This window comes from Chelonia mydas, chromosome 20 (genome assembly GCF_015237465.2).
Source record: "Chelonia mydas isolate rCheMyd1 chromosome 20, rCheMyd1.pri.v2, whole genome shotgun sequence".
Taxonomy (NCBI): domain Eukaryota; kingdom Metazoa; phylum Chordata; order Testudines; family Cheloniidae; genus Chelonia; species Chelonia mydas.
In genome coordinates this window covers 8,957,116-9,243,544 of record NC_051260.2, presented here as the reverse complement: position 1 = coordinate 9,243,544, position 286,429 = coordinate 8,957,116, and the positions used below count along the sequence as shown (strand labels likewise).

At 47.9% G+C, this 286,429-nt stretch overlaps 5 protein-coding genes and 1 long non-coding RNA gene across 25 annotated transcripts; 3 read left to right on the top strand and 3 right to left on the bottom strand.

Moving 5' to 3' along the window:
* Positions 1-969: 969 nt before the first annotated feature.
* Positions 970-29,785, top strand: SP7 (Sp7 transcription factor). Its single transcript, XM_007072660.4, has 2 exons — positions 970-1,131; positions 25,738-29,785. The coding sequence occupies exons 1-2, from the start codon at positions 1,042-1,044 to the stop codon at positions 27,013-27,015; spliced, it is 1,368 nt and encodes a 455-aa protein (XP_007072722.3). The 5' UTR covers positions 970-1,041; the 3' UTR covers positions 27,016-29,785.
* A 13,345-nt stretch (positions 29,786-43,130) lies between these two features.
* AAAS (aladin WD repeat nucleoporin) lies at positions 43,131-70,483 on the top strand. 18 transcript variants are annotated; one of them, XM_037883883.2, is made up of 18 exons: positions 43,134-43,261; positions 43,745-43,880; positions 48,376-48,503; positions 49,727-49,782; positions 51,395-51,486; positions 53,367-53,413; positions 55,374-55,472; positions 57,358-57,567; positions 58,455-58,598; positions 58,945-59,065; positions 60,818-60,942; positions 61,651-61,711; positions 62,711-62,801; positions 63,576-63,669; positions 64,370-64,437; positions 66,513-66,594; positions 67,746-67,830; positions 68,476-70,483. In XM_037883883.2, the coding sequence occupies exons 2-18, from the start codon at positions 43,758-43,760 to the stop codon at positions 68,620-68,622; spliced, it is 1,773 nt and encodes a 590-aa protein (XP_037739811.1). In that variant the 5' UTR covers positions 43,134-43,261; positions 43,745-43,757; the 3' UTR covers positions 68,623-70,483. The 18 variants fall into 18 exon arrangements, with proteins under 18 accessions (XP_037739816.1, XP_043388715.1, XP_037739811.1 ...); XM_037883884.2 differs by having other exon boundaries at positions 43,165-43,272; XM_043532775.1 differs by having other exon boundaries at positions 43,166-43,261; positions 43,757-43,880.
* A 6,334-nt stretch (positions 70,484-76,817) lies between these two features.
* LOC102936834 (leucine-rich repeat-containing protein 3) lies at positions 76,818-80,147 on the bottom strand. Its single transcript, XM_007065780.4, has 3 exons — positions 80,014-80,147; positions 79,398-79,550; positions 76,818-78,924 (listed from the first exon to the last, which is right to left on the bottom strand). The coding sequence occupies exon 3, from the start codon at positions 78,834-78,836 to the stop codon at positions 78,084-78,086; it is 753 nt and encodes a 250-aa protein (XP_007065842.1). The 5' UTR covers positions 78,837-78,924; positions 79,398-79,550; positions 80,014-80,147; the 3' UTR covers positions 76,818-78,083.
* A 6,576-nt stretch (positions 80,148-86,723) lies between these two features.
* Positions 86,724-95,263, bottom strand: MYG1 (MYG1 exonuclease). Its single transcript, XM_037884044.2, has 7 exons — positions 95,022-95,263; positions 92,611-92,723; positions 90,562-90,721; positions 89,056-89,205; positions 88,491-88,613; positions 87,508-87,689; positions 86,724-87,112 (listed from the first exon to the last, which is right to left on the bottom strand). The coding sequence occupies exons 1-7, from the start codon at positions 95,199-95,201 to the stop codon at positions 86,926-86,928; spliced, it is 1,095 nt and encodes a 364-aa protein (XP_037739972.1). The 5' UTR covers positions 95,202-95,263; the 3' UTR covers positions 86,724-86,925.
* Positions 95,264-97,731: 2,468 nt separating this feature from the next.
* VDR (vitamin D receptor) lies at positions 97,732-221,480 on the bottom strand. 3 transcript variants are annotated; one of them, XM_037883820.2, is made up of 11 exons: positions 221,378-221,480; positions 214,847-214,955; positions 166,747-166,818; positions 162,861-163,017; positions 147,402-147,532; positions 120,261-120,445; positions 118,361-118,466; positions 116,728-116,899; positions 107,053-107,204; positions 104,808-104,924; positions 97,732-104,007 (listed from the first exon to the last, which is right to left on the bottom strand). In XM_037883820.2, exons 3-11 carry the CDS (start codon positions 166,808-166,810, stop codon positions 103,748-103,750), a joined length of 1,344 nt encoding a protein of 447 aa, XP_037739748.1. In that variant the 5' UTR covers positions 166,811-166,818; positions 214,847-214,955; positions 221,378-221,480; the 3' UTR covers positions 97,732-103,747. The 3 variants fall into 3 exon arrangements, with proteins under 3 accessions (XP_037739748.1, XP_043388649.1, XP_027683895.1); XM_043532714.1 differs by lacking the exon at positions 221,378-221,480 and adding an exon at positions 210,672-210,758; XM_027828094.3 differs by lacking the exons at positions 214,847-214,955; positions 221,378-221,480 and adding an exon at positions 210,672-210,778.
* LOC114020828 lies at positions 210,824-219,575 on the top strand. The gene is made up of 3 exons (XR_005223090.2): positions 210,824-210,942; positions 214,875-214,944; positions 219,117-219,575. It is a non-coding gene; the product is annotated as an uncharacterized LOC114020828 (long non-coding RNA).
* Positions 221,481-286,429: the final 64,949 nt, after the last annotated feature.

Sequence of the window (286,429 nt, the reverse complement as noted above, 5' to 3'; positions counted from 1 at the left end):
CTCCATGGCCCTGTGGCTTGTGCCCCCAGTGCAAAATGTGGGGGCAAACTGGCCACCGCATTGATCCGGGTAGCACTTTGGGCCAGTGTAAACATCTGCCCAGAGGGCGGCAGGAGGCTGAACTGCCCCCTCCCCCGGTAGGAACCAGATCAGACCTCTAGCGAGAGTGGAAGAGGAGTTGGAATGAATCTGAGCTGGGAGTCTCTTTCCACGTGCGGGCCCGATCCTGCTCTTTTTGACGTCGATGGCAAAACTCCTAGGGACCTAAACAGGGTCAGGATCAGTGTTGAACCATTTGGGCCTGATCCTTCCATCCGTTTACAGACTACCCCACCCTCACCCCCTCGGCCTGAGTGGGAACGGAGAGTGTGTGAGGACTGCAGGGTCAGCCTTCATCCTTCCTTCAGGCGCAGCCTCCCCAAGCCCCCCGGCATTGCCTTGTGCCCTGGCGGAGAGTCCCAGCCCCAGCCTCCCAAGGGGTCAGGGCGCGGAATGTCATCCGGCTCCCTATTCCCAGCTCCCACTACTTCTTTCCTCCTTTTCCATTCTTTTTTCTGTTCTTTCCCCATCCTTTCCCCCGCCTCTGTTTCTTTCTTTTCTTTCCCTCGTCCTTCCCCCTCCATTTGTTCTTTTCCATTCTTTTTTTCCCTTTTCTGTCCCTCCTCCTTTCCCCTCCCTCTCTTTCCTTTCCTCTTTTCCATTCTTCTCTCCTCTTTTCTTTCCCTCCATCCTCCCCACCCCCATTTCTTTCTTTTCTAACCTCTGAGGAAACAAGGATCAATCCGAAAATGTTGACTTCTTCCCCCCACTCCACCCCCTTCCCTCCTCCTTTATTGGATACTAGCGGGTGCTCAAAGGCTCCTAGGCTGTAATTAGAGGGTGGATCCTAGTGCAAAGGGAAGGAGCTCCCCCCCAGTCCCTTCTAACTACGGATCAACTAGTTCCCTCTCCCTGTCTCTCCTCAAAATCTGCTGCAATCGCCCCAGGCTGGGACACACAGAGAGATGGCATCTCCAGCGCTCGAGGTAATCTCCCCACTGCATGCATTCAGGGGCCTTAGAGAGTCCTGACTTAGCAGCAATTGGGTTTTCTCAAGCCAGGTGGAAACTAAACCCCAAGGAGCTGAAAAAAGTAAGAAGCTCTTTTTTTTCTCTCTCTCTCTCCCCTTCTTTCTTTCTTTGCATTTTCTTTTTTATTTTGGGGTGGGGTGGGGGTTGTCCTAAAATCAAATCCATGGTGAAGCTATAAGGACTGGGTGCAGGGGGTGCTGGGCAGCCTATCTTAAGAGGGGGTGAAATATACCAAGAGGAAGGAGAAGCGATAGAGATCAAGGATGTTTCCTCTAAACTCTGGAGTGGGAGCGCCTGGGTACTGATTGTGGGTGCCCTGGATTTCAGTGTCATCTGTGTTTAGTTTGTGTGAGTTTGTGTGTGTAGACTTTTGCAAAACCAACCCAGGGCTGTGCCCCATTTAACAGGGTATGGTTTTTAAACCTGAGGGGGTGTTTTCCTTGTTTAGATGAAAGGCAAAACGTGGAAGAGGGGAATCAAGTTAAAGAGGGGAATCAAGTTAAACTTTTTCTAGCCTCCCCACCCTTCACAAGCAGCAATCGCCTTCAGAGCAAAGGTTGGGAAAGATTCAGAAACCCAACTGCCCAGCCGCTATAGTCACAAATATTTAGGTTTCGGTTGAGGACAAACTCCCAGTTCAGGGCTATTTTCAGATTTTATTGGCTACAGAAATTTCACCGGCTGGAGTTGCTATTTAAAGGGTTGTTTTTAAGATTTTTTTTTTAGAAAAAAGAAAAATCCTTTTTAATGATCCTACGTGATCGTACAGCGAAAAAGTGTCTTTTTTTTTTCTTAAAGGGGGGGATCGGGTAGGTTTAGAAGTTGGCTTTTAATTTTTTGAATAAGGGGGAAGAAGATAACGAGGGGTTTTAATTAAAAGAAAAGGAAATAACGATCAGAGACGGAAAATAAAAGCGGCCCAGAGCTTGAACGTTTCCAAAAACCCACAACCCAAGACGTCGTTTGAAGTTGAAATTTCAATAGTGGCGAGAGATTCGAGGCTGGCGATAGGTGTGTTAATAAGGTCATGTTCCACATTAACACTCCCCAGCTCCCAGCTAACCCCCCTTCCATTCTCCGCTTCTCTGTCTCAGGAAAAAAGAAGAAGGTAGGGGGAATGGATCTTGTTAAAGCAATGGTGCTTTCAGCTTCCTGGAACCCGGCTACTGGCATCAGGCACTTGGCACTTCAGGCAGTTGGCTTAGCTAAGCGTAGGATTCAAGCAGTCCTTTGAGGCCCCGAGGCAGGCACCTGGGCTGGTGTAAATCAGAGTCGATCTGTTGAGGGCAATGGAGCAAATTCTCCCCAACGGGTGTATATCGTCTGTCTCTCCCTTGGAGTCAATGGGGCCAGACCCCCAGTTGGCATCATTCCATTGGCGTCGATGTCTCTATGTGGAGCGACGCCGATCTGCTCCCCCTGGGGACCTGGCAATGCGGATGCACGGCACCGTCTGAGAGGGTGCTCACAGCTTCCCAAGGTCGAGCCCGTGGTGCGCTGATGGGACTATTGCAAACCTAGCTATGGTCTCTCCCAAGAGGCTAGCTGGGGGTGGCGAGGGGGCCATCCCAGCTAGTGGCCTAGAGACAAATGTCTTTGCCCAGATGGCCACTGTTTCCAAGGAGATACAAGCTGCCCAGTCTCCCTCTGGGCCCCATCCCTGCAGTGCCGCTCGCCCTTAGCTCTCTCGGCTTCGCTGCAAGTCGAGGGCGCTTGGGGACAGTTTTGAAAGGTATTAGGTGCCTCACACCCAAGAAATCTGGCCCTTGGTCTCTAAGCTCATCCCATTGCTGGGCCCGGAGCTGGTTCAAAGGGGGTTGCCACACTCCTGAGTCTTCAGGATGTTTTGCTGACACCGTCTGTTCTGTCTGTGGCCAGTCCCGTGTCTGTCCGCCTGGGGCTGGTTAACCTGGCTGCCCCCTGCTCTGTCTCGCAAAGGTTTGGTTCGAGCGGTATATATTTCCTATGGAGAGGAGGGATTCAATCAGGATGGACTCACTGGGGTAAGAGGGGGAGGAAATGGTTGACCGAAGGGGCTGCCTCTAATTTGGCCCAGTCAATTCCACCCCCCAGTGTCAGTTCCACCCCGCCCCTGTCAAAACAGCCCTGGGCTGAGGAAAGTTACAGCTGGGAAAAAACAAGAGCTGCCTTCCCTTACAATGGCATGTGCTGGTCACCTAGGCCGACTTGGCTGCCGTCCATGCATGGGGAGCCAGGGGTGGCAGGTGGAAGGGGGTGCATGAGAAAGGCTCGCGCCTAGATCCTGGCACAGGTGGGCTTGGGATTGCAGCTGTGCAGTGGGTGTCCCGTTCGGCAGTAGGAGCCAGGACTCCTGGGTTCTATTCGGGGAGGGAGTTGAGTGGCCAGAGCAGCGGCCTGGGTCCCCTGAGTTCTCTCCCAGCACTGGGAGGGAATTGGATGGTTGGACTGGGACAACTGCGTTCTATTCTTCAAGTGTGATCAAGCCAGGGGAGTGAGACTTCAGGGAGGGAATATTGTCTACTGCTTAGTGTATGGGGCTAGGTTCTGCCCTTGACCTGCTGGGTGACCTTGGGCAGATGCCTTCCTCTCCCCCTGCCTCCATTTACCCACCTGTAGAACAGAGTTCATAACCCTTTCACGTCTCCCCGCAGCGCCCGGCGGGGAGTTTAAACAAGGCCTGTAAAATTCAGAGGCACTGCGGGGGTGCATAGCCTTGCTGCCAGCCTCGCCGAGGCGCGCCGCGCTGGGAGGGAGCGGAGCGTGTGCGTGCCAGGAGCCGAGACGTGGCATCGCCGCTTGCAGCAGGTCCCACCTGGGCCAGCTGCTCATTGGATGCTGATGGAGCAGATCTGTATGTCTGCTGGGCGGAGGGTGGGACTGACCCTTCCAGGAACACAGCTTGAACCATCTGAGATTCCAGGTGGGGGGCAAATCTGCTCCTGTTTTAGGGCGCAGGGATTAATTTTGAGCAAGTCGGACCAATTAAAGAAATTCCTTCTCCCTCGTTTTAAAGACCCTTCGGGCCAAGCTTCTTTGGGCACAACTGTTGCAACGCTGCATCAGGTTATGGCAGGGGCAGATTGACCCAATTTGGACCCATTTCCGAGTGCTCAGCACCCACAATCAGGGCTGGATTTCCCAGCTAAGCACCTTTGCCGTCTGACCTCCCCCGCAGCCAGGCTCTTTTCCATCTTGCATCTCTATTAGTCCCTTGCCACATCCGCTGTGGGATTCACTCGTGATCCTATAGAACATTGTTGTTTCTGCTGATATGAGTTTTACCCGTTATCAGCCACATCCCTCCTCCTTCCCCACTTGCTTCACGCTGATTATTTTTGTCCTGTGGAATTTTTAGGGTTCCTGGAGGATTAGAGGGCAAAACACAGGTCTGAGGCATCCCGCACACACCCCCTCCTTCCTTTGTCATGTCGAAAATGATCCTCCTCTCTTATCTTCCTCATGAATTTCTCAACACCCACATTCCCCTCTTGCTCTAAGGAAACAGGGAATCCCCAAAGGAGCAGATTTTCAAAGATGTCTAGGGGGATTATCTTAACATCACATGACTCCAGGAGCTGGTGCTTTAACTAAAATGCCAAATATCACGAGTCTTGGCTGTATATGTTATTAACCTGCCAGAGGCCCAAGCTGAGATCAGGACTTATCATGCCAAAGATCTCATAGTCTAAACAGACAAAGGGTGGGAGGGGAAACTGAGGCACACAGGATCACCCACCAGAGCTGGCAATAGAACCCAGATGTTCTGAGTCCCCGTCCAGTGCCTGTTCCTCTCAGACATGTAGCTCCCATAGAAATGAATCCCCTAGACAGCTTGAAAAATCTCAACCTTTGTGTGTAAGAACAATAATAGTATTGCAAATATGAATGATCCCTCACCCTGTCCCATATGAGGCCAAGGTAGCACCATTATCCCCAGTCAGGTGGGGAAACTGAGGCATATGAGGCCATAATGTAGAGCTCACCCATTAAGTAGCTCTAATTTTGCTCCCAAGCAGCCAGTGCAAGGTCTGTAAGTTTCTTTCCATGGTGTCATACTTAAATTCTTGGTATCCTCAGAGGTAGCAAGTCTCCCACTTATTTTGAGCTCAAGGTCTAGGAAAGGTGAATTGTGCCATAGCGCATACACTGCACAGTGACTCAGGAGATTTGAGGTCTAGTCACAGCTTGGCCTGCTGGGTGACTGCTCTGTGCCTCAGTTTCCCCATCTGTAGAATGAAGAAATACAGACTTGCTTGGAGACCTACTGATGAAAAGCACTATTTAAGATGGGGTATTACTATTATTATTACGGGTGCAGGCTAAACCAATCTGAAACTGATCGGAAGGTGTCCACACAAGGGTTTAACTCCATGGTTTGTTAAACCGGTGTGACTTCTGTGTTCGGCAAGCCCCAAGTGTGTCCCCAGTAGTGTTTTGCAGTGTGCATTTTTCAACCTGTAAAAAGAACAAGGAGTACTTGTGGCATCTTAGAGACTAACAAATTTATTTGAGCATAAGCTTTCGTGGGCTAAAGCCCACTTCATCTGCCATTAAATTGGGGCATTTTGCTGGCACAGATGAGGCCAAAGAGAAGGCAAAAAGAAGGGGACTGAATTACTGGTGATCGCTGTTAGCATCAGGCCAGAACCCTGGCTCCTTCCTTGACTAGGCAGAGGCCTGGTCCAGCTAGTGGATTAGAGACATAGTCTATTGTCGGATGAAATTCCCTCCGTCTGTATCAGGCACCAACAGAGGATCAGGAGGTGCCCAATGCTGAGAAGAATCCAGCCCAAGGTCTGGTGAGTTCCCCCCTGTGGTTCAGCTCAGAATTCAGAGCAGGGACTAAAGAAAAGCAGAGACACTGAGCATATAAACGCTGCCCCCATTCCTCTGCCTCTGAGTCTTCCCCACCCGTGGCAAACGCTCCATCCTCCCCACAGACTCCAGCAGGCTTCCCCTTGGAGCACACCGAGAATGGCCCAACGCGCCTCGGCACGAAGACCAGCCTCCCGAACAAAGTCCCACCATGCACTGGGGCTCCCCTGAGCATCTCTTTGGTTCAGTGATTTCAAAGGCCTTTCCCAGGAGGTCCTGGGTCCCTCATGCAGAGCCCCGAAAGTTGCGTTGGCCCCTCTCCTGGAGTTTGGGTCATGTCAGTCGATTCCCTTGTCACATCGGTGACCTGCTGGAGGATGGGCGGAGTCAGTGGCGGAGTCCAGAATGGAATCAGGGCTCAGGGGAATTAATTCATTCTATCTGCACCATCCCGGGTGCAGTCGTCAGTTCAGGGGTGCCGAATAGCCCCTTAGCAAGGCAATAACGAAGGAGAATCCAGGCATTCTGGCTCCCCATCCCCTGCCCTAATTCCCAGAGCCAGGAATAGAATCCAGGAGTCCTGACCCCAGATTTCCTGCCTTCACCAAAGGACTGGAGGCTATGAAGGGCGGAAGGAGTGGCCGGAGGGAGAACCCGTTAAGGACTGTTTTTTTCGGGAAGGGAAGGACATCAAACCTGCCCTCTGTCCCCCCACACCTCCTGCGCTACCAGCAAGCGGGATAGTGGTTTCCTAGTGGTAGGTCCTTGGATCACGTTTGACCGCCCCATAGGGTTCGCGAATCCCCCTCGCTGGATTTCACTTGTCTTGTTCTTGCCGGGCCGGCCGGCTTTATTCAATTCCCAGGCGGGCATTGAGGGGTGCAATCCGGTGGCACAGGGCTGAGAGATCAGGTTTCCATCATAGAGCTTGTCTGGACTAAGGAGAGTTGCACCTGTAGAAGGATAGCGGTGGCGTTACACGGACCCAAGCCCCAGATGTGGAACGCACTGGTCTGCCTACCTGGCCTCCCCGAGCCCCAGAGGACATGGATCTGTTACAGCTCCTAGTGATGCAGGCTGGAGCTTTAGCTCAAGCTGTAGGAGGATGGGCTGGGGAGGTCCCCGGGGTGTAAAATCGGGCTGGCGTTACTGCAATTGACATGCGTGCGCTGCTGCAGTGTATCCGCACTGGGGAGTTTGTCCTGCTTTTGCTATATCGGTGCAACACCTTCTCCCCAGGGCCAGGGCCTTAGCTCCACCCGCAGAGATCTATTCCAGCTGTGACTCCAGGAAAAGCCCAGGGAGCTACTAAGGATTTGCACACGGGGGTGGTCAGGGGCAGAAATTTGGGCTGAATAGTTTCTCTCTCCCAAAACTGGAAGGGGAACCGTCTGTCTGTGATGGCCGAGCTGGCCGACTCGGCGGGCAGAGACGTGAGTAGCAGAGCCCTACGCTGGTCATTACCACTACCACAGTCATTCTCATGTCAGCATTTCCATTACAGCCCACGCTGCACCCCAGAGGTAGGGATGGAACCCAGGAGTTCAGGCCCCCTGCTCTAACCATGACTCTCTCCCAGAGCTGGAATAAAACCCCAGAGTCCCAACCCCCTGCCAGAGCCTTCTTTCCGTCGAAACCCAATTTCATTCCCAAACCATCTCCCTCCAAACCAATTAATTCCCCCGCCGCCCCTCCATTTCATTCTGGGAATAAAACACATAACCCCCCTCAACAAAGAACCCGGTTTGAATTCTTAAGAGAAACATACGGACTCCCCCACAACAGGGGACTTTGAAAGCACACAGCCTCACAAATTCATGAGTTCAAACCACCCTCCAAAACCCAACTTTCAGACAGTGCCCCAAAAATCACATTTAAAGAACACTCCCCCAAACGCCCCAGTTCCATTCTTTAAAACATGCTCCCCCATAAAAGCCAACTTCATTTTTCAAAAGCAGACACCTCCCTGCCCCATTTAATTATTTTGGACATTCTCCCTTCTCCCCCAACCCACCCCTTTATAAGCCCTAGGTTGTGCCACAAAAAAACTCCACGACCCAAAACCAGTTCATTCCTTCTGTCTCACACGCCCAGCCTGGGGTGCGGTGGGGTGAGGGGGCCGTACAGGGAGAATCTAAAGTCCCTGTTCTCCTCCACTGGTGTAAATCAGAACTAATTCCACTGAGGCTGATGGAATTACAACCATTTAAAATGAGTGTAAATGGGATTATGTTCAGGCCCTAACACATTTCTTGCTGTGCATTATTTCTTAGACCCCCATCCCGCTCCTATTTAAGCCAATGGCAAAGCGCCGGTAGACCGAGTCTCATTTACACTAGCGTGGCTGTTTAAAGAGACCTTAGTGTAAATGAGAATCCCAATGTCGTGATTTTACCATGAGTCTCGCGAGCTGTGGTTTTTCAGGAAGTCCCAGAACTGGGAGTCACGGGGTTAGGTCAGAATATCTGGTCTCGTTGTTTTAGACAAGGAAATAAGTTTCTAACTCTCATAATTGTGAGGAAAAGCTTGAAACGCGACGGACCCGAGTGTAACCCGAAATGCTCAGAACCCAGAACAACAACAACACAGGTAGAGAGCGAGGGCCACAGTGCTGGGTGTGCGTGTCCATGTTGTATGGCTTTATTCTGCGCATCTAAAAGCTCCAACGGGTTATTACTGATCCAGTGCACCAGGTTAATCACAGGTTAGCCACCAGTCCAGAGCTGGGCAATGTCCCTTCCTGATCTCACGTCTGATCTTCAGGGCATGATGTGCGAGGTCTTTATCTCCAAGGCAGGCAATCTGACCAAAAAGTGCCAGCTGGCGATGACATGGTGACTTCAGTCTGCCCGAAGCTAATTCTCAATAATATGTCCCTATTACTGATGTAATCTAAGCGTTTTACCAGAAGCCAGAATGCACATTAAAAAAAAAAAACCGCAAATGTATTATTTAATTGTAAAAGCTCATGAGTTTTTTAAGCCAATCTCTGGCATTTTTCAAAGCTTGACTCAAGATTTTTGAACACTCCAAGCTTGTAATGCTAGAATCAGGCCCGCTCTAGTTTCATGGGACCCAGATTGGATCCTTATTATTGGCCCTAAAGATGTGTAAAATGTGCTAGATCTTGAGAGGTCAGATCTTGAAGTCTTTAAATCATGATTTGAGGATGTCGGGAACTCCGCCAGAGGTTCTGGGTCTGTTACAGTAGTGGGGGGAGGTGAGGTTCTGTGGCCTGCAACGTGCAGGAGGTCAGAGTAGGTGATCAGGACAGTCCCTTCTGGCCTCAAAGTCTATGAATCTAAGGGCCTCTTAGGTGCCCATAGAAACTGTTTCACAAATAAGACGAACTATGCAAGGATTCATCCAAAGGCAGGCAGGCGCTCTGCCAGTTTCTTGTGTAAAATAAGAAGATAAAGAATTCGGAACCAACAAAAATCAGCCTGGAGATATTTAGCTGCAAGAGCAGAGTGGCTGATTTGGGGAGAGTTTTATAAAAACCTGTGTTTAAAAAAAAAACCCCAAAGAAGAATCAATAAAGAAAGAAATAGATAAATAAAGGTTTGGTGCTTCAGGAAACTTCTCACTGGCTTGGGGAAGTTCTAATGGGCCATGAAATATTTTTAGATTTTCTTTTTTAATACTTTCCCCTCCCGACAAAGGTAAAAATCCCCACTTTTCCCTCATCCTCTAGCCCTGTGCTTGGCTACTTACACAAACGTAACAGCTACCCTGCTTGGGACTGAACCTGGAGCAGTCTCTAGTGAAGAGTATAAACGGGGTCTGTTTAGCTAAAGCAGCAGCTCTCTGAACTTGGTGACAGTAGCTGACTCTCTGGTTTTGACACGGACATTTTAAATACATTTCACGGCAGAGGGGACAGTAAAAAAACGATACGTCACCAAACGGTCACAGAATAATGAAGTTGGCACTGAAAGGTCAGGCCCAGGGTGTGCGTGGTGGAGGTGGAGAGGAAGCCCACCCTGCATTCGCCCCGCACCAGTGACTCCTGTTCTGTGAGGCTGGGCTTGTTGTCCTGCTCCAGGCATTGCAACCTGGCACACAGAGTTCCTGCACCACTCAGGTTTAACCCGCCCACCCCTCTGTCTAGAGAGGGGCCAAACCTGAGTGGTGTTGCGACCTAGCACGTGGGGTTGCAATGTCACTCAGTTTGGGGGTCTAATCAAACAAGGGTTGCCAGTTTTGATGGGACGTATTCCTAGAGGTTTCATCGCATGACGTAACCTTTAAAGATTAATTCCTGGAGATTTCAAGACAATCCTGGAGGGTTGGCAACCCTACATCAAATGTGGTTTTTCCACAATTTCAGGGACTTTATTCAAACTCACGATTTCCATGATCACTGTGACCTCCATGACAAAAATGCAACCCTACCCATAAATCCCTTGGTGTGGTCCGGCCACCAGCGAGGGCTAATCTAACCTTCAGGCACAGACAGGTGGTTGAACTGTTGGGTCTGCCAACCAGATGGCAAGGGCTTCACCTGCCCCCCCTTTCCTGCTTTTGTTTTGTTCTGAGTTTCACCCAAATCAATAGGGTTCTGCCCACCGCTGCCTAGAACATTGCCATGGAATTGATCAGCTGCAGCGTGCGAAAGTGATTGCGATTCACAGACAGACAGAAACATGCCACCGAGTCGCGTGTAAAAGGCCTCAGAACCTTGGGGCCAATGGTACTTACCCAGAACTCGCGGGGCAGATGCAAGCCTGCTAAGGGTTTGTAATGGCTTAACCTAGTTCATCTTGCTCCGGAAATCATGACAGGCTGGTTCCCTTCAGATGCCTTTGTCCAGCCTGGTTTTCATAGATTTTAAGGCTAGAAGCAGGGCCGGCCTTAGGAAAAATGGTGCCCTGGGCGAACTTGTATTTTGGAGCCCCTGGTCCCCACTGCCTTCCCGGGCTTGCCCTCCAATCACTCCTGGCCCCCGCTGGCTCCCCGGGCTCTCCACGCCCCCAACCCCCATCGCTCCTGGCCCCCTCTGCCTCCCTCAACCCCCCACCCATTGCCCCCAGCCCCTGCTGCCTACCCATCCATCCCCCCGTCGCCCCCCTAGTCCCCACTGCCTCTCTGGGCTCCCCCCCATTACCCCTGGCCCCCACTGCCTCCTTGGGATTTCCCCCCCCATCGCCCCCCTAGTCCCCACTGCCTCTCTGGGCTCCCCACCCCTCGCCCCAGGCCCCTGCTGCTTCCCTGGCCTTCCCACCGCTTGCATTGCCCCTGGGCCTCGCTGCCTCCCCTCCCCCCTCCCCCCCCTGCATTTTCCCAAGCTCCCTTCCAGGGCCTCACACCCCAGGCCTGCCACGCTTCATGCCTCTTGACCACAGCACCCTGGGCGGTTGCCCACCCTTAAGGCTGGCCCTGGCTAGAAGGGACCATTCTGATCAACTAGTTAAACCTCTCGCATAACACAGCCCAGAGACACTGACACCTAGTGATTCCTGCATGAAGCCCATGTCTTGCAGTGGAGCTAGAATGCAGTTTCGATGCGGAATCCATCCCTTGGTAAGTTGTTCCAATAGTTAATTGCCTTTCCTGTCACAAAATTGCACCTTATTTCTCATCTGATTACGCTGAGCTTCCATTTCCAGCCACTGGATCTCGTTCGCTTTTCCCCGCTGGGTTAAAAAGCTCTGCCGTCTGGCGCCTTCTCTTGAAATGTCCCGATTACAGCTGGGCAAAATTTTTCAGCTGCAACGTTTTCCAGCCGAAATTCCCCACAGATTCGGTTCGACTGAAACATTTTGTGATTTTATGTCGATTTCTGCAAATTGTTTCGCTCTGTAAAACCAACTCTAAAAACAATTCAGAAAAAGTCAGAACATTTTGTTTCTACGCTTTCGAAAGGAAACATCTGCCTCTTTGGTTCGATATTAGGTTGAATATGATCTTTTTGAATTTAAAAAGGGCGGGGGGAGCTCAAAACCCAAATGAAACATTGCGTTTGGGGTCCGAGGCAAGGCTTCGTTCGACCCGAAATGAAATTTTTTGCAATTTTCCAATTTGCTAAAAAGTTTGAAAAATTTCATTTTTGGGTCAGTGAAACTAATTTCCTCCCCCCCGATTTTTCGGAATTGCCGCAAACCAAAAAATCCATTGTTCGCCCATCTCTAGACCCAAATGATGGTGCTTCCACTACCTCCATTGAGAAAAGATTCCCCGACCGAACAGACTCAATCATCAGAAAGAATTTCCTGATATTCATAGAATCACAGACTATCAGGGTTGAAAGGGACCTCAGGAGGTCATCTAGTCCAACCCCTTGCTCAAAGCAGAACCAATCTCCAACTAAATCATCCCAGCCAGGGCTTTGGCCAGCCAGGCCTTAAAAACCTCTAAGGAAGGAGATTCCACCACCTCCCTAGGTAACGCATTCCAGTGCTTCACCAGCCTCCTAGTGAAAAAGTTTTTCCTAATATCCAACCTAAACCTCTCCCACTGCAACTTGAGACCATTACTCCTTGTTCTGTCATCCGCTACCACTGAGAACAGTCAAATCCATCCTCTTTGGAACCCCCTTTCAGGTAGTTGAAAGCAGCTATCAAATCCCCCCTCACTCTTCTCTTCTGCAGACTAAATGAGCCCAGTTCCCTCAGCCTCTCCTCATAAGTCATGTGCTCCAGCCCCCTAATCATTTTTGTTGCCCTCCGCTGGACTCTTTCCAATTTTTCAGCCTAAAGGTTCCCCTTTGTAATATTCTCCCGTTATTCTTCCCGTGGCTACATCCATTTGTGGCCCTCCAGTGGCGGGTTCTCTTTCCGACAACTCCAGCCAGGCAAACAGACTGACTGGCTGCGAATCAAAGCGGGAAACGCCTGGGGAGCAAAGGGATTATCACTCACAAGTGTTGGGATGGGGAGGGGGCAAACAAGTGTGAGTCAGACTTGAGGAAATAGTGAATGCTTGCTGGCTGTGTGCGTGGGGCAGGGGACAAGCACAAGCTTATGAGCCAGGATACCTGAGTTCTGTTCCTAACATTGCTGTTGAATGGCTGTGTAACCCAGTCATGTTCGGCTCTCTGCCTCAGTTTCCCTATCTGTGAAACGAGGATAATGGGGGGCAGGGGTCAAATGCTTCATGGCCGAATTCATTGCACGCCGCCGGGGGCTTCTCCATTCCCCCACAAGCCCCTTGTGAGTCAGCCAGGAACTCCCTGAAACTCCCCTTCCCACAGGCCAGGGGCTCTGTGTGTGAGCCCCCCTTCCCTCCCATGCTAGGGTCCATCATTCTCCTCCATGCCAGTGCTCCCCCAGTTCTTTCTTTCTTTCTTTCTTTCTTTCTTTCTTTCTTGGAAATGGACAGCACTAAAAGGAGGGGTGTTGCTGTCATGCTGGAAGGGGTTAATTTCTGACATCAGCCTGTTCCTTGATCTATAGAAAATTAGAGGCAGCTGATGCTGATGGCTTTGCCCACCTGGTACCATGGGCCCCCCTTTGCCCCTTTTGTTTTCTCCAAATTTCCCCCAACTCAGTAGGGTTCTGACCATGGACACCTGGAATATTCCCTGAAATTTGTGAAATGGGCAGTCTGTGGCGATCAGAAACTATTGCACTGCAGATAGACAAGCAGAGAAATGCCATCAAGCTGCATGGAAGAGCCCCATAAGCCAGTGATATTTACGCAGCCCCCTGGGACCGGCTCAAAGGGTGCTAGGGACTGGAATGATGTAACGAAAAGTCAGCTGAAGACGAAAGGCCCCTTCCTGCTTTAGCAGTTATCTCTTAATAGCCTGTTAGTGCTGGGATAGGGTGCTGGATGTGATATAAACCCCTCAGCGGAGAGCTGGAGCCTGCATCTCAAGGGCCATAGCTACATGCCAGACTTCTGCCGGCATAACGGCCTCAGTCACAGGGGTGAAACTGTGTGACCCCGGCCGATACCGCGGCGCTGGCCGAACCCCAGGGGCAGGGGCAGTTACTGTGGCAGAGCTGTGTTTGTGTTGCTATAGCTTGTTTCGGTTCACGGCCCCGGGGGGATGAGTTCTACCAGGGAGATTGCAGCTTTGCTGGGATAAGCTCTGTCCACACTAGGAGCGCTTTGTTTAGTCTGCAGTATTCCTGTAGTAGAGGCCTGCCCTTAGTTATAGGCTAAGTTAGATGACGGGCCAGGATAGCCGGAAGGCACAGGGGGGTGGGTTTAGGGTGTATTTGATGGCTAGGTCACCAGTTTAAACCTGGCCTAGATTCCTAGGCACTGGGAAGGGAGCCCCTGTGTGGAATGAATTTGGAGGGTCTCAACTTTACTCGTAATGAACAAGGGTCAATGTTGCAAAACCCACTGGCACAGCTGAGTCCCATGATTGGCAGGGCCAGGCCTGTCGATGCTGAAATCCCAGGCTCGTCTCTCCAGGCAGGGTGCTGGCAGGGGCGCTGGAACAATTTTTATAGTGGGGGGGCTGAGAGCCATTGAACCAAACTGCAAACCCTGTGTATAATGGAAACACTGTAGCACCCCCTGCACCCCTAGTTCCAGCACCTATGGATTCTGGGGACACTGCCATGGCCTGTGCTGGGTCTAAAACGTCTGGTGATTAGAGCCTGCAAGATTTTCTCCCCTGGCCCAGGGCTTAGGTTGGTCAGTACATCTACAGCAGCTGTTCTAATGGGGAAGTGTCTAAGGGCAAAAGCTAGTGGGTTTCCAGGAGGCAGTGTGGTCTAGTGGCAAGGCGCACTCGCCTAGCTGGATTCTATTCCTGGTTCTGCCATTAAACTTGGGCAAGTCACTGCCCCGCTCTGTGCCTCAGTTCCCCCCCCCCACACACACACCTTTTGTCTGTTTAGAATGTGAGCTGGGGCAGGGATTGTCTCTCTGTGTGTGCCTGTGAAGCACCCAGCACCATGGGGCCCTGATCTCAGCAGGGGCAGGGACTGTCTCTCCCTCTGTGTCTGTGCAGCGCCCAGCACCATGGGGCTCTGATCTGGGCTGGAGCCTCTATGCTACTGAAATACAAATAACAATGATAATCATTCTGATTTGGTCACAATTCACACCCGGCTCACACTTGTGCCTGGAGCCAGTTTTCCATAAACGCTCAGCAGCTCTGGTTGAGGATTCTCTCCCCTGGTAGCCTTAGAGATTTGTCTCCCGGCTAACAGCTCCCTTAGCTGCTGGTACCAATTGGCTGCCGATATCTCGCTGGTCTCCTGGTTTCACTTTGTCCCTGACAATGGCCGGGGCATGGCAGGGAATAGTTGGGCTGGGACCCTTGGCCTGGGCTGATGCAAGCCGCGGGTCTGTCTCAGCCACGGCCCAGCGTGATCTGTTCCCTCTACCTGCCCCCACCACCGGGTTTCTTCAGACTCTGAGGCGGCAGCCACACTGGGGTCTGGCACTTCCCACCGAGCAGCCCAGCCGCATCTGAGTCCCTGGGTGTTTTGTGTGAATAGCTGAGGCTCTGGTCTGGATGTTTCCATCTGGCCATGCCTGTTGCCAGCCAGAACTGAGGAGGGGAGGGGGGATCTCAGACAGCTCCCTGTCCTCTCGCCTCACCCGAAGGGCAGCACGACGTGGTGTCGACAGCCAGACTCATCCCCGGGCCAGACTGCATTGCTCCACGGTGCCTGGCGCTGCCAGGCTGTGTTTGCATTGCAAAGCCAGCAGGACCCTCCCAGGCTGCTGAAAGAGACACTCTCAGGCCGGATTTGGCTTGGTGTTAGGTGCTGCTGGGAAGGGGCGAGTTCCTCTAATGCCCAGTCAAAAATGTTCTCCTGGAATCTATGTCACACCGGCCAACAGCAAATCCCCGTTGTCCTGGCAGCGGGTCACCACTCAAATACTGCAGCAGTGGGTTGGTGTGGAATGGAAGCATGCTGGAGACTCATGCCCCGGTCTGCCCCTCGAATCAAAGCCCTGAGACCACAATGAGGGGCATTGCCAAGAGATTTATCCAGCCTGTCTACACTACATGGGCAATCCACTCTAAGCACCCAATGTCCTGTCCCAGCACACCTTAGGATGGATCCTCTGAGGGGCAGGCTCCGGTGGTTTCCAAGCCCTTAGACAACTCTAGGTAGGGTGACCAGATAGCAACTGTGAAAAAACGGGACGGGGGTGGGGGGTAATAGGCACCTATATAAGAAAAAATCCCAAAAAACGGGACTGTCCCTTTAAAAACGGAACGGATGGTCACCCTAGCTCTAGGGGAGTGTCTGTGTGCAGCATTGCTCCAGTTTAATTTAAGGTGTGATTTGACAGTGATTGAAGGAAATCAGAGCCAAAAACTGTTTGGCCACGTTTATTTCATAGATTCACAGATATTTAGGTCAGAAGGGACCATTATGATCATCTAGTCTGACCTCCTGCACAACCTTGTTTCAGTTTAAACCAGACTCATAAGTCAGTTAGGAACAGGTTTAAGTGAAACCAAAATAAGATGCTCTTAATCTGAAATAAGATCGTCCACACAGGACTTTGCACTGGTTTAACTGAACCAGTTTAATGAATCTGGTACAACAAATACTATGTGTAGACAAGTCCAGGACATTACAAAACTAGTTGACTGGTCAGCTGAAACTGACTAACTGCAATGGGTTAGAAACAAAATGAAAGATGAAACTTAGATCGATTTTTTTCATGGACTCATAGATGAAGGACCACTGTGGTCATCTAGCAGCCCCTCCTGTATAACACAGGCCATAGGACTTCCCTGAAATAATTCCTGTTTGAACTAGAGCATATATTTTAGAAAAACATCCAGTCTTGATTTTAAAGCCATCTCTCTGAATCAATGCAAACTGCTAATATAGACACACTTAATTCGGTTTTCCCCTTGAATCAATTGACTCAACCTAAATCAAACTAAACTGATTTACGTGAGGCTGTGTGTCTGCATTGCATTGCCTTCACTAAACTGGCTTTTTGTTAAGTTTGTGCAGCTTTTTTAGTACGCAAGGCCTGCGTCTTGTTATGTTTGGAAAGCGAATAGCAGATTGTGGGTGACACCAGAATCCTAATAAAAATAGTCTTAGCTCAGGGAAATAATAATATATTTAAAAAAAAAAAAAAAAGCCACAAATAGTGAAAAATAAAGTGCTTAAAAATACAATTCCTGAGTTGACAATCTTCCTGTAATAACAGACAAATCTAAGGCCATTTAACAATTCTTGGGAACAGTAGAGCCAGAACTCAGACTCTTCTGCTCTGAAAGTGCTACTACCTGAGCTCAAGGAGAATCTCCATCACCAGTTTGCAGTAGAGGGTTTAGGACACATAGCTGATCAGCTGTGATTCTCTCCAGCAGAGGGCTGTGGCACGTGTACAAAACTAGGCAAAACTATTACAAACATCTACAGATTCTTTCAGCTCTTCCTCACCCCCAATACAAATCAGCAGTGGGGCGGGTGTGGGGATATCTGTGAAGTTAAAGAAGGAAATGCCAGTTTTTACACTCCAAATTCCGATGACAATATAGATAGATGCTGAGCATGTGGGTCAAAGCCTCTGAGTGATGAGCTCGAAATGCGCTGTGTTTTTTTTACGCATTGCATGTCGGAATTGGCAAAGCCCCAAGCTCCCAGAGTAGCAGATTAAAAACATAAAGGGAGCAAATAAAGAGGAAGTCATTTAAGGAAGGGAAAGAGGAGGATTTAAAATGCCACAACGTAATTCAATTAAAAGGCCATAAAAAGAGAGAGAGAGAGAGAGAGAGGGAGGCGAGATTGGAAACAGGAGGCTCTCGGAAGCTTGTGAGCTTCTGCGTGGAGAGGATCAGCCATTCGGAGAAGCAAAATAATGAGACAAGCAAGGGGGGAAAAAAGCCAAGGGGCTGACGGCCGGGATTCAATGCAGCAAAGCTGGATTTATATTCTCACTTCTGCATGTTAGGAAGGATGAGAGTTTTACTGAATGAGTTTTAACGATTCCAACAGTGTCTCTGTCCCTCCCCCAAATCAGCACTGGGCCCCAGTTCAGGAAACCACTTAAGCACATGATGGGACATTTTATCATGAGTCTGGCAGTGTCTGGTGTTTAATGTCAAGCACTAGCTCCCGGAGTCATGGGGCTGTGCAAGAATCTCACTAAGAACATACGAGTGGCCATACTGGGTCAGACCAATGGACCATCTAGCCCAGTGTCCCGGTACCAGATGCTTCAGAGGGAATGAACAGAACAGGGCAATTATTGAGTGATCCACCCCCTGTTGTCCAGCAATGAGAGGCTTAGGGACACCGGGAGCGTGGGGCAGCGTCCCTGACCATCTGGCTAATAGCCACAGAGGCGGCTTGCCCTTGTGGTTGCAGTGCAAAACCTAAAAAGGTGACCCTCCCCCAGAGAGCCAATAAAAAGAACACCAATCAGACTTCTCTTTGCCTAAATATGATGATCTTTTGGGGCCTGACTCAGGAGTTTTTTGAACGTTGGATGAGTTAAGCACGTGCTTAAGTGCTTTCCTGAATCGGGGCCTGAGTGCTCAAGCCTCCAGCCCTGGGCTAGGCTGGGTCACACCACACAGGCTTAGAAGAAGGGTGGTTTGTGACTAAGCTGGAACTCGAGAGTAGAGGCCTCATTTTTAAGCCCAGCCTGGAGTCACGCCCACCCGACCCGACCCTGACACTCCCACCGGCCGCCCCCTTGCTGGGCTGTGTGTGTTGCAGAGCAAGAGAAGCTGGGACTCCCGGCACATTCACTCCGTAGCACACGCAGCACAGCAAGGTGGCAGTGGCCACAGGAGGAGAGCTGACCCGAGCCCCAGAGGGTTCAGTTGTTCGTCCACGCTTGTGGTCAGGTCCCATCCAGGTTGGATTGCAGGGCTCTACTCAAGACTGGCGCAGAATGTGTGTGACCTTGGGCAAGTCACTTAGACTTTCTGGCCCAGATCCTCAAAGGTATTCATAGAATCATAGAATATCAGGGTTGGAAGGGACCTCAGGAGATCATCTAGTCCAACCCCCTGCTCAAAGCAGGACCAGTCCCCAATTTTTGCCCTAGATCCCTAAATGGCCCCCTCAAGGATTGAACTCACAACCCTGGGTTTAGCAGGCCAATGCTCAAACCACTGAGCTATCCCCTTATTCAGACACCTAATGTCCACAATAGGAGTGTGCCTCAGTTCCCCACCTGTAAAATGGGCATACTAATCCTAGCTTTCTCTGTCTTGCCCATGATTGAGCTCAAGGCCCCATTGTGCTAGGTATGTACATGTAGCATGATGCGGCCTTGATCTCTACTGAAATCTCTAGGTGCTACCTTAATGCAAATAGCAGCGTGAAGGAAATTCCCCAGATTTCATGCAGGTTGCTGCCTTTCTGTGACAGTGCAGCTTTATGACATGCGTGGCAATGCCGAGACCTGCATCAAGGTGTCGCACAGATCCATTGGGGCAACCCGATGCTTTAAGGGTAAAGTGATGTATCTTTAGAGTAAGGGGGGGGAAATGCAACAAGAAAAGTTAAAGAGTAAAGTCACTTGGAGAGAGCACTGTGTGTGTAGCTCCTCTATGACAGGCTGCAGCAATGCTAAGAACAAAATGGCTGAACAAAGAGTTAGAATTCTCTCCTCAGATTATTTTATCTTTTTCTCTTTAGGTTCTGTTAATGAAAAGAAAGGCAGAAATTAGGGCTGGTCAAAAATGTCCCATTGAAACTGTTTTAAGATAGAAAATTGGGTTTTTGATTAAACAAACATTTTCACTAAAAGTGTCTGCTTTCTGCAGAGATTTTCAACTGTTCATTGAAAAAAAAAAACCCCAAACCCCAAAATTTATATTTGGAAGCAATGTAATGGTGCCTTATGGGAGTTGTGGTTTGGGTGCCTCATGCCATCACCAGCAAGACTACATCTCCCATGTTACACCATAGCTATGCAGCACCCATGATGCATTGCGGAAGCTCAGCAAGAGGGAGAGCATGGTGTCTCATGGGAGATGTAGTCCAGCCACGGAGCCCAGCCCAGATGGTAGAAGGCATCGAAACTACAACTCCCATGAGGCACCACAGCAACATTTCTGAATAGAAATTTTTGGGTTTTGGATGAAAACTTTTGAGTTTTTATTTTTCACCCACAACGTTGAAATTTTCCACGACACCCTCCATTTTCCAGCCGGCTCTAGTAGAAACATTGAAGGGACAGGGCACAGAAACGCAAAAGCACCAAAGTTCCAGACCAGGCCACGATATTGGAGTCATGCATGCAACTGGCAATGAATCCTCCCAGACCATGAGGGGTGGCAGGTGGGATTGTATGTTACCATATGTCATGGGATAGGTAATTTTCCTTGCAGTTGCAGTAGATTTGGATTTCACCTCTGGCCGCAGTGCTATAAGCAGTGGTTTGCGAAATATCTGGAACAAAAATGCAATGCTTCTTGAATATCAAGTCTTTTCACATTTCATTCTGAACTCCAGAATGGGGACCGTTTCCATGGCAAATTTTGCTCAGGTGCATTAATTCTCCAGTAAAAAAAAAAAGAAAGAGCCCATCTTCTGTCAGAGCCCCATCCCCAAAGCAAAACGCATTGCCACCTCTTATTATTTATCATTTGTTATATCATAGCACCTGGGAACCCCAGCCACGGACCGGGACCCCCTTGTGTTCGGTGCTGTACAAACGCTGGACAAAAAGTCCCTCTCCCAAAGAGCTTCCAAGGCAAGCTATAAGAAACATGGTTTTATAAATGTGAAAATAGCCCTTTTCCCAAAAAAAAGTCACACACGTTGCAGGGGTGTGAAATTGCACACAGTAGCCAACATTCCAAAATGGTGCACAGTGCACTCATGAGTATTTGTGATCCTTCCATGAGTAATATGTAAACCAAACCACACATCCCTTCTGATTCAGATTTCACAGAAGACATCCGAGAGCGATCCTGACTGCAGGTAGCCATGAAGACTGATTCTGACAAGATTTAAGAACTTTTCGAACTCCCGGCATGGGAATAACACTACTGATGACTTAAAATTAACTCTTTGCGTGGTCAGAGCCCATAGCTTTCTGTAAGTTTGAGGTGTTACTCTAATGTCCTGCCCAGATTCCAATTTTGGGGTCAGATCCTCAGGTCAATATTAACAATAATCCTATTTAATTTATCATTTACATAGCAACAGCTGTTGTGATAGTGGCTTTGCCCTAACTTCCCCCCGCAGTTTCAAATGGACACGGTATTTTTCACTTCCTGCCTCAAATCATTGCAAGTGTTTCTTCCCATAGGTAAACATCTGGCACACCGCACCCCAGAGGTGGCTGCATTTTAATGGGGGGGTAAAGTCAGCCATAGGTATACACAGTAGTTAGGCAGCAGTAAAGTGATTTAGAATCTTTTGGGAGTCAAAAAAGACAGGATAGAAACTCTACCTACATTGGTTTCAGAGTAACAGCCGTGTTAGTCTGTATTCGCAAAAAGAAAAGGAGTACTTGTGGCACCTTAGAGACTAACCAATTTATTTGAGCATGAGCTTTCGTGAGCTACAGCTCACTTCATCCGATGAAGTGAGCTGGAGCTCACGAAAGCTCATGCTCAAATAAATTGGTTAGTCTCTAAGGTGCCACAAGTACTCCTTTTCTTTCTACCTACATTGGCTAGAATGTCAAGGATTATAACATTCATAAACCAGTCGGAGAACACTTCAATCTCTCTGGTCACTCGATTTCTGACCTAAAAGTGACTATTCTTCAACAAAAAAACTTCAAAAACAGACTCCAACGAGAGACTGCTGAATTGGAATTAATTTGCAAATTGGATACAATTAACTTAGGCTTGAATAGAGACTGGGAGTGGTTGAGTCATTATACAAAGTAAAACTATTTCCCCTTGTTTATTCCCCCCCCCCCCCCCCCCCCCCCCACTGTTCCTCAGACATTCTTGTTAACTCCTGGAAATGTGCTAGAAATGGCCCACCTTGATTATCACTTCAAAAGGTTTTCTCTCCCCCCCCCCCTCTCCTGCCAGTAATAGCTCATCTTAAGTGATCACTCTCCTTACAATGTGTATGATAAACACCCATTTTTTCATGGTCTGTGTGTATATAAATCTCCTCACTGTATTTTCCACTTTATGCATCTGATGAAGTGAGCTGTAGCTCACGAAAGCTTATGCTCAAATAAATTGGTTAGTCTCTAAGGTGCCACAAGTACTCCTTTTCTATTGGCTAGAATGTTATTCATTTACAGGGATAACATCAAGTTGTAGAACTTGCTAATGGCTGAAATGTGGCTTGAACAGAGGCATGAGACTATGCTCGTGCTGGGAGATTCGCTGGGTAAGGACACTGGAGTGAAACTACAGCTCTGGTTTGTTAACTAACTTCTGAGCTATCTCAGGATCAGGACTGGACAAAGGAGTGAGGTTTACCAGCAGAGCTGTGTGTCTAGGGTGGTCGCAGGTTTGGAAGAGCAGTGGGAGAAGAAAGCCAGGACTAAGGAGCATGTCCGCAGAAGGCCCCATAGGGGACCATGGGGATCGAGGGACATCAGCACAGCTGTGCCCAGGGAGGGTAATCCAGGGCTGGAACAGCAGAGGGGCTGAGTTCCAGACTGGGGGCAGAACCACAGCCACTCGTGCTGCTGCTCAGATCTGTTCCTTTGGCCAAGCCCATCTCTGCGAGAAGCAATTTTTTAAGATCAGAGGAACTGCACCACCCAGAGCAAGAACAGGGGCTGGATGCAAGGTGTGGGGATGCCAATTAGTCAAGCTACTCGGTGAGACCCAGATCTGAAGAAACTGACAAGCAGACCCGCCCCATTCAGTTAGGCTCCAGTTCCCAATTAACCCCTAGCCATCCTGCCACACTCTCTAGACCAGATTTCCAAGACATCTCAGCTCCCATTTAGGCACCAAAGGTCTCAGCCTCTCGGGTGCTAATTGAGGGCTAAACTCTATGTGAAATCTGGTCCTGATTGTGGAGTCACACCTCTCAGATTGACACCTCCGGTGAGCCCTTGAATATCTGACCCCACAACCAGTGGCTACATGAGAATAAGAGAAACATTGGTGGGAGTTTTCCAAGTTCCAGCTGCATGATAGGCTTGGCCCACACCTCTCAGAATTATTATTCAGAGAGTTCACACCTCACCCAGCTGTTGTTTCAGGATCTCTGCAGATTCAAGCAGATGGGGCTGTGTCAGTTACACATGGTAACTGCGCCGAAAATGTGAGATTCTTGAGAGCAGGAAGGCAATTTGGGATAGCTACGAGTATGCTGTATGGCCAAGTACCCGCCCAATCCAAGCCCTGTCCACATCTCACGTGTTCTGTTTTCACCAGAGCTGATTGGGAATGTTTTTTCACCAGAAAATGCTGATTTGTCAAAAACGAAATCTGCTCCTGGGAAAGGATTGATTACGACAAATCTTCCGAATCGAAAACAAATTGAAAATAGAAGCGTCGACATTTTTGAAATGAAAAGTTTTGTTTTTCAGTTCGAAACAACTTTTCATTGCAAAATTTTGGTGCATTTATACTTAAAAAAAAAAGTAAAGGGTTAATAAAAGGTTAAAATCAATCTGACATTTTTTCAGGTTGTTGGTTTGCCAAAATTTTTGAGATTTCAACTTTTCATCCTGATTCAGAATGGGAAAACATTTGGAAATCTCAGAAACTCTCGTGATATGGGAAAGCCTGCCCACCTCTAGTTCTCAGTCTCTCTTCTCGATTAGCATTTCCCTCCTGTCCCACATTCTCTTTATACTGTTGGTGTGAGAATGTTTTACTCTGCATCTCCTGCTGCTTGGAGCAGTCTCCTGGTGTCTCTCTGCATCACAGACTCTCCTTGGCTTCTACCTCTTCATTTTTTCTCTGTCTCTGTTGGATTGTGCTTTAGTCAAATGCAAGTTATTGTGCTCAATACGGAGGGGACTGGGTGAAATTCTCTGGCCTGTGACATAGAGGAGGTTAGAGGTGATCTAATGATGCATGTTGGCCTTAAAATGTATGCATCTATGAGTCACACTATATATTTTCTAAGGTAGGGATTTTCAGAGGAGGGTAAGGGACTTAGATGTATTTGAGATTCCTACCTAATCACATGACTCCAGGAGCTGGGGCGTTAGGATAAACATCAAATATCTTATGATTTGTTATTAAAATCAAGAGAGTTGGCAACACTGTAACTGCCCAAATCCCATTGAAATTCAGTGGGAATTGAGTGCCTAACTCAATTCTCATTGAAAACCCCAATCATCTTTGTGGGCTGCTATGATGCATCATAGGAAGTTAGTTCCCATGTCTGCTGTGCATCATGGGAAGTTAGTTCAGCTGAGGAGCCCAGTCCATAGGGGTTAGAATGGGGGTGTCAGACACCTGAATTTACAACTCCCACAAGGCACCACTTGGTGGGTGGGGGGGTGTTCCAATTACTATGAAACAACGAAGCTGGTTGGGAATTTTCCATTGAAATGTATCTTTGACGGAAAATGTGGTTTCTGCAAAATGGAAATTTTGTGTGGGAAAATGTTGACTTAGCCAATTTTTTTTTTTAAATCTGCTGGAAAAATCAAAAGAAATATTTAGTTTAAGGTCAGTTTGACATTAATCTGCATCTGCCCGAATCACTGCGGTGCCTTCTGGGTGCCTCATGCCCTCGTTCTCCTTCTTGGGCATGGCTTGCTGGCTGAACTACATCTCCCATGATGCACCACAATCTCCCCTCTGGCTGGCCTTGGTGCATCATAGGAATCCTATGACTTCAAGGCATCATGGGAGATGTAGTGTCTCTGTGGAGCACAGTCCATAACAGAGAACGGGAGCAGGAGGCACCGAACTACAACTCCCATGTGGCACCGCAGTGGCTCAGCTAAATGCAGATCTTAGGGATGTGGGGTGATTCTCCATTGTTCTCAATGAGGTGGGGGAGAGTCTCCATTGTTCCCAGTGGGAGCTTATCCCTATTGTGCTGCATCTGTGTGCAGTTCTGGTCTCCCATGTTTAAGAAGGATGAATTCAAACTGGAACAGGTACAGAGAAGGGCTACTAGGATGATCCGAGGAATGGAAAACCTGCCTTATGAAAGGAGACTCAAGGAGCTTGGCTTGTTTAGCCTAACTAAAAGAAGGTTGAGGGGAGATATGATTGCTTTCTATAAATATAGCAGAGAGATAAATACCGGAGAGGGAGAGGAATTATTTAAGCTCAGTACCAATGTGGACACAAGAACAAATGGATATAAACTGGTCATTGGGAAGTTTAGACTTGAAATCAGACGAAGGTTTCTAACCATCAGAGGAGTGAACTTTTGGAATAGCCTTCCAAGGGAAGCAGTGGGGGCAAAAGCCCTATCTGGCTTTAAGATTAAACTCGATAAGTTTATGGAGGAGATGGTATGATGGGATAACATGATTTTGGCAATTAATTGATCTTTAACTATTCATAGTAAATAGGCTCAATGGCCTGTGATGGGATGTTAGATGGGGTGGGATCTGAGTTACTACAGAGAATTCTTTTCTGGGTATCCGGCTGGTGAGTCTTGCCCACATGCTCAGGGTTCAGCTGATCACCATATTTGGGGTCAGGAAGGAATTTTCCTCCAGGGCAGACTGGAAGAGGCCCTGGAGGTTTTTCACCTTCCTCTGTAGCATGGGGCACAGGTCACTTTCTGGAGGATTCTCTGCTCCTTGAAGTCTTTAAACCATGATCTGAGGACTTCAATAGCTCAGACATAGGTGAGAGGTTTTTCGCAGGAGTGGGTGGGTGAGATTCTGTGGCCTGCGTAGTGCAGGAGGTCTGACTAGATGATCATAATGGTCTCTTCTGACCTTAATATCTATGAATCTCTGAATCTGTGTTGCATTTGTGTTGCCCCATGTCCTGGCCCCCTGAATCAGCCTGGCCTGGTACAAACCTAGCTGCTGAAGGCCTCACTGAGCCCATGCCAATCCTGTCTCCCTTTGCTGACGCCTTGCCCTCCTTTCTCCCTCCCTGCAGGAGGACGCTCGCTATGGCTCCAGCCCCCTGGCTATGCTAACAGCCACCTGCAATAAATTTGGAGGCTCCAGTCCAATCCGGGATTCGGCCACGCCTGGGAAAGCGGGGAACCTTTTGGGGAAGAAACTGTACCAGCTGGGAGCCGAGCAGTCCAGCCCCAAGCTCCGCAGCTCCGAGGCCATGGGAGATTCCTACACGGCCGCCTTCCCCAGTGGGAATGGGCTGATGTCCTCCTCGGCCAGCCCGCAAGCCTCCACCACCTATGGAAATGACTACAGCCCCTTCTCCCACTCCTTTCCAGCTTCCTCCGGCTCTCAGGACCCCTCATCCCTCCTGGTGTCCAAGGGCCACCCCTCGGCCGAGTGCCTTCCCAGCGTCTACACCTCCTTGGATATGGCGCACCCTTACGGCTCCTGGTACAAAGCTGGGATCCACCCTGGGATCTCCAGCAGCTCCAGCAATGCCACAGCCTCCTGGTGGGATGTGCACTCCAATACCAACTGGCTGAGTGCCCAGCCCCAGTCGGACGGCCTCCAGGGCTCCCTTCAGCCTGTGCCGGCCCAGACATCCCTGAGCCCCCAGCTGCCAAGCTACAGCTCCGACTTCACCACCTTGAACCCTGCCCCGTACCCGGCCGTGGGCATCACCTCCTCCTCTCACCTCCTCCCTTCCAGCCAACACATGCTGTCCCAGGAGATGTACAAGCCCAAGCCTGTGGCCAACAACTCCCTGATGGAAGGCGGGATCGGACTGAAGGCCCCGCGTGGCGGCACCTTCAGCAGCAGCACCGGCCGCTCGACGTGCGACTGCCCCAATTGCCAGGAGCTGGAGCGGCTCGGGGCTTCAGCCGCCAGTCTGCGGAAGAAGCCCATCCACAGCTGCCACATCCCGGGCTGCGGGAAGGTCTACGGCAAGGCCTCCCACCTCAAGGCCCACCTGCGGTGGCACACAGGCGAGCGCCCCTTTGTCTGCAACTGGCTCTTCTGTGGCAAGCGCTTCACCCGCTCAGATGAGCTGGAACGTCATGTCCGCACCCACACCCGGGAGAAGAAGTTCACCTGTCTGCTCTGCAACAAGAGGTTCACCCGCAGCGACCACCTCAGCAAGCACCAGAAGACCCACACCGAGCTGGGGGCGGCCAAGCCTGCCGAGGGCGAAGCCGAAAGGGAGGAGACAGCCACTGGCGGTGGCTCTCCAGGCGCAGCCTTACAGGACGGGTTGGCCAACGACGACAAAGACACCACCAGCCCTGAGCAAAGCAGCTTGCTGGAGATCTAACCTAGGGATGGAGCTTCTCCTCCAGCCTCCTCTTCTTCCTCCTCCTGTTTAGTTCCCCCTCTCACTGAGATAATTTATTTCCTGGGGGAAGTGGCGGCTCAGATGCAGACACCTATTGGGTTCTTGGACAGGATCCTCTTGGAACCCTTGCTTTCTGCTCCACCCAGGCATGGGAGAGTTAAATGACCTTGATGCAAGGTCACATGGAGCAGAGGCTGGGATTTGAACCTTGTCCCCAGGTCATGTTGTTTTCTTTGCCATGAATAGACTTACTGAGCCTTTTGTCCTACCTGGCCGGGATCGCTCGCAAAGCCACTGGCACCGTCTTCCTAAGGAGTTACTTAAGGTTGACCAAAGTGTGTGTGTGTGTGTGTGTGAGGAATCATCTCCCAGTTGGGGCAACCCCGTGAGAGCTTGATCCTGGGCAATGGGAACCTGATCCTGCAAAGCCAATGGGACTACTCATGAGTTTGGTGTTCAGCAGGTGCATTGATGGATTGGGGCCCTGGAACTCAGCCCCTGCCGGGATCGGGCCCTAAATGGTGCATCAGAACCTTTGCCCTCAGGTCAGATGGGGGAGGGGAGGATACAAAGAACCCATGTCGTCCTCCACCCACTTTACAAAGGAGGGCCACCAGTCACTATACGGAGATACCAAGAGGAGCTTCCACCTTCCCCTCCTCCCCCGCCTCCCCTCCCCCGTGTATTTAATCTAGAAATGTAAGAATTATATTTATGTCTTAAGTTATGATGATGAGTTAAGGGAGCGGGGTGGGGGGTTTCACGAGGCCTTTGTGTTTAAAACACGGGAGGGGGCGTCTTTTAACGAGGGGCTCCCTGTTAATTGGTCGTCTCTCTTGACAGGGCCTCTTATGGTACCATTGACCTGCATTTAGCCTTGGGCCCTTTATAGTTTTTGCTTCTTTATGATGGAGGGAAAAAACAACAACGCTGAACATTCCCCCCTCCCTCACTTTAAAACCTTTTTTTTTTTAATTTCTCCTTAGTTTTTTACCTTATTAATATCAGGAATTTTAAAAATAGCTCAGGGACAGATTTCCAGTTCTTCAGCACACACAATCCAGGCCAGATTGACAAAAGCGCTCAGCACCCATACAGGGATAGGCACGTAAGTAAAGTCCTCAGCACCCAACCTGCCCCATGTATTTAGGTGCTTAAATAAGAATTGAGCTCTTTTGTAAATTTCAGCCATAAAGTCTGATCTTCTGTGGTGTTACCTTTGGGAGGACTCAGGGATGTGTACTGTGAGCAGGAATAACTTAATGGGGTGGTTTATTAACAATGGATTCCTTTCTTCAAAACATTAGTTAGGCATCAAAGTTAAACAGGTGCTGACAAAGACAGAGTTTTAACGGTGTGTCTAAAAAATCCCTACCCGTTTAATTGCTCAGCTCTTGTGATGTCACTGTTTCATTAGATCTCCCGTCACCATAGAGTCTTCCAGCCTAGACAGGACCTGAATTAGGGATGTGGGACTGAAACGGACCTCCCAGGTCATCACGTCCAGTCCCCTATTTTCACAGGCAACCCTGGCAGATAATCCCCTTCATACACGTATTAAGCACCATCTCAAAACTAGTGAGGGTGCTGGCTCCCACTGCCTCACCTGACAACTCCAGACTGTAAATTCGTTAGGACAGGGATTAGCTTTTGGTTTGTAGCTGTGCAGCGCCCTGCACAATGGGGCTGCAGTTCTGCCTGGGGCCTATGGGTGCTACCTCATACCAGTAATGGTAATGATGTTGATGAGTTTTTTTTAATGTAAAAAACAAGCAGAAAACATTTCTTCTTTTTTTTTAAAGCTTTTCTGGCCTCATCCATCATAAAGGTGCAGGAGCCCATTCCCACCCCCCCCCCGCAGGTCACCCTAATGGAAGGGCGCCTCTGTTAACAGCGGGGATGTCTCTGTGTGCTAATGGAGGAAGCGTTTAATTAACGAGCGTCGCTTCATTTGAAAGGGGTTCTCTGTCAAAAGCCTGAGGGATTCTCAACAGGGATTGGTTCATCGCTGGGGTTCGCAGGCAGCGGGGAGGGCTCCATATGTGCGGGTATGTGTGACTGTTAATTGGGGAGCGGCGTGAGACATGTGTCTCTCTTCCTATCCCCCCAGGAAATACGGGAGTCAGGGGGAACAGGCCATCGGGGTTCAGGGTATGAAAATGATGTGCCCCTTTTCAGTCAAGTGACACTCACCGCGCCCATGCACACTCTTACACAGACGCACACTTGCTCAGACACACTTACACACACACTTATGTGCTTGTGCATGTGCACGCGCGCGCACACACACACACATACGCACACACGAGTCAGGGAAGGGGTGGAGGGCAGCAGGGGCCAGCTGAGAATGCTGACAGAAGCATTCAACTGAATGCTCCGCGCATCTATTCATTTTCTCCATGTAGGGTAACATGGTGGACCAAAGACTTAGCTGGTGTCAGTTGCGGTAGCTTCCCTGATTTCAACCCCCTTCAACTTTTAACACACTGCCTGCATGCCTGCCCCCAAGCAAAAAATATATGGGGCAAAAATCAGCTTTGCTCTAATTGTAACCCACTGGGGAGGGTATATTACAGACGCCCGTCTGTGCCTGCTCCACAGAGTTTGTTACAGCCCCACCTAGGGATGCTGATGCTTTTTGGTCCCCGGTTCTATCCCTGGTGCGTACACCCAAGTTGGGAGTTGTCACATAAGCAGATGTCGATGCTACCGACATCAGAGGGAACAAGATGGTGTCTTTAAACATCCCCCCTCCCCACAACACTCCTCACCGCCATTTGATTTGGAATGGAATTGTTTGGATTTTGGTTTTGTTGGTTTTAATTTAAGTAATAAAAGATGAGCTACGTTGGACCCTCGCGAACGTGCCTTTGTTAAAAGATCCAGCGTCTCTGGCGGGCGGGGAAGAGCGAGCTAGAGAAGACGGGGTCCGAAAGGAGCTTCTAGGATTCATTAGCCAATAATCAGGAGGGCCCCTTTGTGTGGGGAGCTGTGCAAACACATTGGGAGGGACAGACTCGGCCCCGGAGACACGGCAGACAAAAAGGAGGGTGGGGGAAGAAAGGAAGTCTTGTCCTTCCCATTTAACAGACGGGGATCTGAGGCCCAAATGCTCAAAGGCATGTAAGCACCTAACTCTCATGGGCACACAAGGAGTCTGTAGTAAAGGTGGGAGCTGAACCTATTTATCCTGACTCCCACTCCAGTGCCTTATCCCTACCTTTGAGGCTAGCGAGGGGGCACTGCCATTGTGTATCTCAACTGATGAGTCACAAAGCTGGGAGGGGGTGGGGCGTGTGTGTGGGACGGGTCACCAGGCATTGAAAATGTCCTTGCAATCTAAGAGAGAGAAGGCGAGTGAGATAATCTCTTTTATTGGACAAACTTCTGTCGGTGCGAGAGACATGCTTCCGAGTTCCACTGAGCGGCAAACTGCAATGGAAAGTGAAGAAAACCTCACTCTCCTCTTCCCCGGCCGTTAAAGGTCACGTGTCCTCTGCCTCTCAAACACCGCCCCAAATCACTTCTTCGGGCTCAGCGCCGTCACTGACACATTGTTCACAGTCAACATAAGGACTGTTTGTGAACAGTTTTTAGTTTGACGAAAGGTGCTGCTCCGCTGAGAAGCTTCACTCCAGGGCAGGACTCGGCAGACCTGGCCTCCATTCCCAGCTCTGCCACTGACTTTGGGCACATCACTTCCTGACAGTGCCTAGCTCTCATCCCGCGCTTGACACCTTTAGATCCCAAAGTTCTTAGTGCCAACGCCATTTTACAGATGGGGAAACTAAGGCAGGGGGATAGACGTGACTTGCAAGCTCGCCTAGCAGGCCATTGGCGGAAGTGAGAATAGAAGCCCGGTCTCCTGAAGCCCAGTGCACTATCCAGTAGACAATGCTGCCTCCATTTTCCCTCTCTCTAACATGGGGCTAATACTTTCCTCCTTTACAGTGGGTTATGAAATTCATGAGACGCTCAGATACTACAAAAAGAAAAGGAGTACTTGTACAGCTCACGAAAGCTTATGCTCAAATAAATTGGTTAGTCTCTAAGGTGCCACAAGTCCTCCTTTTCTTTTTGCGAATACAGACTAACACGGCTGTTACTCTGAAACCTGTCAGATACTACAGTGACAAGGTCCACGTAGGCACCTAGATAGATCCCCCAGGCCGCCTGTCCTCTCCTTTGCAGGCTAACAATATTTCAGAATGGCCTGTGTGCTACCTAACGGCCCTGTAGCCCAGGCTGCAAATGAGAAACAAGATTACGTCTCCGACCACTGTCGCCAATGGCACGTGTCTTTGAGACGTGTTCCTTCCCGGCTTAATACACCTGAGATCATTCACAGACTCAGATTTTAAGGGCAGAAGGAACCATTGGGTCCTCTAGTCTGACCTCCTAACACCGGCCAGAGAATTTCCCTCATATCTTCCCGTACTGAGCCAATAATGTGGCTCTGACTAAGCATCTTCCAGAAAGACGTCCAGGCAGGACTCCCTCCCTCAGCACCACAGGGCACCAGACGGATGAATAAACAAACCAAAGCAAATAGAATATTTTCCTCCCCCATCCCTGAAATTACCGAGAGGAAAAGTCACCCTCTCCAAAAAGGAAAATAAGGAATGGGGAGACTATAGAATCATCATGGAATCATAGAAGATCAGGGTTGGAAGAGACCTCAGGAGGTCATCTAGTCCAACCCCCTGCTCAAAGCAGGACCAACCCCAACTAAATCATCCCAGCCAAGGCTTTGTCAAGCCAGGCCGTAAAAACCTCTAAGGATGGAATGAGAGCAAAAGGGAGTGAGAAAGAGGGAGGAGGATGAGGGGAGAGAGAGACCTGCCCACCCATGAGATGGTAACCACTCTGAGTCTGCTGAGCGGCTTCCTGGTAGCGCAGGAAGCTGGAGTGTCTGCCCCGCACCACCTCCTGTGAAGCTCAGCTGGAGGCAACTGCAGGCCTGATTAGGCATTTATCGTTAGATGTCCTGCTGCCCGGCATCTGGGTCTGAGTCAGGGGGGAAGGATACATGCTGGGGGTAACACCAGCCCCTAATGGGGCTGGGGTCCTACATCAGCAGGGAGCTGAGATTTGCATGGGCTCAAAGCAAACCCAGGCAAGACCTTTTGAGCCAGGTCAGCACTGCTAGGGGTGTAGATATTGGGATTCTGGGGTCCCCAATGCCCTCAGCTAGTCATCTTCTGACTTTAGTAACACCTGGAGCCCCCAGCCACACTCAGGACCCCATTGTACCTGGTGCTGCACAGACACAAAGTGAGAGACAGTCCCTGCCCCAAAGAACTCACAGTCTGAATAGACAAGGAGTGGGGAGGGGAAACTGAGTCACGAGGAGGGGACGTGACTTGCCCAACGTCACCCAGCAGGTCAGTAGCAGAGCCAGGAATACAACCCCCCATGTCCAGAGCCAGCCAGTACTCTACCCACTAGCCCACACTACCCCCTAGCTTGTGGGGCTGCTCTGTACACTGTAGATCTTGCCACATGCTAGACCGCTCTGTATTGCACTCCAGGCCCTGCTGTCCCAGGCTATCCCACCCATGAAGTGGGTGCCAAATTGTCTCCTTGTGCCTCAGTTTCCCCTCCCACCCCTTGTCTATTCAGACTGTGAGCTTTTGGGGGCGGGAGCTGTCTCTCGCTCTGTGTCCGTGCAGCACTTGGCACAATGGGCCCCTGACATGAGATGAGTGTCAAACCCGGATGGAACGAGTAGGGCACCTCAGGCCCAGAGGAGTGCAACGCTCATGGATCCGGAAAACGAGGCAGGGCGCATCTCAAGGGCAGAGGCCCTTCCGCCTCCTCTGTGCCAGGGTCTTCCTGTGGCATCGCTGGGTCTCCCTCATGACAAGCTCTGCCAGTTGGTGAACTCGGGGAGGAGTGGAGTGAGCTCCAGAGGTCAGTGAGGGGCCAAGCAGGCCTGGTGGTGGGGAGGGCGAAGGGAGGGAATCGCCCTCCTGGACTGCAGTAACAATCACAAAGCCCCTGAGTTGTCGTCACCAGCGAAGCTCCCAGCCCCCGCGGAACAAAAGGGCTTCTGTGTGGCCGGCAAGCGCACAATGGGGCTTTGTAGGGAGATGGGCTCCCGTCGGCAGGGACGGCGATTACCGCCAACACCGCGGCCATGCCTGACAGCCCTGGCGTTAACTCCTTGGCTCGCGAGACGCCGACCGGACCGACCCCAAAGGAGCCCCAAGGAATGGGACTCGAGAGCCCTCGGTCAGTCGTCCCCTGGCCTGACGGAGCGCTGCTGCCCTGAGTCCCACATTGCAATGCTAGGGCAAACTCAACCCTGGTGTAACAGCGCCGCCCACTAGGAGAGGCTGGGACGGGAGTAGCCGGGAGCTCCCCCTACAGTCAGGGCTCCTGCCCCACTCCCTACAGTGCCCCCTGCTGGGAGAGGTCAGGATTGGAGTAGCTGGAAGCTCCCCCCACTGCCAGTGCTCCTGCCCCGCTCCCCACTTCCCCCTGCTGGGAGAGGCTGGGACTGGAGTAGCCGGCAGCTCCCCCCACAGCCAGCGCTCCTGCCCCGTTCTTGAGAGCACCCTCTGCTGGGAGAGGCTGGGGCTGTTGTAAACCCACAGCTAAAACCGCTTTTGAGGGAGGTGAAAGCTGGTTTCTGTGGCTGTGTTTCCCACTGTTGCACTAGCCCTGGTGCACCTCCTCTTGCGGGCAGCAGAGCACAAGTATAGACAAGAGGCTGGTGTTTCTACCACCATCATGTCCGACAGCGGGCCTGGGGACATGGTGGTGAAATATAAGTGTGCAGTTGTGTATGTCCACATGTATATGTGTGTGTGCACTGTCCCCTCCCCGACCGCTCTGGGGGGACCTCCCCCACTGTCCCCTCCACCGTTGCTCTATGCGGACCTCCTCAACCACTGCTCTGGGGAGACCTCCCCCACCCTACCCCCCACCCCTGCTCTGGAGAGACCTCCCCCACCCTACCCCTCTACCCCTGCTTGGAGGAGACCTCCCCCACCCTACCCCTCCACCTCTGCCCAGGGGAGATCTCTCCCACCCGCCCCTCCACCCCTGCCCAGGGGAGACCTCCCCAACCCTGCTCTGGGGGGGCCTCCCCCACCCCATGCCTGCCCCTGCTCTCTCCCAAAGCAGCAGGAGACACAAACATTCTTGGGGTTCCTTCCAGCAAGGACAACGCGGTCGCCTGCGCCCAGCAAAGCCCCGGGGCCCTGACTGCCCTAGAGCTGGGGAGCTGCTGGCCTCAATTCCCCACAGGCTCCTTGGGCTCATTGCTGCAGGATCTGACCCCTGGAAGCTGCCCAGCTACGTCGCTAACAGTCTCTCCCCCTCCTCCGGGAAAGGAAGCCCCAGAGTGGGGCACCAGGGGAGGAGAGGGGGGGCGAGGAACTGCCCCCCACCCAGGAAAGGCTCCCACTGAGTTAGTCTCTCCAGCCTGGGACACACGAAGGCCCTCGGCGGACCACACACCGTCAGGCGCACAGTAGCTGCACAGCTGGGAAGCACATCTGCTCTCCTTCTGGCCTACACAGACCCACGCGCCCGGCGCGGCCCCGCAGCCAAGAGTCTCTGTGGTGCCCAAGCCCCTCCCCATCTTCCTCTCCCTTCATGGGGGGCGGGGGAGGGGGGTCAACTTCCAGCAGCTTCATCCTGAAGTTTGCATGAGGGGACAGGTTTCCGGGGCGGGGGGTGTGTGTGTGTGTGGGATGGGGTGGGGCTGCATCTCGCAACGAAGTTCCATGATCTTCAGGTGAGCTGTGACTGTAAAATGCTGGCCCTCGGCTGGCAGGGGGGCCACTGGCGAGATGACCCCCCCCCCGCCCAACCTTCCAGGGCTTACCCTGCAGGAGGCAGACTGGCTGGTGCCCAGGTGATCTGGAGTGATCTGAAGGGGAGGGGGTTTGGCCCCCGCAGCGGAGATGCAGAGGAATTCCCTCCATTGCCTTGTGACAGGCCAGGAACTGGAGCAGGAGCCAGCGAGGCCCTGTTGGATCACGGTCGTGCAAGGATTGTGGGTGTGGGTGTGCGCAGATGCACGGGGTGTGTGTGCACGTGTGCCAATGCATGTGCCTGCCTATGTTTGTGCATAGACGTGTGTCAACTCCACCAGGACCCCCCACCCCCACCCCGCAGGGGTCGCCCAAGCAGCTTGTTCCCTTCTTCCAGCTTGCCTGGTGCTCTGCCCTGGCCCAACCAAATCGGATTGATTTTCTGTGGCACCCCCATTATGATTACTACTCTGAGTTATGCTGTGGTGATGCTGTCCAGCCCCATCTGAGATCAGGGCCCCCCTGTGCCAGGTGCTGCACAGACAGCGATGGCTCCAGAGAGCTCACAGTCTAAACAGGCAAAGGGTGGGAGGGGAAACTGAGGCACCGTAACTTGCTCAGGGTCACCCAGACTGAGAATGGAACCCCGGGGTCCTACGTCCCAGTCCCGGGCTCCACCCACTTCACCACGCTGCCTCTCCTCCTCCCTCACACCACCTTAAGTGCTTTCCAGACAGAGCAGAAGGGGCGCTCCAGGCCCTGAAGTGCTCCCAGACAAAGAGCCCCACACTGTGATCGCACATGGAGGGTGGGGAGTCCCACTGTCACTCCCGCCCCAGCAAAGCTCTTGTAGCTCAAAGTGCTCATGGGATCGGGACCCCTTGGTCATGCCTGCAAAGGGTTAATGGGGCTAATAATAAAGCAGCATCAGGATTGTCCCTAGCCTAGCTGTGAGCAGGCGCAGGGTGCCTTTGAGTCAGGAAATTACACCTAATCCCTTGGCAGGCAGAGCTGCTAATTCCCACCCCCCACACCCCTTCCCTAAACATCCCCACACTCCTCTCCTCCCAGCAACCCACTGGCCCCCCTGTTAGGAGTCACCCTGAGTCGACAGAGGAATAGAGCTGCACGCAGAAGAGGCCCTGGCCAGAGTCTCTGGTGTTGCCCTAGCCCCCCGCCCCCAGTAGCAGGGGGACTCTGCAGCTGAGCTGGTGGCACTGGGTGGTTGCATGGCTCTGGGGGTGCCAGGCGTAGCCAGCTCTTCCCAGCACCTTGGGCTCCAGCCAGGCCTTTCATCTCTGGGCGTCTCAGTTTGGGGCTTTTTTGGTTTGCTGAAAGATAAAAAAAGGCCTCCCATCCATGGGCATCCCTCTGCCAGGACAAACAGAGGGGAGGGAGCTCAGAGCCACTGCCTTGGACATGTGCAAATGGTTACTGTGCCGAGGCTGGAGGGTGGGGCGGGTCCCAGCTATCTGCTCCCCAGGAGATGCACTGGGAGAGAGAGCGACATCAGCCGGAGTCAGCATGAATTAAAGAGACAGGGGAGGAGAAAGGGGGTGTCTTTTGTGAACTTCCCCACACAGCAGTGCCCAGAGAATGTCCACTGGGCAGGGATCCCGGAGCATGAGCGTCTCCCATCTGGGTCCTTGGCCGTGTGTTTCCTGACAGCAGTGTCCATCACGGGACTGCAGTGCTGTGAGCTTCCCCTCAGCAGTGCCTGAGGCTGAAACCCCACGAATTGTGACAGTGTGGATGGGCGGAGGCTGGCTGTGAAGCATTCTTTGCTTGATGCAGTGTGATCTAGTGGCTAGTGCTGGGGACTCAGGAGACCTGGGTTCTATTCCCTGGCTGGGCAACTTTGGGCAAGTGACGGTCTTGCTCTGTGCCTCAGTTTCCCCACTCACCCCCTGTCTATTTAGCTCTCTGCCTGTGCAGTACCCGGCCCTGATCTCGGTTGGGCCCTCTGGGTGCTCCTGCATCCAGAGAGCGGCCTTGTCTTCCCTGCAAAGTGGCGGCACATTGTAGCTCAGTTGTTGCTGTTAACACAATCCCCCTGGGTGCTAGTCACATGAGCTGGCCCACACAAGCAGGGGTGTAGACTAGAGCTCGAGTGAGTGGCCCTCATCAGGGGCTAACATGACCTCTGGGAAGTGTGGACGCAAGGCAGGGCCACATCACCACAATGGAGGGCTGCTGGCCCTTCGCGCAATTCCCCCCTGGTCATCCCCAGACACACACACACTTTATAAGGAGCGGACTAAGGCCAAAGAAACCTGGGACCGGGCTCACGACTGGAGCTCCGAGCTGGTGAGCTTGTTTTCCCCAGAAGCCAGCGAGCTCCAGTGGGGCTGGGCTCTACATTCAGGTCTCCGGAGCCTGTTAAATTCACTGAGCAAGGCCGCCCGTTTCATGGGGTCGGTGCCGAGTGCTTTCAGGGAGGTCGCGGCCGCCATCAGCTTCGGTGCTTTTCATGGTCCTGACACAAACCACAGACGGCCTGAACAGCGGCTGGGATGCAGGGGGGAGGGGGAAGGTCCCTACAAAGTCCAAGCGGCTTCCTATGAAGTGGTTTTCCCGTGTGGGTCAAGGCGGGGAATTGGTCTGTGGATGAGGCAGGCCGGTTGGCTGGAATTCCTCTGCTCTCAATGGGGACTGTGTGTGTGTTGGGGGGGGGGGGAGGGGATGTTCTTTAGCCCCCAGGCTGGGCCGGGGGGAGCTGTTTGCAATAGCCATGGGGGCTTTGGAAGGCTGAGATCCTCCCTGTATGGGCGCTGCCAGGCTGCCCTGCTGCCCGCCCTTGGGAAACAGCTGGCAGAGGGGGCAAGGGAACAAGCATGGATTTCTCCCTCAGAAGGCCCTTTGCAGGGGCAGGGGCAGCAGAAGGGTTGGGGGGAGCTGCCCCGGGGTGACCACTTGATGCATGTTTTCTAGGAGAGGTTGATTTTGGTGGGATGGCCCCGGGATCCATCAGCCTGACGAGCAGGATGCGCGCGGGGCTAGGACCGAACTCCAGGCCCCGCACTGCACATGGCCATGTCACAGCGCAAGGCCGTCATGTAATACTGACCCAGCAGTGTGGTGCTGTGACACCACAGCCGAGATGCCAGGGTTGAGATGTCGCAATGTTGTGCAACAACAGTAACAAATCCCTGGTTGCCAGGACTCTGTGTGGCCAATTTTCTGCCTTCTGCAGCCACTCGAACTTCATGGCAGGGTTAGCGCTCTGATTCCCCTGCTCTCAAAGCTCGAGCCCCTTCCTTCCTGAGCTAGAGGAGGATCTCCATCAAGCTGTTGGCAGTATAGGGGCCGTGACACACAGACGAGCTGTGTTTGTTCCGTCCAGTAGAGGGCAATGGCATGCACATCCACACACACAAGAGGTTGATTGCTAGTGCCGGGGGCTTACAGTGCGTGGGGGTCTCCCTGTCCGGTCATTGAGCTCAGCCGACCTAGCTCCTGGCGTGAGCACTGCCTGCAGGCAGCACCAGGATACGTTTCCCGAGTGAATTTGGCTCTGGAGAATGGCACCTGTTTATTCTACCCAGAACAAGCAGATTTTGCAAGGGGGGAGGGACAGGCCAAGGTCTGGATTGCCCCATAGTGCCCAGGAGGGGGGCGTCTGGGAATGCAGGAGAGGGGGCCGCAGCCCCTGTTACAATGGCTTATGTGATGTGAGTATCACAAGCTAGGGAGTGAGGCACGGAGCTGCTGCATATGGCCATTTATTGCATCAATACAAGCCTGCCCTCTAGTGATTGGCGTGGGTAGATGCACTGGGAACGCTGCAGGGGAGAGGAAGGTGGAGAGTACAGGGCAAGACCGAACCCACCATGGTCAATCAATCTCGCCTAGCACTTTTCATCCATCGAAGGCACTTACACAGAGCCCATCACCGTAGTATCTGTGCACCTCACAATCTTTAATGTAATTGTCCTCCGAACACTCCTGCAAGGCAGGGCAGAGCTATTATCTTCACTAGGGAACTGAGGTATGTAAAAACTAAGGCCTGGATCCTCAGCGGTATTTGGGCTCCAAACTTCTGTTGAAATCAATGGGCGTTTGATTTCAATGGAAATCTAACCAGCACAGATGCTCCACACAGAAAGACTGTGGAGGAGCAGGGATGCGAACCCAGCGCTTCTAAGTCCTAGGCTAGTGCCCCAACAACCACTGGCCAATAAGGATGCTAACCCTGGTAGCCTGGCTAAATCCCTGTTCAGATAATATCCTGCTTCCCTAAACTTTCCCCTGCAGCTGGATTCCAATTCCACCTGCAGGCGGATGAGGAATTCTTCTCTGCCTGTCCTAAACGATTGTACGCTGCATGCTGGTAAATATACCTTATCTCAGAAGCATCCGCATCTCAGTGGCAGGCAAAACAACCCATGTGTACTGTTTGTAGATTAGTTGGTAAGCACTGTGTGGAGGTCGGGGGATGGAAACCATAGCTATTATAGGCAGAGCTGATAGTACCACCTCGAGCTAAGGTTACCTAACACATTTCCATTATAAGCCCCTGTCTTCAGGTATAACTTTGCCAGACTTAAACAATTTGAGCTGAATTATCCCCTGGTTGCTCTCAACCTCAGGCTGAATTTTTTGTTTCTGGGAGATTTTCAGCAAAAAATGGTCCGTCTGAGAACGAGATTAAGGAAAATAATAGGCCGTTTCACCAGTGGTAAGCAATTTCCCCTCCTGTTTCTTTGAAGAGCGCTAACACCACCATGGTTTGAAGCAGGATGTTGAAATCTGGGAGAGGTATAGCCCTGGAGTCAGAGAGGTGCCTTTGATTGTCCACGGGAAAATACTGCTCGATTTGGCCGAGTTATAAGCCTCTGAAAATCACCATTTGCCCATTCTCAGTAGAGCTTGCTCCTAAAAGATCTCTGAACATTCCCTTTGCGCTGGGCGGGCTCCCCGGCACAGAGCTAGAGCATTGTATGCTGCTGCTGCTACCCCTTTGACCTAGGGAAGTAGATTGTGAGTTCTAGTCTCAGCTTTTTCCACTTCCTGATGCTAACAATTGCCTCCAAGGTTGTTGGGTTGGGACCCAGCTAGCCATTTAACAGACGCTCCTCGTATGTTGCCCTTGAGAGATGATTTGTATTTATTTATTTTTTAATCTGGAGAACGTCTCTCTTAATGAACGGTTTCAGAGGAGCAGCTGTGTTAGTCTGTGTTCGCAAAAAGAAAAGAAGTACTTGTGGCACCCTAGAGACTAACCAATTTATCTGAGCATAATTATCAGCTTATGCTCAAATAAGTTTGTTAGTCTCTAAGGTGCCACAAGTACTCCCTTTCTTTTTTCTCTTAATGAACCTCTTTCTTTGCTGAGCCCGAGCCAATCGCTGGGGTTACCAAAGCCAATGTTGTAGTGTCACATGCTGTGGATGGGCCCCGGCCAATGGCCCACTGAAATCAATGGAAAGGACTCCAGCTGGCTTCGCAGGCTCCAAGGGGTACCGTGAAGAGATGGCAGAAACCCAAGGGGAATGCTCGGGTCCTTGGCGGGGAACTTCCCAATCTGGGGGCTCTGTTGGTGCGAGCAGATCTTTATCACCCCCTAAGGCTGACCTGGGGACCCCTTGGCAGAGGGAAGTGGGCACCTCAGGCGTTGCCTGTTTCACTTCCCCACATGCAGCTCCAAGCAGGGTTTCGCCTGTGGGTCTGTGTCCAAGGTGGGGGGAAGCAGTCAGGGCCGAGCCAGGCCTGTGGTGGTTCTGATGTCTTCCAGCAAGAGGCGCCGTCCAAATCGCCGGCTCCTATCAAACCATCTTCTCTGTGTAATGGATCAGGAATGCAGGCCCCCTCCCGCAGCCCCCTCCACCAGAGCGTTTATTTAATATCCTGAAAAAATTAAAATAACTTCTGTGGCCACTAACCCCCCCCCGCCCCCAAAAGACAAATAGAATAAAACTGAGCTGAAAATGGAAGGGAAAGAAAATAGAACCCCAAAGAGGGGCTGGGATCCTTCCAAACCGGAGAGGCTGGGATTCGGGAGGGAATGTGAGCATGAAGGAGACACAAAGACGGACACACACACACAGAATGACACACACACAGAAAGAGGGACAGGCAGACACAGGCGCACAGACAGACGGAGATAGGCAGTTGGATATACACACGGAAAGACAGAGGGACACACAGAGAGGCACAAATGGCGATGATGGATGCACACACACACGCGCGCGCACACACTCACAGAGGCAGAGGGATTTGCATATACAGAGAGATGGACACACCCAGAGAAAGACACACACAGGCACATACCTGCGCATACATATAGACAGGTACAGGCACACACCGACATACACAGCAGGACACACACAGCTAGATGGACACACACATCAGAGAGACAGACACACACACACATCTTACAGCCCCATGGCAGGAATGTGCCAGTTGGGGGAGAAATGAAACAAATCTGCTGAAAAGAGAAAGGCTGGGGGCAGTCGTGTGTGTGTGTGTGAGAGAGAGACAGAGAGCATGGAGCCGTGTGGGTGTGTGTCTCGCAGGGACTGGTGTGTGTATGTGTGGGCGTGGAAGGGATTAGGAGGCGCACACGTATAGGAGGATATGTGGGGATTTGATGGGTGTGTGTTTACGAGGGGATGTGGGGCTCAGCTGGAGGTGGTTATATAGAAAGGCGTCTGTCTGCGTGTGGCCTTGTGAGAACAATCCTTCTAGCCAGCTGCCTACAAGCTCCCCCATTATCCCCTTGTGCCTCCCAAGCAGCTGGATGCACCCCACACTTCTGTACATCCTCCCCGCATCAGACACCCCCCCACACACATGTGCAGACCCCTCTGCCCACACACACAATGCCACGCGCCCACCAATACAGTTGTCTCAAGCACGCACTGTCAGCTTCCCTCATAGCATTGCTGGGCTCCCAATTAGATGAGCCCTTGGGGTATTAAGATGCAAAAAGCCTGGTTCGTGGTGTGTCGCGGCTGCAGGCGGTCAGCAGCGGCCTGTGCCCTTGCAAAGTGGGAGAGATTCCTCCCCGCACATGGGCAAACTAGGAAGTGCACATCTAAGGTGACACGTCCTGCCCAGCACAGCCTTAACTCTGACCCCATCACAGTGGACCTGGGAACAGCCTGTTCATAAGGAAACCTGCCATTTAACCTCTGCCCACCCCAATGTCAAGGCAGGACTTCTAGCTACCCCACCCCCATGATCTGCACAGCACTTGCTGCTGGTTGGTTGGCAGAGATCACAGTGGACTATCTATGCTAGGTATTTGTAAGGTCCTACATTATCATAGTGACTCAATGCGCCATAGCCTTAGTGTATTTCTCTTCACAACTCCCCTGTGAGGCAGGCCGGTGCTATTATTCCCATTGTACAGATGGGGAAACTGAAGCACAGAGTGGCTAAGTGACTTTCCCAAGATCACACAAGAAGTCTGTGGCAGAGCAGGGAATTGACCCTAGCGCTCCCACAACTGAAGCTAGTGCCTGGAAGTGCTAGAGCATGTCAAGGAGAGGTAGGGTGCTGCGATCACCCAAGCGGCTGGGCTCAAATGGGGCAGACTTAAGGTGACATTAGCCATGCACCTTAACGTGGCTGTGCTTCTGCTTTCCCAGCGTTTGAGTTTGGGCAATTAAACGTGTGTTCTAGAAGGGCAACCATTAACAGAGAGATTGCAAGCGCTTTGGGGCCGGGACTGACTCTTCGCTCTATGCCTTTACAGCGCCTCGCCCTGGCCGTAACACTGCGTCTTCCTGGGTTTCACAGCATCTGAGAATTTGGGGAATTAAGGCCGGGATTTCCAGAACCGCAGAGTGGGAATCAGGCCTCTGCATCCGCCGAGCCGCCTAAGCGCCTCCGCTCCAGAAAGCTGTGAAGAGCACAGGGTGGAGCTGAGAGTGAGACCCTACAGCCCCGGCTGCCCCACGTGGGGGGTGGGGGGTGTTTGCATGCTCACGGCCCTTATGTCATTTTTCAAAAGCAGGCGGTGAGGGGGGCATGATCGAGGGGCACCTGGGGGAGTGAATAACTGGGAGCCATGGGGGGGGGGTTGTGGGAACCCCTCTCAGAGCCCCCCAGGTATTAGCTCCCCCCTACTCCTGCACCCCACGTCGCGTGTTTGGGGGGCCAGGGGTGGAGGGAAGCTAGAGAGATGGAGTAGGGGATGGAGGGGGACTGGGGGAAATGGAGGGGGAGAGGGAAGGCGGGAGGGGGATGGAGGAAGAGGCAGGAAGGCCGCAGAGGTGGTTAGGGGCGGGCGTGCTGGGGAGGGTGGGGGCAGCAGCGGGGAGCTGGAGGCTCAGGCCGAAATGCGATCGCGGCCCCTTTAATTGCCGGGCCGCGGCTCTCTCATGTGCTTCTCCCCACTCCCACCCGGCCCCAGCGAGCTGCCGGGAGGCGCCGCTAGGGGGCCAGCGCGGGCCGAGCGGCGTGTCCTGAGCCGGCTTCCGTCGGGCTCTGAACCGGGCCCGGGAAAAGCAGGGGTTGGTGTCTGGTAACGGCTGAGGGGCTGGCGCGGGGGCTGCGGCGTCCCCCAGGGGTCGGGGCTTCCCGTGGGGGTGACTGGGGCTCCCTGCTCCAGCGCGGCCTTTCCCCCCAGGCCCGGCCGGGGGGCGCGTCCCTCTCTGCGGGCCCACGGGGAGGAGGAGCCTGGGGGCCCCTGGCTCTGCCCAGCCCCGGCGAGGGTTGGGGGGGGGTGTTGAGTGGGGCCCTGGGGCCACGGTCTCCCCCCGGGCCTGTGGTGGGACGGGGCGGGCGAATGGGACCCCTTGGGGGCACGTGTTCCCTTGTCCGTGGGCGGGGTAGGGAGAGGCGGGGTGCTGAGTGTGGGGCCCTGGGGCAGGGGCTCTCCCGGGCCTCCGGTGGGAGGGGGGCTCCGGGGCAGGGTGGAGGGCGATGGGCTTGAATGGGACCCCCCGACGAGGGGCTGCACGCCCGTCTCTGACCCGACCCTGCCTTCTCCGCAGGGCCTGCAGCAGGATGTGCTCCCTGGCGCTGTTCCCGCCCCCGCCTGCCCCCGGAGATGTCACCCTGTACGAATTTAACAACGCGCTGGTCTCCGGCCACGTCTATGAGACGCTCCCGCTCGCTTTCCAAGACCAGGCAAGTGCTGCCCGACCGAGGGGGCCAGCTGGGGTCTCATAAGAACGGCCACACTGGGTCAGACCAAAGGTCCATCCAGCCCAGTATCCTGTCTACCGACAGTGGCCAATGCCAGGTACCCCAGAGGGAGTGAACTTAACAGGTAATGATCTAGTGATCTCTCTCCTGCCATCCATCTCCACCCTCTGACAAACAGAGGCTCGGGACACCATTCCTTACCCATCCTGGCTAATAGCCATTAATGGACTTAACCTCCATGAATTTATCCAGTTCTCTTTTAAACCCTGTTATCGTCCTAGCCTTCACAACCTCCTCAGGCAAGGAGTTCCACAGGTTGACTGTGCGCTGTGTGAAGAACTTCCTTTTATTTGTTTTAAATCTGCTACCCATTAATTTCATTTGGTGGCCCCTAGTTCTTCTATTATGGGAACAAGTAAATAACTTTTCCTTGTTCACTTTCTCCACACCACTCCTGATTTTATAGACCTCTATCATATCTCCCCTTTGTCTACTCTTTTCCAAGCTGAAAAGTCCTATCCTCTTTAATCTCCCCTTATATGGGACCCGTTCCAAACCCCTAATCATTTTAGTTGTCCTTTTCTGAACCTTTTCTAATGCCAGTATATCTTTTTTGAGATGAGGGGACCACATCTGTACACAGCATTCAAGATGTGGGCATGCCATGGATTTATATAAGGGCAATAAGATATTCTCCGTCTTATCCTCTTTCCCATTTTAATGATTCCTAACATCCCGTTTGCTTTTTTGACTGCCGCTGCACACTGCGTGGATGTCTTCAGAGAAATATGCACGATGACTCCAAGATCTTTCTCCTGATTAGTTGTAGCTAAATTAGCCCCCGTATGTATGTATAGTTGGGGTTATTTTTTCCAATGTGCATTACTTTATATTTATCCACATTAAATTTCATTTGCCATTTTGTTGCCCAATCACTTAGTTTTGTGAGATCTTTTTGAAGTTCTTCACAGTCTGCTTTGGTCTTAACTATCTTGAGCAGTTTAGTATCATCTGCAAACTTTGTCACCTCACTGTTTACCCCTTTCTCCAGATCATTTATGAATAAATTGAATAGGATTGGTCCTAGGATTGACCCTTGGGGAACACCACTAGTTACCCCTCTCCATTCTGAAAATTTACCCTTTGTTCCCTGTCTTTTAACCAGTTCTCAATCCATGAAAGGATCTTCCCTCTTATCCCATGACAACTTAATTTACATAAGAGCCTTTGGTGGGGGACCTAGTCAAAGGCTTTCTGGAAATCTAAAGACACTATGTCCACTGGATCCCCCTTGTCCACATGTTTGTTGACCCTCTCAAAGAACCCTAATAGATTAGTAAGACATGATCTCCCTTTACAGAAACATGTTGACTTTTTGCAACAATTTATGTTCTTCTATGTGTCTGACAATTTTATTCTTTACTATTGTCTCAACTAATTTGCCTGGTACTGACGTTAGACTTACCGGTCTGTAATTGCTAGGATCACCTCTAGAGCCCTTCTTAAATATTGGCATTACATTAGCTATCTTCCAGTCACTGGGTACAGTAGCTGATTTAAAGGACAGGTTACAAACCATAGTTCCGCAACTTCACATTTGTGTTCTTTCAGAACTCTTGGGTGAATGCCATCTGGTCCCAGTGACATGTTACTGTTAAGTTTCTCAATTAATTCCAAAACCTCCTCTAGTGACACTTCAATCTGTAACAATTCCTCAGATTTGTCACCTACAAAAGATGGCTCAGGTTTGGGAATCTCCCTAACATCCTCAGCCATGAAGACTGAAGCAAAGAATTCATTTAGTTTCTCCACAATGATTTTATCATCTTTAAGTATCTCGCTTTTCCAGGGGCTCCACTGGTTGTTTAGCAGGCTTCCTGCTTCTGATATACTTAAAAAAACATTTTATTACCTTTTGAGTTTTTGGCTAGCTGTTCTTCAGACTCCTTTTTGGCTTTTCTTATTACATTTAATTTGGGAGTGTTTATGCTCCTTTCTGTTTACCTCACTAGGATTTGACTTCCACTTTTTAAAAGATGCCTTTTTATCTCTCACTGCTTTTTTTACATGGTTGTTAAGCCACGTTGGCTCTTTTTTAGTTCTTTTACTGTGTTTTTTAATTTGGGGTATACATTTAAGTTGAGCCTCTATTATGGTGTCTTTGAAAAGTGTCCATGTAGCTTGCAGGGATTTCACTCTGGTCACTGTACCTTTTCATTTCTGTTTAACTAACCTCCTCATTTTTGCATAGTTCCCCTTTCTGAAATTAAATGCTACAGTGTTGGGCTGTTGAGGTGTTCTGCCCTCCACAGGAATGTTAAATGTTGTTATATTATGGTCACTATTTCCAAGCGGTCCTGTTATAGTTACCTCTTGGACTAGATCCTGCGCTTCACTCAGGACTAGATCGAGAGTTGCCTCTCCCCTTGTGGGTTCCTGTACTAGCTGCTCCAAGAAGCAGTTGTTTAAAGTATTGAGAAATTTCGTCTCTGCATTTCATCCTGAGGTGACATGTACCCAGTCAATATGGGGATAATTGAAATCCCCCACTATTACTGAGTTTTTTATTTTGATAGCCTCTCTAATCTCCCTTAGCATTTCATCATCGCTATCACTGACCTGGTCAGGTGGAATTACTATCCATAGAGATTCTATGGAACATGTGGATTCATTTATGATTTTTATTTCATTTGATTCTACATTTTCTTTCACATACACCCACCCCCCCACCCCCCCCGACCTGTTCTGTCCTTCCGATATATTTTGTACCCCGGAATGTTTTGTCTCCTCCTCTTCCAGGGCTGGCCTCCAGCACAGGTTTCACGAGCTGCTTCTTGGAGACTCTGTCCCTCTGGGATGGGCCTGCTCTCCCCAGGGGCAGGTGAACCAGAAGGAGACCAGTGGACTGAACCCATCTGCTGCTCCAGACCAATGGACGGCCTGGCCTCTTTCACCAGGAGAGCTTGTCGCTGTTTTCTGGTGGAGCAGGACTATAACCCAGCAGAGCTTTGCAGCTCCATGCACAAGCCGGGGTTTAAGTAGATTGGAACAGCAGGGAGCACTCACCACACCAGCCAAGAAGAAGGGGAGCAGCCTGGGGGAGCACTGCTTATTCAAGCCATGGAGGGATGGGGCTTGCCCCTCTGGTCGTAGCAGAGGGGCATCTGTGCTTTCTCCCAGGTCCCCCCTACTTTAACGCCTGAGCAGAAGGCATCGTTGTCCCTGAAGGATTTTGATGCATGGAAGAGGGAACTGCCAATCTTAAACCCTCAGAACCGTATTGTGTCACTATTTCCTTGTACTGCCACATCCATCTTTTTGTGTCCACCTTTGTTGCTTTCCTTATACTTGGATTTTAAGCTTTGGGGGCAGGGACTGTCTCTTTGTTCTGTGTTCACAAATTATCTAGCAGAGTGGGTCCTTGTCCCTCAGTGCAGGTCCTCAACCTGCTTTCTTGATACTTGAAGGTGAGGGAGACTTTGGCTTCTGGCACTTTCCATCTAGCACCAAATTCACAAAAAAAAAAAACAACAACTTCAAAACCTTTTTTTAATTAATCAACATTTTGTAGCAGCCGCTGTGCCTCCTGGCCCAGTTTCTTTCTGTTTCCTTTCCTATGTGACCTTCTCCTTTTCAGGAATATAGTCAGTTGCCTCCCAATTGCTTATTTCCCCACCTGTAGCTATAATTATGGTGCTGCTTAGCTGGCAATGGAAGCTGGTTTCTGATGCATGAGTTGTGATCAGCTAGCGCTCACATTGTTAATATGTTCTCCTAGCATATTGGTTACATCAAGCTGAGAATATATCCTTCAGCTCAAGTTGCTCATTACTTAGAGGATAAGCTCCATCTTTTTGTTCTGTGTTTGTATGAACACAGTGGGGTCTTGATTAATAACTGGGATTCCAATACAAATAAGATTCAACCTCTTTCCTCCTTCCTCACGTGTAGGTGCTGCTTTTTCACAACGTGAATTTAGAATGTCTGGCAGGTGCTTTGTTTACGCACAGAACAGATACAGTCGGGCACCACGTGGCAAGCATTCCCTCTATGCTGCCCCTGCCAATGTGCCTCAGCCCTGATCTGAACCAGCCTCTTATTTCTATTTCCAATCAGCCCTTGGCGTCTTTGCTGAGGTTGCCCACAAGAGGGGTCACTTGGCTGGTGGGTTTTGTGATCATAAATATTTACTCTTTTTTGCATAATGGCCACAATGTGCTAAATGCCTTGCAGACCTGTGAGAAGGCATATTCCCTGGAGCTTACAGACCCTTGACCTGCACTGACATCTGCCAGCTTGTTACATGCAAGTTGCCCAATGATTGGAGAGTGGTAGCAGCTTTCAGCTGCTCTTTGGAAATGGTGGCTTGGAAATGATTGGTTCCGTGTCCCGTTCCCAAACCCCTCAGCCATTGGTCCTCAGATCAAGCCATTTCACTAGAGTCTGTTTGATTGACTGTTGGTTTTTGTACTTGCAGTTGGCTGATCTGCCTGTCCTAACCATCCCCAAGGAAACCCTGAAAGCTCACAGCCGGCTGGAGCATAGCACAAAACCCGCCTTCATCCACCACCAGGAGACCCTCTGGAAGAGATGTCTCAATGCATGGTGAGTGAGTGTGTGTGCATGCTCTGAACAGAAAGCAAGGAGGCAGCTGTTGCTTACTAAGACTGCAAGCTTTTTGGGGCAGGAACCATCTCTTTAAATATTTGTACAGTGCTTAGCACAGTGAGTCCCTGATCTTTGAGTGGGTCGCTGTAGGCACTGCCGTAACACAGATGATAATAATTAATAATCTGTGGTTGGGATGTTGGAGACTGAGAGGTGACTGTTCCTCAGATAACCCTGATTGTGCTGGCTGGCATTCGGAATTAAAATGGCGTCTCATTTCAGTTCCCTATGCTGGCCTTCTATAGCTCTGCTAGCCTGACCAAGCCCATGCTGAAATTCTCCTTTCAGCTCTCGTTTGCAATCAGTGGAAGAAAAGCCTGGACTGTCCTAAGGGCAGGTACAGTGCTGCTTGAGATGGGAAGGGGTTCTTAACCCTAGACTCTTCTGCAATTTCCAAGGGTGGGTGCATGGCACTTGGAAACTGGGAAATGAGGTTGGTCATTTTTTTTGTCCTGAGGTTAACAGGCAGCTCTGTGCAGCTGGAAAGCAGGTCATAAGCAAGTCAGGTAGCAGGTTTGCCTGGTATAAACTGACAATTTCCAACAGCTGGAAAGCAAAGGGGTTGGGGGTATTGGATATTGGACCAGGTTGGTGGGAGAGAACCAGCAGTTGAAAGGAGGAAGTCAGAGTTGGTGGCTTTTGTTGAGGGAGGAGTTGCAGTAAGGTGAAGCAGAGCGAACAAGGTGGGGTCGCAGGGAGATTGCGGGCAGCTCTGAAAACAACTTGAGGCCCTGTTTAGAGTCTGGCTCCTGGATACTGTGTCCAGTTCTTCATGCCAGAACGTCTTGCTTACCTACTCACGTGGCTACGGAGAGGGTACCTCAGTAGGGATGGACTGTTTATATGAGGTATGTTACTGTAGTATCTGCGTGCCTCACAGGTTTTAAGGGATTTATCTCTCTCTCTACTCCCCCAGGTGAGTCAGGGCAGTGCTGTTATCCCCATTGCACAGATGGGGAACTGAGGCAGAGAGAGACTAAGTGATTTGCCCACAGCCACGTGGGAAGTATGTGGTGTAGCAGGGAATTGAACCTGAATCTCCCACATCCCATGCTAGTGACCTGCATTGCTGGGGGAAGAGCTACTCCCCACCCCTGCTGTCTAGCTTAAAACTGTAGCCTTGTGATATGTAGGAGACTCACAGAGTTTTCTGTCCACAGGCGCGATGTGGGAATGTGTGGGGTGCTTAACGAGATAGCAAATGCGGAGGAGGCAGGTGAGTCTGACTGTGGGTTAAGAGAGCAGCCCTGGCTACATGTTGTGAAGGAATTAGGTAGCTGTCTCTTAAATCTTTTCATGCCTTGATCCTTCCAGTCCCTTTAGTCCCTGTCACCTGGGACTCTGCTGCTCCCCCCCCCCATACTCTGGACCCCTTTCTGTGTCCTATCCCTCCCCACCTCCCTGTGGCTCCTCTCTCGGTTACGTGAGTTAGTGAGGAAAGGGTTGTAGTGCTGAGCAGGTCAGCTGGAGTTTGTGGGGATTGGGTTGACTTCTTCTGAAACAGCTGAAGCTTAATATGAGATTAAAGCTGCCTCTCCGTCAGTGCCTAGAGTCACTGTAGGACATAGAGGGAGCTGCTGCTGCCACCGCAACAAAAGCTTAAAGCAAAACCTATCTGATTATTTCACAGAGGGGAAATAAAACCCAACCAGTATCATCCCCTGCACGGAACCTGAAATAACAACCCAACCCATAATGAGAGAGCAGTGGGAGACCGTGGTACAGACACGTCCTGTCTGATGCTGTCTCTGGGGGGGTGCTGCTGGGTCATGCTAGCTCAGTGCTGCTCCCGGGGACACTAGGCTAATGATGTCTGGTTACTGTTGTGTTTAAAATCACGTTTGCAGAGTTACATGCTGAGCCTATAACCTACAGGTGGCATGTTGCTTTCAGATGCACATCCACAGCCATAGAACACCATAGTGTTTCCCACTCTGAAGGATCCCAAATAAGCTCTGTGTCGGAATTGCTCCCCTGCCATTCCCTGGAATAGCTGAGTAAATAACCTAGAGATTGCCTTGCTGGTTAGTCCAATGGTGGTCCTAGTTCTGTATCTTGTTCCCAACAGAGGCCAAGACCAGATGCTTCAGACAGAGGTGCAAGAAATCCTCTATGGGATACCTTGCCCCTCAGGGAAAGTTTCTTCCTGACTCCTACTAGGTAGAAGTTGGCTTAATCCCTGAAGTAGGAGGGTTTAGATCTCTGTCAAAACACCTGGGCTTTGGTGGTGCTGTTTTCAGTCCTTACTATTGTAACTCTGGTGGTTATTTGTAGAAACCTCTAATCCATCTTTGAATCTTGCCAGCTGTCAGCCTCAGTGACATATTGTGGCAGAGTGTTCCACATGTTGTCCCCCACTCACAAGTAACATCTCCTTTCTGATTCTGATTGTCACTTTTAAATTTGCTGTCTTTCAGTTTTGTTAAATCAATAAATCACTTTCCGTGCACCTCGCTCTCCACAATTCCCATCTGATTTCAGCGGACTCATAGCACTTCACTGGGGTTTCCCACACTGTCCGTTGTGAAAGTTTGGCCTGTGCTCCCTCACTGCTGGTTGCTGCCTTTCACCCCAAGGTGTATGCATTTCCATGGCACTTTGGGATCCTTTGGGCAAGGCCAGAGCTACAGAAATAGATGGGATTATTTATTAAATCCGATAATGGTCCATGAGATGCAGACAATACACATGACAGTCCTTAAGTTTCCAGGTTAACTCTAGTCTGTGCATCCTTCTTCACTTCTGTCTTTGAAAATCATAATTCCAGAAGGATTGACGACCCTCTTCTCTTTTCCTTCCCATTCTTATATCCCTCTCTTTCCTTCTAGATCTCCAGTGGATGAAAACAGGATCACGCTGGACTTTGGCTCTGTGCCACTGGGTCTCCTCTCTCCATGGCTCCCTGTTTCCCCATTTGTCAGTGAGTGCTGTGAAGAATGAATCTGTCCCTAACTATTACTGGGGCCTGGTCTGCACTAGGAAATTACCTTGGTATAACTATGTTGCTCATGGGGTGTGAAAAATCCACACCCCTGAGTGACGCAGTTAAACTGACCTAACCGTCGGTGTAGACCCGGTCAACCTAGCTACCTCCTCTTGGGAAGGTGGAGTACCTATGCAGACAGGAGAGCCCCTCACGCTGGTGTAGGTAGTGTATTCACTGGAGCAGGTGCGCTGCTGCAGCGTTTAAATGCAGACAAGTCCTGAGTGTCATGGAAATGCTGGCAGATGTGGCACATCTTGTGTTGTTAGCTGCTTGTGCACTACAAGGGGGTAGAGGGTCTGTGTGTTTCCCTGACTCTGAAGCTCAGGCTCTAACACGGTGTAACATTGGACCAGCTGGGCAGGAATATAAATGTTGTTCATCCTATTGTATTGCAGTTAAACTAGTGGCCTCATGTCCATTTGTGGACTGAGTCCATCCCGTTGCCTTCCAGCAGCAGGAGAGGTACAATACAGGCATCAAGGAAGGTGGTCTCCTTACCCAATTAAAAATAATGCTTTGAACTTGCAGCGCTTTTCACTTAGGTGGGTTGGTATCATTATAGATGGGGAAACTGAAGCAGAGAGAGGGCAAGTAGCTTGTGCCTATGAAGCTTTGTGAGTCAGTGGGAATAAGAACACAGGTTGCCTGATTCTCAGCCCAGTCCACTAGGCCACAGCTGCCTTCAGGATCCCCTCGACACACAGAAAACTCAGGAGTCCCCAATCTCTGAATTCATTGCAAGGGGACAATGATCATAACTGATCAGACCAATCGATGCAGACATCCTGCCACTCAGAGGGTGGCAAATACCTCAGGCAGAATCAGTCTGGTAACTGGCATTTTGGCCTAAGGTGTGTGTATTTACAAAGGGTGTCACGTCCAAGTTCACATGTCCAAATTCAGCACCGAGTACAAATGTGGGGCCACCTCAAAGTAATTGAGCAGGATCTGCAAGTTGAGAAGCAGAGTGATGCAGTGAACAGAGTACTGGACTGGGACTTGGCTAGCAGGGTTCTGTTCCTGGCTCTCACTGACCTGCTTGGCCAAGTCACCGATCCACCCCGTGCCTCTGTTCCCCCACTCCTTTGTTTATTTAGATAGCAAGTTATTTAGAGTAGGGATTGTGTATCTCCATAATAGAACCCCAAATTCAGCTGACTACTGTAATAAAATAATTAATAGTAAGTTGCCATTTTTAAAACTCAAGCCGGTTAAAATCTTCTTGTTGATAGTGGCTGGGATTTCCAAAGGGACCTAAGGGAGTTAGGCGCTCAACCTTGTTGCAAATCAGTGGATGCCCCTCTGCAAATCCAAGCCATAACGTATTGCTCTAATGCTGGCTTGCCTGGGCACTCCAAGTCTGCCTACGCTGCACTCAGGAAGTGTGACTGCAGCAAATGTAGTGTGGCTAGCTAGCTCAAAACTAGCTTGAGCAACAATAGCAGTGAAGCTGCAGCAGCAGGGGTGATTGCAGGAGCTAGCCCCATGTACTGCTGCTGTGACTCACATGTCTATGTGCTGCAGTCGTATCTCCCAATTGCAGTGTAGACATGGTCTCTGAATGTTCTTTCTGTCTGGGGAAGGAGAACAACCAGGTACTGAAAAGCAAGGGTTAAATATGGCAGAATATTCCAGAGGAACTGTTGAGGGTGTATATAAGGTGGGTGAGACGTGAAAACCACTTAACTGATAACTGTAACTCCCATCAACTTCTTGTGGCTCCGATACCCACTCCGCAGGCAGCTGCTGTCTTCTCTGTGCGGTTTGCCAGATCTGCCACTGATGTGTTAATTCTTTTTTCATCTGTCCTTAAGCTATGCAGCGAAGACATGATTGCGGAGTTCTCCCAGGCGGTGGACTGGTAAGTTCTGCATGTTGAGGCTCTGCAACGTGTGTGGACCTAGCTGGGCTTTTATAAGGGTGCCCATCGTGGTGGGGACTAAGTGCCTGCAGTTTACAGAGAGGAGGAATGGTGCAGTGATGAGTGGTTTTGCCTGAGACTCGGGAGACCCAAGTTCGACTCCCTGCTTTGCTTTGGGCATGTCACTTTGTCTGCCTCAGTTCTCCATCTGTAAAATGGGGTTAATGGCACTGTGTGAAAGATGGTGAGCTGCTTGGGTACTATAGCAATGAGGACCTTAGATGATCACCTAACTCATAGCCATGCTTTTAATCCATGGATCTCCAAGTGCTTTGTATAGGAGATCAGGATCATTAGCCCACTTTACAGATGGAAAAATCAAGGAGGAAATTACTTGCCCAAGGTCACTCAGCAGTGGCGGGACTAGAACCCAGGGTCTCCTGAGTCCTAGCCCAGTGTTCTGGCCACTGAGCCACAATGCCTGTGTAGAGTTACTCTCTCTCGGTTTCAATTTGATCCTACTTCTGCACCAAACAGGAGTCTTGGTTGCTGTGCACCCCAGGAAATGTTAAATCTAGCCTCCTGCCACCTGCGTGGTGTTATCCCTGTGGTATGTGTGAGGCCCAGAAGTGGAGTGATGTGCCCAAGGTCACGCAGTCGGTGGCACAGTTCCAGCCTCTCTCCCTTTAATAAATATTTTCTGGGAACTGGAGGGATTTGATAATTGGAGAGAGTCCAGCGGAGGGCAGCGAAGATGATCAGGGGGCTGGGGCACATGACTTATGAGGAGAGGCTGAGGGAACTGGGCTTATTTAGTCTGCAGAAGAGAAGAGTGAGGCGGGGATTTGATAGCAGCCTTCAACTACCTAAAGTGGGGGTTCCAAAGAGAATGGAGTTTGGCTGTTCTCAGTGGTGGCAGATGACAGAACAAGGAGCAATGGTCTCAAGTGGCAGTGGGGGAGGTCTAGGTTGGATATGAGGAAACACTATTTCACTAGGAGGGTGGTGAAGCACTGGAATGGGTTACCTAGGGAGGTGGTGCAACCTCCATCCTTAGAGCTTTTTAAGGCCTGGCTTGACAAAGCCGTGGCTGGGATGATTTAGTCATGGTTGGCCCTGCTTTGAGCAGGGGTTGGACTAGATGACCTCCTGAGGTCTCTTCCAACTCTAATCTTCTGTGATAGCAGAGGGCCAGGCAGGACCACAGACTCTGAAAAGTGCCTAAGTTAGACAGACCCTGTAGTCCTGTGTTTATTCCCAAGGGCTTCTGGATCCACCTTACTCTCTTTACAAGTCAGAGAGCGAACTTTCTAAATGTCAATGCTGCACGCTTCACCTGGGCTCTTGGTATTGTCCTGGATTCTCTCTGCTACCACTGGTACGAGAAAGTGGGACTTGGCTCCAGCCCGCCCTCCTGTGGCTGTGTCACCCCTTGCAGGACTAAGGGGAATCAACAGTCATCTTGTGTCCATGAAGCCAGTAGATCAGACTTGCAGCCTGTGGGAGTCTCTCTTCAGGCCTGTTCAGTTTTGTGCACAGTCCAGTCGTACACATTGGGCACTGCTGGAGACGGAATACAGGCCTCGATGTTCCAGCACTCAGATTCAGAAAGGCATTCTCCAGGTTATTGCTGTATCTGACATGGCGCTCTTCGTCCTGTCATCTCTCAAGCTCTGTGTATGCTGTCGGTGGTACTTATCTGGCCCCCACTCAGTAGTATCTGAGAATCTCAATCTTAGACAAACTGAATTCTCAAACGTTACTCCTCTTGGGAAGGATGAAAGTTTGAGGAGACCTTGCTGGGGTTTGAACCTGTCTTTGAACCTGATGCTTTGCCTTTTCTAAGCCATCCCTTACTGTCTTTACTATCAGGCAATCCTGCTTTGCATCTCAGCCTGTCAGACCCTTGGGGCTGTGTAACACAGTATGATCCCTTCTCTCTTGCTCATTGTTTTTCCAGGGCTGGCTGCTCCATCCGGGCTTTTGCCTGGCACCCTCATTCCAGCAAGTTTGCAGTGGCCCTTTTGGATGACTCCATCCGAGTTTACAACACAAACAGGTGAGGAGTGTCAGGTTGCCCGTACTGCCACTGGCAGAGTAAAGACCCACTGAGGCTGCAAAGCTTGTGTGATGGCGAGGGCTCATGCAGTGAGGTACGGACACCTCCGTTGCTGCTACAAAGACCTCTATGGATCCTTGTTCTTGGGGTCTGGGAACCTGAGCCACAAGCTACTGGAAACAGCACTCCACAGAGGCCGCCTAAGCAGTGCTTTGCTGGCCAAGCTTGGGAAAGGGAGGTGCAGCCCCAGTTGTCTCCAGTCCTTCCTTCCTGCCATACCTTGCAGGGACAGGAATCTGGAGCTGTGTCTGAGTCTGCCTTTGTCAGATATCTCTTGGCAGGGTCACGCCCACAGGACCGTGAGGCAAGGCTCTGAGCCTTCCTGCTGCAGGAGTCCCCGTGCATAAAGTCTGCAGCTCCGCGCAGCGTCCAGACGGACTGTCGTCTGCTCCTGAACCCTTGATTCAGGATTCTAAGCTGACTCTCATGCTCTTGCTAGTGCATACGAAGACTGAGGTTGGTTTCAAGATTGTTGTGGGCCCCATGGAAGCTGCAAACTGATGTCCTCAGTGAGAGGGGAGTGTGCGCCCTGTGTTTTGGACCTCTGTAGCAGCACAGTTGTTAGACCTTTCTCTAGTTCAGCAGGTCAGGTTCCTAGAATTACACTGACAGTGCGAGGCCCTTCTGCACTGAAGCCTGTTAAGACCTTGGTGGTTGCAGCCAGTGTCTTTGTTCTGAGCATGAGGCTAAGGAGATTCCCTAGGAAGTTCCCTTCTTCCCTCTCAAGTGCCTTCAGGCCTCCAGCCTCCTTACACAGCCTCGAGAGCCCTTATGCCCTGCCCTGACGCTAAGGGAGAGAAGGTGGTGCCCTGGGGTAGTTCCTCAGCACCAAGACAGTGAAGGCAGTTCCAGTGAAGGCAACTCTTCAGCTCTGGGTCTCTTGGCACCAAATGCCACCATTCCAAATGCTTCTCCAGTACGTCCCAAAGACTCTGCATCCCCTCCTCCCTCTCCTCCCCTCTGTAACCCACCTCTGATCCCTGAGCTAGCCACTCCTTCCATCACACACTCGTCTTCAGCTCTTGGCAGGTTTTTTGTGTTCCCAGAATTTCTCACTCTGTAGCAGAAGTTCTTATCAGACGTTTAGTAAAATCTCCAGATCCTGCTGCTAGCCTACTTCCAGTTTTCTCTCCGTTTCCCCCCTCTGTTGATGCAGGCCATCCCATCTGAAGGAAAACAGCACTCGCTGTGCATAGTGGGGAAAGGTGGAATGACACTGCAGCTGGGTGACGTCCTCTGTCAGTAAGGCCTGGCCCTTGAGGGTTAGTGATAGGAGCCAAAGTATCAGATAAGTGGCTGAGCAGAACACCCCCCAGCTTGGGGTGCAGACCAGTCCTGTTACTGAGGATGTCCCATGGGGGTCCTTCTCCCAGCTCCTCATACAAACCTTTCCTCTGAGCACCTGTGGAAGGGGCGTGTTGGGGCCCAGCACTGACCCCATGTTTCCTGGAGAGCAGGTATGCTCCTGCAGTCTCTTGAAGCCAGCATAGCTCCTCTGGCATGGAGGCCTCCTCTAGACCAAGGGCCAGAATCGTTAATGGTGCATCTATCGCCTCGCCAAGCTAAGCAGCAGCTGTCAGTAAGGGCTGATCCATTCGTCTTCAGGTTAACACTTAAGAAATCCATATTCACGTCACTAGGTGGCTGGGCTAAGCAATATTGCTCTCGTCTCATGTGCTGCCTGGAGTTTGTCCCTCTTCCCACGTGATGGCTCAGCAGGCAGAGCAGGTTCAGACTGTCTCCCGCTGGCCTGCGAGAGGCTTAGTTAGGGGAGGTCTCTCGCTTTTTCCCCTTGGGCATCCGTTGAATTTCGTCTCTCCTGCAGGTCTCCCCACTCTCCAAGTGGGTCCCAGCTGGCAAGTAAAGGCATCCTTAAAAGAAGACTCTCCCAGCTCATTCTGAAATGCTGCCGGCTTTCCCCTCCACAGGCTGCATCCCCCGGCTGGACTTTCTTGCCAGCATGTGCCAAATCACACCCATTAACTGCTGGGACTAGGCTGCAGGCAGCACCGGGCACGCCGCTTAAACAAACTAGGTGCGCTGCCATCTCTGTCCTCTTGAGCCTCTGAATGTTGCAGCTCTGCCACCCTGGGTGGTGATCTCGTCAGGTTCCCCCAGGCTTAGCAGTGTCAGGGCCTGGTCATTACTTCAGGGGACTCCACCAAAGAAAACCCAACATCTTGCTGGAAGTGGGATTGGCGATTCAGTACAGCTGCACTGCGCTCAGTCAGTAGTGACCTGGCGTGGTGCTAGGGGGCATTGTCTTTCAGAGTAGGTATAAAACCGCTCCTGGATGATCTGTGAATTGGCCGCAAGTAGTTAGAACTTTTCCCAAGAATCAGTGTGTTCTGGTCAAATCCCCCTGGTATTCTCTACCTCCTGCACTGAGCTGGTGTGCAGTGCTATGACACAGCTGCTGTGTCTCCCCCACCCCAGGGGGGGCCATGTTTCAGTGGTATGTGTGCGGGCTCTGGGATCATTTCTTTCTCTTTGGTTATACCCATTACCGCAATACCTGAGTGCCTCATAATCTACAACATGTTTACCTTCAGAACTCCTGTGAGGCAGAGCAGTGCTATTACACCTATTGACGGGGGCACAGAGACCAAGTGTCTTGCCCAAGATCCCCCAGGAAGCCTGTGTCAGAACAGGGAATCGAACCTATGTCTCTAGAGTCCAGTCTGGTGCCCTAACCCCTAGGCAATCCTTCCTCTCCATTTAGGACAAAAGGTGCCATAGAAATAGAAGATTGTGTTAGGTCTCATAGAACTATGCTGTATGCACATCCCGGGCATCCACCCAGGCGGAGTATCTGGAGCTGATGACTGGGCAGAGGCAGATACCAGAGGTGCCGGTTACCTTGCTGCTGCTGTGAATGCTGCCTTTGTCTCCCACGTCACACCCCTCTCTCCTCTCTTGCAGCGCGACGGTCCCCATCCTGAAACACCGCTTGCAGAGGAATGTGGCCTCGATGGCATGGAAGCCACTGTGTGCATCCATCCTCGCCGTGGCATGCCAGAGCTGTGTCTTGGTTTGGCACTTGGATCCTACTTCCCTTTCCACCAGGTAACCAGCCACCTGGAGACGTGGTCGTGCCCCTGTGGTCTCTTCCCATGTTGCTGGCATCTCTCCGCTGGCAAGGAGGCTGCCTCTAAAGCCAGGGCCAGAATCCTGTGTATCTAGTGTGGTTATAGCACACCCATTACTTGGGCAAGCAGAACAGCATGTGTCATTAAAAGCCCAGTTCAGTGGCATTTGGATCAACACCACCGACCCATCAACGAGCCACCTGACACAGACAGATGTGGCTACATGTCCCCAGGAAATAAGCAGCTGCTGCCAGCCTCCCTGGAACATGTCATAGCAGTTTGGCCCCTACTAGCAAGGTCTCTCTCTCTCTCCTCTCCTTCAGGCCTTCCTCTGGCTGCGCCCAGGTGCTTGCCTTCCCCGGTCACAGTCCCGTCACCAGCCTGGCATGGGCCCCCAGTGGAGAGATGCTGCTCTCGGCCTCGCCTGTTGATACCGCCATGCTTGTGAGTAAGGCGGGCCCTCCTACGTTTCTCTCCGCCTGTGTCCTCCTGTAGTGTGGGGAGTGGCTGGGGTGTCTCTACCACTCAGTGCTGCATGGAACAGCAAGACCTGCTGAACTCTCAACCACATGCCCTAGTAGATGCGTGTGACTGTTTCAAAGGGTTTCCACTAGTAACTGTGTGTCTAGTTGGTCATCCCCAAGGTTTGAACCTGCGACGTCTGGGTCTAAAAGCTTGGGTTTCTACTGCCTGACCTACAAATCCAACTCCGCTAACTAAGAGGCAGTAGTGGGCTCACATCTCTACGGCCTGGGCACTAGAGGGGGACAAGGATCTATATAGATACTAATGTAGGTCACGTTAGCATTATTCCCTAGACCAGTGGTGCTCAAGGTAGCCTCATGCTGCTGGTGTGCTGCAGAGGAACCAGGAGGTTCCTTCCCATCCTCAAGTCCAATCTCCTGCCATCACAGGCAACCCCTTGCCAGAGGTCTCTTGAAAGCCTGCTGGCGACATCGCTGCCTTTCTAGTTTCCAGCTGCCAAACTCCAGTAAGACAGCTAAAAATACATTAAATTGGGTCCTGATCTTACTCTTCCATGTAGTTGCCACAAGGATGCTGTGTCATGGAGAACGGGAGGGGAGGGGGCCTTTGCAGTCACGCCTGGACCAGTGGTGCCCGGGAGACAATCTCCGTATTAAGATGAGGGCCGGGCTTTGAGAATCTGAGCTCCCCCGCTCTAGACTGGCCTCTGTTTATAAAGACCCTGAGATCGAGTCCAAGATGGCACAGATGGTGATAGTGTCGCTGCAGGCCTGGGTTCGATTCCACCCAGCTCAGTTTTGCAGCAGTCGGCCACCTCTATTCAGAAACCGCGCACTGCAGCAGCAGGGAGCTGCAGCTCGGGAATGAGCTCTGTCACCGAGTTTTCTAGGGCCCAGGTCAGGAATGAGGGGCACTGGCAGTGCTGCTGCAAGGCATGGGGGGCAGGGAACCTGACGGGAATAGCAGGATGGTGGGTCAGGGTTAAGGGCCGTTGGCAGCACTTTGTGTGGGAGGTGCTTAGGACTGGAATAGCAAAGGGGCCATGGGTAAGGATTGAGGTGTGTTGGGCAAAGAGTGCGCCTGGCTCAAGCTAGCTCTGTCTGTGAGCGATATCTGGACTCCCTGATAGAATTTTAGGGCCAAAACCTCCTGGCCTTGGGGCAGCCTGTCTGCTGCTGTGAAGAAGCCCCAGGTTCAATTTCTAGATTCTGCGGCTTCTTCCTGGCCAGCAGGACCTGGGTAGTTTGGAGGCAGAATGCTTGAGTTTAGGCATGGGGCAAGCTGTGTCCCTATGGGCTTGTGTCTGAAGGCCACTAAAGTTCATTCTTGATGCTCAAATCCACTGTGTGCGATTCACAACTTCCAGAGGTTGTAGAGAGCTGCAGAGTGGGAACTGGTCTCTGACATGACCAAAGGGACTAAAATACTGCTCTGAGCGGGGGGGAAACCAATCCCTCCTTGATGTGCTGCAAGGCTGAGGCCTCTACTGATGCTGTGATGGCTTAATATTGAAAATCGTGGCTGGTGTCTGTCATGCTCTTCCTGGTATAGCAAGAGCCTGCCTGGAAGATAGCTGAACCAGCGAGCAGAGGGGCACAGATCCTTTCCAACTCCCAGCTGTGTATGGGTTGGAGGGAGACAGATTTGTTTTTCCAGTATGTTACCCTCATCATCTCCTTCCCCCCCACCCACGCTTCTCTCCCTCTCTAGGTGTGGGATGTGTCCACGGAAAACTGTGTCCCGCTACAGTGGTTTGGAGGGGGTGGAGTCACTTACCTTGCTTGGTCACCTGATGGCAGCAAGGTGCTAGCAACCACACCCTCAGCAGTGTTCAGGTGAGGATGAGGACTGCTGGGACCCATGGGAGCATGGTCTAGTGGTTAGAGCATGGGACTGGGAGTCAGGACTCTTGGGGTCTCTTCTCACCTTTGGACTGGGGCAAGTCACCTCCTTTCTCTGCATGTCTGCATCTTGATCTGTAAAATGGAGAGGATGTTATGGACCACATCTCAGAGGGGGTTGTCAGACTTCATCTGTAAAGTGCCTTGAGATGTGGGGGTGAAAGATAACAGAGAAGTTCTTCACTCTTCTGCTGCAGGCAGGTGATATCTGGGTGACAGCATCTCTGAGCCCTCCATCACTGCAGGTTTTCTGGCTTCGGAGTCCCATGGTTTTGCTATGTCGGTCTGTCCCTCCCCTCCTCCCCAGCCAGTAACGTCTTCCCCTTGCCTAGCACCTGCCATCATCCAAGGAGCTCCAAAATGTTCTGCAAACTTTAGCAAAGTCTCACACTCCTCAAGGAAGCAGCTGCTCTGTGGCTTAGTCAGTCAGAGGCAGAACCCAGGAGCTGACACGCCCCAATTGTCTGTGAAGACCATGTTGTCTGCCTGTTGATGGCAGTTGTTTGGTCCCTCTCAGAGAAGCAGAACTGGATTAAGCCTTGTCTCTCTATGGTCTTGGGTCTAACACAAGAATTGAAATGGAGATGCTGGAAATACAGTGAGTCTGTGCTCTCATTCACCTCATCCTATGGTCTCTTCCAGGGTGTGGGAAGCTCAAATGTGGACGTGCGAGAGGTGGCCCACCATCAAGGGGCACTGCCAGGTATGTGGGGTGGAGGGTTGTTCCTGATTCCGTGCTAGTGAAGGGGAGAGCACTGAGCGGATTGTTTTTGTGAAGGTTAACGGACAAACAGCTGAACAGTGAGATCTTTGCCCCATCACTGCCCTGCTACGTACCAGGTGCACAGGAGCAGATGCAGTGAGTCGCCCTGCCTTGACCATCGCCCTCCTGCGGGGTGAGACTAGCTCTCTGCTTTGTTCTCCAGATTGGCTGGGCCCTTCCTGATGCAAAACTGGAAATTTGATCCAAATTGGGTTAGTGGGTTTTTGTTTTGTTTTGTGCAGACTCCCATCCTGTAGGATAAGCACAGATAAGACCCATCAACCTCCAGCCCCCTGCAACAGGCAACCCCTTGCCAGAGGTCTGTGGAGAACCTGCTGGGGACATGGCTGCCTCTCCTTGTTTCCAGCTGTCAAGCTCCATTAAGTCAGCTAAAAATGCATTCACAGAAAGAACCTTGAGCTGGATCACTGCGGCCTAAGGCCAGTGCTTCATCCCCAGCACCACAGACTTACTTCTGTCACATGATGGAGTCTTCCCTTGTTCCTGTGTTGGGGTGGAGAGACTTTTCCTTACATGAGGGTAAAACGAAGTCCTCTATCTGTACTCACAAATACCCCAATTCTGATCCAAAGGGGATATCAGCCCTGGGGTCCTGGCTGAATTCCACTATACCTATCTAAACTCCCCCTGCAGTGCGAGTTGGCTGCTGGATTCTCCTTCCCTCCCTAGCCTAAACTGTTGTTACAGCAGTGCTGTGCAGCAGCTGCTGAGTTAGATACAGAGGTGGCTGCGTTTCCGTGGTGGGCAAATGATGCCATATGGGTTGAGCCCTTAAAAGCTGAGTTAGTCACATGACTTCCAGGCACGTTAAGGGGAAGCTGTGTGGCTAGCTCCCTAGTCAACTCTGAGGATAAAAGGTACCATGTTGCAAGTTGTTCTCATGGTCTGGTTTTAAACGCGTCCCTTTCCTTCCCACAGACAGGGTGCTGGAGCCCTGACGGCAGCCGATTGCTCTTTACGGTCCTGGGGGAGTCGGTCATTTACTCCTTGTCCTTCTCAGAGTACAGTGGTGAGTATGTTAAACTTTCCAAGAGGAGATAGCCGATTCCACCAGATTGTTGTCTGATTCCCATAGCCACACTGGCCTCCCGGATGCTTTCCAGCCAGAGCTTTGCCTTCCTCCTATGTTATCTTGTTAATTTCCTCCTGGTCTGGTGAGCACACCCTGGGTGCTGACTATGAAACACACCAACCAAAGCCAGTGTTTGGACTCATCTTTCATTCTGTTTCCTCTCCCGCTCCTTAATCCAGCCCATTGTGCCATAACATCCTGTAGTGCTACGTATCCTAGGCACACTCTAGTGGCGGGACAGAGCTCTTCGTGAATTTCACAATGCTTGTAGCTCTGAGTTACTGGTCATTAGCCCACTGGGGGGAGATTTTCAGAGGTACAAAGGGCAGTTAACTGTCCAACTGTTATGGACTTTCAGTGGGAATTGGGCACTTAATTCCTCTCTGAAATGGTGAAAATCTCCCCTTTGTAGTCTAAACCACAATGCAGCTGCTTCTGGGGTGGGGCAAGGATTCTTTTCAACAGTGCACAGCAACATAGACAGTGGCTTAGGCCAGGAAACGGAGAAGAATCCTGCATCCAAACCGAAGCGCAGGGGCAATTTAGGGAGGCAGAACGGAACGATCCGTCGTGGAATTTGGTCAGGACATGGGGGGCCAACACAGCAGCAACAAACTGATTCCACTGATTCACGTTGCTCAGCACGCGACTCGGCAACTTTAGCTACAGCTGTGTGGCAGAATTCACCTGTCTTGGTCTCTTCTATTCCAGGCGAGATGCAAGGGCAAGTTGGAGGGTCGAAAACGGCATCTATTGTGGCAGACCTGTCCGAGACCACCTTCGAGACGCCATATGGGGAGGAGAGGTGAAGACAGGGCAGCTGGCCCCGCTACAGGGCTGCGGTGGGAAGACCGAATGAGGGGACGGTGATTCAGATCCTGAATAGAAGATGCAGGCGCTGATGCCTTAATATAGCCCCTGTGCTTGTTACTCAGATCTGTGTGTGGGGTGTACAGGGGCATCACTCAGTGCTTACATGACGTTTCTCTCCCACTTTCTTTTGTGGATGATTTCAGTGGCAGATCGATATCATTGCCCAGAGCCTGGTGTAAAACTGGCAGGCCCTTTTCTCTCTTCCCAGATGTTTATCTCTGCACCCATCAGGGCCTGCAGCAAGCCTAGGTGATCGCAATTCTGGGTAATTCCTGAGGTGGGAGAACTAGGTATAGGGTGGTTGCATGTAGCAAACAAACTAAGCTGAGCTCAGCTGACTTGTGTCACATGTGACTTCATCCGAAGGGGTCCCAAGCCAAGGCTAAGGGTGGAAGACGTGTGTGTCCCAGTTATGCTACTCTATCCCCATGGGATAGAAGTTCTGTGATGCAAAAGGCAGCTTGGAACAGAGCTTGCTTGCTTGCTAAGGAAACGGTGTGTGTGGGGTGTGGGTTTCTTCTAAGCCCATTTAGCGAGCGAGGCGGCAGGCAGGGTTCCTGGCAGCTGAGCCTAGCTCACACTGATGCTGCTCTCAGCAAGAGGAGCTCTAATGCCCGGTGTGTTGGTTTCAGGATCGGAGGGGAAGTGCACTCCATGGTCTGGGACCCCAGGGGCGAGAGGCTTGCGGCTCTCATCAGAGGTAAAACCTTAAGCCCTTCAACCCCCTCACTCTCAAATGGGATTTTCCTAAGCGACCTTGGCTTGTGTAGCTTGGTTCCCCCACCCAGCGTGAGGTTAAACAGTGAGTGGGAGCTAGATAATGCAGAAGGGGAAGGGAGGTGCAGCTAGCTCCAGCTGAGAGCAGTGATAGTCTCTTCTCACTCCAGAACCGACCCTCGCCTGAATAGCCTCTTCCCCATCTGCATTAAACAGCTACTCCTGCCCCACAAATCCCCAGGCAAGGAATAGGGTGGGCTCCACCCTGCCAGTGGGTCTCAGCCTTCACCTGCACGAGCCTCCTCCTTCAGATGAGCCTGTAAACTCTCTGGAGCAAGGACCTGCGTGTTCATACAACACCCAGATGGGGCCCTGGTTCTGATCTGGTATAACAATAACCAGAGGGGTAACAGGGGAATGCTCTGTTGCTGCCATTAGACCTACCATCTAGAGGCCATTCCCAACCCACTGAGCCATCCAGTCCCCTGATCTCATGCAGAGAAGTCCTGTGTGCTGCATAGGAAGCCCAGCCGAAGAGAAGAGGAGTAGCTGCAAAACCAGGGCCAGTCAGGATGCATGGTACAGTGGCAAGCCATGACTGGCACCCTGTGCTGTGCCACCCCCCCAACCCCCAGCTTACTACAGTGGCCCATGAGTGAGAGCAGGTGTGTCCTGCATGGATCTAAGCATATAAAATTGCATGCTTGAGAGACTTAAAACAATCCTCTAATCTGCATTTTATAGCAGCAGGCGGGAGGCTGCTGGGATTCTCTTCAAAGCCTGGTTGTAAATGAGTCACCTTTGTTATTCAGAGAGCAGGAACCCAATGGGATATGGCTGTAGTAACCCCCTCAGAGAGCTAGTGCATCTCCAAAGGCGACCGTCAGCAATGTGGACAAACTGGTGTCATTCCTGCCTAGGGCGAAAGGCTGGCCTGGCAGGGGAGTTTCCCGCACCTTGGCCTGAAGGCACTTTCCATCTGTTCGAATGCCCCTTTGTACCACTTGAGCGGTGTCAAGTGGCCTTAGCCATGAGAATGAGAATCAGCCACCTTCTGTATTAAAAATGCTTCTTTCCTCTGTTGCCCTGTGAAAGACCCCACAAGTGGTGGGGAAATGGGCTTCTCCAGCGTGCTGTGCAAAGCACACAGTAAAGCCACTGATAAACTAGGAGGAACACTTATTCCCCCCCCCCCCCCCCCCCCCCCCCCCCCCCCCCCCCCCCCCCCAAATCTTTCAGTTGTAGGCATCTTAGGGTGGGATTTTTCAAAAGTGGAGCAAGAGGATGGTTAGAGCTCCAGCCTGGGACTGAGGGAACCCAGGTTCAATTCCCTGCTCTGCAGATTCCCTTGGGGAAGTCACCTAGCATGTCATGGTTCCCCCTCTGTACAGTGGGGATAACATCTTGTGGCGTGGATAAATAGGTAAAGACTATCTGAGCACCCCCACAATGAGGGCCAGATAGGTACTGTAGATGTCCCCCTTACCATAGCATCTGTGCACCCCACAATCTTTACTGTATTTACTCTCACAACACCTCTGTGAGGAAGGGCGTGGCTATTGTCCCCATTTTATGGGCAGGGAAATGAGGCACAGAGACCAAGTGACTTGGCCAAGGTCATCCAGGAAGCTTGTGGCAGAATAGGGCTTGAACCCGGGTCTCCCAAGTCCTAGGCTAGAACCACTCTTGGATTTCACTGTTTCAGTACCTAACACAGAGTACGAGACCCACTGGCTTTTGATCACTTAAGTGCTGTTGAAAACCCCGCCCTAGGCATTGCTTGTCCCAGTCGCTGGTCAATGACGTTCTGATGGAAGTGAGGCTTTCTGGCTCTGATCCAATGTAGAGAAAGGGGATCTGATTAGCGTCCGGGCCACAGCGATCACTTCGGATAATGGTACAGGTGAAGTGAAGTTCATTAATAAAGAATCACCCCAGATTCCTGCTGGGACCTGCGGACAAATAGCGATTTACCAAGGCCTCAAACCAGCTTCTGGGCACCACTTGTGTCTGAAAAATAGCTAACGTCCTGTTCACTTGCTTTTTTCCTCTTTGCAGGGAATCCTGAAACCCCTGAAAGCAGGACAATCGTTGCCGTGTTTCGTACCCGCAACAGCCCCGTGTTCGAACTCTTGCCATGGTGCGTACTGGTGGCTTAAGGAGTAGCCCTCAATGCCATAAGATTAAAGGCAGCAGAAGGACCGTTTTGAGCAGTTAGTCTGACCTGCAGAACACAGGCCTAAGAGAATTTCACCCAGTAACTCCTGCGTCAAGCCCAGAGCTTCTGTTGGAGTGAGGTCATGTCCTTTAGAAAGATGCATCCAAGCTTGGCGTGATACTGGAGAGGGTGCTGGGTTCTTGGTGCCATTCCCTCTGAATCGGCACTAAGTTAACACCCAGAGGTGGTGCTAGGGTGGACTGTGTCACCACGGGGTGCTGTCTTTCAAGTGAGTCATGAAACAGGGATCCTGAATGGCTAGTCCTTAAACATCCATGATGCTGGGGTGAGAGTCAGGGAGTGGGCTCTGGTGTCCTGGTCAAATTCAAGCTTGTGTAATTCCATTCTGCCTTGTGGTGCTGAGCACCCTCTGTTGGCACTAATCACTGAGGACACGGTGCAGGATCAAGCCCTAAATTTCCCCTAATTGGATGTTGTATTCTGTGGTTCCTGCCCTAAACGCTCAAGGAAATGTTAGTATGCGGCGTTGTGCCCCAGAAGTGGCTGCATCTCAGTTGGAGCTATCCCTGCCATCCTGGTCCTTTTTCCTGCTGGCAGGGTGGCTTCCACTGAGTTCCTGTTTAAAAATCCAAACAAAAAAACCCTCCTTGCAAGACAGGGAATAAGAGAGACACCCATAAGAGTAACAACCCCAACTCCACAACACCAATCCATACAGCCCATTAAGGCCCCAGAGCACCGTGACACATCTGTGCAGGTATGGGTCTTTCAGACAAGACCATCAAATCCCCAGATCCTGTCCGTGCCGCATCAATGTTAAAGACCCCGTAGTACTGCACAAGGGTCAGGGGTAAGGGGATTTGCCCCAGGCCCTATAGTCCAAATGTCCCTTCTCCCTCTCTGTTTGCTCTCCACCCCAGAGGCGGCTGCACCTTGCTGGCGTGGTATTAATAGTTTGTAATAGTCTGACGGCAGTGTAACTGCCTCCCTCAGTGTGAAGGGGTGGGGAAGGGATCCCAGGTCCTGTTGCTCGCAGCCCAACACTGGAGGAATGTGAGAGTGAGTGATATCAATTGGTCATGCAGTCATTGTGTCCCCTTTCTCTTCCCTAGTGGCTTCCTGCAGGGTGAGCCAGGGGCTCAGCCGCAGCTGATCGCTTTCCATCCCTGCTTTAAGAAAGGGGCCCTCTTGACTGTGGTGAGTGCAGCCTTGTTTTTTGGGATCTCCTTGGGGGGTCCCAGCTGAGACACTCTGAAGCTGGAGGCTTTCTAAACACAATCCTCCTCCCCTGCCCCGCCACCCACCCTCACAGTCCCTCCACAACGGAGAAGCAGGAAACCACAGGGCTTCAGCAGAGGGGACAGCTCTGTGGCTGCTGGGAATGGGGCTTGAGGGTGCCGTTACCCTAACTTAGATCTGTTAGCATTGAAATGGGGAGGGGCGGGGGGAGTCGTTACCAGACCCCATGAGGGCCTCAGGGGCCTTGAGATCTGCTGGCACTGGGAATGGGAGGTGCTGTTATCCTGACACAGCCCCATACGCTGGGTGTCCCTAGGCCTCGAACTGCCAGAAGCTGGGACTGGACGACAGGAGATGTATCCTTCAAATCACCCTGTTCTGTTCGTTCCCTCGGAAGCGCCTGGCACTGGCCACTGCTGGAAGACAGGACACTAGGCTAGATGGACCTTTGGTCTGACCCAGTATGGCTGTTCTTAACTTGGGTTCTGTTGGCACTGGGACATGGGTCTAATTTCCAGCAGAGCAGAGATCTAATTGGTTGGGATTTGGGGTGTGTTGCGCAGGTCCTGTGCTCATGTTTCTCTCTCTCTCTCCCCCCACCAGTGCTGGTCTACAGGGAGGATCAGCCACATCCCGTTTTTCTTTGTGAGCGCCCAGTTCCCCTGCTTCAGACCCAGCCACAGTCCTGTTGTGGCCCTGAGCAGCAGCAGTGCCAGCGTGCGGGAGCAGCCCTTGTTTTCGGAGCTGTGAAGAGCGGAGCAGGGGACCCTTGGGCCGGGCTCCATTTAAACCCTGCTGGGCCTTTCCTTATCATGCTAATTGTGCTGTTTAAGGAGTTTCCTTTCACCCTGCTGCTGGGTAACCACGGTGCTCGCTCCCTGTAATGGTTACTCCTCCCCAGCCTCACTGGGAAGAGAGAGGTGGTCCCAGCACATCCACTGGGGTCAGCCGGAGTGGCAGCATATGCTGGACACTGATGGATTTTATAATTTGTCAAGAGAGCCCCGAGTCTGGAAGGGGAGCAGTTTTGTTTGCTGTATAAACTTGATTGAAGGAGCCAGCACAGGGCATGAGGCCCCGCTTTTTAAAGCGCTTGGTGCTGTCCGGATTAAAGATCACACTTTCATTCTGCCTTCCGTTCTCTTGTACTTCCCAATGTGACCTGAATGGCACTTGCTTTGCAACCACAGCAGCTCAAGGCTGCACTTTCGGCTCCCAGCCTCCAAACGGCAGCCTGTAAAAGGCTAAGTGGTATTTGCGCTGGGGTGGCTCAGAGCCCTGGAGCTATTTAACCCAGGGAGCTGCTCTGGCAGGTTTTGAAAGAACTAGCACTTCCATGTGCCTTTCATCTACAGCCACCTGGCCTCAGTTCTGCACTTGGTCACAAATGGGGCAAGTGTTTACAGCTTATGTCTGTTCTGCTGTGTGGGTGCAGGCGTGCGGTGATACCTGGGAAAGGGGCAGGCCTGCTTGGCGCTAGGGGGCCTGTTCCTATTAGGCACTGCTGGAGGGCTTTAAAAACAAGTGACACCTCTGTGCCAGGTCAGTATTATCACTGTTGGGCTAAACCAAGCATACAGTGTGGATCTCCAGCCCCCTCTACTGTCTGGATTACATAGTGGTGTCAGTCACAGTCTGAGCACACTTGGGTCTTTCTGTACAGCCACTGAAGGCTCCTAGTTTGGTATCTAAAAGATCCTGAGTTAAATCCCTCATACTGACAACTCTCCCATAGGTGTCATGTTACATACAGGTGGGCAAGCGTGAGCCTGGAGTGGGGGAGTGACTCTGCGCAGTCAGAGGTGGGAGTGGAACCTAAGAGTCCTGCCTGTGTGACATTACTTCCTTTCTGTATGTTGGATTTGGGTGCCCTGTTCCTGTTAATGGGAACCAGGTGTCCAAATCTGCTAGGCAGCTCTGAAAAATCTCAGTCCATCTTCCATAAAAGTAACAGAGCTGTTCCCATGAGAGAGAATTCTCAGCCCCCAAGCCAGAGTCTCGCATGTCCAGGGCTAGTTCATAAGGGGTGACAGGGAGAGGTGGTGTGTAGGGATAATTCTGAAATTAAAAGAATTAAAGTTTGGTTAAAAAAATGACCTATTTGCTTTATAGTTCGTGACTAGCAGGGAGAAGGCCGCAATCAACAAGTAGAAGAAGGCTGTGAGAATAATTAGTGTTGTAGTGTGGGAAGGATGTATGGTTCCAAAAGTAACTAATGAAGAGCTGCAGTAACAAGACAAAGAAAAACTGTCTTAAAAGAAACCAGCACAAACCTTCCCACAGGTCTGCTGGTAAGCAAGGAGGGGAGGGGAGAGGAGATAAGGGAAGACCTTGGAAGGAGGAAAGTACCAAGGATAAACGGCTTCAAACTTGGTTTTTGCTAAAGCTAGCAAGTTAGCTGAAGGGTCTTTATCAGACCCTACCTGATGATACTGAAGCACGCCAGGGTGAGATGGTTTTCCCTAGGACTGGCCTATTTGTAAGTATACCGATCACATGCTTATGAATACTTCATTACTGTATTGGGTGTAGGGACTGCTTAGGCATGTTTAGAGCCATTGTATAAAATACCATTTGGCCTTTGGAATTAATAAAGGAATTTATGATTGAATTACTGTCTCGTGGCCTCCTGTACTAATTTCAAATATTAATAAATCCAGTATGGTAGTTAATTTATTTCTGTTGCTGTGGGGCATAGGAGCCTCAGTCAGAGACTGACACCCCGCTGTGCAAGGCGCTGTACTAACAGAACAAAAAGTCCCTGCCCCAAAGAGCTTCCAGTAATGCAGGAGAAACTGGAAAGTGAAATTGGTTAGGAACAAAAGTGAAGCTGACTGGAGTTTTTTAATTTGAGTGGAGAGCAAGGCAAAAAGTTATGACCAAGAATTGTAAAGCATGAAAAAACTTTAATGGCCCCATTACTGTGTTATCTGAGCATCACACAATCTTTATGAATTTATCCTCATGCAGCCCTGGAGGCAAGGCAGTGCTGTTATCCCCACTGTATGGGCAAGGAACAGATCCTCTAAGGGACTCGGGCATGCCTACACCTCCCTTTTAGGACCTTGCCATCCGGTGGAATTCATAGCGCTGTATTAGCCACCCAGGCACACCATGCATGGTGAGAGTTAGGCATGGCAGAGAAGCCACCTAGGCTAGCCTGTAGGAAATGCCAAGGAAGAGGGTGGTAGTGGGGGGGAATCTCCCCATCTCTTTTGTTGAGCCTGTTCCATTTTGTATAAATAATTAGTCGCTACCAGGACTTGAAGCTGGGTCTCCGGAATCCCAGGTGAGCTCCTGACCCAGAGGGCTGTTGGGCGCTTTGGGGGACTTGCTTAATCTCTCCTGTTTTGAAGCTGCTCCACTTCGTATAGATAGTTCAGTTCAGGTCTCTGCTGCTTCTTCATGCCAAGGTAAATGCCCTAAACACCAAGCTATAGAGGCAGTCTCGCTTGCTGTGTGGCCCAATGAATATTTAATACAAAGTGGAACAGCTTCAACATATAGAATCATAGAATATCAGAGTTGGAAGGGACCTCAGGAGATCATCTAGTCCAACCCCCTGCTCAAAGCAGGCACAATCCCCAATTTTTTTTGCCCGAGATCCCTAAATGGCCCCCTCAAGGATTGAACTCACAACCCTAGATTTAGCAGGCCAATGCTCAAACCACTGAGCTATCCCTCCCCCAACATGGAAGCTTCCCTATCCCAGAATACCCCAGGGTGCACCCCAACCAGTTGGAAGACCTGGGTTCTAGTCCTTGCTTCAAATTGTGGCTATTTGAATATAGGCGATTTTGAATAGTGTCCTAACCTCTGGGCTACTAGGTCATGTAGGTAGGGCCCACCCCAAGCTATCTTTTGTGGGGGTTAGACACATGTATCGCAGCAGCCAAGCTGCCAGCTCATGGCAAGGTACCCATGTCTCACGAACACTGACAAACACATCGCTGAACTCATGCTGACTTACCTGTGTTTTAGTGTTGTTAAAACAGGTATTAAAATTCAAAGCATTTAGATGTTATTGAATGTGTGTGAGTTGCTGCCTGCATTAATCTCACTTATAGCATCTGTATCCCATATTGTAAGGTAATGTTTAAGTATTTGTATTGTGAGCCTCTGTGACAGTGTAAATCACTGGACAAGAGCCATTAACTCGTGCAGTGGTTTTCAATCTTTTTTCATTTGCGGACCCCTAAAAAGTTTCTAATGGAGGTGTGGACGACCTTTGGAAATCTTAGACATAGTCTGTGGACCACAGTTTGAAAACCACTCAACTAGCATAAAGTGCTGGTCTCCAACAAAAGTTGTTACCTCCTGGCCAACGGGGAAGGCCCGTCAACCCCAGGCAGACCATTGTGGAACATTAAAGAGGACAAAAGACTTTGTTGTTCTGCTCTTCCCTCCAGTGAAGATGAGTCAAGCAAGTGGATTCCTCCCATCAGCTGAGTTTGCAACTCAGAGCACAGGGGTTTTAAGTCCCCCCCGCCAACAAGAAGGAAGTGTATCTCTGTGCTGCTTGGACTCTGGGGGGAAAGATTTTTCTAGACATAGGGAAGAGATCCCCACTGCTTGGCCTGGGTTAGCCCTAAAGGTCATATAGAGCTTGCTTATAGAAGTTTCTATTAATTTTTGAAACAAGATGGTAACTCATTCGTGTATGTTTGTTCACCTGCTTTAACCTTGTAAATAATTCCCTTGTATCCTTTTCCTAGATAATAAATCTATAATAAAAGTTTACTATAGGACTGGCTACAAGCATTGTCTTTGGTGTCTAAAGTGCAATTGAGCTGGGATAAGAGACTGGTCTTTTAGGACTGGGAGTAACCTGAATACTGATGTAATTCTTGGTGTAAGGGGCCAGCTATCACAAAGGCCGTCTCACTGGGATGCAACAGACTGGGATACCCAAGGGGGCTCTGTAACGCCATGTTAAGGCTGTTACAGTGCCTTAAATGTTTACATTTACTAGTTGGCTGGTGAACTCTAAGTATAGGACTCACAGCCACTTTGGGGTCTGTGCCCTGGTTCGTTGCTCTTGAGCTGCTGGAGGCCATCAGAACGAGGTGGAAGACCTGGGTTCAAGGTCTTGCTTCAAATTGTGCATGGAGATTTGAAAACAGGGCTCTGATCTCCCAGCTGAGTGCCCTAACCTCGGGGCGTTGGGGTATAATGGTATGTGTAGGTAGGTCCTATCCCAAGCTATTGTTTGTGGGGGCTAGGCATGCTCTAAGAATGCCTGCCTGCATCACGATGAGCTAGGCCAGGGGACACCTAGTTTGAGAATCTTGCCATGGCTTGGGGTGCTGAGCTAGTCAGTGCCATCGGGATTTAGGCAGCTTTGCAAATGCTCACCAGTGGAAACTTAGGCACCTAGGGGATTTAGGTGCCTATATCATTAGGTGGCAGCTGAGCAGGGATTTGGAGGAGTTCGGTGGCCCCTAAGTTCCTTTGTGAATCTAGGCTAGTTCCTCAAGAAGCTGAGGTGAGTTGCCCAAGGTCATGTCAGGAAGGCTGTGATGCCGCAGAGAATTGCACTCAGGCGCTTATCCCAGGTTAGTGACCTAATCTCCAGATCATCCATTCTCAGTCTAAAATGGGGGGGGGCAGGGGGTAGTTGTCTTATGTTTATAACTTAAAGGTCAAATTAAAAAAATAAATTTGAAACTTGGGCTAAGATGCACAAAGGCTGATCCAATAAAATAAGGCAAAATCGCTTAGAGTGTCACAGGAAACTTTTTTAACAGCATGACCAATTAACCTGCAGAACTCACTGCCACAAGATAATAGGGAGCAAAGTGTTTAGTGTTACTAAAAGATTAGCCACTTATGGGACCAACACTATCCGCTGTTCCATTTGATTATAAAAGACGTAAACCAAATCATCTCAGCATGGTGAGAGAACTGCACTCATGAGTCTCCCCCCGTGGGGGCGGAAGGACTATTGCCCAAGTGCTATTATTGGATAAAAGTTCATTAAGGGATGGGTTGATACTGTGCCACTGTGAATGGTGGGACACCAGACCAGTTCAGACCACTGGTAGCATTAGGATGTAGCAAATCTTTGGGATCGTCTCTGCTTTTAAGCCACCTGCCTCCTGACTTGTCTTGCTGACGATTTAGGCTTGAACGACACTGAACAGCATGTGTACGTGGGATGTTATCACAGACCCCGCGAGGGGGTTAACTGCGGGGCACCTGCCTCGCCCTTCTGGACAAGCCAGCTGGGGAGATGTGCAGCGATGAAAGGGCTGGTGATAAATAACCCCGGTGAGAGGATGGAGCTTTGCAAACCCACCCTCCGCCCCAGATGGAAATGAGCACTTTGTTTAATGCTCAAGCAAGACCGTCACGCTACACGCCATCTCATTTTCCGACTTGCAAGTGACAGTCTGTGGTGAGGTTCCCAGGCAGCAAGGACAGCAGGGACGTGCAGACCTGAGGGGGCTGTAATTGATCGTGGGCCGGAGCCTTGTCCAGGACACTCCAAAGCAGAACATGTGACCCCAGCAAAATGAGCTGCGCGAACAGTAGCTCTCTCCACGGAGAAGGCTTCTTGGCCAGTAATGCCTAGCCGCTCCCTAGGGCGAGCAGGAAAAGCCACGGGCAGCAGAAGCAGAGCTGCCCAGATCTGGGCAATCCAGGCAGCAGCAGCAGGGGGAGGATCTGGGACACACCTGTGGGAGTGAAGGGGTTCAGTTGTGGAGTCCTCCACACTGGCACTGAGCCGGTCTCCCCCAGGCTTTCCCTCCCTTCGGGGCAGGCTGGTGGGCCCCACGCTGGGACTCTGTCAATGTTTTCCTCCCCAAAGATGAGCAATGCTGCGGGCGTGACACACAGGGGCCTTTGAGGACACCAGGAAACTAAAGCCTTTGTGGGTTTAATTTTTTTTTTTAAACAAAACAAGAGGAAGCCTAAATCAGCATCCAAAGTGAGTCAGGAAAGATGCCATTTGGTTCAGCCGTAATCGCCTTAAAACCCTTGCCAGCCTGGAGAAATTAAAAAGAAAACCAAGCGTCTAGTGTCTCAGCTGAGCTGCAAAGCTCAGGGCCCTGCCTCCTCCTGGCTCTTCTTGTTCCAAGAGGCAGAGGGTATGAAATACCAGCATCCCAGCCAAGTGCCGGTCCCCTTCCAGTTTCTCCTCCCCTAACTTGTCCCATAGTGTGGCTGTGAGCTGTTAAAACAGTGGCCCTGTTCCTCCCCAGGGCTGGCTGCATTTCAGGCTCAGGGGGAGCGAGGTGTGTACTTGCAAAGCATTTTACGGTTATTTGGGATGAAAGACGCTCTCAGCAGGCAAGCTCTTCGTTCTGCTCCTGCTCTCGCCTGCTGAGGAGCAGCAGCGCGCACACGTGGATGAGAACGACTGGCTGGAAAGTGGTGGCGGAGGGGCAGATGGGCCTGACTTGCACCCCTGAAAAGCAGGGATTAGAGGAGAGGGATTTATGGTGGTTTCATTGTTAATCCCCCAGATTATGTTCCCGCCGTTCCCATCCGCTCTGCCTCCTCCCACCCCATGACTCTCTCCTCACACACCCTCCCCTGCCCCCCACCCCCCTGACACATCCTGTGCCCTTCCCAAAACTCCAAGGCCCACTCCGGCTTCTACCACTGCTTCCCCTGACCGCACTCCCTATCCCTTCGTCCCCCAACTCCTGCCCCCTCTCGCCCCGACAACCTGACTCCCACCCCTCTCCCTGCACACCAACTCCCAGCCCGTCCAACCTTCAATTCCTGCCCCCTGCCACATAACCCCCTCCCCTGCTGCCCTTCACCCCAGTGGAGATGGGTCACCAGAGGAGAGGCTGGGCCCAGCTTGCTGGTTCTGACCGGCAGCCCCTCGCTGCCACATGAAATCACCCAGCCTCGGGCCAGGCCGACAGAAGAGGGGCCCCGCTGACACTCTGGGACTTCCTAGTTACTCTCACGCCAGGAGTGGGACTTGGCTTATGAGGGTATCTACACACCTAAACAGACATGGGAGTTCATGGCTCATACCCTGCCCCTGGAGAAAGGGAAGGCGGCTTGGATTATCAGCCAGCCTGGCCAGAGTGCAATCAAACTGAAACCCTGTGACTAACCAGGAAAGCCAGCAGTGACCTGGAACTCAACTGCCTTGCCTGGGCAGGAGTCCACGCGGCCCTGACAGAGGATCCGGAGCTGTGGCCCGCCTGGGGTCTCACTTCTCTAGGTTTAGCCAGAGGTGACCGACTGTCCGGCTTCTTTTTCTTCTGAGGCACTGGCAAGTGAGATCAGAGCCTGCTCTCCGCTGGGCCTCGGGAGGTGCCATGCCGGTACCGAGTGTCCCGGGACAAGTCCTTTCTCAGCACCAAACTTGATGACGGCACCGGGGCGCTCTGCGTCGATGAGGACGTGTTAGGAGCCGGGTCCCCGGAGCCCGGTGCCGAATTGGGGTGTAGAGTTGTGTGAGGATCGCTTTAAGCCGCTGCTCCCTTTCTTTAAGAGTTCTAGGGTGGACCTCGCAGCAGATCTGACAGCGATCCTTTTGGTGACCCTCCCCTAGGCACCATAAGCATGAAGAGTGTGGATCGCTCTTCGGCATGCGCTTTGCGCAGACCACACCGTTTTTAAACCCTGGGGACCGCAGCATACCACGGCTCTGGGGAGTCAAAAGGGGCGGAGGGACCCCTAACAACTCTAATCACTAGCTACTAACTAAAACTACTGAGATAAACTATATACAAAGAACTGCTGAACATGCTTGCTAAAGCAAGGGCTACGGGAAGTTCCAGCCTCCGTCACTGGCGGCAAGAAGGAACTGAAGGGGGGGCTGGCGGGGGCAGGGTTCTATATCGAGCGCCATGAAGGCAGAACTCCAGGGGGGGCCCAGACTGACCCGACGGATGCTGCTCGGTGAAAAATCTTCTGGCTACCATGCACGCGCATACACCTGATTGCAATTGACATGAACACGCACTCCAAGAAGAACGCAGAGTTTGGAGTTTATTCAGTCTGAGTTTTAAAAACCAGCTACAATTCAGCAGGAAGAACACAGTTGTCTATGCTAGTAACTCGCAGCTCCCTTCCCAGCCCTTCCTTTTGAAAATCAGGACCTTTACTTTGGTGCCTAAATAAAGGATTTTGGGGTTTAAAATTAACCTCCTAGTTCTGAACATCTCCACCCCCCTGCAGGTGCTTCTAGACCATCATCGGATTGCTTCTTCACCTCTTGAATAATAAGCTAAATAAATTGAGCTCCATCAGCCTCTCGCTCCGAGGCAGGTTTTCCAGAACTTGAATCATTCTTGCAGCTCTTGTCTAAATCATCATTTTTTCCATCCTCCTCTTTGAAGAGTGGACGCCAGGACTGGACACAGTATCCAGTAATGCCCTGGCCAATGCTATGCACCGAGATAATACCACCTTCCTACTCCGACTCCCCTGCTTTGTACATCCAAGGACTATGGATGTCTCCTCAGCCACCGCACCGGGAGCTCATGTTCAGCTGGTTTCCACCATGAGCTCCCCACATCCTTTTCAGACTCTTATTCCCAGGACGAGCCGGTGACACCTATCTTCTTTGTGCCTCTGTGTCAGACCAGGCATTCAGCCAGGTGTTAAAGGTGCCCAGGTTATCTTCATCGCTGTCTCTCACAGTCCTGTCTTCATCATGATTTAACAACCTGCAAACTTTATTGGCAGTGATTCCCCATTTCCTGCCCAATGGCTGAATAGTGAATGGCACCGAGCCAAGAACTGATCTTGGCTGGAAACACTCCCCATGCATTGATGATTCCCCATTAGCGATTATGTTTTGAGCTCTAGGGCTTAGCTAGTTATCAACCCTACCTGCCGTAGGCCTTGTCTACATGGGGAAATTGACCGGAATAGCTACTGCAGAATAAGCTAGTCCAGAAAACTCCCCATGTGGACACTCTTGGTCCAGCACAGCTGCTGTGCTTCAGATTCATGCCCTACTTTATTCTGGAATAACTTCCCCGTGTAGACAAGCCCTAAGGTACAGATGGGGGAACTGAGGCACACAGACGCTAAGTGACTTGCCCAAAGTATCACAGGAAGTCTGTGGCAGAATAAGAAATTGAACCCAGGTCTCTCCTGGCCCAACCACCACAAGGCCAACCTTCCTCTCTAATCCTTCCAGCATACTCTGTATGGGTTTTTCAGCCATCATGGTTCAAAGTCAAAACCTTCCCCTTTTAAATACAGCTGCCACCCACCGCAAAGAGGCTGGGTCAGAGGATGGTACTGAGCGTGTCTTCCTCCATCTCCTCCTCCTCTGGACTCGGCTGCTTGATGGGCAGGGATTTGAGATACTCCAGGTGCCTGCGGGTTTCGGCCTGGTTCCTCTGAACGTAGTAGAGCACGTAGGCGATGAGCACTGTAAACCAGCAGAACATGGTGACCAGCATGGCCACGTCCGTGGTCCTCTGCTGGACGCTGCAGAAGTCGATGCCGGTGTTGAGCAGGAGGGCGAAGGGCTGGCCGGCGTACTCCTCCCGGGCCGCGCTGGCACACACCACGTCCTCCAGGGTCTCGGCCTCCAGGGGCAGGGCCTCCAGCAGCTTCTGCAGGGAGCAGCCGCAGTGCCACGGGTTGCCGTAGAGGCGCATCTTGGCCCGCAGGGCGGAGGCAGCCTCGGCGGGGCCCAGCTGCCGGAGCCGGTTATTGGAGAGGTCCAGCAGCTGCAAACGGCTGCCCAGCTCCCCGAAGGCGGCTAGGGAGATGTTCTCAATCAGGTTGTCAGAGAGGTAGAGTTCCTGCAGCTGGCGCAGCTCCCGCAAGGCACCGTCCGGGAGGCCGGTGATCTCGTTGGAGTCCAGGTAGAGCACGCGGGTGTCGCGGGGGATGCCCTGGGGGATCTCCCTCAGCTGCCCGTGGGTGCATCTCACTACCCTGCTCTCCAGCGGGCAGCGGCAGCCCTCAGGACATGCCAGGCCGCCACAGCGGCAGAGAACCACGAGGAGGAGCCAGGGCAGCACTGGCATTTCTGCATAGCTCCCCCTGCCTCTTCTTGGCTCGCCAGGACACTCACAGCAGGGAAAGAGCCCCTGGGATGCAGGCTGGCCACCCCGTCTGGAAAGCAAGAGACAAGCCCCTGGATGTAAAGAGCGCTGGGAGGTGGGGCGGTAAGATGCTGGCACGTGCGCGCGCGCGTGTGTGTGTGTGTGGATAGGCCATTATTCGGGCAGGCTGCAGAGCAAGAGGGGGCATAGGATTAGTGGTTAGAGCAGGGAGCTAAGTCAGGACTCCTGGGTTCTAGCCCTAGAGCTGCGAGGGACGTGTGGTCTAGTGGGTTAGCTAGAGCAGGGGGGCTGGGAATCAGGACTCCTGGATTCTATCCCAGCTTTGGGGAGGAGGTGCAGTCTAGTGGTTAGAGCAGGGTGGAATTCAGAGTCAGGACTCCTGGGTTCTATCCCTACAGCTGGTAGGGAAGTGGGTCTAGTGGGTTAGACCAGTGGGTCGCAGTGGCTCTGGTCAGCACCGCCAACCGAGTGGTTAAAAGTCCCGTCAGCGGCGCTGCCCGGCTAAGGCCGGCTAGTGCCTACCTGTTCTGACACCGCGCTGCGCCCCAGACGCAGCCAGCAGCAGGTCCGGCTCCTAGGTGGAGGGCCACGGGGCTCTGCGTGCTGCCCCCGTCCCAAGCACCGGCTCCGCACTCCTCACCGGTTCCCGGCCAATGAGAGCTGGAGGGGTGGTGCCTGCGGGCAAGAGCATAGGAACTAGAGGGGGGACATGCCACTATTTCTGGGAGCCGCCTGAGGTAAGTGCTTCCCGGAGCCTACACCCCTCCCGCCCTCCCGCACCCCAGCCCTCTGCCCCAGCCCTGAGCCCCCCCCCCAAGCCCAGAGCCCGCTCCTGCACCCCAAACCCCTCATCCCTGGCCCCACTGCAGAGCCTGCACCCCCAGCCCAGAGCCCTGGCCCCCTCCCACAGCTCAAACTCCTCATCCCCAGCTCCTTTGGGTCGCAGACATCAAAGATTTTCTTTAACTGGGTCACCAGAAAACCACGAGGTTAGATAGAGCAGGGGAACTGGGAGTCAGGACTCCTGGGTTCTATCCCCAGCTGGGGAAGGGGGTCGGGTCTAGTGGTTAGAGCAGAGACTGGGTGGGGACCACTCCACCGGGGATAACAACGAAGTAAGCAATTCAAACAAAAATACCTGGCTGCATCTGCTCCTCCCGTCTCCAGCGGTAGCCAGCAGTGTGTGTGCGCAGCAGGTGCCTGAAGAACTAAACCCCGCCAGGAGCACCCTAGGGTGCTATCCCCGTTTACTTCCCCTGCCCCCCACCCCTTACCCTTGAGCCCCTGGCTGCCCCGCCCAATCCGGCAGCGACCCCCGCCCCGCCTTGCTCATCACTGGCTGGAGGGCTGGGGGGGGGCTCAGGAGCTGCTGTGCCCGGCGCTGCACGAACCCGGCTCTGTCCTCCCGGGGCTCCCCCCACGATCCTGCCTGGAGCCCTGGGGCCGAGCATCCCCCGGGGCCGCTATCACCCCCCCGGCCCCGGTAAATGCACCCACCGGGGTGGGGGCTGTTCCGGGCCCCGGGCTCCTCGTTCGGGCTCCGGGCCGGCCCCGGCTCTGGGCATCCGCCAGCCCGGCCCCGCCAGCCCGCGCCTGCCAACTTCCCCGGCGGGACCGGCCGCTGCCTGCGGCAGAGCCAGCCCCGCCAGCCGGCAGCGTGCGTCAGAGCTGCGGGCCCCCGAGCCCTCCCCTGCTCCAGCCCCCCACCAGAGCCCTGCCCCCTCCCCTGCTCCAGCCCCTCCCCTGCCCCCCCCGCAGAGCCCGGCCCCCTCCCCTGCCCCGAGCCCGGCCCCCCTTCCTCCAGCCTCCCTCCCCTGCCTCCCCCAGAGCCCGGCCCCCTCCCCTGCCCCGAGCCCGGCCCCCACTTCCTCCAGCCTCCCTCCCCTGCCCCCCCCCAGAGCCCGGCCCCCTCCCCTGCCCCGAGCCCGGCCCCCCTTCCTCCAGCCTCCCTCCTCTGCCCCCCCCACAAGAGCCCGGCCCCCTCCCCTGCCTCCCCCAGAGCCCGGCCCCTGCCCCGAGCCCGGCCCCCCTTCCTCCAGCCTCCCTCCTCTGCCCCCCCCACCCCAAGAGCCCGGCCCCCTCCCCTGCCTCCAGCCCCTCCCATGCCCCGAGCCCGGCCCCCCCTTCCTCCAGCCTCCCTCCCCTGCCCCCTCCCCCCAGAGCCCGGCCCCCTCCCCTACCTCCAGCCCCTCCCATGCCCCGAGCCCGGCCCCCCCTTCCTCCAACCTCCCTCCCCTAACCTCCCCCCCCCCAGAGCCCGGCCCCCTCCCCTTCCTCCAGCCCCCCACCGGAGCCCTGCCTCCAGCCCCTCCCCTGCCCCGAGCCCGGCCCCCCTTCCTCCAGCCCCCCACCAGAGCCCTGCCTCCAGCCGCTCCCCTGCCCCTAATCCCCCATAGAGCCCGGCCCCCTCCCCTTCCTCCAGCCCCCCACTAGAGCTCTGCCTCCAGCCCCCCACCCCTGCCCCTACCCTACCCCTAACCTCCCATAGAGCTCTGCCTCCAGCCCCCTCTCCTTCTCCCAACCCTCCCCCTGCAGCCCTGCCTCCAACACCTCCCTGGCTCCTGCCCCCAACTCCCTCCCCCCCCAGAGCCCTTCACCCAGCGCCTCCTTCCCCACAACCAGGCTGCCTTCAACACTCCCCCACAGCCCTGCTGCCAACATCCCCAATATCCCCCACAATTCTGCCCCCCACCCTCCCCACAGCCCTGCCTCCAGCTCCCCAGACACACGGCTCTTCCTCAACACCCCCTTCTCCCAACCACCCCATCCACACTTCCTGACTTCAGCCCCCCAGATACATATTGCCTTCCCCCCCAGACCCCAATACTCCCATATACTGCCTCCCTCTGACACCCCTCACTCCCTCCTTCTCCCAACCCCTAGGCATTGCCCTTCCCCCAACCCCCCATTCCCTCCACAACCCTCCCTCTAACCCCCCAGACACACCACCTCCCTTTGACACTCCCTCCACACCCCCCCCCCCTCCCACTGACACCCCCATACACACTGCTGTTCCCCCTACACTCCCTCCCCCACCCCACCCCTTCCAATCTTCCCCCACAGCCCACTGACACCCCCACCCCCCCCAGACATACCACCCTTCCCCCAACATCCCTTCACCCCCATTGCCCTCCCTCTGACACCCACACACACACTGCCCTCTCCAACGTGCCCAAACACACCCCCCGCCCCATCCCCCACCCCGCCCTCCCTCCAACACCCCCCACCCATACTCCCTCCCTCTCTCTACTCGGGTTGGTATTGGTCCATTACTAGATGGAAATAGTAGGATTGTCAATAATGCAGACAAGGCAGATGTGTTCAATAAATATTTCTGTTCTGTATTGGGAGGAAATGATTTAGTCATATTACCCAACACTCTTTCCATTCCACTAGTGCCACTGGAGGATGTTAAACAGCAGCTATTAGAGTCAGAACATTTTTAAATCAGCAGGCTCAGAGAACTTGAATCCAAGAGTTTTAAAAGAGCTGGCTGAGGAGCAGTGCTGGACCATTAACATTGGGGAAGTTCCAGAAGACTGAAAGAAAGCTAATGTTGTGTCAATTTTTAAAAAGGGTAAAATGGGATGTCCTGGGTAACTATAATACTGTCAGTCTGACCGATACTGGGCATGATATGGAGCAGTTGATATGGGACTGGATTGATAAAGAATTAAAAGGGCGGGGTGTCTTATAATTAATGCCAATCAACATGGGTTTATGGAAAATAGATCCTATCAAACTACCTTGATATCTTTTTTTTTTTATGAGATCACAAGTTTGGCTGATAGAGGTAATAGCGTCGATGTAATGTGCTGAGACGTCTGTAAGGTGTTTGACTTGGTACCACACAACATTTTGATTAAAAAGTAGAAAGATATAAAATTAACATGGCACCCATTGACCGCATTAAAAGCTGGCTAAGTGACAGGTCTCACAATGTAATTGTAAATGGGGGATCATTGAACGGGTCCGTTTCCAGTGGGGTCCTGCAGGGATGGGTTCTTGGCCCTACGCTATTTAAAATGTTTATGAATGACCTAAACTCATCTCTGATAAAGTTCACAGATGACACAAAAATTGGGGAGCGGTAAATAAAGAAGTGGATTGGTCACTGATACAGAGCGAGCTGGATCGCTTGGTAGATTGGGCCCAGGCAAACAATGTGTTTTCATAGGGCTAAATGGAACTGACTACATCTAGGGAAAAAGAATGCCGGCCACACTTACAGGATGGGGGGCTCGATCCTGGGAAGGAGCGACTCCGAAAAAGATTTGGGGCTGCTGATGGATAATCAGATGAACAGGGGGCTCTCGGTGAAGTCTTGAGTCGGAAGAGCAAGGTTATATGCCTCTGAAGTGCAATCGCTGCTGGAATAGAGAGTCCATTTCTGGTGCCCCCAATTGGAGACTGTTGAGGAGATTGGGGAGAGGTCAAAGAAGAGTCCTGAGAAAGATCAAAGGATTAGAAAACCTGCCTTATAGCGAGAGACTCAAGGTGTTCAATTTCTGCTGCTTAACAAAGAGACGGTTAAGGGGTGACTTGATCACAGGCTCTAGGTACGTACACGGGGAACAAATATTTACTAATGGGAGTGTCAATCTAGCAGAGAAAGGTCTAACCCATTCCAGTGGCTGGAAGTTGAAGCTAGACATATTCAGATGGCAATAAAGTATAACTTTTAAACAGTGAGAGTAATTAACCATTGGAACAATTTACCAAGGGTGGTGGTGGATTCGCCATCACTGGCAATTTTAAAATCAAGATGGGATGTTTTTATAAAAGAGATGCCCTAGCAATTAGTCTGGGGCAGTTCTCTGGTTTGTGTTACACAGGAGGGCAGGCTAGGCGGTCCCGTCTGGTCTTGGAATCTATGAAATACTCCCCCCACATGCAACCCCCTTTCTCTGACACCTCCCCCAGCTAGACACGCCACACTCCAACATCGCCACTCCCCTTCAACCCCCCCACAAGCTTCCCCCACTCCCCGTCTCCCAGCCCCTCCATACACCCATTCGCCCAATCACTGCCACCCCACACATCCATACATGCCCCCACATCCAGTCCCCACCCCACAAGACTCCCCAAGGTCCCCCTCCCCATGCCCCAACACCTCCCCCAATTCATTCCCCCTCCGTGGGACAGATGCTGCCCTCTCATCACATCCCCAGATCCTTCTGGGACACGCTGGCAGCTTCCAAGGTGTGGGGGCCTGGCTAGGGTCAAAGGACACTCCCCTGAGAGCCCCATTTAGAGCAGCCCCCCCAGCTCCTTCCAGGGGGAAGGGTCAGGCCCCCAATAGCTTTGGTTTAATAGCACCAATGTCCATGACTGGGGACCTCCTGCTTACCCCAAGGGCTGCTAGGGAGAATGGGGGAGGGGCAGGTGAGTTACCGGAGGATGGGGGCAAGGGGGTGCCAGGGAGCAGTGGAGGGGGGTCCATGGGACAGGGAAGTCTCAAGGGGTGTTGGGAGCATTTTAGGGTCCCAGCCCAGGGAGTGGGGGAGGGCAGGTCCTTGGGTCATTTCCCCATGCCAGATTTCAGCTTTCCTTAGAACAGCGCCCCGCACAGATCTGCAGCAGGCAAGACAAGCCCAAAGCCACATGCCTCGGCCCACACTGGGGGGACAAGACTGGAGCAGGCACAAGCTGCCCCACCTCCGGGCAGGGATGTAGAGAACCCACCCCCACCCCCTGCTTTGTGCAGGTTTAGCCAGAGGTGCTGGGGCCTGGAGAGGGGTGCATGGTGGGGTGGGGGGAGCTGGATGATCTCACAGGCTCTGAAAGCCCCCACTGCTCCTCATTCTTCTCACTGCAGGGGGTGGGTTCTCCATTGTTCCCAGTGCAGGGAGGGGGGATTCCCATTCGGAATTGGGGAGGTGGGGGAGATTCTCCGTTGCTCCCAGGGGGAGCTGCTGGGAACTGCGCTCCCAGGACAAGCTAGTTCCAGCTCTCTCACCTCCATTGAAACCCTGGGGAAGGCAGTGTGACCTAGTGGCTAGAGAACAGGACTGGGGTCTATCCCCAGCTTTGTCACTGTGTGACCTTGGGCGAGTGACTTTTCCCTGCTCCGTGCCTCAGTTTCCCCTCACACCTCTCAGCTGTTCCTCGGTGCTTGTTGGGATAGGGAGCGACTCATTCTGGCTGTGCAGCGCCCAGTATAAGATGGGCCCTGATCTCAGCAGTAGCCAGCCCAGAAATAGAAACAGAAGACTGAAGCGCCTTCCCACTCCCTCACAGCATGAAAGAGAGATGCAAAGGGTGGCCTCCCCACATAAACACAAAGACCCTCCTGCCTGACAGGAACTTGCCCCACATCCCTCTGGAGCAGATCAAAGCTCCAGCAACCAGGCCTATGGTGGCAAAGGTTAATTAGTTGCAGGCTGCAATTAGAGAGCGAGAGATAGCCAAGGGGAGGGGACTGGGAGTTTGCAGCGGCTCGAAAGGCTGATGGGGACAAATTCCAAAGCACTAGACAGACTTTGTAAGTGGCTTAGAGGCTCTGGGAGATGTTACCCTGCACCTTGGCGAAACGGCAGCTGGGGGATTTTTACAAGGAAAGATGCGGCTGGCTCTGGAGAAACTCTTTGAGGAAGTTCAGACCTGGATCCAGAGTGGGCAACCCCAAAAGCTCTGGTGAAAGGTGGGGCTCAGGCCCCCGCCAGACAAGTACTAAACTCTAGGGCAGTGACTGAAGCAGGCCCTAGCACCTTAGTGCTACCTCTGCTGCCAGGGCTAGACTGACCTCCCCCCCCACCAAGACATGAGGAAGTTTACTGGGATGAGATGCCAAAGAGATCAGAGGCAGAATGCATTGTGATTAGAACGGCAGGGTGTGTGACAGTCTGTACCCCCAGAGCACCCTTTTTCAAGACCATGATAAATTTTGTGCAAACTATGCCTTGCAAGGTATCATCTGAAAACTCATAATTTGCTGATCATTATTGTCCTGGTAAAATGTGTGTGGCAACATTGCATATAAAATTATAAGATTCTATTGTATGATATTACTGAGACATGTTCCAAATCTGGGGAAGCAGCCACAAACCAGTTCCTCAGAGACAAAAGGCAAACTGACCCCTAAGCCAGGTGTCAGCAAAATCAAATGGACCATCACCTGGACAAGGGCCATTCTTTGGCAGAAAAAAGGGTGTGAGCGAGAAATTTACAAGTTGGCAAAGAAACAGCTGGAGGTTCCCATCCTCACAGATTTTGTCTCCTGTACCCCAGCTGGAGATGATTCTCAAAGAGGTGGAAAAGGTGTAAGAATGCGGAACAGATGCCCCAAGATCTCTCTCCCTTCATCTCTCCCCACGGCAGCCGCAACACCTGAGGAACAAAGAAACAGCTTTGGACTAAGGGAGGGATCCTGTCTGAAAGTTCAGCCAGTAAGACTGCTGAAGCACTGTGTAAGAGAGACCTGTGCTTTGAATTCATTTAGCTTGTTAAGTTAGGTTAATAAAATGACAGACTTTATATGAGGTTGTATTGTCCAGGAGAGAGCTGGGCAGTACATGACTCATGTTTCTGGGGGCAAATCTGGGACTGGGAGTTTCTCTGCAGTGTAAGTCAGGAGCGGCTGGCTGCAGCACTCAGACAGTGTAGGTGGGAGTGATGTACATGCTGGAGGCTGCATGTGGGCACCCCAGGCTGGAGAACTGTCCATCAGTCCAGATCGTGCCCCAGGGAATGTCACAGCTGGTGTTGCTTTGTTTACCTGGCGCACCACAATTGATGCAACCCAGCACAGATGCACAGCACAAATATACTACAGGGCTGGGACCAGCATGGCCAACCTGATTTACGTCATGGCCTAGCCGCGCGACAGACAGACCCAACGCGGACAGGTCCATCCACAATCCTTTATTATTCCACTTCCAGCATTTTCCAATCCTCGCTGTGATTCCGCGGCCACCTGGCCTCCATCCTCCAGGGGTTTCCGCTGGCCAGGGCCCAGTTCGAGAGCTCTCCACTGGCTCTCCTCATGGCACGACCTGGACGGGCTTGCGGGACCCAGAAGGCCGGCTCTGTGGGGACAGTCTGGTGGCATTCAGCTGCTTGGTGCATCAGAGCCGGTCTGTCGAGCCAGCGTGCTCTGCGCCATTCGCAGCGCGCCTTCCCGGGTCCGGTTGCCTCCGATGAAGCCGCTGGCGTGCACAAAAACGCAGCCCGGGATGCCGCTGAGCTGGGAAAGCGCCTCGTCCCGGACTCCGCGCCACTCCTCCGGCAGGGACAGCCTGGCCAGGAGAGAAACCGAGCAAGGAGGAAAGAGGCGTGGCTGAGCTCAGAGCACTTGAGGCGCGTCCAAAGGCTCTCGACCTCCCTGGCACCTCACCTGACCCAGCTCAGACACCGAGCTTGTCTGTACCCAGAAACAGCGTGAAATACACAGGCGCTCTGATTTCTGTTTACATTAGGAGCAGGTTTAAGATGAACCCAAGCAAGCCCCACTTGGGCCTAGTTTACACAGTGTTTGTGCTCGTACAGTTATGTCGTTTAGGGGCTTCCACTCCCAACCCCCGCTCCCTTCCCCTCACAGAGGCAGTGGCTTGTCTCTCCCTCACCCCATTGCTGGGGGCGGGGGCATGCAGGAAAAGATTGGGGGTGGGGCTCTGGGGGCTGAGCGTCTCACCGGTTCTGGAAGGTGTGGAGCCCGGCAGGGACGCACTGCACTCGCCACTGGCCGCTCTGATCTGCGTACAGGACGAACTTGATGGGTTTCTCCACCCCCAGCTCCGACTCCAGGCTGAAGAGATGCTCCTTCCAGGGGCAGCCGCCCTGGGACAACACTAGGATCTCGCCACTGGGGTCCACCTGACAGGGGAGAGGGAGACATGGGACTCAGGAAGGGAGGGGAGCAGATAAGAGCTCCCAGGATGCTGGGCCATTACGACCACAATGGATTTGTGCCCTGGGCTGGGACTATTCCTAGCTCTGCCACTGACCTGTTGAGTGATCTTGGGCAAGTCACTTCCCCTCTCTGTGCCTCCGTTTCCCCACCCGTGTCTAGGGGAAGCTCTTTGGGCAAGTCCCTGACTCAGGCAAGCTCAGGCACAGCCCCTGACTGTGTGACCGTGCAGTGCCTGGCCCAATGCGGCCCTGTCACTGCCCCAGGGAGGGAGTTGGGGTCGAAAGAAACCCACCTGCCCGTAAAAGCAGAGCCACTGGAGTAGCCGGTGGGAATAGCTGCCAGGCATGTTCAGTGACCAGAGAAACGCAGGCAGGGGACATGCTGGGGGTCGGGACTCCTGGGTTCTATTCCCAGCTCACTGCGTGGCCTCAGGTAGGCTGCTGCCCCACTTCTGCAGAGTGGAAATTTATTGAGTGAGTGAGTGTGTGTCTCTCTCTCTCTCTTTGGTGGGCGTCAACCTCAGTGGACATCACGTGCTTGGAGATCCTTGGAAGGAGTATGAATTATCCTTGGAAACCCAAGCTGGGCACTGGGCCAAGCCCCTCAACCAAATCTAGGCTCAACACCCCAGCCCAGCGTACAGCCAACAGGACATGATCAGCCTCTGCCACCCCGGGATTCCCCCGAACTTGAGAATCCCCACGTGGGGAGGCCAGGGCTGGTCGCAGACCCCAGACCAAGAACCCCTGCGTGCTTGAAGATACCTTGAAGCGCTTCTGAATGGCTTCCTCCACCAGCACGCGAGCCGGCAGCCATGAGTGGTGATAGTAATTGAGACGGTCCACGAACTCCCGGCCCACCAGCTCCATCGCCTTCTTGAACCCGGCCTGGAGGAGAAACAAGCCAGGGACGTTAGCTGCTCCTTCCCCAGCCCATAGGCACTGACTTTAATTTTTCCCTGTGGGAGGCTCCATCCCCGCTCCACCCAGAGGCCTCGCCCCACTCTGCCCCTTCCTCCAAAGCCCCGCCCCCTGCCTCTTCCCGCCCCTGCTCCACCCCCTCCCCCGAGGCCCCACCCGCCTGCTGCTCTCTGCCCTCCCTCTCCCCGCTGAACAGCTGTGGTTGGTGGGTGCTGAACACCCACAATTCTTTTCCCTGGGGTGCTTGAGCCCCGGAGCACCACAGATAGGTGGGTCAGATAGATAGATAGGAGGTCGGCGCCTATGGTACAGCCCACCCCCTATTTAAGTCTATGCTCCCCTCCGTGTTTCCACGGTGCAGCCCACTTGGTACCTGCGCTTTCCCCTCCGCCCGCCCCCACGTGCCCACCTCCGTGTCCTGGTCCGTGTCATTCCAGCGGGGGTTGAGGTTGGCCACCCTGGCGCTGAGGTTGGTGGTCATGGCGTAGCGAGGCTCCCCGTCCCACTGGGCGATGCCGTTGTCGATGGCGTCGATCTCCTCCACAAAGTTCTCGTACAGCTGGGATGGGGGCGGAGGAGAGGATAAAACAGGGCCTGGAGGGGGGCCTCCTTGCCCTGCCCACCTCCCGATGGAACCTCGTGGCGGATTCAGGCCGGTCACGAGCAGATCAGAGGCCGTAAAAACGGGCCCATCTGAGTCAGCGGCCACGGTGACCTGCTGGCTTCGGAGCCACAAAGAGGGTTAACTCTCGCCAGCCCTGCAGGTACCCAGACCAAGCCAGCGTCTGCTCTGGCTCAGGCAGAATCGCCAGCCCGGCTCCCCCTGCAGATCCTTTATCGGCCGCCAAGATGCATGATGCAGAAAAGGACCCAGCTTGGCCTTCTGAGGCCACAAACTCTGCATTTCCAGCTACCAGCAGAAGGAGCAGCAAGGGCTGCTGGGAAAACAACCTGCTCCGAGGGGCTGAGACCATGAGCCTAGCTACGCCTTAGCTCTGTTTATACAGAAATGTGAGCTGGGCTTGGGAGGACAGCACACCCACCGTAAACCACAGTAACTCCGGGCACGCGTGAGCAGGAAACCTTGTGCAGAGATTCTCCAGATTCCATCCAACCCCTCTATGGCTGCTAGGCAGGCCAGGCCCAAGAGCCCCTACTGGGGGATCCCAGCAACACAGGGACCCCTCTATCGCAGAAGCAGGGACATCCCGTGTCAGGGCAGAGGCAAGGATGGGCCATCCTTACCCATCTGCAATTCTGCACCCCTGCCAAGTCCCATGGGTGCTTTTCAAGTTAGGACAGGCCGAGCCTGTACCAGGAGCTGAACTGGCCCCTGCAGCTTCCGAACAAGGCAGCAGCTACGTGCCTTCCCCTGTCTCTGGGGTGCAGCTGGGATGATCACCCCCCCACCAAGCCCACATCATGGTGTGAATCCGAGAATATGGACAGCGAGAGTGTGTCTAAAAAAAGCGGGTTTCCTGGGGAAGGTCAGCAGAATAGGACTTTTTACAAAGGGAGCATCAGCCAGCCGCTAGAGCAAGGTGATGGTGCTAGGACTCCTGGGTTCCACTCCTAGGTCTGGGAGGGGAAGGGGGTCTAACGGTCAGAGATGGAGGGGCTGGGGTTCCAATCCCACCTCTACGGGCGAGTCACCATTCCTGGGCAAGACACGTCCCTGCTCTGTGCCTCAGTTTCCCCAGCTATAAAACAAGGCTAAGGATACCAATCCACCACACAGGAGGCTGGTGGGGATCACTGCATCCATGTCTGCAAAGTGCTTTGAGATCCTCAGACAGGAGGGGCCAGAAAGGGGTATTGATTATGATTTTTCTAAGGAGGAAAACAGGCCTTTTTAGCCCTGGAGCGTGGGGGCACCCCGGTTAGTGCCCACCCACCTTGCCTCCCCACTTCCTACCTTATCGTACAGCGCTTGCACTACAGGATCCTCCTCCTTCAGCCCCAACAGACTGGCCAGGATCTGGGAGCCAAAATGGAAATACACCAGCCCCGCACTGCTCAGCTTGGTTTTCCAGGGCTTGTCGGGCCTCAGGCAGTGCATGGACTGTGCAAAGGACCTGCAAAAGGCAGGGAAGAATTAGCCCGAGCTCCTAAGGCCCTGGGGCCACCCCTGCTTCTTTAGCGTATTATACACCAAAATAACTGAAATACTAGCCATTGCTGTGCCCACTGCCTGAGCCCATTAGGGTGCGTCCACACTGCACTGTAAACCCAGATTGGGGGATCCAGGCTTGTGGACTCAGTGTTTCCAAGCCAGCGCTTGAGATCCACACTGCGTTGTAAACCAGGGCGTACAATGGCTGGACCTGGGTCTCAGAGCCATGCTAACCCATCCATACAGCACTACGCAGCCCTTCTGACTCAGGTCTGCGTCTGGAGCTGCGTCCACACTGCAAAATGATAGGGCTTGCATCCAATTTCGGTGGGACTTGAACTCAGACCTCCCTTCCCTTGCCGGGCTGGGTCCTAGGACCCGGGTGTTAGGGGGCTTATTCCTTCACCCACTTACTTCCCTAGTCCTTCTCGCATGAACAAAGAGCAACAATACCCGAAGTCCAAAGGTGCAAACGATTCAATGTTTATTGGGGTGAACTTCCAGCAAGCATGATTCCAGTTTCCTTCCTTAGTGTCCCCCTTCCCAGGTCTGACACCACAGAGCCTTACCTGTGTCCCTGTTCCCATTCCTGCCCTTAGCTAAACATGATTCCAATTTCCCCACCCCCATTCCCAGTTCCCATTTCCCCCTTTAGCAAAACATGAATCCAATTCCCCCCCCATACTTCCTGATTGACTGCAGACTATCTAGTAAAACTTGAGTTCAGCTTAGCTATACCTTAACCAATCATTTTCCTGAAATTTAACTAACCAATCCTAACATATTGTAACATGATCATGTAACCAATTATATCCCACCACCTTAATTAGTTTACACCCAGCAAAATTAATTATACAGCAGACAGAAACAATCAGAGAACCAGACAGAGACCACGCAAATAAACAAGTGGGAACTATAATGACAAAACAATACAGAAGTGAGGATTTCACATCCCAGCTATTGATAAGTGAGTTCTTGCCAGACAGGATGCTCTCAAACTAAGTTTCCTTTTACATCTTCTAGGCCCTTCCCTTTCTCTGGAGGCGATAGGCATTATCAGGACAGGATTGTATTCCTAACAGCCTAGTAGCACCTTCTTTCAATGTGACCGTTCGCTTCCCAGCTTATGGCTGCCTCTGCTGCTTAGCCAAAGGCCTTAGCCTAAGCACAGGGCCTCAGACTGTCACAGTAAGAGAAGGCCCTTACACTGGCAGACAGTGATTTTGATTCTTTCTTTTATCCTCTAGAACGAGCCACGTGATAAGAATACATCTACATTCTTAGAGTCTAGGCCTTTACAGACGGGCCTGAATATCTATATCCTGACACCGGGTCCAGAGGGTTTCCTGGCCCGAGCCAGTCAGATCTGTGTGTGGATGGTAGGAGGGTTTGGGCTCAAACCCGAGTCTGACGCTGGGTTTACAATGCAGTGTAGATACACCCTTAGAGGGACAGGCCCAGGCCCCATGACCCAGTGAAAGTAAGGTTGCTTGGTGTAGGACCTTGGGCAAGTCACTTTGCTGTTACATAATTACCTGTATCCCAGGAGAGTCGAGATCAGGGACCCACTGCGCTGGGGGCTGCACAGACAGAGCGGGAGGGAAAAAGAGGCCCAGAGAATGGAAGGGACATGCCTAAGGCCAGCGGCAGAGCCAGGAATAGAACCCAGGTGGCCTGAGTCCCAGCCCAGTGCCCTGTCTGCTAGTCCACTCCAATTCCCCTCCCCCTCTCTGTGCCTCAGTTTCCCCATCTATAAAGGGAAGCGTGATGCTCCTGCCCTTTCCTTTGTAACATGCTTTGAGCCCCTGCAGTGGGAGGGGCCAGGCAGAGGCTGTGCGTTTCCGTCCTCACCTCTGGTGATGATCGTACCGGTGTTTCTGAGGGTCGTACTCGCCACCCACGTCCACCACCACGTCGCACTCGGACAGCAGCTGGGGCTCCCGCGTCCGGATGATCTCCGCATCCTGGAGGGAGGGGGCACACAATGAAAGGTTCCCCTCCACAAGGCAGCTCAGTAGGGGAGTGAATTCAGTTCCACCCTGTGTTTATCAGCAGGGGCAGGGCTTGGACTCAGCAGTGGTCAGAGGCACCCAAGGGGGAAGGAACTGGGGCTTTCTGGGGCAGGAAAGATGATGGGAGGGATCCCTGTCCCTAGTCCCAGGGTGTGCTAGCCTCCAGAAGGGATGGGGGGTGCCCGGGAGGGGAGCTGGAGGCTCTGGGAAAAGGAGAGAGAGCTGTCCAGGGTTTGAGGTCCCAGAAGAGGGGTGCTGAGTCCCAGGGCAAAGGGGACTGGGAATCCCAAGGGAAAGGGAGGGGTGCATGCCCCAGTGCCAGCAGGAGGGGATGGAGGTGTGTCAAGGGACGGGAATGTTGGATCCCAGGATGACGAGAAGGGGAAGGGGTACCGGTGGATGGGGGTCCTGTTCTCAGGAGGAATTCCTGGTGTACGGTGGTCTTAGGTGGGGATGCCAGGAGTCCCGGGGGATAGGTGATCCTGGGGTGTATGGGAGGATTGGTATCCCAGTTGCGGGTCCCAATTCCTGGTGGGGAAGGGGCTGCGGGATAAGGGTACCAGCTCCTGGTGGGCAGAAGGGAGTCTTGGGTGTAGGTCCCAGTTCCCAGGTGGGGGTCCCCAGGTGGAAACAGGTTTTTTTTGGGGAGGGGAGGGGGGGTGTCCCAGGCTTCTTAGTTCCCGGGGGAGGTGTCAGATGGTGGCCCAGGTCCCAGGAAGGCAGGCTGGGGGAGGGCGGTTGTGGGGTCTTGGTTTTGGGGAAAATTGCAGGGAGAAGGTTGTCTTGGGGGAGTGCTCAGGACTAGGAGTCTCAGTTTCGGGGGGGGGGGGGGCGGGAAGAGGGGAGGTGTATTGGGAAATGAGGGCCTTGGTTCCAGGGGGGCAGGGCAAGGAGGCCCCAGGGGATGTGGATCTCAGGTCCGGGGGCGGGGGGGGGGGGTGTCCTGATGTGGAGGAAGCAGGGTGTGGGGGAGCAGGATTCCAGGTCCCGGGGGGAGCTCGGTGGGGGTGGGTGGGATCCCAGGGGGCTGGGGGGGTCATGGTGGGGGGCAGGATCCCAGGTCCCGGGGGGGGTGTCCCGATCCAGGGGGAGTTTGGGGGGGGGGGGGTCCAGGGCTGAGGGGTCGTAGGATCCCAGGAGTCAGGGCTGGAGGGTCCCGAGGGATGGGGATCCCAGGTCCTGGAGAGAGCTGGATGGGATCCCAGGGGGCAGGGCTGGGGGGGGGGGGGGTCCCGGTCCAGAGAGAGTTGGGGGGGAGTCAGGGCTGGGGGGTCACGGGATCCCAGGTCCTAGGGGTCAGGGCTGGGGGGACCCAGGGAATGGGGATCCCAGGTCCTGGGGGGAGCTGGGTGGGGGTGGGTGGGATCCCAGGGGGCAGGGCTGGAGGGATCCCGGTCTGGAGGGAGCTGGTGGGGCAGGGCTGGGGAGGGTCCCGGGGGGGGGGGGGAAGGGATTCCAGATCCTGATCTGGAGGAAGCTGGGGGGCAGCGCTGGGAGGGTTCCCAGGGAGGGCGGGATCCGAGTCCGGAGGAAACTGGGGGGGGGCAGGGCTGGGGGATTCCTGGGGGGGGCGGGATCCCAGAGGGATCCCAGTCTGGAGGGAGCTGGGGGGGGGATGCAGGGCTGGGGGGGTCCCGGTGGGGGGTGGGATCCCAGGTCGCGGGGGGGGGGGGTCCCGGTCCGGAGGGAGCTGGGGGGGCAGGGCTGGGGGGGGGTTCTGGGGGGGATCCCAGGTCCTGGGGGGCTCCCAGTCCGGAGGGAGCTGGGGGGGCAGGGCTCGGGGAGGGTCCCTGGGGGGGATCCCAGGTCCCGGTGGGGTCCCGGTCCAGAGTGACCTAGGTGCGGTTCCCACGGGGGGCGGGATCCCAGGTCCTGGTGGGGTCCCGGTCCAGAGTGAGCTGGGGGCGGTTCCCACGAGGGGGGACGGGATCCCAGCTCCCGGGGGGGTCCCGGTCTGGAGGGAGCTGGGGGGGCAGGGCTAGGGGCGGTTCCCAGGGGGGGGCGGGATCCCAGGTCCCGGGGGGGTCCCGGTCCGGGGGGAGCTGGGGGGCAGGGCTGGGGGAGGGTCCCGGGGGGGCCGGGATCCCAGGTCCCGGGGGGGTCCCGGTCCGGGGGGAGCTGGGGGGCAGGGCTGGGGGAGGGTCCCGGGGGGGGCGGGATCCCAGGTCCCGGGGGGGTCCCGGTCCGGGGGGAGCTGGGGGGCAGGGCTGGGGGAGGGTCGGGATCCCAGGTCCCGGGGGGGTCCCGCACCCGGTACTGGGGCAGCAGCCGCAGCAGGTAGCAGGCCAGCGCCTCGTCGCAGTGGAAGGTGCCGCTGTGGGTGCCGATGCGCGGGGCCATGGCGCTGCGGGGCCGCTGGGGGCCGGGGCCCGGCCTGGGGCGGGGTCGGAGCAGCAGCCGCAGCCCGAACGCGCGCAGCCCGAACCCCATCCGCCGCCACTGCGCATGCCCCGCAGCGCTCCGAGCATGCGCGCCAAGGCCAAGGGAAGCCACTGCCTGCCCGGCCTCTGCCCTCACCTGCCATGTGCTCCCGGAGTGAGCCCGGCTGGCCCCCGGGGCTGGGTGCGTGAGAGTCTCTCAAAAAGCCGAGACCCGGACCTGGGTTCATAGAGTCTCAGGCTAGAAAGAAGGGACCGTTGTGATCATCCAGCCTGTACAAGGCAGGCCAGAGAGCTTCCGCCCACTAGTCCCTGGAGGCGACCTGTTAGAAAAACTTCCTCTCTGGATTTAAACATGGTCAGTGATGGAGAATCCGTGGCACCCTTTGGTAAATTGTTCCAAGGGTTAATTGCGCTCACCCGTGGCTGTTTAGTCTGCCCTACGTCATGATTAGTGTATTAGGTGCCCATTATAAATATTTAAGAGAGTAAAATAATTGAAGGAATAGGAGGAAAATTGCTACATATTTATGCCCAGATTAAGTGTTTAGCACCCACAGGTCAGCGCCAGATTTAAGAGAGCTCAGCTGTTTGAGCACTTAAATAAGGGCCAAGTTCTCCAAAGGGCTCAGGACACCGCAGCTCCCCTTGCGACAGCAATGGGCAGATTTTCATAAAATCTCAGCTCACGTGCACACAGCTCTTTAGAAACTCTGGCCCCTAGAGGTCGATGGGATGAACACTGATCAGCAGTCAGGGTTTCTAAGGAATAAGGAAAGGAGTACTTGTGGCACCTTAGGAATAAGGCTTGCTTTTTTGTGTGGGTGGTCCCTGATTTTGAGACCAGAAGGAACCATTTATGATCACTTAGTGTCACCTGCATAACACAGGCCAGAGAGCCTCACACTGTTTGAGCCAGAGCATCTTTTAGAAAGACATCCAATCTTGATTTAAAGACTTCACTGATGGAGAATCCACCACTTCTCCAGGTAAATTTGTTCCAATGGCTAATTACTTGCTACTTAACGTACACCTTATGTCTAGTCTAAACTTGTCTTGCTTCAGTTCCAAACCAGTGCATCTCATTATGCCTTTGTCTGCTACATTGAAGAGCTCTCTGCTACCCCCAATCTCTTCCTCATGTAGCCTGCGATCAAGTCACTGCTTAGGCAAATTGGATAGAGTAAGAGACTAAATAAGCTCCAAGGCAGGTTTTCCAGTCCATTTTTGTTGCTCTCCTCTGAACTCCTTGCAATTTGTCAACATCCTTTTTGAAGTGTTGACAACAGAAGAGTATCTGGTTATGATCTCAGAAGTTACAAAATTAGATCCCGCTCCTGCAACTGTGTCCCATTTAATCAGGGCCTTAGTGAGAGAGTCAGACAGTAGATGTTACATATTTGGTTTTTTTAGGAAGAGGTGCAAAAGGTTGTGAACCTACCCAGGAGGGCACAGGACTTTTGCTGAGTGTGTGTGAAAGAGCGAGAGTACGCACAGAAGAGAGCAAGCAAGCAGAACACACAGAAACTGAGAAAAGACCAAAACAGAAAGAGGTGCAGAGGTAAAAAACAAGAAAGCCAAGCAGTAGCTGGTGAGCACAGTGACACCCTGGAGAAAACTAGAGTGCATGTTTTTGGGTCTGTTGGCTAAAGAGGCTAAGAAACTGCTCCCCTTGTTCCGAATGCAGAAGGAACCAAGGACAACTGGAGTTTGCACATTCCCTATAAATAAACAAGACTGCATCAGAGAAAATACCAGCTCCATCAATTTCTACTGCCAACTGGAACAGCTGTAGGGCCTGAATTTTGACTGGCTGATCAGTTCGGGAAAAAAAAAGAGGGCAACAATATCAGAGCTCATGAAACGCAACTGAAAAACTAGCTATTACTTGCAGTAAGACGATTCAACTCTCCGCTGTTTGAGCAAAACAGCCATTGTGGCAAATTTGCTACATACCCCTGTAAAAGCCATTTGGTTACATTCTGCCTCCTTTTATTCATGGTGTACTTTACCCAGCAAGTGCTTGGGCAGCTTGAAGAATTAGGTACCATGCTATGGGAGCAAGGCCTCGTCATCGCACAGAAGTGGCACCAATTTAAACTTGTGTGGATGCTCAGATTTAACCCTGGCTTTAGCTTGAATAAGTAAGGAATCAGTTGAAACTAGAGCTATATAAGCCAGGCTTGAAATCAAATGAGCACAGCTACACAGGGTTTTGCACTTTTAAGGGATCAAAAACCCTACACCTTTAGTTAAACTGATACAACTGTGTGTGGAGACCAGAACTAGTTCCCCCTAGCTGTACAGGCGGTGAAAGGTGGCAGGAGGACACTGTCTGTAGTGTTGTCGGAGAAGGGCCAGAAGTATAAAGCATGGAATCACTGTCTGCTTAAAAAGTCCCATAAAGATTCAAACCAGCCCCACTGAAATGAGCTTTTCACAACATCATACATTTTATTGATAAGGCAATAGCATAGTACAAATATGAAACAGCATCCAACTTCCTTTGTCATAGCATTAAAGCTTCGAAGTTGGGTTCACATTAATACACATGTATTCCAGCTTCTCTTTTTTGCCCATTAGGAAAAGCTCAAGGCATACCGGGGAGAGGGGGAAAAGGAAGAGACAGCAGCTGCCTCTATTCTTCATCACTATAATTAAAATAGATTTCTTTTAAATCTTTATTTATAAAGTGCATTGCCTTACAATCTGTATTACACAAGGCAACAAAACAGAGAGCTGTGTTTCACATTCAGAAATTTCACCTAAGAACTGTACACACTTGGTTTACATGCACAAATGGAAAGAAAAAAATCATGCTTCTATCAGTTCAAAAGAGCAGCTTTGAATGATTTAAACACTTTGTTTAAAATCCAATTTACAATAAAACATTTCCACTATATTAAATAGTTATTTACATTTTGACACTAAATTACTCAACAAAATTTGGCGCAATCATTCTGTAGATCTATAACTTACGTTTTTGTTGACAGGATCAATATTAAAAACAACCACCACCGCCACCTCTCCCCACCACCGTAAAGAAATGTTTTAACTAAGCCGTTTATAGAATATCAAAAATCAGACCTCCCTATTATCACCTGGTTGTCTATATGTTCAGTTTCTCCAGTCAAACATTTACTTTAGTGCTAGTTTTCCCCAGGGGTGGTTCTTCCCTGGTGTGTGCAATGGTTTTAGGAAAGAAAAGGTGAGGTCAGGCAAACAGTTTAGAACAGCAAGACACAAAGGGAGATACTCAGCATGCCCCCTTTGGGCATTAGCTGCCCTTTCCCGGCACAGCAATGCCCTGGCGACTGATGGTGCAAAGCTGGAGTTATTTGGGTAAAATACACCTGGAGCTGCTCAAAACACTTAGTCATGAGGGTCAAGGCTTTTTATTTGTTTTTTAAAATTTAAGCTCTGACATTCTATTTTACTTGCAAGTTGTAGGGTATATTGAGCTTTGGTGGAAGGAGAACGCAAAGGGGGCGTGTGCATTTTCAAAATGCACAGGTTTCATTAGAGCCAGTCCAAAAAAAAACCCAAAAACTTTTTTGTAACAAAAGTGGGGTATTTTTAGGTCAAAAATGTGTTATTAAAAAGATTCAGAGAATGTTTAGCAAGACATTGGACATTCTTCCATGTATCATTTTCTGGGTTAGAAAAAAAGAAATGTTACAAAAGCCTAATTCTTCAACAGTTTTGAAAACCTGAGGAGTTTCAAAGTAATAGCCAGGACTTTTTTCTTCCATTTTCCACTCAGCTCCCCTTTCTGCATTAGAGACACTGAAACAGAACCGCTCTAAGTCTAACCGAAGGGAACTTCTATGCAGCGTTTGTGCGGGATGCCCCTTAGGAGCTGTGGTTCTCCTAAGGATGGGTTAGGATTGCTAGAGCACTGTGGTGCTATAGTATTGGGAAGCCTCCCTCTTTGATAAAGGCTCCTTTACGGAGAGAAAGCTCCCATCAGTCAAAGATTTTCTCTAATGATGCCTGCTTCACAGTTTAGCGAGTGGAACAAATATGTACACCCAGGGGTCTCCAATCATTTATAGTGCTCTAGTTAAGCATGGTACTGTAGTATGGGTCAAATGCGACAGCAAGAGTCCCTGCCCTGATAAGCTGACAGTCTAAAGGCACAAATGGGTACAATACAGGGTAAACTCCAAGAAGGGTGAGGTAACTACAGCTGGAACACTTCCCACAACAACTGGCTTTGAGGAGATGAGGGGAAAGCATTGATTGGGTGGGCTGGTCATGGCAACAAGGCACAATGCCAACAGCGAGGGAAAGATGGAATGGCAGGGCCAGGGGAAGCTTGGAGGGTGCATATAGGGAGGTTAAAGGCAAAACAGCAGAGGAGATTTAAGCATGGGGCTGTGCAGAGATCTGAGGAACTTGGGAGGAAGCCAGTGAAGGAATTGGTGAAAGGGACAGTTGTCTTGGCAGCGGGATATTGAGTAGTCTTCCATCCCATCTGGTACCATCCTGTCCAGTAGCTGGTGAAGAGAAGGTTTTTATCCCCCTCCAGAACAGGAGACTGCCACGTCATTTGGTTGCCAAAAGGATAGGCACAGAAGGAGCAAGCCAAAGTGAGAGGAGGAGGGGGCTTGGAATCAGGGTATGGCTGGTTGAGAGTTTTCTGAAGCAGTTTTTCCAAAGGAAATTGTTGTTTTTTTTTAACCACGAAATTTCACATTTGCATCCTGGGGGAAATTTCAACTCTTCTGTGGTCAAACACTTCTTTGGATTTTTGAGGAAGAGCCAAAATTTTCCATAGGGAAATTTAAACAATTTTTTTTAAAAAAATCAAAAACTTCAGCATCCCTTCCTCCAGTTTTCCAACCAGCTCTGAGTCAGAGACAGGATTTAAGGAGAAGCTTGAAAGCGGAAGAAGAAAAGGGACAACTGGCCCAAGGGATGCGGGGTGAAGAGTGCTAATTTTGCTTTAGAAGAAAACTAGCAGGCCTGAGGCAAGACACACTGAAGGAGAAGTAGAGTCATTTGAGAAGGCAGAGAACAGAGTTGAGGCAGCAAAGAGCAAGTCCTCACGGGGGCTGGATTTTCTCCAGACACACAGAGTGAGCAGGTCCAAGGAGACAGCCAGAGTTGGGGGTTGGAGCGGGGCCGGGGGTAGGACTGAGGAGCAGAACTGGGCAGCTTGCAGGACACACACACACACGCGCGGGGGGGGGGGGGAGGGGAGGGTGTTTACACACATACCATGAAATCAACCAACGGGAAAATCAACTGAGGTTAAAAGACCCACTACACAAGCGTACAGATATATTTGATACAGCAACAAGACATCTATATTTAAGGCACTGATTTCAAACAAAGGTGACGCATGCATCCGATGAAGTGAGCTGTAGCTCACGAAAGCTTATGCTCAAATAAATGTGTTAGTTTCTGAGGTGCCACAAGTCCTCCTTTTCTTTTTGCGAATACAGACTAACACGGCTGCTACTCTGAAAACTATATTAAAGAACACAGTGATTTTCTCCGAGGAGGGGGAACTGCCGTCCCACGGCTTCTCAGACAAGTGCAGAGACCAAGGAGGAGATCAATTCCTTGGATCTGAGTGAGCGATATTTCAGATTGGCGAGACTCAGGAACGCAGACAGGGAAAAGGTTAACTGTGCTGTACATAAGCTCAAGGCACTTAACGCTTGCAAAGGAGCTGCTTTCATTCCTACTGTGCTAGCGACACCAAGTGGACACAAGAGAGATTCGCAAAAAGAAAAGGAGGACTTGTGGCACCTTAGAGACTCACAAATTTATTTGAGCATAAGCTTTCGTGAGCTACAGCTCACTTCTCAAAAGCTTATGCTCAAATAAATTTGTGAGTCTCTAAGGTGCCACAAGTACTCCTTTTCTTTTTGCGAATACAGACTAACATGGCTGCTACTCTGAAACAAGAGAGATTGCAACCAAAGATACAAGCAAAGCAGTCTCTCCCCCACCTGGGACACAGGATTTCTTATTTCCCAGAATATCTCCAGGGATATACTTATCATTCCTACAGCCTTTTTCTACCCTGATGGGAGGAATTATTTTGGTTTCCCTTTGAAGATTCTATCTAGAGGCTTAAACATCTGCATTTCACAGTGTGGTGTCCCAGCATACCCTTCTTGCTGCCCTCATACCCCTGTGCTGTGCAGACACACACTTCAACTATGCACATTTTAAATGACATTCAAATACTGAGATGCCTAAAAAGCAGATGACATGCTGGGTCTCTCTGCCAGTCTCAACTTCAGCTTTCTGGAAAGTTTACTCAGTAATGAGGTTTTCCTATTTATATTTAATCACGTCATTTTATTAAACATCATTATTTAGGGCTCCCTCTTGAAGAGCCGTGGCTGTGAGCACAGCGGAGACAGTTGGCATTTCAGGCATAAGTCAATACACAGGAATCAGAGAAAAAGCATAATTTAAACAAGAGAAATACCCTGATTTCACGTAACCCCCAAGAATATATTTGTGGAATCCCGGCTCTCTGAAGTCACCAGTTAGTGAGTTACTGCAGGCCGAGTTCCTTCCAGAATTATGAAATAATTCTTTTTTTTTTTTTTTTTTTTAAAGGAAACATTTCTTCTTATTCCAAATCTCACAACCTGGGGGAATGCACTCTCCTACAATAAGTGCTTGGAAGTTTTGGCATATGGAAGAAACGGTTTTAACACGAAAGGCCACTGGCAACTTCCTGAGAGCGGTAGAGGGTCAACCAAAGTGCAACACAAATCTTCCCACATTAGTGCAAGAGACAGAGAAAGCAACACCATTGCCATGCGGCAGCCACCTGACAGAGGAGCACGAACACAGAGCTTCAAAGCCCAATTCTGATTCTTTAGCATTAGGAAAACGAGCAACTCGTTTACAAAGGCGGCGGTGGCAGCTAAAGGTGCACATTAGCAGATGGAAAGTAATTTTCATAGTACACAAAACAGAAGCCGACTCCAAACATCCTCTGCACACCCAACGACTGACACACAAGGGACTGAACTAGAGGGATTTTCTTTGCTCTTGCGTCGTTTGGTTTTCCTTGGCTGGCAGATTTTTCTACAATTTTTCTTGCCCTCTTAATAGCGCTTGACCTGCCACTGTTGGAGGCCCCGGAGTGGATACATGCTTCTCTCCAAAATGGATGCTATCACTGGCCGCTATGATTTCGTATGTTTGCACAGGGCGTAGCACAATGGGACCCCTGACACAATGGAGTCTGTGTCCTGTAGTGCACTGAAAGCAGGACTCCTACATAGTACAGGAAAACTCTGGAGAACTCAGGATGAAAGACTGGGTTCATCTCAGCCCTTAATTGACTGTGATGCAATGCTATGCACAGCTTATTGGCTGCTTTTCCTCTTCCTTAGTTCTAAGAAACCAGGACTCCTCTCGTAAAGACTGAAATCTTGCTGCAACCAGAACATTTCAGGGCAGGAAGACGTGAGATTAATCCTTCCCCACTTAATTCTTACTGAGTTATCCCAAGATGTTGCACATTTAACAGGCTTGGCAAGTAATCTGTTCAGATGCTATTTGATAACTGTCCAGCAGACCCAAAGGCCCAGAAACCACCCCACTGGCCACCCCACAGGCTGAAAGGGTTTGTTCCTAACTGATTATCTGAGGTCTCACCTCGGCACTTGGCAACATCAACATTGAAACAAAAATGGTACAGCATGTTGATTAGCATGGATTTTCATGCTTTTAGCTATCCATCCTGGGAGCCCAAGAGACAGTCTTCAGTCTATCACAGATCAAGGGTGAAACTGGCAAAGACCACTTCCAGTCTGGCTACACCTCTCAGAGCAACCCAAGAGACTAATAACCTTACAAATATCCCATTCATTCCTGTCGCATTAACAGGGGGACAGACCACAACGTGCCATTGCTTCGGAGATCTTCAGCTTCCACACAGCGGGCAAATGGAGATTTCTCTCAGAGATACAGGAATTGTTCTCCCCTAAGTGCATTGCCCTATTTATTTTGAGACTAAGATATTTCTATACTTTGCAGCCAGTGTTGGAGGAGGTGGGTGCATAAGCTGGGATCATTCAGCTGGCTCTGGGGTGGAATGAGCCAGCAACTGTGCACCAACAGCACTTGGGCAACTGGCTTTGGGAGGGGATAGGAGGAGTAACTAGAGAACTGTTCTCTCTCCACAGACAGCATTAGGGGTTCATTGAAGCCCTGAATTCCATGCTCACCCATGAAATCTCCGTCGTTTCCTCCCAACTAGTGGCCTGACTTTTCAGTTTTTACTTTGTAAAACAAGCCAAAAAAGTGGTGGTTTCAAGAAGGCCTCAGTCTGAAGGCAGCCTTGAAACAGCCGTAAAGGGATATGTGAGCTGGTTACAGAAGGAAGGCAAGTGGAAAAGCCACTCGCTGGGGAAAAAAAAAGCAGTGTAGCTGGGTTGGCTGCTGCTCTGCAGCAAGCCAACTCAGGTGACTGAAGATGTGCAGAAAACGCAGTCCTCTCCAGTAGTGTGAAACTAAACTGGGTCTATATACAAACCCTGGTTAAGGGTCACACCCCTCCCGCTCACCAGGCTGACTTATCCCTTTCTTTCTCAGTGCGCTGTCCTGCATCTGAAGTCAGGAGATTTCATTGCCAAAAACCTCCAGGACCAGCGGGGTGAGCTGCATGCTGTGCTCTGGCTTGAAGGAAAGGCAGCGGTACTGTTTGGAATGCTCCTCATTCAGGCTCCGCAGGTCTGCCAGCTTCTGGATCATCTTGGCATAGAGTAAGCGGTTGCCCGGGGGAGGGTGTTTGCACAGAATGTAGGTCTGCAGGACCTCGGAAAGGCGGTCTTGGAGGGACTCCACCAGAGAAGTGTCCTGCACGCCAGGACGGTCTAGAAATCAAAGCAAACAATTCAGATCATGGGAAGGGTTTAGCTGATTAGTACTGTCAGGATGGTCTAAGCATAATCCTGCCTCAGTGTGGGGGGACGACCCCTTCCAGCTCGACATTTCCATGATTTCTTGCTATCGCCGCTTGTTTATTTAAAAGGATTCAGGATGTACACCTATGCCAGGCTCTAGGTGCCCGATCGTTACTGCCACGTGTCAGACACAGCTGCACTACATCATAATTTCAACAGAAACAGACACCCACTGAAAACTCCTTTCCCCTCCCTCAGTTAGGAACGTCAAACAGAGGTTTTTGGCAGCATGCCACTAAATCGGGTGCTATTTCAGACCAAAGAGGGGAGCAGGTTCCAGGATCACAGATCCCTCACAGGGATCTCCCTGTCAGCTGCCCCCTCTCTTTTACAAGATGGGGAGCCAGCTCAGGTGCCAGCGCAGATCCAAGAGCACTGGTGTCATATGCCCAGTGAGATGCTCCACTCAATAAGCGAGTCATTGTTCTGCACTGGCATCAGTCTCCGAATGGTTTTAAGGTGTAGCCCCACACACAGCACCTTGGCAACCCATGTTTGATTCCAAGTCTCTTGCTCCCTGGCTCGGCAGTGGCTGTGAGGGCTGCGGTGCCTTCCCTGGGCTTGGATCAGGGTCTTATAGATGGCTAGTGGTTAGCTTTGTAGGCCCTGGCTGAGGGGGACAGCCCCACTTCCTCAGTACTGATAAAGGCAGCTCATAGATTATTGGCTCTGAGCATGGAACATGCAGCCAGACACCAAGTTTCTCTTACCAGGGGAGAGGATGCAGATGCCCATCAGGAGCACATGCTCCTCTTCGTGAAGGTTCAACTTCTTTAAGCCAATCTGAAATTTCACAAGTGGTTCTAGCAGTTCTAGGCTGTGACCAGCTAAAAGACAAAACACAGAACATCCTCCAGAACAGTCCTTTCTACCTCCAGGAATTCAGATCTCCTAAAAGTCAACTGCTAAGTGAAAACAAAGGCAGAGATATCAAGTTTCAGAGTAACAGCCGTGTTAGCCTGTATTCGCAAAAAGAAAAGGAGGACTTGTGGCACCTTAGAGACTAACCAATTTATTTGAGCATAAGCTTTTGTGAGCTACAGCTCACTTCATCGGCTGCATACTGTGGAAAGTGTAGAAGATCTTTTTATACACACAAAGCAGAGTAGGGTGGGGGGAGGTATTTTTTCATGCTTTGTGTGTATAAAAAGATCTTCTACACTTTCCACAGTATGCAGCCGATGAAGTGAGCTGTAGCTCACGAAAGCTTATGCTCAAATAAATTGGTTAGTCTCTAAGGTGCCAGAGATATCAAGGATATCTGCAACCAGGTCCCTTCAACTCACAGAGTTTGGTCAATGGGAGAGGAGATAATAAGTGGTTGAAATGGATCAGTTCCAAACTCTAGTTCTCATGAAGCAATTAAGCGTTTGTCAGACAGCTCTAATTACACCTGAGTGTTGCTACTCTAATCATGGGACCCCCTCCCACAGCTTTATCAATGCACCTCATTCCAGAACTGCAACCCTCCCTATATCTTATTTTTGGGCCTCTCTCCTGCGGAGACTTGCTAAATGGTAAGACTTTGGAGCAGGGATCTTGTCTTTATATCATTTAAAGCATCTTAGCATGCTGCTGGTGCTATGCCCATTGAAAGCAAATAATTTTAGGAGCTAGGATAAGGAATCATTGGCACTTGAGGATCTTGGAAAGCCCAGCACTCTGATTCCTAGTTAGCTGATCTGCAAAAGGAGAGTGTGTGGGTTTACAACAGTGCTAAACAGTCATTTTATTCAAGTGTCACATTTGCATGCACACTGGCTCCCTTTCCATAGGATTTTTGCAAATAGATAATTTCCAAGTATTTACTACTGTAACAGTAGCAGGTTGTTTTAAGCCAGCTGCTCTTGAAACAGGAATCTCCCAAGTGTGGTAAACAAATGACAACAGCAGGGACTACGTTGCTGGAAGCTCAGATTTCAAGGCCAGATTGATCTGGGGTAAGTGACTGGTCTCTTGGGACTGGGAGCAACCTGATGTGGTGTGATTTTTGGTTTAAGAGATTTTGTTATCATGAAGTTCAGTTTGCCTGAGTGGCAAGATAGGCTGGAGAGTCTGAGGGGCTGTTTGTGACTCCATGGTAAGACTGACATAGTGATCCAGGAGTTTACTTTTGTTACTGGCTTGGTGAAAGCTAATTATAGAACACACCACTGGTTTGGAGTGTCTGCCCTGAGGTAAACACTCATAGCCCTGAGCCACTCCAGACAGCGTGACAAAGACTTCATTGGATAGACTAAGGATCCCTCTATCAGATATATTCTCTTTGCATAGGTACTTCTAGACCAGCGGTTCTCAAACTGTGGGTCGGGACCCCAAAGTGGGTCACGACTAAGTTTTAATGGGGTTGCCAGGGCTGGCTTAGACTTGTTGAGGCCTAGTGCCAAAGCCCAAGAGCTTCAGCCCTGGGCGGCAAGGTTCAGGTTAGAGGACCTTTCCCTGGGGCTGAAGCCTCTGGGCTTTGGTTTTGCCCCCCCGGCCCACGCCACTTCCCGCAGCTCCCATTGGCTGGGAACGGCAAACCATAGCCACTGGGAGCTGTGGGCGGCCGTGCAAATGTAAGCAAACTGTCTGGTGGCCCGCCAGAGGATTACCCTGATGGGCTGCATGCGGGTATTATTTTCAGATGACTAGTTAGGCTGTTAAATGTACATGCCCCATGGGGCTCAAGCAGAATGTAAGGGATGTGAGGGCCTGGTGCTGGGGCTCTGGTCAGGAATGACTTACATGCCAGTACCCAATCCCAGCTAACATCACCTTAACTTTGCATTCCTTGAATTGGTGTGGATCTCAATTTGCATCCCCAAAGTGGTATTAAATTATATTAAATGCAGAAATCTAGGTTAAGGTTGGGGAAATCAGATCCAGACAAATTTATTAACCTTCAACAAGCAACAAAGCTGCCATGGGACCCATGCCGTACTTTGGTTACAGGGGTAGCCAGAGATAATTTACCTTGGGTAACGTCATTGATTTGGTACTTGAATTCATTGCCTCCACATGACCATGCCATATCCTCCAAGGAAAACGACTGGTTTGAACGAAGCATAATAATTTCAATGGCGCTGGACTTCAGTAAGGCAATCTGGTCCTCCGCCGTCAGATCCCTGAACATTGGAAGGGAGGGGGAGACAATCAGTGGGACTTCAAGTAAATCTAACATCAACCCTCCAGTTAGATTGGCAATGGACCTGCAACCAAATGCCAGCCATACAGGTAATGTCTTCTGGCTCACCGCCAAAAGCAACCTTTTTGGACTACAGAAATACAGAAGTAGAATAAAGCCCAAAATTCCCTCTGGTGGCTCGTTTGGAAATTAAATGAACTGAAACTGCAGTAAAAAGATACTGCAGTTCACCCAGGATGAAATCTTAAGGGAGTTAGAGTTGGGAAAAGGGACCTTGTATAGCTTTTTTTGTAACTTGGAATTAGTCTCTCTCACTTGCAATATCCCCGTAGAATCTTGAAAAATAACAGCTTCCCCTACTGTCATTCCTATTTGAAAAGCTGGTATTTCCCTGTGTTTCTAACAGAAATGATGACACCAGGGTATCATCTTTTAAAAAATTATTTGTATTGCAGGAGCACCTACGAGCCCTGGTCACAGACCAGGAGCGCATTGTGCTAGGAGCGATACAGAAGCAGAACCAAAAGGCAGTCCCTGCTTAAAGAGACTTATTTCCTTGATAATGCACTAGCTCTGACAACAAGCATGCGTAGGTCTCGAACAGCGTTTGTCCTATGTTTAACCTAGAAAGCATTGTAGCCTAGTGGAGAGAAGCGTGAACTGTAGCAGTCAGGAATCCTGTTGTGACATTCCCCAGGGTACAGCTGGGACTATTGAACAGCTGTGTCCCCTCAACTCTCCAACCTGGAGTGCCTTTTACACTACTTTGCTGTGAAAGCAACCACTCCTGGTCTGCTCACACACAGCCTCCAGCAGTACATCACTTCCAGGTATACGGTGAGTGCTACAGCCAGCCGCTCCTGAATTACACTGCCGAGCAACACCAGCAAATTCCCAGTCCCAGATTTGCCCCCAGAAACGTGAGTCTCATACTGCCCAGCTCTCTACTGGACAATACAACCTCATATAAAGATAGTCATTTTTTAAATAGAAAATGATATGCACCAATTCTGTTATCTCAAATGGTATCTCAATCCAAACACACTGGTTTAGATCAAACAAGTTTATTAACTACAGAAGGATAGGTTTTAAGTGATTACAAGTAATGAGGCATAAAAGTCAGAAGTGTTTACAAGAAAATAAAAAGGTAAAAAGCAAAGAATATTAATTTAAGTTAAATGAATTCAAAGCAAGGGTATCTCTCACCACTTGCTTCAGTAGTCTTACTGGCTGGATTTCTGTCAGCCAGGACCCCTCCTCTAGCTCAGTGTTACTTTCCTTATCCTTCAGGTATTGTGCCATGGGCAGAGAGTAAAGGAGGAGTAACTTGGAGTGTTTGTTCCCCATTCTTACACTTTTTCTTCTTTGAGAATCATCTCCAGCTGGGATTCAGGAGACAAAGTCTGTGGGGACCGGAACCTCCAGCTGTTTCTTTGGCAAGAACATTACAGCCATACTGGGTCAGACCAAAGGTCCATCTAGCCCAGTATCCTGTCTTCAACAGTGGCCAATGCCAGGTGCTTCAGGGGAATGAACAGAACAAGTAATCATCAAGTGATCCCGCTGTCACCCATTCCCAGCTTCTGGTAAACAGAGGCTAGGGACACCATTCCTGCCCATCCTGGCTAAGAGCCATTGATGGCCCAATCCTCCATGAATTGATCTTTTTGAGCTGGGGCAACCAAATCTGCATGCAGTATTCAAGATGAGAGCGTACCATGGATTTACATAGAGGCAATATGATATTTTCCTAATTAGTCCCAACATTTTGTTAGCTATTTTGATGGTCTCTGTACACTGAGTGGATGTTTTTTTTTGCAGAGAACTATCTACAACGACTCCAGGATCTCTTTCTTGAGTGGTAACAGCTAATTTAGACCTACCATTTTTTATATATCCTTCGGATTATGTTTTGCAATGTGCATTACTTGAAATTCAATGTTGATAAATGCAATCTGCCATTTTGTTGCCCAGTCACCAAGTTTTGTGAGATCCCTTTGTAACTCTTTGCAGTCTGCTTTGGACTTAACGATCTCGAGTAGTTTTGTATCATCTGCAAATTTGCCACCTGTTTACCCCTTTTCCCAGATCGTTTATGAATATCTTGAACAGTACTGGGCCCAAAATGTAAATTTCTCCCTTACACCCTTTTTCCTGCCACAGAATGGCCACTTATCCAGGCGATAGTCTATTTGATTTCACTGACACCTGGCTGAAGCGTCATTTTGCCTTTTGCCTCTGAGGAACTGGTTTTTGGCTGCTTTTCAGACTTTGGAACATGTCTCAGTAATATCATACAGTAGAATCTTTTACATACAATGTTGCCACACATATTTTACCAGGATAATAATAAGCAGCAAATTATGAGTTTTCAAATGACACCTCACAAGGCATATTTTATGCATAATTTATCATAGTCTTGTAAAAGGGGTGAACATAAGGATACAGACGGTCACATCTGTGTTCTAATCCTGCTTCTAGCACTGACTTAGAATAATAGAATCACAGAAGATTAGGGTTGGAAGAGACCTCAGGAGGTCATCTAGTCCAATCCCCTGCTCAAAGCAGGACCAACCCCAACTAAATCATCCCAGCCAGGGCTTTGTAAAGCCTGACCTTAAAAACCTCTAGGGATGGAGATTCCACCACCTCCCTAGGTAACCCATTCCAGTGCTTCACCACTCTCCTAGTGAAACAGTGTTTCCTAATATCCAACCTAGACCTCTCCCACTGCAACTTGAGACCATTGCTCCTTGTTCTCTCATCCGCCACCACTGAGAATAGCCTAGCTCCATCCTCTTTGGAACCCCCCTTTCAGGTAGTTGAAGGCTGCTATCAAATCCCCCCTCACTCTTCTCTTCTGCAGACTAAATAAGCCCAGTTCCCTCAGCCTCTCCTCATAAGTCGTGCCTCAGACCCCTAATCATTTTTGTTGTCCTCCGCTGGACTCTCTCCAATTTGTCCACATCCTTTCTAGAGTGGGGGCCCCAAAACTGGACACAATACTCCAGATGTGGCCTCATCAGTGCTGAATAGAGGGGAATAATCACTTCCCTCGATGTGCTGGCAATGCTCCTACTAATGCAGCCCAATATACCATTAGCCTTCTTGGCAAAAAGGGCACACTGTTGACTCATATCCAGCTTCTCCACTGTAATCCCCAGATCCTTTTCTGCAGAACTGCTGCTTAGCCTGTAGGTCCCCAGCCTGTAGCACTGCATGGGATTCTTCCATTCTAAGTGCAGGACTCTGCACTTGTCCTTGTTGAACCTCATCAGATTTCTTTTGGCCCAATCCTCCAATTTGTCTAGGTCCCTCTGGATCCTATCCCTACCCTCCAGCATATCTGCCTCTCTCCCCAGCTTAGTATCATCCACGAACTTGCTGAGGGTGCAATTCACGCCATCCTCCAGATCTTTAATGAAGATGTTGAACAAAACCGTACTATGTTACCTTGGGGTCTCTTACTTCAACTGCATAATGGGAAATGAGGAAATCAGTTTACCACATTGGGGTGCTATGGTATCAAAATAAAGCATTGCTGATGGATACTGTGGTGATGCACACCAGAGAGAGGCCTAAGAGCCTCACAAACACAAATTTAACATTACCAGTGATGGAACCAATGCTTTCACTGATTTTCCCACAGTAACGGTCAGATTTTTTTACTCATTAGGGTGTCTGATGACTTATCCATCTAACACCTACTCTCTGGCTCCCAAATTAACTAACATTTGCTTATGTTAAACTGTATCTGCTGGCCCAACCACCTTCACTATCCACATCTAGATATTATAGTAACCCTCAATTCCTACTGGCATCATGGGCTCAGAAATTGAGTGGGCAGAAGAAGTTTCCAACACTAAGTTGCTGAACCTTGAGTTGACATCTTGCAAAAGAATCCCACTAGTGAGCAAAAGCGAGAAGTACAAGCAGAAAGCAAATAAGAAGAGAGTTCTTTTGGATGTGAGGAGCCAGATTCTGATTTCATTTGTGTCAATGGATTATCTACAATGGATTGACTCGGTCTTTACACCAGTGTAACAAATCAGAATTTAATAGAGGGTACAAATATACTGGTGTAAACTTGAAAAATAAAAGGCAAATTTGGCTTTACCAAGATAGCAGCACACATCAGGGATCGAACTCAAATCCATGATTAGCTTCCAGATCAATAATCAGCCCGCCATCTGTACTAGATGAAAGTGATCAGAGAATAGCAGAGGCTGTTCCTGGAATTCTCAGAAACACAGAACCTTTGAGAGCACTGAAGCCATGTGAAACTGAAAGACACTGCCATCTGAGTAAGCTTTCAGATTTGAGTGCTTTAGTTATTCTTCCTGGGAGCTCTTGAAAAGTCCTCATCCTATCGCCGCTGAGCGTTGAACTTGGCAGAAGCCACTTCCAATCCAGAGCAATCCACAAAACACCACACGCCTTCTATGAATCATCATCATGCTAAGATTATAGAATGCTTTACAGAGTGATTTGTAAACTTTGGGCTCAGGAAACAAGCACTGAGTGGTGGGATCACATCGTCATGCAAGTCTGGGCTGCGGTGCAAGGACATGAGATTGAGAGCTGTCCTGACGGTGGAGAAGCGGGTGGCTATTGCAGTCTGGAAGCCGGCAACTCCAGACAGCTACCAGTCACTAACCAGTTTGGAACGGGAAAGTCGACCGCTGGAATCGGATTGATGCAAGTTTGCAGGGCCATTTATCGCATCCTGCTCAGAAAAACCGTGACTCTGGGCAATGTGTGTGACATTGTGGCTGGCTTTGCACAAATGGGTTTCCTTAACTGCGGAGGGGTGATAGATGGGATGCACATTCCAATTCTGGCACCAGACCACCTTGCCTCAGAGTACATAAATTGGAAGGGGTATTTCTCTATGGTTCTCCAGGCGCTTGTGGATCACTGTGGGTGTTTCATGGACATTAACGCAGGCTGGTCCGGAAAGATGCATGACACACGCATCTTCTGGAACACTGGCCTGTTCAGGAAGCTGCAAGCTGGGACTTTTTCCCCAGACCAGAAGATCACCGTAGGGGAAATTGAAATGCCCATTGTGATCCTTGGAGACCCCGCTTACCCTTTAATGCCGTGTCTCATGAAACGTTACACAGGGAGCCTTGACGGCAGCAAGGAGCGGTTCAACAACAGGCTGAGTCGGTGCAGAATGCATCCGATGAAGTGAGCTGTAGCTCACGAAAGCTTATGCTCAAATAAATTTGTTAGTCTCTAAGGTACCACAAGTACTCCTTTTCTTTTTGCAGAATGACTGTTGAGTGTGCTGTTGGCCGTTTAAAGGGCCGCTGGCGCTATCTGTATGGGAAACTGGACCTGGCCGATGACAACATCCTCACCATTATAGCTGTGTGCTGTACCCTCCATAACATTTGTGAAGGGAAGGGTGAAAGCGTCACTCAGGCATGGACCTCGGAGGTTCAACACCTGGAGGCTGAATTTGAACAGCCAGAGACCAGCGCTATTAGAGGGGCCCAGCGCAGGGCTGTAAGGATTAGGGATGCCTTGAGGGAGCAATTTGATGCTGAAAGCCACCAGTAATGTTTGGTGCCCTGCATCTGTGTTTGCTACGTATGATGCACTGACTTGCAGTGTCTGTTGCTTTCCTGGGCTATGGTATCTTTTACTTAATGCAATAAAGAACGTTTTTGAAGCCAAAACAGTCATTTATTGAAAAGAAACACAACTGCTTGGGAAACAGAAAGGGCATGACACATCTGTGCTGTGTGGGAGGAGGGAAGGGGGTGGGGTGGGGAACGGGACAATCACAGATTTGCATATGTCCTGTTATCATACTCAGTCTTCCTGTCTGGAGTGCCGTACAATGAGTGCTGCTCTTCAGGCTGGCTAACATGCGTGGTGATGTGGGTTGAGTGCAGTGGGTAAGGGTTGTAGTTTGCAAGGCTGGGTGGTGAAGTTACAGGCATTGGAAGCAGCTGGTGGAGATAAGAACCCGGATGTTCGGGAAAGTGGGTTGGCAGTGACATGGGGGCACAAGGGAAAGAGTTTTGGGACAACGGCTGCAGGGGGTGGGCAGGTGCGGATGTGCTCCGTCTGCATTGCTACGAGCGCCTGTATCAAGTCCGCTTGGCGCTCCATGATGCTTAGCAGCTGCTCTGTGCTTTGGTGCCGGTGATCCGCATTCTGCTGGTGGAGCCTCCTTTCAGTCCCCCGCCACTCCTGCATTTTTTGATTTTCATTAAGGGACTGCTGCATGACTTCATGCAACAGGTCCTCTTTGCGTCTTTGCGGACGCTTCCCGATTCTTTGAAATCTTTCAGCAGTTGATAACAAGGATGGCTGGAATCTCAAGGTTGCATCTGTAAAGCCAAAATGCAACACTTAACAGAGGCAGCATTGTTCACACCAGACAGAGCAATGATTTGGCCGTATTTAAAGACAAATAGAGTGTACACAATAGCAGAAACTGCCCGACCCAAAGTGAGCGAACATAATCCACAGGAGCCCCAAAATGGTGAGTAAGCACAGGGGCAAGGGGGACTTATTGTTTCATAGCCATACTGTCCTCTGGGGTTCTGTGCCTTGGGAAGAGCCAACAGCTGTAAGGGGCCCCTATACTGAACACTGTCCCCACATTTTCCACAGGATGAATTCGTCCTGGAAGATATCTTGCTGCTAAGGGTGACCTGGGAAGCAAGGGAGGGTCTTCTACTACAATGTGGCTTCCACCCTGGCCCTTATGCAGATTGCCTGTGTGCAGCAGTGGTCCGCCCGCCCGTCATGGCACAGTGGCATGGACATGTTAGCCTTAATCATAGAATCTCAGGGTTGGAAGGGCCCTCAGGAGGTCATCTAGTCCAACCCCCTGCTCAAAGCAGGACCAATCCCCAATTTTTGCCCCAGATCCCTAAATGGCTCCCTCAAGGATTGAACTCACAACCCTGGGTTTAGCAGGCCGATGCTCAAACCACTGAGCTATCCCATGTATATTGGGACAAGGAGCACAGTAGCTCTGCCAAGGAACCTGCGCAAGCGGATTGCCCAGCTTCTGCATCAGACCTTTGAAGACATCCCAGAGGCCAATTACCGTGATGTGAGAGAGCACATCAATGCCCTATTCCGCATCTAGGCATGCATGCAGCCCTAACCCTGCAACCCTCCTTGCCCCAAGGGCCCGCACCGAACAACTACCTTCCCAAAATAAAAGCCACTTACCAGGCACCTCCTCTGCGGTTTGTTCTTGCCCAAGCACTATCCGCTGCGACTGGCTACCTTCCTCCTGGCTTGAAAACAGCTCCTGGCTGCATGCATCTAGGGATGCCGGGCTGTCGCCCTCCTCCTCAGCACCTTCGTTCCCGCTTTCCTCCTCCTGCCTTGTTGAACTCTGTGCTGCTACGGCCCCTGAAGTGTCCATGGTGGTCTTTGGAGTGGAAGTGGGGTCGTCCCCAAGTATCGCGCCCAGCTCTTTGTAGAAACGGCAGGTCGTGGGGGCAGCACCAGAGCGGCGGTTTGCCTCCCACGCTTTGTGGTAGGCATTCTGCAGCTCCTTCACTTTAACCCTGCACTGCTGTGCGTCCCGGTCATGGCCCCTTTCCATCATGTCCCTTGATATCTGCCCGAAGGTATCGTAATTCCTATGGCTGGAGCGCAGCTGGGACTGGACAGCTTCTTCCCCGCAAACTCTAGCTTGCCAGCAAGTTAAAGAGTATGGGCTGGATGAATGGACTATAAGGTGGATAGAAAGCTGGCTAGATCATCGGGTAGTGATCAATGGCTCCATGTCTAGTTGGCAGCCAGTATCAAGCGGAGTGCCCCAAGGGTCGGTCCTGGGACCGGTTTTGTTCAATATCTTCATTAATGATCTGGAGAATGGCGTGGATTGCACCCTCAGCAAGTTTGCAGATGACACTAAACTGGGAGGAGTGGTAGATATGCTGGAGGGTAGGGATAAGATACAGAGGGACCTAGACAAATTAGAGGATTCGGCCAAAAGAAATTTGATGCGGTTCAACAAGGATAAGTGCAGAGTCCTGCACTTAGGACGGAAGAATCCATGCACTGCTACAGACTAGGGAGTGAGTGGCTAGGCAGCAGTTCTACAGAAGAGGACCTAGAGGTTACAGTGGACGAGAAGCTGGATATGAGTCAACAGTGTGCCCTTGTTGTCACGAAGGCTAACGGCATATTGGGCTGCATTAGTAGGAGCATTGCCAGCAGATCGAGGGAAGTGATTATTCCCCTCTATTCGGCATTGGTGAGGCCTCATCTGGAGTACTGTGCCCAGTTTTGGGCCCCACACTACAAGAAGGATGTGGAAAAATTGGAAAGAGTCCAGCAGAGGGCAACAAAATTGATTAGGGGGCTGGAGCACAGGACTTATGAGGAGAGGCTGAGGGAACTGGGCTTATTTAGTCTGCAGAAGAGTGAGGCGGGATTTGATAGCAGCCTTCAACTACCTGAAAGGGGGTTCCAAAGAGGATGGATTTAGACTGTCCTCAGTGGTACTAGATGACAGAACAAGGAGCAATGGTCTCAAGTTGCAGTGGGGGAGGTCTAGGTTGGATATTAGGAAACACTGTTTCACTAGGAGAGTGGTGAAGCACTGGAATGAGTTACGTAGGGAGGTGGTGGAATCTCCATCCTTAGAGGTTTTTAAGGTCAGGCTTGACAAAGCCCTGGCTGGGATGATTTAGTTGTGGATTGGTCCTGCTTTGAGCAGGGGGTTGGACTAGATGATCTCCTGAGGTCCCTTCCAGCCCTGATATTCTATGATTCTATGAGGTCCAGCACCTCGCCATTGCTCCATACTGGGGATTGCCTGTTGCGTGGAGGCATGGTCACCTGGAAAGATGCATTGAGAGCACTCCATGCTTTGCTGAGCAAACAGGAAGGGGAATTTCAAAATTCCCAGAAAATGTAAAGGGCGTGTCTGATGGTTGGTCACCTGAGTGCAGGGTAGTAGAGTTCAAAGTGAAGACCAGAGTGGCTAGAACAGGCATTGTGGGACACTTCTGGAGGCTGATCAGAGCGCATTAATAGACCAGGGCATCCATACTGGCGCCGTGGTGCTCCAGCCGGGGCGCAGCAAGTGTTATGCTTCTTGTGGAGGTGGTTTATCAGGGGCACTCCAGCCGCGGAGTCCGGGCGCTCTACGTGCCTTGCCAGTGTGGACACCTCAGGAGTTAGGGTGCCAGGGGCTGACTTAATGCACTCTAACTTGCAAGTGTAGCCAAGCCCTTAGAGTTAGGCATGTGTTTAAGTGCTGGATTAGGGCCATTGTGGATAAGACTAGGGAAGCAACAGGAAGAGAAGAGTCAGTGATGACTTCAGTGGAAGCAGTGCTGAGCTGCAGAAGGAGCAAGAAAGAAGAATGCTTGGGCTTAAGGCAGAAACAGAGATGAGACAAATTTAGGAAAATGAACAAGCAGCATAAAGCAAGACAGACACAGAGTGATTTCAACCAAAAAAATCAAAGCAACGCCTGCCCAAACTTTGGGGAACAAACCCGTCCTTACCTGAACCCTGGGATCATTTTTGCAAAGCCAATCACTTTCTGTATGCTGTAGCTGACGAGGTCAGCCAGGTGAGGTAGCATGGTGAGGTGCGAGAGGTTAATATCCATGGGAGGGCTTTCGTCAGACTCCTCGTTCAGTGCCATGTTGGAGAACATTCTGTGCTCTACAGACTCTGTGGAGTGGAAAGAGGTTGATATTTATCTTGGCTGCACGGTTTCCCCATGATAGGAAGTTTGTTCTTCAGGATAAAAATCAACCAAGAGGAGAGAGTGTCAAAATAAATAACTGAACAACCACAACATTTGTATCCCAGTCCATGGGCACCACGTGCACCTTGCCCTTAGGGGACTTAGGCTAGGGAATATTTTAGTAAAAATGAGAGAGAGGAAGAGTATGCAACAATCTGTGTTTGAGTGAGCTGACTAATGCTACAGGGATTTTAGCTGTCCTTGGAAAAGGAGCCTTGAGGAGCCGCTGCAGCACAATTAGGAGAATTTTGGAATCAAAGCAACACTAAAGCTCTGTTTATTTTGAAAATCTGCATTGCATTCACCCACCTTTCTCACCTGGCACTGTTACCATCTGCCTCCAAGTCTCCAAGCCTTGCCTAGTAACTCACATCACCCCATACCCAGCCTCCAGTATCGCCTGTGTTATAATCCCCCTTCTCCCTGATACCACCCCTGCAACTATTTACCCCTAGCCAGTCTTCTGCTCCCTGCTCTTCCCTCACCCCGTTTCCCAGCTGTTTACCTATTTGCTATCCTCTCCCTACTTACCCCCACAGCTCCCTCCTGTTCAACAAAGCCATACGCCTACAGCAAACCCCTCCCAGTGAGGCCTCTATGGGGTTCTCCTCCATCCCTGGCTTCCTCTCCTCCATCCAGTCTCCACCTAAAGCAAACCCCCTCTCATGGTTGTCTCCTGCTCTCTGTAGCATCCCAATCAGCCACCCCTCCTCTGAGCCAGGTTCTCTCTTGCTCTCTAAAATCTGCAGCACCTCTAGACTGGCGTAGCACGGAGCAGAAATGTCACAAAGGTATTTGCTTGAGGGTTTGCTAAGGTGATACCTTGTAGAGCAGCTGTCCTCTGCCATTACCTATTCCCTCCCAGCCACACAACCTTCCAGGCAGAGGAGCTGCTTCAGGTTTGGCGCAAGAGGGGATGCCTCTGATGCTCAACTCCCCTCCCTCTGAGGGATTGTGGCCACGTGAGCTGTTTCCCCACTCCTTTCACCCCACATTCTGCGCAAGCAAGCAGCAGCGATGACTGGGCCCTACGTCAGTGCTCAAGGATCTGGGCTCCTTAAGAGGAGTTACAATGTGGTCTTCCGCTGGAAGCCAAATGTGGAATTAGGCCATGATCCAACAAAACATTTAACACGCTTAACTTTAAACACACGAGCACTCACCCTGGACTATGCACGTGCTTACTGTTAGGTATGTATTTAAGTGTTTGGCAGGGTTGTGGGGGAAGGGGTTGCATTTCTTAAACAAAGGACATGAAGACTCAGAAATGACAAATTGTCAAAATAACCGTTATTTAAAAACCCCACAAATTGCTTAAATCCCTACTCTGACTTATCCATGTGACTATCATTTGTTGGGGAGAAAGCCAATACCCCGTATAATACCTGGAGAACAGCTGAAGGTATCTGAAGACTCTTCTGATGAGGAGCCATGCGTAAGGACCGATGATGATCTAGTTATTCTTTTGCTTGAGTTGGCTCTCACAGGAGGCTGGAACAGAATTCAGGGACTGATTATACCTCTGAGAAAGTGGGTTGACAAAGGAACACTGCATTTTTCTTTATTCTCTGTGTCCTCCCAGGTAGATGGGCGCACTTCTTAAACATAGTCCTGGCCAAGGATAAGGGTGCAATCCAGTGGACTATAGGATTTTGGAGGAGAATTTCCAAAAGTGCTCAGTGTTGGCCTACCTCTGCTTCCATTAATTTTGATGGGAGCAGAGCTGGACTGGTGCTGAGTGTTTTTGGAAACTTCACCTTGGTCTTTCCTATCTCTATTAGATTGCTCAGGTCATTCCTGGCTGACCCTGGACTTCTTCCTACGATACCCTGTCCAACGAGTAAAATATCACCAGGTTTTCCTCCACCACCACCATCATGGGAAAGAGCAGATTAGTCAATTGTTCCTGGGATGGTAAGTTGTCATGACAATGTTGCAAGGCTGATTTAGAAGTATTTTAAAATTGACTAACCAATAGCTTCTACCATGTGTCCTCTTTTGCACTGGGACATTACTTTTTAATTCTGTTTTGTTGTGTATCTTCTGGGTTTAAGACACATTAAATATAATTCTATAATTAAAATTACCTAGTGATTTGTGTTAAAGGTCTCAATACTAACAGGGCAGATACATTAGGAATATTAGTAACTTAGGTTTTTCTTCTAATTTTAAGCTACTAGTGTTCCACTTCCTGGCCCAGATCCTTGGTTGTGTGAATCAGCCTATCAATGAAGCTAAGTTGATTTACATCAGCTGGGATCAGGCCTGCCATATTTAACCAGATCATCCAGCACATGCTCAGGTTTTGAATATTAGTTTTCCGATCACTACTGATCTAAGAAGATAGTCAGCTACTCATTAATTTCCAGCTTATTAAAAAAAAATACTGTATCTGAGGCAGAGAAAGGTTTTATGCAATTGCTGCATGTTTGAATCTTGTGTTCCAGAGTCCTTGCGTACCACTGAGGAATTTGACTAATTCAATACACATGTAGGCTCTGATTTGACCTATAGTACTTCTCTCATGGATGGCAACTGGAATGGATTCATATATTTTAAGGTCAGAGCTTAGGGGGATCATTGTGATCTAGTCTGATCCACATAACACCAACCACAGAAAACTTCACCCAGTAATTTCTGATTCAAGCCCACAGCTTCTGTTAGAGCTATAGCAAGTCACCCATTTTTTCATGTTCTGTGTATATATAAATCTCCTCACTGTATTTTCCACTGAATGCATCCGATGAAGTGAGCTCACGAAAGCTTATGCTCAAATAAATTGGTTAGTCTCTAAGGTGCCACAAGTACTCCTTTTCTTTTTGTGAATACAGACTAACACGGCTGCTACTCTGAAACCTGTCTTTTAGAAAGACATCAAGTCTTGATTTAAAGCCTTCCAGTGATTGACAGCTGCCACTGTCATTTGTGGCAAGATTCTGAGCCCCAATTATATAGACAGAATGACATTTTGGGAGAACAGCACATGGGCACTTTCACTGATAGTGAGTGCCCTAAGATCACACGTTCTGAACCTGGGGGAGTCATAAACAAGATTCAGGGCGTCATGACCACCTTTCTTTCCCATATGACTAGTTAGGAGGAAGCTCTCAAAACTTTACATTGTAACACTGGGTCATGGTATGGAAGAGGAAGAGACTACTACTTAGCTTATCTATCAGAATTTTGGCACAGCCTTCTACCACCACTAGAGGTCCTCCTAGTAACAGCAAACGGGAAGTCTTCTGCACGAAAGCTAAGGGAGAGAAAGCAGGTCCTGGAACATACCCGAAACTGGGTGAAGTCAGAGTAGGTTGGGTCATAAGTTTTGCGATGGGCCTCGAGAAGAATGTCAACGACTCTCTGTTGCTCCTCCGATAATTTGGGCTTCATGCTCTCTTTAAGAGCCTCCTCTTCCTTCCTCTTCGTTATCATCTCTCTCTTCCTCTGGACCTCCTCATCTGTCAGAATGACTGTTTACAAACATGTGGCAAGGGGAAGAGAATGAACAAGAGTCAAAAATCAACATCCTGGAATTATCTACAAATACTTAGAAACTGGGTAAAACCAAAAGTCATTGTAGAAGATGTCTCAAAAGCGAGCTCCAGAGTAAATACCCTGTCCCTTTTGTATTGCTACTTAATAATTAAACCTGTATTTTCTCCCTCTTGTTTTAAATCTGCTAAATTAGCAGGTCACTGCTTCCTGCTGCTATTTAAATCCTGATTTAGCAATGTCACATCTCCCATAATTCTAGAGAAGCATTTGATCCAGTGTTAGATGGAATGAGAAAGAGAGAGGTGAGGAATTTTGGCATCACCATACATGTTCTAGACCCCAGCCTTGCAGCTTGTTGCATGTGGGTGAACTTCTGTGGAGAGCCCTAAAAAAGTCTGCAGACTGCCTTGCTCAGACCCAAAGAGCTCAGTGTAAGATCAAAAGCTAGTCTCCCTTACCAAAAGATATCACCTCACCCACCTTGTCTCTTTGCTCACTCAAGGCCTAGATCCTGTAGTTGATATTAAGAACATAAGAACAGCCATACTGGGTCAGAACAATGGCCCAGTATCCTGTCTTCTGAAAATGTCAGTGCCAGATACTTCAGAGGAAATGAACAGAACAGGGCAATTTCAAGTGATCCATCTCAGTCATCCAGTCCCAGCTCCTGGCAGTTGGAAGTTTAGGGACACCTGGAGCCTGGGATGCATCCCTGACCATCTTGGCTAATAGCCATTGATGGCCCTAGCCTTAATTAACTTATCTTTTTGGAACCAAGTTATAATTTTGGCCTTCACAACATTCCATGGAAATGAGTTCCACATGTTGACCATGTGTTGTGTAAATAGAAGTACTTCCTTTTGTTTCAGAGTAGCAGCCATGTTAGTCTGTATTCGTAAAAAGAAAAGGAGTACTAGTGGCACCTTAGAGACTAACCAATTTATTTGAGCATAAGCTTTCGTGAGCTACAGCTCACTTCATCAGATGCTACTCTGAAACCTGTCTAGTTCCTACTTCAGGGAACTTTGAGCAGGGGAGGAAGTATCAGATTGAAAGTCCTTTGTGTGTGCTGAATGCCCCTCTTGATCATACGAGAATTTAGTCTGTAACTCTACAATTCCTACATTCTAAACTAAAATGCATCAAAGTTCAAGAGGTCATCAAACGGGAAAAAGCCCAAGATGTTCAGTGATCTAGATGAGGAGTCTTTTGAAGAGCTGATTTCACATACTGCTTACATCCTAAAATTTAGGAAGATGACGTGTATACGAAAGAGGAACTAGAGCTCTTTTTTCAAGTCTTCATTCTGGTTCTTGCATTTTTAGAAGACAGCAACAAACTGCTCCACCTTCTTGTGAAATTAACATTTTCCATTAACAAAGGAATTGAGTGGAAAAAAGTGACAAACTGAAAGTACAGTAAATCTTTTTTGCACGTACAATGCAAGTTTTTCCCATTTCTTTATCCCCACCCCTAAAATGTCTCATCAGGTTTCACTTCTGTGCTTTATTGCACCATCAAAACTCCTGAAGAGAATTCTAGACTTGTAATTAAAATGCTCCATGCATTACTCTGAACAGTGTACATTCCACAGGCATAGTAGAATGCAAAAGGCAGATTCTCAATCCCTCTTTGAAAACACTGACAATTTACAGGTTCATGGTCAGGAAGGGTTTGCATTACACTCTGCAGATATTGTTGTTGAGAAGTGGCAGCATTTCCTTCTCTGATTGCATAGATTAATTTGGGCAAGTGTGCACAGTTCAGTTACAGTACACATAGCAATATTTGTTCAGCAAAAGCTACCTGAATCTGCTATGAACACAAGCTATGCCCTGCTCACAATTAAACTTATTATTAGTAAACATCAGCAGTTTTCATGGGATTTTTTTTTTTAAAATGAACATATAGTATAGGCTTAAAACTCACTAATCAGAATGTGGAGGGTTCCTAAAGGACCAAGCAGACTCATCTCTATATACTCAGGCCTTGATTCAGCAAGGCAGTAAGCACATGCTTAGCTTTAAGCACATCTTTTAGCGAGACCTATGCATGAGCTGAAGCGATTTGCTGATTTGGGGCCTTCGTACAGATCAGGATTCTGCACTCTGAATGAACAGTCACAGCTGTTTTGGCAAACAAAAGTCAATCACCATTTTCTCTAATCACTGGTCTTTAAACCCATTACTGGTCCCTTAACCGAATAGTGCTTTTTTGGCTCTGGTCTAGGATGATTTTAACAATTTCCAGGACTTAAACCAGTGTCCTTTGAGCTGTCCGAAAACAAAGGAAAATTATGTTTGAGATTCTAGCTACACAAAACTCAGGAAATTCAAGTCATTGTTCTTCTTTTGACTATAGCTTGTCTCCTTTCCACATATGTATATTTCCGTTCAGAATATTAGTTTTGCCACCTCAGTACTATGTATGGACAGTACTAGTTTCTAGCTATCAAACACACTTGCCTAGATTTCAACATACAGGTTGTGACATTCCGTACCCCAAAGCAACACCCTAGTATCCCCATATTTACCTAGGTGATCTAATTATATGTTTTGTGCAAAGTACGCCTTAAGGGATCATTCTAAAAGTCTTGATCTGTTGAACATTAATAGTCTGTTGGATTGCATGTGCTGTCATTGTATCTGAAGTTATGAATATTGACTCTGTACCAGTATTTCAAATGTGTTTGCTCCTGGGGTGACACCCACAAGGTAATTTACATCCAGTCTAGCCAGCACATTGTGGATGAACCATTCAAGGTCATGGCCCATTAAGAAACACAACAGGCCATGGAAGAAGCTAATCCCAGACCTGATGGACTTTCCTGTGAAAGTTCTAGTCAGGATATGGGTAATGGGCCCTGCTGTGACTCATCGAAGCATGCAAGGGCATGTGATCAGCTCATGTGACACTGGACTCCATCTTATGCCTGTACTTTTCCACTAACTGTGCTGGGGGGTTTGTTTGGGACAATGAAGTTCCCTTCACATTGAAGAAGCTATAAAAGTGACATCATCACTTGGCTTCACTCCCCTGGAACTCAACACCTGGAAACACCTTAGGAACAAAGAAAGGAAGTGGTCCCAGGCTGAAGGGATTTCTAGCCTGTGTATGGAAGACTGGTGGACTGTTTGTACCGTAAGGGTGAGACAGCACTTGATTCAAATCTTGTCTAGTGTACAGAACTTAGATTGCAATTTTGTTTTATTTCTTAGGTAACCAAGTTTGATCTGTGTGCTATTATTTATAATCACTTACATTCTCTCTTTCTGTAGCTAATAAATCTGTTTTATATTTTTTTACCTAAAACAGTGTGTTGTTTGAAGTGCAAAGGGAACAGGGGCAGGAACAGGGGCAGGTGCACTGCCCTCTCCACACTGAGGGAGAGACGGACTGGAAAATAAACTTACGCTGGTCAGGCTTTTGAGTAGGGCAAGACTGTATAGCTCTGGGGTCCTAGGCTGGGGAGCTGGCTGGTGCCTCCACAGGTGCCAGCTTCCTCTGGGCTCTAGGGGTGCTCAAACCCTTGCCCCCACTCCCAACCCCCGCCCCACCTCTTCCTGACCAGGTCCACCCAGACCCTGCCCCCACCCCTTCTCCCAAGCTTCCACCCCACCCTGCCTCTTCCCGCCTCTGCTCCACCCCAGTCCTGCCTCTTCGTGCCCAGTTTTGCCCCCTCCCCCGAGCACACCCCATACCTGCTCCTCCCCCTCCCTTCCAGTGCCTCCTGCAAGCCATGAAACAGCTGATTGTAGTGGGTGGGAGGCGCTGGGAGGGAGGGGGAGGAGTTGAGTGGAGGAGCCAGTGGCGGGTGGGAGGTGCTGTGGGGGAGGGAGAGCTGGCTGCCGGTGGGTGCTTCCCCCCTCCCATGAGTGCTCCAGCCCTGGAGCACCTACACAGTTGGTGCCTATGGGAGCCTCTCTATTGTTGGCTCATGAGTGGCATGTCCCTGTCTCTGTATGGCTGTGTAAGTGCAAGACCTGGAAAGAACTGCAGCTTGTCACAGCCTCACAGTGTGAGGGGGGGAGCCCAGATTGGTATGCCAGAGGGCTCAGCAGTACCTCAGTTCCAGGTTGCACCCCAGGGAAGTCCGTCACACATGTCTGCAGACATGCAGAAGCATCAGCTCTTGAGTACTTGGTCCCATACAGCGCATGTGGGACAAGAGATTTTCCTAAACCCTTACATGCCTTGCTATTTCTAAATAAAATCTTTGCAAAAATGTCTATCGGCCCAATCCTGCAATGTGCTTAACATCTTCAACTGTCCCTGAAGTCAATGGGAGTTAAGGGTGCTCAGCACCTGTAGTATCAGGCTCTGAAACCCAAGTTTTCCCATAGAAAACAAGAAGAGGGTTAGGTTTATAGCTGGGTTTTCAAAAAGCTCAGCACCAAGGAAGAGGAGCTGCTGGGTGCAGAATACCTTTGAAAGTCTGGCAACTTATTTAGGTGCCCAAATTGGAAATAAGCTGTTTTGAAAATCTACCTTCAATTGTGGGTGCTGAGTTTCTTTTCAAAATCTAGTTCTTACAGTTCTTGAGCTAGGAGCGAGTCATTCTGGTAAAGCACCGACCACACACCCCTTTCCACATTTGGAAATTTGTTGTTTGGTGTCTATACGTGCTACCACAAAGCAATCAGGACTGGGACCTCAGTGTTTTACGTGCTGCAGAAACACATAGGCCCTGCCACAAAAATCTTATAGGCCAACTAAAAAGAGGCCCCACAGAATTCCATAAAGATTTCTCCAGACAATTTACTTTTGGGGTGAGAACAAGCACAAACTACTTCTGCTCAAATGATACCTTTATTAAAAAGCTCCAAGCATCTGAAAAGTATAAGCAATTGAAGAGCTTTAAAACCACAACTACATTGCTATTTTCACAAGATTATAATATACCCTGTGGCATAAGCAGCATAGAGATTTCATCACCTTATTGACAGGTTTCAGAGTAGCAGCCGTGTTAGTCTGTATTCGCAAAAAGAAAAGGAGTACTTGTGGCACCTTAGAGACTAACAAATTTATTTGAGCATAAGCTTTTGTGAGCTACAGCTCACTTCATCCGATGATAGCTCGTGAAAGCTTATGCTCAAATAAATTTGTTAGTCTCTAAGGTGCCACAAGTACTCCTTTTCTATCAGCTTATTTTATCTTTTGATAGAGATTAGGATAGCAACCACAGGTGGGGTTTTTTCCATCTATATTTAAACCCAAAGCCAAACAGTCATAGACAAGTCCTGTTTTAATACAGTGTCATAACTCAGCAGAGCAAATACACCTTGAAGGGTAGGTAATAAACCCTAAATATAGCAAAGAAGAATTTCACATTCGTTAAGACATTAATCGTCTTTTAACCTATCATTAACAAATAAAAAAAGATTTATCTTATGACTGGAGGCTTTTTGCCGACATTAGGTTCCAGGAATACTCTACGTTGGTAGGTTAAGGTGGAGTTCGGAATGAAAGGTTTGGCAAGAAAAAGAGAAGCAATACACTTGATGTAGCTGTACTCAGAGGTAATGTAAGGTACAATAGCAGTGCTATGTAGCTTTCAGTTATAGCCTCAGGGTTTAGCCGCTGGTATTTTTCCAATACCTTTTTTGAAGTTGCATAACACTCTACATGCCTCAAAATGATTTAAAATCTAGGAGGCAGCTACCTGAACATTTCAGGCCAGAGGGTTACACTAGCGATTAGAATACTACAATTAGTTCTGAAGCAATATGTTTTTGTAAAATCATTTTTTATGTTTGTTTACAAATTAACCTGAATAAGAGATGGACTATTACAAAATTCCCCTTTAATACGCAGCCTTCGATAGCCAAGTGAGGACTGCTAAATTTTAATGGGAAACTGCTAAAGAATTAGCAGGGGAAGGAGCTTTAGGACTAGTAGATGCATTGCTAGAATCAGATATCTGCAAATATAAAGAAATAAAAGTAGTGGGCAAAGTTAAGATCTCCTGAGACAAACATGCTTTTGGGGGGCTGTGAATCTTTACTCTTCAATATTAAATTACAATTACACAGTTTGCTTTGGTTAGCAGGTAGAAGAGCCAGAAAACAAAAACATCAAGCCAAGCTGAACAAAAGCTTTGTCCTGACTACAGCTGTGCAGTGAAGACAGAAAAAGGAGACAGCTATCACACTGTAAAAATCCTAGTAGAGACAAAGCACAGGTAGGTTTTATTTCAATGTAGCTTTTCTGCGTCAGCCCCACATAAGGGGGGTACGAGGTAGATAGCTTTCTCAATGAAGATGCACAACTTTTCTGCAGTGAACATTAGCCTAGGATTTAAAAGGTGTGTTAGAATGTGTTAGCTAGTGTGTTTTATGCTGCTTTGTCCACACTAGCGTTTTAGAACATGCTAGCTAACACCTTTAAATCCTAGTGGAGATCAACTGAAAGGCGGCACAAATCAAGGGGTATATTTTGAAGCGTGGGCCTATGCTACCTAGATCTCTGCATAAAGAAAAGGAGTACTTGTGGCACCTTAGAGACTAACAAATTTATTTGAGCATAAGCTTTTGTGACCTACAGCTCACTTCATCGGATGCATACAGTGGACAATACAGTGGGGAGATTTTATATACACAGAGAACATGTAACAATGGGTGTTACCATACACACTGTAAGGAGAGTGATCAGGTAAGGTGAGCTATTACCAGCAGGAGAGAAAAAAAAAAACTTTTGTAGTGATAATCAAGGTGGGCCATTTCCAGCAGTCCAGCATGGGGAAATAGTTTTACTTTTTGTAATGACACATCCCCTCCCAGTCTTTATTCAAGCCTAATGTAATGGTGTCCAGATTGCAAATTAATTCCAATTCAGCAGTCTCTCGTTGGAGTCTGTTTTTGAAGTTCTTTTGTTGAAGAATTGCAACTTTTAGGTCTGTAACAGAGTGACCAGAGAGATTGAAGTGTTCTCCACAGGTTTTTGCATGTCCACTATCAGCCTGCAAAGTCATGGCACTCATCAGTCCAGAGAGAGTGATAAAGATCTTTCAAGACAATGCAAGCCAGTGAGTGGTAGTAAAATTAAAATGATCACCACTCGACAGCTATGGGTGAAAGATTAACAGGGTAGATAGGTGCTTAACAGTGACAGATAACGAGATTAGGAGGACAGTGGGCAAGGTTATCATGTTACGCTCACAAAAACACTCTTAAGAGGGAAAATAGATACTTGAGGGAGTGTGGAGGTGGTGGTGGGGGGCACGGAGGGTATTCAGATGCACTCAGAGAAGCTATATGTATATGCCCAAGGGGAAAATGCTCACAGAGCAATGGCAAGGAATCACACCCTTTTACAAGGAAAGGGACCATGTCATTCTGGGGAGAACAATAAAAGCAGAATGTAGAGCCAGATGTTCAGAGCGTGCTCAGTACCAAAAACTGGACCAGAGTTTATTGAAACCTCCCATTGTTTAAAATAAGCTCCTTTGTCATGCAAGGTGCTGAATTTTGATTAGAGAGTTTGAATATCCAGTCCTTATTTAGGTGCCTGAATAGGAGTTACAGACCAGGATTCTTATGTCAGATTTGCAAGAGAATGACGTTATTATGGTGAGGAAGCTCAAAGCCCTTGCACTCTATTAGTGAAACTCACCCTTGTGCAAAGGAACAACAGGAGATCTATGCACCACCTGAGCCCCATCTGAGGGTTTACGAGTGGCTTGAAGTGCTGGCTCTCTGCAAACGGGCAAAAATTAATTCTAAATTCCCTAGACCACTGAGTCACAACAAAAGGAGCTATTCCAGATTCTTCAGAAGAATGAACACCACACAATGCTACAATCTTGATTGGGTTACTGGGTATTACTGAACTACATAACTAGGCTTGGAAGGAATCGATTTTTAATTGGTGAATGTCAATTTCACCGCACACATAAACCAACAAAAATATTTCAATAATAAATACTAATAGTAACAACAACAAAATTTACAGATAGGCAATGTAAGAAAAATGCTGCTTGAGAACTTAGTAGGTGTTGTGATGCAAAAAGTTAAAGCTTTATAATAATTAAAACACAATTTGTCAACATCACGTCAAAATATACAAAGTAAATATCCTAAAACAAACTCTACCATCATTAAATAATGGTCTGACCTCTCCAACATCTGACCCCTCACCATGAAAATTTAAATCAATAAAAATAAAAACCGCTTAAAAGTAAACATTGATACTATCAAAATTATATTAAAAATAAAAATTGAATTCTGCCAAGCCTATATACAAGTATGGCATAATAAATACCATAACTGTCAAGAAGCCAGCCAGGTAGGGTCTAGAAGAAATCTACTTCTACTAGGATTTTATACAACAAGTCCTAGGCCTGGTCTACACTAGGAAATTAGGTCAGTATAACTTCGTCACTCAGGGGTGTGAAAAATCCATACCTGAGTGACACAGTTAAACCGACCTAAACCCCCCCTGTAGACAGGGATAAGTAGGTGGGAGAATTCTCCTATCAACCTAGCTACTGCCTCTCAGGAAGGTGGATTACCTATGCCCACGGGAGAACCCCTCCTATCGGCATAGGTAGTGTCTTCATTGAAGGGTTCCGGCTGCAGTAGTGTAGCTGCATCACTGTAGCATTTTAATTTCTTTGCTTAAGAGTGCCACCAATTAACCGGGTTCAGCAACAGTTCTGTTGTATTCAGCTTCAATACACCCATTCACCAGCTTCCAGACACTTTCCCAGAGAGGGGACATGACTGAATACTACTGAGGGCAAACTCCTACTCTTGTATCCTCCACCAGATGGATTGTGACATGCCACACATCGTTAACACAATCACACTTGTTAGTTCCGGAGACAGGAATGATTTAAGGAAAGTATAGTATACTTATCACCAATCAGCCCCGTTTAAATGCTTAAAAAGTGGAAAATGTTCACTTTAAAAGGTGCTGACAAAATGGGTTAATTTTAATTCTAACTAAAGGATAGCAACTTCAACCCACTCAAAGCAAAACATTGTAAATCATTGCTTCTGCAGAAGTGAGCATGCTGGCAAATTTACACTCCCTAATCCTGTTTTGTAATCCATCCAGATCTTCTTTCACTATAAAGAGGCTATATAATGAAGCAGCGAGTTCCTCATTTGTTCTGTCACCAAATTGAGTGCTGTCTGTTGCATGAAGCATTTTGGAAGATTAAACACTGTGGGGCTGGATCCTGCTTTCACAGAAGTCAAACCTCACTGATGTCACTGGGAACAGGACAGGGCCTTGTAGAGAATCATAGAATATCAGGGTTAGAAGGGACCCCAGAAGGTCATCTAGTCCAACCCCCAACTACAGTTACTACAGCATCTGCAGTAACTCACCCACAATTTCATATTTGACTGCCAGTCACTGAAAGCAGTTATCAGCTTTGCCAGCTCCATGTGCTTTGCCAGGGCTTCAAGAGTCCAAATGTTACTGGAGCTTTAAAAATATTGCAGTGGAATACAAGATTATTTCAATTACAGAGAAAACTGGATCCCTTTTCTTTTAAAGCTTGTCTTTAACAGATGTATATTGAATTCACGTTGAAAGATTTCTGCCACGCTGGCAGTTTGTGCAAGACTTAAGATGTAGGAAATGAATCGCTGAGCTTTCCATAGGTTGAGAAGTGTTAAGTATTTCCATAGACACAACTTCAGCTAATGGAGAAAGACAGCATAATCTCACGCATGTGCCTTGTACTTGAGGGAAAGCTGGAGTCATTAAACCCTTGATGTTAGAGATTTACCTTCAGTAGAACCAAAGGTCAGGCAAGAGGATTTAAAACACTCAAAGAGCTGTCAGTGACATCACAGGACACACAGCATGGCTGGAGGATTGTTAGATTACAAAGAACTTGTATAAAAGGTCCCCGGAAAACATGTTGACCATCATTCTCTGCCCAATAGCAGCAGTATATGGCTACAGATCAACAATGGAGCTATAAAGGGTGCAATGCTATGATAATTGGGCCTATACACTTACTCTCATTGTAAAGTGAACTGTAAAAAGTATGCAAAAGTTCATAAAATGTCATGGTAACCTCTCCTAACAAACATTGATGGGAGAAGGTATGAAAAGGAGACAAAAACTGAATTAGTCTAAACAAAAAAGCCTACTGATATAACTCAAGGACTACGTCAAGATCCTGCTTAGTAAACCAGAAAATGTGGGTCCAGAAATCAATGAACCAAAATTTATGGATCCAAAACTAGGCGTAATTGGTGGACAAAATAACATTCCACCCATCACTCCCTTTTTGGGTCCTTAAAGAAAGACTTTGTGAGGAAAAACATGGAAGATCAGACAGAAGCTACTGAAGCAAGCTTCACCATCAAGGCTGCCACCACCACTTTTTCCCCCGGCACCCATTGTCTTAACCCTGAGGGGTGTCTTGAGCAGATTGGGGCAGAGGGTGGGATCCAGATAACATTACCACCACCACATTCTCCAGCTACATGGAAATGGAACATGGAATATTGTTAAAATGAAAGCGTTGTTTAATACTTTACATTTTAAGTGCTTTACCTGTTTTTCTTTTTTTTTCTTTAATAAAAGAATAAAAGATTTTTAATGGTGTACTGCTATGGTACTAGGTAGGCTGAGGGCCCTGTATACCAAACCCTGGACCTTGTTTATCACTGTTCAGTGTTGGATGGTGACTGAGTTATGTTAACACCCCCCAGGCATTTTGTTCAGAGTGAAAGCCAGCAGACCAGCTCTTCAGCTTGGCTGTCAGCGTACACGCTGACCAAGTGCTATCTGTGAATCCACAGTTGGATTCCTGACATGCAATTTGTGTGGCTCTTCCTGTAAATACTTCCTGAGATTTCTACAGAACTACACAGACTCTGCTGTGCACGAGGGCTGTGCTCAAGTCTGTTACCCATCAGCGGATGACAGAACATTCCCTTTAATAGGAGAATTTAAGACAGCCAAATGAAAGGGTCGAGATGTTCAGGATCCTGTCTGGATCGGCAGCAGTGGGGACTGGCCACATCAGGGGGCTCACAATCCAGCCAGACTATAGCTGACTTTGCATCTGAACTGCAAACACAAAACACAATAGAAACTCCCAAAGCAGTGGTAACTTTACAATGATTCATAGTTAGGCAAGAGATATTGGTAGTATAAGAGACCAATTCCAGGATGCTAGACTATGCAAATTTATAAATAGATTGATGAATCATAACTCCACATGACAGGGCTGGTCACAGAGCTGCCACAGGACTCTATGTACCCTGGACTTTCTGGTGTTTTTCCACATTTAATACAAAAATAGGATTGAGAATCACACATGGGTGGGCCAGGAGTGATCCCCTGGATCACTCAGTCTGACCCCCTGCAACATCACAAGGCAACTCAGTCCCAACAGATGGTTTCAAAGACACACATCGGATCCAGCTTCATACTGGATCACAAAATGGGGAAGCCTCTTTACTGCCCTTCTGCCAGTGCCTTGTCTTGTGAGAAGCAGCAGCAGCACTGCCTGCAGAAATGGAAAGACGAATAGCTTAAAACTGCTCCTGTCAGTGCTTTGCGGCCACCTTTGCCACTTCCAACCCCTCGATGCTGCTGCCACCACCACCTGTGGATCTCATTCCACGAGAACTACTGGCATCGTGCCCTTTGAAAGTGAGAGAAGCATAAAGGAGGAAGGTCTCTTCTCTAGGGAAGACTGCAAAACTCCAGGCTGCAGAAGAAACGGACAGAGAAAGTGACACTCTCAGCAGCAGGACACAGGAAGCAGGAAAGAAAAAGGGCAGGGAAGAAGAACCCTGCCAAAAAGCTGAAGTGCAAGCCAAAACAGGCTCGTTCCTCATCCCTTGAAAAAGACTAAAGCCACGCAACGTTGCTGTCACAGACCATGCTACAAAGCACTTGACATTTCCAGCGTGCTTCACAAGCATTAATGAAACCTCTTGCCCACCTTGATGCTGGTTAGTACCATCCCCTTTTTACCGAAAGGGAAACTGAAGCAGGGAGAGGTTGTAGTAAATGATTTGTTCAAGGTCACAGCAAGTCAGTGGCAGAGCCTGGATTAGAACTTGTCTCCTGGCTCCCATTCTCAGCTGACAGGGAGGGAAATAGCAATGTTCTGGTAGTGATCACAGCGTACTAGGACTGTCTGGTCACTGCTCTGAAGAATTTGTAATTTGAAAAATAACATACACTCCCCCTGTCCGTCTGTATGTAACAATAAAAACAGGTACACTATTTAGAAACATTGATCTCTAAATTAAAAAAATACATTGGCTATACCAGACTTCCCCCAGTATTCGTTGGCCAGTTTCTTATAGTTGTCACAGAAGTGGGTTTTGAGGAGGCATGTACAAAGGAGAGGGTAGAAGCCTTATGAAACAGTTCAGGGAGGGAATTCTACACACAGGAGGACCATAGAAGTGAGGTGGTCAAAGCCAGCAGAGCAGTTGGGATCTCAACACAATAGAAGAGAAGGTATATAGGGAGGGGCAGAGCCGGAAAAGCCTTGATAATGAGAGAAGGAGTAGGAATGGGGCTGGTGAAAAAACAACCAGTAACAGCAGTTACAGTAGCTGGGAGCAGGCAACCAGATCATGAAGGCAGGAATGCCAAAGTAGCAGCAAAAAAAAAATGCCCTAGCACAGCAAAGTTGTAGCCTAAGAACCAGCAGCACAGAAGCAAAATTGGAGGTTTGCGCGAGTGAGGCCACACACAGGCAGTATTCACGACATGCAGAGGTGTTATTAGTCATGGCACACGTACGAAGAATCCTCTCCATAACACACCTTTCCATTTAGTGCTCACAGAACACGCAACCAGAGCCCTGTAACTCACCCTAAATGAATCATCCTTCCTGGGTAAAGGAAAGCAGTAGTATAATGGAAAGGAATGCACACCACAGCAAGTTGAGCCAGCTAACGTCTTGCTGCTCAGAATGCTTCTGTCTCTGTCTCCCTTGCTCCTCTGCCTTCACTCTTAAGAGCATCACCCCAACCAACCCCAAGCACTCAAGTCAGGTCCCGCCAAAACCAGGAGATTTTTAACATAAATAAATGTGGGGGTCTTTATTTGCTTTCTGGTTTTGAACCTTTGGGGTTCAGGTGTTAAAGCTTCTCTCCGCAGCTGTGATGGCTAGAACCCTACTTTCTTTTTAAAAGTGAACACCGAGAGTTTTACATAATCACATGACTTCAGGAGCTAGGGCTTTAAAGAGGAAAAAACACAACAGAGGTGGCAAGACTTGTGATGAGCTGACAATAATGAAGCTTCGTCTTTACTGACAAAGAGGTGTTCTTTTTTACTGCAAGATAACGAAGACGTGATAGTCACCCTGCTGGAAAAATCTTAGTGGAGACAAGGCACCCATCATTGTTATTTACCTAGGTAGTTAGGTGAGGTCCTTAGGGTCCTAGGGAGGCTTAATCCTCCTCCCACAGCTGACCTCACAGTAAAACTACTGGACCTTGTCTCCACCAGGATTTCACCACAGGATAGCTAATATTATCCTGCGGTTAAAAAAATCCAAACACTCCTTTTTAGCAGTGAAGCCAGCCTAAAAGGGAGCTGCAGCAGATCTTGTATGTTTAAATTTTATGCTCCCTGCCAGTGCCATGAGAAGCGTAAAAGCGCAAAGCCAGAGTTGCAAAAGCAGCTGCAATGCTCCGTGCTAGTGACACACATTCACCTCAAGAACAAAAACAGTTCCTTTCTGATGAAGCTGACCAGAGTGACGCTAGCACTGCATGTAGGGGGAGGGACATAAATGGGAATTAAGCACCCCATTCCCATTGATTTTCCTGGGTATCTTTGAAAATCCAACGATAATTGTAAAAGGGATACAAGAGCATATGGTGCTTTAGAACATGTGGTTCAGACAGGTCCCCAGCACTCTAGCAACCTTGTCTAACAAAACAGGACGTGTCTATTCCTGCAAAGGAGCATTTTTCTTAGATGGCAAAAAGAACCTTTATTTCTTTTTAATATTATGCACTCTCCTCTTTGCCAGTTTTTTTAACGCCAGTTCCCATCCCAAAGGCCAGTCCTTGCACAATTATATTATTCGTTGCTCACAACAGAATGTGGAATGTGGTAGGCAGTTTCTGTCTTCTGACCTTTTTCTGTGTTTAAATGCAGTAGTCATAGCCATTATTCACAGAACCAAAAGCATGCGGGAAATACCACCTCTAATTTATAGTTTTTAGGGACATGGATTATTAGGAATCAAACTCAAAATAGCTTTTTTTTTTTTTTAAACATCCTTTTTTGGTCTCTGCGTTAAACGAAAAACACAGGAGAGAACAGAAGAGCTTAGCATGCTTTTTAACACTTTAGTGCACAGGAGAGGAGAGAGAAGCTGTCTGGTTTGTGAGAGAATGAACCCTACTGTTCCAAGAGGCCACCTTCTGGCTGGAACTGCTCTTACATCAGAAGATTAGTATTGGCAGTAGCCTTCTGCTTTGGTGAATCTCAGCTTTGCCCACTGAGGAACAATCTGCTACCGAAGCTGCTTTCTCCACATGCCCCTTCCCCACCCAGAAACATTGCAGCTACTTCCATATAGGCTCCCAACTCCCTCTCCCTGCTTAGAACTCCCTTCCTCCTCTCCCCTCATATCCTTGCTCCTTACCTCCTCCCTGGTGTGCTCACTCACCTTTGCCCTACTGCCCTGGCGAACACCATCCCCATCTCGGCCTTGCTGCTACTCTACCCCACCCTGCAACTCTCTGCTCTTAGCCTCCCTCCTCTTCCAGTTGCGGATCAGGGTGAGCTCCCATAACTATTTCTGCAATCCACCCCTCCCAGATGGTGAAATTTTCCACTCCCCTCCCCTCATGAATTTTCAGACCACATTTCAGAAGCGCTGGGGGTGAGACAGTAAATCCTGCCTCGCTACAAGCAAAGTGAGCAGCTTCTGCTGGCACGTCAGTCTGTTATCCATGGACTTTGGCCCCTGGTACTCCGAGTGTCACAGCTAAATACAAGATCCAACAGATTAGTTTAACATAAGTCGTCAGCACATATTCTATCTGTTGGATCTTGTATTTAGCTGTGACACTCGGAGTACCTTTCCCAGACCTGAAGAAGAGCTTTGTATAGCTCCAAAGCGCGTCTCTTTGGCCAACAGAAGCTGGTCCAATAAAAGATATTACCTCTCCCACCTTGCCTCTCTACTATCTTGAGACCAGCATGGTTACAACAACAGTGCATAGCTCAGACTAGAGTGAAGAGCAAATGCCTTTTGGCTCAAAGACTGCAGAATGGTTCACCTACATATTGTCAAGGGATCAATAATCAATCCATAGTCTAAGCTTGTAAAGATACAGGCATGTGTCCAAGTAGATATCAGGACTAGCCAGAGCAATATCAAATGCACTGAATTAATAACTGAAATTTAAATTTCCTAATAGATTAAGTTCCAAAGAAGTCTTCGGGTGATGACAAAATTAAAAATAACAAAAAAAGGAACTCAAAAGAGGATCTCTTGCTGTCACTTAACCCCTTTTCTACTAGACAATGCTGGATCTTTCAGGCATGGGTGGAGCAATGATTTTTTTTATTTTATTTTTTTTTGTATTACAGTAGTGCCCAGAGGCCCGACATACCAAATAAGAAAAAGAGTCCCTGCCCCAAAGAGTTCACACTTTAAATAGTCAAAACAGAAAAAGGGTAAGTGGTAAAACACAGGCACAGACAGGTGATTTGACTTGCCCATGGGTCACAGATTAGTTGTAGTGCTGGTTTACCTGGCTCCTGACTCCTACGCCAGTGACCTGTCTGCTAGACCACACGGATGTTCAAATGAAACGTCAGCACTTACACATCTGGGGTACATGGGGCAGCAGTGGAGGGCAATTCTGTTCAAACTGTTCTGCTGCTGCCTATTAAAATCAGTGGCAAAGCAAGGTTGAATATACAGAGTATGTGCAAAATTCTCAAGAATTGCAGATTGTAACGGTCAGGGCTGCTTTGGCTGGTCTGAGTCAGATATTTTATGAGCAAGTGAAGAACAGCTATGGGAAACTGTAACCCTGGCTGTTTGTCACACTAACATATCCTTAAGTATAATTCCTCACAGTGTTTACTCGCACTCACCTAGGGAGGCATTGTGATCTCTTGTCACGCACAGCTGTACTAGTGGAAAAATGGGTGTACACATCAGGGTCAATTATATAAACAAAAGAGTGAGCGTGGAGTGAACTAGGCTGGAAACATTTTGAATTAAAAAGCAATTTAGACACATAGGGTTTATATGAGATGTAGAGAAGTTTTTTTTTGGCCTTTAAGCTCCTCCTCCCCTCCCCCTCCCCGGCAAAGCTGTTCAGTGTTTTTATTTGTATACCATAGGGCCTAAAGGTCCCCTCCACCCCATCCCCAAACAGGACTGAGGCCCCATTGTGCTAGACACTGTACACAGTGAACATAAGACTGTAAGCTCTTTGAGTCAGGGACTATCTAAAAGTGGAGAGAGACAGAAAACAAGTAGAATATTTTTTGCCAAGAGCACAGTACAATTTCTTCCCAGTTTCTTCTTCACATAAAACATGCCCCCGTCATCAGCCACCCCCATGTACAGCTATCGAACTCCTTCAGTCCCTGCTCAGCCCAAGAATCCTCCTTCCTTCACACCCCCAAAGGAAAACACCTAGCTTCATTCTGGGAGACAAATATCAGCACTTCCCCTCAACTGCCCTAAGTGCCTGAAGGCAGCTCACAGTTGCTTCCCTTCCTTGTGAGGGATCCAGGAGTAGTCGGGCGGTCCAGGAGGGCGGGCTTGGGCTATGTCAGTGGTTTTCAATCTGTGGCTCATGGACCCCTGGGAGTCTGCAGACTATGTCTAAGATTTCCAAAGGGATCTGCACCTCCATTTGAATTTTGTAGGGGTCCGCAAATGAAAAGCGGTTGAAAACCATTGGACTGCGCGAGGTCCTGGACTTTGGCAACTACACCAATTAAAAAAAAAGGAGTACCTGTGGCACCTTAGAGACTAACAAATACAAGTACTCCTTTTCTTTTTGCGAATACAGACTAACACGGCTGCTACTCTGAAACCTACACCAATTAAGTGTGTTTTTAAAATCAACGTATTTAAATGAGTGCAAACACCCCATGGATGTTCTTAAAAAAAAACCCAACTATTTAAAATCAGTGCAACTGTGTGTTCAGACTGGCTTTAGGGCTTGTTTACCACAAAAGTTGGACCGCTTTAACTATAACAGTATAGTTCAATTAGTTAAACTCCCCTTTTGTGGATGCAGTTATATTTGTATAAAGGTGCCTTCCACCGGTGTAGCTTTTCCCATAGTGGAAGGGAAAAACCAAACCAAACCAGTGACAGGCCTTGTAAAAGGCACCTTCATAGAATCATAGAAATGTAGGGCTCGAAGGGACCTCAAGAGGTCATCAGGCCTCTGCGCTCAGGCAGGACTAAGTACCTCTAGACCCTCCCTAACTGGACGTAACTGCCTCCACCCTAGGGATTATTGCCAGTAGAACTATTTTGGTAAAAAAAATTCACCCCTTTAACTGTGGATACAGTTACCCTGGAGCTGGAAGGTGTCATTTCCAGCTGAGTAGACATACCCGCACTAGCTCAGACCGAGCTTGCTTGCTAAAAATAGAAGTGTAGCTGTGGCAGCAGGACTAGCTAGCCGTCCCAAGTACGATCCTGTCCAACACTCTAGGTACGTACTTGGGGAACCTAGCCCACTGCACTGCCATGGCTACACACACTTCTATTTTTAGCACACTAGGTCGATTAGCACTAATGCAGGTATGTCTACCCAGGCTGGAAATTGCAACTTCCAGCTCCAATGTTCCCCAAAATAGTTATACCTGTATAGAATGTGTGTGTTCCCAGGCCTAGCTATTGGAAACAATTGTGTCATTTGACACGCTCCGTGAGCAAACACACTGTCATTAAGAGTTCAGACTGTAAAAAGAGCATTTAAAAATGATGTGGCTTGTCTTTAGCTACCGTTTAGAGTCAGCACCCTCTTATCAATAGCAAAGCACCACAAATGTACACATTGCTTTACAGAACTTAGCAAATATATTTGTGGTTTTCCTCCTCCCTCATCTAACCCTGTTACTGTATAACGAGCTTTGAGTATATACAAGGCACCTACACGAAATAAAGATGCACCTATCATTACTATGTAGAATCATAGGACTGGAAAGGACCTCAAGAGGTCATCTAGTCCAGTCCCCTGCACTCAAGGCAGGACTAAGTATTATTTAGACTATCCCTGACACGTTTTTGTCCAACCTTAGAGATGGCTAAGGGGAGATATGATTGAGGTCTATAAAATCATGACTGGTGTAGAGAAAGTAGATAAGGAAGTGTTGTTTACTCCTTCTCATAACACAAGAACTAGGGGGTCACCAAATGAAAAATTAATAGGCAGCAGGTTTAAAACAAATACAAGGAAGTATTTCTTCACACAACGCACAGTCAACCTGTGGAAATCCTTGCCAGAGGACGTTGTGAAGGCCAAGACCATAACAGGGTTCAAAAAAGAACTAGACAAATTCATGGAGGAGAGGTCCATCAATGGCTATTAGCTAGGATGGGCAGGAATGGTGTCCCTAGCCTTTGTTTGCCAGAAGCTGGGAATGAGTGACAGGGGATGGATCACTTGATGATTACCTGTTCTGTTCATTCCCTCTGGGGCACCTGGTACTGGCCACTGTCGGAAGACAGGATACTGGGCTAGATGGACCTTTGGTCTGACCCAGTAGGGCTATTCTTATGGTCTTATGCTCTTAAAAATCCCCAATGATGGAGATTCCACAACCTCCCTAGGCAATTTATTTCAGTGCTTAACCACTCTAACAGTTAGGAAGTTTTTCCTAATGTCCAACCTAAACTGCCCTTGCTGCGATTTAAGCCCATGGCTTCTTGTCCTATCCTCAGAGGTTAGTCTGGGGAATAATGTCTGCGCTGATCAAAAGAAGATTATTTTCACTTTTCTGTTTCAATTTGTTAATTCTTTCAGAATGGTGTTTGAAAACTGTCATCTGATGCGTGACAGGATTAACACATTTAATTGAAAACAATCCCTGGAAAAATCATGGAGCAGGTCCTCAAAGAATCCATTTTAAAGCACTTGGAGGAGAGTAAGGTGATCAGGAACAGTCAACATGGATTCAGCAAGAGCAAGTCATGCCTGACCAAACTGATTGCCTTCTATGATGAGATAACTGGCTCTGTGGATAGGGGGAAAGAGGTGGATGTGATATATCTGAACTTTAGCAAAGGTTTTGAAACGGTCTCCCACAGTATTCTTGCCAGCAAGTTAAAAAAATATGGATTGGATGAATCCACTACACGGTGGCTAGAAAGCGGACTAGATTGTCGGACTCAACAGGTAGTGAACAACGGCTTGATGTCTAGTTGGCAGCCGGTATCAAGCAGAGTGCCCCAGGGGTCTGTCCTGGGGCCGGTTTTGTTCAACATCTTCATTAATGATTTGCATGCTGGGATGAACTGCACCCTCAGCAAGTTCGCGGATGACACTAAGCTGTGGGGAGAGGTAAATATGCTGGACGGTAGGGACAGTGTCCAGAGTGACCTAGACAAACTGGAGGGTTGGGCCAAAAAAAGCACTGCTACAGGCTGGGGACCGACTGGCTAAGTAGCAGCTCTGCAGAAAAGGACCTGGGGTTACAGCGGATGAGAAGCTGGATATGAGTCAGCAGTGTGCCCTTGTTGCCAAGAAGGCTAACGGCATATTGGGCTGCATTCATAGGCCCCGACTCCATGGGTGCTCCAGGGCTGGAGCACCCACGGGGAAAAATTAGTGGGTGCTCTGCACCCACCAGCAGCCAAGATCCCCTAACCCTCCCCCCCACCTCTTCCTCCCCCCCGAGCACGCTGCATCCCTGCTCTTCCGCCTACCTCCCACCGTTTCCCACCCGGCCGCCGCCAAACAGCTGTTTGGCAGTGTTAGCATGCACCCGGGGGAGGGATGCGGGGGGAGAGGAGCAGGAACATGGTGCACTCAGGGGAGGAAGCGGGGCCGGTGCAGGGATTTGGGGAAGGAGTTGGAATATTAGCAGGGAGGGGGCGGAGTTGGGGTGGGGACTTTGGGGAAGGGGTTGGAAGAGGCGGCACATGACTTACAAGGAGAGGCTGAGGGAATTGGGCTTATGTAATCTGCAGAAGAGAAAAGAGTGAGGGGGGGATTTGATAGCAGCCTTCAACTACCTGAAGGGGGGTTCCAAAGAGGATGGAGCTCGGCTGTTCTCAGTGGTGGCAGATGACAGAATAAGGAGCAATGATCTCAAGTTGCAGTGGGGGAGGTCTAGGTTGGACATTAGAAAAAACTATTTCACTAGGAGGGTGGTGAAGCACTGGAATGGGTTACCTAGAGAGGTGGTGGAATCTCCATCCTTAGAGGTTTTTAAGGCCTGGCTTGACAAAGGCCTGGCTGGGATGATTTAGTTGGGGTTGGTCCTGCTTTGAGCAGGGGGTTGGACTAGATGACCTATTGAGGTCTCTTCCAACCCTGATCTTCCATGATTCTATGGACCTCACTCAGTAATACACTTTGGGAAAAGTCATGAAGAAAACTGAGCAACTTCATTAATTAAATTCTTTTCTTGTGATCCCACCTATTTGCAGGAGTTTTATTTCCTGTTTATCGGGGTTGCCTGCAACTGGGAGAGAATATACTAATCTATCCTATGCCCCTTCCTCCCCAGTCCAAGCATCTCTGCTCATTCACCCACCTCCAATTCTGAGAAACCACCATCACTGTCTTCAGCCGTGTATATACAGTGTCACAGCTATGCCATGGTAACACTGTAGCATAGACACTTCCTACAATGCCGGAAGGAGTTTTTCCATTGGCAATCTACCTCCCTTGGTAGCAGTAGTTAGATCGACAGAGGATTCTGCTGTTGACTGAGCCATATTGATACACCTGGTTAGGTCAGCTTGCCTACAGTGCTCAGAGAAATAGCTATGTCGACCTACATTTTAAGTTTAGTACATGCCTACTTCTTACCCCTCAACCTGTCACTGAAACCTTATGGTCTCTCAACTCCCTTGCTCATTCTCTCAGCACACTCCTCATGTGCTGTCCTTAAGACTCCTCTCTAACTCCAGTTGTCCCTCTAATTACTGTCCCATCTCCTTCCTGTCAGCTCCCTGAGGAAGCCATCTCTGCCTCACCACCACTTCCAGATACCTCCTGGAACACCCTGCTATTCAGCTTCTCCCTCTCTGTGCCTCAGAAGTCGTCAAACACTTCTTCTTATCCAAGTTCAGGGCTTACAACACTTCTTATCCAAGTTCTTTATAATCCCTTTCACGTGGCTACTTTCAACATCTGTTTTCCTGACTCCATACTCTTGTACCTCATCATACCTCTCCAACTCCTCACTCATTCAGCCGCTTCTTCCCGTCACTGTCTGCTTTCTTTAAAGCTTTGCTCACCTTCCACACCCTGACCTTGGGCGACTTCATCCTCTGCCATGATTTCTAGATCTCCTATACTATATCTGAATACTCAGATCTTTCCTATCTACCCACAACCCTTCCTCCTATGATCAGTCTTTCATCTTCCAGCTGCTTCCAACATCTCCACCTGGATATTCTGCTGCAGACTAAAATTCAGCATGACAAATTCCAAACTCCTCTTTCCATCTGAGCCATTTGATATTGACCAATACCACTGTCCACCTGGTCACCTAGTCTCACCACTTCTATTCATAAGCTTACCATGTCCTGCCACTTCATCTATATTAATAAAATCCCTCTCTTCCTCTTTACATGGGAGGAGCTCCACATCAACAGCTGCAAGGCCATTGTTTTCCTCCTTCAAATCCCTCCTACAAACTTTTCTTTGCAGGAAACATGGCAATGGTTAGGCAGCTGGTGTGCGGAGACCACTGCCTATCATATTAAACAATATTGCTCCTGATTTGCTTATGCTACCCATGTCTGCATCTACACCATTTGTCTCCTGTCTGAGATTGTAAGCTCCTCAAGGCAGGGAGTCCTTTTGTTATCTGTTTGTGCAGTATCTAACACAAAGGGGACCTGGTCCGTGACTGGGGCTCCTACGTGCTACCGCAATACAAAGAAAATAATTTATCTCCACCAGGAAGAACTTGTCTCTCACCTGAGCTACCTTCTCTAGCTGCCTCATACCTCATCTCCTCAAGCTGCTGCTGCTGCTAACGTAATGGTTTTGGGGTTGTTGGGTTTTTTTTGCGCTGCTTAGGTCACCCTATGAATCCCCCCGCAAAGCCTTCCCTTCTTTCACCTTCCTAATTGATTTCAAGCTCCCAGGACTTCATCCTTAAGACTCGGATAACAACCACTCATAAAGCCAGATTCCTCAGTGTTGCCATGTTTGGGCTGCAAATGGGCCTGGGGAATGTACATTTGTTGAAAAATACACAGTGCAATTGTAGCCCTTGTGAGAACCAACCAGAACTCTCATTGGCCTGGGAGAGCAAGGACTAACGACACTAAATCCTGCATTAGTGAGCTGTCGCTAAACTACAGTTCTGTCTCCCTTCTTTCCCCCCTTTCACAGAAGCTCTTTCTCCTTCGGCTCCTTTCAATTCCTTGCTCTCTGTCTCATCTGCCAGTGTTTTCCCTTCTCTCACTCCCGGAGATCATGTTTCTGCGTCGTTGGACTAAAATCAGATCGGTGTCACTCTGTTGCTTGTTGCAGAAACAGTGATAGGGACGTCCCAGAGAGAGGAGGTGGTAGCTGTGGGAAGACAACTGCTTGCACTCTTGCAGGAGTTTTAAACCTGATTCGACCTAAAAATAATTGAAGCACACTTTGTTCCCATTCATTTAACTAGCAGTGAAGTCCACTCAGAGGTCTATTTTTAGTTACTCTGGGTTAGGTTTCTATTGATAAAGTATGGATTTCATTAAATGGATCATTTACAAGTTAACTGCTACAGTTTTGCTCAGGCCGGAAAACAACGCCCCCGTTTTGCTGCTACCGAAGTTTCCTGGTTGTCCTTGCAAAATTCATGAACTAGCGCAAGCTTGATTTCAGTGGAGTTGCACTTGCTTATGCCAACTCTCAGTTGGACTCCAGTAACCAAGGCTATTCGCTCGCACCCAATTTGGTTTTTAGAATCACAGATTTCACAGCCTTTTTTCCTTTCAAATAAGCACAACAGCATTTGCTCTCTCACAGGCGATTTATGTAATGATTACAAGATAATGCCAGTTGAAAACAACATTGTTCTTGGAGAATGGTCTCCGGCCATTGAAGAAATGTGCAGGAGAAGCCGAGCCATCCCTTATTAAAGCAGAAGGCCCGTGAAAATTCTCCATTTCAAATAATTATTTCTAGAATATCCCGAAAAAAAAACTACAATGCTGAGAAACATTTTCAGAATTGCTTAAGTGTCGTTGACTTTGTGTTGCTTTGTTCTCTACTAAGTAGCTGTACTGGTTCATTGCTCTAGCCATGGAACAAGGATGTTTTAACAGTGTGCTGTACCAAATTATTTTGTATGGTATCTTACATTACCCACTGGACCCCAAAGTGCTCACACAGAGTCCAAAATAAAACAGAGAGCAGTCTATTAATTCTGTTCTAACATGCACATGAGCTTTAACCTATGCCCTCTGATGGCCCAGCTAGCTCAGATTTTAAGCACCACCATGCTCAAGCGAAAGACTGCGTGGGCAGGAGTTGGTTTAGAGTAAGAGTAAGAACTTTGGAGTAAAGACATTACAATTTATTTGTATTCAAACACAGGTTAACTGGCTGCAAAAAACAAACTAATAAACTGCAGTCTCAGTTGTTACCCAGGGCAAACAGGGCCTTTGTTTCTCTTTCCATGGAGCCTCACCCACTAACTTTAAAACTAGTTTTACTGGAGCCTGCCTATTTACTAGAAACATGGAGATTTTTCCACATGTGCTGAAGATACAAGACTCTTCTGGACTGGAGCATTCCAGTAAACACTGGTTTTCTTAAAGGGCCATAGGTGACGTTCCTTAGCTGCACCCAGTTACATTATGAAGCTGTTTGTTCTCTACTAAATAGAGAACATTTATAGGAAAGCCAACTGATACTAAAATTTCCAAACAGGTTGCAGATTTTTAAATCCATCAATCATCACGTGGCACAATGTCTTGTGGGCCCGTGCCCTGATTTTCTCAAAGCGATAGGCACTCTCTTGCAGAGTAAATGGTGAGGCTGGCTGGAAGAGAATAAGAACTCTCTCTGAACAAAACCACACTTGCACAAGCGGAGCGAAGCCACATCCCAGCTGAAAAAGAACAAGAGGCAACTGTTGTCTCCATGGTACAGGTTCCACTCCCCCTTAGGAGGGGGGAAACTCTTACAGATGGGAAGAGGGAGAAGCTAGGGTCAGCAACTCTCGGCAAGATTCTCCCCACTCCAAAAAGCATGGGGGGAGAAGCCATGTCTGATTCTCCCCTGCCTGCATCATATCATGTATCATTTATACCTGTGCAAACTGGCTGCAACACACTAACATTTTGATAGAATAATACCTTACACTCATTTTACACAGGGAGAATAGACACAGAAGGTACAAGGAAGTGGAGAATCAAGTGCAGGGTCTTTTGGCTACTTGCACAGGTTCACCATACACACCATAACATACCCAGGCTCTGCAGGCACCTGTAATCAGGAGAACAGCACAACTCCTGCAGAAAGTTCATGATGCTTCCTAACAAAGGTGGATCATTTTGGTTTGACTTGAATCCATAGAGAAGCGAAAAGAATGTGTACAAATTCACCAGACATGTATTTTTAAGTACAAACTCAGAAAAATAAATATTTTGACAACGTTCATGTGTTTGAACTCAGTTGAACTTTACTTTTCCCGAGTTATTCCCCAAGCCTCTACCAAGGAGACTCAAGGTCACAAAACAGAACTCTGCTGAAATGAATACCAACAAGAGATGCCATTAAGGAAAAACACAAGGAAATTCCACAGCAAAAAACTACAATAAGAGAGATGCATGAAGCCAAAGTTATGTGGAAGATGTTTAAACGGAAGAACCGCATGAATATTTGAATTGTTTGATGTGATATTATGTCACCAAAGAAAGGAGCTTCCACAAAGCCAGGGTGCAGTATGGGGGTGGTTAATACATTTCTTCAAACCTACTCAGGAGACAACCTCAAAGAGACAAGTGTGATGGATACTCTCTCTCTCTCAAGACAGTAGCTTAACAATGGACAACGCTACCATTCGGCTCAAAGAAGTTCTCCCATGGCACAGAGCCAACTCCACTTTTACAAATCACAAACCAATATGGAAACCAAAACCTAATTAGTCTCAATCATTAAACCCCTCTCAATCATTAATCAGCTCCGCCCAGAAACAATACATACCTATAGCATCCTGTTTTAACCAAACCAAGTCCTTGTAAAATGCAGAGATGCGCGAGGAAAACTTGAGTGCTATGAAATCTTTCCCCCTTTTCAACTCAGGAAAAATAGGGTAGAACAGCCATGAACAGATCACGATCGCTAGTGGGTGAACATATTTCTCAGACCACAATGCTCCCTAGCAAGGAATATGTTTAAGACATTTGCTTCATTTCCATTTTCCCTTCCATTTCATTTTAACAGTGAGCAAATTGCTTTGTAAATAAAACTAACAGAGCAGCTACTTCTAAAAGAGAGAATGAAAAACTCTGCTAGGACAAGAGGGAGATGAAGTAGATGACCCAAATTGCTTTTTGACATCTCTAATTTCTATGGGAATTCAATTTTTAAATAGAGCGGTCCACCTGTTCCTGCTGTCAGGAGACAATACAACAAGGTTTCAAAGAAGGGCCAGGCAAGAGAGATGGTTGGCAGGGAAGCTAAAAGCTCTGATTTAGAAAGCACATATCTACAGACATTAGATGACTACAAGATACTTGAAGCTTGTCTAGATTAGGGAAATTGCACCAAGCATATTTCAATGATGCAATTACTGGAGTAAGTTGATCCAGTGCAGTATGTCTGCATTAAGGGTTTCCATCCGTGCAAGGTGTAGGATTCCTTACTTTTTACTTTTATTTGGGAGCAATGTGCTTGGTCTCAAAATTTGGCCTACTGCAAAAATTCTCCTTTAAATCATTGTGAATGCTGAAAAACTCAGTTCAGGACTGTGGGCCTTCTTACCCATAAATTACTGCAGTCTAGTTACACCCCAAATTAAAAATTAAGATGGCAAGTGATGCATGAAATGATCCATGTATTACTACAGACTTCTGACTTATTTGTCATGGCAGTGTCTAGTGATTCTGGGCACCTCCATTTTTGGGTACTCATCTGGAGCTATATCTTAAAGGGGCCTGAGATTCAGAGGGCAGGAGCTGTCAGAGACCGGGATATGGGTTTTCATGCCCAGTGGAGCACGAGTTGGTAGTTCGAAATCAGAGCCAAGGGTCAGAACAGGAGTCAGAGGCCAGATCCCAGGGTCAGAAGCCAGGAACCAGAGCAAAGGGTCAGGACTGGGTTACCTGGAGTAGGAAGGGCTGGGAGCAATGTAGGAGCAAGGATGGGAAAAAGTAGGCCCAGGAAGTATCACAGGCATGGGCGAATGGTTTGCACAGCTGTTGAACTGCTGCTGGGCTTAAGACTCTTCCAGTCAACCAGGTGGTATAGCCAACCAGACAACCTACTGCAGGCCCTGTGCTTTTTAGGTTGCCCAAAGACTGGCTCTGCTGCAAACCCTGATTCCTGATAGGAGCTCAGCACTTTCTCAAAACAAGGCCTCTTTTAAAGGTGACTTCAGTTGGGAACCCAAAAAAACCCAAAAGCATCCAGAGAATCGCTAGTCACTTCTGAAGGTTGAGGCCAAACATTTTAGGCTAGAATTTTCAAAGTGACCTGAGAGATTCAAGTCAATGGGAGCTGGTCAAGCACCTCAAATCCCCAGCCTTAAACTACTGCAAAACTAAAGTACATTAAGCACAGAATCACTGTGCACTTGTTTACTCACATTCTTTCATCATGCCTATGTCCACACAACGCTTCAGCCGGCAGGCTTGGCAATGCCGCCGGTTATCTTTGGTGATTTTGCAGTCGCTGTTGAATGGACATGTAAACATTGCTTTTCTTTTCATGCTCCTCCTGAAAATAAAACACAAATAAATATTATGATGCCTGGACTTGTTTACTGCTAAGGAAACATTGAAACTGGGTGTGGAGACTGTTTCAAAACATTGTGTGGGACATCTGCAGTCAAACCCATTGGGCTGTGGGGTGAGGATTGCAAGTGTGTGCCAGAACACTCCTGTAAGTAGCCACTGTTTAGTTTCTGCAAGTTGTACATTTTAAAATACTTTTTTTTAATGTTTGAAAGACAGCCACAACTTGTATGTCTCTTTGGTTTTTAAAAGGTTTAAAAATTTCTAAGCTGCCCAAAAAAACCCCAAACACACAGAGCTTCTTGTCAACAAATACAACATGTACTATAAACAGGAAAATATTAGCCACAGTTTAAATTTCCCAGTTTTGGATACTGTGAAACTGGAAAAAAGAGTGGGAGAATTTACAGAGAAATACAGAATTGAACCACAAGCAGCAGAAGCAACAGAAACTAAACCAAACCAGAGTGTAAGTCAGCTTGTACTCAGCAAGGGCCTTTCAGAAGCAGTTAATATTATTAAACATTTACCAGGCTTGAAAGCCTCCTGGTTGGAGTGAGAGAGAGAGAAATCCTACTGTAGAATATGGGAGAAATATTTCACACTCTTGTGCGCACACGCATGTGCATGCACTATTGCACGTGTGTGTGTGAGTGTGTGTGTGATTAAGATTTTTAATGCTCTTAAATCAGGACATTCAGAGTTATAGGTCCCATCAAAAGTATAACTTGTCTTCCTTGACTAGTCAGTATTACAGGATTTCTTTGGGGCAGGGACTAACTTTTTGTTCTGTGTTTGTACAGCACCTTGCACAGTATGGCCCCAGTCCATGCCTAGGGCTCCAAGGCACTAGCACTATTTTTTATATATATATATATAGTGTATAGCATGCTCTTTAATGACTAGTTAGTGGTGATTCTATATTAAGCTCGGTTTCCATATTGCATGGAAAACAGGGACCCATCATCTTTGTTTTGGATGAAGAATGCAATGCAATTTACAGCACATCTGTGAGCACAGATTGAATTGTCTGGGGAAGTTATGTAGTTTGAGATAGACATGAATACAAAAATACATCCTTTAGAAAGGAGGGGAAGTGTGGCGGAGCAGCAGAGATTGGAGCAAGAATATCTCCAAGCAGAGATCTAAACAGCGAAGATACCGGGAAGGATGGCAGCCTGGGCCCAGACATCTACACTGCAATTTTATAGCCCTGCAGCCAAGACTGAGCCAGCTGACGCGGGCCAGTTGCAGGTGTTTTACTGCTATTTAGATCTACCCAATCCCATCCAGTTAGAGAAAGATCTCAGGTTACCCATTGGGCCTGCCAGTTAAAAGGTACTGAGAGGCAGCATGGTATGATGGTTAGGGGACTGGGAATCTGGAGACCTGGATGCTATTCCTGGCTCTGCCACTGACCCTGGTGGGTAACCTTGAGCATATCACTTTTCCTACTCTGTGCTTGTTTCCCTTCCCACCCTTTGTCTTGTCTATTTAGATTGTAAGCCCTTCAGGATGGGCTCTTACTGTATTTATGTGCAATGCCTAGCACAATGGGGTCCCACACTTAGTTGGATCCCCAAGGCAGTACAGTAAAACAAATACACAGTAGCCCAAATTTTGCTTTCTTCTTAAGTTCTGAATGAATCTCCTCTCCTTCCCCCTTGATTTTTCATTGCCATGCCTCCACGTGAATTCATGCAATGGTTCAGCAAGATATATCAGGACACAGAAGCAGATAAGAGGCTTTAAGGTGAGAACGTCTCCAAGCAAATATTTGCTTGGCACAAAGCCTTAAATTTTGTTTCCAGCTTGATCTCGCAGCCCTTATCCACTTGTGTCAATGGGGCTACAGAAAAGGAAAGGCTGAAAGATAGGGCCCTCTAAAAGCTAATTATAAAGACATTACATTCAACATATTTACAGTTCATTTAACCAAAAAGGGGAAACAATGTTATCTGATATGCTATAAACCAAAGTTTGCTGCCTGAATAAGATTAGATGGGCCAAAATCTCCAATAAACTCTCCCTTCTGGAATTGCTGTTACTGTACTTCCTAAATACAGCTGGGGCAGCATGGTCCAGGAACTAGGGTACTGGCCTAGTAGACAGAATATCTGGGTTCTATTCCCAGGTCTGCTGCATGACTTTGGACAAATCACTTTGCCTCAGTGCCAACCCAACTCTCTTTATGTTATCACAGGTCTTGTGATATTTGATGAGTCATTAGGAGGCAAGTGATGTGAGAACCCTTGGCGTTCATTAAAAAAAGTTTCTAACCCTTGTGCGTATGGAAAGAAATTTTGAAAATTTGCCCCAAGTGCACCCTACAGGTTCAAAAAACCCCAAACCAAACAAAACACAGAAAGCAAATAAAGAGGACGCAACGTTTAAAAAAAAACAAAAAAAACAAAAAAAAAACCAAACCAAACCTTATGGTTTTTAAGCCAGTGCTATTCTGATGGACCCAACTCATGGTTTTTGAAGAGTTACTTTGGCAAAGCTGCTCCCTCTCCCCCTCATGCTTCTGTTTTCCCTTGCACACGGTCTCATTTATTGTAAGTTTTTTAGGGGGCAGGGACTTCATCTGCACAGAGCTCAGCACAGTGGGGTACTTATCTTGATTGGGGCCTCTAGGCACTACCGTAATACAAATCAATAATATACAGTACTTGGATTTTGGCTAGTGTGAAAACTATTGCAATTCATTGTATATCTCCATGCAGAGCAGCAGTGGAAAATGACATGGTTTAAGAGCCCTTTTAAAAGCAAGCCTTATTGCTCAGAGCACATTAGGCTCTTGCGTCTTTATTACAAAAGAAACTAAATTACAGAGTCAGTGCAGTGGGGGCAGATGTCATACCCACAGAAGCACAAGAGCACAGGCTGTCAGGCTCTGTCCAGCCTCAGCGTATTTTTATTAAAAAAACAAAAACAAAAAAAACCTTACAGAACTAGCCATTTCAAGGCTCCCTTAAAACTATGTCCCAGGCATACTGTCGAAAATTAAAAATAATGAAATCCCCCTCTGCACTAATCCTGTCTATGTGCAAGCATAAACAGGCTCTGTATTCAACCAAAAGCAAAAGTACATGCCAGTGCATGCTGCACAGAGGTTTTTGGGGCCTGGGCAAAATCTGAAACTGAGGCCCTCCACCCTTCCACCAAAATAAAATAAAATAAAAATATATATATATATTTTTTTAAATAGATCACTCAGGGGATCTGGGGAAGTGCTGGAGAGTGAGACTGCCCTGCAGCGGTGGCTTCTGTCCCATGAGGCTGGGGCCAGCTCCCCACTCTGGCAGTTACAACGTAACACCTGGGATTGCTGCATCACTCACGTCTGGCCCAGCTGTTCCTCCATCGTGACAGAGAGGCCACCAGGCCAAATCTGAGTGGTGCTGCAATCCTGTGCACCAGGTTGCAAATATCACTCTGTTTAGGGGCTCTGGGCAAATTGTCCCCCCTCCCCAGGCAGCTCTGGTGCATGTTTCCAATGTAGAAATGATTGTCTCAGCAAAGCTGAGAATTCACCTGCTTGGCTATCAGTGAGAAATGGAAGATATTGCTTTTCATGGTCTGTGTAATCAACTAACTGCTGGATGCCTGAATTAAGAGCTCACACACCGTGCAGAAATTCTGGACAGATCCATGTAAGTTCAGGAAGAAGTAGTTAAGTTTGCATGCAACTGAACATGAAAATGAATCTGTGGGGCAGTTTTCAATATACTTTATTGGAAACCCACCTGCGAGTGCCCAACACACTGAAAATTAGGCCCACAATTTAAGACAAGTTTGAAAAGACTGTTTTGTTTGAAACCCGGGCTAGAATGCGGGATTCTAGTGGATACTCCAATTGGCACTTACGTGGGTGGGTGCTTAGGCCATAAACTCTTTAGGGCAGGAACTATCTTTCTGTGGTGCATTTAGAGTGCCTACCACAGTGGGGTCCTGTTCCATGACTAGGACTCCTTTAAGGTGCTTCCACAATACAAGAAAGTAATATTTATTCCTGAGGGAATTCTGCGCCACTGCGCATGTGCAGAATTCACGTCACCTGCAGATTTCTTTGCTTCCTTGCAGAAAAATGATTTTCTGATGGGGAAACAAAGGGAAGCCGCAAGAATGGTCTCGCGCCTGTCCCCAGCAGTGCAGGTGTGTCATTTCAGGCACCTGGTGCAAACGGGGGAGAGGTAAATCATTGCGGGGAGGGTCTGGGGATGTCAGGCAGTGGTTCCTACTCTGTGCCAGGCTCAGCTGCTCGTTCTGGCTGGGCAAGGACAGGACTTCTTCCCCTGCAAGGAGTGGCTAATCCAGATCAGACCCACCCCCAGAAACCTCCTCGGGCTGCAGGAAACTCCACAACCCCACCCCTGCACTTCCTGCCCCCATTGCTCCTCAGCCTTGGGGGGAGAGGTCAGTGTGCAAGAGCTGCTCCCCCAGTCACCCAACCCTCATGCATTCAGACCCCACCCCCCAAGCCTTACCTCCCCACACATTCAGAGTTCTCCCACCCCAAACCCAGTGAGCTGCATCTCTTGCACCTGGAGCCCCCTGCATCTGAACTCCACCTGAGCCCCCTGCACTCAAACCCCAACCACCTTCACCTAGACCCCCTTGCAGAGTCCCATTGCCCCTGCACCCAGAACCCCACCCCACCCCCCAATGAGCCCATGGGCATACAGATCCCCCCCCCCGCACCCAGACCCCCCACTGAGCTGCCTGCACCCAGATTGCCCCACACAGAACCCTCTCACCCCATACCTGGATCCCCCCACACTAAGCCCCTCCATCCTTGGATCTGCCAGGCTGAGCCAGCTTGCCTGCCCACACCTAGTGCAGAGGGGTAGGGCTCTGAGGTGTTTCTGGGGCAGGCCCAGCCCTTGCACTGTGTCAGGGTTGGGTGCTGCCTCATTGTCAAGCCCATGTCCTGGGAGTTGGGGGAGGGCACTGTAGGTGGTCTCCCACCTTCATGCAGCCAGTGGCCTGGCTCCAGACTGCCATGGTGGAGTCTCCACATTTATTTATTGACACACAAAATTTGCAGAATTTTAAAATACTGTGGGCAGAGTTTTGTTGGGGGGGGGGGGGGGGCGCAGAATTCCCTCAGGAGTAAATAGTAAAGTTGCCTGAGTACAGGTCTCCCAAATGAGGACATTAGAAAATTAAGTTGGTTCTCTTTTTGTTTGGACAAAGATACAGCACAACAGCATCCTGGTCCATCCTGAGGCTCTGAGGTACTATGATAATACAAATAAGTTTATAGCGTATGCTTAAAGTTACTTTAGTTGGCAACTGCTCTGTAGATATTTGTACCGGAATGTGTGCAGGGCAGAACATAAAGGAAGAGGAGATGTTAAAAACAGAATTCAGACTTCACCCCCCCGTGAAAGAGTTTTTTGGAAACATAGTTAATTAGAAACAAAAACTTTTAATTAATTGGACAAAAGGAACACACATTGGCCTGTACCCACAAGTGATGGCCTACTATGGAAGGACGCGTTGAGAGAGGGTATTGGGAATTCACCATTTCAGATATGCTATTTATTTATATTTTGTTGTGGCTTAGCCTTTTACTGAAAGGAAAAAAAAAACCCCTCCGACTTTCAGTTTCACTCTCTCTCTGAATCTTAAATTAGTGCAGTGACCTTTAATGACAAACTACCCCCTCCCCCCCATGTCTAGCACATTTGTGAAACCCGTGAAATGCTCAAGTTCCTGAAAGTTACCTTTGTCATAACCAAAAATCACAGCATACCAACTGGCGTATTTTGTTAGTCATGCTCTAGCCCCCGGAATCAGGGACTATCTACCTAATACCAGTGAGTCATTTCAATCCTCAGCCTATGGTAAAAAGTTTCCCACTCCTCTTGGGTTAGCTGTAGACATCAGCTCTGTGCTGCTTATCTAGGTATTTATACTACACTAAGTGTCTAGCACAACGTGGCACTCATCCATGAATGGGGCTCTAAAGGAACAACTGCAATTTTAAACGAATATTCTGTATGTTGAAATCACCCATGAAGACCCATAATCCCAGCTAGCCCCAATTTCTCCAGGTGCTACAAAATTCCCAAATGTAGACCTAAAATTTCCAAAGTCAGTTCACTCATTCTGGTTGTCTTCCATTTTTGGGTGCCCAGTCTGACTTTCAAAGCCAAGCACCCACAACTCTGGTGAACATCCATGGGAACTGCGGGTAATTGGGATCCCTCTTAAAGAAAGAGTTAGGCCCAAGGTTTCTCAAGTTTGGATACCCGACATTTGAAAGTAGCCAGAACAAGTGCATGGTTTAGAACACCCATACCCGTTCTACACACACACACACAAAACAGAATCAGCCTCAAAGGGGCGCCCGTATACAAACACACCTGCCATTAGCTTCAGTCACTCAGGGAAGCTTGGAGGACAGAAGACTCTTCTGGTGTGCAATGAAGGTTACCAAATCCTAGCTCTCGTGAACCAAAGATTTCCAAGCTCAAGGACCCCTGGCAGGGAAGATCCTGCTGCCAGCCCCCTCTTTAAATCATGCACGGTGTCAGCTTGTGTGCCTCAGATGACCACAGCTGTAGCAATATCATCATACCATTTGACAGACCACTTGCAAGGGTTCAATCTTTACAGGTTTAAACCAAGCACCTTCACCTGGAAATCAGCTGGTAGGTTCTGCAGCTCACTGCATAGGAGACCTTCCCACATGCAAAGTAGAAATAACTGCTCTATGGTGCGGAGGGATCAGAAATTTTCATTAAAAAGTGTTGTAACTGGCCATTGTAATTATCCTTGCGTGTTTCAGTATTGCTAAATAAACCTTCAACACCTCTCACCACCAAGCTCAAAAGGAAGTCACACCTCTATGACAAGATTCAGAGTAACAGCTGTGTTAGTCTGTATTCGCAAAAAGAAAAGGAGTACTTGTGGCACCTTAGAAACTAACCAATTTATTTGAGCATGAGCTTTCGTGAGCTACAGCTCACTTCATCGGATGAAGTGAGCTGTAGCTCACGAAAGCTCATGCTCAAATAAATTGGTTAGTCTCTAAGGTGCCACAAGTACTCCTTTTCTCTATGACACGAGAACACGGAAATTAACAGGTGAGAAAGGCAGGCCTAGGAACAGACAGGAAACCCCACTGACAGCCTGACATGGGAGCTAAGAGAATAACCATGAGAAAGGGAAAGTGCATGGGTTAGCTTCATAGCTACTGCACCAATCTGTCACCTTCATAATTGAGTCTCTTAGCCCAGCCTTTAGCAGTCTATTTGATGTGTCTGCTTATTAGGGCTGTCGATTAATCTCAGTTAACCCACACGATTAACTCCAAAAAAATTAACTGATTAAAAAAATTAACTGTAATTACACTGTTAAACAATAGAATACCAATAGAAATTTATTAATTTTTTTGGATGTTTTCTACATTTTCAAATATATTGATTTCCATTACAACACAGAATACAAAGTGTACAGTGCTCACTTTACATTATTTTTTATTACAAATATCTGCACTGTAAAAGTGATAGTTTTTTTTAAAATCTATTTTTCAGTTCACCTCATACAAGTACTGGAGTGCAATCCTTATTATGAAAGTGTAACTTACAAATGTAGACTTTTTTTGTTACATATCTGCACTCAAAAACAAAACCATGTAAAACTTTAGAGCCTACAAGTCCACTCATTCCTACTTCTTGTTCAGCCAATCGCTAAGACAAACAAGGTTGTTTACATTTATGGGAGATGGGGCTGCCTGCTTATTTACGTCACCTGAAAGTGAGAACAGGCATTTGCATGGCACTTTTGTAGCCGGCGTTGCAAGGTATTTACGTGCCAGATATGCTAAACATTTGTATGCTCCTTCATGCTTCGGCCACCATTCCAGACGACATGCTGATGATGATCATTAAAAAAAATAGTGTGTTAATTAAATTTGTGACTGAACTCCTTGGGGGAGAACTGTATGTCCCCTGCTCTGTTTTACTCGGATTGTGTCCTATATTTGATGTTATAGCAGTCTCGGATGATGACCCAGCACATGTTGTTTGATTGACGAACACTGTCACTGCAGATCTGACAAAATGCAAAGAAGGTACCAATGTGAGATTTCTAGAAATAGCTACAGCACTTGACCCAAGGTTTAAGAATCTGAAGTGTTGTCCAAAATCTGAGCGGGACGAGGTGTGGAGCATGCTTTCAGAAGTCTTAAAAGAACAACACTCAGATGCAAAAACTACAGAACCAGAACATTCAAAAAAGAAAATCAACCTTCTGCTGGTGGCATTTGATTCATATGATGAAAATGAACATGCATCAGTCCGCTCTGCTTTGCATCATTATCAAGCAGAACCTGTCATCAGCATGGTCGCATGTCCTCTGGAATGATGATTGAAGCACGAAGGGACATGTGAATCTTTAGCGCATCTGGCATGTAAATATCTTGCGATGCCAGTTACAACAGTGCCACGCAAACACCTGTTCTCACTTTCAGGTGACGTGAACAAGAAGCGGGCAGCATTATCTCCTGCAAATGTAAATAAACTTGTTTGTCTGAGCAATTGGCTGAAGTAGAACTGAGTGGACTTGTAGGCGCTAAAGTTTTACATGGTTTTATTTTTGAATGCAGGTTTTTTGGGTACATAATTTGACATTTGTAAGTTCAACTTTCATGATAAAGAGTTTGCACTACAGTACTTGTATTAGGTGAATTGAAAATACTATTTCTTTTGTTTACAAGTGCAAATATTTGTAATAAAAATAAATATTAAGTGAGCACTGTACACTTTGTATCTGTGTTGTAATGGAAATCAATATATTTGAAAATGTAGAAAACATCCAAAAATATTTAAATAAATGGTATTCTGTTATTAACAGTGCGATTAATCATGATTAATTTTTTTAATCGCTTGACAGCTCTACTGTTTATGTTTCTTTTCATTTCCTAGCTAAAGAATATTTTGCTTAAAAAGGAACTGCCATATGGACACTGTGGGGGGAGGAGGGGGCAAGCGGGGAAGGGGGAGGACCAACCAACCCAGGAGACAAAATACGCTCTTCTCCCACGAGGACAAACCAGTTGGGGTTAACTGGTCCCCATGACATCCCTGGGACATAGAAAAGCACCAAGAAGAGCTGCAATACTCACGAGGCAGACAGAGTGGGTCTCTGTTCTAGCAAAGAGCAGTAACTCTGACTTTAGAGGCGACTGCACAGCTAAGAGAACAAGCATGTTTGTCCCCAGGCAAATACATGAGCAGCAGACACATGGCAAGGTTAAAAGAGTTCCTAGAGATTTGCCCTTGGTGGCACCCACTTGAAAGGCTGGAGTTGGCAGAGCTGTAGTTCTTTGGCAACCCTTTTGTCTGTACCCTTATGTCTGTTTGCACAAGTGGAATAATTGCTGCAAACTCCATCCTGCACTTTTGCTTCAAGTTCCAGGGGTTGGGTTACAAATGCAACAGAGACAACTGCACCCTGCCCAGAAATGCATTTAATCAGGGCCCCGAACTGCATTCCTGCCAGGAAGAATTAGGACCGGCTTGGTCAGCCAGACCTTTGAACTAAGATAGAAAGAGGAAAAAGTCCAGAGGGGCAGTTTGTGCCTGGTTTCTTTTTTCTATATCCTGGTTTTGTCTGCAGCAGTCTCATTACATTAGTTTTAAAAAATGAACAGTTTATGCAGGCGTTTCCCCTTTCACATACCGTGCCTGGGTGAAATTCTCTGGTCTGTGTTATGCAGAAGGTCATTATGGTCCCTTCTAGCCTTGAAACCGATAAACCTACTTCACGGTTCTGTCATTTTTTTAGCGTGCATAAAAGCAGAGCACTATTTTTTTCTTCGTAATCGTTCACATAGTGCCAGAGTTATACAAGACCCTTTACAATGGCAGACATGCCAACTCGCGAATCAATCATGAGAGACGGGCTTTCTACGTGCAAGTATTAAGCCTGACTCATGATTGCGGGACAGAACTCTCCAATGTCAAAGATTTTTTTTCCCCCCAACCACAGATGGGGGGAAAAAAAAAAATCCTGACATTGGAGAGTTCTGTCCCGCGATCATGAGTCAGGCTTAATAATTTTGCTTAAGATCATGGTCAGCCAGCCCCAAGGCGGACAGCGGCAGCCCTTCCTTGCCGGGCCTCCATGATGATGGGCTCCCATGGTCAGCAGATATGTGACCTGAGAGCACCTTAAAGGCTCAGAAACTGGAGGAGAAATAAAGGGAACTCACTTTTCATTAAAAATCCTCATGATTGTTAAGCCAATCTCATGATTTTGGGGGGGGGGGTCTGACTCATGATGTGTCAATGGTGAGGGTTGGTATCACTGCAAATGTGCCAGAGTTAGACTCCCTACTACACAGAAGTTACAATGCGCAGGAGGGAGCCAGGGCTAGGGGATGTGTGCGCGGGAGAGGGGGGAGGGGAAAGGAAGGGGTCTGGAACACATGACTTATGAGGAGAGGCTGAGGGAACTGGGATTGTTTAGTCTGCAGAAGAGAAGAATGAGGGGGGATTTGATAGCTACTTTCAACTACCTGAGAGGTGGTTCCAGAGAGGATGGTTCTAGACTATTCTCAGTGGTAGAAGAGGACAGGACAAGGAGTAATGGTCTCAAGTTGCAGTGGGGGAGGTTTAGGTTGGATATTAGGAAAAACTTTTTCACCAAGAGGGTGGTGAAACACTGGAATGTGTTACCTAGGGAGGTGGTAGAATCTCCTTCCTTAGAAGTTTTTAAGGTCAGGCTTGACAAAGCTCTGGCTGGGATGATTTAATTGGGGATTGGTCCTGCTTTGAGCAGGGGGTTGGACTAGATGACCTCCTGAGGTCCCTTCCAACCCTGATATTCTATGATTCTAAGGATAGTCTCTGTAGATGGAATCCTTTAAGAACAAATGAACCTTTAGAAGTTTCAGAAGGGGAGGAAAAACACTTGGGGAGCATTACTGAAGAGCACCCAGCAAAGTTAAACTTGAGCTAGCCAACATTTTCCAGAAATTGCAAAAAAACTTTCAAAGTTATGGGAATTTTTTTTAAAATGGTAAAAGCTTCACTCCATCTCTAAGTCAGGAGTGGGTGAGAGAGGGGAAGTAAGCCATCAGTAGAGAAGCTTGGGTACTGTATGGGGCATAGGATGGGGTGTAAAACCTGGGTGGAAGCAGGAATAGCATTGGACACAACCTTGAGGGGAGGACCAGGCGCATGAATTTGATGTGGAAGGGGAGAGGAAGCCAGTTACAGGATTTGGCACATGGGTGTCAAAGACAGGGTGGAAAGAAAGTGATCTTGGCAACTACCTTTCGGACAGATTGGAGTGGGGAGAGGAGAGATGTAGGAAAGGAGATTAAAAATAATTGGGGTAAGTGATAAGGTAGGTACAGACCAAGATAGGGCCATAAGGATGGAGGAAAGAATGGATTTTCGAGAGGGGGGAACAAAACTACAGATCTTGAAAAAGGACAAGCCATGGAGACACAAGCTGACAAACTTGGATGACTGGTGATATTGTCAACAGTAAGGGATAGGGAAAGAGAGGAAAGGGTTGGGTGAAGAGATTAGAGATAAATTCTGCGCTTGGTTATGCTGGTGTCAATCCAGAATAACTCCACTGACTTCAGGAAAGTCACTCCAGATTTATTCTGTGTATGACAAATTTAGCTCAGTTTAAGAAATACTGAGCAGCCACTGCTTAACAAAAGGCCACCTGATGCCTACCAATGTCACTAGTAAACTGCCCAACTGTGACTTGAGACACCAATTGGCCAAAGGTTATTTAGTGTCTGTTAGTACTATAGGCTAAGTACACATTTCAGTACCTCTGTATGGACGCATACATCGCCTCATAAATATGTAGGAATTAAACTCCCAGGCCCTGCTGGTTTCAAACATTCATAACTTCAGAACTATGGTGCAGATGCATCTCATGTTTGCCTTGAGTTTTAGGATTTACACATGTGCCAACAAAGCCAGCTTTCAAGTGAGGAAAACAGTTTAGAAGAACACGCGCCCTTCACTGTGCTCTCTTGCAGGTGCAGTGCAGTCTTCTAAGGGCACTTCAAGAGCAGGCCAGCCACCTCAGGAAAAATTGCAAAGCCTCTTTGGCGAAGTTTTGCTACTACTGCCAGAATGACATTCACAGTGGCTGCCACTGCCACTGCCCTCCTTCCAAAATTAAGAATCTACCTACCTGTGCAAAAGTCTCTCTAACCCCACAATGGAAAAGGAGCCAGAAACACCATGAAGTCCACCAGAAATTCCGCCATTTGTTTTATGTGGAAGGCACTCACGTGCTACCATGAAGGGCAGCAGTACAAGCTATTCTGTTACACACAATCCCTGGGCTCCTTCATCCAGTATGTGGCAACTCTTGCACTCCTCTCCCATGAGCACTCAGCTGGCAGCTGGCTATATAGTACAGAGCCGGTTTGGACTGCATGAAGTACCTTGCCCCTGGCCATTGATGCATCCTTTAGCAGCTGCTTGACTGCTGTTTCTCCATAAGAGGCAGGCGTAGGACCCAGTAGGGGTGGAGGGGGAACAAGCTTCTCATGTGGGCCAGGGAAGGCAGGTCAGGGTGGGATTGGCTCTGCCCTGGAGTCTTGAACTAGTTGTTTTTTACCCCCCGCCCCAGATTTCACTATAACTACTTCCTTCACACCCAGCATAGCCAGTACTGATGATGTAAGCCACCTCAGGACAGGACCTTAAGTGTTAAATTCAACAGGTCTAAAATGCAGAGGAACAAGGTAGTGTTTCAGGATAAGTCAACACACACACACAGATCAATAAAGTGAGCTAATCTTGTCTGCAGTGTTTGGCAAATTGTTGCACTGGAGGTTAACATGCTGCCATGGAAAACAGGAAAGTGGTGGGGTTTAGGGCTATATAAAAGGGCAGGAAGCAAGCACCTGTGGAAGCTGTTTTATAGTAATGAGCTTTTACTTTGGGTGGAATGGCCCTGGGAAACTTGAGTCATAAATATCCAGTTAAAAAAATTCAATACATTGTTTAAAAAAAAAAAAAATCATTGAAACCTTTGTAAACTAGGACCAAAGCAGAACATACTGGGGGTATTGGGGGGCACGAAGAAGAGGAAAGGTACAAAAAACTACCATGGTTAACACTGTTTTGGAAAAAGGGAGCTTTAAAAAGGGAAGAGAAGAAGCAAGTCAAGAAAGCAAGTCCTTAAGTTGAAGATACAAATGTTAAAGTCTTTATAAGGGCCCATGGAGACTGCTTAAGAATAACCGAGCAGGTGTAGGCACAGTGTTTGTGCTCCTTTAACTATATTAGTTTAGAAAACAGATATAGCTAATAGATCAATCCCCTAGAGCGGATGCAGTTAAACCAGTATAAAAAGGTGTGTATACAGCCTATCTGCCAGAATTTATATCTTAATACCAGTATAACTGAGACCACACTAGGGGGTTGTGCAGCTTTAATTATAACTGGTGTTTAAAAAACAAACAAACAAACCACACACACAAAACACCCCACACATCACCCTCCTGATCAAAATAGTTTAATCTGTACAAAAAAAAAGGCCAAGCCACAATACCAGAGTCTCAGAAGGTGTGCATACCCTCTGAACAAAAAGGGAAGCACTCATGGATAAGAAACTAAGGGAGAAGGAAAACTGGCCATTTATTCCCTTCTCTGTGTCACCATGACAAAATTCTTGATATGCATCATCCAGACTGCATGTGCCTGACTAGCTGATGACGCTAAACACGCGCATGGAAGTGAGCACCTGAAAGGAGAGTTACTCATTTAGCTACAGTAATTGAGGAAATGTAGTTCTAGTTAGCCAAGCTGCACTGTAACCCAACTGGAAAACAAGCAGCAAGGCTGTGGTATGCAAAAACATCTAGTCCAGTAATTCCTGTGACTACTTGGCTCCTATAGCAATAGAAATTAAGGTTTTTAAGACCCCAGCTCAAACTGTAGTTATGAAATTGACCACCCCAACTTTGTTTACTTTAATTCTACAATGCATCTAATTCTACCACCACCTGCTACTATCTTCTAATTACAATGCTAAATGCTTAAGTAAGTTTTGCCCTAATTAGTCACATAGTAGCTATTAGCTTATTTAATTACACCAGCTCTTAGTCATTATATAGTTTGTACCAAACAGGAGAAGTTCCCATGCAAATCCTCTAGTTTGTCAATACAGAAATATTCTGTAAGATAGATCCAACTGCTTCATTGCAGATAATTGCTGGGTGAGGGGATAATTGGCATACAGAAGTCCCTATTGTCTGGAACCCTCCAAGTTTGGGAGCTGTAGGGGCAGCTCTGAGTAAAGGGAAATCTGCCCTTAATAAAAGGGGCAGTACAAAGCTTATGCACCACTTAAATCCCTTTTAAGACCTATGCCCTACGTGAATGACAAGGAGGAGAGTTTGCTCCCTGGTGGAACCTTCTAACAGGTGTTCTCCATTATAGAAGGGGCTTATTATATGTGTGCACCTATGTGTAGAGGTAGGAATAGGCATTGAAAGGTGAGGGGGGGAAAAAAAAAGAAGCCAACATGAACAGGAGAGAAACAACATGAGTGAAAGGAAATGAACCAATGCAAGGGAAACTTAATGGGCCTGATTCTCATTTACACCATTTTGGCAATCTAACAGGCCTCAAAATGGGTCTAAATATAGGTTATGCCTACTGTAAAGCCCCTTGACACTGTCAGACCTGCACAAAGAGAATCTGGGCAGCAAGTTTTTAAAAAGTTTTATACAGAGTTCAATATCCATGTGAATGTTCTATTATGTGACAAAAAGTATTGCATAGATATTTCCATTAGAGAAAAAAGTCTCAAGGGTGCCATATGGCAACATTTTTTTTTTTTAAACTGCAGCTATTGTGTAGGTTTAGAAAGTGGCAGGTAAGTCTTGGTGTAGGGTGTGAGAGGCATTTATTTGCTTTACAGTTCTCTCAGTCGTACAACTCCCTATTGCTCATATAATACAAGGACCCTTCCACATGTATATAGGCTGTTTTGTGTTAGCCAGTAGCATTTTACTGCATAGAACACCTACTGCATGGGGATGGAGGCATAGCTGGACTTTTCAGCAATTTTATTAGTCATAGCCTCCTGCATCAGCGCAAAGGTTTAGATTAGTGTACCTGTCAGACAAGTTCTCTCAAACGTACATGACGTCCAATTTTGCAGAGATGTTGATTATTTCTAACCAGGAGCCAAAAAGCAGAGTTGCCGCCCCTTTCCTCAATCTTCCTAACTAGTCAGAGTTCGTTATTTTAAAAATGAAGGCTGGTTTCTAATTAGTTTTCACTCTCAAAAACATCACTTACCTAAAAAATCCTTTGCAGCCTTCACATGTCATGGCATTGAAATGAAAGCCAGTAGCTTTGTCTCCACAGACACCACAGATACGGGGAACGTTCCTATCAAATTCATTGGCTGGATCAGGAAGAGGTGTACTTGCTGCCAGCACCTCCATCTCTGAGACTGAGAAAAAACAAGAAGGTTAGAGATCTTTTCATTACAGAGACTTGTTAAGCAAATTGAAGATGGAGGCACTGGGTTTCTGCTGACTCACTGGCAAAAGTACTTGTGTTACCTCTGTATAGCATAAGGAACATATACACAGGAATGTGATGGAATCACAAAAATGTACACATGCAAATTATGCTCATCTACCCAGCAATTGCATTGCTGATTTCCACTCCACCCACCCTCCCAATTTGACCACATGCACCTCGAAGCAGTCTTTTTTTATTAAGATCTAGGGAATGTATATACATGGCTATAGCCCAATCTGAAGTTAGGATCTTCTGTCCCTACCCTTATATGATCCTTTCAGAAAGAGTTGTGCATTAAGATTTCATCATTTACACCAACTGGAAAACATGCACCTCACCAGAAATAAGTAAAATTTCCCTTCTGCAGAAAAAGGAAGTGACCCAAGTACATCCGTGCCACCTTTACAAGGAGATGAGTAAAATTGCAAACACGAGTCAAACACTGTCAGTCAAGTGAGCATGGGTTTTTTATGTCTTGGTTCTTAAATAATGGGTTTTCTTCTTTGTATGTTTGGTTGGTAGTTTGTTTTAAAAGAGGGATGAAGAGGAAAGGGTGTGTCACAAAAAGAAATTTAGACATTGCACATACTATAGTATGTTGTCTGTGGCAGCGAACACTAGAATTAAGTGTATATATTATAACCTCATTATTACAATACAACAGCATGCTCATAACTGTGTCTAAACTGACAACTGAAGATCCTTTTTTGAACTTTGATAACTCAAAAATGACTAAAAGTTTGAACTTCCCATGGTGTCCAGGCCTTGCTGGAGAACAGTCTTTGGGCTAATATGGAGGGGGAAAAAAAAACAAAAAAACAAAAAACTATATGCAACTGCACATTTTGCTTGACACACACAGTACCTATCTGCGAAGTTTGGACTTTTTACTAGAAAGCACCAATTAAATAAAATCACTGCTGGTCAGTTCATAGAATATCAGGGTAGGAAGGAACCTCAGGAGGTCATCTAGTCCAACCCCCTGCTCAAAGCAGGACCAATCCCCAACTAAGTCATCCCAGCCAGGGCTTTGTCAAGCCTGACCTTAAAAATATCTAAGGAAGGAGATTCCACCACCTAGTTACATAGATTCCACATCTAGTTACACAGATGTGGTTTTGAGCTGCTTTTTGATTGTGGAGTTCATCTCTTTGCGTACTTTCAGACTGTGGAACCAGTCAGTGAAATCAGTAGAAAGACCAGCATTTTAGTCTTCTGCTCTCTCCTACCCCGACCCAACATCCAAGCTTAAAAACAAAGGAAGATTATATGGCAGCAAGTTACTGAACTAAGAATCAGAATATGCAAGTGTTATTGTTATTCTGCAAATGTTAATTTCCACATTGCATCAGATTTTCAGAAGTGCTCAGCACCCAAAAGCTCCCATTGTTTTCCAGGGAAGCAAACAGCATTTGGCTGGGAGGTGAGAATTTATCAGACTCTGATTACTTATTCAGGTACCTAAAGTGGGAGCGGAGCTGGCTCATAGGGTTTTGAGGTTACATTTTCAGAGGCACTGTGGATAAAGGCGATTGGGTTCCATTCCTAGTTCTGCCAATGACTCACTGTGCAATTTCAAGAAAGTCTCAGCACCTCTGTGCCTCAGTTTCCCCATCTGTAAAGTGGTATTAGCTCTCTCAGAGGGATTGAGTGTCTTAATTTAAAATTAAATTTACAAACTTAAGATCCCCAAATAGAAGCAGAAAGTATTTTTGTTAATTATGCTATTGAAATGTGTAACCTAACAGATGACATGTGCAATACAGGCATGTTACTGTAGGATCTCTAACTTTATGTTGTCTTTTCAGTGTTGAAAATACTATTCCTAGCATCAGATTAAGTAAATTTAGTATTTAAATATATTAGTCAAATTCTGTAAAAGTATGCCTTAGACAGGATTGGAACATGCGACAGTAACACACTTGTGCTCTATTTAATACGGACTCTCTCTGTCAATAGCATTGAATGTAACTTACTCCTGTGTTAAGGTTTCCTCAGTAACTCATGTTAATTTAGCAGCCATGAGGGAATCGTAATGTCTGATTCTCAGTTGAAGGCAGCTTTATCTGGCTCTGGCAGCATCAAGGGGCCTTAAAGAACAGTGTAGAGCTGCCTTGATATACATGAGAACCAGGGCCAGAATCTTCGGTTTATAACTAACATTCAAACTACTTAAATAGAGAGTCTGTATTCAATAGAAGACAAGTGTCTATTAATCTACATGCCTACTTGTAGTAATCTAATCAGGCTCATTAGCTACCCACCACTTCCATGAGGAATAATATTGTACCTTTCAAGTGATCAGAATATCTATTCCACTTTTTGAAAGCCTTTTTCAGTGAGTACTGGACTTGTCCTGTATAATGCTCTCTTCGGGCAGCAATTAATCAACAACCAAGGCCTCAGATTCAATAATCACATGAGCAATAAAAAGGCATTCAGTACAGTATTATTGGCCTTTGCTTTTTTCTTTTTTTTTTTAAACTCAGCAGTTTGTAAATTTCGATTTAAATGCACTTTAAAAGAAGTGAACAAATGTTTCCAGCTAATATAGAAAGGTAATCCATAAAGTGATTGGAAAATTGCTCTGTACAGGCTGTTTGAAAATCAATACACAGAAAAGCAAGCTCTTGAGTAAGATTTTCAAAAGTGCCTGAGGGCTAGATTTCTAAGAAGGTATTTAGGCAGATAGTGGGATTTTCAGAAGTATGCCTAACACCCATTGGGTGTTACCTTTAAACATATAGCCCAAGTGACTTAGGAGCCTCAGTCTTATTTTCAAAAGTGACATAGACACTCAAGAACCTAGAGTCCCACTGAAATTCTGAGAGTCTTTTTAGACTAAGAGCTTGTCTATACTTGACATGCTACAGATGCACTGCTGTAGCGCTTCAGTGAGGATATTACCTAGGGGTTCTGTCGGTGTAGGTATTCCATCTCATAGATTCATAGACTTTAAGGCCAGAAGGGACCATTGTGATCATCTAGTCTGACCTCCTGCACATCACAGGCCACAGAACCTAGCCCACCCGCTCCTGTAATAGACCTCTAACCTCTGGCTGAGTTACTATCACCCCCAATACAGATACCACTAAGTCAACAGATGACCTCTTCTGTCAATTTAGCTACTGCTGGTGGATTAACTACCGAGGTGGATTAACTACACAGACGGGAGAACCCCTTCTGTTGCTGTAGCAAGTATCTACACTGAATTGCTGCAGCTGTGCCACTGTAACATTTTAAGTGTAGACATATCTTATGTCACTTTTGAAAATTGGATTTGCGTGCCCAAGCAGTTTAGGCACTCTTGAAAGTTTTACCCCTTAATACAGTGGATGTTTTTCAGAGTAAACACACACAAAGAAAGTGCATTCCAGGGCTAGGATTTGCAAAGGTGCCTTGGATCAGTTGAGTTTTAACTGATTTGGGGTGCCTAACTCCCTTGAAATTCATTGGGACCCAAGTGCTGAACTCCCTTATAGTCCTACAGAAACCCCAGCCAAAAATTACAGAATTCACTCCCAGCTATTTTAGAAACTCACAAAGATCTCCCTCTTTCCTGACATACTGCAGGAGTAAGCTATAGGCATCACACTACAGACAGATATTCCTTCTGTAAGAAGAAAAACAAACAAACAAACACAAACGACTTTACCGGCATCCAGAACATGCGTTGCACCATCCTGGTATACTCCCCAGCAGTTCTGAAGCTGTGACATGGAACCACCTGTGGTCAAAAATGTTTGACAATGTAATTTCTCAAAACATTAAATGATTGTCCGGCAAGTCAAATGGATAATCTCAGATTCTGCTTGAATTCTGGGAATTTACTCCTGCCTTTAACTCTGATCTATTGACGTAAGCAATATTCATTACCTGGGTGTGGTGTTCTCAAAATAACCCACTCCACCCAAAAAGATTCTTGCAGCACCAAATGCCATGTTCAGCTTCCCATGGCACAGAGGTTCTCATAACCCTACCTCCTGTAGATACTTTAAGAGATATTGCTAACAGGAGGGCATACTGCCCTCCAGATGCCCAGACCAAGCACGTTGCTAGAAGAATTAGAGCAATGCTAGGGGAGAATCCATGCAGTGCTCAAAGACACAGGAAGAAGAACAAAGGATGAGAATGACACACAGCTAGTTTCTTTAATCTTGATTACATTTTTCTATAAACGCAAGTTTCACAATTCAGCTCGTCAAGTGCTTAACACTGAGGCACGGGCAGGCTTGTGTGGAATGGAGTTAAGTGGTGCTGAATGGCTTTTTCCCAGCTTTGGCCTTGATTCAACAAAGCCTATACACATGAAGTCAGTGGGATCATTTAAATGCTGAAAGTTAAGGTGCCTGTTTAACTACCTTGTGGAACGGGGGCCTTATTTCTTTATCTGGCTGCCCTATTGGCAGGATTACAGGACAACAGTGGATTAATATGTGCATGCTCAGATCCCAGAAATAACTGAATGGGTTACTTTTTTGCTTTGGTGCAACCACATTGGAACTGTAGACTAATCGATGCACCTGCTCTGCTTCCTTCACGACACCTGAAGAACTCTACATAGTTCAAAAGCTTGTACCTTCCACCAACAAAAGTTGGTCCAAAAAAAAAAAAAAAAATTATATTTATTTTTTTACCTCGTCTACCACAGTAACTTCTCTTTCCCCATTTTCTGCAGTGATTCACCACTGTCAGTTTCCTGTTTTGAAGACTGAGATTTTAAGCCTTGTCACTATTTGTGCAGCTGCTAGATCAAAAAGGCCAAATGAAAAGTTATAGAATACTTTTATTAAACTGAAGTTACTTTGACTTAATACTTTCCATTAATCCTTTTCTCAGAAAGCGTAGAATAGAATTTTGCTAAGAGAGTTTAAACTTTTGACTAAAAAAAAAAAAAGACAAAATGTATATTATTTCAGTTAAAAATTCCATCTATAAAGATCTGCTTCCCATGTACCAACATATAGAGAATTGAGGATAATAACCCAAAATATTTTGGGATAGGTTTGACACACTCTACTAGAGGTGTCTCTCTACCAATCCTAACATTTGGTGTCAATTACTGCACCTCTCTTATACAGCACCCCCCAAACCTAAAATTTTAGGGTATTTTTGAAAGAGGCAAAAGGAGTTAGGTGCCCAAATTCCATAGGAAATACCATCTCAGGTCAATAAAGATATACTAGACATTATGAAAGTGAAAACCATGCAAGTGTACAAGAATGAAAAATCAAGTTTATAAGAGGTTACACATTTAAAAGTTAGAGGAAAAAGGTATTGCTAGGACATTAGTCCATCAAACCACTATCCTGCCCTCCTGGAAGTCTCCCCTCAAAATTAGTCTCTACCATATGGTTAACTCAACTAATAATGGCTGCGTAGATGGTCAATGGAGACTTTTTATATCTATGCCTATACCTTATTTTAAAAAGCAAGACAATCTCTAACCCATCTAACTATGCACACAGCTAGCCTATAAAAATGGATGTTCCTATTACTGTTACATTCATCCTCCCTTCCCTGTTCCTCTTTTTTTTTTTTTTTTTAAATCCACTTGCTGTTTTTTATCTTTAATTCAGATTGTAATCCCCCTAGGGTATGGTCTGTCTCTTTTGTTTCTATTGCACATACACAGCATAATGGGGCCCAGTCACAAATGGAGTCTGGACTTATTCTATTACAAACCAGTTTTTAAAATGACCATTTCCCCCTCCATATCCAACAACAGCTTCTGCTCTGCGGTGAAACACCTTGGCAGCTTTCAAAGAACCCTGGGGCACAGGGCTAGCCTGGGCAGAGATTAGGCAAATTCACGATACGGACTTACAAGACTATTTTGTATCCCAAAAATTTAAAGAAGAATTAAATTTGGGACAACCCTGGAAAAATACAGTTACATGAGCTCCCTTGGTTTTTCAAATTGTTTATGAACTTTGCATAATATGATTACATCTAACGACAATCAGTGCATACAGAAACGTGATTTATATTCAGTAATCCGTGTCTAAACTTGACAAAAATAGACTTTTTTTCTAGTCATACTATTCCTTTGCCTGCAGCTCTGCTACCCTGTGAGGTGATCCTGCCAGATCTCAAATGTTAAGCAGGACTGGGCTGGGGTAGCATGTGGATAGAAGAACTCCAAAGGACACAGATTCTGCAGACAATGGTGTTGGCAATTCCACAGGGGGCACTCTCCCCTCTGAGATGGTAACAACACTTCATCAGGGATGCTGATGTGTTTTAAACAATACCAAACTGGAGGTCCTGGCTACTTACTGTCATTAAAGGTCCCCTGACTTTTTGTTTTTTTTTTTTTGGGGGGGGGGGGGGAAGAAGAGGAGGGGACAGGGGGAAACCAAGACTCTGGATGTTAGCCTTGGTATCATGGCAACACTTCAGGTCTCTGACCCACTCAGTTCCCACAGAGTTGGATGGTCTAAAGGATTTTTCTTCACTTCCTGTGTTGAACTGCTGTGTGATGCCCCATCTACTTTTAAAACAACCACTAAACTCTCCTTTAGGAGGCAGTTGGAATTTAGGGACTGGATTAAGTGATCCCTGCGTTTTGTAGCTGCTGACTTTGTAAAGTGCTTTGAGATCCTACAGTATGAAAAGCACTACAGTAGGTAAAGAAAGTCATTGGGCCAGAGTGTGTCCTTGCTCTGCACCTTCTGGAGTCATTCAGACCAGTGAGATGCCCTGCTATTCTGATTTAGCAGTTTTTACACCCATTTTACCCTGGTGTAAGTGATGTACAAGGGACAGGGTAATGGAGAATCAGACCCTCTTTCTTGCTCTCTCTTCTTTGCATCTGCTCCATCCTTAGGATTTTGTACATCTCTCATACAAATACAAAGATCTGCCAGCTGCTCCCCTTCTTATGTCTTTTGCCAGAGACAACACATGGCTAGGAGGAGGGCCATCCTTAGAATGACTCCACTGCCCACTGATGGTATTTTTTGTTTGGAGTAATCACTGTATCCTTGTGACAGATATTGCAACCCATGCAATATTTTTGGGGACCACAGTACTACATTTATGAATGGTTTACATAGGATTGTGTTCTACTCCATAGTGAGGGGTTATGAGGGGGTAGGGGGGTACCACATCTCTTACAGGAAATAGAAACAGCAGGAGGTAATTACCCAGAGATCATAAACAATTCCAGAGACGTTTCACCCCATGGGGTAGTTTGCACAGAGTGGAAAAGCTGGATTTTCTAAAGACTAGGAAACAAAGAAAGGACTTTTGGTAGAACAGGATGAAATTAAATGGACTTATGGTCTTCCTTTTGATTCAGCAAATGGACAGGACTCTCTGTCCCAGGAAAAGCCCCAACCCTTGCTGAGGGGTTGGAAGGAATGCTGGCCTGTCAGACTCACTGTGTGGAAGATGAGTGAATTCTGGCATGTTTAGTCAGTGTATAGGAACTTTTATTGCTTTTATATGCTCTCTCCATATCCTTTTTTGTCCTAAAAATAAATGTACTCTGCTCAGAAAGAGCTCTGTGGTCACTGGTAAAAAAAAAAACCCAAAACAGTGTCATGGTCCTTGGAGAGAAAGGACAGGCCAGGTGCTTGCTTTTAAGCAGACTTGCTTGCTGGGAACATGACAGTATACGGCAGGGGGCTGTGCAGGCTTAAAAGCCCGAGTCAGAAGTAGGGTGACCAGATAGCAACTGTGAAAAAATGGGACGGGGGTGGAAACATGGGCAGATTCCCCTTATTTGGGCTCCCTCACCATGTTTGTATTTTAAAAACACAGGTTTTCCAAATGATTAGTTTTAGAGAGTTAGAATCCCAAACCTAACAGAGGAACATCCCAGCTGGAATCAAAACTAACGTTTGCTCTGCTTTAATTCTTGCCCTAATCTAGGCTGTGGATTTCTCAAATAGCTGCCAAGGTTCAAGATGCAGATTTGCCAGCCTTTGTGCTCGTTTGCCTGATCAGCAGGGACATTACATAAATGGTAACCCACAGGTTTCATTAACCAGGTTACTCAGACACCAAAAGCAGCATCCACCCAACCTCAATCTTCCTGCCATCCTCCCTCCCTCCCTGCCAAGCAACAGCTTCCTTTTCTCCCCCAGCTCTACACAAAACATCCATCAGAATTAGTCATCGCTATGCACTAGTGCCCTAGCTATTCTCATGGAACTAGTTTCAGAGTAACAGCCGTGTTAGTCTGTATTCGTAAAAAGAAAAGGAGTACTTGTGGCACCTTAGAGACTAACCAGTTTATTTGAGCATGAGCTTTCGTGAGCTACAGCTCACTTCATCGGATGCATAGCATATCGTGGAAACTATATCATGGAACTAGGTTGCCCCAGCACCTCTGTATGTTACCCAAGTGCTAGGGATGTGGATAGGACATTACAATGCACTCAATTTTTCCAAAATGAAGGTGGCTTTCCTAGCTGAGTGGGACATTGTCTCTTAGGGAAACAGGAGTGCAATGTTAGAACGAAGTGTCCTGCACCCCTTAAAACAATATTGGATGAAGAGGTAAAAAGCATGCTTTGTTGCTATCTACATAAGGCCAGATAAACATTTATAAACATCCGGCACCCCCAAGTGTTAAGTTACCAGAAGGAAGAATACAGCCATCTCTAATCACTCTGGTACCTGGGCACCAAGGTCTAATTGACAGATACCTTCAGAAATGGGAAGGAGCACAGTGCTATCCTCTCTTCTCCTCTGCTGGGAGAAAGGGCTGAATGGGAAGGGTGGAAAAGAGAAGGGCCACTGTCCCTTCCCCACATGGGGTCCCAGCAAACCTCTACTTCCTCTGCAGGTATATTCAGTGTCTAGATGCTCCAGTCAATGCTAACCCTGAGTCACTGAACTCTGCTCTGATAAGACTCTGGCCAGTACACCCGCACCAAGCAGAGAAGAGCACTCCAGCTATCAGCTCTCTAGTTCTTGCTCTGCCTGTGAAATTTAGACAGAAAAGAAGAGCACGTTGGTCAGGGCTACATTTCCCTGCTCACTACTAGTGAGGTGGCATTACTGAGTCTTGTAATTACACTGTATATGCTTTATCCCTGTAGCTCGCTCTTCCTGCTATTAGCTTACTTAACTTTTAATGAAAAGCAAAGGTGGTTTGTCATTAAAATTACACAATTAATTATTCTGCTCTCCTGATGAACATCAGATGCAATCACCATGGGAATTACTAGGTCGTTTAGCACAATTTCATGTTGGAATTCCTGGAATTTGTTACTCAATACTATAATGAAACTGACAGATCTGCAAGAGTTTCCACCCCCCCGCCATTAAAGGTGGCTGATTTGTCAAGCTGACATTTATTCTTCAACTCTTGAAACAGCCCAGGTTGTTTGTCTTAAAACTGATGTCCTTGGTCACGCACCTCCGATTTGGAAAAAAGGTCAAACTAGTTTCACATCTGTATGTAGGAGTTGACCTATTTTTTTGCCCTGGTGGAGTCTACGTAGAGGCTTTAAAAAAAAAAAAAATCTGCGCTATACCAAGGGTAAAGTTCAGTAAGTCCTATTCCAATAGAGTAAACTGAAGTCAAGTCTTTGAAAAGTTAGGAAATTTTAAGGTTAGGATGACAACCTTCCACTGTAAGGTTGACTAAGAATGAAAAAACAAAACTACCATAGCCACACTGAGCTGGTTAAGATGATAATTAACCATTAGAACACTGCATTGGGACACTACCCAACCGAATACGCAGAGGAAGCAAATATAGTAAGGAAGCCACTATGGTTAAACATTAAATACATGGGGGGAAATCATCTGCATAGCATGGATGATACTGCACATTCTTTTAAACACTAATATACTATATTCAATTTCTCAAACAGAAGAACTAGGGGTCACCAAATGAAATTAATAGGCTGCAGGTTTAAAACAAACACAAGGAAGCATTTCTTCACACAGCACACAGTCAACCTGTGGAACTCCTTGCCAGAGGATGTTGTGAAGGCCAAGACCATAACAGGATTCAAAAAAGAACTAGATAAATTCATGAAGGATAGGTCCATCAATGGCTATTAGCCAGGATGGGCAGGAATGGTGTCCCTAGCCTCTGTTTGCCAGAAGCTGGGAATGAGCACCAGGGAGAATGGATCACTTGATAATTACTTGTTCTGTTCATTCCCTCTGGGGCACCTGGCACTGGCCAATGCTGGAAGACAGGACACTGGGCTAGATGGACCTTTGGTCTGACCCAGTAGGGCCGTTCTTATGTTATTCTTATTTGTGGCTGTCTGATCCTTCTTACGTAGGAGTGACTGAAGGCATGTTGGACATGCAAAAAAAACCCTTCCACTAATGATGAATGTGATCAGGTCTGCCAGAACTATTTTAGAGTTGATCCCTCTGCAGGATGGTTAAAAGCCACACTCTACTTATTAGCATCACTGGGTGATATTAAAGGTAGGATTCACTAAACCCCCAGATATGGACCTGCAAAATTTGGAACAAAGAATCTACGAGGGCCCTACTCTTCTCCAAAAGGAGAGAGAGAGATAGATGTTAGGGAACTAGCTTAGGACTTGGAGATCAAGGGCCTCTACAAAGCTACCTCATTATCCACTTTCAGATCCCACCTCAAAACCTTTCCTTTGCCATGATGCCTACAAAAACTTTAATGGTTAGGGCTGCTGGTGTGAAGAGAACACCAACTATCATGATGACCAATATTATCCACTAGTACCTCAGGAGGTTGTTAAAAAGAAGCTACTAAAGTAAGACAGTTTTATATTAGCAGGTCCAGATAACTTGCATCCAAAAATTTTAAAAGTTGGCTGAGCAGCTCGTTGGACCATTAATGCCGATTTTCAGTAAGTCTTGAAGCACTGGGGAAGTTCCAGAAGACAGCTTTTAAAAAGTAATGATGTAAATGGGATCACAGGGAGGACAAAGAGGGGTCCCTCAGGATTAGGTCAGAAATGCACTCCCCAACTTCAACCTTAACTCCACCTTAAATGTTTCTGTCCGAGAATAGATTCTGTGTTTCCAAGGGTGAGTGACAGAAGGCAAAGTGCTGGCTGGTAAACCACATGTTTACTAGTCTGTTCGGAAGTTCATGTGTGGGGGTGGCAGAGGGACACAGGGACTGGGCCAGATTTAACTGCTGTGGCTCAGTAAGCGTAAGTAAGTGAGTAACAAACAAGGAGAACAATTCTTGTGGGGAGTTCTAGTGTGTAGATAGGTCTATGTAAGCATAAAGTGGAGAGGATTTTCCTTTCTGAAGGAGGAAGTGCAAAGGTTCAGATGAAGCTGCAGAAAGGGAAGTGGAATTAAATCACAAAGGCACCATCAGGAGGGCATCACTGAGACAGATGTGAATGATGCAGGACGGCAGGAAAAAAAGAAAACAGTGGCATTATTGAAAAGAAACATGCACAGACCCATTAATCTTAAGAGTCCAGCTAAGTGTGGATCAGGCTTAGGGTTAGAAGATTAGAGTGAGAAGATGCAGAGACGTGAAGCATGGGTAAACAAAATCAAAGGGCAGACGTTGCCTCGTCTTTCCAGTGGCTCTAAGTGAATATAACCATGTTTCTCAATCTGTGAGGCAAGAGAAATGGCTTTCTGAATCCTGACTTCCAAAACAAGAACTAGACATAAAAGGAAAAAAGGATAACATGGAGAATGCTATGGAATTTCTGCTTATTATAGGCTAATAGACAACCTTTAGAGACATGGGAAGAGAAACAAAGACTGTGCTGGTTTAATGCCGAAGATCTTGGGAAATCCTTCCAGCACTGAAATACATTATCAATAAAAGGATCACCAACAGTAGAGGCCAACCAATGGACATACAGAAGGCCAGGGCCAGCTCTACAATTTTTGCCACCTCAAGCAGTGGAAAAAAACTGCTGCTGTGGATGGCAAAAGGGAGAAGCTGCTGCCGATTTGCCACCGCAGCTGGTGGGACAGAGGGGCGGCTGCCGAATTGCCGCAGCCGCGGAAACACTGCCGCCCCTTTCTAACCGCCGTCCCAAGCTGGTGCCTGGAGCCGGCCCTGCAGAGGGCAATGGAATAGTGCTAGGAGCATCTAATCCAGACATTCAGCACTGATATCTGTTTAAGCAGATGGGTACTAACCCCTTAGGTTCAAAATTGACAGGGTTTGGTAGGCAGGCTGGCTTTAAACTTGGGGGGAAATGGGTAGTTGACGAATTCTCATTTCACTAAAAGTCTGGAATCAATTTAAATAAATATTTGTAAGATGGACAGAGTCTGATCTGGCATTGTCCTGTGTCATGGACAGTCATTTATATCAGGGAAAAGCATATGCAATACGGGTATGAAATGCTATGAAACCACGATAAAAACAATTATGGTTTCATAGCATTTTATATCCTCTCTGCACTGGTGTAGGAGACTACCAAAAATATAGGGCAAAGGCTAATCAGGCCCACAGTCTTCCCCAAATAAAGGATTAAAAGGATACTCAATCTCTCACCCTATGTTATATTCAGCCTAAATTTAGTGAGACCAATTCAGTTACAAAATAGTCTCCCATGGAAAGTGGTAGAAATTTCCATCTCTTGGGTCATTTACACCTAGACTGGAGAAGTGTATAAAGGAACAATACTGCATTGACAGAGGATTAACTGGATTGATCTACTTGAGTCTTGTATTTCTAGCTCCTGTGATTAGAACGGATTCCCTTGGGTTCTGCAGTCGGCACCATTTTCCTGATGTCAAACATTTTTCTTCATGCAACAATCACTGAACTTTCTAACTGTTAAAAATCTTTAGTTAAGTGCTAGAGCCTGGAAGAAATATATAGTGTGTATACTGGCTTCTCAAGAGGTTACAATTTCTATGGCTATACCCCATGCTTAGCTCTCTAGAACTGCAAGACAGACAAGCATGAGTAAGTCTTGGCAGAATGAAGGAGATGTCTTCACTGGATGATCGTTCTTTCTAAAGAATCTTAGTCACTCTAATTCATTGCCTGCATAGCAATTGCTGTATCACTATCACAGTATAGGACTGTCTTGTTCAGTAATTGATTAAACTGGTTCACTAGTTAGGATATTAAGTAAACAAGCAGCTATAAATGTTATGGCTTAAGCAAAAACCAAGAGCCAGGAATTCATGCTAGTAAAGGCTAATGATCAAACCTCAACCTATTAAGAAAGTTGCAATGGAATGAGTACATCATTCATCTCAACATCAGACTTCCTGTCATTGATTGAAATTTAATAAATTACTGCAAACCACAGATGCATTTACCTCAATACTTCCCAACCCGTGTAAATTTTTATATCCATTGGAATATGCATTTACATGTGGTCAAGTCTCATTTGGATGCTGTGTATAGTAATGTCTCAGAGCCTAGAGAGCAGAGTCAAGAATGTGAAAGTGTCTAGAGTACGCAGTAAGACTAATAATCCAGGATATATTATAACTAATAGTAGTAGCGGTGAGATTACAGAGTGGCCAGAGGCCTACAGTAGTGTCAGGGCCTCACTGGGCTAAGCACTGTATAAATATAGCAAGAGAGAGAATCCCTGGCCTAAAGAGCTTGCAATCTAATTAGACAAAACAAAGGTAGGAGGGGGCACAGAGGTGAAGTGACTGATGTGAGGTCACACAGCAGGTCAGTAGTAATGTGACTAGAAGCCAGGTCTTTGCCACCCCTGTCCTATGCCCTATTCACTGAACTATGCTGCCCCTCTCGAGCCTGAAGGCTGCAAGGAGAATTAAGCCTTGAGTGAGTTATACCCAAGGGGGACCCCCCCGTGTAAAAACAAAAGCAGGAGTTAGGACAAGAGCAAAACCTAGAAGTTGAGTTTATACTGAAATCTAGGTTATGTAACACCAACAAGGGCTTTTCAACAAGAGGGTCATATGTGAAAGGTCATACGTGGAGCCATTAGCGTTAATGAATTTACAATACTGTGGTTTCGCTGTTTCAAGACCTCCTTCAGTTGGTCTAGAGATCAGGAAAACAACTCTGATTGCTGTAGTTGATAAAATACACAGCTACAACTAGATCATTCAAAAACTCATCATTAAAAGAGACTTATTCATGTAAAGTAAGTGGTCATATATTCTATTGACCTCCTGAGGTCTCTTCCTGACCTCCTGAGGTCTCTTCCAACCCTGATATTCTATGATTCTATTAGCTTTATGGTTCACACATTTGTTTCACAACACTGACATGTGAAAAATGCAATGATCCTCCCTGCATTAACATAAGAAACTTTGGCATGGTACTTGAAATTCAAAAGGCTTTTTCAGTACAAAACTAGCTATCCATAATGTCTAGTTATGACAGGTGTGCAGCCCCTCTCTGGAAAGAAAAAAATACAATTAAGTTGCTTCCTCCTGCAGCTTCAGGGAGCCCTATTATTCAGCTGCCTTTCATGAGAGTTACTGAACAGATGTCGGATGGCCTCCTTATATACAAAACATTGATACTGTATTCATAATAAGAAAAGGAGTACTTGTGGCATCTTAGAGACTAACCAATTTATTTGAGCATGAGCTTTCGTGAGCTACAGCTCACTTCATAGGATGCATACTGTGGAAACTGCAGAAGACATTATATACACAGAGACCATGAAACAATACCTCCTCCCACCCCACTCTCCTGCTGGTAATAGCTTATCTAAAGTGATCATCAAGTTGGGCCATTTCCAGCACAAATCCAGGTTTTCTCACCCTCCGCCCCCCCCCCCCCCCAAACTCACTCTCCTGCTGGTAATAGCCCATCCAAAGTGACCACTCTCTTTACAATGTGTATGATAATCAAGGTGGGCCATTTCCAGCACAAATCCAGGTTTTCTCACACCCCCCCCCTCCAAAACACACACACACACACACACACACACACACAAACTCACTCTCTTGCTGGTAATAGCTTATCCAAAGTGACCACTCTCCCTACAATGTGCATGATAATCAAGGTGGGCCATTTCCAGCATAAATCCAAGTTTAACCAGAACGTCTGGGGGGGGGGGGTAGGAAAAAACAAGGGGAAATAGGCTACCTTGCATAATGACTTAGCCACTCCCAGTCTCTATTTAAGCCTAAATTAATAGTATCCAATTTGCAAATGAATGCCAATTCAGCAGTTTCTCGCTGGAGTCTGGATTTGAAGTTTTTTCGCTGTAAGATAGAGACCTTCATGTCTGTGATTGCGTGACCAGAGAGATTGAAGTGTTCTCCGACTGGTTTATGAATGTTATAATTCTTGACATCTGATTTGTGTCCATTTATTCTTTTATGTAGAGACTGTCCAATTTGACCAATGTACATGGCAGAGGGGCATTGCTGGCACATGATGGCATATATCACATTGGTGGATGTGCAGGTGAACGAGCCTCTGATAGTGTGGCTGATGTTGTTAGGCCCTGTGATGGTGTCCCCTGAATAGATATGTGGGCACAGTTGGCAACGGGCTTTGTTGCAAGGATAGGTTCCTGGGTTAGTGGTTCTGTTGTGTGGTATGTGGTTGTTGGTGAGTATTTGCTTCAAGTTGGGGGGCTGTCTGTAGGCAAGGACTGGCCTGTCTCCCAAGATTTGTGAGAGTGTTGGGTCATCCTTCAGGATAGGTTGTAGATCCTTAATAATGCGTTTGAGGGGTTTTAGTTGGGGGCTGAAGGTGACGGCTAGTGGCGTTCTGTTATTTTCTTTTTTAGGCCTGTCCTGTAGTAGGTGACTTCTGGGAACTCTTCTGGCTCTATCAATCTGTTACCCTCCCCCCCGCCCCCAGACGTTCTGGTTAAACTTGGATTTATGCTGGAAATGGCCCACCTTGATTATCATGCACATTGTAGGGAGAGTGGTCACTTTGGATAAGCTATTACCAGCAAGAGAGAGAGAGAGAGAGAGAGAGAGAGAGAGTGTGTGTGTGTGTGTGTGTGTGTGTGTGTGTGTGTGTGTGTGTGTGTGTGTGTGTGTGTGTGTGTGTGTGTGTGTGTTTTGGAGGGGGGGGGGGTGAGAAAACCTGGATTTGTGCTGGAAATGGCCCACCTTGATTATCATACACATTGTAAAGAGAGTGGTCACTTTGGATGGGCTATTACCAGCAGGAGAGTGTGTTTGGGGGGGGGGGGGGGGGGGCGGAGGGTGAGAAAACCTGGATTTGTGCTGGAAATGGCCCAACTTGATGATCACTTTAGATAAGCTATTACCAGCAGGAGAGTGGGGTGGGAGGAGGTATTGTTTCATGGTCTCTGTGTATATAATGTCTTCTGCAGTTTCCACAATATGCATCCTATGAAGTGAGCTGTAGCTCACGAAAGCTCATGCTCAAATAAATTGGTTAGTCTCTAAGGTGCCACAAGTACTCCGTTTCTTTTTGCGAATACAGACTAACACGGCTGTTACTCTGAAACCTGTATTCATAATAGACCGCATGGTACCCAACATGAAGCTATTTAATGTGGAAGCCTGGATAAGCTGGCTGGGGACAAGCGATACAGTGTAAAATTTTTCCAAGAACTTAAGTCACTTAAGGGTTGGAGTTCTAAAGGTAGTGAGATGCGTCTCACTACCTTTTAAACTCTGACCCTTAGGCCCGTAGTCTTCTAAAATCCCTCTGACTTTCAACTAGCACCTCCGCTTCTGTATGAAACGAACAAAAAATTACACAGCAATATGGGGGTAAGGCATAGAGTCTTATTTCCTGGGCATGGAAACAGCTACATTATAGTAATCGCTTTTAGATAGTTTTTCAGGTATGCTCATACGCTGCATCTAGGATTCAAACACTACAGCAGATGTAGGCACTTCCTTAAGCATCTGCTTCCCTATACAGAATCTCCCTTAGCCCCCTGTTGCAGTTCTAACGGGGGAGCGGTTATTTTCCATGCTGTTCAAGTACGTCTGGCTTCTACACATAGGCCACATGTGGCAGCTGGCTGCGCATGCAACACTGGAGCAGTGACTCTGGGATGCAGGTTGGCAGCTAGTTACTCCCCTCAGCCAATGCAGAACTGTTCCCTCCATTAATTTTACTGGAGCTTCCAGAGACCCTGATCAGGCTCAGGGGATCCCTTGTGCTAGATATTGAACAAATAGAAAGGCTCAGTTCTTGCTCCAGAAGGATGACAATCCCGAAGTGTTTCCAGTACAGTTTTGCAAGGCAGAAGACAGAGTCACTGGGCTACAACATTCACAGGAGGATTCTCAGATGTGCTAGACTTGGGCTTTGAGTAAGCTCAGTGCTGTCTGGCAATGGAAGAATAATTTCCTTTGCATCCGACAGTTGAAAAGAACGAAAGAAGGTAATTATTTTGGTTTAGAGGTCAAAAGATACAACATACTTCCTAATATAAAAAAGGAACAGTTACCTCGTTAACTCTCAGCAACTGGAGTGCATCATAGCCTTTAGAGAGGCCATACGAAGATTTTACAGTGGAACAAGCCCATCAATACACTAAATTTGATTATGGACTTCTACAAAGCCAGAAAGCTGTTAGCTATTGAAAGCCATATCCTGGTATTAAAGCTAAAAAAAAAAAAAAAAAAAAAAAAAAGGAAAGTTGGTCAAGCGAAGCGAGGTCTTACACTGAACTCAGTGGCATTTCTAACTTTTGAGTGCCACATCCAAACAATTCCAAACTTTTAAGGAATCTTCTAGGTATCAAGGGACAGAATCCTACTGATTTTGGTGGAAAAAAAAAAATCAGAAAACTGGAAGGAGGACTGTAGAGGCCCTGTCCAGAAGCTGGGCATGGGTGACAGGGGATGGATCACTTGATGATTACCTGTTCTGTTCATTCCCTCTGGGGCACCTGGCATTGGCCACAGTCGGAAGACAGGATACTGGGCTAGATTAGGGTTACCAATTTTGGTTGAACATATTCCTGGAGGCTTCATCACATGACAATCTTTAATTCCTGGAGGGTTGGCAATCCTAGGCTTGATGGACCGATGGTCTGACCCAATATGGCCGTTCTTATGTGGCGGAAGAATGGGGTGGGGTGGGGGCACATAGGGCCCCTGCCATGGTGGGGAAGAGGGAAGGGGAGACAGAGCCCTTGGCATTTGTCAGAGGGAACACAGGTTACTGCAAGTCACACACAGGGAGCTTGGGGGGGAGGGGGGTGTCATAAATATAGACAGGTTTCAGAGTAACAGCCGTGTTAGTCTGTATTCGCAAAAAGAAAAGGAGTACTTGTGGCACCTTAGAGACTAACCAATTTATTTGAGCATAAGTTTTCGTGAGCTACAGCTCACTTCATCGGATGCATACTGTGGAAAGTGTAGAAGATCTTTTTATATACACACAAAGCATGAAAAAATACCTCCTCCCACCCCACTCTCCTGCTGGTAATAGCTTATCTAAAGTGATCACTCTCCTTACAATGACATGTTTCAGAGTAACAGCCGTTGAGTATGATAATCAAGTTGGGCCATTTCCAGCACAAATCCAGGTTCTCTCACCCCCCCCATAAACCCACTTTCCTGCTGGTAACAGCTTATCTAAAGAGTGGTCACTTTAGATAAGCTATTACCAGCAGGAGAGTGGGTTTGTGTGTGGGGGGGGGGGGTGGTGAGAAAACCTGGATTTGTGCTGGAAATGGCCCAACTTGATTATCATACTCAACGGCTGTTACTCTGAAACAAGTCATTGTAAGGAGAGTGATCACTTTAGATAAGCTATTACCAGCAGGAGAGTGGGGTGGGAGGAGGTATTTTTTCATGCTTTGTGTGTATATAAAAAGATCTTCTACACTTTCCACAGTATGCATCCGATGAAGTGAGCTGTAGCTCACGAAAGCTTATGCTCAAATAAATTGGTTAGTCTCTAAGGTGCCACAAGTACTCCTTTTCATCTTAAATCAAAGTTTCCTTTTTGCTTTTTTAAAAAAAAAAAAAATCAAACCACTCCGAAGCACACAAAGCTGCTTCCTCCATAATAATTTCAGAGATTTTATAGTTGCTTTCAGATCCCAATTCCTGACCAAAGAATAGCCAGAACTGAATTTGGATTCAAACAGAGTTCTACTCTCTAACCCAAAGAGTTTAGAGACAAAGTCAGGGCTCAAAAAACACACGTACCTTCTCAACATTGGCAAGATGACATATGCAGCCCTGCCCAGCAGTTTGACATGCCTCTCCCTGGAGCACAGAAAGTGGGCTGCCCGTAAGAGTACTCCACCTCATTATTATTTTTAAACATTTGTACTGCAGTAGCACCCACAGGCCCCAGTCAAGGATTGGAGCCCCATTGTGTTAAGCACTAGGGCAGGAATGGACTCTGTTCATAAGAGCTTAGGATACCAATATGTGACAAGACAGGGTAAGCACAAAGTAACAGTGAGACAATTGTGATTAGAGTAAGAAGCTGCAGTCACAGCACACCTAGCTACCTCACCACTGTCAAAAGAGCATTGTAGATATCACATCACAAGAAAATTTTAAAGGAGAGATGTGAGCAGCCTGACAGGGTGGAGCAGCCTCCAAGTCTAGTCATAGAAGCTAAAATTGACTGCACTAAGCACAAAAAGAAACATTTAGACTATTAGCGCAATAATGTTTTCAGTACAGAATCATTGCCAACTCCAGTGATTTTATCTGACATGTGTTATTTGGGGTTTTGTTTTGTTTTGTTTTTTATTTAAAGCCCCGGGTCCTAAAGTCATGTGATTATGTGTGGGTGGGGGTGGGAAGTTTCTAGATTTCATGGTTATGGAGAAGAGTTGGACAACATGAATCTTAAAGGCTCAAAAGAGGCAAATAAGACAACAAAGTTTTAGTGCAGTTTTGGGGGGCCCTGACTCACGATTTTTGAATGCTTGGTAGTTGCCAGTACAATAAGTTGCATCCCTTATACAAATTCCCCAGAGTATAGGATTCTGAAAGTAGTGCTCTATTACGGGCAAATACTATAGTTAGAGCTGGTCAAAGAGTTTTCATGGCAACAGTTTTCCATTTAAAAATACGTAGTTTTGTGTAAGATGAAACTTTTAGCTGGAATGCATCAATTGATTAACTTTTTGATGGGAAAAGATTTGAATATTTTGACTGGTTTCATTTTGCTTTGACTTTGATATAATATATGATATATATTATATTTATTATATACACAATATTTAATTGTAAATTTTAGATACTTAATATTTATATATAGACATTAAAATATTAAATTAAAATTATGCAACAATCTAAACAAAATGAATCACAATGACACTATTGTCAGAGTAGTTATCAATGGTTCAGAGTCAATCTGGAAAGACATATCAAGTAGGGTCCTACAGGGATCTGTCATAGGTCTAGTTCTAGTCAAGGTCTTCATAAATGTTGTGGAGAATGGTACAGAGGTATACTTATAAAGTTTGTCTAGCTGGGAGGGGTTACAAGCACTTTGAAGGACAGTATTAAAATCAAGTGATCTTGACAAACTGGAGAAATGGGCTGAAATAAATAGGATGAAATTCAAAAAGGAGAAATGCAAAGTACTACACTTAAGAAATAAGCAATTGCACAAATACAAAATGGGAAGTGACTGCCTAGAAAGGAGTACCACAGAAAAGGATATGGTGGTTAGTGGATCAAACTAAATATGAGTCAACAATATAATGCTGTTGCAAAAAAAGCAAACATCATTCTGGGATGTATTAGCAGGAATGTTTAAGCAAGACATGAGAAGCAATTCTATTCAACACTGATAAGCCCTCAACTGGAGTATTTTGTCCAGTTCTGGGCACCACACTTCAAGAAAGATGTGGACATAATGATTAAAGGTCTAGAAAACATGACCTAAGAGGAAAGATTGAAAAAATTAGGTTTGTTTAGTCTGGAGAAGAGAAGCCTGAGGGGTACATGATAACAGACTTCAATTCATAAAAGGTTGTTATATAAAGGAGAAAAATGTATCTCCTTTCTCAACCACTGAGGACAGGACAAGAAGCGATGGGCTTAAAATTGCAGCAAGGGAGATTTATGCTGGACATTAGGAAAAACTTCCAAACTGTAAGGGTAGCTAAGCGCTGGAACAAATTAGAAGGTTGTGGAATCTCCATCACTGGAGGTTTTTAAGAACAGGCCAGACAAACACCTAAGTCTGCTGCTTGCCAGGAGCTAAGATTTGCGATGTGACGGAGAGACTGCCGAGAGACTCATCAAGCCCTCGGATCGCTACCCCTTCCTGCTTCTTCACGTGGGCACCAATGATACTGCCAAGAATGACCTTGAGCGGATCACTGCGGACTATGTGGCTCTGGGAAGAAGGATAAAGGAGTTTGAGGTGCAAGTGGTGTTCTTGTCCATCCTCCCCGTGGACGGAAATGGCCTGGGTAGAGACCGTCGAATCGTGGAAGTCAACGAATGGCTACGCAGGTGGTGTCGGAGAGAAGGCTTTGGATTCTTTGACCACGGGTTGGTGTTCCAAGAAGGAGTGCTAGGCAGAGACAGGCTCCACCTCACGAAGAGAGGAAAGAGCATCTTTGTGCAAGCAGGCTGGCTAACCTAGTGAGGAGGGCTTTAAACTAGGTTCACCGGGGGAAGGAGACCAAAGCCCTGAGGTAAGTGGGGAAGTGGGATACCGGGAGGAGGCACGAGCAGGAGCACGTGAGAGGGGAGGGCTCCTGCCTCATACCGTGAAAGAGGGGCGATCAGCAGGTTACCTCAAGTGCCTATATACAAATGCACGAAGCCTGGGAAACAAGCAGGGAGAACTGGAAGTCCTGGCACAGTCAAGGAATTATTATGTGATTGGAATAACAGAGACTTGATGGGATAACTCACATGACTGGAGTACTGTCATGGATGGATATAAGCTGTTCAGGAAGGGCAGAAAAGGTGGGGGAGTTGCACTGTATGTAAGAGAGCAGTATGACTGCTCAGAGCTCAAGTATGAAACTGCAGAAAAACCTGAGAGTCTCTGGATTAAGTTTAGAAGTGTGAGAAACAAGGGTGATGTCGTGGTGGGAGTCTACTATAGACCACCGGACCAGGGGGATGAGGTGGATGAGGCTTTCTTCCGGCAACTCGCAGAAGTTACTAGATCGCAGGCCCTGGTTCTCATGGGAGACTTCAATCACCCTGATATCTGCTGGGAGAGCAATACAGCGGTGCACAGACAATCCAGGAAGTTTCTGGAAAATGTAGGGGACAATTTCCTGGTGCAAGTGCTGGAGGAACCAACTAGGGGCAGAGCTTTTCTTGACCTGCTGCTCACAAACCGGGAAGAATTAGTAGGGGAAGCAAAAGTGGATGGGAACCTGGGGGGCAGTGACCACAAAATGGTCTAGTTCAGGATCCTGACAAAAGGAAGAAAGGATAACAGCAGAATACGGACCCTGGACTTCAGAAAAGCAGACTTTGACTCCCTCAGGGAGCTGATGGGCAGGATCCCCTGAGAGATCAACATGAGGGGGAAAGGAGTCCAGGAGAGCTGGCTGTATTTTAAAGAATCCTTATTGAGTTTGCAGGAACAAACCATCCCAATGTGTAGAAAGAAGAGTAAATAGGGCAGGCGACCAGCTTGGCTTAACAGTGAAATCCTTGCTGCTCTTAAATACAAAAAAGAAGCTTACAAGAAGTGGAAGATTGGACAAATGACCAGCGATGAGTATAAAAATATTGCTCGGGCTTGCAGGAGTGAAATCAGGAAGGCCAAATCACACCTGGAGTTGCAGCTAGCAAGAGATGTTAAGAGTAACAAGAAGGGTTTCTTCAGGTATGTTAGTAACAAGAAGAAAGTCAAGGAAAGTGTGGGCCCCTTACTGAATGAGGGAGGCAACCTAGTGACAGAGGATGTGGAAAAAGCTAATGTACTCAATGCTTTTTTTGCCTCTGTCTTCACGAACAAGGTCAGCTCCCAGACTACTGCACTGGGCAGCACAGCATGGGGAGAAGGTGACCAGCCCTCTGTGGAGAAAGAAGTGGTTCGGGACTATTTAGAAAAGCTGGACGAGCACAAGTCCATGGGGCCGGATGCACTGCATCCGAGAGCGCTAAAGGAGTTGGCGGATGTGATTGCAGAGACATTGGCCATTATCTTTGAAAACTCATGGCAATCGGGGGAGGTCCCAGATGACTGGAAAAAGGCTAATGTAGTGCCCATCTTTAAAAAAGGGAAGGAGGAGGATCCTGGGAACTACCGGCCAGTCAGCATCACCTCAGTCCCTGGAAAAATCATGGAGCAGGTCCTCAAGGAATCAATTCTGAAGCACTTAGAGGAGAGGAAAGTGATCAGGAACAGTCAGCATGGATTCACCAAGGGCAAGTCATGCCTGACTAATCTAATTGCCTTCTATGACGAGATAACTGGCTCTGTGGATGAAGGGAAAGCAGTGGACGTGTTGTTCCTTGACTTTAGCAAAGCTTTTGACACGGTCTCCCACAGTATTCTTGCCGCAAGTTAAAGAAGTATGGGCTGGATGAACGGACTATAAGGTGGATAGAAAGCTGGCTAGATTGTCGGGCTCAATGGGTAGTGATCAATGGCTCCATGTCTAGTTGGCAGCCGGTATCAAGTGGAGTGCCACAAGGGTCGGTCCTGGGGCCGGTTTTGTTCAATATCTTCATAAATGATCTGGAGGATGGTGTGGATTGCACCCTCAGCAAGTTTGCAGATGACACTAAACTGGGAGGAGTGGGATAGGATACAGAGGAACCTAGACAAATTGGAGGATTGGGCCAAAAGAAATCTGATGAGTTTCAACAAGGACAAGTGCAGAGTCCTGCACTTAGGACGGAATAATCCAATGCACCGCTACAGACCAGGGACCGAATGGCTAGGCAGCAGTTCTGCAGAAAAGGACCTAGGGGTTATAGTGGACGAGAAGTTGTATATGAGTCAGTGTGCCCTTGTTGCCAAGAAGGCCAATGGCATTTTGGGGTGTATAAGTAGGGGCATTGCCAGCAGATTGAGGGACATGATCGTTCCCCTCTATTCGACATTGGTGAGGCCTCATCTGGAGTACTGTGTCCAGTTTTGGGCCCCACACTACAAGAAGGATGTGGAAAAATTGGAAAGAGTCCAGCGGAGGGCAACAAAAATGATTAGGGGACTGGAACACATGACTTATGAGGAGAGGCTGAGGGAACTGGGGATGTTTAGTCTTCAGAAGAGAAGACTGAGGGGGGATTTGATAGCTGCTTTCAACTACCTGAAAGGGAGTTCCAAAGAGGATGGATCTAGACTGTTCTCAGTGGTAGCAGATGACAGAACAAGGAGTAATGGTCTCAAGTTGCAGTGGGGGAGATTTAGGTTGGATATTAGGAAAAACTTTTTCCACTATGAGGGTGGTGAAACACTGGAATGCGTTACCTAGGGAGGTGGTGGAATCTCCTTCCCTAGAAGTTTTTAAGGTCAGGCTTGACAAAGCCCTGGCTGGGATGATTTAGTCGGGGATCGGTCCTGCTTTGAGCAGGGGGTTGGTCGAGATGACCTCCTGAGGTCCCTTCCAACCCTGATATTCTATGATTCTAAGTGTAGGTAATACTTAGTCCTTCCTCAGTGCAGGGGACTGGTAATGACCTATCAAGGTCCCTTCCAGTCCTACATTTCAATGATTCCATCAAAACAATTTTTGGAATGTGTTTCATGGGAAATTTTTGAGATTACCTATGAAACAAATTCCAGCTGCTGAGCAGCTTTAACTATAGTCTATGATGGTCTCCCTTGTAGAGAAATGGCTGTAACTTTTTTCCTGACATAAGTCAGAAGACCGCTTGTGATGGTCCATCCTCTAGACACGTATTTCACAAATAAGTGTTGTATAGCAAAGTAGAAAACAGGCAGCCTTTGAAGGGCGTTTTCTCCAATGTGTGTGCCGAAACAAACTCCTCCTAGTATTACCATGCAGCAGGGCTCCTTTTGTTGCATCTGAGTCAGACCACCTTGACCTTGCAGATTTGTATGAGGTCTCCAAGTATTCCTTGCCAAAGTGAAGGAATAGGAATACTTCTAGTTGTCCCTGTTGTGGGCTCCTGTGCAGGAGACTTCTGCTGCAAGTTGCAGATCATGAACGAACAGGAACACTGGAAGGCCAACACAGGGCAGTAAGGTCTCCACGTCTCCCATCCATAGGCACTGACTCCATGGGTGCTCTGGGGCTGGAGCACCCATGGGGAAAAAATGGAGGGTGCAGAGCACCTACCGACAGTCTCCCACGCTCCCCAGCACCTCCCGTCTGGTGGGCCCTGTGGGTCAGTGCCTCCCCCTCCCTCCAGCCACAATCAGCTATTTCGCGGCATGCAGGAGGCTGGGGGGAGGAGCGAAGATGTGGCATGCTCAGGGGAGGGACTGGGCAGGAAAAGGTGGGGTGGGGGCAGGGCCAGGGGCAGAGCCAGAGGTCAAGCACCCCCCTCCCCAGCACTTTCAAAAGTCGGTGCCTGTGCTCCCATCTATCCTTCTTACCCATTATCCCAACTGATTTGGTTCTATTTCCCATTATCCCAAGGACTATGGCTTTAAAAAACAAAAGGGGGGGGGGTGGCCCGCCCGCAAGAGACACAGCTGGACAGCCTTAAACACAACAAAACAAAAAATACCAGTAGAACAGACCACACACCAGTGCTAGGTCAGACAGCCCTAGGACCCAAGAGGAACATAAAAAAAAATACAAATGATTTAACCTCTAAACTCCCTGCCATTGTCCACCGATATTCAAAGAATGAAGACACAAAAATTGAGACTATGAGTTTGGACTTTGAGGGCCACAATTTCAAAGAGCACTTGGCCTGCCAGATTAGGCATGATGCCTGTCTAGGGCTCAGCCAACAAGCTGTGAGATATTGGAGAGACATGCCTGATCTGTTAAATGTGGAAAGAGAGATTTCACTCAATTTAATAAAAATCAGCAGAAATGACATATTACAGGTGTTGAAATGATGTTCACTCTAAGATGGTAACACCAGTTAAATAGAAAGATCTGATGACTGTATTCCTATATACTGTCTCTGTACAAAAGCTAGCTGTTGTAATGATTGTTTTGTTTCGGAGGTTAACATGGCAAAGGTTTGCAAACTTGTTAAAACTGCCTAAATAAATCGTTTACAAAAATCTGTTAGCACCCAAAGTGTCAGATGAATAAGTATTTGCAACCACTCCTACTGCTCATTCTAGAGTAACTCGCAAGAAGCTGCTACCTTTAAAACAAACATACATACATTTAACTTGCTGCACTATGGCTTTACTGCAGCCTTCCTGATACTTGGAATGGGAAATAGCACTGTAAATTTAAAGTGTCACTCTAAAAATAGCATTATGGAATTTTATGGCTGTTACTCTACATCAAATTTGCACATTTTAGAAGTAAAAAGACATTGCATATAGATGCATGACTGACCACTTGTGCTTATGCATTACAATGATCACATACCAGTACAATGTACTGTATTTTTCCTGCCGACTTACATAAACATATGTAGCATCTTGCAGTACCGTGTACTGTTCCATGTATGCCCAAGTCCACAAAAGTCATTTAAAGTAAATAAGTCCTTCTTTCACAACATATTACAGCTTAAGAACATAGAAAATAGCTGAACATTGACTGGGGTACATAGACCATTAAGTCAGCAACCAAGTTAGCTTTAGTTAACTGCCCCATCTCCTGAGCAGTACTTAAGGGAGGACGAGTTATTGGTTAACAAGAAAATGGGATTTAAGTTATGAAAAAACAAAAACACACCCCCACGTACCTGGTAGGTAGGCGATCTTGTATTAAAAAAGTAAGGCAATAAAGATCAACTGGACCACTACAACGCCGCAAGTATACGAAGGAATGAAAATATTATAAAGATGTTATCTGTGTATCTTTGCATGATACTACACTGAGTTATCTGGAAAATAGTAGGTTATCATGTAATTAAAGGCTGTGTAGTAATGCTGCATTTGCAAAAAGAAGCACACTTGAAGTTACACATCCAGCATCAATTTTGGCATGTCCTAACTTGAGCACCTGCCTCCCTCCCCTGCCTCAGGAGCTGTAACTTTTGCTGAAGCCAAGTCACACTGCACTCAATGGCTGTCACCCAAAAATCTGCAGTATCGTGTCATAAATATAAAGGGAAGGGTAAATCCCTTTAAAACTCCTCCTGGCCAGAGGAAAAATCCTTTTACCTGTAAAGGGTTAAGAAGCTAAAGGTAACCTCGCTGGCACCTGACCAAAATGACCAATGAGGAGACAAGATACTTTCAAAAGCTGGGAGGAGGGAGAAACACAAAGGGTCTCTGTCTGTCTGTGTGATGCTTTTGCCGGAGACAGAACAGCAATGGAGTCTTAGAACTTAGTAAGTAATCTAGCTAGGTGTGTGTTAGATTATGATTTCTTTAAATGGCTGAGAAAATAGCTGTGCTGAATAGAATGAATATTCCTGTGTGTCTTTTTTGTAACTTAAGGTTTTACCTAGAGGGATTCTCTATGTTTGAATCTAATTACCCTGTAAGGTATCTACCATCCTGATTTTACAGAGGTGATCCCTTTACTTCTGTTAAAAGTCTTCTTGTAAGGAAACTGAATGCTTTTTCATTGTTCTATGATCCAAGGGTTTGGGTCTGTGGTCACCTAAGCAAATTGGTGAGGATTTTTACCCAACCTTCCCCAGGAAGTGGGGTGCAAGGGTTGGGAGGATTTTGGGGGGAAAGACATTTCCAAACTACGTTTTTTCAGGAACCCAGATAAAGTTTGGTGGTGGCAGTGGAAATCCAAGGGCAAAGGGTAAAATTAATTTGTACCTTGGGGAAGTTTTAACCTAAGCTGGTAAAAGTAAGCTTAGGAGGTTTTCATGCAGGTCCCCACATCTGTACCCTAGAGTTCAGAGTGGGGAAGGAACCTTGACAATCAACTATATCAGCACCTTCTCTTTTCCCCATCTGACACACAGGAGTCAGGAAGTTCAAAAGTCAGAGTTCAAAAGTCAGGGTTTACATTGCAGCCCCAACTCAGCAACACTGCACTTGTGTTTTAACACAGCTACAAACATGCAAGAAATGGGGAGAGTTAGTTGCTACAAAAACCTAGAGACAGGCTCAAGCCACAGAATTTAGAGCTGGCTTCAAACTTTCCCTCAGTTTCCTCAAATCATAGAATGGAGAACTGGAAGGGACATCAATAGGTCATCTAGTCCAGTCCCCTGCACTGAGGCAAGACTGGAATATTATCTAGACCAGGGGTCCTCAGACTTTTGTACTGGTGACCCCTTTCACACAGCAAGCTTCTGAGTGCGACCCCCCCCCTTATACATTAAAAACACTTTTTAATATATTTAAACACCATTATAAATGCTGGAGAAAAAGCGGGGTTTGGAGTGGAGGCTGACAGCTCGTGACCCCCCCCCCCCCACATTGAATAACCTCGCAACCCCTGAGGGCTCGCAACCCCCAGTTTGAGAACCCCTGATCTAGGCCATCCCTGACAGATGTTTGTGTGACCTGTTCTTAAAAACTTCCAGTGACAGAGATTCCACAACTTCCCTAGGTAATTTGTTCCAGTGCTTAACTACCCTTACAATTAGGAATATTTTCCTAATGTCAGACTAAATCTCCTTTATTGCAATTTAAACCCATTACTTCTTGTCCTGTCCTCAGTAGGTAAGAACAATTTATCCTCCTCCTCTTTATAACAACCTTTTACAAATTGAAGACTTATCATATCCCCCATGTAGTCTTCTCTTCTCCAGACTAAGCAAACCCAATTTTTTCAATCTTTCCTCGTAGGCCAAGTTTTCTAGACCTTTAATCATTATGTCCAAATCTTTCTGAAAACGTGGTGCCCAGAATTGGACAAAGTACTTTAGTTGAGGCCTTATCAGTGCTGAGTGGAAGAATTACATCTCGTGTCTTGCTTACAACACTCCTGCTAATACTTCCAAGAATAGCGTTCACTTCGCTGACTCCTATTTAGTTTGTGATCCACTATAACCCCCAGATCCTTTTCTGCAGTACTCCTTTCTAGGCAGTCGTTTCTGATTTTATATTTGTGCAACTGATTATTCCTTCCTAACTCTAGTATTTTGCATTTGTCCTTATTGAATTTCATCCTGTTTATTTCAGACCATTTCTCCAGTTTGTCAAAATCACTTTGACTTTTAATCCTGTCCTTCAAAGCGCTTGCAACTCGATTCAGCTTGATATCTTCCACAAAAATTAAGTGTACTCTCTATGCCATTATCCAAGTCATTTATTAAAATATTGATTAGAACTGGACCCAGGGCCGGTGCAACCACTAGGCGAACTAGGCAGTCGCCTAGGGCGCAAAGTGACTGGGGGGCAGCGGTGGAGTGGAGGTGAGCTGGGGCAGGGAGGCGCAGCGAGGGCTGCCTGCAGCAAGTAAGGGGGGGGGGGCGCACAGGGGAACCGCTCCCTGCCCCAGCTCACCTCTGCTCCACCTCCTCCCCTGAGCACCGCCCAGCTCTGCTTCTCTCCCTCCCAGGTTTGCGCACCAAACAGCTGATTGGCATCACAAGCCTGGGAGGCAGGAGAAGCGGCTGCATGCTCGGGGAGGAGGTGGGGCAGAGGTGAGCTGGGGTGGGGAGCTGTCGCGGGAGGGGCGGGGGGGGGGCGGCGGCGTAAGGTGGAAGTTTCACCTAGGTCGTGAAACCTCCTTGCACTGGCCCTGACTGGACCCACGACAGACCCCTGCAAGACCCCTTTCGATATGCCCTTCCAGCTGGACTATGAACCATTGATAACTACTCTGGGGAGTATGATTTTCCAAACAGCTGTGCACCAAACCTTACAGTAGGCTTGCCAAGGTTATGTTTCCCTAGTTTGCTTATGAGAAGGTCACGTGAGACAGTAACAAAAACATTACTAAAAACTGAGATACATCATATCTACTGATGCCCCCCTATTCCTCAAGCTTGTTACCCTGTCAAAGAAGGATAATAGGTTGGCTTAAATGATTTGTTCTTTGTTGTTGATTGCTACTTATTACCTTATTAGATTCTAGGTGCTCCCAAATTTATGGGGAGTTTTTCGATCTAGATTTGTGTTATGGTCTCATCCCTTGTAAAAATATAACTCAAATACAGTATATGAACTTGTTAACACTTGTATACCAACCTTACTGCTACACTATTGGAAACTGGATATCCTGACTGAGAAACTAAATTCTCAGCCCCATTGTTGCATTAGATTAGATGTCTGTGTGGATGTCTGATTTTATTTATTGTTGATGAGTAAGGATACTTGGCAATTATGAGGATGATCTGAGGAAGTCATACATGGGTTGATTCAATTTTGATGCAACCTGAAGGTCTAAAACTGCCAGCACATGGAAGAAATAAAACAAATTCAGTGGGTTTTTTTGACTCGCCAATATAATCCAAGCACTTTCAGTTCTTAAGAATTTTAATGAACAGTCATATGTTCTGGATGAACCTGCAATGCAGATGTTGGCAAAACACCATTCACTTCAAATACTAGCTGAAGCATCACTCATTCCAGAGTCTCCCTGGACAGCTATAACAAATCTTCTTAGGTCAAAAAGTGGAAAGATGCAGCAAGTCACTGACTTGCCTCTGTGGGGCCACTTGAAAGAGAAACTGCAGAAGATCCTCCACCCACTGCCAAATTCTTTGGAAGAAAGGCAAAGATCAAGTAACTAGTCTAAGCTTGCAGCTCTGCTAGGAGGTACACACACTGGAGAAAGCCAAACAGTGGATTCTGTCTCTACCTGCTAACTGGCAGATAGAAAATGTCTGGGATCAGATAAGCCACATGTAAAAAAGAACCAGGCTAGTAGAAGAACAGTACAGTCATACAAAGTGTCTCTAGCAAGACAGCAACATTAAAGAATGGTTTTAAATAGCTAACCTTGTCACATTAATCTGGATAGGTATAGAGCTAATTTTGTTCCCCCCTCCTAAATTTCACAAAGCTCTGGGTAGGGGCAGTCACCCCTGACTGATTAGTATTTTATTACAAAGTAGCTATTTACAGAACACAGTTAGCACATACATAACTAGTGGAGGTAACCATATATTTAGGATTAGATTATCAGTAAACGTCAATTTCATCACACAGACTCTTTCCATTGATAATTGAAATTTACATATAAGAAAAGAAAACTGCAGCTTGAGAACTGAAGAGTTTGACTGAAGAATGTTTACTTTGTATATTTTGACATACAAAGTTAAAGCTTTACAAACTGTTGAAACACAAATTAACTTTTTGAATCCGAGTGTCTACAGTCATTAAATATTTGACTCCCTCCCATAATTTCCTGCAAGTGTGAAAATATACATTGATAAAAATAGATACAATACTTTAAAATAAACAGAGTAACTCTACTGAGCTATTGAGATTGGTAGGACATGCTGTTCTCAAACCCACCCACCCCTTTCAATCTCCCCCAGTTTCTAAGATACATACAGACCATAAACACTAAACTATTTTTAGTACTCAAGTCTGGATGTCACTGCAAATATATACACAGTGATAGGCATTAGTTACTAACTCAGAAAGGTCCTGTTGTGCTTTTAGTTAAATTCTGGTTGGCTTAAATCAGCAAATGAGAAAATGAAGTTCAACCTATTATCTAAAGCTGCCATGTCATTCACAACACAGAGGGGAAAAGGAGCTCTTCAGGGAGAAGGCCAAGATAGTCAACAGCTATTCAAATTTTGCTCTATGGATTAAAAGTCTGGCTCTTGCGTCACTAAGGAGCTTGATCGTTAGCCCAGCACATAGGGACTAGGTCCTATCTCCTTTTCCCTCCATAGGACTTAGCAGGTTCATTCCCCACTTTCCAGCAGTGCAGCAGTGGCTAGGGCCATTTACTCAGCATTTGGAATATTACCAGACACTTGTTAGCCAGAGACCAGTACAAAAGATACAAAAAAGCAAATGCTTTAGAAAAATCCTAGGTTATAATGGGATTCATAATAAATGCAGAGATTTGTCAGAGTTCAACCACCCCTTGTTTCTAAAGTTAGCCAGAAAAGAAGAAGAAAATATTTTGGACATATGTTGAGAATGCAGTCAGAGTGTCTCCCACAGCAGGTGTGTCATCGAAGGGGCCAACGAAAAGAATTCCTCCACTGAATATTCAAAAAAGGGAAAGCTTATGGTCCTTGACATGGATCTGATCACTAGAGTTCAAGGAAATTCTTACCTACTTCAACTAACTGATGCTAAAGCATGTGAATGTGATAGATGAGTTACAGCCGCCTCTATATCTAGCTTTAAACAAAGTTAAAGCAGTGAAAAATCAAGACCATTTTATTAACTACAAAGCTGCAAAGCTACTGAAGGCAGTTATAAGAGGAACTCACACCACTAATGGAGATGCTCCTGGGCTCCCACATTATCCATTAGAAGCAACGTTTTTAAATGGTCATGGTAAACAAAAAGGAATGTTTACTGGCATAAGCCCACTAGATACCGTTATATAGCCAATTCAGTTGGTATTTACTTACATGCACCCATCACCAGGATATCTCCCAAAACTTAAAGCAAAATTCAGCCCACAGGACAGTCTTCTCCACTCTCTTATCACATTGCTAGAATGCATGGAATGTGTGTGTGTGCTAGTCTTCAGCTGGAAGACACATCTGTTCACAATGCCATTCAGAAGGTGGTATGGTCTACACTTGTACATTATCTTCTGGAAGGGAGTTCCAAAGCCAAGGGCTTGCCACAAAAGCAGCATGGTACCTGGGGTGAGTAAGCATCATATGGGGATCTGCCAGTTCCAGAGTCTCCTTTGATGGCAACGGTCATCATGAGTCACAGAGAATGGCAGTCATGTATTTAACCAAGGACCAAAATATGCCATGAAGTGGACCTGGCACTGGATTGTGAGGCATTGCCGAGCATGGAACACTGGAACAATGTGTTCTCAGTAGCCTGTGAAAAGAAAAGAAGTACTTGTGGCACCTTAGAGACTAACCAATTTATTTGAGTATGAGCTTTCGTGAGCTACAGCTCACTTCATCGGTGAGCTCATGCTCAAATAAATTGGTTAGTCTCTAAGGTGCCACAAGTACTTTTCTTTTTGCGAATACAGACTAACACGGCTGTTACTCTAAAACCTGTCAGTAGCCTGTGTTACTAGACAGACAGTAGAGGCTGCTGCCTGTTGAAACAGCTGCAGGTTCTTGAGTTGAAACATCTGGCTCACTAAGGGCAAGTCAGTCTACAACAGGAAGGGGTGTAGATTCCTGGCTGACAGAGGGAAGGAAAAATGTTTCTAGCTACAGCATTTGAGTATCCAGGAGAAGCAAAGCATCCCTAAGGGCCCAAGACTAAGCCTGCATAATCTTTACAATTGGAAGACATCAGCCTCCATCAAGCAAATCATTCAACACTTCAGGAAGTGTCAACTTGTTTCTCTTTTCCCATGATCAGTTCAGTCTTGCCAATTGCCCTTTATTCAGGGGCTAACACTCTGCCTTAGTCACTAGGAGAACTAAGTGATAGCACTATCTGCATTTGACGCGAAGGAGATAGAGCTGAAATAGTGTGCATGTTGCTGGCATTCAAGTCCAGTGATCTCTTTTAGAGCTCTAATACACATTGCATAAAGGGAAGAGAGGACAGCCACAAGTAAGAGCTCTGAGGGAGGAGTAGCAGCATCTGTTCAAAGAAACAAGTGATGCTGGATTAGTTGTGTTTCCTTTGCCAAGTCATTTAAGTGAGTCAATGAAAATGTCCTGGACAGTATCCAGAGCTACACACTGATCCAAACTGCCCTGGTAGGCACAGATGCCCGTTTGGGGTGACAGGACCAACAGCACTGTCTCAGTGCTACCTCCTGATCGGAAGGACATTGGCAGAGGTCAGGTGCAATTGGAGACTGCTCAGATATTCTCTCAACCCCCAAGGAGAGAAAGTTAGAGCCAAGGTGGTATTTTAAAAAGTCATTTGCACTGAGCAAAGCTCACGAACTGGTTGGACTGGTCTAGTAGGCTGCCCTCTGTGAAAGAAGCAATGACCTTCTTCTAGCAAGACATCCTTCACAGGCTTCCACCCACAGGGGTCTGAGTCACACATACTGGTTGATGCATTCCTCAGGGCTTCAAAGATTTCTGAGTACATGATTGGGCCAAAGTCTGTAAGAGAAGGTGCTATATTCACTAGCCAAAGGATTAGATTCCTGGAGCCCAGAGAATCAGTCTTGTATCTGGTCAAGAAATCACTAGTCAGACTGAGAAGTCAGATAGGAGCACTGACAGCATGAAGAGTAATATCGGGCCAAGGGATGAAGTGGAAGGGGAAAAGAAGATACATAGTTAGCAGCAAGAAAAGGAGTACTAGTGGCACCTTAGAGACTAACCAATTTATTTGAGCATAAGCTTTCGTGTAATCTGAAACTTCACTTCCCATCTTGTCCCTGCACCCTCTCCTAATTAAGCTCCTCATTCTCTCTACCCCTTAAACTGACTGTCACCGTTGGGAATCCACTCCACCACCATAGAGGTTGGGAAATCAATGATGGGAATCTCTTCCTCCCTATACCAAATATAGATATTAGAGAAAGCAGGGAGCAGACATATCAAAGGCACTTTAGAATCCAACTGTAGCAGTTTTGGAGCAACATGAGAAGCTCTTCAAATAACCTACGTCATCTCACCAGAGTGGCATTCCCACTGACTCAAAACACAGGAACATGGCGGGAGTAACACTTTGGTCCCACTATTCCCCTGGATGCAAGCCTTGTGGACTCAAAAGAACAATTGCTAAGATGCTAAATAGTTAGGCGCTACTTCACCTTGAACTCTGAGAGCCCTCTGAAGAATTTCTATCCTAGAGCTGGTCAAGAGGGACAGCGTTTAAGAGTGAGAAAGTTCTTAAAAGTTAAATCTGTGCACCATTAGTCTCCATGAAACACCATCTGTTCTGCATAATATTTGGCATTAGAATAATCTAACTCAAACCCATCCACAAATAAGCAGATGTCTGTAGAGACCAAAACACAAATAAAGGCAGCCAGGGAGGGAGATTTAATGACATGCAGTTGGACAAAAGTGGCAAGTAGCAGTGATTCTATATTTTGTTTTTAATTTCCATTTCTTATCTAGAACAATTATTTTTCCAAGCTACTTCTTCCACTGGGAACTCTGCTTTAGCTTAGTCAACATGATTTCCATACTGATATTACTATCCACGTAATTGCACTACCGAACTGTTCATACCACCGCACCTCGGAAAGTAGCAACACATTCACATCCAGCTAGCTGCAGGGTATGGCAAGGACAGCACAAAAGGAAAGTTTTGTTCTTCAAAACAGTTTCACCCACCCTTTTACAAATCCCAGACAAGAATAATTAGCATGGGAAAGCGAAGCACCATCATGGAAGTTATTTTTAAACAGCATCCTTCATATTAACCATCCCAAAATACTTTAAAGTTAAATAATGCAGTTGCAAAAGCGTGTTGGGGAAGGAGAAAATTTGGGCTAGTCTACACTGGCGATGATAACGTGGCGTGTGTAGTCACGCTCTCCCAGGGCTCTAAAACAAAACAAAAAACAAAAAAGACAAAACAAAACAAAAAAAACCCAGCCACCCACCTCCACAAGAGGCGCGGCTCTCAGCGCTGGTTCATTGTTTACACTGGCACCTTACAGTGCTGAAACTTGCTGCACTCGGGGGGCGGGGGGATGGGGGGAAAGAGGGGGTGTTTTTTCACATCCCTGAGCGAGAAAGTTGCAGCACTGTAAATTGCCCATGTAGAGAAGTCCTTACTTTTAACCTGAGATTTGAAAGGAGATGGAGATTAGATCAGATCATCAACTTGCTCAGTTACAAAACTATAGTTCACATCTACTTTACTTGCTGGAGCAGCAGTCAAGCGGATAATCAACTCCCCCATCTCCTTTCAAACCTCAGGTGAAAACAAATTTTGTTCCCCAATTTCTTGCTTCCTCGACTACTTGGCCAGATTTAATTATTGTCACCTCTCACTCCTAGCCAACTAGGCTGCCCCATTCATAACTGTCCTTTTTCTTTTAACAACTTTATTTCTTGACTTCTTAGGCTATGTAGCTCTCTTTTCCCCAGATCTCATATTCCAAAACACTCGAGGAAGAATAGCAAAAATTAAGAGGTGGGAAGGAGTTTCCCTTGTGTTAAGCAAATCCTACGCTCCTCAGAATTTTAAATATCTTGAGAAGATACAAGAATACATATAAACCATTAAACTAAATGTCAGTAACGAGGGAGCATTCATTGTCATTCCCAAACAAACAATTAAGCAGATGAAGGAGAAACAGAAGGATGCACGGACTAAAGAGTTTCATGCAGCTTTTTAAACAAAAAATAATCTTTCAGATATTATGCCAAGCCCCAAATGTATTCATGACAGGAGGACCATATCCTCAGCTGGTTTAAAATCAACAGCATTCCACTGAAGCCAATACAGCTATGTTTGATTTACTAGCTGAAGGGCTGGCCCAGAGTTTGGAGGCCATCAGAGCTTTAATTTCAGTAATCCCTAAAATAAAGGAAAGAAAAGAGATTTCACAAAAGCGTCATTCCGTCACTTAAAACAACAAATGCAAAAACGTATGCCAAAACAGACAGAATAGCAAGAATAATGCATGCTGTGACCCATAACAGTCAAGTGGGAAAATGAGAAGGGTGACCAGATGTCCCGATTTTTGGGTCTCTCTCTTATACAGGTTTCAGAGTAACAGCCGTGTTAGTCTGTATTCGCAAAAAGAAAAGGAGTACTTGTGGCACCTTGGAGACTAACCAATTTATTTGAGCATAAGCTTTTGTGAGCTACAGCTCACTTCATCGGATGCCTCGGATGCATCCGATGAAGTGAGCTGTAGCTCACGAAAGCTTATGCTCAAATAAATTGGTTAGTCTCTAAGGTGCCACAAGTACTCCTTTTCTCTTATATAGGCTCCTATTACCCCACACCCCCGTCCCGATTTTTTTACACTTGCTGTCTGGTCACCCTAAGAATGAGGACCAGGTAAAGAGCTGAAGATGTGAGTAATTTAATTCAAGTAGTTGAAATCAATATACAGTTCAGCTGTGGCAGTGTCGGACAAGTGTGCATACAGCACTGAAGAACTGAGATGTACTTAAGGCAAGTCTTAAGTCAAGCATGGTTTGCTGACAAATTATTCAAGTGATATTTACACATTCATCACTGTAGCAATTAACAGTGGGATGTCTCACTGATTCCCTCTTGCTCAAAGCACTAAATATAGAGCTTCTGTAGGAAAGAGTTCAGAATTCAAGGTCTATAGACCAAGCACAAGATTTATGAAGTGGCAACCCATGCAGAATACGCCGGACAGGCCTAAGATTGCCAGCTGGTTCAATAACCTTTGAAATTGTAAACTAAGTAAGTAAGATTTCAGGAGATAAAGTAAATAATGAAAAAAAAAATGAAGTGATGCTTTTAATTAGGTAGGAACATAAGAGCTGCATTTTCACTGCAAGCTAAGCCAAGTGAGTTATGGCTGGGATTTTAGGCACCTTTGAACATCATAGACCAGGGATGGCCAATCAGTGGCTCGCGAACGGCATGTGGCTCTTTTACAGTTAAAGTGCGGCTCGCAGAGCTCCCCCTCCATGTCACGCCCCTCTCGCATTCTCCATCTAGCAGACTGGGGTGGGGGCGGGGGAGGGGGAGAGAAAGCTCAGGACCTCTGCCTTGCAGCAACGTGGTGGGGTAGAGGCATCTGCCCAGAAAGGAGGGGGGGTCTCAAGGCTTCAACCCCGTGGATGTGAGCCTGCCAGGGCTCCGGTTCTTGAACTTCTGAAGGTTGTCGTATGTGGCTCAGAGGGTCACTAAGTCATAGACTAACACCCAGTATAAAAACAAAAGTTTTTCTGGCAAATGGACCCCTCCCCCACAAAAAGACAAGGGAATTTTTGGTCAGTGCAAGTAGATACTAAATTGAGGTCTCTCCCTCACTCAACATATCTGACCACAGATATTTTGACACCACAGATGACTCTTTAAATGGAATATTCAGGTCACTTGACCCTTCCTGGGTCCGTATAAAAATCTGTGCTGTAGGTAGAGCAAAGACTTTTACGGTGGGAATTTTAACCCTGATAGCATTTGATGGGGTTTCATGACATGGGGCTTAACTATAGTCTTAGCAATCCCAGTATCTCCCCATCTAATGAATGTCTCCAATTAACTACTTCCACTGGTGAGCCTTGGATCTGCAACCCAGCAGGGCGTAGCATGACACAGAAGCAGTGGTTTGGGATGTGAATGACTCAGCATAAACATTATATGCCATCAGTGGACTGGCTGCGTGACTCTCCCTCTGAGATGGGAACTCTGAGATTGGCGTACAGCTGGTCTTTCCAGCACTGCACTGGGCCTCAGCTGGCAGAATGGGCAATCTTGAGCAAAGACAGCCAGCTGCCTACATTTGAACTCTGCTTTTCCTCAACCTGTCCCAGGGCTTCTGAGAAGTGGCTTCCCTCCCCGGCTGTGGGTCTGCACTTGGGCTCAATCCTTGCTCTTTGATGACATTCCTTTCCTGTTAGTCTGCCTGTGTTTGATAGAAAACCCATCCACGTAACGGTAAGCCCGTTTCCCAGCTGCAGTTACATTTCTAGGATTTGTCTATTAACTGAGATTTTAGGTTGGGGTGGCAGAGTTTATAGAACGGTTCTAAACCCACTAACTCATCAGACTCATTGATCACGGAAACCCTCCAACCAGTTCCCCACTTTCTTACATACCCCTAATCTGGGCTGAACCTCAGCAGAGGTCATGTCCCCTTTTTCCCCCAAACTCCCCAAAAATCTTCTCCTACACATTTCAGGGGCCAATTTAAAGTTTTGTTGCAAAACTTGTTTACAGTCACTTGTAACCTTTATAGTCCTCGGTCCGTAAGGGTGAAAATGCCCCCAAAGCCTTTGGCCTGGACAGCAGTAGAGCCAGATACCATACCATGTTTCAGAGTAACAGCCGTGTTAGTCTGTATTTGCAAAAAGAAAAGGAGTACTTGTGGCACCTTAGAGACTAACCAATTTATCTGAGCATAAGCTTTCATGAGCTACAGCTCACTTCATCTGATGAAGTGAGCTGTAGCTCATGAAAGCTTATGCTCAAATAAATTGGTTAGTCTCTAAGGTGCCACAAGTATACCATACCATGTCATCCTTCCTCAGCTTATTCAATTCACACCCCATTTCAAAAACATTTAGAAACACATCCACGTCATCCCCTCTCTCTAAAGCAAGGAAGAAATTTGGAGTCTATGCCACCCACTGGGACCAGACTATGGTTCTCCTGGTGCAGTTTCTCCACCTTGAGCTGAGATTGACAATCCTTGTCTCTCTCTCCTAGTGCTAGTTTTCCTTCTCTTCTCTCTTGCACTGATGCTGCCTCTCTCTTGCTCCAGGTCTGCAAGCAGCTGGATTTCCAGATGCACTCTGTGCCTTGCCAGTTGTTGCTTCTGCTGCTCTAACGGTTGATCCATCCACAATTCCTGTTGCAGCAGTGCCTTCAATCCCAATGGAACACAGTTGCTGTCAGTCAGCTTTTCTCTGGCCTCCCTTCAAGGAGTCAACTCCAAGATTCCCCCACGCCCCCCACCCCCTTTCCTTTCTCTGGACTCTGCCAGTGGACTGGATGTTCCCTGAGAACCTGGACAGTCATTCCTCTTTTGGTCATGCAACTACAGCAAGTCAACTAGCTGTGTCTTTGTACAGTTCAGTACTGAGCTGCCCTTCTCTGCATAGCTCTTGTAGCGGCTTTTTCTTTAGCTATTCATAATTAGCTTTCCCTACCTCTTTTTTTGATGTCTCTTTCCCAAAAGGACTACAAGACTTTTCTGTGTGTTTTCCCCTTCTGTGGTACTTGCTTTCGCTGCTGTTTGCACTTATGGTAATTCACGTGGTCATACATCCCACACACACTGCCACGCTATACTTCATAGGTCAGGGCAACTGCGCCTGTATTTCCCCTCTGTGGTCCCTTGAGGACTACTCAGTCCCCACCCTGCTTGGGTAGACACGCATCTCTCTCCCCCTCCGGGCCAGGGTTTTTCCAGGCTGCACAGCTCCCTGCCGACACAGGTATCCCCAGAAAGCCAGACTGCATAACCAGGCCTCTTCAAGGCTATGAAAAATGTAACTGCCTGCAGTTATAACTTATCACACAGCTCTTTAGAAGCAAGCATATTATATTGCAGGAAATTAGGATATCGGTCATAATGTATTGATGAGGTGATCCAGATTTTAATTGTGCAGTAGTACCTGTTTGCGAACCCAAGGATTACAGTGGACATTCACTGGATAAAGAATTTCCCAGAAAGTCTTTTGCAATCTGTTCTTTTTAAAATATAGACTTGCAAAATACAGTTTCTTCTAGTAGAGCGAAAGCCAGGAGAAAAGAAATGAAAGTTTCATTGGTGTATTAAAACAGTAAGTTACACTTAAAGAACGAACATCCAGCATGGCCTAGGTTTATCTGCAGTTGTGATATAGCGCAAGACATTGGACATGTAATTCTACTACAAGCAAGTCTGGGAAATAAAGCGTAATACTGGGATATAACTGAATGATATTCATGGTTCCCAGATTTGGGTGAGTTGAAGATTATGACGACATATCTGAAATTTTAGATTTTATCCGCTAGTATGGTTGTTACATATAGATTTCATATTATAGAGTAGCAATGGTGTGTTGCAACACGTAACAACTTGCTGTTGGGTCAGGAATTGACATTTATGGCAAATGGACAGTGGGGAATCAAACAGAAAACATAGCACGTAACTCCATCCTCAGCAAACTATACCTGCCTCAACACAGGTCTGTCTTTTTCTTACTCTTTTGCAACACTTTTATAGCTCAATGAAGTCTCATTAATTGAACTGAACTGTGTCTTGTCACTGGATTCATATTGATCAAGTTAAATGTGCAGCAGGTTTTTCATGGATGTCTGAGATTCTGAAGCATTTAAAAAAAACAAACAAACCAAAAACCCTCAAAGTGCATGGTCTAACCTTGCACAGCAGCCTTCTCCGCTATCTTTGTGCAACCTCAATACATAAACTAGATACCCACACTTAATCACTAGACAGTCACTCAGCGGCATGTCTATATGCAGGTGAAGATCAATTACCAGCACAACTAAGAGCTCTCAAGTGGTCTCATTATCAGAGCTGAAGAGCGGAAATTTCAGTATTCCTCAAATCTTTCTAGAGAGATTAATTCTACTCCCCTTGCTGATCCCAGACAAGACCAGAACTGAGCTACCTTACAAAAAGATTAATCTGTTTTGAGTCAAATCCTCAAGTAAACCAGATTATCCAGAAAGCCAGAAAACTGTTTGGACTTGTTATTATAAATGTACAGTATTTTGAGTGGTCACAGGTTCACCTCACCCTCCTTGTATTCAAAACAAGTTTGATTTTTCATCAGTACCAAGGATTAACTGTAGTCATAAATTTACACCTGACATCAACACCCACCCACATCGCCAATCCAAATCCTTAAGAGTAAGATAAAGGTACCTGGTTACAAATTGTTATATTAGACCGGGGTGGGCAAACTTTTTGGCCCGAGGGCCACATCGGGGTTGCAAAACTGTATTGAGGGCTAGGTAGGGAAGGCTGTGCCACCCCAAACATCCTGGCGCCAGCCCCATATCTGCGCCCTCCCACTTCCCGCCCCCTGACTGCCCCCCTCAGACCCTCCCCCACCTATCCAACCCCTCCCCCCCACTCCTTGTCCCCTGACCTCTCCCTCCTGGGACCCCACCCCCTATCCAACCCCCCTGCTCCGTCCCCAACTGCCCCCCGGGACCTCCTGCTCCTTAATCCAACCCCTGACCCCCTTACCATGCCGCTTAGAGCAGCATGTCTGGCAGCCGCGCCACCCAGCCACAGCGGTGTGACTGCGTGGGAGGGGGGACAGCAGGGGAGGGGCTAGCCTCCCCGGCCAGGAGCTCAAGGGCTGGGCAGAATGGTTCCAAGGGCCGGATGTGGCCCGCGGGCCATAGTTTGCCCACCTCTGTATTAGATACAGGATTTAAGACATTTGAATCCAGAGATTAAGTAGTTTATAAATGGATGATTTTCAAATGTCTTTATACTATATGACAGTGGAACACACATTTGTACATGGTTTTCAAAAATCTGTCAAGTCTATTCTTGATGTCATGGATACAAGTACACTCCCACAAGCATTTCTATGGGTTCAAATCTTAAATTATGTTCAAATCTAAAAACAATTTTAAAACAAAAAATTCAAAATAATTTAAGAACATGAGAATGTTCTGATCCAGTATGGCCAATGGCACATCTAGCCCAGTATCCTGTCTTCCAACAGTAGCCTGTGTCAGATACTTCAGTAACCCATCCCATCATCCTCTTGGTTGCCAGAAGCTGGGGCTGGTTTAGGGATACCCAGAGCATGGGGTTGCATCCCTGACCATCCTGGCTAACGGCCATTGATGGATCTATCCTCCATGAACTTATCTAAATCTTTTTGAACTCAGTTATACTTTTGGCCTTCACAATAGTCCCGAGCAACAAGTCCCCCAGGCTGACTGTGCACTGTGTGAAGAAGTACTTCCTTTTGTTTTAAACCTGCTACCTATTAATTTCACTGGGTGACCTCTAGTTCATGTGTTATGTGAAGTAGTAAGTAACCCTTATTCACTTTCTCTATACTAACCATGATTTTCTAGATCTCTATCATATCCCTGCCTTAGTTATATCTTTTCTAAAATGAACAGGAGAGATGAAAATGACTGGGACTAAAATGGAAGATGTTCCATCCTCCTAATAATTTGTGTTGCCGTTCTCTGAACCTTTTCCAATTCCAATATATCTTTTTTGAGATGGAGCAAATCAGAACAGAATGCAGTATTCAAGATGTACCATGGATTTATATAGTGGCATGACGATATTTTCTGTTCTGTTATCTATCCCTTTCCTACTGGTTCCTAACATTGTTAGCTTTTTTGATTGCTGATCATATTGAGCAGATGTTTTCAGAGAACTATCCATGATGACAACGCCAACATCACTTTCTTGAGTGGTAACAGCTAATTTAGACCCCATTATTCTCCACCTCCCCATGTGCACTACTTTGCATTCATCAACATTGAATTTCCTCTGCTATTTTGTCACCCAGTTCTGTGAGATCCCTTTGTAACTTTTCATAGTGAGCTTTGGACTTCCCTATCTTGAGTAATTTTGTATAGTCTGCAAACTTTACCACCTCACTGTTTACCCCTTTCTCTAGATCATTTATGAATATACTGAACAGCACAGGTCCCAGTACAGATCCTGGGGGACCCTGCTATTTACCTGTTTCCATTGCGAAAGCTGACCATTTATTCCTTCCCTTTGTTTCCCGTCTTAATTCTTGAGAGGACCTTCCCTCTTATCCCATGACTGCTTATTTTGCTTAAGATAAGGGGGAGGGATAGCTCAGTGGTTTGAGCATTGGCCTGCTAAACCCAGGGTTGTGAGTTCAATCCTTGAGGGGGCCATTTAGGGATCTGGGGCAAAAAAAATTGGGGATTGTGCCTGCTTTGAGCAGGGGGTTGGACTAGACGACCTCCTGAGGTCCATTCCAACCCTGATATTCTATGATCTTTTGGAGTGGGACCTTTCTGTAGTAGAAAGAGAGCTCGAGACCTGGCATAAGGCCCTGTTGAGATAAAGCAAACTTAGCAAGAGTCAAGCTATGAGCAAAAGTCAGGCCCTGTTACAAAGTAGATGCCTGCTGGCAGGTTCACTATCCAATACATGAACTTGGCAAGAACAACAATGGCATTGCAAACACAAACACTCCTAGGCACTGAGTATTCACATAAACACATTCCAGAAGGGTAGCACCAGAACACCCCGATAGAAGGTTATGGCGTAAACACACTCCCACAAAGATGATACAGGGACACATTGACCCCTGTCAATATGATAAGATCAGGATGATGGATAGAGATGTTTTGATTGAGCCTACAGGTACAAAGTAAAGGATGGCAACTAACCAAATCAGAGGGGCAATATGTAACATGTTTGTATCAGTGTATAAAAGAGGGGTCACAGAGGGGGTGTCTGGCCAAGGCGGGGAGGGGGAAATCGGAAAGTCCTGCCGCTCACGGAGCTGATCCATTGTCATGAGCATACATGTATTAAGTGTACCTTGAGCGCTTATAGGGCACTAATACCGTGCTTTGTCAGGAATAAACCTGGCTGAGTGCCTTCACCACTGAACAGTCTGTGGACTCCTTGGGCCACTTGATCGAAGGATGCTGTACAGGCACCATGCAGAGAGAACACACACAGAAACAACAACTGATAGCCTTTGACAAGTGTTTTCTGAAAGTCCAAGTATACTATATCAACTGATATAATTCAGTTTTTATAATCAGTCTAATTATACTGTTCTTTACTGTAGCGTCAGCCAATTTGCCTGGTTCTGAAGTTAGGCTTACGAGCCTGTAAATTACCTGGAACACCTCTGGAGCCTTTAAAAAAAACTGGCATTACATTAGCTACTCAGTAGTCATCTGGTACAGAGGCTTTTTAAGCAATAGGTTACATACCATAGTTAGTAGTTCTGCAATTTCATATTTGAGTTCCTTCAGAACTCTTTGATGAATATTGTCTGGTCCAGGTGACTTATTATGGTTTAATTTATCAGTTTGTTCCATAACCTTCTCTATTGAAACTTCAATCTGGCACAGTTCCTCAGATCTGTGGAAATCTCCCTCACATCCTCTGCAGTGAAGACGGATGCAAAGAATTCATTTAGCTTCTCTTCAATGGCTTTGTCTTCCTTATCACCCTGATCATCCAGTCGCTCCACTGATTGTTTGGCAGGCTTCCTGCTTCAGATGTACTTAAATTTTTTGCAGTTAGATTTTGTGTTTCTTGCTAGTTGCTCTTCAAAATTCTTTTTGGGCCTGCCTTATTATACTTTTACACTTGACTTGCCAGAGTTTATGTTCCTTTCTATTTTCCTCAGTGGGATTTGACTTCCAGTTTTTAAAAGGATGCCTTTTTGCCTCTAGCCACCTCTTTTACTCTGCTGTTTAGCCATGGTGGCTTTTTTTTGGGTCCTCTTATGCTTTCATTCTTAATTTGGGGTATACATTTAGTCTGAGCCTCTATTTCAGTGTTTTTAAAAATAGTTTCCATGCAGCTTGCAGGCATTTCACCCTTGTGACTGTTCCTTTTAATTTCCATTTAAGTATCTTCCTTTTTTTTTTTTAAAATGTAGTTCCCCTTTTTGAAATTAAATGCAACTGTGGTGGGTTTCTTTGGTGTTTTCCCCTCTACAAGGATGTTTAAATTTAATTACATTATCGTTGCTATTACCAAGCGGCTCAGCTATATTCACCTCTTGGATCAGATCCTGTGCTGTACTTAGGACTACATCAGGAATTGCCCCTCCCTTTGCGGGTCCCAGGACTAGCCGCTCCAAGAAGCGGTCATTTATGGGGTCTAGAAATTTTCTTGCTGCATCCCGTCTTGAGTGACATGTCTGGAACCAACAGGGGGATAGTTGAAATCCCTCATTATTATTGCGTTTTTTGTTTTTGTAAACTCTCTCATCCCCCTGGCATTTCACAGTCACCACCACCATCCTGGTCAGTAGCATATTCCTACTCCTATATTCTTAATATTCAAGCAGGGAATTTCTATCCATGAAGATTCTATCGTATCTTCACTTAAGATTTTTACTATATTTGACTCTATGCTCTTTCAAATACAGTGCCACTCCTCCATCAGCACAACCTACTCGGTCATTCCTCTGTATTTTGTACCCTGTATAACTGTGCCCCATTGATTATAATTGTTCCACCAAGTTTCTATGGTGCCTTTTGTATCATTTAATACCATTCCACTGAAGTTCACCCTTCTTAGTTTTTTCCCTAGCATTTTTATACATGCACTTATTAAACATGTCAATATTTAGTGGTCTGCCTTCATGCAATGTAACTGAATGGGACTCATTTTTGACTGTTTCTCTTCAGTTCCTATCTGTACTTTATCAACTTCTGTCCTCACCTCTTTACTAGGATATAGAGTATCCCCTTTAATAAATCCTCCCCCAAGGGATCCCGCTCTGAGTTGTTTGCTCCTTTGTACTGGTCAGCTTTCCCCTCAGCCCTCTAGGACCTTTTCAATTTTACATACCAGCAATCTGAACTGGTTCTGTTTTTATTTAGGTGGAGCCCATCCTTCCTGTAGAAGTTCCTCCTTTCCTAAAAAGTTCCCCAGTTCTTAGTAAGCCTAAATCCCTCCTCCAAAAATCATCTCATCCACACATTAAGACTCTGCAGTTCTGCCTGTCTAACTGGCCCTCTATATGGAACGAGAAGCATTTCAGAGATTGCTACCAGGGACGTCTTGGACTTTAATTTCTTACCTAGCAGCCTAAATTTGGCCTCCAGGGTCTCTGTCCTACCTTTCCCTAGGTCACTGGTACCTGCATGTAGCACATTCACTAGCTCCTCCCCAGCACTTAAATCTATCTAGATGTCTTGAGAAGTCTGCAACTTTTGCACGCAGCAAGCAATTCACAAGCAGAACTATTACCTGTCTGATTATAACAACTGGGGTCCCCTCCCTGGAAGGGGTATCCTCTGTGCAAGAGGATACCATGACCTCTGAAAGGAGGGTCCTCCTCCACTTATTTATCAAGGCCCTAAATACCACAAATAATTTTCACATTTAACTTTATGCACTGAAAAATCCTATTGACTTCAGTGAGATTTCTCATAGTGTGTAAAATTAAACAGGTACTTAAGCTTTTGCAGGATCTGGTCCAAAGAGACAAGTTCAGGGTTTTGTCTCTCTCGTACTAGAGTCCTGGTCTGAAAGTAGAACTTAAAAAGAAGCAAACCTTTCAGTTGTCTGTTTGAAGTATGATCTTTTAAGTTTAAGAAAACTCTGTCTGAAAATTTACCACCTACTATGGTGACACTATTTAATACAAAAAGCGTGCAACAACAACAAAAGATTACTGGAATGGAAAGAGAAGCTGTACTTGTAAACTAAGAATTCCGTATTAACGAACAAGAGAAACATGCATCATGGTTTAAACACATCTCTAGTTTTCTTAAAGTCATTTCAAATATCCATTGTGTCTTGATGTTCCCCGCACCCAAAAACAGAGATTAAAGAATCCAGATAGCCTTAGAATATAAAGGAAAGCATAATACCTATTTAATATCTGCTTCAGTGCCAAGTAACTTATAAAGTTGTTGACACTACATGACAAACTATGACTACAATCACATTACTGCCCTTATCCCTTGGGGAAAAAAATCAGAAGTCATTTTTTGTATTATGCAAGAAAATATTGCTGAAATTGCTATAAACAGCTCAGGGACAAGTTAAGCCCGTCAGAACTATGGGGAGGGGGACAAAAAACAATTTTGTTCCTAATTTGAGGGGGAAATCACTATATCAATGTAGAATATTTAGTAATGCAAAAATGCAGGGAAATAAAAGATAAAGAGAAGTAAATAATTTTTAAACCTAGTAATTATTAACTAGTCATTAGGAAAACTTTTTCTAAAACATTCTTAAATACAGTAAGACTTATTTTAGAAGGCTATTGTCTCTTGCCTGCATTAAGAACACTATTGAGAAAGATCACACTTAATGCAGTGAATGTCACCTGAATTTAGCAAAACTGGAGCACCAAGACTGGGGGGGTGGAGGAATCTAAGGATTGGGTAAATCACTAAGCTAGATAAAAGGAAAAGTTCTTTACCTGGAGTACTTGATCTCTGGCAGCATGCAGCTATAAAAGGTTCCGACTGCTCCGTCTGTGCCTCCAATGACGGACTGGTGGAGCTAACTAGTAAACGGAGAATATAAAACTCTCAGCAGAGCCGCAGTCATGTGACTTGAAGGCAGAGTCACAATGCCCCAGCCCTCAATTGTCAGTTCCTTTTCTAGCAACACGGCTGAGGACTCACAGGAAGCAAGTGGGTGAAAGTGGATCTATTATGACCATGTACCTTTGGAGAAAAGAATTACAGGTAATTATTTTTCCCTTCCCAGGGATGAGTTTTGATAAGAGAGCCCCATTCCTAGAGGAAAAAGTCAAACTTCCAGAATCTGAACGGTTTACAATGAAACAGAACACTATGCTCAAAAAGCAGCCTGACCAAAGACATTTGGGGCTGGGGTAGAGAGGCTATGTGTTTTTACATGAGGGCAGAGAAAACTTTAGTCAAAATTAGAGACAAAAAGCTCCTCTTCCCATTCACCAAGTGAGGAGAACCTTACTAATCTGGGCTCGATCTTGAACATTCCATCTCTGACCCCGCAAAGGGCATATTTACATTAAGCATGAGTAGTCCCATTAACTTGAATGGGCTCTTCACATGTTTAAAATTAGTGATCAAGTCCTTTATAGTCTCTCTCCAACCTCAAAGCTTTTATAACAGAGAGCAATTGTGAGGTTTTGTATTACCAAGATTTCATTAGTTTCAAAATATTTTCACATTTTGCTAGGCTTGAATTACAAGCTAAACTATGAAGTGAGCTGTAGCTCATGAAAGCTTATGCTCAAATAAATTGGTTAGTCTCGAAGGTGCCACAAGTACTCCTTTTCTTTTTGCGAATACAGACTAACATGGCTGCTACTCTGAAAGCTAAACTACAGTTACTTAAATGAAGAAAGTATCTTTTGCACTGTAGTAACCTTTGCATGTTCGTGAACGATCATATCAGCAAGTAATTAATTCATATGCATCTCTTGGTCGTTAGTGTGAATTATTATTATTAGCAGTATCACGATAGCACCTAGAGGATCAAGATTGGGGCCCCATTGTCCTAGGCACTGAACACATACAGGAAATGACTGTGCCTGCCTTGAAAAAGCATGCAGTCCAAGTAGACAAGGCAGACAAAGAGCAGGAGGAGAAAGAGCAAGAGAGAGGCAAAGTGACTTGATCAAGGTCACCCAGCAGATAAGTACCACAGACAGGAACAGAAACTGAGTTCTATGAACTCCCAATCCAGAGTTCTATCCACTAGGATATTAAGAAGATTCTGCCATATCGGAACATGAAGGAGACAAGGTGAGAAATAATCAGACAAGAAATAAATCAAAAAAAAAAAAAAAATCACATCTGAGCACACAAGCCTGAGATAACTACAGTTTGAAACTACAAGTATGCTACTTTTAGCATAAATACAGATAAGAGCTCCACACTTGAAGTCACAGGATTGCAGGGAAAGCAACATGCTATCTACTCACTAGCAAAGACTGATATACTACATTGGAAAAAAAAAAATCCTCAAAACAGGCAAAATACAGATGTGAACTAGCCAGCATGATCTCTATACTCCTAATGTAAGCCAAGATTTAAACTACAGTATGATATAGTACTTTGTTATTATTCAATATTGAAGTCAGTGTCTTCCCAGTTTAAAAAACCCAGCCTTCTGGCCAGCAATATTAACAATAGTAATATATCTATGGATCAAAGGTGCTGTATAAAGGCTTTCAAAGTGCTTTACAAAAAGGAATTAGTCATTACCATTTCCATTTTACACATGAAAGATTTGAATCAAACAGGTTAAGTGACTTGACCTGTGTCACCCAGCAGATCAGTAGCAGAGCTGGAAATAGAATCCAGGTCTTCAAGTCCCAGTCTGATGCCCTACCCACTGAGCCACACTGCCATCTGGTGGACAGAGAAACTGGGTGAATGACCCCAGTTCTGAGATTGGAAAGCAAAACACACTATAGAAATAGGCAAATATATATTTAGACTGCAAGCTAATGTGTCTTATCTATGTTCTGCAAAGTGCTTACATTTATGATACTATAAAGATTTATAAACAACAACTACCGTGTCAGCATATTCATGGACTCTACAACTCTTTTACAGAAATGAGAGACTGAGGCCATGTCTACACGACAGTCATTAAACCAGCATAACTACAGCACCATAATGCAGAAGCAGCCTATACCTGCAGAAGGCATTTTTCCATCAGCGTAGGTCCACCACATTGCTGAGTGATGGTAGTTAGGTCAATGGAATCATTCTTCCATCAACCTAGCTGCATCTGCACTGGGGGATTAGGTTAGCATAGCTATGTCACTTAGGGAGGTGGATTTTTCACACCCCAAGTGAAGTAGCTATAGCAACCTAAATTTTAAGTGTAGGCAGATCAGGCCTGAAAGGTGGACATGCCTAAACTAATCAGATGTTTAGAAATCTACAAGGAGACTCAGACAAGTTCCTGAATCATGGAGGACAGATGACGATTTCTGCTAATACTTACATGAATGCACAGCTTTTCCTATGAAGAAAGAGAGTTAAATGAAAGCAAATTCACTTAACAAGTAAACACCAGGCTACTCAAGTTTCCCTCATTTCAATGGGCATTACCCATTTTAGTCCTAAAGTTCCTTACATTCTATATAAATGTGATGTCTTCTTCACTTTTATTGTTGAAAGTTAATTTACATCAGAAATACAGAATCAAGAAGCTGAGTTTCTAGGAAGAAAGTGTTATTTACTCCAGGAGAAGGATTCCTACAGCATTTTGAGCTTCCCACATGAATAATACTTGTATGTCAGTCACACATTGTAACCCACATGAGCCATAGAAGGTTGGGGGGGGGGGGGGGGGGGGGGGGAAGGGAGAGGAAAAACAGACAACTAAGCCCCATCATTTGCTTAAAGTTAAGATGGTTAAGCACACACCTAACTATGCAACTCAAAGGTCCTAGTGCAACAAAATTTTCTTCTCTCCATAGGAAAGGACTCAGCAATGCCCTAACCCACAGCTGTAGTCTCTAATCACATATTATGGCTCTTCCAGAATTCTTAGCTTGCTCACACAGTATACCAGTCATATGCTAGAAGTCTCAGGCACAGAAAAGATCTGTTTTAAAAGCCTCATTTTTGGACATATAGGGAGTAAAAACAGGAATACAGACCATAGCAACCTTTTCACCCACACATATACAGAATAGGGTAACACTGGGGTAATGTTTCAAACCCATGTTAAAAAAATTTTCACAGTACAATAGTGATCCCAGCTGGACTGTTTTCTAACATGGTTTGCATGGCCAATCTATATGATGCAATAGGGTTTGGCCTCACTCATGCCAACAGGACAAACTATGCTAGAATACAATTCAAACGGAAGCAGTGAAGGAGGGGGAACTATGTATTTTGTTTTGATTTTACATGATTTGCAAAGACTCCAGCCTGTGTACACACAGAGCCTAAGGCACTACAGCCATCACAAGACCTTTATGCCAGACACGTACCTTTCAACAAAAGAAATTCTGATGCCAACTACTACTTCACTTCCAGCATCGTTAGAACAAAAGCTACTAAAAATTCAGTGCCTGATGCAGTTACACTGAAGCACCCTTCACCTGCTCTGGCAGCATGAAAGGGACTTAAATTGGGTGTGATGCCTCTTTATGCTGCCAGAGTGGTATGTAAGAACCTTATAGGGCAGGGGTTCTCAAACTTCATTGCACCGTGACCCCCTTCAGACAACAAAATTACTACATGACCCTGGGGTAAGAGGCCGGAGCCTGAGCCCTGCCGCCCCTGTGCGGGGAGAGGGGGCCGGAGCCTGAGCCCCGCTGCCCTGGGTTGGGTGGGGGGAGAGCTCAGGCTTTGGCTTCAGCCCTAGCCCCAGCCCCCAGCAAGTCTAATGCTGACCCTGGCGAACCCATTAAAATGGAGTCCCGATCCACAGTTTGAGAACTACTGTTCTAGGGTAACTGAGAATTCAGGTTTCTGAACGGAAGTAACTAATTTTTCTGAATGTCTGTTTCTGTAAGAGACAACATTTAGAGTTGGCTTTTAAAGCCAAAAGTACCATAAGCACAAAAGTAATTGTTGGATATTTGTAATTCTGCAAGAATATCTTCTATACAAAGTATTTTAAAGAGCTACTTACCGATGTTCTATCAACACGAATGTTTCAGAGTCAAGATACAGAAGACTTATGTTGGCACCTACTGACACTCCAGGCAAGGAGTATATAATCTTGGCAAGGTGAGCAGTCTCTAGAATCAAGATGCATGTATTAATGTTTCAGGTAGTCATTCCATGAGCTTTTTAGTCCACATTTTCAACAAGCTATAACCATGAGTTACTTCCCAAGGTTAGGTTTATATTGATAACATTAATATCATGGGTGTGGTGGAGCAAACTAGTGTTTCTGAATTACAGCCAATTCAGCAAGTTACTTAACTACATACCAATCTTTAAGCATGCAAGTAACCCCATTGAATTGAATGGCGCTGTTTAAATATCTTGCTGAATTGGTGCCTAAATATTGAGAGTAAGATGCTACTTGTAGCAATCTCTTGATCACAGTGAAAAGTGGTAATGACAGAAGGTTGGATCTCAGTCTGTATATGGAGGAAAAGAGGCACAATGTTGGATGTCTCTGGCCAGTAACAGAAATTAACCTTAACGCCAAGCCATTATCATGGCTCCACAATATAGTAATAAATATATCTCTTAGTCTGACCAAGAAGGAAACCTGACAGCTAATTAAATGGATTGCCTTGAACCCCTTCCTCCTCTTCTTTCTGCCCCGTAGCCACAAGAGATTGAAATATCAACTGACAGATTTGAATATACTAATACAAAATGCTAAAGGCCAAAGAAATAAAACTCCCATATAACAACTAATATTAACCAAGGAGGATTTAAAGCACTAGGCATATCTAGTATTTTAGCCCTCTTTTTTCTCTTTAGATATAACCAAACATTAGTCTGTCTTAAATAGCAAAGAACATTAACTGGTATGTGTCATTTTTTCCACTGATCATCAGTGGCTTGCTTATTTACCTTTTGCTAGGTAACACCTGCTAGTGTAAATCGCCTTTAAACGCATGCACACACATACAAATTAAGCACAGGTAACTGGATGTGGGACTTCCGGGTATGACTCTTAACTTCTCCCCATCCCCTTATCATTCTGCAATGGATATTTTTAGGTCCATGTTTTCAGCAGTTGCTTCTAGTTTCTGGGTGTTCAACTTGAGACAGCTTCAGGCCCTATTTTCATGGGCTGTGAGCACCCTCAACTCCACGTGAACTTGTTGGAAGCTCAGCACTATTGGGAAAAGAAAGATCAGGCCCAAATTGGACACCAAGAAACTGAGGCATCCAAAGTCAGAAGATTATGGTGTCCATATCAGGAATCTGAGAACATCCCTCACGTGGCCTTCCAGGCTGAATCCAGTGATTAAGAAGCTTCATTTTAGAAGTCTCGCCAAGACTTCTCCATAGCAGCTCCACCATCCTCATCCACCCAAGCTATTCTAACCCATTCTATATTCCAGAACATGTCCTCAATAACCCTTAATTGACCCAGAATGCCCTGACAAGCTTAATTCTAGCAGAAGATAGTAGCATTCTAATTGTCCTCCCTTTAGTCATCATATTTGCCACAGAATTATTAAAAACAAAAAACACAAAAACAAACAAACCCAAACCAAACCACACCACCACACACCACTTTAAGACCGACAAGAGTCTTTGACCTGGCTTATCTGGCTGGACTTTTGTTCCCTTTCTATCTTGCAGTTTATATTCGTGTTCTGGTCTACCAGTCCCTCCCTCCTCCCCACAAGTACAAACTGTTTCCACATGCCAGAGTTGCTGTTAATAACCTTCTCACTGACAACAGATCAGTCATTTGTATTATCAAAACCACCTTCTTTCAAAGTGTTTGGGAGCCATATTTTCCCTCCATTCAGTCAAACTGTGAAATGCTGTTGCTGTAGGGATTTTCCACATAAAGAAATACATTTCTAAGGCTGGGGGAAGAGGTTGTATATAAGATGACTAAATCAAATCCCTCTCTCAGAAACTAATAGTTAAGTAGGTTAGCATAGTATAATCTTGATATATCCCCTCCCCCATCTCTGCAAGAAAGAAACTTTTACAGCCTGGCCACCCAACTTCAGGTGGTTTGGGGACAGGCACGAAAAGTAGAATTAAACGATCTCCTTGGACCCCACATGGTCAAAGCCCTTCTTTCCTCACAAGTTTTTTGGCACTGGCAAGAGGTTATCAGTTATTTAATGATAACATGATGTTTCTGTACAGTTTGCTAAAAATGTTGTGCTCTTTGATTTACAATTAAGAGTTTATCCAAAAAGGGAAACTGCGTAGAATTCATGGAGCTCACTCTTAAATCCCATGATTCTCCATCTTTTCCTTGAGCTCAGGATTTTCCAGCAAAGTGAAGTTTTGCAAACTCTGTTTTTTTGTTATCTGATCATTCTTTGTCCAACTGCCCAAGATTCCAACATTTCTTCACAGAAGGTCACAGGAAGTTTCAGGTGACTTGTTTTAGTTTTGGCAAAGTTACAGAGGTATAAAAATGCTTTAAAACACAGTCAGCACTTTAACCAAGGACAGAAATAGCCACCTCACCACAAGTAGCAGAGTTATATTTGCAATTTGCATAGGCTTATGTTATATAGCCACCTGTCTTAAGTACCTTAGTATCTAGGCACAAAAATCAGTAAAAAGCAGACAGTACAGAAAGCAATTCTCCTCATGATTCAAGGATTTGTTTGTTTTTAATTTTGTTTTTGAAAGAGTAGATCGGGACTTCTGTTGCATGGTTCCACATCTTGATGTGATCACAAGCAAGACTGGTCTCAGTCAGCCTCCAAGCAGTCTTTTCTTGGGGTTCTCCAACTGCATAATCCCTATCTAGCACAATCACTTGGGTGAGTTGTGGGCAATGAAGTGGGGTCCCAAAATTGCCAAGTCCCAACATAGGAAAGCTTTTGGAGATTAGGACCAAGACAGAATTTGTTCTAGAAATTCGCAGGGGGTGGGCGCAGTGCCTTCCTCAGAGCACCAGGGTGAGAGTTTGCATTGGCTTTTGTTGGTGAAGACACTGGAAGCAGTTGCTGATTCCATATGGTGGTGAGACAACTTAAATTGAAAGTGATGAAAGCATAGAATTTACGGTCTACTATAGATCCTTGTCTATAAGATAGCCAGACAAAATGCATCCTTGCAGAATATTTGTCATCTGAGGACAGATAGCTTTTTAGGGGGTGTGGGAAAGACAAGCAAATACTTGAGTTATTTGCTAAAGGATAGGAGAATAGGTTTTCATTCGTGTTTTATAAAGCTCCTTTAAAAAGGACTGAGAAAGTTTCACACAGAAATCTGTGTGAAACTAACTGCTCATAAAACATTTTAAGTAAACTTTTGCAGACACAGTATTCAGTACCATTTATCCTCCCTAGCCATGATTAGAACACACAGCTCAAGTGTCTAGAGCATTTGGTTAAAATCATTCTGATCTGAGTAACATGATCAAACTGTACTCTGAATACAAACCTATCAAAGTTGTAGTGCTCCTAAAACTTTTGCTAGAGCAATCTTAACTGTCTCATAACAAGATTAGCTTGAACTTTCCTACATTTCAAGTTTGCTGACAGATTTCAGAAAAACTTAGGAATTTTGTGCATTCTATCTAAATGACAGAAAATCTGCCTCACAACATGAGCACTTTAACAGGTTTCAGAGAAGCAGCCGTGTTAGTCTGTATCCACAGAAAGAAAAGAAAAGGAGGACTTGTGGCACCTTAGAGACTAACACATTTATTTGAGCATAAGCTTTCATGAGCTACAGCTCACTTCATCGGATGCATGGAGTAGAAAATACAGTGGGGAGATTTTATACACAGAGAACGTGAAACAGTGGATGTTACCATACAGACTACTGTTTTTTTTGGTTTTTTTTGTTTGTTTGTTTTTTTCCTCTCTCTCCTGCTGGTAATAGCTCACCTTACCTGATCACTCTCGTTGCAGTGTGTATGGTAACACCCATTGTTTCATGTTCTCTGTGTATATAAAATCTCCCCACTGTATTTTCCACTGCATGCATCCGATGAAGTAAGCTGTACGTCATGAAAGCTTATGTTCAGATAAATTTGTTAGTCTCTTAAGGTGCCACAAGTACTCCTTTTCTTCAAGCACTTTAGACTCACAGCAAGAACTTCAACTCAGATTCAGTGTGTAAACTGCCAGTATTGTGGTGGGGAAAAGAGGCTTTAAAAAGTGAGCAATAAATGACTAAACTTTACATAATTATTCTGTGTCTGGCATATGACAGATTAAATATTCTTTAGTGACTGTACTGTTTTAAAAGTATTTATCAAGGCCTTTATCCCATTCTCCCAGAGCCTACAGCAGGCATGAGCTGGATCAGTAGTGCAGATGCAAGAGAAGAGTATGTGTGAGTGGCAACAGCTACACTGGATTTTGTAGACTCCATACTAAAGCTGAACTCTGAACAAAGTTCCCCTTCAGAAGGAAACGCACATGCTCCTGAACACGCTACAGCTTTTTAAACTGAGCCCATAAAGGAAGATGAGTCACTGACCTCATCTAGTGTGGGAGGAGAGCAAGCCATGGAACAGAGCAAGCCCTAGGAGGGCTTTTCATGAAAATTGGCTTCTATGGAACCTTACTTTAATATCAGAAGACAATCAGACACCAGGACTTTGCTGTTACTACATCAGCAAGTTATAGCCCCAAAAGGAGAGAAAACCACAGTAGAGGAGAAGATGGCAATCATCCTTTCACACTTCACCTTTGCCCCAAGCAGAGACTTCTCCTCCCAACCCAGCCTACCCATTCCCCCTTCCCCAAAAAGAAATTTCTCCCTCTAATTACTCCATCCTGTCACAATGGGGTCCAGAGATGCCTTAATCTTTTATCCACATCCCACACAACTCAGGGAGGGGCATACGGTTATGAACAGGGGAGTTTATCCCTCGCAAAAGAGGAAAAATCCTGGCAATTATATCCCAATAAGGCAAACTTTTATCATTAGGAATATATTGGAACAAGTCACTACAAATCTAGAGTTTATCAGAACTAGAGAAAGAGAACGCAGGGATTCAATCTGGATTTTAGTCAGGCATTCGATACTGCGCCTCACAAAATCTCAATTGGGAAGTTAATTCAAATTGGCTCAGAGCAACTCCTGTGGATTGCAAGCTGGTTGGAAACCGATACACAAAATGGTTATGGCAAGTAGCAAAGTAGCACACTGGGAGATACTGAGAAACCAGTGTTAAGACATGTCATTAATATTTTGCTTACTAACTCTTCTAGATAATTAATGAGCATATTAAGACATCCACATGGCAATCAAACCCCAAACACAGCATGTAACTATCCTGGGTGGGCTATGCCCACCCCTAACAGATACCTGAGGGATCTGGGTTTTCTTAACACTTTGACAACACTTGTATAACTTGTAATCCCAATAAAGTCTTATTAAACTGAACTGACATTCTTAGATTATTAAATGGGAAGGAGTTGCAGACACCACTGGGGATGGAGAAACACAGGGTGTGTGTCTCTAGAGAGATTAGATACATGGGCAAAAAGTTTTAAAGAGATTCAACTTAGAAAAACGCAGCTAGTGTATTGGAGTGTGCGGAGGGGGCGGAGAAGGGAAAATCTAAATCAGATCCTTCACGGAAACAAGCAGTCAAGGAATCAGTAATGTTGAAAGCCTTTCTTTACAAGCATAGACAGCAAATTAGCCATCAGCTTGCATTGCTACACGGCTGCAAAATAAAATAAAGGAAACAAGCTTAATGCAATTTTAGGCACAAGGAGGTGCGTGAGGCCTTCTGTACAACCACACCAGGAATATGGCAATCAATTCTGGGCACCAGGTTACCAGAAAGAAATTGACAAAGCAACAGGAGCTCAAGTGATTAGCCATGGAAGAGATTAGGGGGCTGGAGGAATCCAGTAGAGAGGAAAGATTAATAAGTGAGTGGAGCTTGGTTAAGTGACAACCTGTGAGGGGGCGAGGTTAAGAGAACCTACAAGTGCGTGAAGGGTGTAGGCAGGGGTTAAATTCTTACAGAGTATTTTCCAGAGGGGGCCCCCCCCCCCCCGCCTCCGCCATGCTATAAAAACCTCTAAGAGGGAAGGGGGAGGAAGACTCAACCTCGACCCTGCCCACTCTGAGGCCTCACCCACTCCTGGCAGGGGTTAAAGCCAGGCTCCCCAGGTGTCAGGGAACTCAGTCCCCCACCACCACTCCCTCACACAGCCCCTGGGCAAGGGGGCAGAAAGCTGCCTACCCCCCTGCACGAGGGAGAAATTGACCCACCCCCCCACAGAGGGAGAGAGGGGGAGCCCAACCCCGTGGTGGAGGGGCACCTCAGAGCCAGGCAGCCCCCCCCCTTCGAGCCAGCCCCCCCAGGGGGCCCTCAGAGCCAGCCAGCCCCCCCTCCTTCGAGCCAGCCCCCCCAGGGGGCCCCTCAGAGCCAGCCAGCCAGCCCCCCCAGGGGGCCCCTCAGAGCCAGCCCGCCCCCCCTCCTTCGAGCCAGCCCCCCCGGGGGCCCCTCAGATCCCGCCCTCGCGGGGGAGCTGAGCCCGCCGCCCCAGGGGCAACTCTACGCCCGGCTCGGTACCTGCGCGTCCCGGTGCCCCAGCGCCAGCTGCTCCCCGCACCCGCCTTTTGACTGGAAGCTACCGGCTCCCCCGCCCCCACCCCACTACACCGGAGCCGGGAACGGCCCCGCCCCCGCCGCTCAAGCCCCGCCCCCAGCTTCCCGCTCCGCCGGCTGAAATTGCCGGTGCCCTTCCGTCTGTCCCTGCCCCCAGCGCCTCAAACTCCCAGCCGGGCCACCCCCTTCCCTGTGCCAGCCCTGCCACCCCCAGCTCCCTTCCCTGTGCCACCCCCCTTCCCCGTGCCAGCCCCAGCCCCCTTCCCTCTGCCGCCCCCCTTCCCCGTGCCAGCCCCCAGCCCCCTTCCCTCTGCCAGCCCTGCCACCCCCAGCCCCCTTCCCTCTGCCGCCCCCCTTCCCCGTGCCAGCCCCCAGCCCCCTTCCCTCTGCCAGCCCTGCCACCCCCACCCCCTGTGCCACCCCCCTTCCCTGTGCCGCCCCCCTTCCCCGTGCCAGCCCCCAGCCCCCTTCCCTCTGCCAGCTCTGCCGCCCCCACCCCCTGTGCCACCCCCCTTCCCTGTGCCAGCCCCCAGCCCCCTTCCCTCTGCCGCCCCCCTTCCCTGTGCCAGCCCCCAGTCCCCTTCCCTGTGCCAGCCTCAGCCCCTGTGCCAGCCCTGCCACCCCCAGCCCCCTTCCCTCTGCCGCCCCCACCCCCTGTGCCACCCCCCTTCCCCGTGCCAGCCCCAGCCCCCTTCCCTCTGCCGCCCCCCTTCCCCATGCCAGCCCCCAGCCCCCTTCCCTCTGCCAGCCCTGCCATCCCCAGCCCCCATCCCCTGTGCCAGCCCTGCCACCCCCAGCCCCCTTCCCTCTGCCGCCCCCACCTCCTGTGCCACCCCCCTTCCCTGTTCCAGCCCCCAGCCCCCTTCCCTGTGCCAGCCCCCAGCCCCTGTGCCAGCCCTGCCACCCCCAGCCCCCTTCCCTCTGCCACCTCCCTTCCCTGTGCCATCCCCAGCCCCCAGCCCCTGTGACAGCCCTGCCACCCCCAGCCCCCTTCCCTCTGCCAGCCCCCCTTCCCTGTACCAGCCCAGCCACACCTCCAGCCCCCTTCCCTCCACAAGCCCTGCAATCCCCCTCCCCTTTGCCAGCCCTGCAGCCCCTCAGCCCCCTTCCCTCTGCCAGCCCTGCCACTCCCCACCCCCCTTCCCTCTGCCAGCCCTGCAGCCCGTCAACCCCCAATCCTTCCACCAGCTCTGCCCTGCAGCCCCCCCAATCCTTCCACCAGCCCTGCCCTGCAACCCCTGCAGCCCCTCTTCCCTCCACCAGCTCTCTCACCCCCGAGCTCCCCTACTCTCCACCAGGCCTACCCTGCCACCCCCAGCCCTCCTCCCAACCTCTGCCAGCCCTGTCTTGCTGCCCCCCATGTTTTGTCCCCCCTTCCCTTTGCCAGTTCCACAGTCACCATCCAGTGTCCCCGCCCCCCCCCCCATGTGCTTCTCTCTCACCCCCTTCCAGCTGCCAAAATAATCAGCCATGAAGCAGTTCATAAAGTGTCATCACTGAGATGTAGATTTGCTGCCCCAATCAAATTAGCAGGAAAGGGGGGGAGTTGACTGATCCCCGAGGCTCTCTGCAGACTCAGGCAGGAATGGCCACCGCAGTGAACCTTCCCAATGGGAGCCAAGTATCTCTGAAGCCAGGAGGGCTAGGGGAAAAAAAAAAAAAAAGAGCCAAGATGCTGCCCAACATGGATATAGCCTGAAGGCCAGTTCCAGCCTCTGTATGTTTGACACCCTTGCGCTAGTCTAGCTGTCCCGTATCAAACAGAGGAGCCCGACAGTCTGCAGAGTTATTCCTTTCGACCAGGAGGGACCTGTGCTTTCTCTGCTCCATTCACAGCCATCAGCTTCACGTGCGCCATGACTGTACAAGCACACAGAGCTCCTTCTCTCCCAAGGCTTCGCACAGCTATAGCGGATGACTTGCGGAAGGCCGTTAAGTAAATGAAGCTTTCAAGTAAGTGGTTTCAAATAAATGAACTTTTTAATGTGAGCAGTTGAGACAGTTTGGGAATGCGGAGTGGTTTTGCAAACCGCCTCAATGTAAACCGAATTAGCCCTTGGTAAGAGGGTCTGTCTCAGGTACCTCTCCGAGCAGGTGAGAATAGTGAATATTTTTGCAAGTAAGTTCTAGACCAGGGCTGCGCTGCCTCCGTCAATAGAATCTAAGAATATCAGGGTTGGAAGGGACCTCAGGAGGTCATCTAGTCCCACCCCCTGCTCAAAGCAGGGCCAACCCCAACTAAATCATCCCAGCCAGGGCTTTGTCAAGCCTGACCTTAAAAATCTCTAAGGAAGGAGATTCCATCACCTCCCTAGGTAACCCATTCCAGTGCTTCACCACCCTCCTAGTGAAACAGTGTTTCCTAATATCCAACCTAAACCTCCCCCACTGCAACTTGAGACCATTACTCCTTGTTCTGTTATCTGGTACCATTGAGAATAGTCTAGATCCATCCTCTTTGGAAGCCCCCTTTCAGGTAGTTGAAGGCTGCTATCAAATCCCCCCTCATTCTTCTCTTCTGCAGACTAAATAATCCCATTTCCCTCAGCCTCTCCTCATAAATCATGTGCTCCAGCCCCCTAATCATTTTTGTTGCCCTTCGCTGGACTCTTTCCAATTTTTCCACATCATTCTTGTAGTGTGGGGCCCAAAACTGGACACAGTACTCCAGATGAGGCCTCACCAATGCCAAATAGAGGGGAAGGATCATGTCCCTTGATCTGCTGGCAATGTTCCTACTTATACAAATTCAGAGTCTCTACTCTTAATTGCAGTGTTTTTCTTCTCCCCTGCTGGCTACCTGGCATGGCTCAGCATGGCAGCTGCTGGCACTCGTGCCCAAGAATGGGATTGAAAAAGGAAACAATAAAAAAAAGTTCCATACCTCCCAGGCAGCTCAGAAATCACTGCCAAATGTATTGCTGTTTTGCACTCCTGCCTCCAAACACATACCCAGACTCCAGACCCGTTAACCCATTTTGCACAAAGGTGCAGTACTGCCATTGAGTGCATTTTGCACCATGCAGGGCAACAGAAAACTAGGCCCAGGGTGCATGAAAGAATCAGCACCTACTTCACAAACTTCCTTGAGCCTCTCAGCAGAGCCCCCAACATGCATCCCATTCTAATGGGAGAAGCGCTGTTTCAGCAAGCCTGTCTACACCACATTTAAAGCTGCTTTTTGGATGGTGGGATAGGATCACCATCTAATACCTGCTAAGCAGCTGGTCAGCTGCAGTAACCAGGGTCACTGCTACCACCTTGCATCTATGAATTAGGTACTCTGTACTAAAACATTCTATTATTAGCAGGACTTTGCCCTCCTCACTTGTTTGTCTCACACAACTGAGACCTATTGCCTTTTAGATCAGGGGTTCTGAGCCTAGTAGCTGCAACCCCTGGAGGATCACAAAAAGGGATCAGGGCATCACAACCATCCTGCTGTTCCCATATTTCTAAATGGGAGACCCAGCCATGCAGGAGACAGGTCCTACAATGGCAACGGTGGAGAACCACTATTCTAAATGATCAACTTTTTGCAAGCAGAGATTGTCATTTACCCACAAGTTTATACAGCAGCTAACACAACAGGGTCAAGAAAGTGCTGCCCTCCACCCTGCCCTAGATCAGGGGGAGCTAATAGCCAGACCACAGGACAAATCCAGATCACCAGGCACTTCTGAATGGACCCCAAACTCTTTATTTGCTTTTTTATCATTATTAATTTTCTCTGGAGTCTAGACCTCAACTATACCTTGACCAAGAAATTTAGATGGACAAATAAATTGACTACCACTGCTCTAGATAGTACTGCAACAGTAATAACTAAATGCTGGCTACTGCTCAATCTCTCCCACCCTGGAAGATTTAAACACCAAACCAAGGGTCTGGCTTGGGCTCCCCTTTCTGCAGGGCACCATTTACTAGTTGCACCAACAACCTTTAGCAAACCCCAGCATCCAGCTGCTAGTTGTCCTCTGATCCAGGGGCCGCATTACCAGCCCCCACTCTGTTCCTAGCCAGCTCTTCCCTACTTTTCCTATGGACCAATAGTTCACCTGCTTCTTATAACTCAGCCCACCTCAGTGGTGCTTTCAGCTTTTTATTGGCATCAGGTGTCCATTGGGCAGTCAGACCCATTCCCAGCTGGGTCTGATCATCCCTCTACCCCAGGCCCATTCTTAAAGGGGCTTTGCCTCAGGCCAAAGCTCCCCTGTCTGGCTACCCTGCTATAATAAATAATTATAATTAACTGCCCTCCAAATCAGGGGAAAACTTTGGGGTGTTGTTTCTACTCTGGCAACAATGGCTTTTCTTTTTGTGGGCTGTGTTCTGTTCCCAGCCTGTTCTCCAGGCTACAGCAGCTTGGCAGCATGCAATCTATCCTCACCTATTATTGGTCCTGCTAGAGCAACTGTGGTCAGTCAGAGCAGAGGTTTTTAACTGGGTCAGGGAGCCAGGTCCCCTTGCCGGAGCAGAGGGCTCGAGTAACCTTGAGGCTTTGATGGGTCACAGCTTGTTTAAAGATACTGCACTTGTTGCAAGAATGGACCCATTCTGACTATATGAGTAGCAGTAGAAAAATAACACACAGGAGGTGTCTGAGGAGAAGACTGTTCCAGATAGCATGTCAATACGTAGTCAGGTAAGTGGATGCAGCAAAGCTACACTCTGTTAGAGCAGGGGTGGGCAAACTTTTTGGCCCAAGGGCCTCATCTGGGTATGGAAATTGTATGGTGAGCCATGAATGCTCATGAAATTGGGGGTTGGGGTGTGGGAGGGGTTGAGGGCTCTGGTTGGGGGAATGGGCTCTGGGGTGGGGCCAGAAATGAGTTCAGGATGTGGGAGGTGGCTCTGGACTGGGACGGGGGTGGGTGGGTGGATGGGGGAGGAGGGCTCTGGGATGGGGTTGGGGATGAGGGGTTGGGGATATAGGAGGGTGCTTTGGGCTGGGACCGAGGGGTTTGGAGGGCAGGAGGGGGATCAGGGCTGGGGCAGGGGGTTGGGTGGGGTGGGGGGCAGGCTCTGGGCAACGCTTACCTCAAGCAGCTCCCGGAAAGAGCAGCATGTTCCTCCCCACCGGCTCCTACGTGGAGACACAGCCAGGCAGCTCTGTGCGCTGCCCTGTCCACAGGCACTGCCCCTGCAGCTCCCATTGGCCATGGTACCCGGTCAATGGGAGCTGCAGGGGTGGCACTTGGGGCAGGGGCGGTGTGTAGAACCCCCTGGCTGCCCCATGCGTAGGAGCTGGAGGGGAGGAACATGCTGCTGCTCCCAGGAGCCGCGCGGAGCCATGGCACGCACAGAGCGGGGCAAGCTTCCGACCCAGCTCCCCAGCTGGAGCAGGACAAGCCCCAGACCCCGCTCCCTGGTGGGAGCTCGAGGGCTGGATTAAAATGTCTGAAGGGCCGGATGTGGCCCTCGGGCCATAGTTTGCCCACCCTTGTGTTTAGAGGCAGTGTGGTCTAGTGGCTAGGCCACTGTATGAGCCCCCGAGAGACCTGGTTGTGATTCCTGATCTGCTATTGACTTTCTGTGTGACCTCTGGTGAATCCTATCCCCTCTCTGGTTCCCCTCCCTGAGTCTATTTCAACGATCAGCTCTCTGGAGCAGGGACTGTGTTTTACTGTCTGTTCTTACAGCACTTAGCACAGCAATGCCCTGATTTCATGTGCATCTTCCATGGCTGGGAGCATGGCCAGCAGCTGGGTCCCACTCAGCCCGCTGAACCTGCGGCAGCTCCTCTCAGTTCTGGGGACTGGTGGGAAGCCTTGAGCTAGCAGGGAGGGATAAGGTGTTAGGTGGGGTGAGGCAGCTCGGCTATTCTGGTTTGGCCTGGTAGGGAGGGATAGGGGGAAGCGTGCTTGCTCTTGCCCGCTCTGAGTTGCGATGGCAACTCCTTCCCAGGGACCCAGCAGGGCGGGGGAGCTGGGCTGGATGTGGGGCAGAGCGGGTAAGACCCTAAAATTCCTTCCTCCAAAGAAGCCTCAAGCCAGCCGGAAGGCGAAGGAGTGAAGTGGAAGGGGGCAGGGGCTCACTTGAGGGCTGAGGTTTCAGGGAGGAGATGGGTGTAGGGGTCTCATGGGGGGGAAGGGCATGCTTTCCTGGGTTTTTAACTGTTGTGATCATCATAATTAAGTCTCACACTGAACTGACTCACGGCTGTGTTACTACAACTGTACAAGAGTTTGGCACTATCCGTCTTTTGTACAGTGCCTGGGTACAGTTATAACAACACAGCAGAGAGTTAGTTCAGTGTCAGAAGACTTACAATCGTTTGTTGTTTGTCTCTACCTGACCACCCAATAAAGATTTCATAGCTGCTTTAAGTGTCAGCAGCCCCAGAGGCCTGGGCCCTCCCCTTTGAACACCCCCCCCTTTATTCTTCATTACAAATGTACACCTACGCTACAGTACCTAGATGTCGTTATTATCAAGTGGTATGTAAACAATTCCTGGACATACTTTGAAGTGATGTATTTTAAATAACAGGAGATGAAAAACTCTTTGTTCATGCAAACAGAGCCCTCTTCATTAGTAAATAATATTGGAAGATCTACTGGGGAGGGTGTGTTGGCTTCAAAATCCATTGCATAATCTATGATAGATTAGCAGGCACCAGGGGATAGCGTTCGCAACCTAGACTTTAGAGGAACTGAGAGTGTAAGTGACAGACCCTCAGAAGAGGGGCCTGGAATAGTCTCACTGACCACTGTGATTTCAGGAACTGAGAGGTTGGGATAATGGCTGAGCCCATGGAACAGACACTCGGAATGCTTAAACTGTGATCTCCCATTTACCAGGACTGTCTCTGTGAGGTTTAACCTACCTAGCTTGGCTGTTGCCTCCCTTGTATACTAGATATGACATTATTCCATTTACCTTTGGTTTAATTTGATTTATAATAAACTTCCAAACCTGATTGGTATGCAACTCGGTGCTCCAGGTCACAACACCCAGAGCTGGAAGCTGGGCCCAGCCTCGTGGGACAGGAGCTGCCTCTGTGGAGTGAATGTGGGGCAAGCTCCCTCTCCAGTCTCTCTCCCTTTTCTTCTCTCCTGTCCTTTCCCAGAGACTGACTGCAGCTTCTCTCCCTGCAGCTTCTTTCTGCTGCAAACTTCCTGGCTTTGTAAGCCAGCCTACTCCTGCCCAATTGGGCTGCTTCTTCAGTTTGGCCTGGCTCTCCCTCCAAATGCAGCCAGGTTCCCTCTATGACATTCCAGGGTGCAATCCAGACCAGTGAGGGGCTGTGTCACTACTTGCCTTGCAACTTGGTGTGCCTCACAATGCTTTGCTGCTGTAGCTCTGAACATGATCTCCTCACACACAGCCAAACAGCATGCAGGTCACGCCTGAGTGTATATAGCCACAGCCTTGGTCCAGCAACTCTGACCCCAGCAGCTCGTCAGCAAACACCAGCCACGCTCTGGCTTCCAGCAGCCTTGGTTACTATTTGCAGGGTGACCCCAACACACTTCCAGTCCTGGATTTTCCCTCCAAAACGGGTATTCTGCACTGTCCAGCCCTCTCTTTGACAGTCTAGATATATTAGGTCTATTTGCCCCTCTAAAGGGATCAACATACAACAGTTTGCTACCCTAAATAGAGTCACCACTCTGTTCATAATACTGGATTAGTTTTGATTGAAGGATGAAACAAGTGTATTTAACTACAAACTTAACAAACTAGAGTCCCTTACCGCATGTTTCCAGTAACATTGCTGACCAAACTCTCAGGCAGGATTGGCCCCCAAAGTCCAATGGCTGTTTCTTTCGTCCTCTTAGGTGAAAAGAAGAGAGATGGATAGGGAAAGATAACTTGGAGTGTTTTTACCCCTCACCTTTATAGTTCAGTCACCCTTTGAAATGCATTTTCCTGAGGACTAACCCCAGTTCAAGTTCATTCAGACAGTAAAGAAGGTGACACGGTGCACGCTGTTTCTTCTCACCTCTGTTGTCTGAAATGCAGATTTGTCTTTTTTCCTGTCTTCCCCCCCTCACTGTCAGAGGATCCTGTTTACAACTTATATGAAAATTGAGGTGAACACACATTCCTGTGTTTAAGACCTGCTTGACCAGTCCTGCCTAACCGGGGCTACGTGGGTTTGAACATGTGCTACCAACACTATTCAGGGGGAATTTAGACCCTTAGATGCTGGAACTAGGGATGCTTGGGGTGCTGCCACACCCCCTGGGTTGAAGTAGTTTCCACCATATACAGGGTTCACAGTTTGTTTTAATGGCTCTCGCCTCCCCCCATACAAATTGTTCCAGCACCCCATTCAGAGCTTTAACATTTAACATTGCTACACACATTTCATCATGATATTATTGACCAGTGAGTTATGAGTTTTCAAATGATACCTCACATGGCATATTCTGTAGAAAGATTATTACAATGGCGTGTAGGTAGGGTTGCCAACTGTCTAATCACACAAACCCAAATACCCCTGACGCCGCCCTTTCTTGGAGGCCCCACCCCACTCACTCCATCCCCCCTCCCTCTGTCGCTAGCTCTCCCCCACCTTCACTCACATTCAGCGGGCTGGTGGAGGGGGTTTGGGTGCAGGAGGGGGATGGGCTCTGGGCTGGGGCTGAAGGATTTGGAGTGTGGGAGGGGGCTCCGGGCTGAGCCTGGGGCTGGGGGTTGGGGTGCAAGAGAGGTGTGGGCTCTAGGAGGGAGTTTGGGTGCAGGAGGGGACTTAGGACTGGGACAGGGAGTTGGGGTGCAGGAGGGGGGTTGGGGTGCTGGCTCTGGGAGGGAGCTCAGGGCTGGGGCAGGGGGTTGGGGTGTGGGCTCTGGCCAGGCAGCGCTTACCTCAGGTGGCTCCCGGGTGGCGGGGCTAAGTCAGGCTCCCTACTTGCCCTGGCCCTACGCCACTCGTGGCACCTCCCTGTGGCCCCTGGGGGGTGGAGGCCAGGGGGCTCCACGCACTGCCCCTGCCTGCAGGCACCACCCCCGCAGCTCCCATTGGCCACAGTTCCTGGCCAATGGGACTCCAGAGTTATTGGGGGGCGGGGGAGGGGAGGCTACATCTGTAAATACGGTATATACAAATACAGTATAATAGCTATCTCCGTACCGCAGAGGTCAATTTCCTGTCCAAGCACTACCTTCTAATCTGTGCTGTGAAGTTCTTTCCTAAGCGCTCTTTATTGCGATCCTTTATATCAGTTACATGGTTCTCTATCAGACACCTGACAAAGCCAAATATGGTCCCTGTGCAATGACCTTTTCCGCTACTAAATCAGAAATGGGATCAAAGAGCGCTATTAGAATTTTATTGGCATGACCTCATTCTTGTTCATAACGGCCAACCAATCGGAGCCAACTGTCGCTTCTAGCCATATCGCCAGAAAACGTGATGAAAACCTGAAACATTCTCATGCTATCTGACCAGGTTTGGCTAATGTTTCAACCCCAACATGCCTTCACGCACAGGAGTGGCTCTGGTTTAACTAATGGTGTGATTTTTTTAAACCAATCCACACAGGGGTTTACACTGCTTTAACAGAGAGCTTGTCTACACACAAGGTTTGCACTGGTCAAATTAAATCCGTTTCAAATCAGTTTGGTTAAACTAATGTATAGGGGGGGCTGGAACAATTTGTATAGTGGGGGTGCTGAGAGCCATTGAACCAAACTTTAAACCCTGGATAGGATGGAAACCACTTCAAGTCAGGGGGTGCAGCAGCACCCCTAGTTCCAGTGCCCAGGAAGTATATCCCCTTGTTGACAGTCTATACTGCAATCAAAGGTGTGGTTGCGGGTGGGCATACCTGTGCTAGCTTCAAGCTAGCTAGACCCGCTAAAAACAGCTGTGAAGGCACGGCCCCAGGGGCTTCAGCTCAGGCTATGCTAATCTGCCTGGTCCCCATGGTACATGCACTGTTGCTAGCCAGTGCCAAGGTCCATGCCACCATATCTTTTTGCATTTTTAGCCGTACTAGCTAGATTAAAGCTCGTGCAGGTATATCTGCAATCACATCTTTGATCTCAGTGTCCCTATACCCTTAAATCTGTCTTGTACGTATCAATTTAGCTTGCACCGGTTTAAAATCCGGTTTATATTGATTTAGCACCACCTATGGGCACTTCAAAGCATGCACCCACAAAGTTGCACTGAATTGGTTTAAAACCACACCTTTAGTTAACCAAATACAACATTGCACATAGACCAGTTGATTTTGAAACCAGTTGGAAGTTAAGGGTTGTATACAGGCAAGGTCTTATGTTAAGGAACCAGTGTGAAACTTCTATTTAAATAGAAAAGGAGTACTTGTGGTACTTTTGTGACTAACAAAATAAATTCGTTAGTCTCTAAGGTGCCATAAGTACTCCTTTTCTTTCTGCTGATACAGACTAACACGGCTGCTACTCTGAAACCTTCTATTTAAATGACCAGCCTTGGATCTGCTGCACTGCCCGTTCTGTCACCTCCTGCCCTCCATGTCACCACCCCTCCCAGCTTCTCCCCCACACACCGCTCCCATGAGTAGCTGCCAAGCTGCGTGCAGTTCCCTGGGGAACATTTCTCAATGGTGAGGAAGAGTGACTGGTTTACACTGCGGGGTCTCCCTAGCTATAACTCCAGCTCCACAAGTTATTGGCATCAATGCAAGGATTACGGGGGGAGGTTCTCTGAGCTGTGTTATGTGGGAGATTGGGCTAGATTATCAGAATAGTTATTGCTGACCTAGGACTGACAATTGGCCGGCTGCTCTGAGCTAGGGTGAATTTTACCCCATGAATGCAGAGGATCTGCCCGTGAGGCTTAAATAGGGTGACAGATGTCCTGATGTTGTAGGGACTGTCCCGATTTTGGGGTCTTTTTCTTATATAGGCTCCTATTACCCCCCACCCCCGTCCCGATTTTTCACATTTGTTGTCTGGTCACCCTAGGCTTAAAAGATTCAGCAGGCCTGGGAGAATTTCATCCTTTGGTTGTGCCCAGCAGCCCCAGGGCACATGTGTAACCCCTGGGTCAGTGTGTCCCTTGTTGTGCCTGACCTACAAAGTATGTGAGTGTGTCACAGGCCCTAGCTACAAAGCCTGGCTCTTTAGCTCAAACTGAAGCAGCTTAGGCATTCAGCTCTGGAATGCCCTGCTGTTGACTCAGTGTAGCTGTATACTGCAATCGCTGGGTGTGTTTGAAGCTTGTGTGGACAAACCCTAGATAGCTTTAATATAGGGTCCGGGAGGAGTGAAGCCGTTGCTGTACGAGACTGCCCAGAAACCTGGGTAACTTCTCATGGAGCAAATGCATGCAGCTGGAACTTCACTGCTCTGGCACCTGAACTAGCTAGCTTGATTAATGCATGAGCTGCAGCCACACCCTGTGGTTCCAGTCTAGACATACCCTCAGATGGCAGCTGTCACAGGTGTATGTAGGGAGGGGGAATTTAAGGAAACTTGCGCCTTTCCATTTGGAACCCTTGCCCTCCCAGGAGAGCCCAGGAAAAGGCAGAGCCATAGACGTATCCATCCGCTTCCCAGAGCTGCCCAAAGATCTGGCCCTGGGAGCACAATGCCCTTTCTTAAAGAGCGGGGCAGCAGTCAGTTCCCAGGTGCACAGTTTAGCCCTGAGCAAATTATCCTTCATAAGAAGGAACTCGTGTCCTGTTGCTTTTGCTCTCATGAAGCTTCCTTCAAAGGAAGGGCCTTTGGGGGTTGTAGCAATCTGTAACTCGTGCCTTTACCTGTTTAAATACAGTAAGATGGTTCCAGTGTTTAATTATCTCCCGGGCTTTCTATCTGCAGGGATGACTAATTTTAATGAATCTGGGTTTGCAATAGCCCTGTTTTGCATTGGTTTTTAACCATGTTTCCTGCAGACTCTGGGCTATTTTGCACACCTTATACTTCTGTAATGTGCCCTTGTTTAGATTGCACAGCTGAGCTCTTCTAAGAGATTCGGATCTTCCATTCCCATTAATTTCCCTTTCTCTGACTGCCCCTGTTCCTGCCATCCATGAATTAATTTCCTTCCTCTTTTAAGTTCCAAACACATGACTCCCCACTTTTCCCATGTATACTGTTATGGCAGGAGTCCCCAGGTGGTTAGTTCTGAGCATTCAAGCAATGTACAGTCTTTGAAGAAATGCTGTATTACTGCTAGTTTTGTGATGCACATTCTTGTTGGAGGAGCTGTTGGGAGCAGCAGGAAAGTTTGTTCTTAGACTAAATCTCTCAAACTAGAGTCAATTTCTGGGGCACCATTGCTTCCTGGAAACTAGGTATTGGTTGCTGGACTGAGACCTGTGAAAAAGGGATTTGCCTGCCTGCTGTTTGTGACCCCCTGTGTTCCAGGACGGGTGTGTTTAGTGTGAATCAACAAGCTACACTGAGAAGATACCCAGGCTCTGCTTCACTGATTTCTCCTCCACTGGGAAACTGCCATGCAGGGTCCCAAGATCTGCTACCACTTGGCAGAGAGACGACACTACTTTCTTCTTCTTACCTCAGGACTTTCCTTACATCTTCCACTCCCTTAGGAAAATTATCTCCTCTCACCCCAATGCAGACCCAGCACAAGGCCTATGCAGTACTTAAGTCCCAATTAAGTCCCCAAAATGTCCTGGTTTACACCACATGAGAATTTGGCCTCAATAGTGCATCTGCAGACAGATTTTGTGTTCTTTTTATTAGCCTTCTGGATTTGGAGTCTTTAGGGTTCATGATTTCAATTTTTTCTCTGCACTCATGAGGAATAGAGACTTACCTTCTCCCGCCGCCAAATAACCAAACCTGAAAGTCTCATATAATCACCTGACTCCAGGAGTTGGGGCTTTAAGAAAACACCTAATATTGTGAGACTTGGAAACACTGGGACTACCACATAAATCTGCAAAGGGTTATTTATGGATTCATAGATTTCAAATCCTTAAACTATTTCCTCATTTTCATTCTTCAGACATATGTCTGCAAAAGCATCTGTGAATTGCAATTTTTCAGTCCAGATTTGATATTTTTCTAAAAGATTTGGTCTAGGAATTATTTTGGAGAAGTTCTGTGGCCTGTGTTGTGCCAGCAGACTGGATGATCATGGTGGTCCCGTCTGGCCTTGGAATCTATGAATTCTATGACTTGGAGCCCCCTGTATAAAATTGGGAGGGGATTTTCAGGTAACCCTAGTTAAATGTTGCTAGAATTTAAGCTGGCTAAATAATGAATTTTCAGTTCGTTAGGAATTCCCAAAGAAAACTGGAGGGGTGGGGGAGGAATTTTTCAGATTGAATAGAAAACATTTTTAAAATTTTCAGCAAATCAAAAAGTCAGAAAAAAGTTTTTAAATTTAGATTTTTTTAACATTTAATTAAAAAGAGGTTAAAGGAAATGTCTAAATAAAAAGTCTTTTCAAAGGGAAAGATCAAAACTTTGTTTTGAAAATGTGGAAACAAAACATTTTGATTTTTTTGGTGAGTTTTGGGGGATGTTTTTTTCAAAATGAGCAATGATGTGAAACTGGCACAAATTCGCAGAACATTTTGGTATCACCAAATCTGCATTTTTTGCCGAAAAAAAAGTGGTTGAAAAATTTGGCCTGGCTGAATGTCTCACACATCTTCTGGCCCCCGATCCCAGGAGAAATGGGTCCTATGGCTCCGACTGCATGTGGGGAAAGTAAACCTACATCAGGAGAGAAAGCAGAGGCGTCTGACACATCAGCACAACAGAAAAAAAAGTCCTTGCTCCCCTAGCTATGAACCGTAAACACTAAGTTCAACAGCTTTAATTTGCCCTGGAAATTTTGCTAAACTTTTCTAAATTGGTTTAATGGTGCCGATCAGAAAAATAAATCTTAAAGTCAATCAAAATGTTCAGAACTTTGCAGTCAGCTGGGGTGAACATTAGTTATAATTGTGCAAGACAGACTTTGGGGGATAAGCAACTTTTCACAGCCTCAGTGTGGGGAAATACAGCCAGGCAGATTCTCCCTTGCCCTGGACCTTGTGCAAAATGAGAGTAAAATGCTAACAACACCAAATGGTATTGATCTGCAGCCACCTTGCACTGGTGTCTCTGACTCCAAGCGTTCACAAATTACACGTCAGGCCTCTCCCAAAATCACACACTTGGCTTAAAAATCAGGAGACTTTTAACACAAATAATACATTTGAGGTTCTTTTATTTGCTTTCTGGGCTTGGAGATTTTAGAGATCACATATGTTGGCTTTTCTCTATAGCCATAAGAGCTAGAAATGTACTTCACCTTTTTCAATGAAAAGTGAGATTCTCCCATACTGCCATGACTCCAGGAGCTGGGGCTTTAAGGAAAACACCAAATATCACAAGAGGATAACACTATAATGACTATACAAGGGGCAGACTACAGAAATGAGGGAGTTTATTGCCCAGATTCCTTTGACTTTCCTTGGGGCCATGTCTACGCTCCAGAGCCTATGCTGGCCTAGCCCCCTTGTGTAGATGCAACATCTGCCAATGTATCCAAAACAACGTTCGGTAAGGTGACGGGAACACACTTCTGTTGGCATAGTTATGTCTACATTTGAGGGTTATGTCTGCATAGCTATGTCAGCGAGGGGTGTGTGTGAATTTTTTACTCCCGCCCAACATAGCTATGTTTCCATAGCTTCCTAGTGTAGTGTAGGCCTGGGATTTGGGCATCTAACACCCCCTGGCAATGTGCACAGCCTAACTACCTCTGGCTTTGGTTTAGTGGTGAATGAGATCATTATCAAAAGTACATACATGGCTGAGAACCATTGTGCCTCCCAGAGTGACCACGGCTGATGGCAGTGAACCAGGCATTCTGTAGTGAAGTTCCCAGATCTGGTTCAATCCTGCAAATCCATGAATCTCTGGGGTGGCCCCGGGGGGAAGAGCCAGATAGGGTCAGGGCATGCAGCCCTTCACTTGCCAATGTAGTTTTGAGAGCATGGCCTGCTGGGGTGTTTTTCTCGCTCCTGGCGACATGGCCGAAGAGCACGCAAAGCCGCTTTTGATTATAATAAGCAACCGAAGGAAGGGTAGATTTCTGCGTGATTGTGACATTTTGCACAAAGTCAAACCACTTTATGCTCAGGATTTGGTGCTGACTGTGCATATGGGATGCCTCTAGGCGCTCCAAGTCTGCCTGTAAGAAGGGTCAGGTTTCTGACCCGTATAGCAATACAAGTCATAGACAGGTTTGATTCAGCCTGAACTTTGTGTCAGCACAAAGATGTTTATGCATCCATAAGTGAGTCATGCACTTCATGCAGGAAGACCAGTTTGTCAAAGAATGTCTGGTTTGCTGTGACTGTTTGATCTCTGCTTGCAGCCTCGGTAAATGAACTCGTCAGTGAGAGGGGGTGTTAAATACCCCATGCTGGGATGTTGGGGTTAGATTGGTGGGGTAATGAGACAAACCAAAGTAGACTGTGCAGATAAGATCCAGGGAGGAGTGTGGAGTTGACTAAGCAAGAGGTTAGCTGAAAATTGAAGCTGGAGAAATTCAGCTAGAAATAAGGTGCAAATTTTTGGCAGTGGGGGTAAATAACCATTGGAACAACTTGTCAAGGGTCATGGTTGAGTCTCCATCACTGGCAATGTTTAAATCAGGATAGGATGCTTTTCTAAAAGATCTGCTCTAGATTAGACAGGAATTAGTTCAGAAAAGTCCCATTGCCTGTATTATGCAGGAGGTCAAATTAGATCAGTGTCTCTCAACCTTTCCAGACTGCTGTACCCCTTGCAGGTGTCTAGGGTGACCAGATAGCAAGGGTGAAAAATTGGGACCGGGGGTGGAGGGTTATAGGCACCTATATAAGACAAAGCCCCAAATATCGGGACTGTCCCTATAAAATCAGGACATCTGGTCACTCTACAGGTGTCTGATTTGTCTTGCATACCCCTCACTTAAAAACTACTTGCTTACAAAATCAGGCATAAAAATACAAAGGTATCGCAGCGCACTAGTACTAAACAATTGCTTAGGTTCTCATTTTTACCATCTAATTCTAAAATCAATCAGAATATAAATATTGTATTTACATTTCAGTGTACAGGATATAGAGCAGTATAAACAAGCCATTGTCTGTTTTTAGTTTGTACTGACTTCCCTAGTGCTTTTTCTGTCACCTGTTGTAAAACTAGGCAAATATCTAGATGAGTTGACGTAGCCCCAGGGTGAGAACCACTGCACTAGATGATCACCATGGTCTCTACAGGGGGGTGAGGGGCCTTATAACCTATAAAGCCAGGTCTCTAGGTTTTAGACATGAGCTCTGGCATCCATCCATTCGTTCCACATACAGGAAGCAAACTCGGCGCGTTGCCAGGAACAGACCTCAGTTTGTAGGACTTTGTTCTTTGCTGCCTAGATGGTTCCTACCAACGTGCTTCAGCCCCTGAAGGGCTTGTAGGCTATTTGCAGCAACGATCGCTTCAGGCATTTGCTGCTCATAACTTGCTCTTCCAGTATTGTCAACCTCAAGCTTTCAAACATCATGAGATTGGCTTAACAACCAAGAGATTTTTAAAAATGATAAATACTGGGCTCTTTTTATTTACAGTCTGGTTTCTGCACCTTCAGGGTGCCCTTGCTTCATGCTTCCCAGTTTTCCTCCGTAGTGGCCATGAGCACTAGAAATGGCTTTATTTTCGTAAACACAAGCCGAGACTCCCCCATACAGCCCCATGAACCCGGGGTTTAGGGGCTTTAAGGAAAGCTCCAGATTTCACGGGAGTTGTACAGCACTGCTCTTCTTGCTGCGGGATTGAGCGCTGGAGATCCCATGGCATTGTTTCTGCTCTCCAACAGGCTGATTTGAAAAGCACAAGGAGATATCAAGATAGGTGAGCGAATCTCATGTGAACATCCACCTTCACAAGTATTGCACATTCACGCATGAATTTGGCTCTTCAGCGAATAGATTACGTGTGGCTGAATTCCCTGGGTCAGATTTAAGATCTATAGGCAGAACCACATCTCTTGGCTACCAAAGACAACATCATCCTTCTCTGATTGCTGTAGCACCCAGGGGGCCCCCTCCAAGATCAGGGCCCCACCGTGCTCAATGCTGTACAGATATGCAATGAGAGACATCCTCAGAGGGACTGCAATCTTAATAGGCTAAGGGTGGGAGGGGAAGTGACTCACCCAACATCCCACTGCTGATCAGCAGCTGATTCCCATTGCAGTGCCCTGTCCGCTGGATCACACTGCCTCTGTCAGCACCTGTCACCTATATTGTTCTTTGTATCTTTGTACCCTCTTCGGGGCCTTTTCTTCCAGGTTTGTCCCATCAGTCTCCTTTGCTCTGTCATATCCTATCCAGTTCTTAGCAACTGGTTTGCCCCAGGTCACACATTCTCAGCCTCTCCCCTGCTATAATGCCAATCTATTTCCCTTCTCCCACACCCATGGAGATTCTGTTGTGTTATCACAGGGCCAAGTTTTAATTTCGCCGAGGCTATAATTGCATGCAGAACAGGATGGATGACTAATTCTGGATGGGCACATCCTTGTTGTACAATGATGGATGGCAAGACAGTGAAGTATGGTAATGCGCCTGGGAACTCATGGGAGACAATGAACTGATACAGGCAGCCGGTTCCAAGAACCCATATTTCCCAGGCCACCAAAATGATCCCCTATGCACCCTGCCTTCTTTATTAAGGCCCTGGTTCAGCAAAGCATGCAATCACGAGTGCTGAAGTCCTATTGACTTCACTGGGACCTAAGCATGTGCACAGGGAGGTTGTACAATCTCCATCGCTGGAGATTTTTAAGAGCAGGTTAGACAAACACCTGTCAGGGATGGTCTAGATAATACTTAGTCCTGCCATGAGTGCAGGGGACTGGACTAGATGACCTCGAGAAGTCCCTTCCAGTCCTATGATTCTATAAATGCAGTGCTTAATTTGTAATGAAAGAAGTGTTGGGGCTCAAGCAATTAGGTGCTGGGATTCAAGCAATTTTTTTACGTTCATAACTGATGCAGCAAGCCAAGAGGTGCCAGGACTATGAACTGCCAAGCCTAGAGGTGCCAAGGCTGCCCCCTGGCAAGCCCTGGTGCAAATTAAGCACTGCATGAATGCTTTGCTTAATCAGAATGGACTTAAGCACCTGCCTAACTTTAAGCAGGTGCTTAAGTGCTTTCCTAATTGGGGTCTCAAAGATGACTCTGTGTTTAGGGCAGGGATTGTCTCCCGCTCTGTCTGTGCAGCACTATGGGGCCCTGAGCTCAGCTGGGACCTCCAGGCACTATGGAAAATAAATAATAATAATACGAATTTGACATCTGCATGGCAATATTATTATTGGCTTTTCTGTAATGCCTAGGGAACAGGGCCCATTGTGCTAGGCGCTGTACAAACCCAAAGTAATATAAATATTAAATAATACAGATGGGTGCCGTGTCTTTTGCTTGTTTATGCCCAACCTTTTGATCATTTTCTGAATTCTTTTTTTTTTTTTTTAAACATTCAAGAAATTCAGCCCTTTTCTCCTTTGATCTTTGCTGGCTCATTGAGAGAAAGAATGGCCTAGTGGTTAGGACCTTAGCCTATGACTTGGGAGAGTTGTGTTTAAGTCCTTGCTTTTCCTGCCTGAATTAGGGCAAGTTTTTTTAAAGAATTAGATGCTTAAATATCTTTAAAACTCTGATCCTTATCCTGTCTGCCTTGGTTCCCCATCCGTTCATTGGGGATAATGGCACTGCCAGGCCTCATGTGTATGCTGTGAGAATAAATTCAGATGTCAGATACTGTGGTGCTGGGGGCCATAAAAGTGCCTCAGCTGGCAAAAACCTGACATTAGAGGTGCAATGCAAACAGGAGAGAGAGGCAGTGATTATTGACTCTACAAAAAGAGAAACGAACAGACTTTTTTTTTTATAATGGGGGGAAAATGCATGTGTCTCCCCCACCCATCCCTCAAACTCTCCGAACACCCAAACAGCTGAAGGGATTGTGCTCAAACTTTCCCAGAAACATCACTTTCCGGTGGAGACCAAAGCTGGAAAGTTTGTCCCAGAAGGTGAAAGTTATGAGCATGTGAGAGCGGAAATGGTTTTGCAACTTTAACGATCTAATTTTAATGGCTGCTCCCACTCCTGCATGATTGCTTTAATAGTGCTTGTTATGGGGGCGGGTAAGCGTCGCCATGAGAAGGCTGGTAATGATCATGCATTTGCAAAATTTACTAGCTGTACAAACTATACGCAGGAATCTCTCTGCGTTCAGGGGCCTGTGGGATGAGTGCACAGCATAGTAGGGTGGACTGTGAAGACCATGACCGACAGACACCACTCTGGCCCTTTTACATCACTCAGATGTACAGGGCCAGAGAAGAATTCAGCCCGTGGAGGAGAGAGCTGCTGTTGTGAACAAGTTCAGTAGAGCTGCTTATTGAATTGACACAGATTTCTCCTAGCTCAGCTGGCTTTGGGACTGTGCCACAGGCATGACTGCCCTTTTGGATACATTTCTTCTCTGATCCCAATGGTTCATCCCATTAATACAAGATGTTTCCCCACTGAAATTGGGTAGGAGATAGTTTTCCCATAGTGCAAAATTTTTGAGAGTTCAAAATGATTTCCCACGAATCCCATCTATCTTCTATTTTTTATTTATTTATTTATTGGTGAAAAGTCTGAAAGAGAGAGCCCTACTCCAGATCAGCCATTAGCCCAGTGACTATGGCATTCACCTGTGAGGGGAGAGATCCAGGTTCAAATTGCTGCTTCCATGATTATTTTGACAATGTGGAACAACTCCAAGAGGAAAGAGGCCCACTCCTGAACAGGGAATAGCTGGCTGGTTAGGGCACTCAGTTAGGATCCCCTGCATCTCAGATGAGCACCATAACCACAGGGCTATTGCAAGGTGCGACTTTTCCTTTGATTTTCTATCCTAGACCTGAGAAATCTTTCTCGTTGAAATGAGTGCATTACCACGAAAAGTTTCAGTTTTGCTGAATTGGCATTTTCCAGTGGAAAAACCATTTTGTCAACAAATTCCTAACCAGCTCTCTCCCACACTGAATCACCCTGGGCCGGGCTCTTGTGGGAGTCGCTAATGGGACTTGAACCCAGGACCACTGGTTTTAAAAAAAGGTATGTATCAGACTGCTTGAACTAAGGGATCACCTGCTGGTAGCAGAGCCTTAGTAGCATGCTCAAAAATCCCTTTATATGGTTCAACCACTACAGGGTCCCCAAACCCCTCTATTTATCTAGGTACTTCTGTGTCCCTTATCACCTTCTGATCTCAGTGTGAAGGACATGAGGCAGATCTGTACTGACAAGATAATGGGAAATGCTTCCTTGCGTGAGTATATTGAAATGTTTGCTGCATGGGGGTTGGAATAGCAGGTTGTTTGCTGAAGGTAACACAGTGGCTCGAGGGAACCCACCCTGGCTAGAGCTTTTTCCAGCAGTGTATTTTCTGATTTGCTGGCAGTTTGGGGAAAATCAGTAGGAAAAGTTCCTTGTGATTTGAAAACTTTTCTCTGTAGAACTGAAGGAAGTTTTGCAATGAACAGGCATTTCCAAAGGAAAAAGTTCTGACTTTGTTTGGGATTTCCCCCCCCCAGTAACAATTTGCAAAATGCCTGTTGACCTGAATCTGCTTTTTTTTTTTTTTTTTTGTCTTCTTTTTGCTGGGGGAAAAAAGTTTTAGTCAAATAATTCCCCGCAGTTCTACTTCTCAGCAACAGGGCCGGAGGTTACGAAACGATGCCGTGCTCTTAACTGTGCCCAAAGCTACACAACTGTTGCATCAGGGCTGCGAACAGACAGAGCAAAAGGCAACAGTTAAAAGGAGAACAGGAGGCAGTAGTCAGGGGCTGTTTGCAGAGAAGGAGACTGACACAGGGTCCGTAGTTGGGAGGAGTGAGGCCTGGCTCAAGTAGACCTATATGCTTGAGCCAGCACCTAAAAGTAGAAATGTAGCAGCAGTGACACGGCTTACATACCCGAGGGGGGGGGGCAGATTGAGCACATGTATGTCTCCCCATGCTGGGAATTACCCCTTCCAGCTGCTGTGTAGACGTACCCACAGAGAGGATGGGTCTTGAGGAGCTGGCCTATCCTAAAATGGGGGTGGGGGGAGATGGTAAGCTATAGGTGAGACAGCCAGGCATATAGCCCCTTTATTGGGTTAAGAACACTCTTCTCTTGTCTGCCTTCTGCCTACTGTTGAGATTATATGTAGACTGGGCAGAATTCCATTTTTATTGTTTTCCAATTTCAACAGATAATAGCAATGTTTATTTGCAAGCCTTTTTTCCCCGAATTTTGATCTGTGTAAATTTTCACAGTGGTGGGTAATTATGTGTGGGTGGATCAGACAATAGGGAAGCCAGACAATAATCTTTTAATGACAATAGATGTTGAGATTCAGAAAGTTCAAGCTTTACAACCGCTAAAACACCAGCATGTCAAAATACACGAAGCAAATAGTCTTAAATCAAACTCTATTAAGTTCTCAAGCAGCATATTTCTTCCTTTGCCTATCTGTGAATTTCAGCTATTATCGATGAGAATGTCTTTTTTGTCGGGGGGCGGGAGAGGGTGTACAGGGAAAGCAACATTTTCCAATGAAAACTGAATCCTTCCAATGCCTAATTAAATGATCTGTTTTTTTGAAAGGGCTGTTTTAGGTCACTGTGTTTGCAGCCCCTGAGGGAAGTCTTGCAAGGCAGCTGAAATCAGTCAGGTCTGCTGGGTAAACAGTGTGCTGTAGCTCCATCTGCAAGTGGGGAAATGCTGCACCTCCGGACAGGTGAAGGAAAGGGGCTGCTTGCCTGCAGTGAGGGTAAAGGTGCAGTTAACCCTGACCTCAGAAAGATTAATGGATTTCAGCCTCACAACACCCCTGGGCCGCTGCACAGTAGAAGAGCATCTCCCCCTTTTACAGGCAGTGAACGAAGGCACAACACAGATGAAATGCCTCAGGCAGACAGTCAGTGGCAGAGCTAAGCACTGAACTTCTGTTTCCTGAAGCCTAGTGACTTAACCACAAGACCATCCTTCCCCGTGCACCAATTTGGGTTACAGCTGTAAGACTTCCCCATCTGTGACCAGACCCTCCTCTTCCGCCAAACTCGATCTACTGCTACACCACACCCTACAAGGCAAGGAAATCCCATCTGGGTTTACACGAAACCCTGGGCTGTTCTTCCTCCAACTCCTGCTGTTCCCATCAGGAAGAGTCAATCTGTTAGAAATCAGAGCTGCAATATGACAGGTTTCAGAGGAGCAGCCGTGTTAGTCTGCATCCGCAAAAAGAACAGGAGGACTTGTGGCACCTTAGAGACTCACACATTTATTTGAGCATAAGCCCACGAAAGCTGATGCTCCAATAAATTTGTTAGTCTCTAAGGTGCCACAAGTCTTCCTGCTCTTTTTTTAGAGCTGCAAAGGTATTTCTTTACAGCAACTGCTGCTCTTCATGACACATCCATATACTCTGCTTAAAACTATGGCAGGAAGATTTTTTTTTTTTAAACAAAAAGTTAAGATTCCTGAAAGTGCCGTGACACAGAGAACAGGGCTGGCAATTTACCGAGCAGAAAAGTCAGACTCTGAAATCTGCTAGGGAAGAAATAATTTCCACAAAATAAACATCCTGATGAGGGGACACGGGGGAGTTTAAACCTACTGAGCACAGTGCTGGTTTGGTAATTACAGGAGATCGAGAGGGGAAGAAAGGCACATACAGAAGCACAGGGGTGTGACGGGAGCACAGGTCCAGTGCTCTGGAACCACTGGGAATGAAGTTCAGACAGGACCCTCCTGTGTGACACTCCCCCCAGGGCGCACTCTCACTAGGACAAGCCTCCTTGGTGTCTGCGCCTCCTGGGTCTGACCGAGTGTTCAGCAGCACCCCTGTTCATGACCTGTGCTCCCCGCAGTGAGTCCACCTGGATGGGACAGGAGGGGAAGCCTTATGTAACACCGACAGACCCCCTCGGTCGTCGGCGGGCAGGATCGAACCTGGGATCTCTGGAGCTACATGCATGAGCCTCTACTGCATGAACTAAAAGCCATGGGGCTCTTAGCAAAGGCTGTAGAGCAGACTCATTAATTTCTCTCTAAGGGGTCTTGGTGCCACTCAATGGGACAGAACCCCACACCCAGGAGGTGTGTGGGTTATACTTGGTGTAGTCCACCTTGGTGAGACCCAGAACCCTGGATTCTTGTCCCAAACTAGGAGACTGACCAGTTTCCAGCAGCCCCACTCCCAGTTGCCCCTCCTCCATCCTTGGACTCTTTCCCAGGCAAACTGGTCCCCTGGCATCCACCTCTCTCTTTGTTCTCCAACTCCTTCGGCTGGCTCTTGCAGAGGGTGGGTTCCAGCCATCAGTTGCCAGGATACTGAGTGTTGGCCATTGTCTGTGCCCAGGCAGCCAGATGGCCATCACACCTGCCCTCTAGGGGTCGCTGCAACGATCACACACCCTTGTCGCACCACCTAGATACTTGTGCAACACATGGGGAAACTGAGGTACACATCGTATTCACACAAACATTAAGAAAATTCCCATTTCGTCACGAGGGAGGCTTGACTCCCGATCAAAACACAGGACTTGCCAGACAGGATCAGACCAATGGTCCATCTAGTCTCCGATGTGTCAGATGCTGCAGAGAAAGGTGTAAGAAACCCCAGAGTAAGAAAGTGTGTGAGGATTAGGCCTCCACATGGGCTGCATCTTAAGCCCCTAAGCATGAACTTTAATATCCCTTCCAAATTTTTTGTGGATGAAACTAGAGGGAAATGCTCACTAGGTGGCAAGTCCTGTAGAATGTGACACCCTACCTAGGGATCTTTTACTGTTTTATATAGGGTGGGGGTTCCGAAAGTGCTTAGGTGACTCGGAGCACAAGTGCCATCGACTTGCAAATGTTCCTAAGTCACTTGGGCCGTTTTGAAAATCCCACCCCCTAGTAAGACAAAAAAGAGCATTCCCAGGTGTGAACAGACTTTAATGTAAGGGCCAGATTTAGACATCTAGACCCAGTTGTGCTAGGCCTGGTCTACACTAGGAAATTAGCTCGGTATAACTATGTCTCTCAGAGGTGTGAAAAATCCACACACACCCCCATTGCCTTTTGGGGAGGTGGATTACCTGTGCCAGCGGGAGACCCACTCCCAGCGCCGTAGGTGGTGTCGGCAGTTCAGCTGTGCTGTTTTAAATTCAGACCAGCCCTTAATCAAGGGGTGGGCAAACTATGGCCCGCAAGCCGCCTCCAGCCTGTCAGATCTTTTAATCCGACCCTGAAGATCCCACCAAGGAGCAGGGTCGGAGGCTTGCCCCACTCAGGCACTCCAGCCGGGGAGTGTGGTCAGGGGTTTGCCACATGTCTCCTGGGAAGCAGCCAGCATATCCCCCCTCTGGTTCCTACATGTAGGGGTAGCCAGGAGGCTCCGCATGCTGCCCCTGCTCCAAGCCCCACCCCCACAGCTCCCATTGGCTGGGAACCACTGCCAATGGGAGCTGTGGGGGCGGTGCCTGCAGGTGGGTCAGTGCGCAGAGCCACCTGGCCACGCCTCCACTTAGGAGCTGGAGGGGGGACATGCTGCTGCTTCCGGAAGCTGCTTACCGTAAGCACCGCCCAGAGCCTGCACCCCTGAGGCCCCACAACCGCGCCCCAACCCACTGCCCCAGCCCTGATCCTCCTCCCCCCCTCCAAACCCCTTGATCCCAGCCCAGAGCACCCTCCTTCACCCCAAACCCCCCAGCCCCACCACAGAGCATGCACCCCCAGCCGGAGCCCCTCATCTCCCCCACACCCAAACCCCCTGCCCCAGCCCGGAGCCCCCTCCCACACCCTGAACTCCTCATTTCTGGCCCCACCCCAGAGCCCGCACCCCTAACTGGAGCCCTCACCCACTCCTGCACCCCAACCCCAATTTTGGGAGCATTCATGGCCTGCCGTACAATTTCCATACCCAGATGTGGCCCTCAGGCCAAAAAGTTTTCCCACCCTTGCCTTCGTTCCCCCCCCCCCATCCTCAAAGGTATTTAGGCACCTAACTCTCATAGAAATCAATGGGTGTTCAGTGCCTAAATACCTTTAAGGATCTGAGTCATCGTGACAGGCACATCCTGCCCTGAGGAACTTGCATACAATCTAAGTACACCAAGAGCAGGAGGCAAAGTGACTTGGGCAAGGTCTCACAGGAGGTCAGTAGCAGAGAACGAGCTAGAACTCAGGTTTCCTGAGGCCCTCGCCATTAGGCTGTGCTGACCTTTTCCTGATTTTAGTCGCAGCTGGGGGTGGTGGGCAGATGAGCGAAAGCAGCAGCATCTAGCTCACCAGGCTCAAAACGATGCAACGGGCTTTCCAGAAAGCCCTGTGCTTGCGGAGACTCTGGGGCATTTGATGCAGCCGTGAGAGGGGCTCGCTTTCAGTTCTTATGCTCTCGAGTGGGTGCTCTTCCATGAAATCGTGTTCCTAGCTGTGCTGTCTGATGGCTGTTTCCATTAGCTGATAAGAGGTGGCAACGGGAGCTCACTGGAGCGTTTCACATAAACAGCTTCTCAGCCCCGGCTGGCTTTTTTATGTTGTTTAATTCCTGGTGCAGAATTTACCCAGAAACTGATTAAAATCGGCGCTGGGCAATTCGCCCTCACAATGAGGTGCTATTTATAGACAGCGGTGCTGATCTTTTCCTGTCTAATCTCCCAGTCATCACACCTAGGGCGGAAACGGTGGAGAGTTTGCGATTCACCGCGGCTTTCTCAGTGATGTTTTTATCACACCAGGAAGGCTGGCAGCACAGCCACAACTAAGGGCTTGTCCACACTTAAAACACAGCAGTGCCACAGCTGTACCACTTCAGGGAAGACGGTCCCTACACTCATTGGAGTGGTTCTTCCATCAGCACAGGTAATCCATCCACCCAAGAAGTGAGAGCTAGGCTGATGGAAGAATTCTCCCATCCACCTAGCACTGGCTACATCAGGGGGTTGGGAATAAGCGGTGGGGATTTTTCACATCCCTGAGAGATAATGTGCATTATTTATAATACGATTACGCTGAAGGTTGGGTGAAACTTCACTGAAGCTGGTTGGCATAACAGCCACCCCTCCTCCTTCAGGATACATGTAAAAAGCTCCTTTATGGAAGAAGATATCTGAAAAAATAGAAGCCACCATCCAAAATACAGGCTACAGGCAAGGCTGGAGCAGAAGCTGAGCCATGCAGTCAGAGGGATTTTCCCTGAGGGCTAAATGTAAACACAGGGGCTGAGTATTTGAGGGAGCTGTGTGCATGGGAGAGAAGCAGAAACGTCACAAGAAGCAGACACAGAAGGCAGCAAGGAAACCTCAGAGAATTACTTGTAATGTGGCCCTAAGAAAAAGCTAACTGAGAGAGCTTTTGAGCAGAGTGCTGTCTGGAAAGATGCTTGGAATTGTGAGCAAAGAAACTGTCCCCTGCTGTTTGATTCCTACTGTTTTCAAGGAAACAGGACTTCATGTATATTCTTTGTAAACAAACAGGACTGCATCAAAGAAACACCTGACTCCATCATCAATTTCTCTTCCTAAAGAAAACGACCCACAAGGCCCCAAATACTGGCTAATTGTTTGGGTCACAAGGAGAATCATACAGTTGCAGCTAGATGCCTCAACTGAGATCAGCTCCCAGTTGTGGTAGGTGCTGTCCAAACACAGAGTCACAGATAAAAGTCACTGCCCCAAAGAACTTGCAGTCTAGAGAAACGGACAAAGGTGGGAAAGTAAAGCGAGGCAAAGTTTCTTGCCCAACGTCATACTGCAGGTCAGTAGCAAGGCTTGAGCTCAGGTCTCCTTAGCTCCGGGGGCTGTACCCATTGGACCACGCTACCTCTCAATGGCAAAGCTTTGTCTATGTCACTGATCTATCACACTGTAGATTTTAAAATATAGCCAGGCTTGCAACCAGGTGCAGTAGGAAAGCTGGTTGGTCTCTTCCAGCTCTAAGCTTGTGAACTCAGATGGGAAGAGTGTTTCCCCCTACCCATACAGAAGAACTATCAAAATCAGATGGGCCATCAAGGAACATTGCAATACAAAGGATTGGTGAATGGCCCTATCACACGGAAGCTGGTCCCATGGACTTGGAGGCTGAATGAAGAAAATAAAACAGACGCAAGAAAATTGACCATCTCTTTGCTGTTTGAACTCTCCCAGGGCCAGAGACACCAAACTGAAGCCAGAGATCCCTCAGAGGTTACCTCTGGGCCTTCCCTGAAAAACACTTTGAATTGACAAATCACTCTCTACAGTTCTGTCACTCTTAGAATTTCATTTGCAATTCTTTTGTGTGTATGTTTGCTGTCTTTAACCTGCAAAAAAATCTATTATTTCTTTTTCCTAGTTAATAAACCTTTGTTAGTTTAATACAGGATTGGCTACAGGTGTTGTCTTTGGTGTGAAATCTAATGTATAAATTGATCTGGGGTAAGTGATTTGGTCCCTTGGGACTGGAAGCAACCTGAATATTTTGTGGTTTTTTGTTTTTTGTTTTTTGGTGTGACCATTTATTGCTAAATCCAACTTGCCTGGGTGTCAAGAAAGACCGGGGAGTCTAAGGGGACTGTCTGTGACTCCATGGTAAGGCTGGTACAGCGATCCAGGAGTTCACGTTTGTTACTGGCTTGGTGAAATCTAATGATAGACCATACCACCAGTTTGGGGTGTCTGCCCTGAGGTTGGCACTCACAGCTTGACTGTTTGTTTTTAAAACTGAGTTAGTTCAAGTGGTACAAACTCCTGTGTGGACATGCTCTTAAACCGGTTTCCCTTGGATTTAACTATTGGTTCAGCAAGGAAATTGCCATAAATGATGCATGCCAGATTTAAACTGAAGAGGGTGTCCGCACAGGGGTTTCCATTGGTTTTACTAAATTGATTTAAACACCCAGTTGAATTATAATAGTGCAGGCTTCTGGTGCAAACCATGCTTGAGAGATTTGGCCAGATCCCCAGCTGGTGTGTGAATCAGCCTAGTTTTGTTATGTTCAATGGATTCACACCAACTGGGAATCTGGCCCAACTGACTTCACTAGACTATGATACTTTACATCATGTGGTGATCTGACCCCATTAACTTCAGTGGAGCTATGGGCAATTTAGACCAGCTGGGGATCCAGCCTTCTAACTACAGAGCCCTTTACGGTGAGGTTTCTGTTTTCTCCCGCCCATGCAGTCCTTATGTGTTGCCACAGACGGTTATGCTTTGGTGTAGAATGTGTGTGCGTGTATATACGGGTGCCTCTATAAATAGCTTCTCATTGTGAGGGAGAATTCATTGCCCAGCGCTGATTTTAATCAGTTTCTGGGTAAATTTGGCTCCGGGAATTAAACTCCATAAAATCCCACTGTGTCTGAGAAGCTGTTTATGTGAAACGCACCAGTGACCTCCCATTGCCCCCTCTTATCAGCAGGTAACTTAATGTCAGCTGGAAATAGCCAGTCACCCTGAGCCTCACACAGCGCTTGGAAAAACAATTTCACAAAAGCGCCCATTTGAGAGCATCCTGGCTGAGAACGAGCAGGGGAGAGCAGCCCCCTTCCTGGCTGCATCAATTACCACAGTGTCTCCTCGAGCACAGGAAACCTATTGCACCACTTTGAGCATGGTGAGTCAGAGGCTGCTGCTTTAGCTCATCTTCCTACCACACCCAAACCCAGCTGTAAATAAAATAAGTAAAGTCCCTTTTTTTTTTTTTTTTGAAAAGTCAGCAAGGCCCCATGGTTGGCACGCTAGACTAGTCTTCAGGAGACCTAGGTTCTAGTTCGGTCTGTGCTGTTGACTTGCTTGGGACCTTGCCCAAGTCGTTTGGTCTCCCCGTGCCTCAGTTTACCCATCCGGACAATGAGGATGATACTTGACTTCTTTTGCAATCGATAAATGGAATGAACTGATATTGCAGCCTGATGTTTCAGAGGGCCTGACACGTGTCTGGGTCGCACTGGGATCGGCTGGTGCTCAGCACCTTTGAAAACCCTCCCCTTTCGATTTTGCAGGTCAGGGAGTTTGTTAGTTGATGCTGCATGAGTTCAAAGTGAATTTTAGAGCAGAGGTTTTGCTGATAAGCTGCACCTGGGCCCAGGGCATTATGGCCATTGGAAGCAAGGATGAAAAAAAACATAGAAGTGTACACACTGGAAACAATGACGTGTGAGCCATTTTTCATGTCTCTCCTCAGAGCTTTGACACGGGAGTCTGGGAAGAACAGTTTGAACAGCTGATTAGTCATTATGCATCTGACGCACCGCATGCCCTTGATTTAGCCAAACTTCTTTAGAGACAGGATGAGTGAGATGATATCTTTTATTGGACCAACTTCTGTTGGTGAGAGGCATAGGTGTCCACTATGTGGGTGCTCTCCAGGGCTGGAGCACCCACGGGGAAAAAAACCCACTGGCGTCCAAGCTCCCTTCATCCTCCACCCCACCTCTTCCTCCTCCCCTGAGCGTGCCACGTCCCCACTCCTCCGCCTACCTCCCAGCGTTTCCCACCCGCCTGCTGCCAAACAGCTGTTTTGCAGTGTTAACACGCTCTGGGAGGGGTAGGGAGGAGTGGGAACGCGGCGTGCTCAGGGAAGGACGGGGGGAAGAGGCAGGGATTTGGGCAAGGAGTTGGAATATTGGCAGGGAGGGGGTGGAGTTGGGTGGGGACTTTGGAGAAGGGGTTGGAATGGGGGTGGGAAGAGGCAGGGCAGGGGCGGGGCCTCATGGAAGGGGTGGAGTGGGGGCAGCGCCGTGGCCTGGGGGGGGGTCGAGCACCCAGGGAAAGAGGGGAAGTCGGCGCCTATGTTGAGAGAGACAAGCTTTTGAGCTACACAGAGCTCTTCTTCAGGACTGGGAAAGGTACCTGGAGCCCTGTGCTACAGAATTACTTTGGTATAACTACATCGCGCATGGGGTGTGAACAGTTCACACCTCTGAACGAGGTAGTTATTCCGACCAAAGCGCTCGTGTAGACAGCACTATGTTGCTGGTAGGTTTCTCCCACCGACACAGATACCCCCTCTCACGGAGGTGGAGTTATTAAGCCGACGGCAGAGCTCTCTCCCATCGTCTTAGAGCATCTTCACCAGAAGCGCTATCGCTGCATCCGTGCAGCTGGAAGTTCCTCGTGTAGACGAGCCCAGAGTGTCGCATAAGGAGTTCACACATGTTGCAGGAGACCACTGGAGGCGAAGCGGGCATCTCTACAATCCTAGCACAGAGGAGGAGGAGTGGATTATAGATTGTTGTGATGAGCCATAAATCCAGTGTCTTTACGAAGCCCACAATTTTGGGTGTCTAGCAGAGTTAGGCATTTTCGTTCCCAGGCCCCTCTTTCGAAGGTGTGTGGGTTTCCTTTGAGGGGCCAGATATGGAGAGACTGGTCTGTGAAAAGCGTTCACCCACGGGTGATAGGGGGCTTGCTCTTTGATCATTTTTCTGTGACAACTGAGGGTAAGAGACAAAAGATCAGAGCTGCATGTAATGGATAATCATGGCAAATTGCGGATGCGGCACCAGCGGCGTTGAATTAAGGTGAGTTGTTCCCTTGGGAATCAGACGGAAAAGATCATTGTAGAGAGATGCCTGGTGGCTAGGTTGCTAGAGCCACTGGCCTGCTGTCACTTGTTGGTGGGCTTGACAAAACCGTCCTTCCTCACCTCCCTTAAAAAGGCTGCCAGGGACTTCCGCCCTACTGCAAGCAATGGGCCATGATGGTCATCTTTACTAGGGGCATCTGCAAAGGCCACAGGAAAATCCTGCCTGAGGGAAGTCTGTGGCTTTAGTCTTATTGTTGATCATGGGAAATGGATGCTGGTGGACCAGGTGCCAGCTCATGCCCAGGCCCCTAGGCCTCACTGAACACCGACACATGCATAGCTGGGAACCAGACGGGGTCACCTGTGGGGTCGCATTGTTAAAAGAGGCATTAGATTTTTTTTTTTTAAATGTGGTTAGACATCATGACATGCATGTAGGACGCTGCATACAGTAATCTGACTTGTAGCATCTGTAGCCCATGGCATAAAGTTACACTGAGTGTTTGCACTGCAAACTGCTGTAAGTGGGTGACTCACCAAACAGGAAAGAAGCATTAACTAATGCAAAGAGCTGGTCCTGCACACAAGAAGGCCCACTGAAACCAAATGAGCCATCGGGAAACATGAAAGGACAAAGACTTTGTTGCTTGCCCCCCTACGCTCACGAAGAGGAGAAAGGCGCCGACACTGGTCCCATGAGTTTGAACGCTGCGGGAAGGGGATAAAAATCCCTGCTCAGAAGGGGCTGTGTCACTGCGCTACTTGGAATTTGGAGAGGGCAATATTTAAGCATAAGCAAGGGATCCCCACACTGCTTGGGTTGGCTTAGCTCTAAAGGACGTAGAAAGCTTGCAGACCACAGCAGCTTCTGTTACCTTTCGGAACCCCAAGACTCTGGCTTGTGTGTGTGTGTACGTACTTCTTTTGACCTTGTGAATAACTCATTTTTCCGAGTTAATAAATCTTTAGTCCGTTTTTTATAGGATTGGCCATAAGCATTGTCTTTGGTGTGAGGTCTAAGGTGCAATTGACCTAGGGTAAGTGACTGGTCCTTTGGGTTAGGAGTAACCTGAATATTGCTGTGAGATTTGGTTTAAGGGACCAGCTGTCACAAAGCCAAGTTTGCCTGCGTGGCAAGACAGACTGGAGTGCCCAAGGGGATTGTCTGTGACTCTATGGTTAGGCTGCCATAGCGCTGGAAGAGTTCACACTTGTTATTTGGTTTGTGAAATCTAAGCTAGAACTCACCATGAATTTGGGATTTGTGCCCTGCCTCTTATCAGTTTTCCCTGAGGTTGGCACTCACCCTTGGGCTACTCCAGACCGCTTGCCAATAGCCATTTTGGATAAGGGAAAAACTTTGTGAGTTTGAAGCCAGAGATCAGAAGAACTCTAAAAAACCCTACAAGCATCACAAGACTCATGTTAAAATCACAAGAGTTGGCATCTTTATTATTATTATGACTACTAATTATATCACCATAGCACCTACTGGGACCCACCTGAGATTAGGGCCCCTTTGTGCAGGGTGCTGTACAAACATCAAGGCTTCATCTATATTTGGAGAGAGTTCAGGGTTGGCTAACACATGCTAGATAACCCTGACCTTTTTCCTAACGTAGATGCAAGTTAAAACTTCCTCCCTCAGTTCCCCCTTGACCGTGGCCAGCTAAATTGAGGTTAATCAGAATCTGGGAAAGGGTCTGGACTAAGGTCTCTCTTCCTAATCTAGACAAACCAACAGTGAGAGATGATCCCTGCTCCATGGAGCATACTCTGTAAATAGACAAGAAAGACAATAGGTGGGAGGGGAAACGGGGGCACAGAGCAAGTGACTTATCAAAGGCCACATGACAGGTCAGTGGCAGAGCCAGGTCTCCTAAATCCAGTGCCCTAACCCCTAGGCTACAGGGTCGTAACCACTACGCTAGAGTGCCTTTCCTATAGATCCTATTTGATATCCCCCTGTTATCAAGGCAAGCTCCTAAGCTAAACAAGCTTCTGAATGCAAATTGTGTGAGGCTAGACACATGGCAAATTGCAGCCTCCAGAAATGCAGTGCTCAACTACTGTAATGAGAGCTTCATTGTAGGTGGGGAGCTTGGAACTGGGATGAGCAAAGTCTGGGTCTCCCAGATGCAGCCGTAGCCGTATTCGAGAAATGCAAGGCTGTTCCCAATGCAATGCTGCAATCTTCCCTCTGGTTATTCGCATTCCATTCCCAGCCAGGGCACAAAGAGACGCTTCAAAGTTTGCAGGGAGTTTAGTGTTGCTGCAGAACGGGGTGGCGCTCTGTAAGTGGGACAGTCCTTGGCTCTGTTGCCCACAAGAACAGAGGGGTGGTTGTTAGCAGACATTTCTGTGAGTAGGTATAAAGGGTATATTTAAGTGATTTAATTAACATGGTCTTACCTGGTCCAGCATGAACTCCTGCTGCTGTCTCACGCTCCCCTTCTTGGCTGGCCCAATCACTGCTCCCAGCAAGTAGAACTAGTAGGGATTTTTTTTTTTTAATCGAATTTTTTTGCTGGAAAAGAAATCCATCCCAAAATAGCCACATGCTTAGGAGAGACACCTAAGGTAGGGAAGACCTCGGGTCAGGTCACTGCAGAGCAGGGAGTTGAATCTGGGGCTGTCTCGTCCCCAAGGCATGCCCTAATCCCCAGGCTCTTGGCTCCGCATGGGTGGGTGGGGAGAACTCTCTCATTTTTCGTGAACATTTTCCCACGCAGAATGAAACGTTGACATATTCCCCTGAAATGCAATTCCTGTTTTCCAGCCAGCCCTATTTGAACGTCAAATAACACCCCTTCGTGGGGGTCTCTTTCCTGCAAGTCAGGCTCCCTTGCGAGGCTTAACAGCTCTTCCCCAAACCCAGGTCCTGCTGCTTAGCACTTCCTCAAGCCTCATCTTCTCCAGGCTTGTGTGTCTATCCTGCCCCTTGCTCTCGGAGCTCCCCCTAGGCCCTTTCCCTTCTCCAGACCTCTGCCACTGGATTGCCTGCAAGGTCCACACTCTCTAGTAACCTTGTATGGCCTTTAGGCCCCAGATCCTAACAACTGGAGAGCTTTGCAAAGCCCTCTCCAGAAAGGCAGGGCCTCTGTCTGTCCTAACTCCCTCCCTCTCTCTCTCTCTCTCATGGTGCAGACTCTGACTTCTAGGAAGCCAGGCCCTGGCTACTGTCACCTTCTCAGAGCTGCAGCGTTGGGGCTGCAAAGGCTGCGATAGATGTTCATTTGTGTAAAGACAGCTGCACCCATTGGCCTTTAAAAATTCATTGCGGGGGGAGGGGGAATTCTGTAATAGCTCCCCAGGCCCCTTTTCCAAAATCTACCGTTGGAACCGGTTTGGAGCTGGCGCTGTCCCTTTAACGCCCCAGCATGGCACATCTTGTATGTTTTATGAGATACATTTTACAATGTCACCAGTAACACATTGACCGATCCGTGTAACCAGAACAGAAAAGACCACACCTGGAAGAGTCACCAGACTTAATGGCAGTGGGATGACCTGAACCAGAAGGCAGCTGAGCCGCTGGACTAGGAGTCAATTCTCAGAGGTATGGGAGTTAGGCGCTTTTCAGGAGCCGGACCTTGGCTTCTATTCCCAGCTCTGCCACTTGATCTTCTGGGTGACATTGGGCAAGCTGCGCTCTCTGCCTCAGTTTCCCCAGCTGTCAAATGGGGAGAACGATACTGACTTCCTTTGTAAAGCGCTCTGAGATCTAGTATTAAACACTGCTAATGACTCCTGAGGGGGATGATCGCTAGATTCTCATCTGGCCTCGTCCCTCGATTTTCCAAGCGCCTCCTGAATATTTAAAACTAAACCCAGCAATCGCTCTCCTTTCTTCCTTTCCAGCCGTGGCTGCTTTCTCTGGGACGAAGGGTGTAGCGGGGGGAGGGATGCGAGGCAGAGAGGGGCACAGAGGGATGTGGGGCAGAGAAGGTGCTGTGGGCGGAGGAGGCCTGCTGTGATGTTCTGTTTACGTGTTCCAGCCAACACGTAAGCCAGTGGTTTTGGCTGGAAGCCAGGCATTTGCCGTGGCTCAGGGCCCGGTATGTGTTTTTGAGGGTATTGGCAGATTGGGCATTGGAAGGTCAATAAAGAGAAGGAAAGTATTTTAATCTGGGAACATTTAAGTAAAGCTCACCATGGAAACGGAGCGAGGGTTTGGCTTTCTAGGAAAGCACCTCAGTGATCAGTTGGTAACCCGCTAACCTCACAATTAGCCCAACATTGCCAGAGTCACAGCAGGCCCAACGGACTCTTCTTCGTAGCCTTGGGAGGCGGGGGAGCTCTGGAGATAGCAGATCAGGAGATGTGTCCTGGTGTTGCCGGCACCCAGTGCCAGAGGCAAGCAACAGCAGGGGTTCGTTGCCTGGTGTGCATCACCCAATAATCACAACGGGGTGGAGAAGCGGAAAAGTTTATTTGAAGCTTCAAAGAAGGTACAGGGAGAATAGAATCTCAAAGCCTGCACACAGAGCAGGAAGTTACACAGGCTTTTATACATCCTTTCTTCAGCATACTTATCCAATAGCAAGCTGCCCTAAGTATCCATAGAGCCAGCCAATCCAGTTACCAGCTAGTTCCCTTGTTCTCTGTACCATCTATTAAACTATAGATATAAAGCTGCTTTGTTCAGCATTGTTCTGCCATATCTGCCCTGTTTGGCCTTGTTTAGTTTCAGGCAGTCTGACTGTGCAACGTATTGTTGTAAAATCCCCAGCATAACTGCTACGAGTGCCTCCGGGCGGGGGGGCCAAGGACACTTGGGCCTAGTGCGAGGGGGCTTCATTGACATTCATGGTTTTCCATCCCCTCGAGTTACCTAGTGGCCATGCCCAGTGTCCCCAACACTGGGCTATAGCAGACGTCGCGTGGCCCGGTCCGGATCACATTCCAATCACTCGCCTCTTCTTCGTGTCTCAGGATGTGAGAAAGAACCAGATGGATTTTCCATTCCAGAGCATGTGGCGTAGCAGAGAGTGCCTGCTGTAAAGCATGCCTTCGTTCCTCAACGGTCATCAGGCCCTGGTGGTCAGGACACAGTGATTCTCTGGGTGGACCTTGGGGCTCCGAAGGTGGGCAGAATAGCTCAGTGGTTTGAACATTGGCCTGCTAAACCCAGGGTTGTGAGTTCAATCCTTGAGGGGGCCATTCAGGGATCTGGGGCAAAAATTGGGGATTGGTCCTGCTTTGAGCAGGGGGTTGGACTAGATGACCTCCTGAGGTCCCTTCCAACCCTGATATTCTATGATTCTGTGTTTAGGGAGGGATCAGGGAATAGGCAAATGGAAACTTCTAGAGCCATATTCTCAGCTAGAGTGTAAATGGGCCCAGCTCCATTGAAGTCACAGATCCCCAGCTGGTGTAAATCAGCAGAGCTCCATCAGCCTCAACACAGTTATGCCCATTTACACGAGCTAAGAATAGGGCTATTAAGTCACTCAAGCTGCTGAGCATGCCTAAACACAGATGCTAGCTAGCATACATGCTCTCAGGCAGTGTGGTCCAGTAGTGATGGTACTAAAGTGGGGTCATGGGATGTGGGTTCTAGTCCTGCCTCTACCAGTGGCTTCCTTTGTGACGCTGGCCTATTCCCTCAGTGTGCTTGTTTTTCCTCTCCGGCCCTTTGTCTTCCTGGTTTCTTTAGATTGTAAGCTCTTTGGGTCAGGGACTGTGCAGTGCCTACCTAGTACAATAGGGCTCTGATCCTGGGTGGGGATTGAAGTACTATTGTATTACATCAGAGAATTCAAAACGTCTCATGCAATGTTACATCATATGCTGCAGTGACATGCACGTGTGCCCGGAGCCTTGAGTCAAAGATGAGCAATCTCTTGCTCATGATAGGAGCTGGTCAAAAATGTTCTGATGGAACACACTGGAAAATGCCGATCTGTCGAAACTGACATGTTCCATGGGAACATGTTGATTTCAGCAAAAAAGTCCTTGGTATTTTTTTAATCAAAACTTTCCATTTTGGCTGCGCTGCCATGAAAGGTTGCAGTTTTTGTGTTTGAAAATGCCTCTTCATTTCCACATTTATTCTGTTTTTTTTCCAATTGGATTTATTATTAAATATTTTAGCTGTTTACTTGTACTTTATATTATAAAATGAATAATACAAAAATACAATGAAATCAAAAAAATAAAAACTAAAGTCAACGTTTCCTTTCAATGGATCTGAAATGACTCTCTCTCATTCAGCAGGAATTTAGAAATTTGACATTTTGTTCAGATTTGGAACAAAACCAGATTTTTTAAATCCCAGAAATTTCCCATGAAATAGAAATCCCGGTTCTCGGCCAGTTCTACACAATAAGAGGGGAAGCCCCCACCATCTTGTCAGAACATTTTCCCACAAAGCCTTTTCGTTTTCCAAGAACATGATTTTCCCCAAGACTATGCCAAAATGACGGGGCTTTTTGTGGGGGGCGCAGTGCAGTTGGCACCCACTAAACAGAGCACTACGGCAACATGGTCAAAAGTGCCTATGTCCCATTTTTTTCAAAAGACAGGGGCCTAAAGATACAGATAGATGCTCCGGGGCTGGAGCACCCATAGAAAAAACCAGCACCCACCTGCGGATCTGCTCCTCCCCCTCCTCCCCAGCTCCTCCCGCCCGCCATGATCAGCTGTTCAGTGGCATGTAGGAGGCGATCGGGGGGAGGGGATGGAGCGAGGGTGGGGCATGCTCAGGGTAGGGGCCGAAACGAGGCAGGGGTGGGGTGGGGTCTGGGGTGGAGCAGGGGTCAAGCAGCCCTGGGGAAATGAAGAAGCCGACGCCTATGTGCACAACTTATGCTGACCTTAATAGTCCTCCAGCAGCTCCATGCACTAGACACACTCCTGCCTGGAGTAGACTGGAGATATTGGATCTCCTGGGCCCGTGAGGAGAAGAGCCTATGCAAGCACAGCTATGGACCAGCCGTTGAAATGTGAACATCTACGACAAGATTGCCGGGGGATTCAGGCGAAGGCGAACTACCGAGACCTGCAGCAGTGCCCTGTGAAAACTAAGTACCACAAAGCCAGGGAGGCCAACAAGCGATCTCATGCTGGGCCACAGACCTGCCACTTTTACAACAAGACATGTTCCATACTCGGCAGAGAAGCCACCAGCACCTAACTGCCCAAGTCACTTTTGAAAATGGGATGTAGGATCCTAAGTCATTTAGGTGCTTTTGAAAATTGTCCCTATCGCCATTTCAATTAATGTCATCTGGGGTGCGGAACAAGCAGGAAGCTTCCAGATGCAAAAAAATGACATCTATAAATACAATCTTTATGGAATAGTTGAGCTCTTCTCAACAGGAGGCAGTGTGGTCCGGTGGATTAGGTGTCACAGTGGTCCTTCAAAGGCTTGTTTTTTAGTCTCTGCTCTGCCATTGATTGACTGTGGGAAAGTCATTTTCATCTCTTCATTTCAGTTTCTCTTTCTGATATTGTGCTTTCAGCCGCCAAATAAAGTGTGCTGGGATCTCCGGAGGGAAATGCGCTATGTAAATAGGCTTGGAAAAACGTTGCTCTCACGCACAAACAGGAGAAAAACAAAAAGTTTCCATTTATAATAATCAAAATGTACAGACAGGCAAAATACGAAAAATGCTGCTTGAGTACTTCTTAGTGTCAAAATCCAGTGATTTAGACATTTGTATTCGGCTTGTTGCAAATGGACTAGCACATGGACAGGAAAAACGGGTACGATTTGTTGATTTTAAGGATATTTACTTTGTGTGTTTTGACCTGAAATGTTGACAATATGGGTTTTAATGGCTTATAAAACTTTAACTTCTTGCCTCTCGACATCTGCTGTCATTAAATAATTGTCGAACTGTTTCTATAACTATCGGGCAACTGTACAAATGTAAACCTATAAAAATCGATGCATGAAAAATAGCATTAAAATTAATGGCGGGAGCAGATTTAGAAGGTGGATGAAGGCTCTGGCTCGGCGGGCCGTTCCTATCCTTAATTCTGCGGAGATCAGAAATCTACGAGACAAAAAACCCACGACCTGTCACAAGAGAGTGTTGCAAAGGGGGTTCAGTGCTGGATGGGGTGGTGGGATTGGACTGGAGAAGTCTTTGGAACCATATAGTCTGGTCTCTATGCAGGTAGATTGAAGGTGGCAAGAATCTACACAGTGTGGAAATTATGAGTTGGATCCTGCTCTGAGTGAGACTTTTGCCAATGGAAGCAGGATCTAACTAATCCACTTCTCTTTCTGCCCATCACTGCATCCATCCATCCTAGGTTCAGGGTTCACTGAATGGCAAAAGTTCTATTGAGTTAAATGGTACAGGATCAGGGCTTTATCCTGCAGCAATCTCTGGGTATCTGAGCCCCCTCAGTTCTTATACGAGAGGGTGTCATCATCATCTGAAGGAGCCTTTTGCTGAGCCCATCACAAGGTAGATACTGGGGTTCGGCTTTGTTAAAGTGGCAGTGTTATCCCCGCTGCCCAACACCCTCCCTGGCAGAACAGGAAGTTGCTGCAGAGAGGCAGTGAGTCATTGTCCACACTGGAATCACAGCGGAAAGGACCTGCAATTTCCTAGAGCAAAATCTGCCGGGAGGTTTGGACCTCCTACCTCCCTGGCTCGATCCATGATGCACATTCTAGTGCCACGAGGCGATATCCTAGCCAGCGGTTCCCTGCAGCGGGGCCCTGGCGCAGTGTCCAGAGCAGGAGCTGAAGCCTGGAACAGCGCTGGCAGGGAGCGGGAGTCATGGTGTGATGGTCAAAGGGAGCAGGAGCTCTCCGGAGCGGTGTCCCGGCCCAGAAACGTTCAGAGGCAGCAGAAGAGACCAAGAAGCGAGCTCTGGGAGGAGAGGGATTCCCAGGAAATGAGGGCTGCGAGGGAGCAGGAATGACTAGGAAGTGAGTCCTAGCGTGATGCTTGAAGGGAGCTGGAACTCACAGGAACCAGTCCCAGCCAAGAGCTCAGATGAGGAATTATTTAAGCTCAGTACCAATGTGGACACAAGAACAAATGGATATAAACTGGCCATTGGGAAGTTTAGACTTGACATTAGATGAAGGTTTCTAACCATCAGAGGAGTGAAGTTTTGGAACAGCCTTCCAAGGGAAGCAGTGGGGGCAAAAGACCTATCTGGCTTCAAGATTAAACTCGATAAGTATATGGAAGAGAAGGTATGATGGGATAACATGATTTTGGCAATTAATTGATCTTTAACTATTCATGGTAAATAGGCCCAATGGCCTGTGATGGGATGTTAGATGGGGTAGGATCTGAGTTACTACAGAGAATTCTTTCTTGGGTATCTGGCTGGTGAATCTTGCCCACATGCTCAGGGTTCAGCTGATCGCCATAATTTGGGGTCGGGAAGGAATTTTCCTCCAGGGCAGATTGGAAGAGGCCCTGGGGTTTTTTTGCCTTCCTCTGTAGCATGGGGCACGGGTCACTTGCTGGAGGATTCTCTGCACCTTGAAGTCTTTAAACCATGATTTGAGGATTTCAATAGCTCAGACATAGTTGAGAGGTTTATTGCAGGAGTGGGTGGGTGAGATTCTGTGGCCTGCGTAGTGCAGGAGGTCAGACTAGATGATCATAATGGTCCCTTCTGACCTTAATATCTATGAATCTATGAGGAGCAAAATGCTCAGCATAAACAAACAGCAACCAAATCCTCACATAAAGCTTGGCAGATGAGCTGAGTCCCAAGACAGGATGCAGAGGCTCATGGGAGGTGATTCCCAGCACTGGGGGCAGAGGAAGCTGGGGCTCATGGGAGCCAAGTCCCAGCTCAACCTTCAGATGGAGCAGGGCCCCATAGGATTGAGTACCAATCCAGAGTTCAGAGGTAGCAGAGGCTCGTGGGAGGTGAGTCAGCCAGAAGCACACACCTGGCATGTAAAATTTCAGCCTAAACTGTTAAAGTCTGGCAAAGTTAAGCAACCAAAAACAGGGGCTTATAATGGAAAGTGTTGGGGAAACCTTAATAAACAGACCCCCCCCCCACAAATAATCTGTGCCTATATTTGTAGTTCTATAGAAAGGTTGCCATCTAGTGACAGAAGCAAGTAATAGCCACTGTTGCACATGTAAATTTTGAGTTCCATAAAGAAGTTGTTCCTATGCGCTGCAAACAGAAGCAGGCAGCACCTAACACCCAGCTCAGACCCGTGCTGCTGTATCATGGAAGCAACTCTGCTCCCTTCTTCAGTGTCTCTCCCTCTGCGCGGGGCTGCCCTGTACCATTACAGGAGCTCCGTGGTTGTCCTACCTACCACCTTGTATCCCAACTCTAACCTATGATGCAACACCTCCCCTCTACTCTCCCTGCTCGTCTCAGCATGGATTAGAGATACAAGACCATCCATCACTGAGCCCTAGAAGCAGGTCACTAGCCACAGATGCTGCCTTTTGTTTTTGCCGGTGGGTGCTTCTCTCTGCCCCCTCCCACTGTGCGAGCCGCGGACAGGGCCTTGGGGGGGGGGACGAGGCTGAGCGGGGACGGGCCTCAGGGCGGAGCCTCAGGGAAGAGGCTGAGCAGGGGCGGGGCCTCGGGTGGAGCGGGGTCACGGTTCAGGTGCCAGAGCCCGCAAAAGATTAAGCCGGCCGTGCGGGTGCTCTTCACCCCCTATTTGTTCCAGTTGGTGCTTGAGCCCTGGTGCACCCACGGAGTCAGCGCCTATGTCGCTAGCATCTTGTCTGTAAGAAGTGAACCAGGAAATCATGCTGGCGTTTTGCTGCTAGGAAGGAGAGAGCAAATGATCCATAAAGTTTCCATCAGCAACAGAAATTTTGGCAGCAAGAAAAAAAAAAGATATAAAGAAAGCGCCTTGGCCTCTTAAGGCACCAGTTTATGGGGCACAGGTGAGAAGTTTATTGGAATATTTTCATGCAAAAAAAACTTCACTTATAGAGAAGCAAAGAAGGTAAAGAAGCAAGAAGGCTGTAGATTAGAATGGGAAAGAATTCAGCTTTCCGCTCAGCTCACGTTGGCTGCTGCAGAATGGGAACAATTTTGTTGTTGTTGATTCTCCAAAGCAGTGAAGTTATAAATCTCGACCCGATTGTTTCAGGAGCTGTTTGTCATTATTTTGCACATGTGATGGTTTGAGGGGTTTTTTCAAAGGCATGTGTGTTTCCATGGGCAGTGCCTACACAGCGCAGGGGGCTCTCAGAGCCGGGCTTCTGCCTGAGCCAGAACGTCGATGCTGCTATTTTTAGCCCCACAACTAAGTCCTGTGAGCTCAAGTCAACTGACCCGAGTGCTGACTGGCTGGACAAAAACGTGGGGTCCTGTGTAAGCTGCTCCTTTTAGAAGGAGAAATGGGTGCTAATTAGGCACTTTTGATGCAGCCTTTCCTTACAAAGAACGTGCAAAGTCCTGGTTCTTTGAACACAGGAGCAAACAAACAGCCGGAGACAATTCCTTTGTTTGCAGTTCTACACCTGCCTTTCCAGCTGGCACTCGGCGCCCAAAAGTGTCCAGCCTTTCGGTACCGTCTGCAGGGCTTTCTCGTGGTGCTTCAGCTTGCCCAGTGGTGGTTTGGCTTGTGCTGTGTCTCTCCCTCACACAGACCAGACAGTTCTACTTATCCAAGCCCTAACCCCTACATTTCATAGAATCATAGAATATCAGGGTTGGAAGGGACCTCAGGAGGTCATCTAGTCCAACTCCCTGCTCAAAGCAGGACCAATCCCCAATTTTTGCCCCAGATCCCCTAAATGGCCCCCCAAGGATTGAATTCACAACCCTGGGTTTAGCAGGCCAAAGCTCAAACCACTGAGCTATCCCTCCCCCCCTAGAATATCAGGGTTGGAAGGGACCTCAGGAGGTCATCTAGTCCAACCCCCTGCTCAAAGCAGGACCAATCCCCAACTTTTGCCTCGGATCCCTAAATGGACCCCTCAGGGATTGAACTCAGAACACTGGGTTTAATAGGTCAATGCTCAAACCACTGAACTATCCCTCTGTACATCATCCTACATCAGAGGCTCTCAACCCATGGAGTGCAACCCCCCCCCCCCCCCCCCCGGAAAGGCGGGTCAAACTTTCAGGGGGTGCAGCGACCTGGTGCCCGGGGTTGCAATGCCAATCAAATTTAGCCCAGCTGGCCCTCCATCAGCATGACTGAGGCCAAACTGGTGTGAGTGCCGTTGCAACCTGGAGCACGGGGGTGGCCATGCCCACTAGCTGTCTTCGATGCAGAAATGGAGACATACTGCCCCTGAAAACTTGCCGGGAAATTATGGCATGTGCTTTTGAAAGGCTCCGTAGGCTAGGTACAGCTAGACAGCACGATCAAAGGGCAGATTTTTTGTTTTTTTCTAAAAAAGCAGAATCCCCTTTACTGGAATCAATGGCCCTGGCTCCATCTAGACCACACTGGAAAGGTGTGTTTGATGGTGGGGTGTGGGTGCGATTCAAAAAAGGTTGAGAACCCCCAGGGGAGTGCACAGGAATAAAAATGTGGTCACTTTTGTAGGGGCACTTTCTGTGCTCCCCTACAGCCAAAGGAGCTGCTTCTCTCCCCCCCCCCCCCCCCCCCAAGCTGGAAAATGGCTCCCTGCCCCCCTGTGCAGCCTGAGAACCTGGCTCACCCCCCCCCTCCATGGAGTTGCTTCTCTTTCTCCCCACCCCCATCAGCTGGAGGAGCTAGCTCTCTGCCCCCCCGTGTAGCTGGAGAAGCTGGCTCGCCCCCGCCCTCCAAAAGGAGCTGGTTTGCTCTGAGGCTGGTGGAGTTGTCATCTCCCACTCTAGCCCGGGCCAGCGGAGCTCGCTTTCCCTGTGGCCGGAGGAGCTGGTTCTCCCCACCACAGCCCTGGAGGAGTCGCTCCCATTGACTGGGAGGGAGGGGGCGTGCCCCTGCTTGCCCCCCCTGCACACGCCGTGGCCTGTCTTAAATATAAGGCAGCAGCCATGCCTGGCCTCTAACAATAAAGTCTCACTCAGCCCACCACAATAAGAAGCACTGGTTACAGCCCATCAGATACCTAACAATTGCCAAATATTTTGTGTAGGGAGAGATTTGAGGGAGGAGAACGTAGCCTTGGGGAGTTTTACAAGGGTTCCTCCCAGGTGTCAGGTGCTTATCCAGTTTTTATGGCTGCCTTCTTTTATCACCAGTTTTATTTGCCACTTCATTATGGTGACTATACACATCCCTGGGCGAGTTGGCAAGGGGAGGGCTTTTAAGGTGACCGTTGAAACTGGAAGGCAGAAACTCTGTCCCCTCAGAGCGCTCAGACCAGCCACCAGCTACTGAGGAAGGAGTAATTTGCTTTTATTGGGTTGGAAGGTGCTGAGCTGAACCCTGCCCCCTGACAAAATAAACTGCAAGGATTTGCCAGTCATAAAATTCTAAGATGGGAGCATTGAGGGGCGATAAAAGGGAGGGCACAACGATCAAATGCTCTTGTTTTCCATCACTAGTGTTTCCAGGTAGCGTGTTGGGATGTTGACGGGGGACACGGCTACTGACGATATATGCTGCATCAAGAGGGACTGCTGCCATGCAACTGATGGATAAGGCTGGCATGGTCACTAGGGCTAGTTCAACATTTTCCATCTCATTGGTCTTTCAACAGGAAATCAGCTTGTTGACTTAATGACAATTTGCACAACATGCGTCTGCTTCCTGTGGAAAATTTTGATTTTTCATTAAAAAAACAACCCTCCCCCAAATATTTTGATTTTTAAATGCCATGTGGGAACGGTAGTTCAATGGCCTCATGTCCCCATTCTCCTCTGCTGACTGAGCTCTTCAGCTGGACTACATCTCCTATGATGCGCCATGTTTAGGGACACCCATGATCCACTATCTCCCCTCTCCAAGAAGGGAGACTGGGGTATGTCATGGGAGATGTAGTCCGACCAAGGGACGCAGCCTAGAGTGGAGAATGGGGGAAATGAGCCACCTGAACTACAACTCCCATGATGCACTGCAGCAGCATTGCCAAATCAAAATATTTCCGGTGTTTGTATTTTGGCTGAAATTAGAATTTGTGTGTGGAAAACATTCACAACTCTGCTTTCTGTGGTTTAAACAAACGGTACAACTCCCTATCACACTGTAACTAGCCCAAGGGGCTGGCTTAGCATCCCAGCTATCAGGTCTGAAATAATAATACTTTGCTCCTATAAAGCTTTTAATCTTTAAATCTCAAATCACTTTACAGAGAAGGTCTCTATCCTTATCCCCACTTTGCAGGGGGCGGGAAACTGAGGCACACAGCAGAGCCGTGCCTAGCCAGGAATAAAATTGACGTCTCCTGAGTTCCCATGCAGTGTGCTAGTCACTAGACCACACTGCCTCCACCCTTAGCAGCAGTGAGTCAACTGCAGGCAGCTCCAAGGGAGTGAAAGAAACGGAAAGGTGGCAAATCCAAAACGGAACAAAGAAAACACTTTTCCCCACACAATCCATACTTACCCTGTGGAACTCACTGCCACAATACACCTCTGAGGCCAAGAGCTGGGCAGGATTCGGAAAGAGATTAGACACTTGAGAAGTGTTTCATCAGAGTGAAATAGGATTAGCCATAATTAATAAGAATATTTATTTAGATAATGAAATCGCTCAGAGCTATAATAAGTACATTAAAAAAACCATACACAAGACTTTCGGCACTGGTGTAAACCCTCCTACCTGAGGATTTAAACTGATAACTGTTGGGGATTGGGAGGAACTTTGCTTGGGGGTGGCTTATCTCATCTCAGCCTCCTGCAGGGTTGCTGCATCTGCCTCTGAGGCCTGTGGTGTTGGCTCCTGTTCGAGATGGTGTGGTGGGGTGTGTACCCCAGACAGGCTCTGCACGTGGGCCTGAGAGGCCAGTTTAGCTAACGAGTTGCATCTGAAGAGTGGGCCAAGCGTTAGCGATCATGAAGCCCAGCTGGGCTGGAGCTGGGAGGCTCATTTACAAGAAGCAGCCCAGATTAGAAAGGAGCTGCAGGGAAAAACTCAAGAGTCATGCACTGGGACTAGAGAGTGGGAAGATGGGGAGGGTCAAAGAGGAAGGTTGGGGGAGTGTTGGCCCCGAGATCCTCGCTTGAGTAGAAAAGTCTAGCAAGAGCCCAGGAAAGACCCAGAGAAGCCACCAAAATGAAGCAGGCTCTGGTGGGTAGCCCATCAAAGGGCAGGAACTGGACTTCCAGGGAGAAAGCCATTTAACTTAGGAACAAAGCCAAAAACCGAGGATAGTTGCATTAAGTGAGTACTTTCAGTTTGAGATTTGTTGGGGGATTCCAGGGGGAGCCTTGGGAGTCCTGGCCTGAGAGAAGGGAGCGTGAAGCCTCTGCTGATGGAAAGGGGCAAGAACAATGGAAAGCCCTGAGAGAAGGGTGTGAGGGCCTGGCGTCGGGGCTGAAAACCTCTTTGTAAGGACGCTGAACTTTTATTTGCTGGACTTTGTTGCCCTGAAAGGGGTGGGACTGAATTGTGACCTGGCTGGAAGGCTGAGGTATGGGAAGAGAGACCCCTGCTGGGCTGGAGTGACTGTCAGGGGGAGGAGCCTGTTACCCCAGCCACAAGAGGACGTGCTTGTGGTGAGCGTGCTCTTTCACTGACGGGATACTAAACTACAAGGGCTCGGCCCCTGAAAGTCGCACTGAGAACAAGGGGAGAATCCCCTCCCCTCCCCCCCCCCCCACTCCCCGACAGAGAACAATGGGAGAATCCATCTCCACCCCATTGAGAACAAAGGAGAATCCTGCTCCCCACATTGTGAACCATAGACAATTCCACTTCATCCCACTGAGACCAATGGAGAATCCATCTCCCCGCACCGAGACCAATGGAGAATCTCCTCATTGAGAGTTATGGATAGTCCACCTCTGCCCACTGACAACAATGGAGAATCTCCTCCCTCGCACTGAGAGCAATGGGAGATGCTGGGTGCTCAGCTGTTTTGAAACCCTGACCAAGTCAGTGTAGATGCTAGACTGATATTTCCTGCTGTTGCTCAACCCTTGGAATCAAACTGAAGGCAGAGAAAATAGGTCAAGGCCAGGAAGGAGCAGCGTCTGCATCCAGCCATTCTAGTTCTTCTGTCGCACTCAGGGTGTGACTCTGAGCTCTGGAGTGCTAACTCCACTCCAGTCAACAGGGTTACTCCAGGGTCAGATCCGGCCCCCGGAGTTCTGAAATTGGGCAAGATTTCAGAAGTGCCTGAAAAGCTGCCTCCCCCATTGTGATTGAAAACACTGGGGCTCTCATTAGGGGTTTCCCTTGTGGTGTATTGCAGCCGGGTGCCAGGGCCAACTTGGTTGCCCTACAGCTTCGGATTGTCTCTTAAAATCACATCACAGTTGTAATTACAGCTCTGGGATTTAAGCTGGAGCAACATATGTTTGGTGAAACATTCTCCTGGAGTTGCCACGGGACACCACAATGACAGCCCTGAGATAACTGTGGGCCTCCGGGCAACGCAAATGGAAGCCCGCTCTGTAGACCTTATGGTAACAAAGTGTTCCGAACAGCTGTACCTTGGGTATCTCTTCTTGGAGCAGAACCAAAGTTCTCTGAGGGCCAGGCCTGGCTCAGCTCAGGGAGGAATTAGCTTCACCGTCCTAGTATGATGTTCTCATCTTTTCATTCTTCAAATTCCTCCGCCAGATGTAGTGGCTCAAATTCAGTGCTGACTTTCACCAGTGCTGTCCTATGGTAACACTAGCCAGGGGATGCTTGGAAGGCAGGAGAGCTGGACACAGATAGAGCAAACTTGCCTCCGTTTCCCTTCCCAAGAGCTCAGTTCCAAACACACGGAGAACCTGATGCTCTCAGGTCTCCATCTTGTACAGTGTCTATCTCTCTGGTTCTGCTCCAGCAAAGCACTTAGGAAGGGAGGATTTTCTATAGCACCCAAGTGAATTAGGCGCACAAGCCACATTGACTTTCAATGGGATTTGTAAGGCCAAATCACTTATGCTCTTTTCAAAATCTCACCCTTCAACACATGCTTAACTTTAAGCACAAGTAGCCCCTTTGACCACTCAGGTATTTAAACAAATGCTGCAAGTTTGCTGCGTCCAGACCGAAATGCTCAGAACCTTGCAGGACTGAGCTGGCAGCAGGCTGATGAACTCCAATCATGTTCACACCAACCAGCATCCTGTGCAAAATAGTCTTTGCTGCATCTATGATGGAGTCCAGAAGGGACTTAGCTGTTGCTAATAGACTGTATGTAGAAGACACTTAGGCCTGGTCTACACTGCAGGGATCGATCTAAGTTACACAACTTCAGCTACGTGAATAACGTAGCTGAAGTCGAGGTACTTAGATCTACTCACCGCGGTGTCTTCACTGCAGTGAGTTGACTGCTGCCACTCCCCCCCCCCCGTCAACTCCACCTGCGCCTCTCCAGGAGAGGACGGGAGAGCACTCGGGGGGGGGGGGGTCGATTTATCGTGTCTAGACTAGACGCGATAAATCGACCCCCGCTGGATCGATCGCTGCCCGCCGATCCGGCGGGTAGTCTAGACATATGCTTAGATGCTATAGCTATGGGTGGCAATACAGAATCCTTAGATAGATAAATTACGCTTCTTCCTGGGAATTAGCTGCTTATTTACAAAGTATCCACATGCATCAGCCAAGTGACCTCAATCGCAAATTAAGACCGAGAATTCATTTGCCCCTGGAGCACAAAGTAGCCTCAAGAGGTTGGCAAAAGCCACAGTAGCTCCGTGAAATGGTTAGTTTCCTGGGCTGGAATCTCCCTAGGCCGGATTCTCAGCTGGTGAAAATTGGCGTAACCATAAAGATGCTTTCTGAGGGTAGAATTCACCAGAGGGCCAGGGTGCAGAGGGCCAGCGCTGCTTAACATGTAAAAAGAGAGCTCATGTGGGAGTTGAGCCACCAAATCCTCTGCACCAGGGTGAATTTCATCCTTTCGGGCCTCACTGCTCTGGCATGCTGATTCACTCAGAGCAGTTGAGGACTAAAATCCTGAGCCTGGATCCTTCTTGCTGGAAGGATATTTCTTTGCTGGAAGTGAAAGTCTGTGGTCCAGTGGTTAGGGCACTAGTCTGGAACTCAGGAGACCCGGGTGCAAATCCCTGTTCTGCCCCAGACTTCCTGTGTGACCTTGGACAGATGGGCTGGGCTTGTCTTCGCTGTAGTTAACCTGGGGTTTAGCCCAACCCCTCCTCCCCCTATCCCATCCACACAGGAAAAACCTCTGTCTTGGATTTGCAGGTGCTTTAAGGCCAGGCTAGCTTACCCAGCTGTGGATGAGGTTGAGACTTGGGCTGGAACCTGCCTAGTACTTTGCAGCCATGATTTGGGCAAAAATCACTGGAGTATGGCTAGTTCTCCGATGCCCTTCCCACAATTCCCCACAAAGGACAGACAAGTTCTTCCACAATTGGGTGGGAAAGACTCTGCGAGCATCTCAGCACAAAGGGGATGTGTCCCCAGACACACATCAGTGAGGACCCAAGTATTGGGGGTACGCTTGCTAGGCTAACATAGGTGCTAATCATCTGAGTTAACTGTGCAGTGAAAACAGACCCTTAGCTCTTCTGGGCCTCTGTTTCCCATCTGTACAATGGGGATAATAATAGCAGGATCTTGCCTCACAAGGAGCATGGAAGGATCAATGCACTTAAGGCTGCGAAGTGCTCAGATTGCCTGGTAATGGGTGTCTCACAAGTACCTAAAATAGATTCACACTCAAAATCAGGCTCCTTGATGCCCCTGTGGGGTTGTCAATTACTGTTACACACACTTTAAGGCCCCAGTGGCCAGAGTGGCAGGAAGGGGCCCCTATGTAAATGAGAATCAGGCCCTGTAAATTATTTTCCCTGTAAGCTCTGCATCACGGTGCATCTGGATTCCACTTGTTTATTATTCTTGCATTTTGTGCCCTTTCCCAGACAGGCCCCGGTTTGTGGACCATGATGTTCTTTGGTGGGTTTCTGTCTCTTGGCTCCTTTTTCAGCTCCGAGGGCAGCATTTACTTTGTTCAGTGGCTTCCTTGCCACAGCTGGGTTGCGTGAGCTGTTCCCTCCTTGCTCTAATTTCCAAGGGAACATTGCAGTTTCTCTGCTACTGGGACAGTCTGTGGCTGAAACCACTTTCCCTGGGTGTGTGTTGATGGAGCCTTTGCTGCCGTGGGTGAGGCAGCTGATTCTGTACCACAGACCCTGAGGGGTGAACCCTAAACATTACACGACATGTTCCACCTGGGAGTTGGCACTGAGGTTTGTGGATGGGGAGGACAATCCGGTGTGGCCACTGGTTTGCATTCCCCGCACCCCAATACCAGCGACAGAAGGAATGTGGGTGGCTGAGACATTTCCCGCTTTATTTCCATGTCTTGCTTTATTTTCATTGTCCATCCATTTTCTCTGAGCTCAGAGAGGTGATTCCTGCAGAGGCTTTGGGACACTGCAGGAATGGGATGCTGGATACTTTCGAGCCACGGAAAGCCAAATCAGGCTGAATGACTCCAGACCGGCCCTTGAAAGGTCCAGACAGCTGGTGCCAGGTGATGCAGAAGACATCACCGAGCAGTTACTCAGCTGGCGTAAACTGGCACAGGTCCACTCAAGTCAATGGTGCGATGCTGATTTGTGGCAGCTGAAAATCTGGCTCATCTTCTGCAAGAACTTGGGGCTACTGGCCCCATCCAGGAGCCTGTATGTTTCTCCAGTATAAACTCCTCAGTGCAGGAATTGTATGTACAGAGCCCAGCACAACGGGGCCCTGATCTTGGCTGGGGCCTTTAGGTGCTACGGCAATGCAAATAATAAATTGCAATTGTGGGGGTAAGAAAGAGGAATGTAGTTTTGGCAAGACAAAAAAATCAGTTTTGGTTTGAAAGTAACCAAAGTATCTGTCTGTTTGTCACTCAGCTCTAACGTGGCTGTCTGCATGTGCACAGAGCATGGACAGGTCAGTCACTGATCAGCTCTGCCCAGAGTGGAAGATTATCTTGACCTCCCCTCCACACGCAAAAGTCATTTTCAATATTGGCTATTAACATTGAAACTTCGGTTACCAATCCCACCGCTCACACCACGTTGCGTTGTTCTGCTATGGTAGAAGAAAATACGGTGAAAACCGCTTCCTTCTGTCCACTACCAATTTGAAAGAATGTTGTACAGTGTCTCTGAACTCTGTCTTGCTCTGCACTCCCTCTGCAACGACTCTTCTTTCTTTGCTTTGCTCTGCTTCACCCACTCTGCCCACTGTGCCTGGGTAGAGGGCAGAAATAGCAAGCAGCAAGAGCAACTGTTGCCATGTTCAGAGGCCTCTTGGTACGGATACTTGGACAATCTTCAGTTAAGCAGTGGCTGTGCATTGTCTCGGACAGGATTCAGGCACATCCCGCAGGGAAGGCAGGAGGTTAAAATTAAAATTCAGAAGAGCCAAGTTGAGGTCCCATTTTTAAGCAGGATAGCATTACATTTACAAATAGCTAGTTATTTGGCAGTGTGGTCTAATGCATAAGGCACCAGACTGGGAGTTAAGAGATCTGAGATCTGTTCATGGCTCTGCTGGTGATCTTAGCCCCATCACCTCCCCTCTCTGTGCCTCAGTTTCCTCTCCCACCTTTTGTCTATTTAGATTATCAGCTCTTTAGGGGAGGAACTGTCCCTTACAAAGTATATGTACAGCTCCCAACATACCAATCTACGCTGGAACCTCTGGGTGCTACTTAACATAAATAACTAATAATGCATTAACTAATAAGCTTGAATGTTCAGTGACAACCTTAACTTGGAACTTACAAGCCTCTTTTTAAAGCATTGTAACGGTAACATTTTTTTCCACAGACGTTTTTGGAAGTGGGAATAACGTTGCGAGTTTCCTGAACAGTTAGTAAAGGTTTTGTCTGGGAATTTACAATGTTTTACATTATTGGGTTCTGATGCTCATCTGTCTTAATTGCATTGGTTTCACAGCCATGTATTTGCTTTCAATTGAGATACTTCACATTTACACTAGTGCATGTGAGAGCACCTAGGTCTTTATAAGAGGGTAGAGATTGGAACACCACTTCAAATGATTCCCCCAATCTAAATTACATAGCTGAGCATAGAGATCCTCATGTACAATACAATGCGCCTTGCTGCTACCGGGATCATAGAATCATAGAATATCAGGGTTGGAAGGGACCTCAGGAGGTCATCTAGACCTAGTCATCTAGCTCAAAGCAGGACCAACCCCAACTAAATCATCCCAGCCAGGGCTTTGTCAAACCAGGCCTTATAAACCTTTAAGGATGGAGATTCCACCACCTCCCTAGGTAACCCAGCAGATCTTTATCATCTTCCTGTATTTCCATGTACTTAAATGCTTTCTAGCCCAGATCCTGGGCTGCGTCTGAGCTGCAGTTATTGCAGCTTGAGGGAGTGGGGCAAAGAGAGTGGCAAAAGTGCCCTCTGAGGACCATGGCTGGGCTTTGTTCCTCCTCTGAAATATGACTTCTAATTCTAGATCCTACAATTTCCTTTTGGCAGAGCTCTGTCTCATTTGCTAACTTTAGTTTCGGGTTCCAGCTGTGGTTGAATTTCTTGTTCAAAATACTTATATTCTGGGAAGGAGTGGGTGCGGGGAAAAATAACTGTGAAAGGCAAATTTGTCCGGATAACCTGCTTCTGTGCATCGTAAATTACACATTGCCAGCTTATTCTTTGGAGGCGGTTTTTGTGCTGTCATGCACCAAGTAAACAATATGCTTCCTATGGAACTGGGCCTGTCTTGGTTTTGTCTACTGTATGAGTAGCAGAGAAACCCAGGGAACTCCGTTGTTGTACATCAAACAGAAGCCATTTTACTACTTTCAGCTTCTATCCATTTTCTTAAATCCTTGAGGCTTTTTTATTCCCCCAACCTCGTTATTTCCCATAATGTTCTTTTTGGGGGGGATAATTTCTCCTCAGGAGATCATTCTAATTTCTGGCTTGTTGCTATCTGACGTCACCTGGTTCCTCTCTGTTGTTAGTCTTTACTGAATCATGTTTGAAATCAAGGATTATTATTAAAAAGTTTTCCCTATAGCACTGTGAAAATCTGCTGGACAAATGAGTCTCCTCTTGGACTGCAGAGCTAATAGCTAGAAGACTGTAAGCTCTTTGGGGCAGACACCGTCTTTTTGTTCTGTGTTTTGTGACAAAGTTCCTCCTCTGCCTTGGGGGGTTCTGAGATTTTTGGTGGATTTGCTCACCTCAGAGGTTCGCGGCAGCCCTCAGTTTGGCCACTTCTGCTAAAGGCTCAAATCTGCCATTCACCAGCTAACCTCATCACTGGCCAGCATGGGGGAAATGGAGAACAATCCCTAAAGTCTCTGTTGTCCCACCTAGTGGGTCAGGGACAGGCCAGATCCCTTTCCAAATTAGGCCTTCCCTTCTGGTGTTTCTCACAGAACCAGGTCAACTCCTCCTGTGTCCAATCAGGAGTTGGGGGGAACCCAGGCCCATCCTCTACACCAGGTTCCAGCCCAGGGTCCTGTGGATAGTAGCGGTCTACAGTGTCTCCTGTATCAGCTGCATGGCAACTACAACTCCCTGGGCTACTTCCCCATAGCCTCCCCCCAGCACCTTCTTTATCCTCACTGCAGGATCTTCCGCCTGAAGCCTGATCACGTCTGTACTCCTCGGTCCTCCAGCAGCCCGCCTTCTCACTCCCTGCTCCTGGCACACTCCCCACTAACTGATGGGAGGTCCTTTTTAAACCAGGTGTCCTGATTAGCCTGCCTGCCATAATTGATTCTAGTATGTTCTTAATTGGCTCCAGGTGTCTCAATTAGCTTGCCTGTCTTAACTGGTTCTAGCAGGTTCCTGATTGCTTTAGGGCAGCCCTTGCTCTGGTCACTCAGGGAACAGAAAACTATTCATCCAGTGGCCCGTATATTTGCCTTCGACCAGACTCCTGTACCCCACTGGTCTGGGTCTGTCACAGTTTGTACAGTGCTTAGTACAGCAGGGTCCTGGTCCACAAATGGGGCTTCAAAATGTATTGCAATACAAATTAATTATTAGTACTGAGAACCTCAAGGGAATTTTCAAAAGTGCCAGGAGGTACGTCTACACTGCAAAGAAAAACATGTAGAGCAGAGCCTGGGTCAATTGACTCAAGCTCACAGGGCTCAGGCTGTGAAGCTAAAATTGGCAGTGTAGATGACTCCGCTTGGGCGGGAGCCTGGGCTCTGAAACGTAGTGAGGGGGGAGAATCTCAGAGCCCAGGCTCTGGCCCAAGCGGACATGTCTACACTGCTATTTTTGGCCTGAGCCCTGGGAGTCTGCATCAGTTGACCTGGGCTCTGAGACTTGGTGCCACAGGTTTTGTTCTGCAGTGTAGACATACCCTAAGTGGTTTAGGAGCATAAGTCAAAGGGATTTGTGATCCTAAATCATTAGGCACTTTTGAAAACCCCACCCTATGTCATTAAGGGCTTGATCCTGTGATGTGCTGGGTGTGAATTTAGGCTGAGATTTTCAAGAGAGCCTAAAAGAGTGAGGTGCCCAAGTCAAAGGGAGATAGGTGTGTGAGATTTTCGAAAGTGCATGTGAGTTGGGCACCTAATTGACATTTTTCAGAGTAGCAGCTGTGTTAGTCTGTATCCGTAAAAAGAAAAGGAGGACTTGTGGCACCTTAGAGACTAACACATTTATTTGATTCGTGAGCTACAGCTCACTTCATCGGATGCATGGAGTGGAAAATACAATGGGGAGATTTTATATACACAGAGAACATGAAACAATGGGTGTTACCATACAGACTGTAACAAGAGTGATCAGGAAAGGTGAGCTTCAGTCTGTATGGTAACACCCGTTGTTTCATGTTCTCTGTGTACATAAAATCTCCCCACTGTATTTTCCACTCCATGCATCCGATGAAGTGAGCTGTAGCTGACGAAAGCTTATGCTCTAATTAATTTGTTAGTCTCTAAGGTGCCACAAGTACTCCTTTTCTAATTGACATTGTAAGTTAATGGGAGTGAGGTGCCTAAAACTTGTAAGTGCTTTCAAAAACCGCACTGTGTGCTCAGGGGTGGCAGGTTTGTAGAAATTTTGGTGGTGCCCAGAACCTGCCGTCCCCGCAAACTCTGCCCCCCACCTACCTAAGGCTCTGGGAGGGAGTTTGGGTGAGGGGGAGGAGGTCTGGGGTACAGGCCCTGGACTGGGGCTGGAGATTAGGGTGCAGGAGGGGTGCAGACTCAGGGAGGGTGTTTGGGTGGGGGAGAGGGTCTGGGGTGCAGGCTCCGGGCTGGGGCAGGGGTGCAGGATGGAGTTTGGGTACAGGCTCTGGGCGGGGCAAGGGGTGGGAGTGAGGGGTGCAAGCTCTGGGACGGACTTTGGGGATAGGAGGGGGTGCAGGGGTGAGGGCTGTGGGACTGAGGATGAGGGCTTTGTCTGGGGCTGGGGATGAGGGGTTTGGGGTGTGGGAGGGGCTCAGGGCTGGGGCAGAGGTTTAGGGTGCAGGGGGATGTGAGGGCTCCGTCTGGGGCTGGGGATGAGGGGTTTGGGGTACTGGAGAGGCTCAGCGCTAGGGCGGAATCGCAGCCTGCCCTGGTCCAGTGGAGGAGGGCACTAGGACCCTGCGGCAGCAGTTGATGCCAGAAGCTGATGGAGTCAGCATGAGCTGCAGGCTCCAGGGGCCAGGGGAGGTGAGCCGGGGCAGCAACTGGGGGCCGGGGAACACTCGGGGGAGGCGCGTGGGGGTGGCAGGTGGGGCCAGGGGAGAGACCCCAAACATTGGTGGAGCCGGGCCCCGAATATTGGTGGAGCCCGGGCACCATGAGCCCATATAACTCGCCGCCCCTGTGTGTGCCTAATCCCCTTTGAAAAACCCAGCCTTCTGGGCAGGGTGGATAAAAATCAACACATCCAAAAATCAGGTTTTTAAATCCAAATCTTATTTTTTATATTTCCATTAAATACAGCTTTATTTTTTCAAATAAATCTTTTTAAAATTAAATTTGAAATTGACAACATTATAATAAGTTTAAGCCTTACCACAATCTATTAAAATAATTTAAATTAAATACAAAATTTTTTTTTACATAGTGTGTGTTTGCTGCCAAGTTATAAAGAAAGTCAAACCACGGAACTGGTGGTAGTCACTGACTAAGCACCTGGAACCAGAATTTGCTGAAGGGCTAAACCAGCGTGTGAAATCAGTGGCCTCTGCTGCAGCTGCAGGGAAAAATATTTTCTTCCTTTCAGAGTATTCAACTAGTTTAGTGCAATGATAAAGTTAAGAAACCACTTGGGGTTGAAAAGCAGGAAAGCTTGTTTTCCTTTTCCAATCTATGAATGAAAACTAGGTGTGAGAGGATGAGATCTACTAGTTCTAAAAATCTTGAAGGACATTGTGACCACAATTCACTAACTACAGATAATGCTTCCTTTGTTTAATAAAATCAGTAAGTTTTATATGCAAAATGTTTTCTTATGTAGAAGGCATCCTTTGGTCTCGAGAGGCCAGGTGTATGTGCCCCTGAGAGGTAAAGAATTTACTCAGCTGGTTTTATGGCAGCCGCGACTGTGGCTGAAGAGACCCCCCTCGAGAGAGACAATCTCTGTTGCATCCATCACATTTAAAGGAGGTGTTTTGACCCTTTGGGCTCTGCCTTTTGCAAGCTCTTTTCTCCTCTGCTAACATGGATGGCTTCCTCTCGTAACTCTGAAGACCTTTATTACGCTCTTGTTTCCAAAGACTGCAGTCTTGAGTGTGATCTTCCCATTTGTCCACACCCACATCCATATCCATGTCCATTTCTTATGTATCCAGCACATTTTAATGTAGTTTTACTTGATAAAAAAATTAAAATATTGGTTTTGTACATTTTAATTTAATTTGAATTTCAATCCAAATAGGCTTGACACAAATTACAAGCAAAAAAGTTAATCTAGTAAATAAGAAATCCATCATTCCCCATTTTCTAACAATAAAAAATGTAAAAATTAAAAATCTGAATAAATGTAAATTAAGATTATAATTGCTTAAATAAATGTGTACAGATATAGAATATCCTCCTGGTTAGCAAAAATAAGTCCCAAATTTAGTTGCAAAGCATTGTGCATTAATGGTTACCAACTGATGAGAATCAACCTTTTTTTAAGGAAAATAAAAACCACACATGCAAAACACAACTAAAACTGAAGGTTTAAATTAAGGTTTCCTGTCTGCCAATTAATCGCGATTAGAATTGGTGATTTAACTCACTTTTGAAGTTAGAAGTGACTGAAAAATTGTAACTTTTTTTAATTTCAAAGAGAGCACGTTTTGAGTCATCGCCACTCAAAAAGCGTTTATCTGAAAGCAAATCTTGAAAAAATCCTTCTCCCTTATAGAATCACACACATTTTCCTATGACTACTCCACCTCTCTGTGAAAGTGTAGAAAAGGGACCAAAATAAACATTCTAGATTGAGATGTTCAAAGCTGCCTAAGAGATTGAGATGCCCAAATCTATCCATCTCCATACACATCTCTCTCTTTCTCTCCCTCCCTCAGTTTTATAGTGCCACCCATCACCGTAATATCTGGGTACCTTCCATGTAAATCAGTGGCAATAGTCTCTATTGGACTTTAAATTCCATTAAAATAAATCACCATTGTGTGTCCCAAAGCTCTCTGGCTGGCTTTGCAATCCCACCCACCGTGGATATCTGGGTGGACTCTTAAGCTAGCTCTGGAATCCACAGATCAATAATGAAAGTTGCACCTGGTGGATTTCACTTCTGTGCAAGGATTATGCACTGCATGTTAAGCCATCTTTTGAGGGCTGTATCCGTTCCCACTGACATCAATGGGATGACTCCTATAGACACTATGGGAGTAGGTTCACTGGAGCATATGCCACCTCTCTGCACAGGAATGAATTTTGCCCTTAATTCTTCTCATCGATCAGTATTGATTTCATATTCCCCCACGGTGAAACCTGCTGTACTAGCTGGAGGTTGCAGATAAACTTGATTCATCCATAGCTAATCAAAGGTGACATGGGGTTACAACAAGGACCTCTGCGATACTGAAAAAGAGAATTCAGTATTTCTCCTTTCACCAATAGATTCAAGGAAGCTCTTGCTCTCCTCCCACTCAGCCCAGGCAAGGTCACCATGACCTGTTCTCAAGTTAAGTGGTTTCTTGAACTGTCAGTACCCTTGGTTTGCTGCAACGACAGTGTTCATCTACAAACCACCTACCCATTAACTTCTGTTTCCAGCTAGATGTGCATTGGGAATAAAAAAAAATCCCTGCGTTTAAGGCTCTATCACTTTGCTGCATCAGCCCCCATTATCCTGATTGTTGAACAAGCATACAAAGGCCTTTATGCTCAGCTCTGTCTGTCTGCAATGTGATACCGTTTGAATGTTGCATCAGATCAATGCCAAAATTCCAGGGAATGTTCTCGGCATCAGTGGCAAGAATCCTCCTCATATTTCTCCCCAAATACGACAATCAGAAGGGGGAAGATGGGGGACACATGGAGCCCCTGATGTTTGATTAGCACAGCCTCAGCTTCATAGACTCATAGACTTTAAGGTCAGAAGGGACCATTACGATCTGACCTCCTGCACAACGCAGACCATGGAATCTCACCCACCCACTCCTGCAATAAACCTCTCATCTATGTCTGAGCTATTGAAATCCTCAAATCACGGTTTAAAGACTTCAAGGTGCAGAGAATCCTCCAGCAAGTGACCTGTGCCCCATGCTGCAGAGGAAGGCGAAAACCCAAAGGGCCTCTTCCAGTCTGCCCTGGAGGAAAATTCCTTCCCGACCCCAAATATGGCTTCAAGTGCCTCTGCTAATAACGGGAGGGGATCTGGGGGTCAGGAGGAGTAGGGGGTGTGCACACAGCCCATGGGATGGGGGGGGGGAGATTGGGGGACCCTGGGATGAAGGGAGTGGGGAAGGGGGCCCTAGCATGAGGGGAAGGTAGACCCCTGAGGTTTCATACAGAGCCTCTGCCGCGGAGGAGCACGGGGGACCTGGGAATGCGTGAAGGGGAGGCACACAGACCCCTGGCATGGGGAGGAAGGTGGGAATGGGGAGGGGGCAAATTAATCCCTGGCAAGGAGGGAGATTGGGAGACCCTAGTAAGGGGGAGAGGAATGGGAGGTATGGATGGGAAGATGGGAATGGGGGTGCACACAGAGTCCCTGCCATGGGGTAAAGGGGAGAATGTGGGAATCCTGGATTGTGCGGAATAATGAGGCACACAGAACCCCTGGTGTCCGAGATTCGGGGACCTTGTTTTTGGCAAAGGAGATAAGAGAGGGCACCTAGCATGGTGGGGAGTGGAAATTGGGGTGCACACAGAGCTGCTGGCATGGGGAAAGAATTCCCCTGTAGTGGGAGGGGTAGCTCAGAGGTTTGAGCATTGGCCTGCTAAACCCGGGGTTGTGAGTTCAGTCCTTGAGGGGGCCATTTAGGGAGTTAGGGATTGGTCCTGCTTTGAGCAGGGGGTTGGACTAGATGACTTCCTGAGGTCCCTTCCAACCCTGATATTCTATGATGTCATTAACCTGGGTTCCAAATCCACAGCCCTGCCTAAGCAGAAGTCAGCAAACGCGTCTGAAAGGAATGCGTGTTTACCTTAATTTGCAGTAAACAGAATCATCAAGCCAGAAGGGAAAACAAAGAAAGCTCAAACAGGTGAAAAAAGCCAGCAGGGAACCTCCTTCCACATAGACTCTCTGTCTCTTAGTTCTCAACTGGGATGGTTTTCCAAGAGGGGGACTGAAACTATAAAAAGGAAGGGCAAACATCCCAAGATGCCCTTCTCTCTCTCCCTGCCCATGGCATTCTCTGCACCTGAGAAGACAAAAGGAAACAGCAGTTGGACTTTGCGAGGGGCGGGGGTGCTGACCTCAAGAGTTTGGTCCGTAACCGTGCAAGAAGCATGTGATGAGAAATTTTGCCTTTTTAGTTAGGCACCAGTCAGAGTTTCATCTTTACTTTTCTTGTAACCATTTCTGACTTGGCCTGGGGGAAGTGGGAATGAGGGTGCACGTAGCACTATTGGCTTGGGGGGAGAACGGGGGACCTGGGTATAGGGGAAATGGGGGGCACACGGAGCCCATGGCAGGAAGGAGATTGGAGGGACGTGCAGGGAGTCCCTGAAATAGAGGGGGATGGGAGGCTGGCAGGGAGCTTGTGGGGGAATGGAGGGATGCAAGGAGCCCCTGGTGTGTACAACAAGCTCAGTTGACAAGCTATGAAATGTGTGACCCCCCTAGTGGACTTGAGCATGGGTTGTGCTGGGAGGAATGAAAATGGCCAAGTCTATTTACCGGCAGCTCTCTTGAGGGTTCAGCTTAGAGGCTGGTGATTGCACATAGGAATTTCCAGCTCGGATCAGATCCCTGGGTCCATCTAGCCCAGTCCTCTCTCTCTGACAGTGGCTAGAACTAGATGCTGCAGAGGAAGGTGGAAGAGCCACACAGCAGGGAGCTGTTACAAAGCACAAAGATGCACGAAACTCTGCAAGTGAAATTCTCGGCGGGTCCGTGACCCAGCTCCTAGGTGCTCCCATGACCATAGTAAATACAATTTGCAAATGTGGTTTTTGGTTCTCTTGTAAGTACCGGGAGGGAGGAATTGTGCAGGGAAAGCCAGGTAGGTGTAAAGTAACCAGCAGAGGAAATTTTAACCAGATTATCAGGAACCATTTTTCGAATAGGAGAGGCTGCTAGGCAGTTTAATAGGTTCCCAAAGGAAAGGGAGAAATTGGAAAGCCCATTGTTTGTGTGATTTAAAATGAGATAAGATAAAGTGTTCCTAGATATATTGTAAGGAACAATCCTGCACTGCTCCTGATGGCTATACTCGCAGAGCTAATAGGCAGCATGCAGTGGTGCTGGAACATTTTTTATAGTGGGGGTGCTAAAGATGGAAACCAGGTATTTGGGCTGTTATTACAACTTCAAGCCCAGGGGTGCGGCAGCACCTCAGGACCCCTCATTCCAGCACCTTTGGCAGCATGGTCCAGTGGACCCAACACAGGTTTGGGACTCAGGACAGCTGTGTTCTATGCCTGACTGCCAATGCGTGACCTTGGGCAAGTCACTTCATCTTTCCTGTACCTGTTTCCTCTTCTGTGGTTTGTCTATCTCAATTGTATGTTCTCAGAACTTCTGAACTGTGTCTGCCCAGCTCCTGACATGCTGGGCCCTGACCTCAGTTGGTGCGTCTTGGTGCACGTAGAACATTAATAAGAATATACACTACTGTGAAACAGAGCTAGGCTACTGGAAATACCATAGTATTAGGTAGCATTCCTGGGTCAGAGTCAGATAGGGACACATATGAGGTCCACGGTGTACAGAGACTAGAGGTACCCATTGCAAGAGGGAGCCATGCAATCTGATGCTGAAGGGCCCTGTGTTTGCTAGGTATAGCATTTCAAATATACGTGCATGTCCTCTGGCAGCTTCTGTTCCACGGGCACATGGAGGACATGTACCAGCTGGGAGGACATGGCTGGGGCTTTGTTTAGATGATGAGGTCACTTTGGAAAGCTAGTCAAGGAGATCTGGATAAGCTGCAATATTGCCAAAGCCAAGCATTCAAAAATAATGAATAAGGCTCACCCCCTTCCCCAAAATCATGAGACTTTTAAAAAAGATAATAATAAATGTTGGGTTCTTTTCATTTCTGTTCTGCCTTTTAAGCCTTTAGCTAGTGCTGGGTTCATGTCTTCCAGATTTTCTCTACAACCAAGAAGGCCAGAAACATAATTTTTATACACTAAATGAAAGCTGAGATTCTCACCTGATCATATGACTCCAGGAGCCGGCACTTTTATGAAAACCCCTGGGGGTGCTGCCTCAATTGCTGAGACTGGCAAGGTGGGGGGGGCTGAGAACTGACACCAAAGATGCCCTGAGGCCTGCGTGGGAAGGGGATGGTCTGCTGCTGACGGCACAGGTGCCCAGAGGCTGGCGAGTGGGGGGTGGGCCTGAGGAGCTCAAATCACAAAAGTGCGCAACACGGAAGTTGTGTTCTGAAGTGACCCTAGTGTCTGAATTTGGCACGCAGGGTCTGGTTGCAACGTGGCTATGACTCAGGATGGGGTTCCCAGATTCTCAGCTGGCGTAAATCAATCATTGAGTAAATTGAGCTATGCTCATTTATGCCAACTGAGACTCTCAGTCTGTCTGTCTCCTGACAGAGATTATTTCTTTACAATTCTTCCTGGTTAGGCATCGCTTTTGCTCCACCCACCTCATCTGCTCTCTCCCCGCACCACTCCGGTAATGGTGCATGCACTCTGGGCACCATGTAGAATGCAACAGCGTCAGGGACCTGGGTTCTATTTAGAAGTATATATCAATCCTCCATTTATCTGGGGACACACAAAAAAGGATCCCTTAACCAGCTGGGCAAAAGACAGAATTTTATGATACACAATGACATGACAACTCTACCTTCTACCTACACTAGACTGACTGATAATTATTCAGATTTATAAAAGTGCAGAGGCTTGATCTCTCCACGCCCAAGTTCCCAGACTGTAATATGGGGATAACAACATTTCTGTTCTCTCATACCTCATTAGAGTGTAAACCATCCAGGGGCAGGGACGGTCTCTTCTTATGTGCCGCTGCGGCACTCCTGGGTGGAGCATCAGTGGCAGGGTTTGAACCTGCAACCACTGGATCTCACAGCATAAGTGTCTACTGCAAGGGTGGCCCATCTGTGGCTCCGGAGACACTTGGGGCTCTTCAGAGGTTAATATGCGGCTCCTTGTCTAGGCACTGACTCGGGGGCTGGAGCTACAGGCGCCAAGTTTCCAATGTGCCGGGGGGGTGCTCACTGCTCAACCCCTGGCTCTGCCACAGGCCCTGCCCCCACTCCACCCCTTCCCACCCCCTCCCCTGAGTCTGCCGTGCCCTTGCTCCTCATCCCCCCCACCCCCAGCCTCCTGCATGCCATGAAACAGCTGATGGGGAGGTGTGGGGAGGGTGGGGGAGGCGCTGATCAGCAGGGCTGCCGGTGGGTGGGAGGTGCTGGGTGGGAGGGGGCGGGAAAAGAGTTGATGGGGGCCGGGGGCTGCTGACATGTTACTGTGGCTCTTTGGCAAGGTACGCTGGTAAATTCTGGCTCCTTCTCAGGCTCAGGTTGGCCATCGCTGGTCTACCGCCTGAGTACCTGTGCTAGTCACGGCTGTAGCAGTCTCATCAATCTGCGCTTGTGCCCAGCCACTATTAAAGGCAGACAGAGCGCCACACGGAGGGGCCGTGGATTGCAGCCGTACAAATCAAATTTTAAAAATAGGGACCTGTCTTCCCTGTGGTAGCTGCAGCACTTAACACAAGTTGGCTGCTACCACCATGGCAATCATAGAGAACATGCACTTAGAGAAGTAAGGCGGGCTCTCTACAGGTTCAGCTGGGTTACGGAGGCATTTGGATCTAGCTAGGAGAGGAGAACAGCAACTCACGGTGACTGTTTGGTATTAAAGAGCTGGGGGAGATTGGCTAAGTGGGGATGGATGGATAGTCCTGAATGGGCAATTACCACCCCTGCCAGCCTGACCTTGCACACACACCGTGTGGCGGATGCTGTTTTGAGAACAAAATGGCCGGCGCAAGCTGGCCCTGCTACAGCAGTCACCCGTCAACTGATCCGGAAAAGGACCGGGTTTGAAATCACAGAAACCAACAGCAGTAAAATAAAAGGTTAATGACCTGATACTAGGCTGTATCTCAGGTAGTTGCCTTTACAACATTTACAGTGTTACCTTTGGCCTAATTAAACATGACAGCTACTACCATTACCACGGTTACCCTGATGACTTGTAGACAGCCACTGTAGAGATTGCAAAGGTGGCTGCTGTGTATAAAACATAGGTGATCCCCGCACTGCATCGGGCACTTGCTGGCCTCCATCTGGTGTAGTGCTGGGCACTGTCTCACAAGGAGGGACAATGTTGCTTGGAAGGAGTAGATTCTGCTAGTACATAAGACACATAAGCACCCATCAGGTATACTGTGTGTAGGGCCTGCCACCATCCAGGCCCAGAGATCACAGTGTGGAAGGGAGTAGTGTGGTGGTAGGTTCTGCAGTAGGTACGGGTAAGCCGGGGCATACCCTCGACAACAGCAGGGAATCTATAGCCTGGCAATACTTTGGCTGTGCAGTGCATTTGTAACCCCTTGTGTGCATGGAACTTGGCATGTCATTCCAGACCGGATGAGGATCATACTGACCTCTTGAACTGAAGCATGATTTTTATCTTAACCCAGCTCTCTGGAGCTTATCAGACTTCAGAGAGGCAAATTTTGGTTTATTTATCACCCCAACAATCCCCCATACACCGGCAGGGAGCGGCTTCCTAAATGCAGCACCTCAGATGGGTGCACCCCTCCCCTCTGTTTATTCTACTATTTCTTTTGAGTTTTCTTCTGCAGCTGTTCTTTCTTTGCAAGGTAAACACAGACCCTTTCTCTGCTGTAATAATAATAACAACAATCATTAACTAATTAATACTCCATTTATACTGAATTTCATGAAAACACCCACTTCTTGCTAAACGAAGTGTGCTTCTCATTTTAGTCCTTCTGAGCCTTTCCCTGCAGAGAAAATGGTCTTCTGGAAACTACACATATTATGCATGTAACCATTTTCAGTGAGCCTGCCTAGGGGAGTTTAGTCACCCAAAGCTTACTGAAAGCCTAAAAGTCCCTTACAGTCTACTGAAAATGCCAACCTCTCTTTCTAGGTATGTAAAAGAAGTGGCAACAAAATCAGTTGCAGCAGGTTGTGCAACACAGCAATTAACACACACATTTTGCTCTAATACAAAACTTGTTCTCAGACTTATGCACATGTGATTGTTTTATGAGCTCCTTAGATAGATAGATAGATAGGTTAGATCAGATAAATATTTGAGACTACTACTGGACACTGTGTGACCATACAAGGTCTGGAAAACATGCTTTATAGTCAGAGTCTTAAGAAGCTTGATCAATTTACTTTATCCAAGACAAGGTTAAGAGGTGACTTGATCACTGTCTACAAGTACCTCCATAGGCAAGAGATTTCTGATACCAGCTGGCTCTTTAATCTAGCAGACAAAGGCATAATGGGAGCCTGTGGACGGGGCAGTGCGCAGAGCCGCCTGGCCACACCTCCGCATAAGAGCTGGAGAGGGGACATGCTGCTGCTTCCAGGAGCTGCTTGAGGTAAGTGCCGCCCAGAGCCTGCACTCCTGACCCCCCCCCCCACACCAACCCCCTGCCCCAGTCTTGATCCCCCTCCTGCTCTCTGAACCCCTCAATCCCTCCTGCACCCCAAACCCCTCATCCTCAGCCCCACCCGAGAGCTCTCACCCCCAGCTGGAGCCCTCATCCCCTCCCGCACCCCAACCCCTTGGCCCCAGCCCGGAGACCCCTCCTATGTCCCAAACCCCTCATCCCCAGCCCCACCCCAGAGTCTGCACCCACCGCCAGAGCCCTCACCCCCCCCCCCCCCCCCCCGTGCCCCAACCCCAGCCTGGTGAAAATGAGCGAGTGAGGGTTGGGAGAGCGAGCAACGGGGGGGTGGGGTGGAGTGGGTGGGGGAGGGGC

What these genes read in the sequence shown, in the direction of transcription:
- MYG1 (XM_037884044.2), bottom strand. Translation starts at nt 95,201, where the DNA reads ATGGGGTTCGGGCTGCGCGCGTTCGGGCTGCGGCTGCTGCTCCGACCC. An exon ending in TGCAAGCGCTGTACGATAAG is followed by an intron (nt 89,206 to 90,561) that starts GTAGGAAGTGGG and finishes CCCCCATCCCAG; the next exon opens with CTGTACGAGAACTTTGTGGA. An exon ending in ACACGGACCAGGACACGGAG is followed by an intron (nt 88,614 to 89,055) that starts GTGGGCACGTGG and finishes TTTCTCCTCCAG; the next exon opens with GCCGGGTTCAAGAAGGCGAT.
- AAAS (XM_037883883.2), top strand. Translation starts at nt 43,758, where the DNA reads ATGTGCTCCCTGGCGCTGTTCCCGCCCCCGCCTGCCCCCGGAGATGTC. An exon ending in AAGAGATGTCTCAATGCATG is followed by an intron (nt 48,504 to 49,726) that starts GTGAGTGAGTGT and finishes TTCTGTCCACAG; the next exon opens with GCGCGATGTGGGAATGTGTG. An exon ending in CCATCAAGGGGCACTGCCAG is followed by an intron (nt 61,712 to 62,710) that starts GTATGTGGGGTG and finishes TCCTTCCCACAG; the next exon opens with ACAGGGTGCTGGAGCCCTGA.
- LOC102936834 (XM_007065780.4), bottom strand. Translation starts at nt 78,836, where the DNA reads ATGCCAGTGCTGCCCTGGCTCCTCCTCGTGGTTCTCTGCCGCTGTGGC.
- VDR (XM_037883820.2), bottom strand. Translation starts at nt 166,810, where the DNA reads ATGTCACAGCTTCAGAACTGCTGGGGAGTATACCAGGATGGTGCAACG. An exon ending in AACGCATGTTCTGGATGCCG is followed by an intron (nt 163,018 to 166,746) that starts GTAAAGTCGTTT and finishes GTTTTTTCTCAG; the next exon opens with TCTCAGAGATGGAGGTGCTG. An exon ending in AAAATGATCCCAGGGTTCAG is followed by an intron (nt 107,205 to 116,727) that starts GTAAGGACGGGT and finishes TCCAATGTTCAG; the next exon opens with GGATCTGACGGCGGAGGACC.
- SP7 (XM_007072660.4), top strand. Translation starts at nt 1,042, where the DNA reads ATGCATTCAGGGGCCTTAGAGAGTCCTGACTTAGCAGCAATTGGGTTT. An exon ending in ACCCCAAGGAGCTGAAAAAA is followed by an intron (nt 1,132 to 25,737) that starts GTAAGAAGCTCT and finishes CCCTCCCTGCAG; the next exon opens with GAGGACGCTCGCTATGGCTC.